The sequence below is a fragment of the Erithacus rubecula genome (genome assembly GCF_903797595.1).
Source record: "Erithacus rubecula genome assembly, chromosome: 19".
Taxonomy (NCBI): domain Eukaryota; kingdom Metazoa; phylum Chordata; class Aves; order Passeriformes; family Muscicapidae; genus Erithacus; species Erithacus rubecula.
The window spans coordinates 11,977,830-12,266,187 of record NC_136671.1 but is presented as its reverse complement, the minus strand read 5'-3'; the positions used below and the strand labels follow the sequence as shown (position 1 = coordinate 12,266,187).

General features: G+C 43.5%; 1 protein-coding gene and 1 long non-coding RNA gene across 2 annotated transcripts; both read right to left on the bottom strand.

The window, feature by feature from the left end:
- Window positions 1–86,670: 86,670 nt before the first annotated feature.
- On the bottom strand, window positions 86,671–286,411 carry TMEM132B (transmembrane protein 132B). The gene is given in 10 exon segments (XM_079322103.1): window positions 86,671–87,610; window positions 87,612–88,367; window positions 89,549–89,740; window positions 90,640–90,913; window positions 97,661–97,866; window positions 121,247–121,390; window positions 145,206–145,392; window positions 192,939–193,079; window positions 227,216–228,095; window positions 286,227–286,411. Coding segments are annotated over 10 exon segments (3,264 nt in total). The 5' UTR covers window positions 286,312–286,411; the 3' UTR covers window positions 86,671–87,211.
- LOC306810053 lies at window positions 159,178–159,838 on the bottom strand. The gene is made up of 2 exons (XR_013776374.1): window positions 159,768–159,838; window positions 159,178–159,284 (listed from the first exon to the last, which is right to left on the bottom strand). It is a non-coding gene; the product is annotated as an uncharacterized lncRNA (long non-coding RNA).
- Window positions 286,412–288,358: the final 1,947 nt, after the last annotated feature.

The following is a 288,358-nucleotide window of genomic DNA, read 5'->3' as shown; positions in this document are numbered from 1 at the left end:
ATTTGCTGTATCTGTTTTATATCAGATATCAATCTGATACCAGATTTTTAAGTTCAGACTGAAAATAGAAGAGTTAAGATCCTGCCAGATTAAGGTTTTCTCACTCTACAGAAGAGAGAAAATACTCTAGGTGGGAAAATATGTCAAGGTGTGGGAAGGGTAGCAAGAGAATGAGACCAAACCTGAATTCACTGAAGATGCTGAAGTTTTTCTTTTGATTTTAGTTCAGTGTGTTACACTTGAATTTAACCCTTCAGTGGACCCCCTGAAAGGTCTGGTGGGTTCAGCAGGAGCAGTGCCAGCATCTGTGATGTTCTAATCCTCTCTTCCCACATCAGACTGGTGGGACAAGAATCCCTCTGGGGATGGGGGGTCAGAAATCCCAGTGATTTCTGACAGCAGCAGATCTGTCCAGTGTGAAACTGGATCATGGGCTGCTCTCCAGAGTTCATCTCTGGCTGAGTTCCACTTTTGGGGGTTGTTCTTTGTCTTTCTTTTTGACTGTGCAAATTTGGGTTTCCCTCAGTGGCAGCAGCCAGACCTTGAGCACAGGGAACAAAACCTCTCCTGAAATCCCACAGGAACAAATCACAAGGAGAATAAATCTCATCCAAAACTAAAAATTGTTAGATATCAAGAGTCACTTTTGTGGCAGATGAATATCCTTATTTCCATATTTCCTTTTTCACACCAGGCATGTAGATCAGCTCCTGATTCTTTAACTTTCCTCAGGCTCTTACACAGAACTGCTGTGTCTGTTTAGACTCTTATTTATATTTATTGTCCAAAGGCAGTGAACATCCATCATTTGTCTCCCAGGGCTGGTGGCAGGCACTTAGAGGGTGAGAAATGTTTTGGATAATTACTCTGAGGTGCTGCACAGAATTCCACAGTGGGACTTTAAAAACATTTGCCTGTGTCCAAACCTCAGAGCCCAGGGGGGGATTTGTCACTTGAGCATCCCCAGTTCCTGTGCTCAGCTCAAGCAGAAAATTTGAGGAGGAAAATCAAACCACACTGCTCTTGTTGGGAAAACTTTCTTTCCTTTCATGTTCTGTTTGTGTCTGGACCTCTCCCATAATCAGCTTTTAATGACTGTTCCCACTGATGCTTTGTGTGCAGCCTTTGTTTGCTGGAATAAAATCCATTAAGCTCCTTGTTTCTCTGACCCCATCTCACACTAAAGCTTTGCACAACAACTGCAGCACATTTTGGTTCTCATTTTTGGATTATTTTGGTTCTCCAGGCACTGCAGCAAGGCAGGTGTCAGTGCAAGGATTCATGTGTGTGTATTTAAAGTCAGCACTGATCTAATTATTACACTTACACGCTTCACTTTTGCAAAAACAATTTAATGAGCCCATGACACCTTTCAACAGCCTTCTTGAATATTTTTGTTTGGTGAATATTCCAATGGACAAAGTGATAATTTTATGGCAGGCAATTTTGAAGATTTTTCACAGACTTAAAATACCGAGCTGTTGGAAAGATGCTTCTAGAACACAACACTAAACTTCTGTTGCTTGTTGAAATACTTTGTTTCCAAATTAACTTCAAGAAAGTTGAGCATTTCAAATTAAAGTTTTTAGAAGATGAGCTTTTGTAGAAAGATCTTTTTTTATTTTTTTTTTCTGTCAAAACTACTTCAACTTATTTTGGGCCAGCTTTAGAGAAAATGTTCTTCAGTCACCATGGCTGATGGCATGATCACTTCATTATGATCAGCTCTGCCCTTTGCATCCTGTTTTAAAATTGCTTTTGACTTTAAGCAGGTTGTGGAACTTAATTGATCAGCTCCTGCAATCTCTTGCTGCTAATTGGCTCGATGGGAGGTGATAAAAATAAAATCTTTGTATCAGAGATTCCCTTTTTTCATCCAGGGCAGCATCTGTGCTCATGCAATAAGTCCTGAGAGCAACCAGGAGAAGGAAAAGGCTAAAGGAGCTTCTGAGTTTGGTTTGTTCACAGAAAAGTCCTATCCTACAACTATCAAGATTTAATTAAAAAATGAAAAGAGCAGAACCAGCCTGAACTGCACTCTTGGTCGTGTTATCACCAGTCCTGCCTTGGCAGCTCCTGGAATATTGAATAAAATGCTGTGCTTGCTGTGATAGCCTCTGTTGAAAACATCAGTGACATTTCACTTTGAAAATGGAATTCATTGTTCACCCCAAATGGGATTTTCTGAAAGCCACACTTCCCTTTCATGTCTGTAAGCAAAATTTTCAAAGAATTTCGTAAATAATTGGGCAGAGCTTTTCAGGGGACTGCATTGTCTTCAGGAAAGTCTGGTCTTGTTTGTGAGTGGGACATTCTTGTAAAAGGAACAAGAACCAGGGTCACAGGCAGGTCCTGCCTCTCTCCCTGTGGGAAATCCCAGGAGTTCACCAAGGAGAAGGAATTTCTGAAAGCCCAGGATGGGATGATAAATCAGAGCCCATCACTGCCCAGCCCCTGCTTCCCAAAGGACACCAGTGACCCAAACCCTGGCCCCAGCAGGAGAATGGGGACCATGGCTGATAATAAATATAATATTAATATAAATAATAAATGCATAATATAAATAGAGCACTCCTCTCCCAAACTGAAACATGAAGATTTTTGTTTTTCAAGGACAAAAAGTCAATTCCACAAGTGCCACGTGAGATTGGCAGCTGTGCCTGTGCACTCTGGGCAGTGTTTCCTTTCCAGTCTGGACTGGGAGCTGCTGCCACAGCCTGGGCTTAAAATATCTGTGCAGCAGAGCCTGACAGAGAGCTCCAAGTGCCTGAGCCTCTGGTGTTTGTGGAAATGCTGTGGATTGTGCTCCAATCCAGAGAGGGACAGCAATGCTCTCATTAAAGCTGGATGGCTCCCAGGAGGATGAGGGAACAAGGGAACTGTGGAAATGATTTGATGAAATCTTTCCTCAGCCAGTCCTGGATTGTGTTTTGTGCCCAGAAGCTCCATGAGAGGAGCCAGAGGGGGGCACAGGTGACAGAACATTTTACTGCAGCCTCTGCCACTGTGCTGGGAGTTTCACTGGGATGCTGCTCCCACCCCTGCAGAGCTTTGCTGTGGAATTTCAGGGGGAAATTTGGTGAGCAGCTCCTGCTCTCAGGGGCTCCCTGAGCCAGAGAGAGCTGCAGCCTCTCAGCAGTGCACAGAGCCAAATCCTGGTCATCTCCAGACATGTACCTGAAAAGTCCTCTTGCTTCTCTGCCACAAGCTGTAATTAAGAGGTGGAGCAAAGCAAAAAGAGGAGTTGAGCTGGGATTGTTCTGTTGGCTTGCTTTGGTGCACTCACATCTCACACTGCAGCTCCTGAATTCCTGCAGGGCCCCCCAGGCTCCCCAGCACCTCTGGAGATGATCTGCTCAGGCAGAGCCTTTGTCTCCTCTGCACACTGCAGGAGCTGAGAAGAGAGCCAAGAAATTAACAGGAATATAGGTGATGGTGTTTAATGCAGCCTGGAAATGGAAAAAAAAGGACAAATTATTGTGTGGCTGTAACAGGAGTGTGCTTGAACACTTGCAGGCATGAGCATGGAGCTGGAAGAGACAGGTTGGTGCTTTGGAGCATCAGGGATAACTCAGCAGTTCCTGGTGCTGCAGAACTGGTGGAGCAATGCCCAGCAGATCCAAGAGCTGATGGAATTACCTCTAATTCCTTTGCATCCTCCCATGATATTCAAATCCTACTTACTCCTCCTGCCCTGCTGACAGAAATGGGACTTTCCTGCCAAATTTCACCCAGCACAAACCTTTTCTCCCTTTTTTTCTGTGTGTTTCTGCCTTCCCACCCTCACTCACATCTCAGGGTCATCAAAGGAATTGGATCACTTGTTATGCACACCCTTAACTCAAAGCTTCTCTATACAGTATACATCTCTTTGTTTTCCTTAATTAACCTTAAACATTTCAAGTCTGTTTCTTTCTGAAGTCCCTCCAAGTGAAGTGACAGCCCTAACGGGGCTATTCTGGATTCTGATCATTATATTTCTCTAAAAATAAAAGCTCAATATGAGATTCATTTAGAATTGTGCACCTGGGGAAACTCTGATTACTGCCTGTGGTATTCAAGGCTATTAAAATATTCACAGAGCCTGTGGCAGCCAGGGAGGATTTCAGCTCCTCGTGGGTGGAAAGCAATGAATAAATGTGTGACTGCTGCCATGGCACAGGCCTGGCTTGCTTAGGAGGGGGCTGTGGCTTAAGTGGTGAGGCAGATCCCAAATCCACAAGTTCCTTGATGAGGCATTTCAGCTTGTGAAGTTTTTCCTTCTCCTGGCAAAGAAACAATTTGGCCCCTGGAGCACCTTGAGCAGCAGGGCTTGGTCAAGGGAGCATTTTGGTGATGCAGGAGGTTTTACCTATTGTGGAATTTCTAGGTTTGGCCTCACTGTGAACCCCAAGATCGCAGCACTAAAAGAAATTTGATTTTCCTCAGGATTTTTTGTCAATCTCTTTGGAGCTCTGTGTTTACAAGGATTTCTGCAAATCCACTCTAAGTGTCCTTTCCATGAAAATGCCAATTCCTGCTCCTGCCTTGGAGCACTTTCCTCCTCAGCTGTTCTCTCCCATCCAGCACCACACAAAGCCAGAAGGATCAGGACCACTTTTCTATTTACTCCTTTCAAGTGGAAGCTGTAAGAAAGGGCAGTGAATAAATATTTGTTGTCTCACTTTCAATAAGACTAAAGCCATGTCAATACACTGAAAGGAAAGCTGGGAAGTGACTGTGGCTGGAAAAAGGCAGAAATCCACGTGGGGAGGAGAGGCAGAGGATGGTCCAGAGGAAAATAAAACTGTCCAGAGGAAAATCCAGCTGTGGGCTGGAACAGTTTGTGCATCTGTCAGAAATTGAAGTTAATTCAGGTTCACACTGCACTGGGTTCTTGTTTGGTTTCAGTTAATACTCAGTGTTTACTATTTGGCTTTGTATAACTCAAGCTCTTTTAATACAGTTTAAAAATTTGAGGAAGTCCAAGGTGTTGCCATTTTCACATATTGAACCATAACAGTGGCAAAAAAGAAAAATTATTTATTAAAGTCCCCTCTCCTTCTCTTATTTAGGCACTAGAGAGAGCTGGAAAAACTATTAAAATGCAATAAAGTTCAAGCCGAAAAACAAACTAAAGAGCTGAAACATAATTATCTCTCCCTGCAAATGATGCACAAGCAGCATGTAAAGCTACCAAACAAATGATTCGAGTAATTTGATGGTGTGAGAGGACACTGAGGAGATTTAGGGACAGGACCAAAGCACACTCAGATAAAACAGCACCAACACCACTGAAATTGAGCCCAAAAAGGGTTTGTTGTGCAGAGGAGTCCTAAGATTCTCTGGGGCTTAGCCTGTCATTCTTAACCTGCCTTAATTAAATATCAGGCACGTGTGTGCTTTGTACTTCAGGGCTAACAAATCTGAATTTTGAAAAGCTGTTGCCTAAACTGGCTTTTCAAGCACAATGAGCAAAGGATCACAGCTAATTACCAGACCTGGGCTAACCTTGCTCCTGCTGTTGGGAGGAGAATGATTGTCTGAGAAGCTTCCATCATTTCTCTGAAAAATATCTTTTTCTTTCCACTGACTGCTCACCTTTTCAGCTAAATATTTATTGTTTTGGCTATGGTGGTGATTTATTTCTATTTGTTTTTAATTTCCTTGTGCAGTGTTTCAAGCAGTACCACCAGCCATGAATGGATTGCTGTTAAATTACGTGGAGGTGCCACATTGCTCTGGAGTGCATGTTTCTGATGAGGTTATTAAAACTTCCACAATACAAACTGCCACAGCAACCAAAACCATAAATCCACAGCCTGTTCCAGCCTCTGGAGTGTGGGAATAGCTCAGAGCACTCCAACACAGCTCGTGTGCCTTGGCTCACTGTCCTCATCACATCACCAGCATTGCTCCTCCTCCTCTCAGCCAGGTAAAAATGGTGACCTTGTTCTTTTTATTTTTATTTGATTCAGCTCCAGCCCTTGCTGGTGACCTCCCCAGTGACCTTTTGGTGATAATTTGAGTGTCACCCTTAGCCAAAAGCAGAGGAACAAATGTCTGGGCAGGGCTGTGGCTGCTGGTGGTTGATGGGGCTCTGGCTTTGGATCCCATCTCAGCCCTCATAAAACAACTTCTAATTTTTGGTTTTGTGTTTTAAGAGCTCTGTTTTTGGGAATGGCTCTGTAGTGCAAGGTGCTGTAAAAATGCTGTAAATCCTTACTTCACAAACAGGTGTTAGTTAGGAAGTCCCAGCACAGAATGAAATGCAGGAATTTCTCCTTTACAGCAATGGAAAAGCTGGAGGCAGAACCAGGGCTAGAACTGCTTCCATCCCTCCCCCATATTTCACAGCAGTTATTTTACTCCTAAAAGCTACATTTTTACCAGCATCCAGTAAAAAATAAACCTGGGTGACTGCAGGAAATGCCACTGGCAGCTGCCCTGTGTGTGAGGAGTGAGGTTGAAGTGCCACCCTTCCTCTGTCTGCTCAGGTGACCTTGATTTTATTTAAAATGCGTTTGTGGTGCAGAATGGTTTGGCTGGAGGTGAAGGATGTGTCTGGAGGAGCAGGGAGGGCTCAGAGCTCAGGGGGGTTTGGGGCTCTGCTGGTTATTGATGCAGTAATTTCCCTGGAGTCAATAGCACAGAAGTAAGAAGAAGTGATCTGGGTGAAATCCTTCCAGGGTCAGCAGTGGGCATTATTTGATATCTCTGTGGTTTATGGGGCAGCTCTGCACTCCAAGGTTCATGGGGTTTATGAAGGTAACCCTGCTACTAAATGCTCCTGTCTGCTGCTCTGCTGTGCAATCACACTGCAGAATTTAATCTGGAAATCTGTCCCCACTGCCCTCAGCCCTCTGACTCTGCCCTGCTGGTGATTCCACACCTCTGAAATGTGCTGGGGGCTGATTCCCTGCTGAAAATCCCAGGTGTGACACTGCAGGGGTTGGAACTCTCAGCACCTGCTGGGACTGAGCTCTGTCCCTTGGGCAGACAAGGAGACCCAAAGTGCAGCAGGTGACGAATTTGGACTGAGCTGTGATCAAAATGGGCACTGCAGATCCCCTTCCTGGTCTGATTGTGAGATAGATAGATAGATAGATAGATAGATAGATAGATAGATAGATAGATAGATAGATAGATATGTATAATAACCAGCAATGGGGTGTTGCAGTTCTCCCAGCCCAATCATAAACAAGAAAACAAGAATCAGGATTCCATTCTTTAGAACCTGCATAATCTGCTTTTATATGGAGCACATAAGCAGATTTATGTCATGGAAAAAAGTGCTGATCTTAATTTTATACCATTTAGAAATTTAAGTAGTTTTAAACTGTTTCTTTCTTTGTTAATAGGCTGTAATTCAGCTTCAGAACAAACAGCAAATCCTAATCTGCAGAAAGTGGAAGGTGGCAGATTCTGTCCCACAGCTCATTTGGTTTATCCCTGTGCCTAAATACCAGCAAATAACAAAACAAGTCTGCACTTGTTGAGGGCTGAGGGAAAAACCTCCTGGCCCAGAGGATCTGAGTGCTGATGTGTTTTACAATTATCATGGTTACAAAACTCTCAGATTCCCATTTTCCCAGCACTTCTATCCTCCAGTGGGAAATTGCAATAATTTTACTCTGTAAAGAAAGTCACTCTTGTCATAGCTGGAGTTCAACCCCGAGATATTTTTTTTTTTTAATCACAGCAAATGATCCAACTTGCCCTTCTCTTGATTTCCTCTACAAGTGAGAAAGCAGTGCCATGTTCCATTTCTTTTCCTGGCACCAGGAACCAGCAAGAGCATCACCTCTTCTGCAATACTGGGGGAGAAAAAGCGAATTTTCAGCCAAAATTCCAAATATTCTATTAGCAAAATTTAAAAAAAAAAAGAATTCTGCTTGTGCTAGACTTGTCATGCATTGTTGTGACAGTTATTCCTTCTCCTGCACTGAAGCACTGCCCCAGCAAAGCAACCAAAATTCTGCACTGAGGGTTCCCAGAGAGCTGAAATGAACTTTGTCATGGTTGTAGGGGATGGAAAGGGGGACACACAGAGCCACAATAAGGATATTTTTCCTTTTAAGAAGTGTGGGAGCAGCAGCTCTGACTTTTCTTCTGGATGAAATGGTAGAAAACTGTAATAAACAGAGTTGATAGACACCCAGATAAATATCCTGGGAAAGAGACAACATTGTTTTTGTAGAGGGAAGTCATATTTCACAAACCCATTAGAGTTTTTGGATAGAATCAATAAATATGTGAAGGGTGATCTGGTTTGGGCTGCATTAGATGGATTTCCAAAAATCTTCCTGGTAAGATTCAATTGAAAAACTTTTGAAATAACTGAGCTGCCATGGGCTGAGAGAAAAGCTTTTTCTGTGCACTGACTGCTTGGAGAAATAGGAAACAAAGGAATTTTTTTGGTGCTTTGTAGTGTTGGAATGTCTTGTCCCTCCTTTGAGCAGGGCTGGAGCAGGTGACCCCTCAGATCCTCCCATCCCAAATTTCACTGGGGTTCTGGTGAGGAAGCTGCACAGGGGGAAGCAAAGGAAAAGGGACAGGAGTGAATCACTGGTGCCAAACAGGACCCAGGACACCAGGCTGGCATCACTGCTTAAGAATAAAGTGCTTTTTCTGATTCAAACTTAAAAATACACACATAAATATATACTTTTATATAAAATATAATTATTTTTCCTTAATTGCATGAATCCTGTCAATCCATAGAATAACTGAGAGTGCAGACTGGAAAAGCTTTGAAAGAAATTGGTGTTTTGGAAGGAATTCTTGGTCCCTCCAATCTGATTTTCATGCTGGTGCAGTGAATGAAATGATCATAAATTCTAACCCAGGTTCATAGGACCATCCAGGTGATGGAGGTGACTGTCTAGGGGAGTTTTCTCTTGATTTTAATTTGGATAGGAATGCTTAGGAGAGCTTTGTCAGAGGGGCTGGGCTCTGGGGAAAGGTGGCAGCTGACAAAAGGGATCATCACACTGAGACCTGAGGTGCAGGCAGAGGTTAAAAAGAACATGATGGGACCAGAATCATTCCAGAGAATTATCTAACATCACAAAACACTTTATTTTCCTTCCCCCACAGTAAACTTGAACTATCTTAATGACAGAAAATGAGATCCAGCAGGTGTAAACTACAGCAGTTAAATATTCATGAGAGAAGGAAAAGCAGAACTGAATTTCAGCTCAGGGTCAGCACAGGGTGAGACTTTCCAGGGCACTGAAGCAGAATATCTGTCAGCCTGCAGTGCAGAAAGAAAGGTGATGGTCAAAGTCAGTTTATTGATAAAACCATGAGGAAGGCACTGATTGGAAACTGCTCCTGGAATGTGGCTGCACCATTTCCAGGGAAAGGGAATTCAGCAGAAGCCCAGGGGCAGAATTCACAGGAAATCTGAAGATCAGAGTCTGGGGCTGACTCCTGACCTTTCCTGGGGTGTTTGGGCACTGGGGATAAACCTGCAACCTGTCCCAGCACAGATCATTCACCCAAATCCTGAGGGTTCTCCCTGATTTCCCTCTGGGGAATATCACTGGGCAAGGAAAGCAACCCTGAAACTGATAAAAGAGTGAGATCAGACATTCAGAGTAAGAAAAATAAGCTGGAGGATTTAAACTGAGACCTGGCTGTGTGGCATGATTGGAAAAAAGGCTTTATTTTTTGCCTGGAAGCAGAGCAGGACTGATGCACCCAGGTCTCACATTCCCTCCTGGTGCCTGGGGACAGTCAGGGATGGCTCGTGGGGAGCAGCTGCTCCCCAGACTGTGCAGGGGGCAAAGAATCTGTGCCTCTCAAACAGCAAAATTCACCCAATGTGGCCCAGAAATGCTCTGTGAATAATCTGGTGATCATTGCAGAGAGTCCAGAAGGGTTCTGGCTCCAGACATCCCTGTGCATTTCAGGAACTCCTTCCCAGACATCCCTGGATGCCAGCTCAGTAAAAGGTGGGGGAGGCTTCCACCCCTGCAGTTTGAAATTGTTATTTCATTTTTTGTCATTGTAGGAACTGGTATCAGACACATTTCAGACCTAAATGTGCCTAAAAGAGCAGAATTCCCCCCCAAAGGCAGGAGGAGCTCCATTGGCAAGGATTGGACTGGGAGGTGTCACTGGGTGCAGTTTAAAGCAGCTTTTTCATCTGGTCACCTCAGCCAGTGTGCATCCACAAAGGAGGCAAATTCATTCTCTAAATGTTAATTCACCAAAGAAATGAGAAAAACTGACCCTATCCTTGAAAGATCATTAAATCACTATGTGATATCTGAGGAGTTAGAAATGGAGCTGTCATCAAGAGAGTTAAACAAAAAAAAAAAAAAGAGTTCTAGGAGTTGTCCTGGCTCTCCTGGGATTGCAGGTGTTGCTGGAGAATATTGGCTTTGTGTTATTGCTCTGCTCAGGTGGGCAGTGCTCACACACCCCAGCCAGGGTGCCCAAAGCCTGCATGCTGAGGATATTCCCTCGTTAGTGTCATTGAATTCTGCAGGAGCTGTGATTGGCATCCATCCTGCCTGAGCTCTGAGGAACCCACCCACAAATTCAGCCAGACCCTCTCCCTGTTCTGGGACACTGGGGAGAGGAATGGAGCACTTGTGGCAGAACTTTCAGCCTGTTTCTAATTTTTGGGTGAGTGTTAGTTAGAGGCAGAAGGCTGGAAACAGTGGGGGTTATCTTGCATTTATAAAGTATATGCTGTTCCAAAGGATTCCCAAGCATGTCATAAAACTAAATGGGATTTTTCAAGAGTAAGTTTTAGATAAGAATAAAATCTGCTGGGGAGGGAACAAATCAGATGAAGAAAATCTATTGACCCATTCTTCAAAATGGGTGCAGATAGTAGTAGGATTATTTCTCTCTCTGCTGATAAAGATATTTGCCACTCTCATTTTGCAGTTTCCATCTTTCAAACACTTGTAGGAGGAGGATGGCATTGCCCTGTTCTTGTGGAAAAGGAAACTGAGGCAGGGGGACTCAGGATGAATTTGCCAAGGTTGTGTTGGAAATCACTGCAGAGGCAGAAGGAATATCCTGATTTTCCCAGGCCCACATCAGACCTTCACCTCCTGGGTCTGGCCTTTGGGTAATGGTTTAATTGTATAAAAATCTCTGTATTTTGTGCAGGAGTGAATGGAGAAGGGGCACTGCTGTGATCCCCAGTTCTGTGTGCCACACATCCCAGTTGTTTTACCTTCAGAGCAAAATCTGGGGATCAATGGGGTGGGTGCAGCAGGGTGTTCTCCCTGTCCCTGCAGCAGGATTCCCACTGTGGGTTGGACACCCCAGACTCATCAGCCACTGATCCAAACCCTGCTCCAGCTGTTCCAGCTGCTCAGGGGAGGCAGCTGAGCCACCCTGGGAACAGGAATTGTCATGGTGAAGGAGTGCTGTCCTTCTCTGGAAGAGAAGCTTTTAGAAACAGAGACCATTGTGCAGGAAACAAAAGAGATTGTTTCCATAGCTACTTAGGTTCCATCAGGAAATTGCTCCTGGGAATTACTGGAAATCAGAGGGCTTGGATCCTGTACATAAACTGTGCTTTTGAGACCAAACATTAAAAAAAAAAAGAGATGCTTTTGTGTACAGATCTCAAGTTTTCTGGGAAGCAAGAGTGTGTGACTGAAAGCAAAGTGAAGGATGCACAGGATGGGGCAGTTTTGCTTGGAAATTTAAATTATTTCTCATCAGCTCAGCATTATTTTACAGAAATTCTCTCTCACGAGATTTTTACTGTACTGTGGCCAGTGGGACCTCAGAAGCACCTGCATTGACAGCAACAGCAAAATGAGTTATTCCTGTGGCAAAACATCCAACATGTGACAAAGTTCAAGCCATTATGACAATCTAAATATGAAATGTCTTAGAGAGTGTTTCCATAGATCAGAATCAGCAGGGACTTTGTGCTTTGGGGGAGGATTTGATCCCCTTTTTTCCTGAAGAAGAGCCTGCTCTTCCTGGCACCATGCTCCCCTTGGGAATGCTTACACATTTTGAGGCACTGAATATGCTCAGAGATAAAATAATAACTGATTACACACAGTGCATTTTTATTAACACTGCAGTAATGCAGGTCACCTTCAAAAGCAGATTCCTTTTAGGAAACCTGGGGAATGGCAGTCGAGCTGGGATTGGAGGCAAATTGTTATCTGAAATGCTCACTGTCTGTTTTGTTTTTATAAAATAATAATGTTGGAATAAGTCTTCTTTTAATGACGCTGCAGGGAGGTTGGAGGTTTCCAGATAAGAGGGAAAAGTTGGCATGCAATTTTCAAGCAGGATTTGGGAATTATTCAGAGTTCCATATAATCCTTGATCTCCTTTGTAAAGTACTGGGGCTGATACTGTTAGCCCTATTTTACAGATAATGAGAAAGTGGCATGAGGACTTAATAACTTGCCCAGGAAGTTCAGTCAAATTAATTGATAACACAATATCAAAACAGAAGTGGATTCAGCCCCCACAACTTGGAGCAGAGAGGTTTCCAAAGCCCCTTTTCATTTTGATGAGAAATTGCATCTATTTGTACAATTGCTGCAAAGGATTTATGGTTAGCATACATTCCCCTCCCTTTCTGCCTTCCTGCCTTGTTTGGGGCACAAATTCATGGATTTGTTTGTCTTTTTGCTGCTTGTGTGGTTGGTTGGTTGTATTTTGTGTCTTGCCTGCACAGGAATACACCAATTTTTGGGGAAATTCTGGGCCAGCAGCTCAGAAGTTCCCACCTTGCCCCTGTAACACTGATCCACTGCTTCACAAAGGGCTGTGGAGCCAATTAATGATAAATTCTGGATATTGGCAGCTGCTGTGCAGTTTTCCCCAGCTGTTCTTCACATTTGTTTTGATTTACATAAGTTCACCCTAAAAGCAGACAAGACATTTGTCCACGTCCTTTTGGTTTGAGTTTGGGAATTTCACTTCCAGGTGTGAGTTTGGGAATTTCACTTCCAGGTGTGACAAACTGATGCTTTCCTGCCTCCTCCAATATCTTAGTGCTAAATTTAAAATTCCATGTTAACCCTGTGTGAAGTACAGATTCAGTTTGAAGCTCTTGCAGCCAAACCTGGGTTGAATTTGCTGAGCTGAGCTCTGCTGGTCCCCCCTGCCAGCCTGAAGGTGACCCCAGGGGTGGCCATGCAGAGATTTCAGGATGAATTATCCCAACCTGCATCATCCCCTCTGACTCCTCAGTGCTAATGGACAGCTGATGACTCATTCCACAGCACAGACTCTGATTTTATTAAAAAAAAGAAAAATTAAAATTTTATCCTGTCACTTTCAAAACTCTCCAAACCTTGCAGAATAATGAGGAGCAGATGAAAGGACTGCTGAGCTTTTAGGATGAGGCAGCTCTGTCACTCTGATGTTCCTGCTGGTAATTGCAAGAAGCACCTGAGTTACCCTTTCCCCACTTGCTCAGTTCCCAGAGCACTTCTGCTCCCCAATGGGGTTTTTGGGTGTTATCATATCAGCCCGCAACAGGAGATGTTTGTGGGATCATACCAACCCTTCTATAGGGGATATTTATGGGATTATACCAATGTTCCTACAGGAGATATTTGTGGGATCATACCAACCTTTCTATAGGAGATATTTGTGTGATCATATCAACCCTTAGATGTTTATGGGATCATACCAACCTTTAGATATTTATGGGATCATACCAACTCTTAGATGTTTATGGGATCATACTAACTCTTCCATAGGAAATGTTTGTGGGATGATACCAACCCTTCTACAGGAGATGTTTATGGGATTATACCAATGTTCCTACAGAAGATGTTTATGGGATCATTCCAACCCTCCCTCTGCTGGGGCCATTTGGGGTTCTGGTGCTGGAAATGGGTTTAAGGGTTTCCCTCTGCAGATGCTCCCACACCTCCCGTGGTCCAGCTTTGTGTGGACCCAGGGGTTTGCTCACCAAAATGCCCTGAGCAGGTTTCACCTCTGGAATGCTGCATAGAGATCTGAGAGGATTGCTGCATTTCAGAAAGGGAGGAATGAATTTTGTCTTGTTTAGAAGATTTCTTTCTGGTTATTCTTCCTTTTTCCCTTTTTATGATACTTCAAGTTAAATATATATATTTTAAGCTGTTTGCACGCAGCAGTTTTCACATCTGAGGGAGGATGGACGTGGATTGTGAGGATTTTTTTCCAGTAAAAGGCTTGCTGACAATCCTGCATTTATATTTTTCTATTACATTGCTGTTTACACTCCCCACCTCTGTTACAAAAGCAGTGCTGTAGAATGTGAGACGCTGCTCAAGTTCTCTAAATCTCAGGATAACCTCAGGGAAAATTCAATAGATTCATTCTCTAACACCTTCAGACAAAATACAAATGCTCAACCCCCAGCTTAAGCTGCCAGACTGTTACAAAACTCAACTAAAACTGAACATTAGCAAGTGTGCTCCTCACACACACAAAAAAAAGAAATCTCAATTTTGGTGGAGATGGAAGTTGTAATTATTTTAAGGCAACACATCAGTGCTGAACTACATCTCCAAACCCTGACTCTGCTGGCAGCAAGGGTGGGTTTTGACTAAGTAGGACCAGAGCACTGGAAAAAGGAGAAATTGTGTTGAGCCTCTGGATTTGTGTCTCCTGCAGACAGAGGTGGGCGAGCAGCTGCTCAAATGGATTAAAGGAGCCCAGGGTTTGGTTTTCTGCTGTTCAGGGGGAAACAGAGCAAGGAGGAAGTTGAGAGAGGAAATATTACAGCCCCCTGCAGATCCAAGTTTTATTTGTTCAGCAGGGAAGGGTCCAGTCCCTCTGTGATTAACTGAGTGTGGGTTTGGAAAAAGCTAAAGAGAAAACTCAGCTTGTAACCCAGCAAATCCCACACCAGCATTTCATAGGCAATTGGAACTCTCTGATTAACTTGTTCTTGCTTGGGTGCCAGTTCTTTGTGAGGAGAATTGAAGGAATTTGGAAAAGTTCAAGACATTTCATTAAAATCCTTGATCACCCAATAATTTATCACATGGTTGCAAGTAAAAATCTGTGAGAAAAATTTTTGAGCTTCCACTTGCCCAGTTGATGACTTAGGATATCAAAACCTTTTTCTCCAGGATGATTCCCCTCATCTTTCACCCATTTAACTGCCAAGACCATGGGGTGGTCCTCAGGGCTTGACCTCAATTCCTATCCAGTTCCAATCCATATTTTATAAATTTTTTTCTTTGTTTCCTGGTAATTGTCCCTTTGTTTCCAAGGTAAACTTGAGAAGGCAAAATAAAATTAACATGTGGTAAGGTTACAAAAGAAAGATTTTGAGGAAGAAATAAATAAATATAGCCAGTGGCTTGTGGAATGTGAAATCCATATTCTCACCTGACAAAGTAAAAGATCTACTTGGAAATGCTCAGATTTGAGAAGTTTTTCATTCCTAAACTGGATCCTGGACCTGTAGGGTGTAGAGATGGTCTGAAGTCTCACAAGTGGCATTGGGAGTGTAACCTAGAGTCTGGATTTTATTGCTAAAATTACCTGAATAATGGCCATTCCTAGATGAAGATGATTTCAAAGGGATGGATGTTCTCAGAGTGAGCTGTGGGGGAAGCTTGCAGAGATTTTAATCAGTGAAGCAAAATCTGTGGAGAGGATTCAATGTGCTCTCCCCTTTTGGGACCCTGGAGTTTGTGAAGGCAATGCTGGCAGTGAGTGACACAGCCAAGAGCAGCACAGTGCTGGGGGATGATTTCAGCAGCCCTGAAAACCCTGCTGATGTGAGCCCCTGACTGCTCCATCTGCCTTGGCTGGATTTATCCAGGAGCTCTGGACCTGTCAGAGCAGCTGTGGGCTGGGCACTTAATTCAGATTTATTTTCCTAGGCAAGAGCAGCAGAGGGGAGAAGTGTTGGTTTGCTAGCCCTGGAAAAGGAGTGGGTAGAACACATGCCAAGTCTGCTCTTACCATCATTCCTGCCCTGCAACTACCAATTAAAAGCTGCTCAGCAGTGCTGGGGAGGGAGGGACTCAGAATTTGGTCCTCTTCTACTGAACTGACAGAACATCTCCCTGCCAGGTGTTTATAAGCACTTCTAAAAATAGCAGAAATTTTTATCTAGGTACACAAGATCCATGTGATTTAAGGATTTCACAGAGTAGCCAGATTTGCCCATTTACACGTAGAAAATTAAAATAGCAGATGGCAGCCAAGAAACCCAAGGTAACTCTGCAGAGCTGATAATGGAACCTCTGAACTGCAGGCAGTGCTCTGCCCTTCAAGTGACATAAATTGTCACTGATAAATGTCACTAACAGTGCTCCCACCACGTCCATTAACTCTCACTGCAGCAAATTCCTGCTCAGAGCAGCACAGGGGATGTGACTCGCAGTGACTCCCCTTGTGAAGAGGAATTTGGGGAGGGAAGAGCAGGGAGCAGAGATCTGTGAGCCCCAGATCAGCTCAGGGACAGGGGTTTGGGGTGTGCAGGGGGGACCTGCGGGTGGAGGAGTGTTCTGTGAGCTAGAAATGAATAAATTGAGAGAATGGAACTCGTTGGTGGGACTGAGAGATGGAAATGTGCACAAAGAATGACAGGGGAGGAAAAATAGAGCCCAGCTTGTGTTGCTCTCTGACCTGAAATATGCAGCCATGAGCTAGTCAGGTGAGAAATCTGCACAATCCTGAGAATAAAACTCAGCTGTCATCTCATAATAAAAGTGACTGGTGCCTCTGGGAATGAAGAACAAGCTCTGGCTAAGCAAATTGCAAGGGCTGTTTATCACCAAAGTGTTGGACGTGCTTTTCATTTACTTGTTACCTTTTCCCCCCTCTTTCAAATTGCACCCATAAGTCATGGGAGGGGGAAAAATCTGAACACTCAACTTCATTAGACAAAGTTATTCTTTGAAATTCAGGGCAAGGAGCATATGGAAATTTCTACAGCAAAGAACAGACACGACACCCAGAATAAGAATCAGCGTGGTGCAATATTGAAATGAGTGCCATTATGGGTTATTTTGAGTCAGACCATGATATGATTGAAATTCAATTACCTCTCCTGCTTTGAAGGGCCAAGCAGCTCAGAGAACACGAGTTAGATCATAAAGATTAAGAGAACAAAGAATCTGTGTTGGTTGTTGTTGTTGTTGGTAATTCTCTTGTGGCTGTGGCTGTTCTGGGAGCCCTGGGGTTCCTGACAGTAAATGTTGTTTGTGCCATGGCTGTGTCCAGATCTCCTGCTCAGAGGCTTGGGACAGTTGATCTTTTAAGCAGCCAGAACAACCTTGTGTGTAACTCACCCTGAATCTCTGATTTGTCCCAAAAAACTTGTTGAGTAAATGACTTTAGATCTACTTTGCATATTCTTCTTTTTGCCTGCATTTCTATCTCTGGTCACAGGCTCTTCTCTTCTCTTCTCTTCTCTTCTCTTCTCTTCTCTTCTCTTCTCTTCTCTTCTCTTCTCTTCTCTTCTCTTCTCTTCTCTTCTCTTCTCTTCTCTTCTCTTCTCTTCTCTTCTCTTCTCTTCTCTTCTCTTCTCTTCTCTTCTCTTCTCTTCTCTTCTCTTTTCTCTCTTCTCTCTCTTCTCTCTTCTCATCATAATATGAATCTTGCCATTAAAATGGGGTGTGTATATCTGCACCAGCATGGGCAGGTCAGATCCCCAGGCTCAGCTCAGGAAATCCCACAGAACCTGAAGAGAAAACTTAGGCTGAGCTTTGTGTTGCTAAGGGGATAATGCATTTGTAGCAGATTTATTCTTTGCTTGCTCCTTTGTAAATATTTCCTAACTCACATGTTAAATATGGATTCTATTCCTTTCTTACACACCCTTTTAATGCAGAAATGTGGTTATTGGTATTTTTAAAAAATAATAACTTGTAATGATCACAGCACTATAATGGAAACAAACTGAATTTGAATTCCATTTTAGGGCTCATTCAAGGTAAAAATAGACTTTAGGCATAAATGCAGCCTTTGCACATGCCCCCACACTAACAGAGATAAAATGCAACATTTCCTTAATGGCTCTAAAAGCAACTAGAGCCAAATAAACCCCTTTAGGACAGAGAGATGTACATAATTAGAGTTGTAGATCTCAGATTATTCCATTTATCTTTGACTCTTTATGAGATGCATTGTCCTTTGCCCCTGCACAGAGTCTGGCTCCAGCAATTGCACAAAGGCAATTGTTATAAATGCCTTTGCCTTCTGTGGAAATTAGAATTCAAATTTTGTCCTTTCAAACTCTCAGCAAAGAATGTCTCTGAAATTACCATTCAACAGGTAACATGGGATTATTGCCACATCCATTTCCTTCAGCTCAGCCCAAAAGCTGTTCCTTGGTCAGTGCATTCCCCCTTGGAAATGCACAGAGTGGTTTTGCTCCTCTCCCTGGATTTCCTGAGCTTTTGCTTTTTAAAGGCAGCCACATATTCTGCAGGGAGGCTGCTGGGTTGGAATAGACTCTGCCGTGGCTGAAAATTGGGAAAATAATAAACAGTGCTCTGCTCTGAGCTCAGTAATAATGCCATACAGAGGGAGTGGGATGGAGGAGCAGCTTTCATGGGGTTATTAAATTTAGATAGGATCTTACTTCAATTCACATCAGAGCCTGGCTCCAGAAGCACCTGAACAGAGGCACAGACATTCCTGGAAAGCAGAACCTGATGTGTTTGTGTGAATATGGCTCAAGAGCTGATCTCTGCCCCCACCCTGTGCTCAGTTCATCAGCACTCAGGGATCCTTTCTGTGCCCAAGCTGCTGTGAACAACAGGTGAAATCAGAACAGTTGAAATTCCAGTTTCATCACTCTGCTGTCCTTGGTTTTCTCTATAACCTGATGCCTCAGTGAGCTGCTCTCATTCACACGGGCACTTTGCAGCCATCAGGGGCTGAAAAAATCCAACTTTACCTGTGATTTACAACATTTCACCTGCTTCTGAGAAATAAAGCTCACAAGTGGTCAGAAAGAGAGAATTCCAAAGAGGAAAACACTCCAGTCTCAGCAGATTTCTTTTACTGAGCAGATCCCAATGTCAAATGCACTCTGAAAGTTCCTGGTGTCTTTTACTGCTCCTCGTTCTTGGGCTCAGTCACTGCATAAAAACCAGACAGGTACTCTCCTCTTCTAAAAATTCTGGTGCACATCAAAGTGGACTAATTATCTTTAGAAAAGCATTGCTCCCTTTGTAGAAATTCCCAGCTATTGTTGGCAGACTGAGAAGCAATCCAGCAAAAACTTCAGTGTAGCTGAATACAATTGATTTTGTTTCAAGGATTACAGGCAATTTAAGGCATGGCAGGAATGCACTTCCTTTTTTTTTTTTTTTTCATATTTGGAGCTATTTTCCAATTACAAAGTGCTCCTGTCCTGGAATGAACATCTGCATTCATTTGGCAAAAGACACATTTCTGACAGAACAGCAAATTCTTCCATGGTATTAAATCTCTGAGTTTTTGGGGTTTTTTTCATTCCCAAACTTGTATAGACAAGAGAGAAGAGGAAAATGATGTCATCTCGGATATTGCAATAAAAACTTGTTGTGAATTCTTAATTCCTCTTGTAGGATTTTTGGTTTTTTGGGGGTTTTTTTTTGTAGGTTTTGCTGAAAAACCCAGCAGTGCCTCATGTTTGAAAAGCAGCATTTTCCCTGAGTGCAGGACTGGGAAGGATTTTCCATCCAGTTTCTCCACTAAGACAAATCCCAACACAGATTCCTGAGTAATTTTTGGATGTCCAGGAGTATGAAGTGCTGGGAATCCTCAGTTCTCCAGGTGATAACTGGGAGAGCTCTTGACTGATTCCAAACTTTATTCGGGTCTCTTTAATTATGGACATTAATTTAATTAATTAATTAATCTGAGGTTTCTGTGAAACTCTGTCCCAGTCCTGTGGGAAGAGAGGAGGTCACAGGACTGGCACCTTCCTCCTGCTGGCACAGAATAACAGAATAATTCCTTTTCATTCTCTTTCTGTAGATTGGTATCCCCCTACAACCTAAAGATTTATTGAGAGGGAGGCAGAAAAAGGGGAAGTAAAAAATCTTGGCTGCTAAAAAAATTAAAAAAAGAACAAACTTTTTAAAAATATGAAATATCAGTTGAGTCCTACCAGCAGAACACCACGGGGTGGGCATTAATGACCCGTTAATGCACTTCTCAGGTGGTAAATGGCCCATTAACGCCCCCTTGTCACATCAGCATCGATAATTTATACAAATTCCCAGCCAGTGGAGTTTGGGACATTAACAGCACAGCTCTGGCTCTCCATCCTGGGAGAGGCACAGGCTGAGATCCCCTGGCTGCTCTCTCTTTTTCTAGTTCGTGTTCTTTCAAACAGGAACCATCCAGTTTAGGATTTCAGCTTTTATTATTTGATATATTGGTAACCCTGCAGTTTTTAGTGTGTAACTCCAAACTCCATGCCCAGGGTCACTGCTGCTCTCCCATTCTGGGCAGACACAACAATTCCAGCTGGAATCAAGGACACCTCACTGCCTCAGGGCCAGAGATGGAAACAAAAGTGACTGGGGGGAAAAACTTGGGGTAAATGATTTCATTACCTGGAGCTGAAATTGGGAGATCAACCCCCAAAATGTGAATGGACTAAATTTATAAAAATGTGAAAAGCTGTGACCCATTGTCCAGTTTGGGTGCAGCCCCTGGGGGTTTAATCTGCCCTAAATGTACCTGAAGGCCCTTTATAAATAGAACAGCTATTTATATAAAAATATCCATTCCCTTAGTTTTGTGTGCCAGCTCCAGTCCAGGCTGATTCCCCTGTGCATCCCTGCAGGGCTGCCAGTCCATCCCAAAGGGTTTTTATTCCTCTGAAACACTTTAGGGGGTTCATCCCTGTCCCCACCTGTAACTGCTGCTTTATTTTGGTGGCAGCAGACAAAAGAGAGAAAAGCTCTCTTTGATTTTTTTTTTTTTCCTTTATGTGCTGCTTTGCAAGTAGTTTTCCATCCAATTAATCCCACTAGGTTTCTAATTGAAGTGGTGGTTTGCATAAATATTAATCAGTCACTAAGAAACATGGAGGGTCAGGGACAGGCCAAATGAAAGAGGGTGTTTGGTACCCACTCTGATTTATTTTTGCTGAGCTCTCCCATTGCAGAAGATGCTCAGATTATGTTTGCCTGGTGTGTTTTCATCGAGTCTTATTGGTAATAGCAATATAGGTAAATAAATTAGGTGAGAATGTAAGCTGTTCTCCTTGGCCCTCAGTGCATTGCAGTGGGAAGTAAGTGGCTGCATATTTTCTGTGTTGCTCTGGTCTCTCAGTTCCTCTCTGACTAATGAATGGGGAAATATTTATTCACTCTCCCCAGTGTAATATGTTGTGAGGACAAATAAATTCAAGCCTTGGAGTCTCTAGATGAGCAGGGGCCATATAACCTGCTGGAGAAAATTGCCAGGCAATGTTCTTGGTACTCACCTTGGTTGTGTAACTTGTTTGCTGCTGGCACAAATTCAGCTCCAAATTCGCAAATTCAGATGCTTTGCCCTTTGGGATTGTTCTCCTTCCAATGTCCATGGGATTGATCCAACCACTTCATTAGACCCCTTTACCTTTGTTAATTCAGTTCTATAAAATTTAGGAAAATTAAAGAACTACTTAGAAAAGTGAATTAATAATGCAGTGGCAGGATGGCAGCAAGGGGCTGTGACAAGCAAGGAGCAGCTTTGTCACACTTACACTGGAAATCCAGGGAAGCTGATTTTCTGGGGATGGGTTTCAACAGCATTGGGCAAGCTGGAGAAAAGTGAAAAAAATATCAAAGCTTAAGTGTTAATACTTAAGTAATATATATATTATAAAATATAAAAAAGATATATATAAAAATTTATTTATTTATTTATAAATTTATAAAATATAAATTCCTGGTGAAAGGTGGCCTGAAAAGCCTTTCCCCATGCCATGAGCCCCTGTGACATTTGGGAAGTTTCACTGTTTGGTCCCCATGAAAACATCTCAGAGGAACCACAGCATCCTGGTCACTGGGTCACTCTTTAGCAGAGCAAAAATCCAAATCTTTTAATCCTTGGAGGAGAGATTTGAACCTGGATCTGCTCTCTTTCACATGCCCAGAGAAGAATATCACTCCTGAAAACATTTTATGGCTTTGACAATGTTCACTTATAGATGAAATATATTTTTGCCATATAAAAAAAAAACCTCCTAAGCCGTTTTTTCCCTTGGCTCTGCTGCTCTTTATTTTCCTCTGCTTTCATCTCCAAGCCTCCTACCCTTTTCCTGCCTTGTCTGTTTTGATTCAGTCCATGCCCTGAGTGGCTCCTGTCTTGCTCTCTGCTTGTTCAGTGTCTGTCACCACAGCTTTCAATCTGTTAGCACCCAGAGGCATTAACATAATGCAGGTAATAAGGGCTAAATTTAACTTGCTCTCAGCTACTTTTACCCACTCTAATATGCATCACACTCTTCAACTCACAGACTCCAATTGCATATAATAACTGCCTGGCTAGATACACAGACAAAGAAGGTGATAGAAAGAATTTGCCTCAATAAAAAAAAAAATATTTTTCCCATCCAGAAACCTCAGTTTCATTTTCCTCCATTGCTTTCAGAAGCTTCATGTCAGGATAGATTTTCCTTCCACTGTGATGACATTAAATCTCATGGCTGCTGTAAAATATGCTTTATGAGTTATTAAAGAGTGTTACAGCAGCTGAATTGGGCAATCATTAAATAAATATTGCTAAATAGTTTATTAAAAGCAAATTTAAGTGCTTGCCATTTTTACTTATCCTCCCTAGGATAGTTGATTTTATAGGTTTTCTTCCTTTATCTACTTTTATGATCTGGAATAAACTCTACAAACTTCATCGTTCATCCAAATATCTATAAGGGTTTTAATTGATGAAGATTCCCTTTGAATAAAAAATAACTAAACAGCAGTTCCTAATTCTCTGTGTTTAGTTCCATGAGCAGCCCAAGCTGAAAGCTCCAGAAAATCACTTTGAAGTTCTTTAGCCTGTAATTCTTTGCTTTTTCAAACTGTTCTCACTGAGTTAACCAATAATAATCAGATTATGGATGGAAAAGTAGGAAAAAAGTGGTTCAAAAAGTACAAAATAATTTATTCCTTCTGAAGCTCTTATGTCTGGTCCATTTGCAGCTGTCACCACCTTTTCTAACCCCACTCCTTTGCTGCAAGCTCTTGCCATTTCCCAAAATCCCAACACACAACCAGTGCCCATCCCCTCCACCCCCAGCTCTTCTTGTCCATCTCTAACACCCTCAATCCCTCCTGCCTCTTTTCCATTCAATTCTCTTCATTTCAATAGGTTTAAAATTAGCTCCTGCATATTTAATTATGCTTCACTTCCCTCTGTCCCTTCCAGTCCATTCAGTCTCCAGGGCAGGGCTTTATTTGCTGCTTTATTTGCTGCTTTATTTGCTGCTTTATTCCCATTCAGCCTGGCCCACGTTCAGCCCATCATACCCAGCCCAGATCAACTGCAAAAGGATTTTCTCTTGTCAGGCTGGGAGCACAGCATTGACCAAAATTAGGTCAACAATGTCATACAAGTGGGGAAATTGGTCATTAAGAGCCATGAAAGCAGAGTATAACCATGGACAGAGAAGCAAAGAAGTAATCAGAGGAATATTTCCCATTTCTCTTTTAATAAGCTATCATTTACCCTTGTTCTGTTTTGATCCCTTTGGGGCATATATCTTGTGCAGGGAAATGTAAAAATAAAATAGAGAGAGAGGAAAGTAATAATGAAATAGTGCATGTGTTTAAATATTTGCAGGAGGAGGGAAACGTCACAGAATTTCTCACCAAGTCTGTGATGAAATGGAAGAAGTGCAGGCTGGTCAAAGCAATAATTAAGTTCAGTTCCAGAGGGCTGTTTGTGTTAAATCTGCTGGGGTTTCTCTCAGGGAATGATACAGAAACTCACTGAAATCTGCTTTTCCCACTGACTCAGTCTGAGAGCAAAATCCCAACCAGCAGCTGGAGCTTTGTCTGTGCCCAGGTCATCACCAGGACAATCTCACCAATTTCTTGGTCTAACACCCCTGTCTGTGTCAGCAAAAGATGCACAAACAGCAAACAGGGGATGGTCCCCGTGTTGGAAACCATCAGGAAAGGAGCTTCCCTTTGTTCTACAAATGATGGAGAATATGAACAGAAGGGGGTTATGATGTAGAATATTATTTATGTGGTTTTGATTATATTTACCTCAGCACATGGGGATGCACATCAGGGGAATTCCACCAAACATGAAGGTGCTGGAGGTGAAGTGAATCCAAATTTAGCTGTTTGAATATCCTCTTATTCCATATTTCCTGGGATTGCAGGGCTCTGAGCCCAAGGTGTGTGACTGACCCCACCTCAGACGAGTGCAGTTCTTCTGTTGCTGCTGCATAAACACAAGTGGCACTTTAAGCTGTTTGTTTCCTCTGAGATGCACTCTAAATTTGCTGCATTAGTGGGAGAGAGGAGTGAAAGCACTTCTGGTAATGCAGGGATTGAGTGAGGGATCAGTGGGGGAAAGGGGAGGGAGCTCAGACAGAGTCTGTGATATAATAATATATTTCAACTTTTTGATTCTCCCATTAAACAAATTCTCAGGGCAGGGACACCAAAAGACATGAGAGTGGAAATTTAATAAAAAGACACATTAGCAGCTGATTAACCTGCGCCAAAAAAAACCCCCAAAGGGATGTTCTGTCCCATCCTGTTGTGGTTCAGGGCTCAGATTTTGGGCACCCACCCAGGAGCTCTGTGGGCACAACCTGGGACCTGCTGACCCCAACCAAAGATGTTCATTGATCTCAGAGGGTGATGAAGCAAGTTTGGAGTGGTTTATTTCTGTTAAATGCAGTTTTTATGATCTCTCCTCGCTGTGTGTGAGCTGGCACCACAGGGAGGTGAGTGCTGAGCCTGAGAACAGTCCACGCCCCCCAGGCCTGGCAGAAACATCAATTAGAGCTGGGATGTGACAACAAAAGAGGAGTGCTAAAGAGCCATCACATTCCAGAAAAAATGTGAGAAAATTAATGACAACATACTTGCTGGTTTGGTTTTTTTGTTGTTTTTTGGTTTTTTGATTGGTTTGGGGTTTTTTTTTCAGCAAAAAGGGCAGAATTTGAAGTGCAAAACTTAAAAAATTGCTGCAATAATATCAGCCTGCTCAAGCTGCCAAATGTGCAAAATCTGGCTTGGTGCACACACACACAGACAAAGACAAAAGAATTCTGTTTCCTAGAAAATCTGTGGAGGGTCTCCACCCTGAAAAGACAATAATTGGAATGAATTGATAATGCTGATTAATTAATCACCTTTAGAAATATTTCCCAGAGCACCCACATAGCCAAAGGTGTGACACAGATTTTGCCACCTTTGACCTTGCAGAGGTCAGGCACTGTTCTAAACATTTCAGAGGGGTTCAGTGGAATCCCACAGGAGAAAACCCACTTCTCCCAAAAGCAGAATTTTCACAGTTACATTTGCTGTATTTTTTGGAATGACTTCACTGATATATTTTGAATTTGTTAACCCCAATTCTTGCTCAAGATCCACTGGAACGTTGCATAATTAATAATTGCAAATGTCAGCAGTCATGGGGATCTGCTGGTGGTTTTCTGATGCCACTTTGAGCTTGGTGCTTCTTCCTTGGCTTTTGGCTCTCTGCTTATGCTCTCTGAAATGCACATTTTGCAATATTTTGCATGTGTTTAAACACACCTTCCACAAACCTGCTTGCATCTGGTGAAAGCCTTGCCCCATAAACCACTACAAATTCTTCCCCACTTAAAAATCACTTTAAAACTTACAATAAACAATTACACTTTTCTACTGGGTTTATAGAGAGAACACCCCCATCAATCACCCAGAGAGGAGGGAGAGGCACAGGCAGGGTGAGCAGGGAGGAGGAGCAGCAGAGGTTTTAGGGCAGGACAGAATTCTGTGTCTCCTTTTGTGCATATTTATGGTGCAGAGCTGGGGGAGGCCCAGGGAGGGAGCACACCCCATTGATCACCCTGCTCCAGCCCCACACCTGCACTGGGATCATCTCCATTCCCCCTCTCTGGGACCTTCCTCCTCACTGGGAGGGGCTGGGAGGTCTCAGATTTGGGGCAGGAATGGGGCATCTCCTGTGGGTTCCCCTGTACCAACCCCATAGATTCCTGTAGGTTCTCCTACACCAACCCCATAGATTCCTGTAGGTTCCCCTACACCAACCCCATAGATCCCTGTAGGTTCCCCTGTACCAACCCCATAGATTCCTGTAGGTTCCCCTGTACCAACCCCATAGATTCCTGTAGGTTCCCCTACACCAATCCCATAGATTCCTGTAGGTTCCCCTACACCAATCCCATCCTCTCAATGCAGGGACCTCTCCTCTGCCTCCAAAACACTCCTGGCTGTGTGCAGGGGCAGAGAACTGTTTTACTCAGTCTTAAAATCCTTTAAAAACCCCAAATAACCCAAGAAACACTTGATCTGGAATTAGGGGATTGTAATATTTTCTCCCTCTGTGTTTTGACCTAGTGTGGAAGTGGAATAAAAGTTGAAAGTGGATATTTTATTAGATTTTTATAATTGACTTAAAGAAACCTATGAAGGTTCAGACTAGGTTGTGGGGTTTTGGTTTTGGGGGTTTTTGTGTGTGTTTTTTGTTGTGTTTTGTTTTGTTTTGGGGGTTTGTTGTTGTTTATTTGTTTGGTTTTTGTTTTGTTTTTGTTTTGTTTTGTTCCAGTGGAAGGTTTTTGGGGTTGCAGACATTATTCTATTCCCTGCTGCTGGCTGACATCAAGATGAGGCTCTGCTCTAGCTGGCAGTGGAATTTTCAGTAATAAATATTTGGGTGCTTTAGGTTCAAAAGTCCTTGGAAACCAAACAGAGCCTTGGTCATTATGAAAGTAAAAAAAGCAAATCCTGAAAGAAATTGAACATATTCACTTCTACACCAGCTGGGGTTTGCCCTTTGCAGCAGCTGATTCCCAATGTGGTTTTTCTTCATTTTTCTGTGTCCTTCCCCTTGCACTGGGATTTACAGGACCAGGGATTCTGGTCAGGTCTTTTCCAATTGAGCAGGGATGGAGCACAGGGATGTGATGTGAGTTGAGTGTGGCAAAACATCCTTGAGACCAAAAGCAAATCCCTGACAATCCAAATGTTTTTATTCCTCCAACATATCTGCTCTGTGCCACAGGGAAACACTTTTAATATTCCTGCCTCATTTTCCTGTATTGATTTCATGGTAAGTTGCATGGCATTACCTGCAATTATTTGTCATTTTGCTCTTAAAAAAAAAAAAAAAAATCATCCCAAGTCATGGCTTGGGCTGCAAATGAGATGATCACTGGAGTGGAACAGCAGGATCCAAGTTACACTGGCTTCTGCTTAAGGGAATTCAACTTGTGTATTTACAGCACAGCCCTCCAAATTTCTGCCTGGTTTTGTTGGAGTTGGAAATGCTGAAGATTTTGTACAGGAGGGAAATAAAACTATAAAGGGCTGAGAAATCAGAAGCAGTTTGCTAAAATTCTTGTTAAGATTTGATCCCAGCACAGTGAAAATTAAAAAAAAAATTTAAAAAAAGGAGAAATGGTCACAATATTGTTTGTTAAAATATTTGGAGGAAATGTCAGCTCAAAATTCTAAATGGTGATAATTCTCTTCCAAACCCAAATGTTTTTAGCTTTAAGGGAATGGCCTTGTTTTGGTTCAAAGGTACATCCAGGCATCATCAGAAATCCTGCTGCTGAGCACACCTGAGAAAAAAAGGGAAAAAAACCCCTGAAATTCTTAAAATCTCTGATAACTGAGACCCCAGAGCCCTGTTTTTTCACCCTGGTGTGGGTTTGTGTGATGGGCAAAGAGAATCTGAGAGCTCCTGCCAGGCAGGGCATGGTTATTGTTTAATGGGTGTGAAGATTTCTGGGCACTGGGTTGTGCTGGAACAGTCAGGGATGGCACATTGCACATCAAACCCAGAGAAGGACGTGCTTTCCTTCATCCTATGCTTCATCCTGTTCTTCATCCTTTCCTTCATCCTGTCCTTCATCCTTTCCTTCCTCCTTTCCTTCATCCTGTCCTTCATCCTTTCCTTCATCCTTTCCTTCATCCTTTCCTTCCTCCTTTCCTTCCTCCTTTCCTTCATCCTTTCTTTCATCCTTTCCTTCATCCTTTCCTTCATCCTTTCCTTCCTCCTTTCCTTCATCCTTTCCTTCCTCCTTTCCTTCATCCTTTCCTTTCTCTTTTCCTTCATCCTTTCCTTCCTCTTTTCCTTCCTCCTTTCCTTCATCCTTTCCTTCCTCCTTTCCTTCCTCCTTTCTTTCCTTCTTTCCTTCATCCTTTCCTTCATCCTTTCCTTTATCCTTTCTTTCCTCCTTTCCTTCCTCCTTTCTTTCCTCCTTTCTTTCCTCCTTTCCTTCCTCCTTTCCTTCCTCCTTTCCTTCCTCCTTTCTTTCCTTCTTTCCTTCATCCTTTCCTTCCTCCTTTCCTTCCTCCTTTCCTTCCTCCTTTCTTTCCTTCTTTCCTTCATCCTTTCCTTCCTCCTTTCCTTCATCCTTTCCTTTCTCTTTTCCTTCCTCCTTTCCTTCACTTCTCCCCTCCTGGTGACACACATTAGAGCCCAGCATGGAATAACCACCTTCACTCTGCCAGCTCTGCCACAAGCCTGCTTTAAATTGGGAAAGCTCTTGGCACTGGCTCCCTTTTTGCATACTTTATCCCTTAAAAGTATCCAAATAGTAAAGAAATGTGACTCATGAGCAGCAGCAGTGGAGAATATCAACTGACATAAAACAACAGTGCTTTTGTAAATCCAATCCTGCTCCTCCCATGCTCTTCTGTTCCTTTGAGTTATGATTGGAAGTGACAGGAAGATGTCCAAATTTGTCACTCCTAGTGCAGCATTCTCCAGTTCCTAAATAGATCTTGCTACAATTGATCCCTCCAAGACAGGAGGGATTTAAATAAAAATATTTGAGGGAATGTTTGAAAAGTGAAGACATTGCAGAGACCACCAGTGCTCGTTTTCCCTGTGTGCCTGTGGCATTACACAGGGCACCAGTTTGGCCCAGTAATTAAGTACCAAATGTTCTGGTGACCTGCAAACAGCTCCAGACCAAAACCAAACTTACTTGAGGCAACAGATGAGCCACTGGAAGAAAAAAAAATCATTTGTGTGGTTCTTTGGGCAGCATTTTGGATGGTGTGAGTCCCTTGGGGGTGGGTTTAGATCAGCTCCCAGTTCCCAAGTTTCTGTAAATCACAACATTCCAGTGCTTTTGTGGACCAGCAACACTGATCTGTTCTTTGCATTATTTCCACTGACTCCTGTATCTTTGAAGTGACCTTTTCTGCTGGTGACAACCAGCTGGGACACACCTTGGGGAAATTATTTAGTGCCAGCTGAGAGATCCTGGCAGGCTGAGGGTCCCAGCAGCTCCCCAGGCTGTTAGAATATAGAATAGAATAGAATAGAATAGAATAGAATAGAATAGAATAGAATAGAATAGAATAGAATAGAATAGAATAGAATAGAATAGAATAGAATAGAATAGAATAGAATAGAATAGAATAGAATAGAATAGAATAGAATAGAATAGAATAGAATAGAATAGAATAAGAATAGAATAGGAATAAGAATAGAATGAATAGAATACAATCAGAATAGAATTCTATTGCACAGTTCCCTTCATTAACAATCAATACTTTCAATTCCTGCCTTTCAATTCAACACTTATCAATTCCTGCCTTTATCCATTTTTTATGTGTTGTTGCATTGAATGTGTGTATCAGTCTGGTTGGTTGGGTGAAGGTAATCACTTCCTAATTTGCTAATCATACCTGCAGCTTAAGGGGAAAAGTTGGCAGCCTCAGATGGAAGATGAAGTGAGTGAAACTCCCAGAGATTCCTTTAGCTACAGAAATTGATTTAGAGCATGCAGGAAAATCTTTCTTTTGGAAATGGAACGAGCAGGTGGCTGCAATTTATATAAATTAAACCTTGGGCTTGTTCCTCTGGCTTGAGTGGTTTTTTCCCTGTTTTTAACAAAGCTACTGGTGCATAAATAGTATTTGATTCTTTTTCTAAATGTTGGTTCTGTACAGTTGTTTTTAATCATTGAACCTTTTGGAATCAATTGTAGGATTAATCTAATTGCAGGGTCCCTTATTCTGTGGAGCACAGTGCAAGAGAAAAGCTGTGGCCAGGGAGGGAAATCACAGCTTTGCATTCTTGTCTCATGCCACTTTCCTCCACCAGCCTCTGCTCTATCATTACAATCAAAATTCTTTATGCTGAAAATTGCAACATGGAATTTTAGAGCTTAAAATAGCACTTCTGTAAAGCAGAGATTAGATTATGCAAAGTGTTAATGCAGCATTAACTGAAGAGTCCCAATTAAATAATTATAAATAGTTACAAGTCTAGTCTCTTTATTTCCAGAGCAAAGTTTGAAAGTTTTGCACTGACAGTGCTCCTGCCACGTAAGAAGGACCAAGACCTCTGCAGCATTTGCTTTTTCTTCTTTTTTTCAAAAGGCAAGACATGAATTTTCACCTTCAAAATCAGCAAGTATTCCTTTAAAAGAAAGTGAAGTCTGTCCCTGAGGCACAGTCAGTAGCCCCAAAAACCTGGAAATTTTGGCCTCAAAATCCTGGAATACTCTGCTCTGAGCCCTGGGAATTTCAACCCCCAAAATGTGGCAATTTCAGCCCCAAAAATGTAGCAATTTCAGCTCCAAAATCTGGGAACTTCAGCCCAAATACTCTGGGAATTTCAGCCCCCAAAACCTTGAAATTTTAAGATCCAAAATCTGGGAATTTCTGCCCCAAAACCCCAGGGATTCTGGCCACAAAAACCTGGAAATTTTGGCCTCAAAATCCTGGAATACTCAGCTCTGAACCCTTGGAATTCCAGCCCCAAAACTCGGGAATTTCAGCCCTGAAAATCTGGGAATTCCAACCCCAAAATCCTGGGAATGTTATGACTCAAACGCCAGGAATTCTGGCCCTGAAAACTTGGCAATTCCAAGCTTAGAACTCTCAGAATTTCAGCCTGAAAATCTTGGGAATTTTACCTTTAAAATCTTGTGAATTCCAGCCCCAAATCTGGGAATTTTATGCCCCAAAAACCTGGGAATTTCAGCCCCAAAATCCTTGGAATTTTATGACCCTAACACTGGGAATTCCTGCCCCAAATGTGGGAATTCCTGCCCCAAATCTGGGAATTCTGGCCCCAAAAACCTGGAAATTTTGGCCTCAAAATCCTGGAATTCTCAGCTCTGAATGCTCCAGGCAGCTCTGGTCACTTTTTCAAAGCTGCCCTGTGTTCTCCTTGGGCAAGAGAAAAGTTCTGGGGACAATAATTCCACCTGCTGCAGCCACAGCTTGGGCACCAACCCCTTTTTTTGTTTCCTCCAGTGGTGGGAGATCCCAGCTCAGCTGGTGCCCTTGTTCTGACCCACTGCATTCCATCAGATCATATCCATGATATCCAGAATATCATATTTGCTTTTCTGCAGAGAATAACAAATAAACAGCAGCGTGGGCTGGAATCTGTTTGTCCCCCATGGATGTTATGCTTGAGCAGTTGTTTTTGGCTGTAGTGTGACAAATTAGCTCTGATTCACACCTTGGTGTGGCAGAAGGCAAGGCACTAATTATTCACCTAAGCTGTTCCTTGTCTCATGATAATGCACTGCACAATTTATTATAATTCCTCCTCTCTGAAGCACCATCTTCCCAAGGCCAGCTTTTAAAGTGGAATCTGAAGATGTGGCTTTAGAGTTTAGATTTAGATTTTACCTTTTAGGTGGGGCTAAACACGAGTCATTATCACAACCTTGCCACAGCAGGGACAGAAGAGGAGAAATCTGATATCAGAAGGGATAAACCAGAAAATGAAATTTGCATTTAGCATTAAGAAACAGGCATGTAATTCCAGGCTGGTGGATAAAAGCAGTGGGATAAAGAGTGTTTGAACTCTATTAAAGCAATCACACAGGCTGCTGAAACATTTGCTTGCTGGTGAGACATCTTGCTTAATTGCTGAACTGAAAACCATTTATAAAATGGCCCCGTTCCTGGAGGCACAGGTAAAGGAGAACAGGTGTTCTGCAGGAGAAAAACTCCCTTTTTTATTGTGCTATATCCAAGTTTCACCTCAGAGATGCTGATGTGTATCTTGGTGAAGGCATTGTCTCAAATAATGTCAGAGAGAATGGAATTTTGGGAGTCCCCTGCTGGCTGTGTGGCACCTGGGGAGGCAGGGACAGCAGAGAGGTTTGATTCACTCAGGCTGACAATTCAGTGAGGATGGATGAGGGAGGGATGTTTCCAAACAGAACTCCAGTGGTCATTGCTGTGAAATCACAGAGCTGGACACTGGTACCTTTGCTTTTGGAGCTGCCCTTGTGGAGCACTACAAACTGCATTTTGCCTTCCCAGGTAAATGCATTTAAAGTGGCAAAAAGGCCTCTCTCAAGTCTTGACAGTGGAAAAATTGATGAATCAAGTTAAAGAGAGGTGGGAGTGGGAGCAAAGCAATGCTGCCATGACATTGAACTGGACTTTGAATTCTATCAAAGCACTGAAACCTGTTCTTTTGGGGTGGATTTAGTGTCTTGGGGTCCCAGACAGCAACTATTTCTCAGTACCTCTTATCAGGAATTTTCAGGTTCTTTTCCAAACCCCCCATTCCTCAGGGGACTGCTGACCCCTTTCCTTCCCTTTCTGGGCTGGATCTCCCAAGGCAGCACATCTGCCTGAGCACATCTGTCTGAGCACATCTGTCTGAGCACATCTGCCTGAGCACATCTGCCTGAGCACATCTGTCTGAGCACATCTGCCTGAGCACATCCCTGCCCTGACAAGGAGCAGTTGTGAGAGGCTGGGGGAGCTCAGGCCTGTCCCTGCTGCCCCTGGGCTGTCCCATCCCAGTCTCACAGCTGGGCTCTGCTGGGGGCATTGTCTGGCTCCAGGTTCTGGTTCTGGTTCTGGTTCTGGTACCAAGTGCTCTGGGACCTTGGCATCACCCCTGCCCTGCTCTGCTGAATGTGGTGGAATTGAGGATTTTTGGCTTTGTGGTTGTTGTAACACTGATAGTGTGTGAAAATAGAGCATAGAAGATGATTGAAAATATGATATCAATGATGTTGGATGCAGTAAAATGATTGTGGGTTTTATTATTAATCAGCCCAGTGTAACTTTGTGATTTTGGGGGATTATTTTATACAAACACTGAAATTGCTGGTGTTTGTTCCACCAGAACTTAGATGCTGCATCATCTTTCCCATTCCCCTCTGGGCAGAACAAGATAAATGCTCATAATGTTTTCTCTGCAGTGAAATTTCAAGATGCAGCAAAATAAGCCTGAGGGCTGTGGACCAAGTGACCTCTGGAATGCTACTTTTCTGCCTGACCTCCTTCTCTTAAAAAAGAAAAAAAAAAATCAATTCTATTGTGTCTAAACATCTCAAGTTTGAAGATCAGCATTAGATTGTCATAATCTTTATTTAGTGCAGTGTTGTGTTGAGTTATTTGTTTAAAGCTGACAGTATTAGGTTACATCTTAGGGAGATGCTGTGAGTTGTGTTTGAAGCTGCATCTTGGATTTACTGCAGCTGCTGTAAATACCAGCTAAGCAACCATCATAAATTATGCTAAAGGTATTTCTCAGTTATATAAGAATTATTCTGGTAAGGAACTTAATATCTGCCATCAGACACTTGGAAACTGTGATAAGGCTAGTGGAAGTAAGGCATTTAAAAATAGAAGTAAGGCATTTAAAAGTGGAAATAAGGCATTTAAAATCAGATATTCAGGAGTCATTGCAGTTTCCAGCAATATGAACACACATGTTGTTTTCTGCATTCCCACACTTGGAATTGATTTTGCCATTGGTGAAGCTGCTGCAGCCTGGCACAAATTGCAGCTGTAGAAGAAACTGGGAAGTTTTGTAGCTCAGCTGGAAAAAGAGGTTTCCCAAATCTGTGTTATAAACAGGGTTTGCTCTGAGCACACACAGCTCACAAGGCAACTCAGAACTGCAACAGGCAAACCCAGTGAGCTCAGAAATGCTGTGAGACAGAGCCCAGCAATCACTGCACTGCTCCTGGTGCATTAAGGTTTAGTTTTCATATTTTCCAGATTCTGAACTGCTTTAGCATATAATTCTGAACTCCATATAAAGTGTCACAAGTTCTCCTCCCAGTTCAGGCACACAAACAATCCCTGTCCAGCCCCAGAGCCAAGGACAGGCTGCAGCTCCAGCCCCAAAAAGTGCAACAGAGAGAATGGAGGAGAGAATCTGGGAGGGTGGGACTGCAGAGCCTGGAGCTGGGATGGGACAGGGAACCCAAGAAACCCAATGTGGGAATGGACCCAAACTGATAAAGGTACATTCAGGGATAACTGGGATGATGGATTCTGCATTTCTGAGCTGCCCCTGCACTGATGGAACCACAATCCCAGCTCATCCTCAGGGATGAGGATTCTGTGCTGAACTGCAGAGACACAAAATGAAAACTTTGCAGCATTATAAAGAACCAGAGTTATAAAGTGCCCATTTAGCTCCTGCCCAGTGCTGTGGCTCCCCCAGGCCAGGCTGCACAGGTGTGCCCAGGCTCTGTGTGTGTCAGGGAAAATGCCAGGAGGCACAGAGATAAATGGGAGGAAGGGATGACTCTCAATTATATTTACAAAGGGCCTGATCCCAGACCCATTACAGAATCTTTCTATTAACTTCAGCACCAGCTCTGGACTGAGGCCAGGAGCATTTGCAGTGGCAGTGAATCTCTGATTATATCTGTGTGAGAAGGAGAATTCTTGCAGTGCAGGATGTACTGAGCCATCACCTGCTTTTGGCAAAACCCTGTATGTAGTATTCCTATAATAAAAACAACAATAATTCTTCAGTCATAGCTTTATGATTAAACAACATTGAGGTAGTGCTTTTTTCCTCTTCTTAATTTGCATAATTCCCAGGCTGCAGTGCAGAGAAACCTTTTGAGATATTAAGTAGATTGTAAAAATATCGTGTCAGATTTGGAACTGTCGCTAACACAGGACTTTTAATTATGAATAAATTAAAAACAGAGGCACTGCTTCTCCCCTGGCCATGAGATTCTGTGTTATGCACAAACACTAAAGCTTAGAAATGTTCAAAGGCTGAAAAGCAGAAGTGAGATAAGAGAAAGGATTATTCTGGAAAACAGGCACAAGTAAAACTGATAAAACATTCCCATTCAAATGATATCTTTACAGGAGTCATTACAGCTGAATTACTATTGTTGGAACACAGAGAGAAGCAAGGCTATAAAGCATTGAAGCCCCTCCAGCAGAGATTTATTTTGAGAAGTGAATGCTGGTGCTTGCAGCAGTGCAGGGGGTGTCTGAGGATGCTCTGAGCTCCCTTCAGCTCCCAGGTGTGTTTACCTGGCTCTGTCCCCCTGTTTGGGCTCCTCTCAACTCCACCAGCATCACCCCAAACATTCATCTCAGTGGGGCCTCCCTTCTGCATCTAAATCAGCTCCAATCTGTATTCTTGCTGGAGGCAGGAAAGATTTGCAGCTGTTTAGATAGCCTGAAGGTGATTCATTTAAATCCCCCAAATAAATAAAATCATTAGTGCCATCTCTAGTCCTGACCAAGATTTTTCACTGAAAGAGACTCAGCATCAGCAGCCCCACGTTTGGGTGGGAGCTGGAGGATCTGCTGAAGTGGTATTTCATGTTTAAACACATTTAAATTTACCAGATCTAATGGATAACAATATTTCAAAAAGAGACTTAATCTATTTCATTGCATTTTATATTACTTTGTTTAATAAATCATCTTCCACTAGAAGCCCTAAGTCTAAGATGAATTTAACAGACCTTATAAATGATGGGTCAATATCAGCTTTGTCATAAATTCATTTTTACTTTGGATACAGGCCTGGTGGGTACTTTTGTATTGCTTGATTTCAAATGATCCATAATTCATAGTTAACTTTGACTTTAAAATGTGACAACGTATTTTCTTTTTTCAAGAATGTTTTTTTTTTTCCCCTTGAATTTTCCACTGAAGAAAAATTAATACCACTTTAATTAGAGGTTTAGATAATGCTCATTTCAATTTACTTTTCTTTGTTGCATAGGATGGTTTGAAATCCATCCAGCAGCAGGAAGAACAGGATTAATAATGAGCACTGGCAAAAACAATGCATGAAGGAAGGAGGGGAATGATTGCCAATGGTTCAGGGAGCTGCAGGGGGAATTCAAGTTCTTTAATGCAGACAAAAATATTTGTTTCAGTTCCCTTATTACTCAGATATTGGATTTTGCAGGTATTTACAGCAAACTTCACCATCCTCGTGTCAGCAAGGTGCAGGCAGGGGGGTTGTAGTGGGGAGAGAATTAACTGGGAAAATTCCAGCAGTAAATGGGTGCTGGTGGAAAGAAAGTCACCTGCACAGATGGAATGTTGTCTTCAGGCATCTGCTGTGCAGGAGGGAGGGATGGGAACAGAAATAAATGTAAAAACAACATCCAGAGACCTGTGGAAAGCAACTTTGTCACAGGACAAAGTCACAGAAGTCGACTGAAATCTGAATATCCTTTTGGGCTCATCACAAAACTTCAGCAATTCCGAGTTCTCTGCCTACCAGGGATGTTCAGGGAGTTTAGAGAAAACGAATTATCAGATCTGAGAGCAGAATGTGCTGCAGGAATCAGGGCAAGGCCCCCACAGGTGAAAGGGGGTGCTGGAGGTGCTGCAGGGCAGGTGGAGGTGTGCTGCCCACAGGCAGAGTGCTGGTTTGTGCCAGGCTCCAAATTGAAATGGAAACACAGCAAAGCAATCAGAGAAAGGCAGAAATGCAGAGGAGCAGGGAGGCAAAGCTGGGAGCTGGGATCACATCACTGCCTGTTCTCTTCACAGTCATTGTCTCATCTGTCAGGTGGGGAAGAAATAAAACAACCCCAGGGACCTGTGGGTCCCTCTCAGAGAGGGAATTTCCCATTTTGGGGTCAGAGCAGCTGTCTGCAGGCTCAGTGGGCACCACTCCTGCTGCCAGGGCTCTGCTCTGCCACCCCACAGGCAGCTCCATCCCACATCTGGAACTGCCTTTGGTGCTGAGAGCCTGGGGGAGCTCCTCCATCACCTGGAGAGGCTGGTGCCTTTGCAGGACTACCTAAAACCAGATATTTTCTATTTGTCATGTTTGATATGAAAAATAGAAAAGCTAAAACCCTGAGGCATCATTGCAAGAGTTTTTTTTGCAGTGGGGTTTAGGGTTTTATTTGGGTTTTCACACATTTTCCTGTTTGAATTGGATGGAGAAGCACCTGGGAATGACCTTACACAATCCTTTATCAAGGCTTGGATTATCCAGTGTTTGCATCAGCGTTTCATCTGATGGCCCCACAAATGCAGGACTCAAAAACCTAACCCAGGTTAGGAAAATCCCTTATCATTGCAGCCCTGTGAGGACAGGATGCTGTGTAGATATTTCTGTTGTAGTCAAATGTCATGAAAAAAGTGTCCAAGCAAACAAATAAACACAGAAAAATTATAATCTAATAAATAATATTATAAATATTGTTTATACTATGTTATCTATGGTATATTATTCATCCATTATAAATAATATTTGTATAAATACAGAAACGGATATTTCAAAATTCCCCAGGGACTTTCAGGGAATGTGCTTCTTATTCCACAGACGTTTGAGCAGAGCATCAAAACTGAATCACCAACCCTTTTTTCAATTGCAGAAAAATGTTTAGCTCAGATTCTTGGACAAAACCTCGGAGGTGCTGTTTTGTAAACCTGTCACATTTCAGACTGGCTTTGAATGTCATATTTAAATGGGAGTTTCATGTAGATTTGGGCTGGCTGCCATTCTCCAGGCAGAATTCTCAAGGATCTGAAAGGGAGGCCCAGTAGAAAGAAACCAGGCAGAGCCTCTGTAGTTTTAATAAGTGACAGAAAACAATTTTTTTTCCTGCTCTTTGGAAAAGTCAGACAATATTCTTCAGCTGAAAAGTGAAAATGTTCTGCCTGATAAAATAAACAACTGATTTCCCCAACTTTCCAGCAGTTGTAATGAGGAGAAACATTTTATCACAAGCTCCTGTGAGAACTTTGCCATGGAATAAATAATTCCTGAGTCAGGAGAGGTGAGGGGAGCAGGGATGGGATGTGACAGTGGCACCAGGGCTGACCCTGTGCTGGGGTGATTCTAATGCAGGAAAGATTCAGAGCTTTTCCCTTTCATTAATATAAATCCAAATCAATGGATTCATGGATTTGATTATTCCTTGGCTGAATGAGCAGAGAACAGGGGATTAAATTCATTGCTGATTTTTAGGTGCACAGCTTTCCTCGTGCATTGTCCTTCACAACCAAACTTCCTTCCCTTGTGGTGCTGGGAAAATCAAAAATAAATGAAAACCAAAGAACTGAAAATGTACTGTCAGTGGCTGGCAAGTTGCTGCATGGAGTTAGGAGTGCCAATTGCAAAAAACTTGGGGTTTTATTGGGATTTTCTGTTGTTTTTACAATTCCAAGCTCACTCCTGCCCTCTCTGGATTCAGTCTTTACTGGAAGCAAAGCCTTGAGACATTTGTTTTACAACAGCCCTTTTTCCCCCAAGTCTTTCAGGTCTCTTGAGAGAACAATCCTGGAAAGGAAAATTAACTTTCTAAAGTACAGGAATGGATACTTCACACAGGGTGCTACCTTCAGCTGCCATCTGCAAACTGGGATAATAGTAATAATAATAATAATAATAACAATAATAATAATAATAGTAATTCATTTTCTCCTGTCCCTGGATTTTGAGGTAGAAAACTCAGGAGAATAAAAGTGTCTGTGGTTTTCTTTGTGGGATTCAGATCCTGCTGAGGCCTCAGCAGTTTGTGAGCAAAGACAGAAATTTCTCATCCTGGTTCTGTGAGTGGTGCCTCAGCCTTGGACAGGCCCCTCAGAAGTTCTCTACTTTCAGCTGGAGCTGAAACCAGATGAGGGAATTTTACCTTTAATAGGATGTAAATTATTTTAATAAGTCAGACCAGCTTGGAACATGCTTGGACACCCCAGCAAGGAGGTTCCATCAGCTCTCTCCTGGGTATGAAACTGGGCTCTGCTAGTTCCCAGGTGCCCAGGGATGAGTTTCACTTGCTCTGGGGTTGCAAACCCCTGGGATGCTGCAGGAGGGTGAAGCAGGAAAGGGCAGAGCCCGGGCACTCATGGCTGGGCTCTGATGGAGCTGAATTTGAGTAACACCTGCAGGATTTGGCTGCACTGCTTGGACTGGTTTTAATTTGCTGTTGTGTGCAATAAGCAATTTTTCATCTTCAGGTTCTGTGACATCTTGCCATGTCAGCAGAGACAGGATTGATCCAGGAAAGGACATTTCAGTTATTTTCCCTGTGACTGTGCAGCTCAGGACTCTGGCATTTCTGACACGAGTGAAAGATTAAAAAATGAGGAAGTTTACACTTTTACCCACAATATGCTACAAACAGCAAACAGCAGATGAATTGACACATATTAGATTTCACAGTTAATCATATTCCTGGCTCTGTGCTCAGCCATGAAGAACCAGCTGAGGATGAGGGTGACATCAATGAAATGGAATTTTGGCCATTTGTGCCTGTGGAACACAGGGAAGAGGGAAGGGAAGAGCAGATCACAGAGACTGGATTCTTCCCTCTGTAGCTTTTGCTTCCTGGATTTCTAGGGTGAGATTTGTAGGAACTAACTCTGCTATGTTAGTTCAGGCTAAACTTTACACTGTGTGATAGAAACTGGGGTTTAGCTACTGGGAGCAAAGAACAAATCACATTTACCTTGTTCTGCTCTGTGGAAAGATAAAGATTCACTGCCACACCCAGTTTTAAACAATGGCCCATTAACAGGAGATATCTCACATAGGGATAAGATCCCTGCCACACCCAGGTTTAAACAATGGCCCATTAACAGGAGATATCTCACATTGGGATAAGATCTCTGCCATACCCAGGTTTAAACAATGGCCCATTAACAGGAGATATCTCCTGGAGGGTGGATGGGCTGTAAAAAGATAAAGATGATTGCCCCAGCTGGTTTAAAGATGGCCCATTGGCAGATAATATGTGCCAGGAGATCAGGGTCACTGCCCCACCCAGTTCAACAGATGGTGATAAATACACATTTCTGACCACATCCTGTATTTCAACCCAAGACACAGGCAGAAAGAAAGAGCAGACTCAGTTTCAGGGAGGATTTCTCATCACTGTTATCATCTCCTGGCATCCCAGGCAATAGGAGCTTGGCTAAGCAGGTCATGGGTTTCTTTAAGGGATGGTTTCTTCTGTATCCTCAGAACATCTGGCTGAGCACATCTGTCCCTTAGCCAGAGGCTGCAGGAGGGTTTGCAGTTCCAGTTGTGAGCATAAATATAGCTCTAAATAGCATCTGGACCATGAAACCAAGTGTAAAATTCTGAATTGCAGGCATTTAGGGGAAGGCAGCTTGACTAAGCTCAGTAATCACCAATTCCAAATGAAACTCAGAAGGTAAAAAATAGACGAGAGAGATTATGGAGTGATTCTGAATTTCAAAGTAATTGCCATGAACAGAAACTCTGGCAAGTGAATTCTGTTTGTGACTGAAATTGAAGCAAAATAAAAATTTGCTTCTACAATGTGGATTCCTATAACTTGCTCCATCCTCTTCCCACATCAATGTAACTTTCTGTCCTCAAGCTACAATCTTCCAAGCAAAGCACAGAGCAATGAAATAAAACTGGAGAGAAAAAGCTTATTTCTTTTTTCCCAAAATCACAAACCCTGGTTTTCAGAAAAAGAACAACAAAAGCGATAGCTTTAGGACAAAGGTAGTTGAGATCAAATGAAGCCAGTTTGAGATGTGATTAAAAATAAAAAAATAAAAAGAAGAAGAAAGAAATAGAAGTCATAATGAGAATATTCAACTTGCCTCCCAGAAGAAGGGTCAGTGGATTTAATGGAAAATATTTTCCTTTTTGATCTTTGTACGTGGATATCAGTAATGCAGCTGAGCAGCAGCACCCATAGATCATGGTGATGGCAGCAGCTGGTAGAGAAATGTCAGGAAATTCTCACTGTGTGGGAGTTTGTTCCCAGTAATACCAGAAAAACAAACCTCCAATCAACTGCAAAGGAAGGGAGAAAAAAAAATTCACCTGAAACAATTTTTTAAGGACAAAACTCTGAATAGGGCTGTTAAAAGAAAGGTTTTCTACTGCTTATCCACAGTTTATGAAGATGGACTATAAAAAAAAAAAAAAACAACTAGAAATATCAGATATCCTTAAGGAACTCACTGATGCTGAGGTGCTCTTGGTTGAGTTTTAGTAATTCCTTTAAAATTGTGGGCACTGATCACCTGCTTAACCTGGGTTTCTGTCCAGGCACAGCAATTCCTCCCAAAATTTAAGGAAAACCATCCCCTCTGAGCCATTCTTCCTGCCCTGCTGACGAGGGAGAGGTTCAACAGAAAATCTGGACACACCTCTGGCATCTTTCACTGCAGAATTCACACAGCCTTACAATACTCTGTAAAAAACTCAATTTAATTCAATGAGAGGCAGTGAAATATCAGAGATTTTTACATGAGGTGAAGAAAATTAGAACCCATTGGAGATTCCTTTGAGCAGCTCTCCCTAAATCCTGGGTCATCTCCTTTTCCAGCTCCAAGTCCCCGTGCTGAAGGTGAGGTAAATAAAAAGTTTATTGACATTCCAGTGTGCCACTGTGGGATTTGCTCTGAACATTCGGGAAACCCACGGAGGGCTCTCCAAGATCTCATTATATTAAAGAAAAAGTGATTTTAGTTGCAAGGTGCGAGTTCCATGGATGAGTGAGCATCAGTAAACAAGCTTAGCCTGAGCTGGTACCTTGGAAAAGCAACTTCTAAAAAGCAATTAGTGATGAATTACCCTCAGCACTTGGGAAGGTCATTAAAGCACATTCCCTACATTAGAAAGTACAAAGAACATTCTCAGCTCTAAGATGGGGGTGGAAATGTCTGAAGTTTTTTTTTTCAGCCAAGAAACAAAAAGCCATTCCTGCATTTGGTGTGAGCAGCACCGAGGAAGGGACATTTCAGTTCCATTACAGGGAAAGGCCCATAAAACAGCAAAGCTTTTCAAATCCTCCCACAGCATCACATTCATCTTCAAAGTATATCAGGATTCCAAACTGAAAATTGAGGTCGGTGTTTTTGTGCCACTCCAGCAGTTCAAAGTCTCTTCCTATTTTGTGACCACCCTGGCACTGCCCAGCCAGAGAGGAGAGAAATGGGGAAAAAGGGCAATAAATCTGCTGTGGGATCAATTATTGAAATGGCCTAGAAGGGGTTCCTGGGGAACCTCGGTGGGAATTTCTGCTGGATTTGGGTGCTGATGTACAATTTACAGAATTGGGGACTGGAGCAAGGAGCCAGCTGGGTTTGATTGTGAATAATGTTCAGGTTGGGCACTGTGATTGTCTGAAGGAAGGAACTCTCTGGACTCAAGGTCTTTGTGATGCACACTCAACAAGTTCACTGGGAATTAGCAATGTGGATTAAAATATTAAATTGGTAAATAAGTAAACAGGGCAGTTGTGGTTACAGCAAGGGTGGAGAGCACAGCTGGAGTCCTGGGGTTGAATTTCCTTTTGTCTTCCCTCTGTGGCTCCCCTGGCAGTGAGAAGAGGCACAGGAATTTCATTTTTCCAGGCAGTGACACCTTCTACACCTTTGGTGTGTTTGGCAGAACACCCTGTCCCCAGCTCAGTGCTGCCAAAATACCAACAGTGCAGCTGCCCTGGGGGATCTCACCTTGAGATGGAGAGAGGCACAAGAATTGGACCTGGAGAACCACAATATTTTGGTGTCTTTGTGCCAGCTCAGATCACAGAGGAAAAACTCATCTGGAACAAAGAAAAAAGCACAAAATATACACGAGGCTCTGCCCAGCCAATGGGTCTCTCTGTGTCTGTGATAGAGAGGAGAAAGATTCAAATTTCTGGTTTTTAAAAATTAAACAGTGTAGTTATTCTCATTATAATCACCATTTTGAAACAACAACAACAAAAATAATTAATTAATCTGTGATTACTGCAAAGTGTCCTCTATCTTTTCTGCTTGGTGCAAGACAAGCACCACTCCATAAAATTCAGAAGACTTCACACCTCGTTTCCATAGGGTTTGGTTGTGGTGATCACTGAGTTAAATTTTAAAGTAATCTGTGATTTGAAAGACATTTAGTCAAAGTGAAGAGGCAGAACTAAAAGAAGATGTAGTTACAAGGCAGACATCTCTCTAAAGCTGTGTTACCTTCCAGTCAAACAGAATCCAGTGTCAAAGGATGTTCTTATCTGACCATTCATCAGAGCAGTGCCTGTTAGGAAAGTTCTCCTTCCTTTAAAAGTTTGATTGAAATCGGCAGAGAGAGAGAAGTGAATTTTTTTTTCCCCAAGCTCCTGAGTGTATGTAAACAACTTGGTGTCTAATTCCGTTTGTACCTCTGACACTTGCTCTTAAAAAAGGCAAATTGAGTAGTTTTTCCTGAGGTAAAACACCCAAATAAATCAGTGCATGGAAGGCCCAGGGACAGGGGAAGGAATGAAATCGAGATCCTTTGGGCTACAGAATATATGAATTCCTTTTAATGAGATTTTGATTACCAGCACTAGTGCCTTGGAGCAAAAACTCCAGCAATAATCTCTAATGTATGATTTTGCAGGAGGAATTTAAACATGATAATGTTAATCCAATGAATGTCCATTTAGGCTGGCTAATGATGAAACACTGGATATTACACAGTGCTCACCAGGAATATGAGGAGAGATGTCCTTTATGGGATTATATAAAAAGAAATCAGTTTCATCAAGAATGCAGTTACTCACTTGGAAACCTTCTCATTTACTGACTCTCAAGAATCATGGGGGATCAAAAACTGATGTAATGAGATCATTTCCCCCAGTAAAAATGCAATATGTGATTAGCCACTATTGACTATTACACTAAATGAAAAGGAGTTCAATCCCTTCTCACATGCTAAGTCTGCTTATAGAAAAAGGCTCATAAACATAATTTTTTTGACTGCAGGATCCAAGGTCTTTCATTATTGAGACTTATTTTCAAGGGAAAGTGGTGTCATTATCAAGTACTCTTAGCTTTTTCTGAGAGGAACACAAACTTCCAAAACAAACCCCCAAATGTGCAAATTCTCAAGGAGTTTATCACACCATTTGTATAAATTGGAGTAAAAAAAAAAAAGCCTGAGCTGCCTTTTATTGCTCACACTGCACTTCTGATTTGGCTCCAGGATAAATCTGGTGGTTTGGGGTGTTCTGCTTTGGGGTGGGTGTGAACTGAACCAAACCCCACACACAGCCTGGGTGATGTGGAATGTGCAGCGACTGAACTCTCTGAATTCTCTGCTACCCCAAGCTCCAGACCCAAATCCTCTCCTGAGAGGTCCTGACACAAATCTCAAAGCTGTTATCAGAACAAGCACTGTTAGCAGCATCCTGAAAAGTGCACAGTTCTGATTCCCTGCTGTTCATTTCCCTGTTTTCCCAGAAAGAGTGGCCAGTGCTTCATCCTGCACATCCCAGCAGAATATCAGTGATAAAACAACTTTTCTCCTGCCTCTGCCATTCACAAAAGAGAGTGAAGGATCCAGAGATCTGGAGCTGGTTCTTCAAGGAAAGTCTGCAGCAAGGTAGAGCAATTTAGCTTTTTTATTTTTATTTTTTTTTCTTCTTTTTGCAACCCTCTCAAGCTGAATGAAGTGAATAGAGGAGAAAGCTGCACATCTGCCACAAGTGAATAAAAATAGAGCAGAGTTGCCATCTGATGTGCCTGCAGCAGCCCCCAGACAGGAGCTGGAGCAGCCCAGGGTGTGTCACACCTGGCTGTGGGTGACATCCTGATCTCTCCTTTTCCATGGATGTGCTGTCCTCTGGCTTCCCAAGGTGGCTGCAGCAATTGCTGCACGGGCCAGGCACTTTGGAGAGATATTTGCTGCTTTTTTTATATTTATTCTGGATGGGGATTCAGCTGCTGGAGCTGAGTGTGGCTGTCAGAACACTGGGAATGCTGGGGAGCTCCTCGGGAAAACCAGCAGGGTGGGAAGTGCTGCTTGGAGCTCGTGTCCCTGCTCATTTATTGCCTCACACAGTAATTAATGTTTATTTACTGCCTCACACAGTAATTAATGTTTATTTACTGCCTCACACCAGCCCCTGCTGAGCCTGAGCCCCACCCCAAACCCCAAATGCACCCCACAGCCCCAAATCCACAGCAAACACCTCCTGCCACAGCTGAGTGGGGATGGCTCTCACTCCTGGGCTGGGATGCTACAAACACTCCTGTGCCTCTGGACAAATGAAAAAAAAACAAAAAAAAAGAAGAATACAAAGAAAATCTTTGGTTCTGCAGGCAGTGAGTGCAGCAGGGATGAGAGGAGGAGCACTGTGCCAAGCAGGAGGTGCTGCAGGGACCATCAATGGTCTGTGGCCACTGAAATAATGGAAAGAAATTTTGGGGCAGTGCCCATGACATTCCCTGGCCAGGGAATTCTGCTCTGCAGGGTGTGGGTTGGGTGTGCCCCAGGCACTTTCTGCTTTAATCCCCCTTTGCATCACTCCCTCAGCTCTCAGCTCCTGCTGGATTTTGAACACTTGGAGTAATTTTGGGCTGGAGAATCTTGGAGTGGGATCACACCTGGTGAAAATAAGGCTGAGGGAGTGGGGAGGGAAATTAGGGGTGGGATTGGGGTCAGGCACTGCCCTGGCAGGTGAATTCCTGCCAGTGCTCAAGGGGTGAGCCCAGAATGGCAATGTCTGGGTGTGATCAATGATAAATGTGATCAATGATACATATGATAAATGATACATATGATAAATGTCATCAATGATAAATATGATAAATGTGATCAATGATAAATATGATCAATGTGATCCATGAGTGTGCTTTGGGGGTGAGGGAAGGGCTGCTGCAGCCTAAACTCAGAATTTTGCCTTTTCTTACCTTTCTGGGCTGGGCTTCCACGAGCTCCCAAGGCTGGAAGTTGTACATGGGATGGCATTTACTGGCAATGGCAGATGATGTTTTTATGATATAATTAAATAGCAATTGCTTCCCTTCCTTCCTTCCTCTTCCTGAATAGAGCATGGTGAGATCTATTCTTGGTAGAACTCTACAGTTGTGCTTCTTGTTTTTTAATTATTATTTTAGCAGACACTTTCTCTGCATAATTCCAAAATAAGAAACTCCACAGCACGTGTTTGAGGCTTCCAAAATCTGATGTTCATTATCCTGGGTCAGAAGCAGTGCATCAGTAATGACTGAAATAGATATTTGGATTTTTTTCCTAATATTCTGTATTCATTCACAAAAATAGCAGCTAATTCATTAGATATTAATAGACTGCTGTTTTTGGAATTTTGTTCTTGCTGTAAAATTAGTTTATTTGGGTTAACTTCCCACCCAGTCCTGCTTGTCTTCAAAGTTGGTGTTGTCAGATGACAAATTTGGGGTAATTTGTGATGGTCAGACTGATTTGCTCACCCCCCACAAATGTTTCCATGGATGCCTTGGTGTGTGTATGACCTCAGATGTAGAACTTCCCTCCTGCTGGAGTTTATTCCTGGAAATTCCTTATCTCATGATTAGAAAGAAGGAAATTTGGGGATTATTTGTCTCAGAACTATGACAGGTAGCAAGCCTTCTATCCTGATACTCTGAAAAAAAAAAAAAAAAAAAAATCCAGATTGTGCAATGTATGAAGAGAAATGAAGTTCCCTCAGTACCAAGTGATTGAGAATAATCCCAATTTTTCCCAAGAGTTAAATCCAGGCTGTTATTCCTGAGCTCCCCTGAGGCACAGCAGTTTTTGCAGTTGTTGGTGCCAAGGTTTCCCTTTCCAAGCAGAATTCCCTCATCTTTCATTTACACCATGCAGTTCTCTAGCTGAAGAACCCTTGTCTACAAGAAAAAAATGAAAAAAAAAAGTTGTTTCTACACTTACCCTGAGGAAAGAACTGTCCTGAAAGGCAAAGCTGGGGCTCAGTTTTGTTCCTCTTGTGTTGCAAAATCAAAGTGCAAAGTCCTGAAAAATTGAGTCCACATCAAATGTTTCCAACTAATTCACCTTCATCATTTATCAATTACAGCGATTTTTCCTGCCTGAGGGCTGTGGCACTCTCTGTGTTTGGTGTCTCCTCTGTGCTTGGAATGAGGTGTGAAATGAAAGAAATGGGCAAAAAAAATAAAACCCTCAGAGTTCCTGGGGACTGAGCAGAGGCTGCAGTTAAATAAAACCACCTTGGGCACAGCTGGAAGAGCAAAGGGAGGAAACTGAGCCCTGGGAAATCTCCTTGTGGTTTTATCCATCCCCAGGACTAAAAATTCCCAGTGGCTCCTCCAGAGGAAAAGTGGTTTCTGGTTTTTCTCTCAGCTCATGCCTGAGTGCTAAATGAACTTTTATTTTCTGAGCTAGTTCTCACTGGAGTGTGGGGAGCAAGGAAGAAAAACATTCATGTTCAGTTTCTGAAAGAAAAATGACTCAAAAATATGACTGTCCTAGGCAGGTTTAGTGACTAGGAGAATAAATTTTTCTTTTTGGTCGTTTACATTCTTGTTTTATGTCTGAAAGGGGTTTTTGTAGCATTTGTCTCTCTCTGTATCCAAGCATTTGGTTTTTTTTGAGCTGAACTTTATTTCAGGAAGCCTTGGCTATGGTTGTGTCTGTCACTGAATATTTGGGATTTCTCTGCCCCACTGGAATTCCTGCTTTGTGTATCAGCAGAATCCAAGGGTTTGGGTCCATCTGTGAATTAATTTTATTTATTTATAACTCCAGGTTGGTGGGAGTGCCAGTGAACCAGGGGCAGGGTAATTCTGCCAGCTCTCACCTTCCATCAGAGGGAGCAGAACTGGGTCTGGCAGATTCTAGTGCAGGACAGAAATCACAGGTTGTGCTGATCGTGGCATTGTCCACAGAAATGCAAAGTGGAGCAGAATGAAAATGGGAAATTTGTTTTAGCTTTGTGGAAACTATGAAATTCAGGGTGAAAATGGCTTATTTAAACTTTTCATTAAAGTTATTAAACCTATTCAGGAAATTGAAACTTTTTTCCTCACCGAGGTTTTGTTTTCCTTCTCTGGTGTTTTCTTGCTTTTTTAATTTTTTTTTTTCTTTTAAATAGTAAAAAAAGAAGTAAATGAAAGCTAGAGCCAAAATTTCAGAGTAAAATGTTAAAATTTCACTAGAATACTTTTGGAAGAAGCATTTTGGCATTTACAAAAATAACTTAAATGTGAAATTTGGCAGAACACTCAAAATTTCCCATCACTGTTACCGTTTGGGATCAGTGAATTAATTCTTTGAACAAATCTAATCAAAAATTTTTAGTGGCCAAAATTGATTTTGTCAAAATACAAAGAGAGAGAGCGAGATCCTTGACAAATGTCACCCCAATCCCATTCCCCTCTGAGACTTCTTTTATTCTCTAACCCTCCCAGACCTGGGATTTAACTTCCATTTCCCTGCTTCCCCCTCACCCACAGCTGTAGTTTGGCACCAGGAAAAAAGGAAAAAAAAAAAAAAAAAAAAAAAAAAAAAAAAAGTGCACAGGAGATAAAACTTTTGAAATCTGTTCACAGAAATGGTTGAAATCCCAAGAATAACTCAGCACAGAATGTTCCTGGCTGCAGGGAGCAGCATCCAAGTGGAACATTGTCAGGTTCCTGGGATCAGGAGGAGGGATGGATACTGGAGGGGTTCAGAGGGAGCTGAGGATGAAGGGAACATGAAAAAAAAAGGGGATGAGCAGAGTTTGGCTGAGCTGCAGAGACAGAGCAGCACACGAGTGCTGGGAGGATCCAAGCTCCAGAGAGGCAGTGGAATTCTGAATGCTAAAAAAAAAATAAAATAATAATAAAAAAAAGGGATTTTTCATGAAGTGATGGCTGCAGCTCAGGAAAATCTGAGAGCCCTCAGCTCTGGAGTGAGCACACCCACAGAGCTCTGGAGCACCTCAGCAGGAACTTTTCACTTCTGTTTGCTGACAGGTTCAGTGCTCTGCATTTCATTTGTTGCTCAGTTTTGGGGGAAAAAAAATGGGTCTGCCACCTCAATCAGATTTTTTAATTATATACTTTTTAAAAAAATTTTATTTTTTTTTTTAATTGTGGAGTCTGTACCTCCATTAATCCCAGAGAAAACCATTTTGGGTGGGGAGAACCAAAAGCCTCTGAGGGAATCCTTGATCCTGTGCATTAGAGATGCACAGGAGCACCTGAATTACAGGAATTACAGGATTTACCTGTACAGGTGAATTTACCTTGAGGATGGAGATGGGAGCCCCTTTTCAGAAAAGACACAGCAGCACCTTGGAGGGCAGAGATCCTTCCAAGCCTCCTCAGCTGCCCTTAAACTGAGATCAGCATAATTTGCACTTGGCAGAGTTTCTAGGGAAGGGTTAAACCCCCTGACACGGTTATTCTGAATATTGAGCCATCCATAAAACCAGAGAATGCCCTGAATGCCCTGCTGGACTTGTTTTTGTTGTCCAAGCTGTTCCATCTGATTTTTTGTGTGCATGATGGACGTGCAGCTCTTCCAGGAGCAGCTCCTTGCAGCAGGCTGGATGAGATAAAAAACTTGCATCACTTCAATGGTTGAATTAGTAACAATTTGGCAGCTGAAGGAGAGCAGCACTTCATTGTGAAAATGCTTCTGTAACCATTAGCAACTCTGATTTGGTGTCAGGCTTAGCTGTTCCTTAAAATTGAAGTGACTTGTCCTTGGAGATGCTGAATAATAGCAGGTGTGTCTGGGAGCAAACCCTGCCTGTCTAACTTGATATTTGTGCCTCGTTTGGAGGTGCAGGGATTCTTTGACATGGTAAATGCTGCACAGGAGAGGAAATCTCAGATAAAAATATAAACACCTCTCCCTTTGATCTTTCACTCCCTTTGCCAGGTTGCTGGCAGAACAATGGGTTCATTAGTGGGGTTTTGTGAAGTGGATGCAAAACTGCCTGGGGAGTCTCAGGGGAGAGAGATGAGTGCAAATAGGGATGGGAGTTAAGAAATAAGGCAAATATCCAAAGGCAGGCAGGAGAAATGCAGCATTCCATGGGAAAGGGCTGTTACCTTCCAAAGGAAGGCAGGAAAGCTTTGCCACTAAATTCACTGGGAGCAGAATTTGCTGCCTTTACAATGCAGGGCAATGCTGCTGCCAAAAAATTCTAAACCCCAAATGCAACAACTGCTGGGAGCAGCCCTCAGGAAAATGGGAGTTGCACCTGTGCAGAGTGGGAAATGTCTGCAACGAGCTGGGGCTGGGTCAAGGAGCTTTGGCATCTTCAGCTCCTTCTTTTTCTTCCATGCAGCACAGAAAACCTGGAATGTGGAAGCAGTTGGGCAAGGAGAACAACTCAATGGAAAATTATTTGCCACAGATAAGATTTCAAGTCCCTTTTATTTGTGTTTCTATAGCTATCCTATCTCTTCTTTCTTAACAGAGGTCTCTCACCTCCTTAACTTTTACTGGGAAATATATTTTTTTGGAGGAGGGTCAGCTTTTCAAATAAAGAAAAAAAAAAAAAGAACTTAAGATGCAGATTTTATTTTTAATGCCCCAATTTTTCCACTGAAAAGTTGAGAACACAATTTGTTAGCTAAAAGCTCTATTTTCCTCATTGAAAAATGAGTATTTGGCATCATTTTGGCTTGTGTTTTCATCCACAAATGGAAAGTCTTCCTCTAGAAGCTTTGGGGACAAAAGTAGAAGTATTTAGAAGTTCTCTTGGAAAATGGTATGTGTTGCTTGGCCAGAAGTCCTATAATGCAATTAAGACAACTTGTTCAGGCAGAGAATTGTAAATGCTGATCTTTTCATGGTTTTATTTAACAGCTATAACATTGTCCTGAGGTAAGTGGTAAAATTTCAGCTAAATGTTTAGCCTTTACTTTTATTTTAGAATGAAGCTTTCCAGAAATAAGGAGAGATGTCTAAAATGTGTTATCCTTAAAACTCTATTTATAACACACAGAGAAGTTTATTTATAGCCTTAGGGATGCATCTGGAGATAAACACTGCCCTGAAACCAGCCCAAATTTGATTTATTTGGGGTGCCTAAGAACGAGGCAGATGCATCCACAAGGCAAGACAAGGGCAAGTGGAAAAAACAGTGTGGGGCTTGAACCTGGCTGCCCTCAGCACAAAACCAGGGGGGAAAACCTTCCTGGCAGGTTTGGTGTTTGACAAACACCCCCCTGTGCCTGATCCATGATTTTGGCCATGGAACAGCAGCTGGGGATGTGTGGGGAGCTGGGAGGGACACTGGGGTGACACCCAGCAGGAAAGGGAGGGGGAGAAAAGCAGAATATCAGCCCAAATTTACCTGAACTGTCATAAAAGGAAAAGGAATGGTCCCATTTATTGCAGCTGTGCACCCAAAGTTGAAAAGGAAAGGGAAAAGGAAAGAGGAAAAAGGAAATTACGCTTGTGGTGATGCTGCTGGAAATTTGTCTGGCAGCTGTTTCCTTGGGGAAGGTTTGGATTAGTGGCTGGACAAAGTCAGAGACTCTTGGTTCCTCTTCTCAGCCCTGCTTCCATCCTGCTGAGCATGTTTTCCCCAATATTTGCTCTTTCACCTTTTACTTTCACCTGCCTTGTGTAAATCTCTTGGGGAGGGGTTGGTTCAGGTGGCTCCAGCCTTGGCTGGGCCTGGCAAGTGTTAATGTAGCACAAACAATAGCTCAGAATTAAAAAATCTGAGAATGATGTGGTAAAATCCCTTACCCTGAAAGATCTGTCCAAATATCAAGATAACATGGCCAAGTGAGATAAAACTTTTCAAAGTATTTGATAGATTTTTGGGAAGGGAAGGAAAGGGTCTTGTGAAGTTCTGTTTGCCAATCTTTAACTCCACAGCTGGCAGAAATTTGGGTTCTGTCTTGTGAGATGATGTAAAAAAAAAAAAAAAAGTCATAGGTATGGCCAGCTGCAACCTGTGAAGTGATATTCATAAAGAAACTTGAAATTACAAAATTTACCACACTGACTATTTTTATTTTTATTTCCTTTTGGTGTTCCTTACCTGGGAACCCTAAAAGAGAAGGGAATTTAGGTGCAGATGGGAAACAAGTGTTGAAATTCCAATGTTTCCTGCAAGCTGAAGATTCTGGAGTGTGACTCAAAGCCTGGTGATCCAGCCCAGGGTGAGCACTGCATGTTCCCAGTGATGCTTTCTTAACCATCCAACCTATTATCAACATATGAACAAAAGCAAACTTTAAGTTATGAAAGAAAACGGGGCTTTGGATTCCTATTAATGATAAAATTAATTTTATACCCAAACCATTGGACAATGGCCCCCTGGAGAACAATGAAGAGAGTGAAAATCCCTCAGACAATGGATGTTGAAAACTGCATAATAGTCTTATCATTTCTGTACAGCCTTGCTTGAGACAGCTGTAATTAATTATGAGGAAATGACAAATGGTCAAGGCTGTGCTGAAGGCAGTGGCCCTGGTACTTGACATTGTAATGCAACTGGGGAGAAGCTTGTCAAATCAAGGTTGTGTTAATTTATTAGGCAGCCATTTGTGTCAAGTCAAATAAAAGGGAGAAAAAAACAAGAGGGGAAAAGCTAGTGCAAGGATGAAGTATTTGGGTGGATTTTCATGCAGTGCAGATTTTTAAGAATGCAATAATTTCATTATTGTTTCCTTGTCACTCCCCTCTCACAGGCAGCCACTGCTGGAAATCCAGGCAGCATTTTTAGTTTGTTCCACTCTACAGAGCCAGATCTTAGTTTGGGGTTCCACTTCAATAAACCACAAGTCTTTCCCACTCTGTCTAGTTTAGCTCTTGTCAGAAGATGTTTCCAAATTCTCCTTTCAGCTCTGGGGACCCCTCACACCCTGCAGAGTCCCAAGGTCAAGCTGGTGAAGGAGATTTCAGCCTTGGCTGGGCTCTGATTTCTTTCTTCTGTCCTGCCTGTTCCAGCCATAATTCCTGCAAAAAACTTTATTTTAGCCCTTCAGCTCCCAACAATGCTTCCAATAGGATTGAACTTAAACAAAAGATTAATATTTGTAAATTAAGTGAAATTTGCTGCTTGCTTTCATTCTGGCAGCCTCATAGGAGAGATTTTTTTTTTTTTTTTTTTGTAGTCACTAACAAACATGACTGCAGCCAGGTGAAAAACATGACAGGCCAAGTCCAGGAATCCTGAATCCATCATTAAAATGTCCAGTTTTGGAAAATATCCTTGTGCTGTCAGTTCCTAGGGAGCACCATGACACTGCCCAAATGGGTTTGTGTGGGAAATGAGCCCTAAAAGCTCCAAATTCCATCCTGGTGATTCTCCCTGAAGATCAGCACGTGGACATTCAGCACAGATGCTGCTCTAATTCTGATGCAGTGACAACTTTATGTCAATAGTGCTGAGCTCCAGCCAGACTGCAGAGTTGTTACAAAACATAAGGATTCTTAAGAGACCCCAATCTTCATTAATTTCTGCATCTTGGGTGGTTTTGAAACTTTAGAAAATGCTGTGAGGATAGAAGAGAACCCTTATATATGAGAAAACACTTAGAATTTTCTTTTTTTTTTTTTTTTTTTTTTTCTGAATGGTGCTTTTCTGGCTACTGAAGCAGTTAACCCATTCCTTAAATTCTGCCTGCAGGAGGTGACTGACCTAAATGAGAAATAACCCCTCTCCAAAAATCAGGCATTTTTTGCTTAGTTGATTGCTGAGATTTGTGTGGATCTGATTAGAGACACCTCTGGCTGAATGTTAAGCATTTATGTGCTGGGATGCAGCTCTCAGCAGGGCTATAAATCTGTTTATATCCAGATGTCTAATGGATGGCTGGCATTTCAGTTTGGGGGTTTTTTTTTAAGTGGTGAGTTTCTAATTTCACATCTTTTTGCCAGTCCTTGTGTTCAGAGGATTCACCTTCCACTTTAACCTGGCTCTGTGTGCTCTGGGGGTTTTATTTTATATTTTTATGGGTTTGTGTGTGTTGTGGTGATTTGGGCAAACCAAACTGGGATAAACTGGTGGTGAAATAGCAGAGGATGGTGAAATAGAATAACTCAGAGTGTTAAACCAAGGGAGCTCATTCCTGGTGTGGAAAAGCATCTTCACATCACAGGTGCCATGAAATTCCCCTGAAGGAGCTGGTGAGCTGGACTGGGGTTTATTTTCTCAGTCCAATTTTTCTGACTGAAGATGATGAGTCTGTGGGGTTTTTTTTGTTTTTGTTTGTTTTTTTGGGTTTTTTTTGTTGTTGTTGTTGAGGCTCAAGACATGAAAACCTGTCTGAAGTCTTTCATTTCCTATTGAAAGCACTTTAAAAGGGAAAGAAACAAACAGATGGCTCTCATTAGCACAAGGGTGCTTTAATCTTTTTGCACATTTTAAATTTTATTTTTCCTTCCAGTGTTTGTAAGTAAATTGGTACAAAATTAAGACTTCACCAGAGCAATTGAATTTCACACATTTCAGTCCATGAAAGAAGAGGTGGACTCTGTCCAAATTGTGACAACTGATGTAATCACAATTATCTGGCATCAAAATTATCCATTGTGATCAGCCAGAGCATCCTGGTGAATGAAATGCAGAAATGAGTTTCACCCATCCCACCCCTCTGAAAGCCCCAGGTACCACTGGGGGTCTTCCCTCTGCCATTCCACCAAACCTTTTTTTTTTTTTTAATTTTATTTTAACCTGGAAAAATACAGATCTCATGGTTTTGAGCAGGAAATTGTGGCTGGAATATGCTCTGGGTGTAAATTGCCCAAGACACAAAATTATTATTTAATTTGCAGGGATAAAATAATTATTTAATTTTTTTTCCACCACAAAATGATCTCCCAGTAAAGTGCTGGGGTGTTGTAATTTGTGTTAGACATAGAAATGAGTTGAGAGATATTCTTGTTTATGTAGTGAAAGAAGGTTTTTGTTTTTATACTTAAATATATAGGGTTTTATAAAAGTATCAGGTTTATTTTTAATTGCTAAAACTAGTAAAACTAGTAACTAGTTGTTACTTTGATTATCAATTACACATTAGAGATGTTTAGATGTTGGTGTTTCTTTTTAGATATTGTCTGTAATTTTTTTTTTTTTTTAGGATAGTTTTTACAGGTGTGAATTCCTGCCACAGTTTCAGGATTTTTTCTCATGAGAACAAACTGGTTTTACTGCCATAGGATCCTATTCTTAGGAAAGGTTGGTGGGTTTCTCATGGGTTTTTATTAGGTTAGCTGTTAGTTTAGTCAAAATGATAAAAAATATTTTAATTCTGTTCCTCTTAAGGCAGAATTGTGCATAAAGTGCTTTTTCTACTGCCTAGGAGTTTTCTTCATTTCTGAAAAAGAATGTTTATTTTTGGTGGCAGTGTACAGCATACTGATTAAACTAAAAAAAAAAAAAAAGGCTTAACATTTCTGTTCTGTTGAGGAATTTTGTTTTGAGCTTAACCTTTTCAAATAGTAGATGTTTTACCAGAAAATGGAATACATCTCAGTCTGGAAAGCTATTTTTAAATGGGGGAAAAAAAAGGAGCATTCTCACTTGGCTAATATACAATTTTTCAGGTCTTCCTACCTAATCTGGATGAGGGAAAGTGAGAAAATGCTTAAAAAAAAAAAAAAAATGTGTCAAAATCTGAATAAGTTAAAAGGACTTGGTGTGTTTCTCCTTGGCCAACTTTGTTTTCCTTAATATTTAGACAGGAAAAAAAAGTTCTGTCCTGGATGCTTTGCATGCACCTCTCAGGACAAAGTCAGCTGCTCTGTGTGGGCTCCTGGGAGGCCACAGAATTTTTATTTTTTTTTTTTTTTCCCTCTCAGGATTTGGATTCAGAATGATTCAGCCATGATTCACAGCAGGAGAAATTCTCTTTGCTGCCTCGCTGTTGCTCTCAGGTGTGAATGACTCTGCTGTGGCATTTCTCTCCACAGGAGGAGTTCAAAAGTCATTTTGGAGCTTTTTGGAAAAAAAAAAAAAAGAGGTTTTTGGGTTTGCTGGGCAACTCTTGGGCTTGATGGCAGCTGGGAGAGAAATGTTTTAATTTCTTATTCCTGATGCTCCACAAAGGTGAAGAGTCCTCCCACTCTCCAGTCAGTTTGTGCTGAAATCATCTCCCATTTGAGAGCTCTCCAAGCTCTCTGCCCTGCAGCTTCTTGGCTCTGTTTTTTTAACCTCATTGCTTTTGTTTCATCCTTCACAATGAACATTCAGTTCAACTCTGCTTGCAGATTTATTGAGCAGGCTCAGGAGAGCAAAGAGAGGAGGAGGAGCACAAATGAGGTCCTTAAGAATCAGAATTTCAATTGAAATAATTGCTGCTTTCGTTTTGTTTGGGAATAAAAAATTTAAAAAAAAAATTAAAAAAAAAAAAAAAAGGATTTTGAAAAATCCTCTTCTTTTCCTCCTTCTTTGCTCCTGTAAGGGAATGACTTTGATTTCCTTGGAGGTGTCTATGAGCTCATGAGTTCATGAAAAGGTAACTGAGATGATGACACCAAAACCTTTAAGTGTAGCAATTTATTAAAACCTTCCCACAAAGATTGTCCCAGCTGTATTTGCCATATATATTTATATAGGGATTTTTTGGTGCAGTTTAAACATAAGATATAGACCCACATATATTTCAGGCATGTTGAACCTGTGTTCAAGTTGAGCCCAAACTGGCATTTAGCTGTTAGGTCTGTCTCATAAATTGTATTTCAGGCAGCATTTGCTGCAAGAGTGGATCCCTGAGCACAGGGCAGGAAATGAGCAGAGAGCACCAGAGCCTCTCTAACACCAATCCTGCCTCTTCTCCAGGAGCTGTGACTTTCACAAAACAGTTCCAAGCTCATGGAGACCTTGCCCCTGTCTCTCTCTCCCAGCTCACACTAAGCAGTGTGTTGCAGTAATGTAATTTGATGGGTCCACCTTAGTGCTGTGTCCTTTCCCAGCTCAAACATAACATCAGTTATGGTTTGTGCTGGAGGCTGTGATTATCCTCTACAGATAGAAATGTTCTATTGCCTCAGTCAGAGGCATTTAGTTCATCCAGAGGAGTTATTGTTTGGAGGCCAAAATGTCTCCAGTTCATATCCTAGTTCTTGTTTCCATTATTGTATGTGTGGGATATTAATTTCTGTCTTGGAGGGGAGAAGAATTCCATCCAGTGCCATGAGAAGAGGGCAGAAATGAAAGGGAATGTCTGTGGATATCTCCCCTGGCATAACTTTTCATCTTGGCAATAGCATGAATGGAGGGGCTCCATTTCAATTCATAAATAACTTTTTAAAAAACTTGGAAGGTGTCCCAGATTCTCTCTGGGATAACTTAGTTTTCATTTCTTCTCTAGGACAGGACTAGTGTTAAAAAATAAGAAATTCAATAATATCAAGGAATCCAAAAATCCACCATGATACACATAACATGAGAGAATTAACTTGCTTTGGTGAGGCCTCTTCTAGGGGTTTAATCCAAACAGAAACAGAATTTTGCTAGAGGAGCTGGTAAACAGAAACTGGGAAACAGTCAAGGCAAGTTCCAAAACAACTGCCATGATTGATATTTACTTAGGGAAATGCATGATAATCATCATTGCCTTTTATCTCAGCCATAGTGTGGAAAATTACCTTCCACTGTCACCATTTATAAAATCCTCTTGGAATGTTTATCACCATGCACAGCCATAACAACAGCAGCAAATGGCAGGATTCTTTTAGCAGGAGGCTCAAGGAGCTGCACCAGAGATAAAAAAAAAAAACGGTAATAAAGTTGTTGAAGTTACTTTCCACTAATAAAAACTCCATTACTTAAGGAACTCCGAAGTTCCTGCAGAGGGTAACACTTGTCAGGGAGGTGTGAACACTCGGGGAGAGGTATGAGACAGGTGCCAGCCCTGCTCAGGATTGCCAGACTGAGCAGCTGCACAGCCTCAAAGTCCAGTCCCAGCCCTTCCCTCCAGCACAGTTTCCTTGCCATCCCTCAGCATTACTGGAAAAATATTTCCTTTTTTATTTTTTTTTTTCCCCCAGTAATGTTTGCATTTCCAAGTTTGCAGAGTTGACCTGAACAGCTACAGGTGTGGAATACAAACCCCCTTGTCTGGAATTTTTCCTTTTTAGCCATGTTATTGTCAGTGAGCCAGACCTCCCCAGCCTGAACACACACACAAAAAACCAGACTGGGGGCAGAGAGCACCCAGTGCCACCCTCCCCTGCCTCTGTGCATGGCAGCCAGGTCATTCATTTAAAATAAAATGAAGTATTTCAGTATTTCAGCCAGCTGCATAGTGGCACTTGGCTGCCCTTGCAGGGCCTGCTTGGCATTTGCTTTGCTGTGGGTGAGTTAAACATTCTGAGAGTGTGAGTATCCCTAAGGCTGTACATGGAATTAAGATTTACAATACCCTGGCAACAAGGAGTTCAGCACAGGAGACTCAGACACCCCAGCCTGACCCCTCTTGTTCTGCCAGAGCATTTCTGCTGCTGCTGGAGCTGAAGGCACAAATGCCTGGACACCCCTGAATATTCTCTGTTCTCTCTGTGTATGGACAAGGCCAGACCAAACAAAGATTCCTGGTCTTTAATTCTGGGCTTCATTGCAAAGGCTCCTACCTTTAAAAGTGCTGGGATTGTTTAAGCAAGTGTTACCCCAATTTCTTCTGCTCCTCAGAAGGAATTGATGCATTCAAGGTCAGGATTCGTGCTGCATCGATTTCTTGCCAGGGGATTTAGTCTTTAAGTGATGGATTGTGTGGTGAGCTGATAAATTTTTTTAAAAATTAGTAAAACTTCCCAGCGTGGCTTTAATTGTTGGCATTTTCTGAGGAGTGGCTGCACCACAGCTCTGTGTTTGTCACTCTGTGTTTGTCACTCTGCACAGAGCATCTCCAAGGCCACCCCAGTGCCTCCCATCCAGTCTGGGAGCTTTTGTGAATGTTTGCAGGGGTTCTGAAGGATGAGCCAGGTTTTGGCTGATTCCACCCCTCAGCATTGCAAGCAGCTGTCACTCAAGTTTTTGCACCTCAATTTTGGGCACTGTGCAAATCCAGGCAGAGCCTCAGTGCTGCTCCAGCCTCACCTGGAAGGAAAACTCCTGCAGTTTCTTTTTTTTTGGGTGGCTGCATTGTCACATGGAAATAAAGTAGGAGTGTGTGGTGGCCCTTGGAAAACAAAATCTCACTCTGAGCTTCTCTCTGTTCAGCATTCACCACCACGAGTGGCACTGCTGAGACTCCAATAAGATTTCATCAGTCATGGTTAAAAAAAAAAAAAAAAAAAAAAGGTTCAGATTTCATTAAACAATGCTGTGCAATGAATGGAGAGGGTAAAATTCAGTGAGATTAACTGGGCTGTATTTTAGGTGCCAGTCATCTTTAAAGCAATGAGCAATGTCAAGAGAGATGAAATAGGAAGTGCTGGAGAAATGTCACCACTGGGAATGAGGCAGAGACTTCCACACAGACAGAGGGATGTATATATTTGCTTTAGTAATGCCTAAATGAGAATCTCAGATTTAATTTTTCATAACATCATCAGGCAGATTTGGAAGGCTGATGTTATTTTTCAGAAAAGCCTCATATCTCTTCCTGTGGAGGTGAGCAAAGAAGAAACCCTTCTGCAGCCTGTTCCTGTTAATTGTAATAATATTCACATGCTCCTGTAATTATTTCAGGATCTCTTCCAAATATTTTTTAGCTGGAACCTGATGATAATGAACTTCCAAGGCCTGTTTTCCTCCAGCTTGCAGTGTCATGCTAAATGGACTGCAACAAGAAGTGTTGCTGTGCCTGAGCTGTACTGGAGCCAGATCATAATTTGCAAATGTGTTTTTTGGGAGCTGCTGATATTTCTCACCACCTCCTTGCAGAGTGAGCAGAACACTTCCCACTGCTGAAATTTGAGAGTGAGAACTTTTCAGGCTGATCTTCCTGACAGTGACCAGGAATCACAAACCAAGGTTGTAAAAAAGGGCTGAGGAGCCTGGGGTGGTGCAGCCCCTTGGAAAAGCTCCTGGGATTTTGGAAGGACAGGATATCTCCCTTCCACCAAACCAACTCCACCTTTGGGATCTCAATCTCCCCAAAACCAGCACTGCAATCACAATTTCACTGCATTACTTAATGCTTGCCTAGCCAAGTGTGTGTGTCTATATATAACCTTTATTTTTTCACCCCCTCTGTTGGCTAAAATGAAGACAGAAATGGTGAAGGGTAGAAGGATATTTCAGATGGGCTCCAGGAGCCAAGTCAGGATCTGGAGCCAGGGCAAGGTGAATGCAGAGCCCAGGGACAAGGAAAGCAGCACAGGGCCAGCCCAAATTCCTTTGGAGGCAGTGTAATTATCTGGAACATCATTATTTTTTGTCCTTCTGAGGTTGTTGAAACCATGCACAATTCCAAAAAAAAAAAAAAAAAAAAACAACAAAAAAAAAACTAACAAAACAAAACAAAAAAACAAACCAAAAAACCCAAAACAACAACAAAAAAACAACAACAACAAAAAAAAATCCCCTGAGCCAGGCACACACAAAAGAAAACAACTTGATTTAGTCTGGTGATATTTGCAAAGTAATAAAAGCAGCAACATTCTTAGGTGGAGTAATATAATTAACATATTCTTTCTGTGTGAGGACACTGTGTTTTTTCTGGTAATGATTTGGGTTGCTTGATGGCAAAATTATGAAAGGAAGGTTTATTCTTGTTCTTCAAGGGCAACAATATGCTAGAGTGAAACCATGCCATCATTTATTTTTTCTCCCCCTTATCAGATATTTTATTGTTCAAGAAAAAATGTTTCAGGGAAAAAAAACAACTTGTAACATGGGGTGAATGAACAATGGAGATAAAGCAGACAGAATGGAAATTAAAGACTCTCATCATAAGTGTAATTTTTTTTTATGAGAGTGAAAATGTTTTCTTCAGCACCATAATAGAAACTCCTAATGTTAAATATTAAACCACTCCCTCAAAAATAAATTCCAGCCACTTTACAGCAGTTATGTGTGATCTGATGGGTCAAAAATGCTCTTTATTGTCACTATCAGCACCTTTCCCATGAGTTGTTCCTGTGGATGCTCCTTCCCTGTCCCTGCAGTGGAGCCCTGCTCTGAGATCCACCCTCCTGGATTTCAAATTTCCCCCAGGAAAAGCAGGAAAAGCAGATTGACAGCTCTTGTTTTCAGCACTGCTCTATTCTTAGAGAGGAGCTCCATGAGGAGGATGAGTCGTTTCCAAGACTTTGCCAGCAAATTCTAGATCCTCTTCTGGGTCACGAATTCTTCTCACCTCGTGTATTAATAGGATGTGCCAAGGGTTTTTTTGGTTTTTTTCCCCTGAGTTTCCTTGCTCGCAGTCAGTCACAGAGCCACAAGGAGCTGAGCATCTGTGACCCATATTCTGGGGAAGAGAGGGAGGAAAAGCTGAGTGAGGGCACAGAGCTGGAGAGGAGCTTCCCTGCTGGGGCAGGAATGTCCCTGCAGGGCTCTGAGAATCTCTGGGGTTATCTCAGACACACTCCAACTTGGCTTTCTGCCACTCCAACCAGCAGGAATGTGTGGAAGGAAGTGAGAAATGTCTTTGAGGAGATGTCTGGGCTGTGGTCACAAAGTGTGTTGGTGCAAATGTTTGATATATTTGTGCTGAGCAGGAGGAAAGTTCATTTCTGGTTGTGTTTGTTGGCACTGTGAGGGGGCAGAGGGCAGGAATGCCCAGGGGTTTCATTGCCAGGGGGGTTTGTGCTCTCTGAGAGGGAGAGAATTGTGTCCTCTGGGAAAGAGTTTACAGCAGGGACACCCAGCAGGACAAATCCTGAAATTTGAGGCTGTGGCTGAACCTTGCAGGTTTAATGGAAGCAGCACAGATTTAATGGAACCTCACATTCTGTGCTGGAATATTGAGTTTTTTGAGGTTTTTTATTTTTTTTTTTTTCTTACAGATTCTCCCCTGTCCTCTCTCCAGGGCACTGTGCCCTTCCCAATGATGCAAAAACTGAGATTTTCCCCTCCTCACCCCTTGGCACCACCAGGATTTTCCCAGGCCTGCTGACCATTACCTCAAGTGCCAGAGATGGACCTGCCCTGCTGCAACAACCTGTCCTGAGCTCCAGCTGGGTCTGATTCCTCCTGGAACCTCTGGCAAACACCACCAAAACCATCATTCCATGGAGCAAGGGAGGCTTGGTGTGCCCGTGGGTGGCAGCATGCAACAGCCAGCTTTCAAATTAAATGGTAAAGAAACAAATGAATAATTAGCAGATAGATAATGTGAATTAGCCCTTATGTTATACATTCAATTCTGCTCCAGTTATTGGGCTGTAGTGCACTCTTGCAAAGTACTAAGCTGAAATCCATGCCCTAATTATTTGCCATGATGTGAGTGTCTCAGCTTTTGTGCTAAATGAATGTAGGTAAAGATAAAAACCTATTACAAAAAGCCAGGATTCTAATGTAAGATAGGCCAGTGCTAATTACTGGCTAATCATTGTGTTAGAGTAATTATATTATGTGCTTTCAAAGCCTTGGTTAGTGCCAAGCTGAACACTAGCATATAATTTGTCAGATAGGAGTTAATTTTTCTTGTTACCATAACAAGAGAACATTTTCCCTTCTTTTCCTCAGTGTTTTTTTTCAGGAGTGTTTGATTTTCCCACCATTCTATAGGTTTTTTCCTCTCTTGTTAGTCTCAAGGAACTGCTGAACAAATGCTGTTGGGGTCTGATTTAGGGCAGCTTTCCCTCTGTGCTGCACTAATGGGAGAGAGCACCAGCAGCTCCTGTGGCTGATCAGTGCCCTGCCTCTGATCATTACATTTTTCCAACATGATTATTTTCACTACTGGCCTCCTTGCTGGAGCCAAGCAGCTACAATGGCAAGAAGTCAGTTTTGGTTTTTTTTTTTTCCTTAGCCAGCTTGGAAAACCTTCCAGTCCTTCTCTTGTGCTTAAAACACACCCAGCATCCTTAAATACCTGAAATAAATAGAGTCATGAGAGCTGAGAGCACTGAAAGTCAACACAGGGTTTTTAAATAACTGTTTACCATGATAGCAATTATGGGAAGATGGATGGTTTGGATCTGTAGAGCAAGCAAATAGTTAGAAATAGCTATATTCTTTGCTTAACTTCTGTTCCCATTATTCCACAGACATGTGGGAATATATCATTAATTTTAAAGAGGGAAATAAAACCAAATGGAAGGGCCTAGATTCAAAGGCAGCACCTAAGCATCACCATTTATTCTCTCTGTAATGGCTTGAAAATCTGTGTTGAGCTTCCTATGACAGAGCTGGCAGAAGAGTGCTTCCAATTAAATACAGAGTTTGTGTGGGTCAAATTTAGAAACTTTTACTAGTTGAAGGTGCCTGTTAAACTTTGTGGGGACAAATGGTTCTTGGATCCCTAAAAGTTACACTGTATCTGCTTTTTATATATTTATATAGGCAGCTCTTTCTGTCTGGCACACCTAATAGAAAACCTATTTTTTTTTTCTCTTCTTATTCAAAAATAATGATTTGATTTGATTTATTTCCTGCAAAATCCTTCTGTCTTTGACATACTGAATCCACTTCCTGATTTAGACCTCTGTGATCCTGGACACATGGCTGGGTTTGGGTACATTTTTTCCAGTTACAGCTACATCTGACAAGTAGCTCTTCTTCTGGAATTTTTGGGGCAGATTTTTTTTTTTTTTTAATGTTGCTGATGATGTCTAATTGGAAATAATCTTCAAAGGGGATCAGTGTCCAGAGTTACTTTATGAGGAGCTGGTCCCTTATTTTAGTGCCTGGAAAGATGAGGAGCCCTTTGGAGGAACCTGGCCCCAACTGTGAGTGCTGATCACATTCCAGGGTCAGGCTTGTTGTTTTCCAGTGGGATAATTGAGACAATTTCCTGTCCCTGGTATTCACAGAAGCTGCTTGGCCACCCTGAGCATCCTTGCTGAGCTCAGGGTCACCTGGACCTGCTGCACACCTGGGCTGGCTTGGAGGAGCCACTGCCACCAATTGCTGCTGCAGCACAAGGAATTCATGGTGGGAATGAGAGGCTGGGGTTTTTAGGGTGAGGGGAGCAGAGGGAGGGGGGAGAGGAAGGGTTTGTATCAGCCCAGGAGCTGGGAGGTGCTGTGACTGCAGAATTCATGGTTTACCTTTATCCACTTTATCCACAATTCCTTTGAACGTGCCCTGATTTGGATTTTCTGAGAGGATTGTGAGATCTGTGGGGACACAGGTCCCAAGTGATGTCCCAAAGGTGCTAATGGGTCCTAAAGATGTCACTGGAGGTGGCTCCTGTGACAGGCAGAGTGCCACAGCCCTCTGTTTATATCCAATATTAATGGCTCCACTTTGGGAGAGACAGGACAGAACCAGCAGAAACTTCCCCTTGCTCCTGCTGGATCTAAAGAACTGTCTGAGCTGCCAGTGGCACTCACTGATGGGAAATAGTGACTTGGGAAGGTCCCAACCAAACAAACCTGCCCTGGGAAATCTCACCCCTCTTTCATGTTTGTGCTGTGAGCAAACATCACAAAGTTTCAGCAGAGACATCAGAACCACCCTGTGAGCTCTGGGAACTGGGGGGATGAGGCTCAGGGGCTGGAGGTTGGATTTTTTAAGAGGCAAACACCCCCTGTTCAGTGTGTCCCCATTAACTCACACACACACATCAACTGCTGCCTCTTTCCAGCTGATTTTCTGATTGCAGAAATCATAGCAAAACATGAAGTGGCTTTTTGGGAAAGCAAAGGCAGAGCAAAGCAGTGATTCCTGTGCTGGGAAAGGCTAAAACTGGGAAAGGGTCCCAGCCCTGACCTGCTGGAAATCCTCTGACCATCCTTTCCCACTCAGAGTTTCTATTTTCTGTCTCCCAGAGTTTGCCTGCCTGGATAGCCAGGCTCTGCAGGGCAAGGATTGGCTCTCATAATATTTGCTCTGCCTTTCATAATAGAGCCTGGCTCTCAGGTGGCTGCTATTAATCATGAATTATGTATTAATGGCAATGCTGTGGAGTCAGCTCCCAGAATGTGATGGTGACTGGCACGGGTGAGGGTTTTTTACAGTTTTTTACAGGTGTGCAAACTGTGCTGGGGGATTCTAGGGCAGCAACAGCACAGAGGGAAAGCACAAAAAAAAGGGTTTCATGTTTTATGGAGCCAGTTTGTGTGCTCTGTGACTCAAAGAGATCAGTTAATCTGCCATGCAAGGTCATTTTAATGATGGAGGGAGTGGGAAAGGGAAGGTTGTAACTTTGAGGAGTTCTCCAGAGTCAGCTCTTCTGGTGGAGCTGCTGGCACAAGCAGGGCAGGGCAGCTCAGGAATAGCACAGAAATGGCTCTGGCACATATGGGAAGCTCTAGGGGGGGAGACAAAATGCTGATTAGTGTCTGGAGTTTGACACAGATATCAGAATAAGGGAAGGGAGAGGACATACAGCACAGGGAGAAAGAAAAGGAGAAAATGCTTCTTGTTTGTAGATTCCTGACATCTGTGGGTAACTGCATCAGAATTCTGATTTAGATTTGGGTGTGAGCCTCCTTTACCATGGAATTAATGAAAAATATTATAAACAAGGAGAAAAATGTAAAAATGAGCAGAGATGAAAACATCTGATACAACATCAAAGCAGAAAAGCCAGGCAATCTGCAAATAACAACATTAGCAGTACATTAGCAGGATCACCTTTTCCTGCAAGAGGTGTCCTGGGGGATGGAACAAAGCAATAGCTGCTACTGAAAATATTTGGAAACCCAGCCAGACCTGAGGGGCTGCATTTTTCTCACCTGGCAAGGTGTGTGTGAACATTTGAAACCGTGGAATTCTTGCACTCTGCCTCAAGCCATGGGCTGGTTCAGTGAAAAAATCATCACCACACAACTCCCAGAGGCAGCTCTGGGAGAATTTACAACCAAACTTAGGCTGGGGCAATGCTGTGCCCAGAAATGGTGGCAGAAATGGGCTCTGAACATGAACTGCTGCTTCTCCAGGGCTTTTGGTTCTGCTTTTTCCCCTGAATATATGAAATAAAAATGGAGCAGGGGCAGCCTGCAGCTCATGGTCACTTCTCCATCAGGGTTTTGTGTCCTCAACTTGCTCCAGGCTCTGGCTGGGTGCTTGACACAGGAGAGGACAAAACCCACAGCACTGGTGTGGTGAAAGTGGCTTTTTGGAAATACATCCCAGTGCAGCTGGAGTGGGACAGGGAATGGAGGAATAAACAGAGGAACCAGGGAAAAGGTGCTTGTGCTGCCCAAAATGGGGGTGCCCCATCCCTGGCTGCTCAGGATCGGACACCACATAAAAAATTTGGGATAAAAATTTGCAGAGAAGATGCTCAGAGGCAAAATGTGGCTTAGAGAGAAAGAGAAATGAGGGTAGAACAGGAACTGAATTAGGTGAGATGTGTAAAATTCTGAAGGAGATGCAGAGAGAGAGAGAATAATTATTCTTTATTTCTCTTTGTGACACAAGGCACAGGTTCCCAGTGACACTGCCAAGCTCTCTGCCCAGAATGACAGAGAGGAATTAATATTTTTTCTTACAAATTGTGATTAAACTGCAGATCTTGGTACCCCAGGATGTTGTCAAAGCCAGGAGGATAAATGTTTCCAGAAAATTCACAGGAGCTTTTAAGGAGGGTGGTCTGGTCTGTCTTCTGCTCCCAAAGATCATCCCCAACCTCCCAAAATTCCCACCCAAAATCCCACCCAAAATCCCACCTTTGGTCACCAGCTGGGCAGCAGAGATTAAGATAAAACCCCCTGATCATTTTTACTCTCAAAAATGTGACTCAAAAATGAATTTTTCCTGCTGTGCTGTGGGATGGAGACGATGCTGGCTGGTGAATAATGATGACAATTAGCAACTGGGACAAACTGGGACAAACTGGGACAAACTGGGAGGATCCTCACTGGCAGGATTTGGGCAGTGGAGGTGCAGGACACCCTTTTCCCTGAGGAAACCCCAGTGCTGTGCCCCAGCTCTGGGCCAGCCAGCCCTCAGCTGCCAGGGGATGGCACTGTTGTTGCAAGGAAACTTGGAAAAAAAAGGGAAAAAATTGAAAAAAAAGAAAAAAAAAAAAAAAAAAAAAAAAAAAAAAAAGGAAAAAAAAAAAAAAAAAAGGCAATTTAACACCCCAGAACTGTTTGGATGGAAGTTTTCCATTGAAAACAGTTTTGCAGAAATGGAAACGTTTCATGGCACATGCCTGTTCCCCGTGAATTTTTAATGGGGGAAAATGTAAATGAATCAGTTTGACTTTATAATTGCAATATAGTTTGGTTTTCCTTTTTTGTATTGAATGGCTTTATTAATTTATATGGCTACAGAATTCCAATATAATTCTTGATTTTATAGGGTTTGGGTTTTTATTTTTTTTTATCCTAGCCATTCAAAATCTCAAAAAAAAAATAAAAGGGAATTGCATTGTGGAAAAGGAAGAAACATTTTGATATTTTTAGAAAACAATAATACCAGCAACTCTAAACTGCTGTCCTAGAGAAAAACATCATTTTTGATGCTCAGTGTGAGACAAAAATTCCTTTCTGAAGGGTTGAGTTTTGTATGGGCAGGGTGATCTGGGTTTGGATCAGCTCTGGATGGGTCTTGTTGCTAAAATAAATAAAAAATGTTCTTGGAGAGCTGGTCCATGGTGTTCATGGGGTGATGAGTGCTGATCTCAGAGCATCTTCACCACCCTGTGCTGCCACCAAGGTGCCACCAAGGTGCCACCATCCCCTGGGGCTCTGTGAGCTGAGGGGCACCAATTGCAGGGAGTTCTTGATTTTTTATGGCAGAAATTCTGGGTGTGAGCAGGAGCAGCTCAGCTGGGAGCAGCCAAAGGGAGGAGAACTTGTCAAATTGGAGAGGGAGCACCTCTCCTTTTTAACCAAGGGTTAAAACCAGCCCCAGTTTATTGCTCTGGGCTTGTCTCTGTGCTTGGCCAGGGCTGCTCTGCACAGGTTTTATGGGGTTTTTGCCCAAATTTCCCTTCCTGCAGAAGCTCCCAGAGTTACTCCAGACCCCTGTGAGCAGAGCAGAGGGTTTGGGGTGCCCAGGGAGCCCCCAAAATCCTCTCTCCTCCCTGCCCTGAGCCCTGGCCATCCAAGGAGTGTCCTGGCACTGCAGCTCCACACCAGGGTGCTCACTGTTGGTTTTTGTACTGGAATCCAAGTCCCCAGTGAGGTCAGGAGGAATTCCAGAGGGATGTTCCAATTGCAATGAGTGTGAGGATAAATGTTTGAGATCAGGGGAGCTCCACAATTCCTGTGCTCCCCCAGAGCTGTGCTGGGAGCCCTTGAGGAATCCCTGTGACAAAGAGCAGCACATCCTCTCCTGTTCCTTCTGACACTGTTCCTCTGGTGTCAACAGTGGAAACACAACCAAATCCTGTTTCTGCCCCTGCCAGCTCTCCACAGCTCTGCAGAGTCCCCTCTCCTCCCCAAATGAGCCAGAGAAATTCACACTGTAATATTAATAACTGTGGGGGCCTTTAGCCTTTAATAATTAACCAAGTGCTAACTGTAGCTGGATGTTCCTTTTTCTGATTCCAATTACAGACCCATTTGGCCCAGGCTCAGCTGAGGGAAGTGGCTGAGCAGCAGTGCTGTAACAGAGACCCAGAGCTGAGTGAAATTGTTCTCCTTTGGCCCACACAGTAGATTAAATAAAGCTTTGGGCTCCAGCAGTGGAGAAGGCAAAGCATCAGGTGCTGCAGAAGAATAAAGAATCTCTGTACCCCAGCCCTTCCAAAACAGGCACTGCTTTGGCATCAGAGCCAGCTCCTGGAGCTGACAAATAACCTCACCTGGTCTAGGTAAAATGCAATGTTCCTTTCAGCAGCTGCCAGCTCTTCATGCCCTTGCCCCCTTCCCCCAGTGCTGTGTGAGCAGGAGCCTCCTGCTCCTATTTTCTGTCTGAAATAGAGTTGCTAGTGCAGCTCTAACAAGAAATTCAGCATTTGGAAAACCTGCTATGATCTTTGCAAGGTGATTTACAAGGCTTGAATAAATGTTGTGAGTGTTTTGCTGCTCTGGCAGCACTCCTGCTCCCCCAGACACTGCTGCTGGCAGAGGCCAGTCCAGCAGGCACAGCCTCAGTGCTGCTCAGCCCTGCCTGCAAAGGGCTCTTATGCAACCAGGAGGGAGGGAACCAGTGAATTCCAAACTCTGGTTACCTAGCAGCTAAAGCTGAGTGATGGAGGCTGCTTTGGGTTGTACAATCCCATCCCTTTCCTTTCCTTTCCTTTCCTTTCCTTTCCTTTCCTTTCCTTTCCTTTCCTTTCCTTTCCTTTCCTTTCCTTTCCTTTCCTTTCCTTTCCTTTCCTTTCCTTTCCTTTCCTTTCCTTTCCTTTCCTTTTCCTTTCCTTTCCTTTCCTTTCCTTTCCTTTCCTTTCCTTTCCTTTCCTTCCCTTCCCTTCCTTCCCTTCCCTTCCCTTCCCTTCCCTTCCCTTCCCTTCCCTTCCCTTCCCTTCCCTTCCCTTCCCTTCCCTTCCCTTCCCTTCCCTTCCCTTCCGTTCCCTTCCCTTCCCTTCCCTTCCCTTCCCTTCCCTTCCCTTCCCTTCCCTTCCCTTCCCTTCCCTTCCCTTCCCTTCCCTTCCCTTCCCTTCCCTTCCTTCCCTTCCCTTCCCTTCCCTTCCCTTCCCTTCCCTTCCCTTCCCTTCCCTTCCCTTCCCTTCCCTTCCCTTCCCTTCCCTTCCCTTCCCTTCCCTTCCCTTCCCTTCCCCACAAAAATAAAAATAATCAGGTTTTTTTTGGTTTAGATTAGCTCAGACAATTAAAGCAAAATGCCCAGAATTAATCAGAAGAGTCCTGGGATGGGGTTGGATCTCTGTCACATTGTGGATGTTTTTAATAAATTGCAATTCTCAGTTATAAAATCAGTTTTGTCTGATTTTGGTGCAGTGTTGGGTCTCACTGGGTGCTGTGCCATTGCTGTGCTCTTTTCTGAATAAACCTCTCAGGGGATTCTCTGATTCCCAAATTGTTTCCTTAAACAGGAGGAGCTGGGAGGTGGAAACAGAACAGGAGTGAGAAATTCAGGAGAACTTCTGAGAAATGAGGGATTGTAAATGGAATCTTGACCAGTCATGGAGGAAAACAGGGAAAAAAAAACCAAATAAACCACAGATCTCAAAGGCAAAATTGCAGTATTTCAGAATTAACATCATACTTCATTCTGGTGGTTCAGCTTTTTGGTGAGAAAACAGCATTTCTGCAAAAAAAGTTGCTTGAAACTGAAATTTCCATTGGAAATCTGGTTCTGATGGGGAAAAAAAATCTCTGATGGGTCTGTATTTTCTTAAACAAGAACTGAAATTCTTACCAGTTTCAACAACAGAGTGTTGCTGGCTGGCTCAATCTAGAAATATAAATAAAAAATACAATTGCAATCACAATTCTATCCTGTAGAAATCTAAAAACCATTGGAATGGATGAAAATTAAGAATCTGGGAAGGGTTAAGCAAGAAAAAAATTTAGCATTTTAGTACAGAAAGTCAAAAGAAAAATTTTTGAATTTTTTTTTTTATTATTAGAAGAATTCCAGCAAGTTCTAGTTAGGAGAAATGGTGACATCAAAATGAAGATTGGTTCACACATTTTGGACATTTTGGTAAAGATAATTTTTTGGTTTCTCCAAGGCTGTTCACCCATCTGTGATCTCTTCAAATGCCATTTATTGATGATGTTGCACCAGTAGTGAGAAAATAAATGCAATAACAGCTTTTTTGAAGGGAAAAAGCAAAAGTTGCTTGTCAAAGTAACAAAACAGGAGGAGTTCCAGAAGAACCAAATCCATTTGAGTTTTTGGGGTTTTTTTCTGGGGTTTTTTGGGTTTTTTCTAGTTTTGTATTTTTTTCTCTGTTTTTTTTTCTGTTATTTGTTTTGTTTTGTTTTGGGTTTTTTGTGTGTGTGTGTGTGTTTTTTGTTTGTTTGTTTGTTTTGGTTTGTTTGGTTTTTTTGTTTTGGTTTTTTTTTTTACCTCTGTAAGTGTGGGGAGCAAAATTCAAGTCTCTGCTTCCTACTGCCCCAGGAAAGGGAAAATCAGGTGAGCTTTTGTTCTATGTTCTGAGCAGAAATTCCAGCCCACACTTAGCCCCTAAAACTCATCAGAACCAGCCTTTTGTTCCTGAAAATGCTTTTTGTGAAGAAAAATTCAACCAGCTTCACTCTGGGTACTGTGACATTAACTGTAAATAATAATTATGAAGAGAGGATTTTAAAAAAATCTCTGCAGGTTCTGATTAGGATAAAGACCTAGATTAAACTTGGTTGAAACACTGGAAAACAGTGATTAAATTCTCTGATATTCTTTGTTATGTTTGTTTCTTGGCCATGAAGACCCTAGAAAAGGGGATTATCAGAAAATTCAAACCAGAAGGGGGAAATTGGTCTTTGGGAAAAATTTGAAATTATTACACCATATTTACCCTTGGTAAATTTGCTTTCTTTTAACTTGGATATCAGTGGCACAAAATGTTTTGCCTCAATTTTCATCCTTAGCTTTTCAAAAGAAGGTACAAATCACCACCATGGAAAATCAGGAGACACCTGAGGAAAAAGAGAAATTCTAAAGATAATCAATGAAGAATAATCCATGAACAAGTCCATAAAAGTGCTTAGGAGGAGGAGAGTTCATCTTTAATTCTCCCTGCAGAATCTTGTTCCCACCTTATCAATATTTTAGGGAAGAAAGAGAAACCTTGTGCAGCTGCAGAGGCAATTTGGAGGGATTAAAAATTTATCCTGTTTTGAGCAAAGCTTTCAGCAGGTGCTGGGATCACTTAATCACAGGTGGGTGACCTGCATAGTTCCCCTTCCCCCTGGCTGGAACTGGAGTGAATTCTCCTGTCAGAATTCCAGCCACAGTGGGTCACACACCTTGCCAAGAAAATAAAAAAAAAATCAAATCTAGGATGGAAAAATGGCATTTTCCCTTCTGGTTCTTTTTATTTGGTGATGGGATGGAGTCAAGCAGGCTTTGAATTTGGCTCAATAATTCAAATGGCTGATGAACATCAGCTGAAACTCAGAATTTGGGCCCTGCAGGAAATTTGGACAATTCCACCTTGATTTTCACTCTAGAGTGGTAAGAGCCACGTGGAGTAGAAACTTCTCTCCAAAATATCTCTCTCACTAAAAATTTTATTGAGGTGAAAAAGGAAAATAGGAAACCTCCAGCTGACAAACCAAATAATTCCTAAAAGCCTTTCAAACATATTTTCCCCATTGCTAAAGGAAACTTAATTAAAATATTTAATTTCTGGTGCTTCCCAGTGATATTTTATTGTGATTATGATGTTGAATGGAACATTTGGCTCAAACCAACCAGGTGTAGAGACACCACCTGAGAGCTGGGGAGGATTTTCCTTTATTTGCTTGGTCTGGTTGGCACTGGGACAGCAGGGTGACAAATCCCTGAGGAAATGCCCCCATAGCCAAGGGCAGAGCTTTGGGAATTTGGAATTTTCCCTTCTCTGAAGGAAATGAGCTGGACTGTGTAGGGTAACCCCATCACAGAGCTCCTGTCATTCCCAGCCACCAGAATTAATTTAATCAACACCAATCATCAGAGGCAGCAGAGAATCAGCAAATTGATCAGAGATCAGGAACCACCTGAGCTTCCCATGGTCATTGTCCTTGGAGCCCCCTGTGAGGTTTACAGAGGTTTAATCTGGATTAAATGTTGGTGGGAGAGGTTTCTCAGGTGGGGAATGGTCCAGCAGGGAGGGGTCAGTCTGGGGTCAGTCTGGGGTCACTCTGGGGTCAGTCTGGGGTCACTCTGGGGGTCAGGGCAGCAGCAGCCCTGGAATGTGACAGAATTCCCATCCTCTGTGCCATGGTGCCCATCAGCTTTGACTGTGCCCCAGCACAGAGCAGGAAAACAATCCCAGCCCAGGGGAAAGAAATCCCCTCCCTAAATCCCCCTCTGGGAGGAGAAATGTCCCCCTGGCCATGGGAAGTGCTCTGGTGTTCACACATCCAAACTGCAAATGGATCCAGCCCAGGAAGGGGGGAAATACAAAAAAAGGGAGTTTTCAGAGTGAGGAGAATCCACCTTTGGAGCTCAGTGCTGGGCAGGTTTCTGCAGCATTGTCCAGGTAATACTGGAATCTATTCCTGCCTGAACTGTGAATTCTTGCTGCCAGAATGCCACTGTGGTGCTGATGAATATTTCTCCAACAGAAGAGAAACAGCATGTTGATTCTTGAACCACAGAAAGCTATAATTGTAAGTTAAAATCTGGTGTGTTGTTTAAAATACTAAATTCTTTATCTTTCTGAATCTTTATAATTATACATCTAAACCATCACTCTGAATACATTTGCAAGTGTTGTTCCATTTTTAAGATCTTCCCCAATTTAAATATCAAGGCCCGAGAGAAAAATGAAATTAAAAAATCCTACCTGCAGAGAAAGCAAAGCCCATTCTGTCTCAAAGCTATTCATTCTTGTGCAGTTACAAAAAAAAAAAAAAAAAAAAAAAAAAAAAAAAAAAGGAAGAGATATAAAATTATAACACTTATTTGAAATGTCTTTTTTCACACAATAGCAAATGTTCTGCTCCTCCTCTCACTATAAAACCACCATATCAAATACCTTTTTTCATGAAATTATAGAAGTGCTGGGGGAAAATAAAAAAAAAAAAATTAGAATATTAAAAACTTCTCAGCTTTAGAGATGCCAAGCTGTTATCAAGGACTGTGAGAGGGTATAAATTTTCAGAAATATTGAAAGGAGAGTGGAGAACAAGCCCAGGCTTTGACATGAACTGGATGCTGACAGCCCTTGGCTCCTGTTCACACCCCAGAATTTGAGCAGAGATAATCAGGCTCTCAGTGCCTCACTGGGATGGCTCTGACATGGATCAGCCTCTGATCTCTGGCTGTTATTATGTGCAGTTATACAAAAATAATAACCCCCCATGTGGGAATTTCAGGAGCAGGGACTGTGCCAGGCAGGGAAATCACAGATCCCTGGATCAGCTCTGCACTCCTGTGATGTCTGGATGTAAGCAGAGCTCCTGAAAATCCAGAGCTTTGAAACTTTGGGAGGCTGGAGGATCTTTCTAGTGCTGATCTCCACAGGAAACCTTCTGCCAGGAGGGAAAAAGGGAATCTGACATTGCTCTGCTCTGGAAAGTGTTGTGGCTTCCTGCTTTCAAATGGGGTTACAAGCATGGGAGATGCTGTCAGAACTTGGTTCATAAAATAATTTTGGTGTAATTTCTACCACTGGCACCTAGGAGTCAAAAAAGCAGAGAGGAGAAGAACTGCAGATGTTCTGTCAGATCTTTTTCCTGATCTGATTTCTGACCCTATGAGTTATGTATGACCCAGTGGTTAAATGGTAACAGCCAAAACATGTTGGGAATCTCTTGCTGCTGTAAATAATTGAGACACTGGTGCATATTTGCATCTTAAATCAAAAATCCCTGGTTTTGAAAAGCCTCCTCAACACAGCAATGCTTTAGTGATGCTGAGTTAATTAATGAGAACAGGTATGCTCTGTATTCAGTGACTCTTGAGCAAGGAAATTGGAATTATGCCCCCTGAAGTTTTCTCCTGAGTTCTGGCAAACCCCTGGGATGTCCTGCAAGGGATGCTATTCCCTGGAGGAGCAGTCTGGGCTCTGTGAGTGCAGCCTGCAGGGGATGGCACTGAGGTGACCTCACCTGTCTGCTGAGGTGTTTCCAATGACAAAAATTCATTGTGCCAGGTCAGGGGCAGGAACGTGGCCAGGTGCTCTCAGGATGTGCCTGCACACATCCCTGTGCTTTCCACACAGGAATTTCAGTCTCCTCGGTGGGCTCAAACCAAGAATTCAGCCCTCTGAGCTCTAGAATGCAGCCCTGAGTTCTAGAATTCAGCCCTGAGTTCTTGGTTTGCATGCACAGGAGGAGGGAGAGGGGCAGCTCCTGGGAAAATCACATCAGTGCTGGTGAGAAACCTCAGCCCTGCTGCACTGACCATGAATTCTGTGACAGCTGCATTTGGGGCTCAGGTTCATCCATCACTGACACGAGAGACAATCCAAGGAACAGCCCAGGTGTTGTTTGTGTGCTTTTGGCCAACTGGAAGAGGAGAAAATGCCACCACACTTTGCTTAAAGAGAAATTCCTTCAAATTTCTGGTGCCTATGAGCAGCTCATGGAAAGGAATTGAGCTGCAATGGTCCTACAGTGACATGCTTGATTGCTGAGGAGAGGAGATGTAATGATTTTGGACAGCAGCTGTCAGGGTTAAGAAAGTTATTTGTTCCATTGGTTTATGGCACAGACTAGTAGTATTTTATTGTCAAACAGAATTAGTTTTATATCAAGAAGAGTGATTACTTGGGTTCACTGTGTTTGAGATTAAACTTGATGATTTCATGTCCATTATTGATTTAGGCTTTACATTCAGAGGAGTAGAGGTTTATATTTTACTTAAGGGGATTTGATCACAGTAGATGGAATCTTCAATGGTTTCTGCAAATAAATTAGTAAAGTTGCTGTGCCTTTTACAGTAACTGCAGGGGAAAAGTGAAAGGGGGTTTAGCTCAACAGAAAAAGTTCAAAAAGAAGATGGCAAAAATGCTGCTGAGCTTCTGCAGAGTGCAGGGGATTGGTAACACCTCAGTGCAGAGGAGCAGGAGGCACCCAGAGGATGCTCAGTCAGTGGCACAGGGCAGCTCCAGGGCACTGTATCTCCTCTGATTTATCCTGAAATGACATCCAAGGACAGAGGGGCATCCAAGGGGCTTTCCAGGGCCAGAGGAGGGCCAGGTGTGGGTGGGATGTGCAGGAGTGAAAGTGCAAAGTGAGCAATACCTGTCCCTGAAAACCTCCCCTCCTGAACCCCCTGGATCAGACAGGGAACAGGAGGAACAGCAAGGACCTGGGCCCTGCTGTGCTGCTGGAAATGTGCAGCCAGGAGAAGACACAGATGGTTTGTGGGCAGCCAGGGACAGCAGAGCATCCCTGCAGCAGCAGGAGAGCAGGGATTGCATGGCAGCACTGGGAGAGCCCAGGCATGGGCAGGGATGCATTTTTAGGGGTGTTTAGACTCATCTGAGCCCTGTGCACAGATTGGCACCTGCAGGGTCACAGGGTCACCTTCACCTTGCCAGCATCACCCTGAGCTGCCCCAAAAATCCCTCTGCCTGCAGCCAGCAGAGCCCAAAGTGGGATGTGTTGAGCTCAGCCCCAGTCCCTGGAGTCTGCATCCCAACACTGTCCAGGAGCTGGAGATGAGCAGATCTTGTCTGTGCCCTGCTCCCTGAGCAGCATGCAGGGCACAGACTCCTCTGCAGCCAGCTGGACATTCCCAGAGCCAGGATGGTGCTGCCAGGCTCAGGTAATGATGTTTTCCCTCCTGTACCCGGGGTCACCCCCATTCCTGTGCTCTCTGCAGTGTTTGCTTCGTTAGGGACACAGCAAAGCTCAGTTCTGCAGAGTCCCCAGGGTCAGCTGTTTACTGCCTCATTTTTTCCTGAGTTTCAATTAGTGCCCTTTGCCTTTTGTCCTTTTGCTGAGAGGCACAGAGGAAAATCTGGCTGCCTTTCCTTTGTGCCTCCCCTGCAATGCTCACAGACATTCTTAGGGTTTCTGCTGGGAGCCTGGCACTGCTGGAGGATCAGCTCTGAGCTCTGAGCTCGTGTCAGGGGCTGCAGCCCCCCCATCACCCCCTGACCTTGTCTCATCCAGCACTGGAAACTTCTCCAGCTGTGGCTTCAGAGCTAAACAGCTTTTCCAGACTTTAGAAAGATGTCTCCATTCCAGTAGAGAGAGAAGAAATGAAAATGCAGATGCATGGCTCTGAAACTAATTGGATGCATTCATTGAGATGGGTGTTAAAAAGCTGCTGCCAAGAGCATTTTTTAAACTATTATTATTTTTTACTAATATGGGAGTTTGTTTATCATTTTACTTTCTCTGCCCAGTGAACTGGTTCATATTTAATGGCTCACTAAGTTATGCCTACAATGGAAATGACAGAGCATGTGTTTTCTAATTTAGGGCTATGGACAAGTGCCCTTGCTTGCTGGAAAGGGAACAAAGCTGGAAGCCAAGTGGAAGGAAGGGTGTCAGTCTCTGAGCAGCTCCTCTTGCTGACCAGCCTGTGCCACCATGGGCAGCACAAAACACAAACACCTGGGGTGCTGGGGGGACCTTCCCTGGCTTTTCAGGGGGGTTTAACCTCCTCCCCCCTCACAGGACTTGGGGGTGAGGTAGGAGATGTCACAAAGTGTGCAGATGCCAATGCCTGGAAATCTGAGCAGCTTTTTGCTGCTGCCCTGTTCCCAACTGGGCTGGAGCTGGTATATGTATATAAAATATACTGTCTATCTATCTATCTATAAAATATACTATCATCTATTTATCTATTTATCCATCTATAAAATACTCTATCTATCATCTATCTATCTATCTATCTATCTATCTATCTATCTATAAAATATGCTATCTATCTACCTATCTATCCATCTATCCATCTATAAAATATTCTATCTATTCTACTTATAAAATATACTATCTATCTATTATCTATCTATCTATCTATCTATCTATCTATCTATCTATCTATCTATCTATCTATCTATCTTTCTATCCATATATCCATCTATAAAATATTCTATCTATCTATCTATCTATCTATCTATCTATCTATCTATCTATCTATCTATCTATCTATCTATAAAATATTCTATCTACTTATAAAATACACTCTCTATCATCTATTGCACACAGCAGCAGTTGTGGCTCTGCTCAGGCCCCAGGCTCTGGTCTCCCCCTCATTTCTCCCTCCCTCCCCCCAGAGGCAGCAGGGCCATCACTGCCTCCATCCTCTGGGGCTCTGCACTGTGGGAAGGAGCTGCCACAGGTTTGGGTTTTGGTGGGTTCATTTTTTAACTCACTCCAAAGCCAAACCACCCTCAGCATGAAGGCAAGCAGGTGTTAAACCAGGCAGAAACAGATTCAGTAAAAAATCACATTCAGTAACAAGGAGCTCTGGCCCACCCCAAAACATTTCCCCCGTTCTCCAAACCCCCACAGTGTGGATCCATTCTTCTGTTTTCTCTCTTTACACCTGCAGGATGGATCATTTACAGGGATGATGCTGTTACTCACAAAATGCCAACCATTCCCAGCTCCTGCACTGCTGCTGCCACCTCAGTGTTTCCAGCTTGCATTTTTTATTCCTTGGCAGGAAAAAAAACCCAACAAAACAACCTGCTTGTCTAGTGCTACATGTTATTACCTTTCACAAAAAGAATTTCCAAAAATGATGGCAGGAATTATTTTTTTTCCCCTTTAAATTCATGAAAATTGCCAATCCTTTAACTGCAGAAACACCTCAAAGCTACATAACCTGCAAAAATGAGGCATTTAAATGTGAGTCATACCAGCTTTCCTAGCACAACCTGTCCTGTGGCTTGAATTTTTGAATATGAGGGATGTTGTTTGCTGGAGGCTCCCCCAGGCCCTGGGGAGAGGGGGATTTCTGTCAGGGAAATTGCTAAAACAACAGCCTGTGAACACCAGCAGCAGGGGATTAATTGTAGGGAATTAATCCAAATTAATGGTCAGTTTGAGTGGTTCCAAGGGCTTGTAGGAAGTCACATCAAAACTTTCATCCTCAAAACTGGTAGAAAGTGGAGCAGAAGGGGCTGGTGTGTCTCCAGGCAGGGACCCTGTCAGGTCCTGGCAGGTAAAGGGAAGCAGCTCCCTCACAAACCCCATTTCACTGACAACTCCCATTTTTTTGGAGATTGTTGGCCTGCACAGAAATCACTCAAATTTTCATTTAAACACTCTAAACCCTCATGAGTGGAACTGTGATCTTTCAGAAACCCTGGGATGAGGCTGAGCCCCAGTGGAAGCATCCCAGCACTCCTGGGTGGGAGGAACTGGGACAGGTGAGCTCTGCCTGCTTTGGGTTGCTTCTTATTAAGGTTTTTTTCCCCCTTCTGCAGCCTCTGCCCAGCCCCTCACAGCCTCACCTGAGCACAGGTGAGCACCCCTGAGGATGCTCAGCTCTGTGCAGAGGTTGGAATCAGGAACTGGACCCTGCCAAATTCCTGATGTGCTTCCTGCTGGGTGTGCCATGGAAGGAAATGCAGCCAGGCAGGAGGAGCTCTGCAAATCAAGGGATGCCCTGAGAAACTTTGGCTTTTGGAAGACTGACCTAGAGCAAAGCAGCTTCTGTGGGGCAGCAGATTAAATGGTTTTGTGCTCAGGTTCTCCTGGCACAGCCCTAAAAGCCTCAGTGTTTGGCCAGTCTGCATTTTGGGGCTGTGGGGTGTGAGGTGGTGCTGGTAAACCCTTTGTTTAGTTACATCCATGGATTAGAGATGGCTCAAAGCCAAAAATGAGCCTGAACAACTCTGCCCTGCACAGGCCAGGTGTGGCTGAGAGCAAACAGAGACACCCACAGCACCTTTACATGCCAGGCAAAGGAGCTCATTTCTGCATTTATTTCTGTAATGCTGCACCTAACCAGGTGCCTGCCCTCCATGGGACTGCATTTGCTGTGCTTTTTTTATTTTTTTTGCCATTTTCTGGCAGAGATGTCACTGCACACAGCTCTGGTGGTATTTGCTGACTGATGTCACAGTGCCAGAGCTTGGTGCCCTACACAAGCCAGCAGCAATTCTCAGGTTAGATTTATCTTTCTCTGAAGCCTGACTTTTCTGCCGTTTTTGTGTCACACCCAGGAACCTTCAGGACACTGAAATAACATCAGTTTAGGCAGAGAGCAAAAACAAAGAGCCTCACCATGGGAGTGTGAGTGTGTGCCCTGGGTTTTGTTTTCTGTGGAATCATCACATGGGGCACCCAGTGCCTTCAGTCTTTGTGGAAATGGCCAAGGGCTTTTCATTTTAAAACCCTGCTGATTAAAAAAAAAAAAAATCCTAGAGATAATTCCATAGTATAAAGCATGTATTCTGCTCTGCCTACCACAGGTTTAAATTGGAGGATTAAAAATATCCATTCTTCATTCCCACCAAATCCTAAGCTCCTTATTTGGTTTTTGTATCATCAGATCCTATTGTTTTTAAACAGACTAACCCAAGATTATCAGAAGGAATGAGACAAGCCTTCATCTGCATTGGTTTACAAATCCTGATGTTGATCCATATGTTTTTGGAACCCAGTAACACTGTGATGCCCTTTGAGAGCTTCAGAACAGCTCTCAAAACATCACCCACTCTGCTTTAATTTCTTCAGCCAGCTGCTTCTCTCAATAAGACAAATCAATTTCATTCCCTCTGAAACCAAACTTTTGCAGAAACTGGCCAAATGGATCATTGAAATAGGGAGTAGAAGGAATACACAGTTCTGCTGCAAGGGCAGCATGGAGAGGGTGCAGAATTGCTGATTTTTCACACTGGCTGTGTTTTCAGTGCCCAGAATCTCCCCAGCCTCACAAACCCTCCCAGTGCAGCTCTGAGCAGCAGCTCTGCCTCACTGGGATGGCTGGGGAGGCTCCTGGAGCAGAGGCTGGGCAGAGTTAAAGAATAAAGTAAAATTTATTAAAAGCTTTCAAAGGATTCACCATGGGCAGTGCCAGAGCCTGGCTGAGGTTACACCCAAGATGGACAATGGGTCAGGAGGTTTCACTTTTATAAATTTTGTTCCATTCCCATCTGGGGTTCCCTGTCCCATCCCAGCTCCAGGCTCTGCAGTCCCTCCCTCCCAGATTCTCTCCTCCATTCTCTCTGGTTGAACTTTTTGGGGCTGGAGCTGCAGCCTGTCCTTGGCTCTGGGGCTGGACAAGGATTGTTTGTGTGGCTGAGCTGGGAGGAGAACTTGTGACACTTTGTGTGGAGCTCAGAGTGCACCTGAGGCACTGCAGAGTCTGGAAATATGGAAGCTGAAATTTAAGGCATCAGTGTTGGGAAGCAGCAGGGACTGGGTTTGTGTAACAAAACCTCCAGGAGTCAGACCCACTGCAATAACTGCCTGTCTCTGGTCCTGGTCAGTCCTGCTCCTAACTAGACCAGTGGGAGTTTCAGCTGAGACAGCCTTCAGGATCTGGCTATTTAATTTGTGACAAACACCACTCTGCCTGCCAAATCCTGAGGGCTCCTGCTTTTGGAAGAAAGTCCCAGTTGTATTTGTTGGGCTCTTTCTTTCCTGGATGAATGCAGGTAATTATTTCCAGTTGCACAGGTATTGGTAGTTAAAATGTGCCCCTTGTCAGGTGTTTTGGGCAGTTCAGTGTTTGTGTGTGGATAAAATATAAGTGAAGCTTTTCTGTGGAAGATCTTTGATACCTGCAGTTATCCTGAGCAGAGCACTGGGTGTGAGTGAAGCCCCAGGCAGCCTCAGGTGCTGCTGAGGGGATGGGTGTCCCAGGAATGGCCAAACAGGGACCAACCAGAGCTGCCAGGACACCAAAAGTGTCATTTCTAAAAGACATTTCTCATTTCAGTGTTGAGAACACCAAGTGGGGATCGACTGGAATCTGTGCCTGAAGCACACCAAAGAGTTGGTTCTCTGAGACACTTCCTAAATCACCTTTTTCAATCTATTTGTCCAATTGACTTTATATAAAAACACATTTCAACACATTAGAAATTACAATAGTGCTCATTAAATCATTCAGGTGATGTTAAATTGCTCCCCTGGGTACAAGGCAGCCCTTGGCTTTGCAGTGAGTTTGGAGAGGCAGATCTCAGTGTGGATCAGCTGAAACCAGAGGAGGAGGAAGGAGGCACCTCCTGAGGCTGGGTCCCAGTTACTGAGCTAGCAGTGTCTCAGTATTTCAGTATATCAGTATTTCAGTATTTCAGTATTTTAGTATTTCAGTATATCAGTATCTCAGAATTTCAATATATCAGTATATCAGTATTTCAGTATATCAGTATTTCAGTATCTCAGTATCTCAGTATTTCAGTATTTCAGTATCTCAGAATTTCAGTATCTCAGTATCTCAGTATTTCAGTATTTCAGTATTTCAGTATCTTAGTTTTTCAGTATTTCAGTATATCAGTATTTCAGTATTTCAATATCTCAGTATCTCAGTAACTCAGTATCTCAGTATTTCAGTATTTCAGTATATCAGTATCTCAGAATTTCAGTATCTCAGTATCTCAGTATTTCAGTATTTCAGTATCTTAGTATTTCAGTATTTCAGTATATCAGTATTTCAGTATTTCAGTATCTCAGTATTTCAGTATTTCAATATTTCAGTATTTCAGGGGTTCTGGTTCTGCCAGAATCTCCAACACCCAGGGCAAAAAACAGAGGCTCAAATTTCCCTTTTTAGCATTAGCAAGATACTTTCCTGCAGCTCTGATGATGAGCTCAGTGCTCTCTTCAGGATTTTGGGGCTCTTGGAGTCTAATGGCACCTGTAGAGAATTCAGAAGGCTGAATCCAATATCTGGCCTGTGGTGGTTCCCACTGCAGAGCTCAAGGGACAGGTTTGGTTTGTCACCTTTAAACCTGAGCATGTTCTTAGGGCACATTTGGGATGTTCACAAAATGGTTTAGTCAGATTTAAAAAAAAAAACAACCACATGAACATTGTGTTTATTTCTCCAGCAAATCTGTTTCTTTCAGTCTTTCATTTGCTTCTCCTCTGAAGACTCAAGTCTTTATTTCAGACATCTGCCTATAGAAAATAAGTATTTTTTTTAAAGGGCACATTAAAAGATGAAAAGTGAAGCTTGAATAACTTAATCAGCATACAAATTACACAGATATAAAAGTTCTGTTTCATTGTCTTAACTTACAGTTTATTTTGTACAGAATTCATTATGTTATACATCTAAGACTTATTATATTGTATAAATATCTTGGGTGTGATGTATATACATATCCAGTGGTATAATTCAGCAATTAATGTATGCATTTCACAATACACTACCGTGTATTCCAATGTAGTGCACATGATTTATATTCCAGAAAAGAGCACATCCTATGAAAAATCAGCTTTTCATTCATAGGGGGTTTGTTCCACCTTGCAACACAAGGCTTTTCTCCATTTTCTAATGGACTCTTGGTGCTGTGTATGGCTGTAAGGGCTTCTTGTACATTCCCCAAGATGAGTTAAGGACCAGCAGCTCCAAACATGAAGGTGGGGGTGTTGTACAGGGGGAGGAGAGCAGGGCAGGGTCCCTAAGGGGTGGGGAGGGGGCAGAGGCAGCCCCCAGGGATGGGGAGGGTCCATCAGGGATGGGGAGGGGGCAGAGGCAGCCCTCAGGGATGGGGAGGGGGCAGTGGCAGCCCCCAGAGCTGGGCAGGGATGGGGAAGGGGCACAGGCAGCCCCTGGGGTGGGCAGGGATGGGGAGGGGGCAGTGGCAGCCCCAGGGCTGGGGAGGGTCCATCAGGGATGGGGAGGGGGCACAGGCAGCCCCTGGGGTGGGCAGGGATGGGGAGGGGGCAGAGGCAGCCCCCAGGGATGGGGAGGGGGCAGTGGCAGCCCCCAGAGCTGGGCAGGGATGGGGAGGGGGCACAGGCAGCCCCTGGGGTGGGCAGGGATGGGGAGGGGGCACAGGCAGCCCCAGGGCTGGGGAGGGTCCATCAGGGATGGGGAGGGGGCAGTGGCAGCCCCCAGAGCTGGGCAGGGATGGGGAGGGGGCACAGGCAGCCCCTGGGGTGGGCAGGGATGGGGAGGGGGCACAGGCAGCCCCAGGGCTGGGGAGGGTCCATCAGGGATGGGGAGGGGGCAGTGGCAGCCCCTGGGGTGGGGAGGGTCCATCAGGGATGGGGAGGGGGCAGTGGCAGCCCCAGGGATGGGGAGGGGGCAGTGGCAGCCCCAGGGCTGGCACTGTGGGATGAACAAAGCCCGAGGTTCTGACCCCCCAGGGCAGCCCCTGCTCTGCCCCAGAGCTCCCCAATCCTCCCCACAAACACACAAAAACCAGAGATGGTGTTGGTTTGGTTTTGAATTACAGCTATTGCTTCCCTAGGCACCTACTGAAGCCTAATTCTAATTCATCTGGCAGTACAGTTCCTATTTTTCAGACAATTCTACTTTCCTGCTTACATACTTACATACATACATTTTGTGTCTTTTGATCACTTGGCTACCATTGCTTTGTTCTCTCAAAAAGCAGAGACTTTTATCAAAGTGTAAATGCTGTTCAGTTAACAGCAATATTAGATATTCCATGAATAAAATATTGTATTTAACAGCATCACTGAAAAATATTTAGGTGAATGGGAAAATTGGGGGGGGGGGGGAGGTGTTTAAAAGAATTTAAAATTGAATTTGCTTAAATTTAGAGCATGCCATAATTTTGAAATTAAAATTTGAGATATTTAATTTAAAAGGAACTGATCAACTCAGAACTATTTTGCATCAAGTGTATTCATGTTGAATATATTTTTCCTTTCATCTTAAAAGAAGTAGCATAAATGCTCAAGCCAGGATAAATCCAGAATAACTCCACTTTATTGGTGTTATCCCAGTTTTACTAAAAATAGAGAGTTCTCTCTTCCCACTTTTCTTTTTTTTTTTTGTATTGCTTTTTTTCCATGGTTGTATTGCCATTTTCCATGTAAGAGCTTTCATGTGATGGAAAAGAAAAAGAAAAGTTTATGAACTTGCAGAGACCTTTATTCCCTCCCATTGGAAGATTTGGAGATTGGTCATTTTTTGGACCAGTTCCATTGTTTAACTGGTTCCCAGTAGCAGCTCTACTCCTTCCTGGTGGGCAGTAATTGTCATTTAACTGGGGCAGGGGATGATGACACCTCAAAAATTCATCCACTGGGCCACCAAAAACTTCCCTGAGGAGCTTCAGGGTCCAGCTGGGACTTCAGCCCTGTGGCAAACAGAGCCCCAGGCACTGTGAGCTCCTGCCCAGGGAGGATTTGGGGTCAGCCTGACCCCAGGAAAGGGCTCCAGGTGTCCTCTGGATGGACAGGCAGGGATGGGGAATCAGGGACACCCCAGCAGGGAGCACCCAAACTTTGGGAAAAAGGGAAAATTCCAGGTGAGTGAAGGCTCTGAATTCTCAGGGGAGCAGCCCAGGAGTCTGAAATGGAACCTCAGAGAGAATTAATGGAAAAGTTTCCATGAGGAAATGGCGCCTCAGAGGGAATTAATGGAAAAGTTTCCATGAGGAAATGGAGCCTCAGAGGGAATTAAAGGCAAAGTTTCCACAATGAAACTGGGGGATTTGCACTCAGAACTAGTTGGGCTCTCTCCCCCTGCCAGCAGCAGCTTGGTTCCTCTGATTTCAGGACTAAATCAATTTGGGGTCAGTTTATATTATATTGTGCAAACAATAGTAAATAGGATTTTTTTTTTTTTTTTTTTTTTTTTTTTGTTCTGCTCTCTGGTTGGGCCAAATGCAAAACAACACATTGGGAAGAGAAGTTAAATTCTAAAAAGTGTTTTTTATGTTGTTAGTGATAAGGAATTCATCTTTCCTTATTTCCTGGATCATTGAAAGGGAGAGAACATTTGTTAAACAACCCGAGGTCTGACACACAAGTGCTGCATCCCTTATGAAACAGAAACAGATCTGTGCTCTATTATTTTCTCTCCTCCAAATTAGATTATAACAGATGCCATCCCCTCCCTGTGCAGCTCAGTGCCAGCAGAAGGAAGTCTCCAATCACTTATGTAAGCCTGGTGTCCTCACTTTTAGTCCCAATGTTGAGATTTCTGTATTTTGCAGCAGTTACATTAAATATGTTCCCAGTTGTGGATTAGGATCCAAATGAAGAATTTCCCACCATTTTCTGGTTTGTTCAAATTCCACCACTGAGCTATAAATTCAAATCTTGTTTTGATCTACCTAAAAGATGGGAACTCCAGGATGTAAGGCAGTTGTAATTTGGCTCTTTATTGTTTATTGCACAGGATCCATCACAAGAACATGTGCTTTACTGGGGGGTTTAAGTATTCTGTAGATTCAGATTTTTCCTAACTGCAATTTTCAGCTTATCTCAGTCATCATTCAGAGGAAAAAAAACCAATGTGATGCATATGAAATGGCAGCTTTGAACTTCCAGCATGTTTTCCTTGATAAAATTGGGTAGTCCCTTGTGTGACTGCACTCCCAATGTGTCTTTTCTTTCCTTTTTAATGAAACATGGTGTAAAGTTTTTCTCTTTAATGGCCTCATGGCCAGGGATGTTTTAGACAAAGTCTGAGGCTGTTGAGCATGAACTTCTCTGGCCTGGTGAACTCTGCCACCAATGGATTCATTAGTCCAGAGTAACAGGGACTCCAAGCTTTGCTTATTTCCTGGAAAATTTCCTTCCTATTTTTATGCATTTCAGTGCCATGTTTGACTTTCTCACTCAGATAATGACATGTATTGTCAGCCAAGCTGTTGTTTCAGCAAAGCATTTCCCTTCTGAAGTATATGCTGGTTTTTTTTATAGGTTATTTATTTCATATTAGCAATGACAAAAGTGAACCCAGGGCTACTCCTTGATTTTTATTTTCCAGGGTTTATTATTATATTTACAGTTCCCTGTAAGAAGACACAAGCCTTTCCCAGTGAGAGTTCTAATTCCTTTCTATGTTTCAAATACTAACGACCCACATGGAAAGGAGGAAGATAATCAGTGATGAAGGAAGTATCTCTGGGGGCTGAAGCAGATGAATAAAAAACTCAAATCATTATAAATATTACTGAACTACACTTTGGTTCAACCAAAAAAACCCCCAAAAAACAACAACAACAAAAAAAACCCCAACCCCCTTCAAATAAAATATTTAATGTCCCCTAAGTCAAATAAAATTCACAAACAATATAAGAAGAAATTAACCACATGGGTTTTTTTTATATCTGTAAAAAATAATAAGACTACTTGGCTGCATTGCACATAGGCAATAAAAGTGAGATTCACTCCAATCCCTTTCTCCATGAGCCTCCTCTCAGGCTGTAAGCAAGAAATGTCCACTGTGCTTTACAAAGGACGACGACTAGGAAAAAAATCAATGCAAACAACATCCCTTTCTTTTCAGATTTACCATTTCTCATGAGAGATGCCAAACAAACGGAGTCTCCTCTGAGTCTGAGCGGGTTGGATCAGCTAGAACCAGGCAGTACACAACAACAGCCACGGTGTGTGACACCTCCAACACCTACAGGGAGCTGCTTTGGGGGCACATCCTGGTTTGTGGTGAAACAGGATTAACTCAGCCAGCCTCTTGTACCTGCTCTGTGCCATCAGGTTATCATCTCAGTGCCTCCAGGCTTGGGCTGTCTTGTTCCTATTGCTGACTGGACTGACTGCTCCACCATCCATAAACAGAAGGCATAAAGGTGATTACAAACATAAGAAAGCAGTTTTACATATTGTCTTGCAGTCTTTCCATATAGTCCCTAAGTTCCTTGGAATCACCAAGATTCATATCTTGGCATACCCATTTAATATTATCATCACTGTCAAATAGAATTGAGTTGGTGTAGGGGCCTCCATCCTCCGGCAGTATTGTTGTATATGAAGTGAACTTTACTCGCTTCTGCTTTGGCCCAGAAGGATTTATAGGTTCACTTTTAACTTCTTTTTCACAAAGGTACTCAGAAGATCTGAGGATATGATTATGAAGAGTCTTCTGAGAGCTCCCATTAAGGAGAAAGTTGCTTTCTTCAAACTGCATCCCTCTGTCGATCATGGTAGTGCACTCCTCCGACGGGAGCGAAATGTCCACTGGGTTTTCCAGGAGCTCCACCTCATTTCCAAGCCAGAACCCAGTCATGGGAATGGGGGATGTTGCCTTGCTCACTCACAGCAAACCTTTTGTGCCTGTACTTCCACGCAAATGCCACGCAGTTAATCAAAAACACCAAGATTGCCAAGCAGAAAACACAGAGCAGCGCGTACATGCCGATCTCCAGGTCTGTCAGCCCTCTGGAAGTCAAGGAAAAGTCACTGGGACTGCTCTCTCCTGGAATTTCTACTTGGCTAGGGAAACCTGTGAAGGCAGTTGGGTTGTTTTGAAGCTGCCCATCCTCCAGGGACTCCTGATCAATGGGAGATGTGAAAGTTGTGCTTTTGTTCACATTGTCCTCGGCACCGAACACGTCCTCGTGGATTTTGGACCAGTCTTGTGCTGTCCTCTCTTGTTCTGCAGCTTTCTCTATAGCATTGCTTGGATGGCTTTTAAAATCCTTCTCCACATCATCAATGTCGTTGGTGCTCCCTTTTTGGTCTGGATCTTTCTGGCCAAACTTCACTTTGACGTTTCCTTTGCCCACGGCCAGAACGCTCTTGCGCTTGGTTTTCTGGCAGGGCTCGCTGATGACCATCTCAATTTTGATCAGGGGCCCCTGCCCATCCCCTTCTGCCACCACCACGGGCCAGAGGGACTGCAGGCTCTGCTGAGAGGACACCACCATCTCATCCAGGGACGTGATGGAGATGGAGAAATCCTTGGAGTCGTAGATGTCCAAGGGCGTCACCGACCCGTCGCTGAACAAAACCCAAGCACTCACCACGGCCTCCTGCAGGGGAAAAAATGTGTGAGAGAGGGAGAGCACAGCCAGACACTGGGGTGTTAAAGCTGAAAAAAAGATACAGAGTTTAACTCTGGGGTTTGTTTTTATAAAGAAAATGTAAAAGTCTACTCTGCTTCTCATTTTCTTGCAGGCTTGTGTTTGCTAGACCACTGAGGCATTTCCCTCACCTTCAGGAGCTATCAAAGAAACCCTCATCTGAATTTAATAATAGTGCTGGAAAAGACAATTGACAATGCTTTTTTTCTCAGTCTAAAGTGAGAAGCCTCCTTTGAATGCCAGAGCCTTGTGATGAAAATAATCATATTTCCACCATCACGGTCAATTAGCTTTATAAAGGACCTATAATGGGGAATTTCTCTAATGCTGCAGTTCCAGTGCCTTATGTAATACAATGAGCAGAACTGGAATGTGTCAGGCCCACCCAGCCCATGGAACAAACTGGGAGCAGAACACATCTCAATGCTTTATATTTTATACTTTATATTTCATGCTTTCAAATATGCAGGACCTGCAGTATGCAAAAGTGATGGTGGTCTTTCCTGGGAACTGTAAAAACACCATTTTTATGTTTTGACCGAAGCAATTTGTCTTCTTACTGCAAATTGCTAGTGCAAAAAATATAGTTACACTTCCTGCACTGATGTAGAACCTCAATTCTATAAAATCCATTAAAAAACCACATAAGGAATTTGTTCTGTGGTCTCATTAAAAGCTGTTTAACTCCTCGGGTTGTATGGTTCAAAGTAAGCACAAACTCATCACTTTTCAGCAGCACAGGTCATGGAAACTTCTGTACCTGCAGCCAGAGGTGGTTTAGGCTGAGCTGACTTTGTGAGACAATTAAGTAATGGCCTCCCCAGCTCTGCTTGCACAGCCAGGCTGCATTTTACCCCAGAAAAAAAGGGATTTTGTGGCACATGCAGGCTTTGTTTGGCACTGGGCACTCCCAGGCACATCCCTCCCTTTGCCCAGAGCAGAGTTCCACGCTCACTGTGGAGTGTCTTGGCACCCTGGGCTTGGTCAGGAAGATGAGCAGCCTTTATCACAAGAAGTGACTCCTTTTCACACCGTGTATTAATTATATCTGCTGCCTAAAATTCACAGCAAATTACTCTGCCAAAGCAGAGGGGCACATAAATTACCTGGGGGTGTTTTTCTGAGCATACCTGCTTGGGGCTCCTCAGGATGTCCTGGGCAGAGGTGGTGGCAACGATGGCTCTTTTATTTCCTTTGCTGCTTTGTAAGGACACAGACAAGCCTGACACCAGCTGGACTCCCAGGTCTGTGATGGTCACCCTGTCATCCAGAACTATCACTGTCTTCTCTGCCAGGATGGAGTCTGAGAGAGGGGACAGAACCTGGGAACAGAAAGCAAACACCTTGCATGAAACAGCAATGAAGTGTTTTAAAGCAAGGCTGGCCTCTAACCAGCACACCAGATTAATTCTGGGTTTGTCACATCCATGTCTGAGCCAGAGCTGATGTTTCCCCCAAGACATTACACTCATTTGCTGTTGAATTACTTTATCTAAAAAAAATAATTTAATAAAACAACAAATAGCTTCAGAACTGCGGCTTGATCTGGACAAAATAATATAATATAGTCTAAATTAAATGGATTTTTTTAAAGTCATTTTGTGTGGGGTCTATAAAACTCCCTGTGAATGCAGTGCAGCACAAAACAGAGTGTAAGACACTGATTAACACTGAAACTCAGTGAGGGGATAAATAAGTGTTCAAAGCCTGGTGATAGGAACTTGGCTTGTTGCCTTTCTAGGGGACAGAGGACCTGAATGAAATGAAAGTGAGACCTGCAAAAGAACTTTGAAAATCCCACTGGGTGCCTGCCTGCATTTTTTCAATGCCAAAACACCCGTGCCAGTTGCTCTAAGACTTTGTTTCCAGCATGCTCAGAAAGAGACTCATCTTTATCCTGGTGACAGAACTTTGTGAACACAAAAGGACCAATTTTCCAAATATGTTCAAGCACATAAAGGTGCAGGTATTTGATATAATTTTCCAAGTTGGCCCCACTGAAGTTAACTGATGTCAGTTCTTTCACCAGCCAGAGAAATCTCCCTGTGTTCCAGCCACACCAAGATGGATAAATCCCTTCAAGGGCATTCATGGAACTGACAACAACACAATGAAAACCCATTCCAACTCCCTTTTCTGTTTAACAAGCCCATTTTTCCAGCTTTTTTTTTTTACTTTTCCCCCTGAGATGATGAATGTCCCCTCCAGCCCAGCCCTGTACCTGCACGGTGGTGATGCCCTGCTCACGCCCAGCCAGCACTCTGCCCTGCTGCAGCTTGGCCACCCGGCCATCCTCCACCTTCATGAAGTCAGCCACCAGCTGGGTGATGTCAAACTGCCACTCTGAGCCCAGCAGGTAGCTCAGGTGGCCTCCAAGCTCCGAGGACTCTGCCACAAACTGGGTCAGGACCCTGACCAGGGCGTGCTGGTACTGCAGGCTGCAGCCTTTGCCCTTCTTCTCGTCGTCCTCCTCATCCTCGCTGTCGCGGGTGGGCCTGTGAACACATCCAGCTGTTACTGCCCTCACCTCACCTGACTGCTCTCATCTGATAGAATCAGGGGGGTTTGATCACCAGGTAACAGGAATTTTGGGCAGTAAGTTAATGTGATTATGTAGATGTTGCCGTAGAGCAGAGAGGAAAAACAGCAACGGGACACTCTCTTGTTGGGGCAATAAAGAGCAATTTGTTGCAGGAAGCCATGGCCTTAAATAAGGCAGTTTGTGCAAAACAAAATACAAACAGTGAACTGCAACGAAGAATTAAGTTTTAGTTCAAGCTTCCAGCCTTCCACTTGTTGTTCCAGCAAGGACTCCAATGCTACAGCTATTGCTTTGCCACCTAGAGAGGAGAACAGCAGCTCCTCTCACGAGCTCAGTGGCTTCCAAAAACCAGATTGGGCATTTAGGCTCCCACTCAGGGCCTGGGTTACTCAGGTTACACTGTGCAGAAACACCTGCAGCATTAGACACATCTCCAACATTTTCTATCTGCCCTCCCTTTCAAAATACAACCTGTGCAATAAAGCAGCTTTCCCTAAAGCTCAGAGCAGCATCCCAGTGATTTGTACATGATAGCTCTGCTGTCACACCTCACAGAGTTTTGTCTCCTTAAAGACCCACTTTAACACCAATATTAATATTTCATATTTTTCTTTTCTCTCGTTCATTGCCTGGGACAAACACATGGATCCTCTTATCTTTTCCAAGTCAGGTATTAAGCAGTAGGTGGTCACACTTTTACTCATTATGCCCCCATGCTGTGGATTCATTGCTCAGAAATAATTCCCCTCCCTCCTGTATTTATTGAGCCTGAAGCCACCTCTGTCTCAAAGGTGGGAAATGCAGGGTAAATCTCTTATTTTCCAAAGTATTGCAGGAGGTAGTTTTGTGGTTACAGTGTCCCTTTATCTTCTCCTTTGAAATAGCAGCTATGAAAAACTATTATAAAACAGAATTGCCTTTGTTATAAATTGCTTTATGACAAAGTTGGCAGCCAGTAAGCTGAAAACATATCTAAGAAAAACCCTTGTGCTCTTCAAAATGACTGAAAGTCCCAATGTTACAGAACCTAATCCCCTGGAAATACATTTGCAATGCATCACTTGCTAGCTGAATATTTACATTCAGCCTCAAGTAAATGGTCTGTGGTACCTCTTGGTTTTGTGTGTGTAAAACAAGTGTCCATCATCACCTGCTGAATGAAACATCATTGAGGAACAGTGGAATTGTCAGGAAAAATGCCACCAAAATAGGATTTAGATTTCCCAAAGGAATCAGTCTTACAGAGTTTGACTAGCTGGGTGTTTCAGGGAAACCTTCAATTGTCCTCCCCAACACTGGTGTCAGTCTGAATTCAGCTCACAGTTGGCAAAACAGCCACAGAGAAAGTTCTAGAAGGGGGAATATCCATTGAGCTTTTGTGGTGCATATCCATCTATGCTGGAAATGAATCCATGAACTCCTTAATGTTCCCATTTTCAGTTTATTCCTGTATTCTGACCCTTTCAACTCAGCTCTGAACAATCTCAGACTTGGGCAAAACCAAGTTCAGCTCTGAGATTTTGGGATTTGACCCTCTCTTGCTAATACAGACAATAACATTAGTGCCTGTGCAGAATTGGAGAAAAAATGTGCAAAAAAAATGTTCAGGTGAGGAGTACTTATGGGATTTGGGGCAAAAGAGCACAGGAGTGATGGGAACCAGCCTTGTTCTGGGAAAAGAGACCCAGAAGCTGAGTTGTGTGGCTTGTAGGAAATGTTCACATGTTCAACATCCACATCATTTTACACAACCTGCTGCTTGTGCCTGCCCAGGGCAGGGCTTGGAACAAGATGATCTTTAAGGTCTCTTTCAACCCAAACCATTCTGTGCTCCCATGTTTTATTCAGGCCCTTGCTGTTATGTTTATTTATGTGCTTGTTTATTTCTACTTTCACTGTTTAAAACTGGATTGTCCAAGAGCAAATCTATTGCAAACAACTGGAGGGAATTCTTTTTCAGCCCCAGCTCATAAATATGAGCTGTGGGATGAGCAGAGGGAAGGATTGCAGCACTGGGGCACAGAGGGAGCACTCCTGTCCTTATTTCCACACTAGGACTGTGTGGGCAGCTGGTATTTACCACAACAAAAAGATGATTCAAGTCCAGCTCTTTCCTTGGGGTATCTTAAATGAAAAGGCTCCAGCACAGAAACATTTAGAGATGTTTATATACTGCTCCTCAGAATCATGTTTTCTATGGCAAACAAATGTGGAGCATCAGAAAAGCCTCTCCAAAGCCCAGAGTGAGCAATGCTCATTTTTGTCACTGCAGAGGAGAGGGAGGTTCAGGAAAATTCCTGAATTTTCAGTACAAGCTTTGCAAACCTGCTTTGCCAGGTTTCAACTCAAGTTATTTTTTATTTGTTTTGGGTTTTTATTTTTTTTTACAAAGTATATAATATTTCCACTTTAAAGCCACAAATCAGGATTATGCAGTCAGTGTTTTGTCTCCATGCATGCAACAAAATGTTTGAGATCCAGTGAATTGCAGAGTTCCCTTTAAACTCTCATACAGTGTTTCAGTAAGCCCAAATCCTCATTAAGCAGGGAGCTCATTTTCTGCTTAACACAATCCTGCTCAATATAAGCTATTGCTGCATATTGTGCTTTTTCCCCCTTGGTCATCTCTGAAAATCTCTCAGAGTCCTTCTTACCCCATTTCTTACTGCTTGGCAACTTGCTTGGAAGGTTTTTTTTTTTTTTTTTTGCTTTTCTGGAGCGAGCCAAGGTTGCCAGAATTACATTTAATTTCCATTTCACAGGGAGCAAGGCTTTGCCAGGGAGCAGAGTTAAGCAGCAGCAGCTCCAAGGGTGCTGTGAGCACTGATCTAATCACTGATCTGTCAGCTCCACACTGCACACTTTGTCTCTGAGCACTTGAAGTGTGTCTCTTTTAATCTGCACCCCTCTCAAACCAGCCATCACTTCTTGGGCCAGATGCTAATTTTCTGTTGGAAAAAAAAAAAAAAAAAAACCCAAAGAAATCAGTTTTGCTGGGTTTGGATTTGAAATACTCATTACAAGGAGTTGTATATTTAAAAAACATTTGCAACACCCCTAATTGAAAAAAAAAATCTCTCTCAGATACAAATTGCAAACCACTAGAAGTTGATTTAGTGGAAGCTACAGAAATAAACTGCACATAACTCCACTCAGTTCAGGATGAAATGTAATTTGGTACTTTTACAGATTTGAAAATACAGCCTACCTATTAACCAAAATCTCCTAGGCCTTATCTCCAAAGGATATTAAAGTCAATTAACTAAAGGAGCAAATTTACAGCTTGTTCCAGCCTTGTGCAGATGCTGTTCCCCACAAATGGAATGGTTTGAATCCAGTGTCACTTAATTTGCCTTCAAGTACAGCTTTACTTCAGCACTCACTGAGGGTTCAACTAAACTTTATTTTGTCCTGCTTTTGTCTCCAGAACTGGACAGGACCAAAGCAGAGCTGGTCAAATCCCAATAAACTCTGCCTGTGGTGTTGGGAGCCTCCTGAAAACAATATCCTATCCCAGCTGCAAATATTTACTGAAATTAAATTTCCAGCTTGTTCTTGTGAGAGTTTAGCCATGCAATTCTTATTAATGCAAGCTGAAGCCACTCAGGCCATGTAAATATGTGTGCAGGAACCTCAAGAAGAAGGTAATTATTTTGCAGATGCAGGAGGAATAGAAATAAATGTTCTTGTTAGACTAGCAGAATCTACCTGCACCTCTTCTACACTCTAATATTTGACTTTAATTTAAATATACACCTCTTGTTTGCTGAGGCTGGGGTTTGTGCAGCCTGTGCTGGCTCAAGCATCACTTTCCCTGCATCAGCCAGGAGAGGATTGTGGAGCTGAATTTCACCTGCCAAGGGAGGCTCTTCCTATCTGCAGCAGCCCTTGCCAGGGATCAGGTTCTCCTCTTGATAATCAAAGATTTGCCATATATTCACAGGCTGATCTGGTAAATTGTGTTGCTGCTCTTACACAGGGGAGATCACTTGGGTTTTTTCCAGTTTCTGGCATAAAACCAGCCTGTCTTTTCCTTTCTGTTCTCCAACAATTCCTGCTCTTGCAGAAGTTCAGACCAGCCAAAAACCAACACAGTTCAAAGTGTGCATGGGGTGTTTGCAAAAGTTTTGTAAAAATCCCATTTTCTCCATTGCTTTGTGGAAATAATTCAGGAAGACAGATAAGCAAACATGTCTGTAATCACAAGTATTTTACAACTACAAACATGGCAGGGTTTATAGGGAGAAACAAGACATTTATTGGCTCAACCACCATCCCTGGAAGGAGCAGATGTGATCTGGGGCATATAAACCCTTGCTCAGGTCTGAGAGAGCAGCTTTATTCAGATGAGGAACAGCTATGCTGATGCACAAACGTTGCTTTTGTTAACAGCACCACTAAAACCATTTAAAAGGTTTTTGTAAACCCAGCTCTGTTTTGCCATCTGGCTCAGCCCCTCAGACAAGTGGAGCAGGGTGTGGGAATGGGGCAGCCAGAGGAGATGGAAAAAGGTTTGGAGATTGTGCAGAGACACTTCAGCAATCTCTATGAAAGCACAACAACATTTCACCTGCTCTGTATTGATAAATAACTTTATAGCAATGCTTAGTTCCTGCTGAGAAGACAAGGAGTGGTGTGAGGACACCAGCCCTGCAGGACAGGAGCAAAGTGGGAAATTATTCTGTTTGTGGTGAGGTGAGCTATGAAGAAGCCACTCTGCAATCCTGCTGTGCCCAGAACAGTGACAGAGTTTCAGAGTTGATTTTTGGACTAAGTTTAAGGCTGCCTAAGCCTCTTGTCAGGGAGTTTGAAAAGAATTATTGAGTTTCCTTCAAGGACAGATATCAAAAACCTCATGCAAATTGCCGATATTGGCTCTTACATGAAGGTGAAGTTGAAACAACACAATGCTATGGCTTCACCTGCTGGGAAAAGCTTGGATTTGGGGTTTCTGCAAAGATAAAAGCACTCTGCTCACTCTCAAACCTACAGCTCCTGACTGCAGTCCAAATGTCTTGAGTGCTTCAGCTGACCACTTAAAAACTCATAAAAACTCCCCCATGTTTAGGATTTTGGGAAACACACAGGAGGTGGAGGTATAAGCAGATTAAAAAGTAAAGAGAAAAGTCATAATAATAAAAAAGAACCAAAGCAAAAAGCCACTAAATCTCTGGTAAAAACCACCCAAATCTAAAAATAAAGGAAATGTAAAAACCTTATGTGCAAAGTAAATGTCAGAGTGAGCACAACTAATTCTGGCTCTGAACTATTGATTCAGAATAGCCCTGCAAAGTTAAAAAACCCACATGAACAGCCAATAAAACAAGAGATCATTTATTTCCTGTGGAAACCTTTGCTTTCAGGTGGGCATGGACCTTCCAGGGGGATGGCACAGTGTCCAAATTTTTCTCCCTGCTTCGTGGGAAATGTCTGCAGGACCTATGCCAGCAGCTCCAGTGCAACCCAAGCAGCAGCAAATGCTTTGCAGCAAAAACTCTGCAAATCTTGCAGCTTGCAGGCAGAGCAGCTCTCAGAGCAATGCCTTCATTTCAGCTGGCCAAATAAATCAGAGGGAGACACCAGGGGGGACATTTCCAGCTCTGCCTGGAATGGTTTTAACTAAGCAGGGCTGGATGTCTGCTCCTGCAATAAACACCAGCCTGATCCTGCAGCAAAATCCCCTTTGCCACCAGCAGGATCTGTGCCCCAGGGTGGGACAGTACAGGCAGCAGAGGGAAAGTGCAGTGGAGATTGAAGCAGTCAGCTCAAATCCCTTCATTCCTCACCAGCCTCAAACAGCTGCCACTGGGGCAAACACGCTGATTTCTCTCGTGCCAGATTCTCATCACCTCTTCTGTCATAGCCAAAAAAACATCCTCATAATCAGGAGAGCATTGCCCTTCTCTGGAATGCTCTGGCTATTGTGCAAATTGTGTCCTATTGTCCTACAAAGTGCTGGGTAATTCTCCTCCTCTGCTGCTTGGGCTCTTCAGAAGCTGAGATGTTCTCCTGGCACTGGAGAGACTGTGGAAATGCCACAGCTCAGCACTGCACCTGCTGCTGCCAGCAAGGCTTTTTCCATGGGTTAGAAACCTGAACTTTTCCCCACCAACACAGCAGCATCCCTGGAAGTTCTTAATATTGCAAATTGTGCAAATGATGGTTATTACAGAATGGGCATTTTCAGTAGAGAACGATGGGATCAGAGCTGCAAATCCCCATTCTCTTTCCCCTCCTTTTTTTCCTGTCCACTTTTTCCTGTCTTGAGGAGTTGTTCCTTAATTCAGAGCTGCTAAGTAATGCATCAGCCAGGTCTGCTGCTGAGTGCACCTGCACAGCCTGAACAACCACCCCAAGTCATGGAATCACAGAAGTTTTGGGTTGGAGGAGACCTGGACTGGGCACCTGCTCCCAGACACCTGAACCCTCCCTGGGCTCTGTTCTTTGGTATTGTTATTTCACAGCAGCAGGAATTGAGCTCTCACACACACAGGGTTGTGTCACAGCAGCAGGAGAGCTTCAGGTCCTTTCCCTCAGCTTGGGATTGTGTGGAATTGATTAATGACTTTCAAACTGCACAGACCAGGACAAACACAGCGACTTTTGGATGTTTTAATGAAGGCTGAGGCAGACTGCAGAGCCAGGAGAGTTTGGGTTGTGAGGAATGCTCCAGAAATGTTCTAAAAGCAGAGGGACATACCTTTTGTTGGAGGTGACAGGAATCCTCCAGCCTTTGATCTGGCTGAGCTCTGTGTCAGAGATCTCGATCTGCAGAGGGAGCCTGGGAACCCAGACTGTCACCTCCAGCTGGGTGGTGAAATGCTGATAAGTGAAGTTAACAATGGTATCCACTTTGCTCTTCATTTCCTTGCCATTCACGAAGATGGAGTCACAGCTGTCAGAAACCTTAAAAAAATATATTAAAAAATTAGGAAAGGAATAAAAGTTCCTGAGGAAGAACAAGGGTGATACATCAGTCCTGAGACAACACTGCAAATGTAAGTCATGCATATTGCATTTCCAGTTTTCTAATTAGAAGCAGTGATAAAGGGACCCCAGGGAAAGAGTTGTGCTTTCCTCAAAGGATACTACTCCAACTACAAAAATAATTTAATGATGTTATATAACCTGTGTGAATCTTTTATATTAGGCAAATTAAACTCTTCATGAATCAAGCTCCATGTGCATCAACGTTTATGTTTACAACTTGCTTAAAGAACCAGGAAGAAATGGGGCCATATGTTAGTAAGAAAAAGACTGACTCAGAACCATAAACCAGAATCCTTTCCCTTTTCCTTGAGCACTGTAATGCTAAAAGACAAAGATCCCCTTATGGCTCATGAGCAGAAGTGCAGCAGAAGCATTATTTTTTAGAACTTCTCAGTAATTGTTTTAACAAAATGTATTCATGGTTGCTTCGTGGCATTCCATGAAATCACTGCTGAAACGAGTGTGTGGGCTGTGTACTACAACTCCTCTGCCCTCTGGGTTCCAGGATCTTCTGGCACAAAATCAAGGTCCTCAGCACAGATCTTATTTATATAAAACCATGATGTTGCAGCTAATTCAATCTGCATCTTGGAAGACAGGATTCCTTTGTGAGGAAGGGGTTTCTAATATATTTATAAATATGTGTGTGTAGTTGTAGGTTATATACACAAACACACAGCCATGTAGAGCACTCATGTATTTATTCATGTACAATATTCATGTTTATATACATGTGTAACATGAGTTAAACAGCTGCATGTGTACATTATTTTATCTGTACATGGTCTGCATTCTGTTTGAAGAGAGGGAGGTAATAATTTCCCAGAGTGCATGCAGTGTGGTTTTATCTCTGAAAGCCACAGCTGGTGATGTGCTGTGTTCCTGAATCACTCTGTTCTCCTGGCAGGACTGCTCTGTGTCACTCTGTACAAGGCTCTGGCACCCAGACCCAGAGGGGTCCCCCCTGAACTCGTGTTTAAGTTCTCCTTTCCTGGAATTACTGAGGTAACTCATGGAGGCTTCAGTGGGAATTATGCTGAAACACAGGTTGGGCTCCCTCTGCAAACCTACCTCAAATCTTTTCAGATATTAACAGGGATTAGGAGTTACGGAGCCAAGAAAAATTAGAGAAAATCTCTGGCAGATGCTTTGTTTTGCTCAAAAACTACACGATATTCAGATATGGAGTAAAAGATCTGTCCTTCCATATTTGCCATTTTCAAGTCAGATCCTTCTCAATGGCCTGAAACCTCAATTGCTCATTTACAAAGGGGCTAAGCCAGGTGATGAGGGATGGGGCAAAGGAAACGAAGTCACTCTTCTGGAGAGAATACTCCCCCACATAAATGCTTAATGAGCACAAGAATATAAAAATAATAAATCTAGATAATCTGATAAAGAGTTTAAAATGGGCTTCAGGCTCAGGAGTACCACAAATGAGATGGAGCATACTTGGAATCTTTTTTTCCCTCCCTCATAATGTGTCATGAGTGTCTCTGAAAGTTTAAGCACATTAAGCAAGCCCATTAATTGAATGAGCAGTTGAGACTCTAAACCATAAAGCTTACATCTAGGGAGTTATGTGAGAATTAATACAAGACAGAAATAATTAAGAAAACTCAAAGAGGGAGGGATAAACATCAAGGCTGGATCAGGGGAATAACTAATATCTGACAAGACAGAGCTAATTTTTCAGATTCTCTTCTTGCTGCATCAAATGTTCTTGTCAGCAGGCAAGAAAGGTGCTAAATTAGGGAACTGAAAGATGGACATTAATTGTAGCTATAAAAATATCAGTCTAGGCTTACAAATTTCACAGATTTTATGTCTAGACAGAGACATCCAGTCATTTATATACTGACCAAAAGCTAAGTACACAGCAGGATATATAACTATGCAACAGTTCACCCAGTGGTCCTTTGGAGCATTCAGAGCTCAGGATTCTCTGAAGTGTATCTCCCAGAAAAAAACCCAGCCTGCATAAGAAAACTTGAAGGGAGCCATTGTTTCAGTTCTTTATCTGGGTTTTGAGTTTACTCTGTCAAGTTCAAGCATATCAGATATTTCAAAGGAAAATCCAGCCATGATAAAGCATTTTAGACTAAAGCTCACGAGGAAGCCTCAGTTTCACTCTCACATATTTAATTACTGCCACGTTTCTTTCACTAACCTCACTCCAGCTGGTGCTGGAAAGTAGACTTGGACAAAGTAGACTTTGCTAGAAAGAAGAAAGAAGACTTTGCTGGAAAGTAGACTTGGCTTATCTGAAGGAAAACAAGAACCTTGAGCATGGATAGAAAATGCCCAGCACTCGTTTTTCACTTGGAGCCCACTCCAGCCCCAGGACAAAGAGCTGATTCCATGGTGGGAGCTGTGACTCCACTGCTCTGGGGAGGGATGAGGCTCTCCTGGGGTTTGGGGCTCACTGAACTCCCTGGCAGTGACCTGGTGCTGCATTTTGGGCTATAGGACAGCAGCAAAGAGGACAGTGCATTCCTCATGCAATGGAGAAGCAGAAGAGAGCTTTATTTAGAGAAACACTGCACTTATATAGGGTAGTTTGTGCAAAACAGAATAGAAAAGACTCATTGGTCCAAGAAAGCAACACCTCTTTGAAATCATGCTTTATGCAAAACAGCACCAGACACTCTCATGGCTCTCACACACCCTGCAGGTGCAAAATCATTGTTGTAATTTCTTGTCCTTATGAAGGCTGAGAAACCCAAGGCTTCCAGGCTGCTTTTCCCTGGTTCCCAGCAGTATCCAACAACAACCTACAGCATTGTCCCATTGCACTTCCTCCCTTTTAAACCCCCTCCATGCTTTCCCAGCCACACTCTGGCTCTCAGGGGTGCCTGCTGATGCTGCTGGAGAGGAACTGGTCCAATTCCCCTTTGGGGAATCTCTGCCTGTTCCCATTAGAACGAGCTCAGGTTTGCCATGGGGCACAGCTGCCTTAGCAGTGACTTTCACACTGAATCCTTCCAAGCTGCTGCTGAAGGAACAAAGAAGGGAAAGGCTCTTAAATCTCTCCTGCAAACACTGCACAGTGAGAAGAATCAGCAAGAGCTTGGGATGCCACCCTGTCTTGTAAAATGCACGGAGCAAGGCTGTTCAAGCAGTCTGTCAGCCCCAAAAAGTGTTTGAGAGAGTTTGCAGGGGAGCAGCCCAGCCACCCTGTGCCCCCATATGCAGGTCAAGAGAAAGAGAGCTCAATTAACCTCTCTGGGCTTTGATGCAGGTGTGTTGGCTCCAACCCCCACAAGTAATTGCAAAAAAGCACAATTTGCCCTGTACAGTCTGTGACAGCCTCCTCATTTTAGGCTAATCCAGGAGAGAGGAAGACAGCAGCTCAGGAGGAGTAATTGGGAAACCATTTGATGCTCAGGTCACAAAGGTTTCTGCACCCTTTGGGTGACAGGTAAAACAGAGGGAGTGTGGACTGACAGGAAAACAAGAGATGCCTGCTCATGGCTCATCTCTGCTCCCAAACTGAGACCTTGCCCCCAGCTTGCAGGTCACCCTCACAGGAGACAAGACACCACAGTCCTCGTGGCTGTTTATTATTTAGGAGGTTTTTGGTCATGCTGAAACCCTGCTGGGCACAACAATTTTCCTCCTCACTCTCTTGTGTGGGAGGGGAGAGCAGGAGACATGGCCACAGCAGCATCACCTCCAGTCCTCAGCACCTCAGGATATCCCAGCCCACACCTCATCTCCAAGCTCATCTTTTTCCACCTTCAGGCAAACACTCCTCACTGATATTTACATACATCTGTGTATGGACATGGATAATGAAAGATAAAGAAAAAACTCCTACCCAAAGGAATAAATTCTAATTTATTCAGTGCAAAGCAACAGTGACTAAGAGGTTGTGTGAAACCAAGCACAGTGCAGAGCTGTCCTGTGACACTTTTCACCTGTGAATTTCTGACACAATCCCCAAAGGGATTTTGCTAATTTTACAATCCATTTAAAGAAAGCTGGGGTATACACCACATGTATCAGAGTTTGGTCTAACACAGAGTCTTTTCACCTAAAAAACTCAGCCATTTGGTTATCCAGTCAGGTCCCCAGATGATTTAAATTTGGAGTTCAAACTCACCCTTGAAAAGAGGTGCTTGCTGCCAAAAGAGCCTTCAGCAGTGCTTGAGAAATACTGGATTTACAAGAGGAGGTTTTTGCTTGGAGTCAAGACCTCCTTGTCTTTAAAACCGCCTGAGTTCAGTGGGGTGTGTGTGCAGGCTCCAGAGCTGTAACCCTGATTTTTCTCATTCATTTCCCATCCCTTGCCTGCCTGACAGAGCCACTCCTGATGGCCAGCACAGGAGCCCAGAGGGTCTGGCTGCAGCCACCTCCACCCACAAATTTCACAGATTTTCACAGGGCACAGCCTTGCACACAAAGTGGGGGGTTCAAAGGCTCATTATTGTGCCTGGGGCTGTAAAGAGAGCAATTGTAGTGAGATTATAGAGAATGGTGCTGAGAGTGAACAGCTCATTCTCATAACAATCTCACAGTTGTGATTTTGTGGTTGTTTCCTGAACTCTGCCTTTCCCACCTTTTCAGTGGGGAAAAAATTGTTCCTGGCATTGTTGTTCCCACATTAGGAGGGACTTGCTGAGCTGTTTTCTTGCTCCTTCAAACCCTTTCACTATGAGTTTTAAAATGGCTGAAGAATGGCTGGATTGTACTTTTTTCAGGTTTGGATAATTTTCTACTTTATTTTTATTACTGCTATTTTTGCTTTAGAAATCACAGAAATCTCTGAAATCACTTCCCCAGCCTGAGGAATCTGGCCTGGTGTTTTGAGTAATAGTTGAAGATAAAAAGGAGGATTATTCTTCCCATCCTTTTATTTATCCCTCTACCAAAGAGCTGCTTAATCCCACACCTTCCCTGGCTCCTGTCCTCTTCTGCACCTGCAGTCTCTCCTACACCAACAAGGACAGAAAAATGTGCCTCATGTCTTGAGACAACACAAAGGGTATTCCCAAACCCTTTTCAGATAAGAAATGCAGGGTTTATTTAAATTCAGAATTATGCCTGACAGCAGTCAGTCTAATAAATGTCAGGCTTCTTGTTTTGGCTGCAGCTGTGTGTTTTATCATGACGACAATTATCCAGTGCACAGGACTCACACATATTCATGTGTTGAGTGATAAAAGCAGAATTTTTCATTAGATTTTGTTACCCTTTTAAAATTAAAACGAATTTGCCACGTTTGAATGGCAGTTCTGCCCAAGGATGACAAACACAGTGTCTTGTTAGAATTCCAGTTGTACCAAACATGACAAACACAGTGTCCTGTTGGAATTCCAGTTCTTTCTAAAGTTGACAAACACACTGTCCCATTTTACCTCCAGTTCTTCCCAGGGATGACAAACTCATTGTCCTGTTGGAATTCCAGTTCTTTCCAAGGATGACCAACACCCTGTCCTATTGGAATTCCAGTTCTTTCTAAGGTTGACCAACACCCTGTCCCATTCCAGGTGTGTGGCCTGGCACCTCCACCCTGGCTCCAAGCCCTGGATCTCTCTCTCTCTCCCACAAACCCAGATTATTTCCATGCAGATAATTCTCCCAATCCTGCCTCCCTCTGCCCCAGCTCATCTTGTGCACTGGGGTCTGCAGATATTGTCTGCAAGCAATTTGAGGCAAATGGTAGATTAAGAAGATACAGAGTAAAGGATGGCAAATGACATGATGCTGGAATTCAAGCTAATAAACCACAAAGTTTTATTCCCTTTTAATCTTCCACATGTGCAGAATAGGCTTGGAAGTGTCATTTTTGAAACATTCTTTCCCCGTTAATTTGTTTTTATTGGCAAATCAGTTCTCCAAGTACTGCTCTCTGAAATAGCTGCTGTAGTTTCAGATAGAAGTGTAGGCTTTAGGAATCCCCTGAGATACATAGATATATTCTAAGGTTTCTTTCCTACTTAGAAATGATAGTAAGAGTTTAAGTCGAGTATTCCCCATCCCATGTATTTGATATGTGTTTGTTTTTCATCTTATCATTGAATAATAATGTTACACAGGAACAGGATAGAAACTGCCTGACTCATAGCAGTCCATTATCTACACTAACAAACAGGATTGGAATTGTTTCCCCCTCCCTACCACCAGCTTTCACTGGAGAAAAGGTAAAAAATGAGATATGTCATATCAGCCTGAAGCAGTTCCAGTGTTCTTCATCTTAAGTAGTCTTTAATTGCAACATCCACCAAGAATTAAATCACATACTTTGCACTGAAACAAGAGGTGTCCCTAATCTGGCTGTCTGGGGAAATTGGGATTGAGGCAGGGAAGTTTGTTCAGCCCCCCGAGCACTGTGGTGTCCTGTAAAAACAGGCTGGCCACAAAATCTGTCAGCACAACTGGGCTCTGGTGGGTTGGTTATTCTCAAATACCTCTGTTCTGTTCTTAATTACCAAAGACTTGGTCTTAAAACTGCTGAAATCAATGGAGGATGATCCACAGAGGTCAGAGTTTCACTGGTTACTTGGCATTTCCAAAATTACACAATCAAATCCATTGGGAAGTCCAGGGCATTTTGAAATTATCATTTTGGAATGGTTTTTCTTCCCAGATTTATTGTTCTAAAGGAGTAAAGCAGGAGATCCAAAATTCCTATCTGGACTTTGAGTGACTCTAAAAGAGACACAAGCACAGCCTGGGAATCGCCCTGCCAGTGAGAGATGGAGGGAGTTTAACACACAGACCCAGCTTAAAGCCCCCCAAATAACCCCCGTGGCTGTAGGGGGCTGCAAGAACATCCCAGATACAGCCAGAACTTCACCCTGTCCTGATGAGCTCTTCTGGCAGGGCACAAAGTTATTTATTTATTATTAATTTCTTTATTTGTGATTTACACCCAGCCCTGACTGGAACAAGGAGTTAGAATAAGACTGAAAGGAAAGTCCTTCATCCAGGAAAGCAGAGATCTGGAAAACCAGATAATTTACTGAAGTGCTGTGTGTTGAAGAGAGCAGAACACCTGGATGGTCTGAGCAGTGTTTGTGGAGGGGAGCAGCAATTACACAGAGTAACCAGGAGACCAAATGGGACCAGAGTTACTGACACAGAAGCAGAAAATTGGGGGAGGAGGGAGATGAGCCCAGGTAGAGCCTGTGATGATGTGAATGGGTGTTGGAAGTTTTAGAGTGATTTTAGCATTTAACCCCCATTGAAATGCACTGAACTAGAGGCAAGGCCAGCATGGCAGACATTAACATTTGGGTTTAACAATGCAGACAATTGCTGAGGCTTAGAAAAGGTGCAGTGATCCATGAATGCACGATGAGAGTTTCAAAACCTGCTGAACGGAGTGGAGTGTGTGCTATTCAAAAACTGTTGATCTGTGCAAAATTATTAAACAAGCCTTGAGATGTGCCAGGATTCCAGTCCCAGGTGCAGAGCAGCTGCTCCCCTTCTCTTCCCAGCCCCATTCCTGCTGGAGAGAAGTTTGGAGAGGGCACAGAGAGGGGCAGGTGGGTGTGCACTCACACTCCAGCCTGCTGCTGAATTCCAGCTCAGCAACAACCACTGAGCTGAGCAGATGCTCCAGTGTTTCCTCCTTATTATGGAGAGGAAATACTGAAAGCAAGTGAGGGGCAGCTAAAGCAGCACATGGGGGCTGCCAGAATGTTCTCTGCTTCAGTAACGAGATCCTTTACCCATCAGCTGAGCTTTTAATTGCACTTTTCCCACAAAAAAATCAAATTGAGGAATTCGGCTGGAATTAAAAGTTACTGTTTCTGCTCTGCCCACTGGTTTCTCATCACCATGTGCAGACTGAGAAAGAGAGATCAGCTCCATTAGGTGGAAGAGAAGAGAGAAGAGAGAAGAGAAAAGAGAAGAGAAGAGAAGAGAAGAGAAGAGAAGAGAAGAGAAGAGAAGAGAAGAGAAGAGAAGAGAAGAGAAGAGAAGAGAAGAGAAGAGAAGAGAAGAGAAGAGAAGAGAAGAGAAGAGAAGAGAAGAGAAGAGAAGAGAAGAGAAGAGAAGAGAAGAGAAGAGAAGAGAAGAGAAGAGAAGAGAAGAGAAGAGAAGAGAAGAGAAGAGAGAAGAGAGAAGAGAGAAGAGAGAAGAGAGAAGAGAAGAGAAGAGAAGAGAAGAGAAGAGAAGAGAAGAGAAGAGAAGAGAAGAGAAGAGAAGAGAAGAGAAGAGAAGAGAAGAGAAGAGAAGAGAAGAGAAATGAGAATCCCTTTGCTCAGGGTACCTGGGACAGGCAGTGCTTGGTCCCCCAGCAATGTCACCTCCCCTGCAGGACAAGAAATGTTGCTGAGACCAAGACTAAATGCTAGAGGTGGCTGGTGCTGTTGGTGTGAGCACTGTGGGGTGGGGAAGCACACTCAGCTTTGATGTGTGAAAGGACTGGGATGGCTCTGGGAGGGATACAGCCTGCCTGGGAATTTGGTCCAGCCCTTGTTGAAGTAAATGAGACTTTCTGCTGCTTTACTGGCCCCAGACCAGGAGTTTTCAAGGCTGTGAGGACTTCACTGTCTATTGTGCTGCAGTGACAGCCAACTGTGACACAAACCTGGAACAAAGTCGTGTAGGCAGTGTGGTTTTGGAGGCTCAAGTTCTCTGCTGTGTCACACTTCGAGTTGTTTGGACAGTCTGCAGTTATCCCTTGATGGAGCAGCAGTTCCACTGCCAGCATGCAGCAGAGCAGGTGCACATCAACTAAGTTCCAACTCATTTCAATCTCAGCACAGTTTGTGTTTAGTGAAAGCTTCAGCAATACTTTTTTTTTCCCCATTCAATCACTACTTTTGTTGATAACGAGAGCAGAGCTTGGAGCAGGATCTCCTTTCTTCCTTGTGTCAGTCCCATTTTTGCTCCACGAGTTTCTGCTTGCTCAGAGCAGCCTCGTGTGCCAGCCTGGCTCCTGCTGGTCTTGTCTCCATCATTCAGTGCCTGTCCTGGGCCAGCATCCTCCCCAGCCACACCTGCCTATCTCCACACAGACATCCCCATTCCCAGCACTGAGATAAATCATCTCCCACAGCACAAATTCCAAGCACACGCTGTCTGAGGTGGATTGGCTTAAACATTTGATCCTTCCACTTGTGCAGATAAGGCATTACCAGCACTTGTTAGTTTATGTAAACATCCACATTCTTAATATTCATCAGCTGCTATCCCAGAAGGGCTTAAGAGCTGTTTATGTGGTGAAACCCCAGCAGATGGTACCAGCTCCCTCTTGCACCCATCTAATTGCAAACACTGAACCTGCTCTGTAAAAGCTGTTAATTAGGTGAAAATAACACATATGTCTGAGCTAAAAGCTAAGGTGAGCTTTTCCCCCCTCTCTGTTTTCCCCCAACTGAATTGCTCACACAAATGGGGTTATAAACTGAATCATTTGCAGATGGGTGAGGACAGTAAGAGGGGAAAATACTCAGGCAGCATCAGATGTAACATTCTTTGTGAAATAACGGGCTTTAAAAGAAATTTTCTGAGCACTAAGTAAACTTAGTGTTCATGATTCATGGCTCTAATCCCTGTGACTGAAATTTAAGATCTAAGGCTCCATGAAATTAAAGAAAAAGACACAATTACATGCATTTCATTCAATTTCATGTACTGCATATCCTTCGAGTTTCCCAACTCAATTTTAACAGAGGGAAACGGAGAAATTTGTTGGAGAAAACCCAGATCAGCTCTAACTGCTGAAGCTCTTGCACTGCCCAAGGTGAATCCTTTGAAACTTTTTAATAATTTTTATTTTATTCCTTTAGCTGCCCAGCCTCTCCAGGCATCAGGAGCAAAGAGGAGGCTGCCACAGCATTCCCTGTGCTGCTCCTGGAGGGATCCTCAAGGAAAAGGAGCTTCACCTGCTGCTCCTCCATGGCACAGAGCATCCCTTCCCCAGGGATTCCACCCGTGGTAACAACAGCCCTGTAAAGCCCCCGAGAGCAGACAGAGAGCTGTAAAGCCTGGGAGCTTAACTGCATTAAGAGGAATGTCTTAAATCATGAATATTTGCCACACTAATCTAGCCTTTAATCTCCTCCCAGCAACACAAGGATACACCATCCTCATCCCAAAGGATCAACTGAAAACCAGAAAAAAAACCCCAGAAAGCTCTTAAATACACAACAGCACACTTTTGTTTTGTAAAGAGAACTCTGGTCCTATGCCTAGACAGTGCTGACAGTGCTGCATCGACATTCATAAATCTTCCCAGTTAGTTTTTTAGTCTCTGAGCAACAAATAATCCATTAATTAGCAAAAAATGAAAAAAAGGGACTTTCAGACAGCCAAGAAAAGCAGCCTTTAAACTGCATCAACTCAGCCAAGTGCTTCAATAGAATTATTTGGAGAGAATGTCAAGAGTCTTTACTTAAAAAATTACTTTTCTTCTCTGGTGTTCTGAGACTGGGCTGCCTTGTTCATGTAATCCAGGATGGAGAGAGGATCAGCATTAGGAGAGGCTCCCTGCTCAGGAAAGGGAACAGAACAAATCCTGCAGGAACAGCCCTGGGGAGGGAAAGCTCAGCTGACCTCTGCTCTGCTCTTTCATTCTGCCAGTAAATCCAAACTCCAACAAGGGTGAAAGAAACACATCCCAGCCTCTGCAGAGCAGAGCTTCTTAATAATGACAAACAATTATTTATAATTACATATATTCGTAATTATAAATGCAATTGCACAGATGTAATTACAAATGCCTGGTGCAACTGTAATACAAATGTTTGGCTGCTGCAGTGCTGGCAGTGAATGAGCTGCACTGAAATTGGGAATTTTCTGTCACTGATGCTGGCTCTCCATCCTAAAGGCCTGCAGGACTCAGGGCACCCTGACATCTCCTCCTTTGAAGGCCTTTTAATAAATTTTACTTCATTCTTTATTTCTGAAATTATTCTTTATTTCTTAAATTATTTCTTTATTTCTTAAATTATTTCTTTCTTTCTTAAATTATTTCTTTATTTCCTATATTATTTCTTTATTCTTTACTCTTAAATTTACTTTATTCTTTGTTCTACTTTATACTTTACTCACACCTCCCACCTTTATTTCCTCTTGCAGTGACAGGCTGGAGCTCTTGTGTCGACCTTGTCTTGCTCAAAAGGGGCAGGTCCAAAACTCCCCAAATCACAGCAAAATTATCCTGCTGGGAGCTGCAGACCTCATGGCTATGAGGGTACAAAACAAACCTCACCATTTTCCTCTTTTGAGTAGAACTTTTAAAAACCCTAATCACAGTGAGAGCAAATATCAAAATGCCACATTCTGCATGACACAAAATTTGCCTTTTTTCACAGAGTTCTTCGGAAACCATGACTTGCTGAAATCAATACCTCAATATTGGCTTTCAGTTAAAGGCAGAGATGGAATTATCAGAAAAATCAGTGCAGAGCTGCCTGACTCCTCCACTGTGCTTTTCACTGGATCATTTTTGATCCCAAACCTTTATGACACAATGGACTGGGCTTCTCTCTCATCCAATAACACCCTGTTAAAATCCATTTACAAAGAGTTGCCTTTCCTATCTGCCAGTCTTTTTGCCATGGACTTGTATGAACCCTGTCTAAGTGCCAAGGCAGATCTGTAAAATTCTTCAGTTTCCCCCTCAAATCTGGGCAGAAACAACAATGCCAACTCAAGCATGAAAAGGAAGTGACAAACTGCAGAGTGCTGCCCTAAGTTTTTTGTTGTACTTTAGGGTTTTTCTCTTTTTTCTTTTGTTTTTCAACATCTTCCCTTAGGGCTGTGTAGAGACAGGAAAATAGTGAAAGAAGAGAAAAATAAGGGAAGAGTGGGAAAAGGTTTCTACCTTCATCACAAAAGAAGTTTATGTAAAAGCTGTGTGTGACATAAAAATATATCCCCAGAATGACAGAAAACCTATAAACCTGATTTTTTTACTAGAAATGATGAATTCTCTTTCCTAACCAGAAAACTTACAGATGCCACACAAACAGAAAATGTTTCCAGAGTGTGCTTGGAAAGGAAATGATGTCATTAAAAATGTTTCTTTATCAAAAATCCCTAGAAAAAAAGATAGGAAAAGCCTGTGCTGGAAATGCCTGGAAGAAGAGGAATGGGAAATCAAAATGAAATGAGTGTAGCCAGGTAAGCAGTGAATGCACCTGGATGAGCTGCATTGGCCAGGTGGGATTTGGATAAAAATTAGTTGGATTTCCATGTGCTGCAGGCTCAGTCCCAGGTGATTCTTTGCTGGGGCTGCCACCCACACTGGTTAAATAGCAGAGATTTAATCTGAATTTGGACATGATCAGAGAGCAGCCACAGAGGTGCAGTCCAGATGTGAACATTCCATGCACAGACACAGAAATGACATCCCATGACACCCCAGCTCCCTCTCTTGCTTTCATCTCCTACTTGCTAGAGCTACAAGAGAACCAGTTAACGTGAGGAACAGATTGAATTCCTTAATTAATGCACAATTTCTCTTTGTGCTGCTGTTCTCTGGAGACCCTTCCTCCCCCATCCATCCAAGCCACATCTCTGCCCAAGCAGAGCACAAATCCTGAGCAACATTTGCATCCCAGGCATCCCTCCCTGCTGCAGGTGCTGCCCTGTGCTTTTGCACTGTGCAATCAGCAATGAAGCCTCAATAGATTTTGCCTTTATTTTCTGTAAGAAACTCATGTTCCCTGTCTTCTTTAAAGTTTTTCTTCACATGGAATTTTTTTTTCCCAATGTTTGTGCTGCAGGTGCATTTTGAGGCTGTGCTGGGACAGCTGTCATCTCCTCCTCTGCAGCTTCACTTCCTATTTCATCCTGAAATCTTCAAATTGTTTCTTGCCTTGATCTCCCACTTCTGTGGCAAAGGAGGGTTTGGTGAAGGTTTTTTTTTTGGGATTTTAACCACACTTGCTGCCAAAAGCCATACATTTTTTAAATGCCCATTCACCTTATTCTGAGATAATTATTCTGAGATAATTTCCTATTCTTGCCAGGATTTCAAGGAGGGCTCAGGAGTTTTAAGAAACTCTCTCTGCCTGCCAGTCTCATCTTCTCTGCTTCCAATGCTCATCCATGCTGCACTTCACCTCATGCTCAGGTTCAAGGGGATTATGCTGAAAATACTTAATTCAAACCAGAATAACCAAAACTCACTTCTGTGCTCCTGTGCTGCCTGGAAAACACAGTGGCATTTTGAGGGACATCTCACACACCTGAAAGGAGCTGCCAAGAGCCTTGAGAAGGGTTTGGTGCAAAGGATAAATTTCTTAAGAGGTCAAAGAGCCACCCCAGTTGTGACAGATTGTACCCATGGGTATCTCCTGCTCCAGTGCCTGCAGCTACAGCCCAGGGCTCAGGAAAGGCTGCACACACATTCCAGGAAGGGATGAGCTGCTCCAGTGAAATTCCTGCTTTTCAGGACACCTCCTGTTTCTTCTCCTTATTTCTTTTCTTGCCTGTCAGTCTCATCCCAGCCTTCTTTATTTAGAATCACCTTTATGTTCAGGTACCCCAGGCTTTTCCCCGAGCTTGCTGCTCCTCCTGAGCTCCCAGTGACAGACAGGAACAGAATTATTTGACAGACAGGCAGCAGCAGCCCCCTTCAGGATCTCTGGAGTGTCACTGAACAGGATCCCTGACTCACACAGGGTCAGCAGCCTTCTCCTGTACAAAACCATCTGTGCACTCCTCAAACAGGACAAAGCTGGAGGCATCTCCTTACAAGAATCTAGGGGATCAGAGCTGGCAATGATATATTTTTCCTCAGCAGAACTGGTTACACAAGATGAAAATATCAATAATAACATAAGGCGACGGAACGAGCGCCACTGTCGAGTTTGTGAGGAACAGAAGGTCCCAGCAAATGTCTGTCTGGAGACTTCAAACTCACCAACAGCACAAACAAACAGGCTAGGACAGCAGAGTGCCAGTGCATGGAGCCCACAGGAATGTCCCCACAGTGGGGTTTGGCTCAGGGGCAGCACAAAGGAGCTCTCGGGGTCTCAGCTCCCTGGCTGGATCTCCCACCCATCAGTCATGGAGCAGGATCCAGTGGGCTTCCCCCTGTGTCCCCTTCCATGGAGAGACCAAAATCCATCCCTGGTGCCCTGCAGGAGCTCCTTCTTACAGACAGATAGGAAGGAGTTACAGCAGATTGCACAGGGGGTGACTCTGGGGTGCTGCAAGAAGGGGACACAGCCTTGGTGTGAGGAGCATAAAGGATTTTCAGCTGCTGTTTCCTTTCTACCCCTTCCTTTCTTCAGCATCACTTTGTCCCTGCTTTTTTGTCCTCAGATCCTGATCTTCACTTAGCAATGTTGAAAACATTTGCTTGGCATTTATAGTGCACAAAATGTGCTTAAAAACACAGCAGTGAAGCATTTACTCCAAGGAAGGATTTTCTCATTTCGCTCTCATCATCTCTCATGCTAAACTCACTGCAGATTGGGGAAATCTAAAAGTCTCCAGCTTCTGTGTGGCAGGAACTGTTGAAGTCTGCAGATTTCCAGTATGGGTGTTTTGAAATCTTTTATTTGTGGGGTGGTAATAAAAGATGTGGAGAGAAAATCTCCCCTGGCAACATGTACTCTTGAAAGGCCCTTTCAAAGCAAACATCCCAGCAGTGAGAAACACTCCAGCACGCCGTGTTCCCATCTCCCCTTCCTTCCAGCCTCTGCTCTTTGCATTGCAATAATAAATTCCTTTGTGCCCCATCTTACAAAAGTTCTTCACATCACCTCCATGCACATGGCTGGGGAAGACCTCACAACCACAGGTTGCATTTTCTCACACAGCACTGCAAAAATTTCATGTTCCTTTGCAGCCAAGTGTTATCAGCTGGCCACCTAACATTCAGTTTTTTGAGGGAAAAATAAAGATTATTGTATTCTGAATAACTGATTGCATCAAATGGCAACTAGATTGTGAGACAGTAATCATGCTGAGCTCAGGCAATTAAAAACTCACTTGGAAAATTGGTGCTTGCTGAGGCTTTATGGAAAGAAATGAATTCAGAAGGGAAACAATAAGGAAGGGCATACATTAATTTGGCTCTGCAGTGCATAATGCTGATTGTGAGAGATCTAAGGAAGAACTGTGTGTCTGAAGGATTTCCTCTTATGTTTTCAGAAGGAAACCTGAGAGCCACCAGAGAGGGATTGCAAATTAAATCCTAACAGTAATCTCAGAGCAGCAATTGGAAAAGAGCAAATAAATAAATGATATAAATAGGAGCCAACATTTCCTGCTAGGAACAAAGGAATCCCCTTGCTGGTAGTCCTGCAAGCTCCATCCCCTTCCCTGGGTGCTGCTGCCCCCAGTGCTGTGCTGGGTGTTTGCTCAAGGCACTCAATAAAGGATGAAATCCCAATTGTCTGTATTGCAGCAGCCCCATGCAGCTCCTGCACCCACACACTGCAGGGATAAACCAGCAAATAAACACCCAGAGCTGTGCCATCAGGGAAATGTTCATTGCTCAGCCTCTCTCACATTGCAGCAGCTCAGGTCTCTCATTTTTCCCCTCTGGCTGACGGGGGATTTTGGCCAGGCTGGTGTCTGGGGGAGGTTTCATCCTGCAGGCTGCACACCCAAACCCACAGCTTTGGATGCACCTGCACTTTCTGCCTCCCCTTTGCTGCCAGGCTCTGGTTTTGTACCATACATTTAGTTTTCAACCTAAACTACCACATCTTTAAATGAAACCAAGTTTTTCCATTCCTTTGTGAAGGGAGCTGTCCCAAATGTGAAATCCCAGAGCAGATCAGCTGTCTGGAGCCCCAAGGTGACTGAGGCTGCTGTTTTCCAGGGGATGGCACTGCCAGAGCTGAGTGCTGTCACTGAGCACAAACACCATGCCTGCTTGTTCCAGAACCGTGGAGCACTTCCAGTGCTTTTCCTCAGGAGAAATCCATCAAAGGAGCAAAACTCAACAACTTAATATTAACAAAAAGTGATTCATTTTCACAGTGAATTCGGTGGAATGCTGCTTAATTCCCCAGCCAAGCATCACAGAGTTCCAAATCTGCCCCTCAGCTTCTTGCTGAACACTTTAAAGTTTAATTGCTGCTTAACACTTTTGGTATTTTTAAAGATATACCTAGACCCTTCTCCAGTAGCCTGGCTTGGCTCACAGAAACAACTCTGGCAATTCAAGGAGTCTTAGAGTAAATGTCTTGGTACAGTGCCATGAGTATAAATCAGATTCAGTAATTGACAGCACAAAACAAAATGCTAAATCCTGACATTTTGTTAACCATTGAAGCCACAGCTCCAGCTGCAGGATCCTCTCCCTGGAGTGTGCAATTAATGGGAAGAAGAGAAAAACCACCCAGTGCAACTCTTCCATACTTCAGACAAATGGAAAAAGAAATCCATTTATAACTTCACTTTGTTCTTTCATCCTCATTTAATGAATTGTCTGATTCAATAATCCAGCATTAAGTGCTATTCTTCAATGCTGGGTTTTCCCCATTCCCCTCAGAATCCCAGATACTCCCCAACTCAAAGGTGTTAATTCTCCTCCTGTTCCTGATCCTATGAAGAACACCAAACCAGCTTTCACTCTCAATTCCAATTCCACATCATGAGAATGCAAAAATATAAATAATTAAAAGCCCAGCAAGGAAAAGCCTGCCTTCACCCACAGAGGAGGAAGGGAGCTGGTTACTGCCAACAGAAGGTGCTTTTTCTGGCAAATAATCACAACTCTTTTGATATAGTGGAGTTTGCAATCACTTTTAACTTCTTTTGATGGAATATAATTTGTCCACTTTTGTGGCCAGTGCCCTGGCCCCTGTGTAGCTTGTATTCCCAGAACATCATTTATGGAAGATATTTTAGTTTGTGGACAGTGTATATTATATATATTATATATAATATATAATATATATTATATTTTATATATTATATATCATATATTATATATGATATGTTATATATAATATATTATATATTATATATACACATATATATATACATACATATGTATATATATTGTATACATGCACACATATACACATGTATATATGTACATATATGTATATATTATATATACAGTGTGTAATATATACATATATATATCATTAATAGTTTTGGCTTTCACAGAATATTAAAATATGTGTTGTACATTACAATGTTAACTTTTACAGAAGTAACTGTAGTTCTCAAATAATAACTAATACTTTTATTTTTTAACTAACTGACTATAAGAACAACTCAGATTTATTTGTGAAATAGCTGATTTTGGTTAAAGTACTTGTGGAAATATAAATAAATATAAATAAATAAAGCTGTCTGTAATTAGATAACATTTAAAGAAAGGATTTAATCAATAACTGTTGGCTGCTAAACTATGGAACCAGAGGCTGTTATGAGCAAGTGACACACAACCCTCCAAAAACCACAGTTAATAATTTCTGCACAAATCAGGGGTCAAACCAAGCTCAAGTATTCCTAGAATATGTAAACAAATTCAAAAGATTTTTTGAATATAGATAATCATCATAAATATATATTTATGATGTATTTATGACCAATACAATAGAAAAATAGCTAAAAAGAATTGTTAACTAGTGCTCCTCTATCTAAAGCTACACACACCACTGTTATTGTCTCTTTGATCTTTCTATTAAACCTTTAAAAATTTTTAAAGAGTGGAACATTTCTCACAGCTCTGGGTGCTGCCCATTCCAATTCCCTCAGCTTTGCTCTCATCCCAGAGCTGGCAGATAATTTACCTGCTGTAAGAGCTCACCCAAAAAAACCACAAAAAAAGAGCAAATCCTGCCCTCTGTCACTCCAGTGCCTGTCAAACACTCTCCTGACTTCAGCTGAGAGCACAGCTTGGCCCCAGGGGTTTGGATGACAACAGAAATCTGAATTAATTTGCCCAGGCACTGTGATAGTTCAAGAGGTGCAAAAACCTCAGAATCATGAGGTTCACACAGCTGCAATTAGAATATTTAAATGGCCAGCTAGGATGAAGTTCACAAAGCAGAGTTCATGTCCTACAGAATCTGCAGAAAAAGCCTGTAAAAGTTTGTCATTTCCTACAACAGCTACTTACTGTTTGCCCAGACTGAGTTGTTTATTTACTCTGTGCATTTCTTAGTGTAAAATATTCCGAGTTTATCCTAAGCAATGCTCTGCTTTGGGTAATGGTTGTTTCCCAGGATTGGGATCCGTGCCCTTTGCATTTCTGCTCTCAGAGCAGCCAAATGCTAAGCCATGGAATTGTTTTCTCCCTCTGAAGTAGCAGCTGGTGCCTTGGAAGGCACCATAAGCATCTCTGCTGAAATCTGTGTAATTGCACATGTCGGTGTGGTCTGTTCTGAACCAATCCTTCTCCCAGACAAAACACTGTTTTTCTCAAGCTGGCTTTGAAGACTTGTGTGTGTTCAAAAATAGCTTCAGGAAGGCACACACATATATTTTGCTATAAACTGTGTGCAACGTGTGCTGTATACAGAATATTAATTCCTCAATATGTGATTTTGTGCAACTGCCTCGCTGGCATCGTTATTGCTGTACATGGAGCTGGTTTGTGTGCAAATATAACTCCAAACACAAAGTTTGAGCTTGGCACAATCCTAAAACAATGCAGATTCCCACCTGTTGCTGTGTGACAAGAGTGTTTTAAGCTAAATCTTTAATATGCAGTGGGTGGCTGTGGTCCTCTGTTCTGATCATCCTTTGTCAAGCTAGAAAACTAATTAGCAGAATCTGGTGGCCTGGATGTCAGAACCTCTGTTATTTCAAAAAAGAGCAAAATCCTTAATTCAACAGCAGGCATATTGTGGAGTGATCAGATGTGCTCTCCTGCCCATCCCTAATGACTCATAAAGATGAACTTTCTGTGGGGACAAAGGGAATGGGGATTTTGTCCAAAACAACCAGACATCACAAGAAGTTCTAATTTTTAAGTTTGATGAATTGCAAACAGCTCGATGATCATTCATTATCACCCTAATTTAGGCACATCTGTCTGCAGATCCAAAAGGCAAGATGTTAAACAAGACAACTCTTTCTTGCCAATAAATCCTCGTGGGACAGGAGTGTCCCTGTTATTGCCATGGCACTGCTGAGACAGGGACAGCAGAGCAAAGAGCTAAACCAGAACTCTCCAGCCCCAAAAAGGCTCCTGAGAAACTCTCCTGTCCAGCTGAGGAATGAGGTTAAAAGGACAGGGACTCACCAAATGAAGATTTTCTGGTCTCACAGCCCCAGCCTGGCCCTGCTCTGGGGCAGTCACATCTCCAACCCTGAACCACTCCACCAAAGAAAAAGATCACTTGGAAAATAAGATCCAGTTCAATATTAATAGTGCAACAAGCCAAGTGGCACCAAAATAAATCCATCATATAAACAAGCAGAGAGGATTTTCACTGCTTCCAGAAGGAGTTTGGCCTCCTGGAGGAAGGTAATTTCTGCACGAGTGACCACAAAATAAAGCTGTTAGGTAATACAGTGATAGCTACTCAAAAATGTGATAGATGGAGCAGCAAGATTAGCTCTGCTTTATGTACAAGTCCATTGCATTCTTGATCACATACTTTAATGGCAAAGCAGCTGCAGAACTTGCAAATTACAAGCTCTGGCTTTGTTTTCAGAGCTGCTGCATAAATAGTTGTATTTAACAACTGCAGGCTTCTTTCTGTAAATTGTCCTCAGAATGTGCTCTGAGTCTCCAGCAAGGAATTGTTCTCAAAAATTCAGAATCCCTCAATTTCCTTGTTTGTTTTTTGCCTGTGGATCTTTTTGTGCAGGAGTTCGAGATGTCTGTGCCCAGGGCTGTTGGACAAGGTCCTCAGTCACTCATCTGCTTTGTCTGGGAGAGGGAAGAACTCTCCTCAGATTTTATCTATCTCAGCTATTACCTCTCCTGCCTTTGTTACACTGGTTTTTTCTGCACATTAGATAAAGCCTGGCTGGCTGCTGCCAGGAAAATTAGGTCTTCTATTGTTTTACCATTAATTATGTGGAGTTCAAGATAAGGTTTGTGTTCGAAAAGCAGAGGGCAGGAACGATTTGGATTTTTCTTTCATTATAATTAGACAGGAAATTATGAAAAGGTGAAAAATAATTCATTGAAGAGCTTTCCTCTAGGAAGATGACAAGGAAGGCACATCCTGGCACAGATGGAGTTGCTGGGGTATTATTGAGCAGCATTGTTCTCAGTGCCTGTGCCTGTCCTGCTGCATCCATGTGTGGGCAGGAATGGGCAGGGCAGGCTCCTGACTCCCTGTTGAGTCCCTTTTCAACTACCAAAAATCAAAAAAAATTAGGTTAAATTAGTCCATGGTGTAAGGCACTGAGTGACTGCAGAGATTAATTGGAACAATCAGTCACTTTCTGGGGACATGGAATTATGACTAATGGAAGGATGAACTAATTGGGCAGCTGTCTTGCTTTCACTTACACTGCTGAGATAAACATTTGGACTAAGAAGCTGTTCTCATTAGAATTTCTTCATTTGATGCTGATGGCCATGTTTACAACTACCATGAGACTCCAGAGTCTCCAGAATTTTCCTCCATGAGGAATTACTGCAGTTCAGGTATTTAAAGGCATTTTCACAGAGGAGGGATGACCCTTGCCTGGAGCTTCTGGCTTTAAAGGCTGCCCATGCCAAAACCCTCAGGGTCCATTTCCTTCTGCAATAAACCTCCTGCAACCAACTTCTGCCAAGTTTCCACCAGTTCTTTCTTTTCAGCCTCACAACCTGATTTATTTATATATTATTTTAGGGTTTATTTATTTAGGGTTTGCAAGAAAAGCAGGGAGAGAAGTCCTGGAAGAGAGGAGGCAGAAGACCACTGAGGTTAATGAGGTGAAGATGAGGATTTTGGCCATTCAGAGGAAGCTTTAGAAACCATAAAATGCAGGTGAAGGGGGGGAGAGGAATGAATTCCTCTCCTTCTTAGCAGACAAGGAAGTGAGATTCCAAGGGGAATGAGTGATTTACCCACAGTCACACAGGAAAATCAGCAAGAGATATGGAAATTAATGCTGAGCAGCATTTCAGTGCCTTAATCATAAAGCCAATCTTTTCCCTCAAATGCCAACAGCATTAAATGTTCCTTTTAAATAATGGAATAAGCATGAGACTTTCATTGACTTACAGGAATGTTTCCATCAAAATACTTTAGAGGGCAGCCAGTTCCAGTAGAATTTTGGCCAATATTGGGATTTTTGTCCAAATGGAAGAAGCAGGGATTGGGATGAACTAAAGCAAGTCCCACTATCAGATTCCTTTGAGGATCATATCATGCTAAAAATACCAAAATACAAAATACTGAGTGGTTTTATTCTATTTACCACTAATTAGGTAGGCTTTGAAAAAAGGGGCTGAAATATTCTCTCGTTGGGAAGTAATTAAACTGAGAACAGAGAGGATTCACATCTCTGGCACACAAATAAATCTCTTGCTCATCTCTTTGCCCATCTCTGAGCAGTATCAGGTTGCTGCCCAGAGAAACACATTTTGTATAAATACTTAAGAGCCTGGGTGGAAGCCTGTTTTTATTTAATCTAGCTTCAATTTGCTGTCTTAACTGAAAATAATGATGTTAGACCAGTGATCAAAGAATTGTCTCATTAATTGGCTATTAAATCATTAGCTATTAAACAGAAATAAAAGGTTAAGAATGCAACACTCCATTCTGCCCAAAAGAAGAGGAATGTGTCTTCAGTATCAAAGAAACAATAAAGGCAGAATTAACAGTGAAAAGAAGCTTAAGATAAGGCAATTAGATCCAAAATGCCTGAAAACTCTCATTAGAGGGTTTAGCTCTACAGCCTAGATGGAAATGGCAACAGAAATTCAGAAGCAAAGTCAATATTGACTTTACCAAAGGGGCTTGTAAACGGAATATGCATTTTTCTGAAAAAATATAGGCACATAAACCCTGTGCTAAATTTTAACTCAGCTAATTAATTGTTATGGATTCAATCTTGCAACCAATACATATATTTGCAGTTAAAAAATTATGCCTGAACAGCATTTGGTCTCAGTAATTTGTGACTGAAATCATGCAAGTGTGCTGCAGTTTTCACAAAAATGACATTACTCCCAGTTTATATCACCAGGATGAGGCAATATTGACTCAGAGACCACATTCAGACCTCCTGGGGTTGTTCATTATGTCAAAATATTTGAGAGACAGGTACCAGGTCTGGGAGATTTTTTCAAGTCACTACCAAAAAATAAAAAATATTACAGTGTAAATCCTGTCTGGTTCAGTCCAGTATTGTCAAAGTACAGCAAGTCCTAAAAACTCAATTAATAAAAATAAAAGCCCCCACACACCATCTTTTGCATCTGGATCTGATTGATGATACACAACTTGATGCTTGAGTTTATAATACACAATACATTGTTCATGTTTATCAATTGATAAATAATACCCACTAATCAGATAATAGCTGTGTGCTACACAGAGAAAAAAATAAAGAATAGCAACATTTATCCAGGCAGTCTTTTCCTTTGACAATTAATTTAGTCATAAACAAAGATATTCATCCATGTTCCTCTGGTTAGGACCTTCAAAGAAATTTGGTTTCCAGAAAAAGAAAATGGAATTTTTTTTCTTTCCCTATCTGATACTTAAGGGAAAATATGGAACCCATAAATAATCCTAAAAACTCCCACCCCATACAGAATCCTCTGTAGTCAATTCTTAATTACATTTGAAACAAGAGCACCCTCAAACCACACAATAAAACAAATTAATCTATTCAAGATATTCAAAAGCACCTCTTTCCTGCCTAAAAATAATGATAATGAGCTAAAAGCTGAAAGCCATGCAATGGTGTCACAAGTCAGGCAGGCAGAGTCTTGATAAAGTCACATTAGCACAATTTTCAGTGCAATGTCAGGGAGACAGAACCACTTGAATATATTATTTTAAAAAACCCCAAACATTAGAACACAGCACAACATTGTTTAAAAGCTCACAGCTCTCATTTTAAGATATTTTGCAATCTGGTTGTTATTTTCTATTCCTCCAGATGTGGGTACAGTTCAGAATCTTTCATTATAGAAAACAATTAAAGGGGCTTTTATAGGGTTAGGGTGACTTAGAAAATGGATCAATGATACCAAGGATTGAAAACTGCCCAACTACTTAAAGGTTTTAGGCGAAAAGTGACCAATTACCTAAGGGATTGAAAAAGGACCAATTAACGCACACAGAGATGACACGGGGGTCTGCAGAGGGGGTGAGATATTTCTACCCTGAGTCATTAAGGAAGCAATTTCTTATCTAAGAGATGATTTCCCAGGGAGGCCCTGTCAGGTGTCTGCACCTTCCACAGAGGAGGGATAAAAACACAAAGTGCAGCTGGAGGGCTGCCTCACCTTCACCACGTCTTCATCGGCAGATCTGCACTCGGCGGAGTCCGAGACGTCGACCACAGACCCGTCCTCCTGCACAGCCACCACCTTGACTGGCACTGACACCATCCTGCCCGTGAGGATGGCTGTGTTCAGGATCTCCGTGTCCTGGGTGCACACACAAACACAGGGGGTGTTAGAGGGGAGCAGCACCTGGTGGTGTCACAGGGGTCATGGCACTTGTGTTGGGTTGATGTGACCAGAAACGTGAATTCTGTCCCCATCTGCTGAAGCCAGGTAGGGCAGTGATCCTTATCTCCATGGCACATATTATCTGCTAATGGGCCATCTTTAAACCAGCAGGGGGGCAATCATCTTCATCTTTTCCATCCTCCCTACAGGAAATATCTCCTGTCAATGGGTCATTTGTTAAAGACCAGCTGGGGCAATCATCTGTATCTTTTAACAGCCCATCTGCCCTCTAGGAGATAACTCCTGTTAATGGGCCATTGTTTAAAACTGGGTGTGGCAATCATCTTATCTTCCCACAGCCCATCCTCCCTCCAGGAGATATCTCCTGTTCATGGCCATTGAGTCCCAGTGCATGACTGATAAAATTCCATCATCCCACCGGGAGATGCTCCAGCCAGGGCAGGAGCCAAGCCTTTCCTACCCAGATAAAAACTGAGATTTGGACACCAAGGTACTTTCTTTCCACTGGATTCCAGAGGAAAGCCAGACCCTTCCACATCATCCCTGGAGCTTCAGAGGAAACTGCACCTTCTCCAGGAGCACTGCTCCAGCTGAGCCACATCTGCCCCTGCAGGAGGATGCAGCACCATGGAATGGGACTGTGCCACCACCCTGACTGACTGACTGTGTCAGCTTGGATTCTGACTCTGGCAGTGTTTGGGATTGTTCTTTGTAATACTGTATTTCTATTTTAATTCTCCTAGTAAAGAACTGTTATTCCTAATTCCCTTATCTTTGCCTGAGAGCCCCTTAATTTCAAAATTATAATAATTTGGAGGGAGGGGGTTTACATTCTCCATTTCAAAGAGAAGCTCCTGCCTTTATTGGCAGACACCTGTCCTTCAAACCAGGATAGCAGTGACAGGCACAGGGATGGGACCCACCCTTGCACACCCTTCCAGCTCCCTGTAAGGTTTTAGCAACTTTCCAAGCCAGAAGTTGTGTCAGGACTGCCAAGCCCTGGTTTTGACAAACCTGGGTTTACTCCTTTTGAGCCCATTTACAGGTTTGGCTGAGAACAACCTGTAAGCACAGCACTGCTCAGTAACACCTCCAGGGCATCAGCAACTCCTCCCCAAATTGTACCAGTGGTTTGGGAGGTGATTTTCCACCATGACAACAGCATTTCTTCCTTCCTGTTCCAGCCAACTCTGCTGTGAGTTGACCATTTATTTCCATAAACTATGAGAAAAACTATGCATCCATATACATTTTTGTTTTAGTCTTTCCCCATCAAAATCCCACCTAGAGATGCTTAAGCACATTTATCTGTAATCCTGATGAATTCACAGTGCTGGCACTCTAATGACTCCATTAACACAGCCTTCCTCTGTGTCTTGGTGTGGCTGCAGTTTGATTAATTACTCCAAATGAGTTGCTACAGAGGCATAAGCAGGTGCAGGCTGGTAGGGGAACAGGCTCTGCAGGAGCAGTGCTGACTGCCAGCCCAAAAGTTGACACACAAATGGGGCAAGGAATGATGTGGGATGTCACAGGGCTTCATCCTGGCCCTCCCAAAAAGCCTGTGATAGGAAATACTGCCCTAAATCAATCCCCTTTTCATTTTTCAACTTCCATAAAACTAATTGTTTGCCAGCTAGAGAAGGGGAAAAAAAAGTTGCTTCAAACTAATCTAACTTTAAATTCCATTATTAGAATTGGTGGAAGAAGGAATGGATTTTAGTGAAAAATCTGATGGCAGCTTGCATAGGAAGATGTATTCACTATCATTTGCTCTGGCTGCTGGCTAGATTGATAGAGAATAATGGGCATTGACCACGAGCTAAGGACAGCTGGAGAAGACCAATAAATACTTGCAAGTAAGATGTATTATTAATCAATATTCAGAACCTTCTACAAAAAGCGCCCTGAATTAAATGAGCTGCAGCACTAATCACAGCAGTGCCAGCTACCCCTGAGTGTTTATGGGCAGCCACAGCCCAGAAAGGCCCTGAGCACACACTGAGTCCATTCCTGATGAGAACAGCACCAAAAGGATTTGCTCAGCTTCACACCCAGAGCTCAATGGGGTTTAAGAGCCATCCTGAGCAGAGAGGCTTTTTGGAATAACACCTCAGGAAATAAGGACAGGCTTTGTTCTGTTCTCTGCCAGGCGCAAACCAGATGTTTCACACAATAAATGACTGTCTAGTTTTTGTTTCTGCTGAATGGGCTCGTTTATAACCAGCTGCCAGCCAGGAGAGAGGGACACTGGCAGAGAGAGAAGTATGTGACAGAAGTGGGTGTGAAAACACAACTGAGAAGCTTTACAAAGACTGAGGTTTGAAGAAGGCTGAGCAGAAAATGCGCTGCCAGGTGAAAGAAAGCACTTAGGTGCACCTCAGGAGGAAAAAGGGTTTTATAAGACAGACAAAGAGAAACTGGAGGTAATTCATCCACAAGTTCAGAGAAGAGGTAGTTAGATTTCTCCACTGCAAATATCCCATATATCCTAAAGCCTCAAATATCAGATATCTGATGAAGACCTGGTGGTCCTGTGTCAAAGAGCTTATAAAGAGCAGTTCTCCAACATTCTCTAACAACAGAAGGTCTTCTTCAGTGCATCTGGGGAAAATCTATTTTGGCCAAGGTCACAAACAATGAGCACGCAACAAATTCCATTCCAAATTCTGTGTTAGCACAGCTGTGAACTCCTCCAGGTCAGGCAGGCAGCGCTTGAGTGCAGCCCCAGCCTGATCCAAAGCTCTGCCAAGTCAGGGATTAAAGGGTTCTCTGGACTTTGGTGGACCTGAACCAGCTCCTGATCTATTATTTCTCATTTGTTTTTTGTGCTGTTTGTTCTGTCACCCGGGTGCTGACCGTCCTGAGAGGCAAAGCACAAACCTCCAGCCTCCTTTGAAGCCTAAATTCTCTTTACTGCCAAAGCTGCAGCCAGACTTTGATGCACTGGAGGACAAAGTAAAGTTTACAAAGGCATTTGCATTCCTTTCCTAAACTCCTGTGAAGATGAGCAGGAGACAAGCACAAGCATCAGAAGTGTCCTGAACCCACCGTGCTAATTAGCTGGTGCAGCCCCACAAACCCTGCACTTCACTGGGAAACAATTCCAGCAGAGAAATCAATATTTCAGGTGCCTGATGCCTGGAGTGAGTGTTACACAAATATAACAGGCTGTGTAAAGGCCTTCTAAAGAGCTGGCTATTTATAGACTACAAAAATATATTTCCTCTGAGGGAGAAATATGAACTAATTGACTGTCCAGTAGGTTTATAAACAGACTTTTTAGTGTTTCTTCAACAAGTCATAACATTTCATCTAAATTCTGTAAAGACTGGTTTACATTTCCATGGTAAAGTTTAGTGCAGGAAAAGAGCTCCTGAACTTCATCTCCTGATGCTGGTGATGGCAGCATCTGGAATGTAGAGAAAATGTAGAGATTGTGCTGATTTACATGGGCAGGTCCTCCCACAGTGAAACATCAGCAACAGCACCCAGGGACCACCTGCAGAATCCTCTAACTGTGGGCACTGCAGGGTGAAAAACTGGGAATTCTTTCCCATCTCTTTTGTTGGGGATTTCAGCTGTCAGATCTTGACCAACTCCTTCAGTCCAGCAGCCTGGGTGGGAGCTACACATTCATATAACAGGAATAATAATAATAATAATAATAATAATAATAATAATAATAATAATAATAATAGTGTGTTTATCTGCAGCTCTCTGTACCTGAATGCATCAGCACTTCAGCAGAACTGCTCTTAATTACAACTGTAACCTGCTAATAGCATTTCTTTGTTGTCTGAAGGAATCTACTTCTTATGCAGCCCAGGCTAAATTAAAATTTAATACAACATCAGGTCGCAACAGAACTAGGAAGCAAATGACAGCTGTTTAATTAAAACCTAAAGCTGATTAGATGGCACTACTGAGAGAAATACTCAGGAGGAAGAGCTGAAAACTACTGGAACTCAAGGCTGGGATAATGGCTTTATTTAAATATGAATAAACGCTGCTCACAGCCGTAGTAAATGTTTGACAACTCGTGGGTTTGGACAAATGTGGAGGAAAAGTGAATGGGAGATGTGTCAGGGGGATGAGAGAGCTCTGTGCTGTTAGCTGTGGATGGAACAGGAGCTGGGATTGCTGGGGAACAGCTCCCATGGGAGCCCAGCACAAAGTTCCCAAAAATTGTGCTTTGAACAGCACTGACCCCAGTGACTTTCACCCTCCCCTGGCTGAAAAACGAAGACATGGAGAAATCCACTGCACATCTCACAGGACAGCACCTCAGGTCCCAGTTTGGCTAATCCCAGCTCAGCTAATCCCAGTTTAGTCCTGATTCCTGCCCAGTGGGAGCAGCCAGCATCCCTGGCAGGAATCATCCCTGGGATTAATGCACGAGCTGCCTGCCTTCTTCTAGAGGTTAACAAAACATGCTACAGTACACTAAACCCAATAAACACTCAATTGTAAATCAGGAGGGAAACCTAAAGGCAGCCCTATTCCACTGACAAATGCTACAGTTAAATGCCTTTTGGCATTTAGCTGAAATGACTGTCTTTAGTGAGGAAGGCAGAGAGCTGGAACATTTGTCTGCAGAATTGCATTCCTTCATTATTATTTCTTTCCCCAGAGTGTAGCTCACAAAAATACATTTGTAATATTAGAAGGAGTCTTTTAGGAACCAGCTCTTCTGCCTGGAAACGGCTCCTCTTCAAAAATGTAAATTACAGGGAAGATTGTGACGTGTGGGCTGGGCTAGGGGAGGGCTTTTTATTTGATAAATTATTCACCACCTTTTGCTTCAGATCAAAGAGCAAGGCAATATAAATCCATTAAGCAAGCTTAATATATAAATTAGATACTTTGCTGAAATTATTATAATCCACAGCAATTCTGTACTTTTCCCCCCTCGTGGCTGAATCCCATTTTAGGTTTCCAATACATATTAATGAAGTGTGAGAAAACTCCATTTCCCATTAGATCAGGTAGGAGATACCATTCAGCCACCCAAAGGTGAGGACAAACAACTGGGATTATGTGTTTATGGAAGATGAGAAAAACACAAACAATCTTGCAAAGAGATGACATCCTTTGACTTTTTTTCTTCCTCATTTCATTTCCTTCCTTCCTCCTACTGAAGGGCTGAACTTCAGCTCCTTCCTTACTCTGCAAACATCATTTCAGTGCAGCCACTTGTGGAATCACCCAGTTCTCAGTGTCAGCAGAGTCCCCATGTGTGCTGCTGGGGGCTCATCCCACTCCTCTCCAACCTTCCCCATCCCTGTTTCCTCATCCCAGATTTTCCTGGGTTATCCCTGCTGGGAGGGGACACCTGCAGTGTCCAGGTCAAATCCCCCTCTCCTTTTTTTTCCTGCCCAAAGGTTTGATTTCCTGAGGGTCTCCCCAAGAAAGGACAGGTGTTCTGCAGGAGGAATTAATGCAGATTGAGGCATACACAGAGGTTCCTAATCACTGCTTCTCACTGAACAATGGGAGCAGCAGCCATCAGCCTAATTGAATATTATTCTGGATGTGTATCAGTGCTGCAAAAACAATTTGCTTTAGCACAAAGAAGCAGGATCCAGAGGCTCCAGAGCAGATCTCATTTCAGAGCTTGTCCTTTTGCCATGGAGACACTGAAGGAAGCTCTGAGCTGAGCAGAGGGTACCTGGCACTCAGGTGCAGGAGGGGCAATCCTGTCCTGGAGTTCATGGCAGCTAAAGCTGAGATTTACTCAATTTCATGTATTTTTTACGAAGGAAATTCAGCTCATTTTGAGGTTTGTGTAGGATGAATAAGCAAAACCTGCTGCTGAAGGTGAAACCTGATTAGACACACAGAGACTGTCATTTCTGTGACCTGAGGCAGTTTGGGTTTGTTTTTGGTTTTTTTTTTTTTTTCCGCAACTCAGATCTGCCCCCATTAAGCAAAGGTTCACAACACAGCCTGGTGCACTTGGCAGAAGTAATTGCAACCTGTCAGGCAGACTCTACTGTCCTTCTGCAGCAGCAAAAGCCTTTCCTGAGCCTGGGCTCACCTTAATTCTCCTTAGCACATCATGTCCAGAGCACCTTTGTGACACCAGGTGCACACCTGAGGCTGGAGGAGCTGGGGAGCAACAACTGATTTTAAATGTCTGCAGAGAGGACAGGCAGCAACAGCTCCTGACTCACAGCCTTTAGCCAAAAACAGGGAATAAAGTCAGCCTGGAAGTTGGTGAACTCTGCCAGTCATTCACACTGGAATTTATGCTGTATTCAGAGATCTGTGCTCTCCTGACACACTCCAGCCAGTCCTTCTCAACAGCAGATGATTGGAACCATTTTAAAGCACATTTAGAGTTTCACAGTTCATTTGAAGATATTGTTTTTCCCCTTTTTGTTCCAGAAGAACATAATCATTTTCTGACTTAATAAAATTGTGGCTCCCCCTCTGACTGAAATCAAACAATATCCCCCTGCAAGGGGACACAAAATGGGCAGAGCTCTCTCCTCAAGAGCAGTGAGTGTACAAACTGATACACTAATGGTTGTTTTCAAATGGCCATGAAATAATTAATCTGAACATTCCTCAAAGGCATTGTGTTCTCCACAGAGAAGTCCAAGGAGGCCATGCCTTGCCATGGAACATAATTATCAGATCCACTTGAGTACCATCAGCAGTCAAAGATACAATTTCCTGGCTCTGTAATAAAATTTAATGACATCTGGGATGACCATTTTGAAAAGTTTCCTTCAGACACTCCAACTCTCTTCCTAGTCTTGCCAATTCCTTTCAGACTGGCTTGGAGGGAGGTTTTTCTAGAGGGAATCCTCTGCCACTGGTGCCATGGGAGAGCTGGCAGCTCAGTGGCTTGAAAAGGCTTCATTTTCACAAGAGCAAAGCTGCAGGCACTGAAACATAAGGTTGTGGATCACGTGAATTTAGCACTGCAATCTGTGTGCTCATCTCCTTCCACCAGCACTACCTGGGCAGGAATCCATGTCCTTCTGTAAGAACAGCTGTTTAATGCTAGAGAAGGATGCACAAATTAATTACAGCTTGTCCACACCACACCCAACGTGGGCAGGAGCATCAGCACGGGGGGAGCTTCTCCCCTGCTTTGGACACGGTGACTTTGCTCCTCAGCCACTCACACTGGCTTAGGAAAAGCTATTTATGAGTAGGAAAAGAGCCTGGGAAAGCAAAATCCTTGGGGATGTCCCAATAGAGACAGCTGTCCAGCATCCACCAGGCAGGGTCAGAAGTGGATTTTATGTTTTCCCCCCCAGCACAGCTCAAACACTGGTGGAAGCCCTGCCCAGAGCAGAGGCACATTAACTCTGTTTGAGAAGTGCATTATGAGTTTAAACTGGAGCAGAGGTCTGTGAGCTGCTCAATTCATTGTCCTGCAAAAGGAGGGTTTCATTTTCTGAAGATCTGCCAGAAAACACCTGTGCTTTCCCCAGAGAACTCCTATTTTCATTCTCGAAGGCAGGCTGCCTTATCTGCCAGGAGCAGCCTGTGTGCTCCCTCCTCCACCTGCTCAGGTAATTTCACAGCTCTCAGGGTGCAGGTGGAGTGCACAATGTCCCTGCAGGGCTCTCCCCTCATCCTGCTGCTCCCAGTGATCCCCCAGCCAGGACAGCATCACACACTTCACAGCATTTCTGTCTCCACTGCCTGTTAAAGGGCTCAGATGTCTCTTTATGCTTGAATCAAGAATTAGGGAGAGAATCTCAGTCCCTCCAAGCTTCCAAACACTCTGCACCCACACACAGCTGCTGGTTCCTTCACCTCTGGGAGTTGAAATAATTTGAACAGTGACAGACTCACAAATGATGCACCTTTGTCTGCTTCACTCAATAAAGTTTCTTACTGCTCTATGGGATGCAGGGGAAATAAAAACACCCATCTGTAGCCAGTGCAGCATCAGCCTCTGCCATCCTTGCACCTTTTTGTTCCCTGATTTTGGGACATCCCTGCCCTGCTGGCTCTCAGCCTTCAACCCTGAGCATCCACCTCAACAAACACCAAAGATCTCACCCGGGAACCCATTTGGTTTTGAGAAAACAAATTAGCTTCTTGATGAAAATCAACAAGTGTAAAGAAGAAAACTTTGAGAGTATTTTCTTTTGTGCAAAAGCCCTAAAATTTAATAATGGGATTTTTTTTTAAATCAGAACATTGATTTATTTGAGGTGAGTTTTTGAGTTTTCTGACTGATCTAAGAACTACTGGAGGATTTTTACTTCCTTCCTCTGCCTCTTCTTGGCTTGAGTTTTGTTCTTGACTTTAATTTGTCAGTCTGCTCACCTTGTGTGAGGTTCCACCTTGTTCTGACATGCCCCTATGCCTGATTATTTCTTTTCCTGCTCAGCTTTTACAAAGAACAGCCTCTTTTTTATTCAGGTACAGAACAAAATCCCTTTTTTGTTTCCATGATTGAATTTCTCAGTGAACTCTTGTGCAGTGTATTTATTTCCTGCAGACTTGGACAATATCATCTGTGTTTCAAAAGCTGAGCTGCTGCTGTCAGAACATCAATATTTCTCCAGAGTCCATCAGCTTTTAGGAAACACAGTCTCTCAAATGAAAGAATGTGTTAAGAATCTGTGAGAAGGTAATAAAAAAAAATTTAAAAAAAAAAAAAAAAGAGACTGACTGGAGGTAGTAACTATAATCAAGAGCAAGTATCCACACAAATGTAAAACTGCTGTGAAATCAGCATCAAACTATTGAATTTTTCATCTTTTCCCCATCTCTCTTTCATCTGTTCTAAGAATTACATTTAGAATGATTTATTTAAACTAGTGCTTCTAGGATCTAATCTTGCCACAATGCCTCCAAACCAGTCCTCAGCTCTGCCAGAGACAACAGGACAGTAATTTTCATTACACATCTAAAATAACTGAGGCAGAGGAAATCCCAGCAGGCAGAGACAGATGAGGAAAACAATTCCATATTCCCCAGGCCCATGCCTGTTCTGTGGTTAAAATCAGACTTGCTGCCTTCAGGCTGTTGGTTCTGACCAATTTAAATACCAATTTCCACTCCTTTCCTACAAAGTGGCTTTTTTGCATGACAAGTGAATGGGGATTTTATTGGCAGGTTCACTGAAATTCAGCAAAACAAGTGTCAGGGACTGCAAGGAAATACAGGGGGCTCCAAATTCAGGAGATGAAAGGAAGAAATTCCACCCTTCTAAAGTGGAAAATGATAATGGCAGAGGAGTTTATAATCCACTGGCAGCTGCAGGAGTTCAAGGGGAAAAACGCAGAATATCTCTTAATGTGAAATTAAATGTTCCACATCCAGGGGGTCTCCAATGTCATCTCACAGGTGGGCAAGGGGGATGACATCAGTGTTCCTCAGGAATAGAAAGTGACATTATTATTGGTTTTCAATAGAAATATTCTGTAAACAGACAAAGCTCTTCCACTTATTATTCCACAAAGGCAAGCAAATATCAAAATCACAGCACATTTCTTTGATAAAGGATTTCAACACTGGTCCCTTGTTCTTATACCTCAGCACCAAACTCAGGCCAGGCTGGGATTCCAAGGTAGTTTTAATTTTTGTCATTTTAAGCTGTTTGTAAACTATGAGAAAGAGTAGCTGATGGTTTTTAAGCAACAGATAGTGAAGGATAGAAGGAAAGTTTAAAAAAGACTTCTTTCTTTGCTTGCAAATTGTTGTCTTCATAATTAGCCTTTAGAAGCCATTAAGACATGATTGAAATTCAAACCTCCCAATCTGTTTTCTTGGAACCTGTTCCATTATGAGAAATGGGAAAAACACTGATTTTCCAGGAAGATAAACCAGGTACAGCAAGAGAGGTAAAAGAGAGAGGTGAATTTGTGCTGAAGGACTCATCTACAAGAATTATTCAAGTGAAGGGAAACCTCTCCCATTTTCTGCCATTTCCCTAATGGGAGACACAGGAATGCTCACCCTGAGCTGCAGAGAGAAATCAGGTCAGACTGTTCAAATAAAAGGAATATTTGCTCTTTGCCTCCATTAAGGAAATTTATCTCCCTTAAAATTAGCTATGTTAACCATTCATTCTTTACCTTCCCTCTAAAAATCGGCAGGTTTTCAAATGATAGTACATTTATTTCTTCTTCTTTGCACTTGCAATTTCCAGCTGTTGGCTGCTGTGAGGTGGGAGGAAGGCCAGGTCTGGGCCAGGTCCTTTGTGTCCTGCTAAATGGACAGATGAGCACAGCAGAAGGTGCCTTTTGCAGAAAACACAGCTGAGCAAAAACATGTGGCCTCTCTGGCATTTTGACACATGGTTTTAGCAGAGAATTGACAGAGGTGGTAAAAAGTGCTGCACTTAGAGGCCACCTTAAACCTGACACAAAATTCCACCTGCAATCACCAAGCAGAAAAGAGCAAGCTCTCCTCACCTTCCACTTCTGAGCACTTTGGCTTCTTTCTTTCTTTTTCCCCACCTTGGAATATTTAGGCACATCCTCCCCCCTTGGTGATGGTCCCCTCACAGATGTGGGGCAGGAATTCTCACAGTTTGTTTGCAAAGTGCTCCTCCAAAAAGGGAAGCTCTTACCTGAATCAAATTCAACAAAGTGATTAAAGCATCTCATTTAAAATACTGCATTTTCAATTTTTTCCAGGCAACAAGAATGACCTGGCAATGGATAAACTGAACCTTGAAACAAAAAAATTACATTTCTGTGTATCTTTGTTCCTTTGTTACAATGCAAAAAAAGCCCAAAAGTCACTGCCAGAAGGCTCCTCTAACAAAAAGCAAAAGAAGGTAATCAAACATTTCCCTCTTCATTATCTTGTGTTGTTGCAACTTTGTTTTCATGGCCAAAGTGGTCAACCAGGGCCAAACTTCTGAAGTCACAGCAGCTACATCAAACCTTCCTATTTGTTTTTATTTTGTTAAAATCACATCCAGCTACCTGCCCACCAGTTACTCCCTCAAATGTGGCTCTTCAGGGCTGGTTTTGTTCCTCTCTGTTAAAGTGCAAGTTATTGTTGATTTAGTTTGGGATTTTTCTCCCAGCATTGCAATTAATTCTGGCTCACACATCCAATGCAATCTGACAAAAGCAATTATGGAGAATAACCTGGGATAAAACTGCAGCTGCAATTCTTCCTAAAGACAAATTGTGACAGGGATGGAGGGGAAAATGAGGATTCCTGGCCAGGTAATGCTGGGCTGAGGAACACGAGCAGCATCTCTGAGGCAGCCAGGGCTGCAGCAGCATTCTTGCTTTGCTTTGGTTTGGATTTTCTCCTTTGGGTTTGTTTGGTTTTTCTCCTTTGCTTTTGTTTGGATTTTCTCCTTTGCTTTTGTTTGGTGTTTCTCCTTTGGGTTTGTTTGGGTTTTCTGCTTTGGTTTTGTTTGGGTTTTCTCCTCTCTTGGACAAGAATCTCAAACCCAGAATTTCCATCTAAAAAGTCTCACTCCAACATGCATTGCAGTTCAGTCCAGAGGGGAATAAAGATATTATCTGGGAAAATCAAGGCAGAGGAAAAGACTTCAGACTCTATTAAGGATAGCTGTAGTCTGTATTTCACCAACTTTTGTGATAGCTCTTCCCACTTATTCTGCATGGTCTCCTGGGGTAAACAAAGCCAGAAACCCTGCACTTGACAGAAAAAACATTGACATGAAAGGTAGACTGGGATATGATATATAAAGATTTTGCTATTTTTACGTGTGCAGTGATATTTAGAAAGGTTGGGAATGATGTTTAGATCTTATTTATTTCTGGTCAAATGGATTGCCAGAGGATTTCTCTGACAGTGGCTGCCTGCAACTCCATTGCAGTGAATATGCAGAAAATGTGTGAGATTCCATTCACAAAATTCTGCACAATGAATTCAGCTGAGGTGGGAGCTGCAGCCTGTGTGTGTGTGTGATTTTCAGAGCACAACAGCCCTGAGAACACTCTCCTCTGTCCAGGGCAGATTGTTTGAGCAGTACAACAACCACACCTGGGTTAATTGGACATTGTGTCCTCCCCTCTGCAGCACCACGGGGAGGGGGCAATGTGTGAATTCAGCTGCTCCAAGAGCCAGTGTCACTTTAAAGAGAGTTTTTCACCGATGACCAAAACTTTATATTCAATATTTTATCCACGTGCCCGCAAGGAACAGTACAAACACGATTATACATTGCAAAAAAAACCCCCAGAATGATTAATTGAGTAGATTAACCTCTGAAGCACTTGGGCAGCTGTTTCAACACGCTGCCTTTGAGGGCAATATGCTGAAACAGCTGCTCCTACACACAAGGTAAAAGTGTGAACACTCAAGGCCTGTTTTGTGTCTTGGTGACTTTAACACACATCTGGAGCCTTGCCAGGGCTCTGTACAATTCCCTTTTTTCCCACCTGATTGCAGCTTCACCAGTGTCAGCTCATTGCTCAGCAGCAGGCTGGGGTCGGGTGGGTTTCTGTCATTTGCACAGATCCACAGGCTCAGGCTGCTCCTGGCAGTCATGAATGAACTGGATTATTTTGCTGTGTGTTTTTACAACAGCACAAGTTGCTCCTGAAGTGGGGAAGCGTGTGCTGGTTCATGGAGATTTCTCTCCTTGTTTCCAAGGCAACTCAATACACAGACACATGCCAACACGTGCGTGCTATTAATATTCCTTCTGGGAGGGGGAATATCTTCATTTATCAATGAAACCCTCAACAGCTTCTGTAGGAGTGAGAGACTCAGACAAACTCCTCACAGAGGGATTCACAGCAGGAAGGCATTCAAGAAATCCCTCCCTTTGATTGTAGGCTTGTTCTGGGAAGTTTTTGACTCAAGATTTCCTCCAGCCACATCAGCACAGAACCCAGAGCCCACCTTGCTGTGCCTTCAAGGTCTTCCAAAGAGAAGAACTCAGCTGGGAGCTTGGTTGGCACATTCCCATCCCTGGCTCCCTCCATGAATCAGGAGCTGTCAGAAATGGGGCAGTTTGTGCTGAGGAGAGCTCTGCAGCCTGGCCAGAGCTTTACCTGGCACTGGGCACTGGGCTGAACCTGTCCCAGTGAAACTCACTCCAGAACGAGACAGCTCTGGGCACAGAAATGATTTGTCACGCTCAGCACTCCGTGCTAAATCACATTTACACCCTCTAATTCTCAGCTGTAATCCTCTTTGGGATTCTCCTCATTGTTGTGCTCGAGGAGCAGGGTCAGGCACAGAGTGCAGAGCTGTGTGCTGGTTCTGCTGCTGGCCTGAGCAGGGCTGTGACAGAGCAGGGAGCAGCTGGAAAGGGCAGGAGCTGCTTCCAGAGGGAGCCCTGATTGCTGCTGCCATCCATCTGACTGTCCCCTGGCATGTGACAGCCCTGAGGATTGCTGACACTGCCTGGGAGGTTGGACTAGAAACCACACTCTGAGTTTCAGAGCTCATCAGCAGAGCTGTGTCAATACCCTGTTAATGATGACAGAGTCTGGTCTATCCTTAGGGGTCAGTGCCCAAACAAAACCCACTGCACACCTCAGGGTAAGTGCAACATCACCAAATCCCAGGGCAGTGCAAGGCAAAGGGTCTCACTCAGGTCTCCTTGTACCAGGTTTGGATTTGAAGGGACATAAATGTGATTTATGTCCAAGCTTAACAGCCAGCAATTGTGCTGAGATGGGATGCTGCTTACACTGAACTCAGTTCAGTTTGAGGGTTGATTTAGAAACAGCTGGCTGGGATTTATGGTGTAGGGAATGCAGCAGAATTCCATTAACATCAGCAGAGCACCTTTGCATTTCACTGGGGAGCCTGGCCCTCTTTTCCATATGTGAATACAGGATGTTTCTCCTCCTTTGCATAAGTATTTGAAGCTGTGCTTTACACAACTCTACTCTGCAAAAAGACTTGGGGTTTATGTCACTTCTTGTTTGTAAATAAATTCTTAAAAAAAAGGAAAATCTTCAGTGGATGCTATGAGAAATCTGACTTCAATGGGAACTCCACCCTCCTTATTAAGAAAACAGTTTATGAACCCAATTCCCTTAATTTATGCACTCCCTAGCTTTTCACCATTGCTCCTATTAACTTGCACAACTGTGTAGCCTTAATGATTTCAGGTTACATTTATACCACATGCTCCTATTTCTAAATGGTTTATAAGGGAGACTAATCAATATTTAATAGACATTTGAAGTGTGCAGCAGACACGAGCAGCATGTGTTAGAGAAGGTCAAAGGCACATCAATAGCAGGGTTAAAAACACCTCTGAGCCCTGACTGCCAAATAATCCCCTGGGCCAACAGGGGCTTCTAACAATATTAGGAGCAATTATCCAATTAGTGACGCTTTCATTAATAACTGAGTCTTTGTAAACTATTTTAAATGTAATGCAATTACACAAGGAGGGATTCCTGTGTGTGAGGTGACTTATTCCATGACAAGCATCAGGGAGAAATCCCTGGGTTAGGGTTTAATGCCACTCTTCTCCCACTAATACTGAAACATTTCCAATGCAAACACCATTACAGTGTTATTTTGGGATCTGGGCATTTTATCATACATCCTTGGGTTAAACTCTGCTTTAAAACACATAAATTCAATTCTCATGGGAGCCAGGGACTCAACTCTGCTCCCTGCAGCAAACTGAGACCAAGCACTGCCCTCCTCAAGGACCCAAAACTGCTGCTGGAAAATCAGAAAATAGAAAATGTTCCTGCAGCAGGCCCCTTGTATTTACAATTCTTGCTGTATTCTGAACTTAATGGTTTTCTTGAGGCTTTTACAGCAGAATTAAAATAATAATAATAAAAAAAAATGATGTTTGCTTATGCACTGATCAAACTAGCACAAAACTCTGTGTGCCTGTATTTTCAACTGGAGGGAAAACATTGAGAAGATTCAATATTTATGTATTTTTTTTAATGGAAGTTCAATAGCAAAATCCAATATAATTTCCCAATTAAAATCACCTGCTAGTTGACTTACATCCATTACTATTATCTCAAGCCACTGTATACTGAACCTATTCAGACAATAGTGTTATGTGAACATGCATAGGTTAAAAATTAGTAATTACTGTCTAGACAATTCACTGTTAGCTATAGTTGAGTGAATATAATGAATAATTTATTTGATTAATTTTGCATTCCTTTTTCTCTTTGTCAATTGATCATGACCATGGAAAACTTGAAAATGTACTCATTTATCAGAGTTATTTTCTGTGAATAATTCTTAGCCTGAACATTTTTCCACAAACCAAACTATTCTTATTTGTGGGCTGAAATTCACATTATGGGACAGAAACTATGGAGACCACTGGGATTGCTGTTCTTTTTATGGAAACAGCAGCAGTGCTGAAGGGCTTTTACAAAATGAGAACCCAAACAGTTTGATGCTCATTTTGTTGTATAAATTACACAATTAAGAAAACTTATGCAACTGATAAGCAATAGCTAATCCTTAATTTTAAACTACAGATGAAGTGGGAAGTCCATCATCTTAACTTTGAGTTTAAAATCCCACAAGGAAAGGGGGAAAATGAGAAATATCAGGATAGGAGCTCACTGTCACCTGGCTATTTCTGCTTTTAACAGACTTGCTGGGCCCCAAAAACCAGCTAATGTCACAGTAAATGTTTGTGATTTTATGGGCAGAGCTGGATTTGAGCTGGCAATTGGAGGCAAGAGACTCAACAACCATCACAGCTCCCTGCTCTGACATGGGATTTAACAGCATTTTTCCCTTTGAAATTTGCTCTTCATTAGGTGCACCTGGAAATGGAGGCTGAAACAATGAGGGGCTTTGACTCTGCAGCAGATCAAATGCATTTTGACATCCATACACCCAGGAATAAATGGCACACTAATGAGATACAGAATCAAATGCTCTCTTTGCCACTTAAATCTCAGCAATGTGAAGCACATCAGGGTTGTTAACCCATGCCTGGCACTCCAGGATGCTGCAGGGGCCAAATGGCCCCACTTTTTATTTTTAGCAAACTTAATTCTCCTGGCTCCTCCTCTTAACATCATTATTAGGAATTATCTTGCTCCTGCCCACCAGGAAATAGGAGGAGGGGGAAGGGCATATGAAGGAATGGGGATGAATGAAGTTTGATTTTGGGGTTGTTCTTTCTACCTTTTTCCTTCCACTTGTTACAACAACCTTGCAAAGACACAGCACAGGCAGCAACAGCAAACACTGGCTGTGAACAGTGTGGAAATCAGGGCAAGGAATTGAGGGGAGCAGGAAATGAGAACAGGAATTGAGGAGAGCAGGAATTAGGAGAACAGGAATTGAGGAGAGCAGGGATTGAGGAGAGCAGGAATTAGGAGAACAGGAATCGAGGAGAGCAGGAATTAGGAGAACAGGAATTGAGGAGAGCAGGAATTGAATAAAACAGGAATTGAGGAGAAAAGGGATTGAGGAGAATAGGGATTGAAAGAAACAGGAATTAAGAGAGCAGGAATTGAGAACAGGAATTAGGAGGGCAGAAATTAGGAGAGCAGGAATTAGGAAGGCAGGAATTGAGGAGAGCAGGGATTGAATAAAACAGGCATTAGGAGAGCAAGAATTGAGGAGAGAGCTGAGCAAGGCAGAATATTCCAAACTGTCCCAAAGCTCTGAGTATCCTGATCATATTAATAAAGCTGCAGCTTAGCATTTTCAGTAAAGCTGAGGCACCTTTGCAAGAAATTTCTTTGCACACACAGTATCTGCTGCATTACAACTTCTAAAGCTCTCAGATTGCTGCTCTGCTCCATCTTTATGCTGCTATTTAAATTTAATTAAAAATACAGAAATTACATGAAAAATAATTCCTAAGCCTAACTATATTGGGACCATGTAAATCAGAAATAACTACACTGAGGTCAGGGACAGCTTTGAACAGGAGTTGTACAGAACACAAATGACTGTTTAAAAAGGAAAACTTTCATTGCAGCATGTACATAAGAAATATTGTATTATATATACATATATACACACAATCCAAAGTTAATTTATGTAGAAAGGACTCATCTTGCTGTACATCTAATAAATGCAGGCTGACTACTAAATATTCCTAATATTCCTAATATTCCTAATAATGCTTCCTCCCCAGCTAGCAGAACAGCTCAAAAACAAACATCATTTTGTTGATGTGTGTCCATTATATTCATGTGCTGATTTAATCAACAGTCATTTCAATATCTCAGAGATTTCTTCTCCCTTTTACAAATGCTGCCCTTTTGATGAGGGTTTTGATTGGAATTATTGGCCAAATCAGCTGTGGACCAAGGCTAGAATGCTAATTGGCAATGAAACACTGGAAAAACTTAGAGATGAGCCAAATTATTGGGTAATTGTTAAGGAACATGGAGGGTTTTTTAGGTAAAATCTTTGGGTGTCCTGGTGATGCTGTGCCCTGCTCCCATCCCTCCCTTCACAAAATCTGTCACAAAAGGAAACAAACCTAATGGAGCAGAGGGATCCCCAGCTCAGCATTTCCCTCTGCACATTTATTATTGGAAACTCTCACTTCTAAGGAGAATTTAGTGCCTGTGCATCCCTGGAGAGGATTTTCTAAGAATAGGAACTGTCCACATGGATCAAAGAGACCTGAGATCATTCTGTGTCCTCCTACCCTTGATATCTGATCAGCATTTTACCTTTTCCAAACCCAGCTTTATTTAGAAACCCCTGACCAAAGCTGCTCCTCAATCAATTCCAAATCACAACTTCTTTTCCAAAATGGGCTGTGTGGTGCAGAATGGAGCCTGATTTTCCAAAGGAGCTGTGTCAGAGCACTGCAGCTTTGGTGAGGAAAAAAAGTGATTAAAGGGATTAATCCCAGGAGCAGCATTGGGTGGGAGCAGGAGGGGACAGAGAAATCCCCTCTGCCTGTCCCCAATTTCCAGGCTGATCATAAATTAGCTCCAAAGCTGCATTTTACAGCAAGGGCAAAGAGGAACAGCAAAGCCAGGCTTAGGCCACACTTAGGCCACCTCAGCACACAAATTTAGGACATAATTTGTGAGACCAGCCAATGCTGCCCCATTCCTGTGCTGGGGAATGCTCTAAGGACAAACATGGCACAGGAAAATCCAGTTTGCAATGCTGGAAATGCCTTAATTGCACAGGCTCATCACTCACATTCACCCCAACTGCAAACAGCTGACAATTTGTGGGCAAACCACTGTAATTTGGGGAGATTCAGAGTGGCTTCCAACAGGAGGATTAGTGGGAAATGCAGCCTGGAGGACTCGATCCTAAAGGATCTGGAGCATTTGGCATCAGCCCCTTCTGCATGTTCATTAATATTTTGGACTCTCTAATGAGTATCAGCAAGTGTATCCAGTTTCATGAAAGCAAATTATTGGTTCACAGTGGAATAACATGGTGCTTTACTCAAGCAGGCATAAAACATGAGGATGAAAAACTCATATAATCTCCAGCTATTGTCATTCAATGTTTATCATCCAACACAGTGGAATACAATTCTTATCTTTGATGGATGTGGCACACAATAGCTGTTTTCTTGAGTGCATCATAAATATTAATAGTATTCACAGAGCTTCTTAAAATTTGTCATGTCACATTGCTTTCATGGAAACATTCAAAATGTCATTATTTTTGTCCCACCAATAGCAAATTTGCCTTTAGTTCCTTTCTTTCTCACTCTCGAAATTAAATGGTAGAGGATGTTTAACTGAGCAGAGGAAAAAAAGGAATAATGGTTCACATTGAGCTATTCCAAAACCTACTTCAGATGCCCAGAATTAGACTGAAAGAGAAAAAAAAAAAAAAAAGTGATATCCTTTGGAAAACACAGTCCAGTTAAAAATGAAACACTTGATGAAATTGAAGAAAAAATGAAACACTTGATGAAATTGAAGAGATTTGTCTGGAATTTCATTTTTGGAAGAAAGCTGAGGAATAATGCTGACATCACCAAAATGTTCCTAGTCTGCCATATTCAGAATGGGACATTTTCACTTAAAAAAAAAAAAAAAAGAAAAACAAAACCAAAAAAAGGCACTTTTTTCTCCCAAAATTTTAAAACAATGTTGATAATCCCTAATATTTCTGGGATGGAAATCTACTCTAGATTGAATTTACATTTAATTTTTTTTTTTAATGAAACTCTGAATGTTGGAAAGGACAAAATCCCATTCTGGGCAGGTTCCTTTGCATGCAAAGTACAACAGAAAGGCAATGTTAAAAAGGAGCTGCAAAGCCAAAGGTCAAAGTGATTTCAAGTAAGAAATATGCATTAAGTGTAATGGATAAACACAGAAGGGACAATTTTGCACATAAATGCATTTAACCAACTTCTGAAAGATATGTAAATCAGTTGGGTTTGCTGGAAATGACTCATCCTATCCTGGTTTTTTTTATACTTCAGAATTAAGTGGGTTTGGGTTTTGTACCCAACCCCAGAGCAAGCAAAGAGGAAAATTAAAGCCTGACCTTTCCCCTTTTAGTTTGAGGTGCAGGTAAGCTGCTTTTTAAGTCTGGGTCAAGTCTAAGTCAGATTCTAAGTCCTAAATCTGGGTCAGCTTCCACCTGGGACTGAGTGTGCTCCTTTAATTGGTGTCTAAATATTAATTTCATTACCAAACCATGATTTCTGTAGGAAAAAGAAATTCTTTAGATTGTTTTTCTCAAACAAATCAGCCAAGTGTTGCTGTCTGAAATCCCATTTCAACCTGATGGGCACCTTTAAGGACAATTTTTCTGTGTGTTCTTGTCTGGCAGCAACCAGAAATGCAATTTTCCAACCTCCCATTCGAAAGAAACCTCAGCAGAGCAAGTGATGCACAATAATCAGGAAACCATCACCCCACCAACAGCTCCCATTTTTGGGGGAGGAAACAAAAATTCCTCAAGACATAATTGAAAAACTTGCAGGAACTAGAGAAATGAGGGGTGCAGAGTCCTGGGGAAATATTGATCATTTTGGAATGCTGAGTCTGGAACTCCCAGCTCCATTCCTGGAGAGGATTTGCAGCACAGACATCTGAGAGAGCAGGGCTGCCACTCACAGACCAAACCATCATCTCCCCACAGAAGAAGACAATGCCAGCTATTTTTCTATTATTTAATCTATTGTTCCTCAAGCCTTCAGCCTGAGCTGGAGCCTTCCTATAAAAAACCAGTTAAAATACATCTCTTCAATGTCTTATTCTTTACCTAAGTTCTTGGTTGCTTAGAAACTCTCTAAAAGACCTGGATTTGATTTGATTTTTTTTTTTCTTTTTCTTTATATTTTTGCCAAGTGTTAGTTAGATAACAGATTAATGAAATCACAGTTGTTTGTGACAGAAACCTGGATGACAGACTCAGAGCTGGGGAAGTGTTTGTTTCTTTGCACCCCAGGAGTGTCAGACTCCACTGACCTTGTTACCAGCAACTTTCCACAGCTATGGAAATTGCAGATTATGTCTGCTGAGATCAAGGGCAAGAACTGAGAATTACAGAGTTGTATCATCACTGGACACAACAGATTTTTCTGTGCTCTCAGTTTCTGTAATTAGCAGGACATCCACTTCCACTTTGCAAGATTATTATATCACATTTTTACATTAAGACAAATCAAGCTGTCTAGTTTAGATCCAACTTTAGAATGTTCTGCTGGACCTTCTGTCTGCCTAAAACACACCTTCTGCTTCATCAGACATCAACCAGACTCACAGCTCCCATCCCATTTCAATGGCACAAACCTTATTTTAACATAATCACCTGCTGTGTTTACAGTCAGCAATGGGAACAGCAGAAGACAGAAGAAATATCAGATTTTCCCCCCTGATTTTCAGCAGCACAACAAACAGAGGAAGCAAAAAGAGCCCTGGCTGTGCTTTCCTCACCTTGATCTGTTATTCTGGGAATGGATCACATTTATTTTGGGGGGATTTGAATTCCCTGTGCTCATCTGGACAGATGTTGGGATAATCAATTAGCAGAGATGTTTATCAGCAACAAGAAGAGGAGAGGGGCTGATGTAGCACCTGGCAGTGACCCTGTTAAACAAACAGATGCTCAGAAACCTGCATGGATCCCCAAACTTCCCTCCTCAGCAGCTCCCACAGCTCAAACCTCTCAGCAACTTTTTATCTCAAGAGGTCATGAAAAAAAAAAAACAAAAAACTTACTCAAGTTTCATAAAAAACTTGGATAAAATTAAATATTCCTTCCATTCTCCTCCAAAGAAACCAAATATTCCAGTTTTTAGTAATCCTCCCAACTCTGCTTTTTTAGCTGAATTAAATCAGCCTAAACTGAACAAGAGTTGAGGTGACAAAGCAGTATTTACATTCTTCAAGGCCACTCATCCCTGCTGTCACTTGTTCTTGAAGGTATAAATTCTACTTCTTTTCTAACCAAAAGAGTTTTTAGAGATAATAAGCAAGAGTACTGTAAGATTAAAATGTTTAAAGTACCTTTAAGGATATAAAAAGGGACTTAGAAGTCATTCAGAAACAAGTAAAACTAACTTCATTTCCATTTAATTTTCTATTCTCGTCAAGCTCAGTTTATTCAGGTCTGATTAATTAATGTCTGCAAAGAGTTCCAAAAATATAAAACACTACATAAATACTAAATAATAATAGAGTCGTTAAGGAAAAGCTCATTTGTTAATTTACATGGAGTTTTAGGAATTAGCATTATTTATTTCTCCTGTGCATGCAGGCCCATCCAATCCCTTTTTAGCTTTTTTTTTTTAATAGAAAATACTTTGGCAGCTACAGGACAATGGATCTTTATGTATTTTATGTGTTCCAGGTCACAGAAAATTGCTGAGACTGGATGTTTCAATTGCTGGGAGCTGAGGAGAACTGAGTGTACAGAAAGCAAATTCTCCTTCAATATGAAATTGTGGTTTAATTTCTCTCATTATTGCAAAAGCTTTATTTATTTACAGGTCATAAATCCACCAAAAATAAACCTTTTTCCTTTACCCCACAGTTTACAATGATGAAGTGTCAGAGAATAGATCAGCTCTGAATTCAGACTCAGATTTTGTCCAAGAATATTTAGAGAGCTGAAGGGGCCAAGAACTGTCACACCTGCAAAGAGATGGAGAAAAACCAGAGCAGCAAATTTCTGCTTTTGCACTGGATTTTCCTTTCTATTCATGGTGCTCTGCTCCATGTGCACCACATTCTGTCATTTTTATATTTGATTCACCACTACTGCTTGATAATACTCCATCCACACAAGTTGAGTTCTGTTTCATCTCCTAAGTGCTTAAAAAAACAAAAAAAAAAAAGAAAAAAGAGCAATGCCACTCACACAGAGGAGCCATTTCCATGTACCAGGCCAATAACCCACAAACAGAAAAGGATTTTCACAAAAGACCCAAACAGTTTCCAAGGAGCCATTATGGAACATCAGGTAAATAAAATATTATTGAAATGTATTTTTTGCATTTAAATCACTTGCAGCAGGTGCATAGGAAGCAGCTTATAATAAAAAAGCTCCCATTCCCTGGAATACTAATGAGGATCGATGGAAATATTCAGGAAAAGGGAGCAGCAGCAGGATGTTAGTATGGCAAAAGGAATGATTCCATTAAAATATTGAGGAAAAGAGAGCAGGAGCAGGTTCTTACCATGACAAGAGAAACAATTTCCATAAAATCATTCAGGAAAAGGAAGCAAGCTCTTACCATGGCCAGAGGAACAATTCCCATAAAATGATTCAGGAAATGGGATCAGGATCAGGCTCTTACCATGGCCAGAGGAACAATTCCCATAAAATGATTCAGGAAATGGGATCAGGATCAGGCTCTTACCATGGAAAAAGGAACAATTCCCATAAAATGATTCAGGAATTGGGATCAGGATCAGGCTCTTACCATGGCCAGAGGAACAATTCCCATAAAATGATTCAGGAAATGGGATCAGGATCAGGCTCTTACCATGGCCAGAGGAACAATTCCCATAAAATGATTCAGGAAATGGGATCAGGATCAGGCTCTTACCATGGAAAAAGGAACAATTCCCATAAAATGATTCAGGAATTGGGATCAGGATCAGGCTCTTACCATGGCCAGAGGAACAATTCCCATAAAATGATTCAGGAAATGGGATCAGGATCAGGCTCTTACCATGGAAAAAGGAACAATTCCCATAAAATGATTCAGGAACTGGGATCAGGATCAGGCTCTTACCATGGAAAAAGGAACAATTCCCATAAAATGATTCAGGAATTGGGATCAGGATCAGGCTCTTACCATGGCCAGAGGAACAATTCCCATAAAATGATTCAGGAAATGGGATCAGGATCAGTCTCTTACCATGGCGAGGGGCACAATTCCCATAAAATGATTCAGGAATTGGGGTCAGGATCAGGCTCTTATCATGGAAAAAGGAACAATTCCCATAAAATGATTCAGGAATTGGGGTCAGGATCAGTCTCTTACCATGGAAAAAGGAACAATTCCCATAAAATGATTCAGGAATTGGGGTCAGGATCAGGCTCTTACCATGGCCAGGGGCACAATTCCCATAAAATGATTCAGGAATGGGAATCAGGATCAGGCTCTTACCATGGCCAGAGGAACAATTCCCATAAAATGATTCAGGAAATGGGATCAGGATCAGGCTCTTACCATGGCCAGAGGAACAATTCCCATAAAATGATTCAGGAATTGGGATCAGGATCAGGCTCTTACCATGGAAAAAGGAACAATTCCCATATAATCACTCAGGAATTGGGATCAGGATCAGTCTCTTACCATGGAAAGAGGAACAATTCCCATAAAATGATTCAGGAATGGGGATCAGGATCAGTCTCTTACCATGGCCAGGGGCACAATTCCCATATAATCACTCAGGAATTGGGGTCAGGATCAGGCTCTTACCATGGCCAGGGGCACAATTCCCACGAACAGGCTCCTGCTGACGAAGATCTCTGACACCAGCAGCTCGCTGACCGAGTCATCCCGGGGATATTCCACCTGCCAGGTGATCTGCTGGGCCCCTGCCAGGCTGCTGCCATTGTCAACCTCAAAATCCATCTGCAGGATCTCGTAGGAGGTCATGTTTGCTCTGGAAAACAAGGCAGGATTCCCCATATTGTCACTGGGGTGGTGGTAACAAAGTGGGGTTTTGTTTCTATTTCCTACTCAGCAGAATTTGAATTTATTTTGGCATTTAATTCAACGTGTAGACTTGAGAAACTGACAGAAAATTAAATAAAACTGCTCATGGGCAGCTGCAGAAGTTTCTAGGTTAGGTGAAGCATTTTCCCCATTAAACTCAGGCATTCATTCCCCAAAATCACAATGAACTTACAGTACAAGCCACAAACCCTTGGAAAAGCATTGCACAGATGTTGCTAAATTATTTAATATAACGTTATTATAATTTTGATGCTGCAAAACAACAGAATCCTTGGCCATTCCTCATGTTCTACCAGAAATGAGCTCTTGTGGAAGGGGAAAAATGTCCTTCAAACCCAAACTGGTCTTTATCTCAGTGAAAAAATGGGTTTGCAGAAATTATACATGACAATAAATGAGGGGTAGATTATCCCTATTTTCAATTCATGACAACATTCTCCTCGTCAGTGGTGCAGACTTGTAATTATATGGCAATCATATATTTCTCATCTGGAAATAAAAGTTTAAAAGTAAAAAAATGGATGTAAATGCACAGCATTCAGAACTGAATTTAAGGATTACTTCTGCTTCCTTTCTCAACAACAACTCTTATCACTTTCCTCAAGTCCAAGGCTTTGTAAATATTAATAATTAATCCTCAGGTTAGAAAAACAAATCTTGTTTTCATGTTACAGAGAAGCAAACAGACACCAAGATTTAACCAACTGCACTTGGTGCATCCACAGCAGGGATCTGTTTAGAAAACAGACTTTTGCTCATCCCAGCTCCCCCAAAAATTGAGTTAACAGATTATACAAAGTTTACACACAAATATTTACAAGTTCCTGCCCCAGAGTCCCAGACAGAGCTGGTGGAGGTCACAGGCATGGGAGGGGATGGAGAGGCTCTGACTGCAGAGCCAGCTGCAACTTTGCTGCACAAACACCTGATTTTATCAACCCTGCTGCATTTTTGGGGTCAAACCTGAATTTGCTGTCATGGTACATTCATTATCTGTGTGTCCTTCCCCAAAGCAGCATTCCAAGAGCTGGGCTCACAGGAGATTTTAGCTGCTGCAGACAACAGAGATTCAAAACATCCTTTTCCTCTTCCCCAATGCACAGAGGCAGAATCTGGGTTTGCCATATGTTTCTGAAGGAGAATTGTAAAGGGGAAAAGAAATCTGAGCAGGAATTATTGATTTTCATGTTTTCTTTCTGACAACAAACAACCTAAACATATGCTTCAATGCCTGGAGGATAAATATTTTTCCATGCTGACAGAAGATAATATCCACCTCCAGGCAAAACTAGAAGCTATTAAGACATCTTTTGTGTGGCCAACCAGGCAACCAGCAAAAACCTTTTAAGATAAATTTTATTACATAATAATAGGGCTGTAATTAAACCATTTCTGATAAAAACATAAACTCAACTTCATAGTTTTTTGTGCATCTCCTCCAGCAGTTTGTTTTATCTAAATTGTATAAAATTAATTTGCTCACAACACAGAACTAAAATTTAGATATGAGCTTTACACTGACTATGAATTTTGATATTGGGCCTGTCAAGGTCTGTTCAGGTCTGCAATTTCACTTCAGTCTGTTCAGGCCAATAGCTGGCACTCACAAAAACACCCAGGAGTGATTTCAAATTGAGAACAAAACCTCCAGTGGAGGATTTGGGTGCAGAAACAGCAATTAAATAACAGGTCAGGTTAGTCTGCAGTGACAAATCCATTGTCCCACTGGTTGGCATTTTGGATTTCAGTCCATCACACCTTCAATTATTCCTTTCCTGTTTTCCTTTTTACACATCCAAAAAGAAACCATATAAACCTTGCTCAGGTGCAGCTGCATGAGCAGTGAATTTTACCAGTGAATTAAAGCAAAGCTCTCCTCCCAGCTCTCCATCCTGCCTCCAAGGAGAATCCTTATCACCACTTGGAAAATCAACCAAATGTTTGTCAGGGGTTTCCTGCTTTGTCTCAGCAGCCAGTTCTGTAGCATGGCACATTAATTCTGATTAAAGAAAGTTCCACTTCTCCCTTGGGCTCCTGCCTTGACCCACCTTCCACCTGCAGAGCCCTCCCTGTGTGCCTGGCAAACCAGGATTCAGCTTTCTGCACTCCCATTTCCCAGCAGGTGAGTGAATTCTCTCTAAAATTATGGTTTTCTTTTGTCCCCTGCAGAGATTCAGCCTGGGAGCAAAGCCAGGTGCCCCACGGATGAATTCACCCTCTTTGTCCTGAGCTTTTGCCCAGGTTACAACTGCAACAAACTCAATAAAACCTGAAAAGTGAATTTCTTTCATGTTCAGACTATTGCTCACCTGCATCTCTTATCCCACAGAGGTTTCCTGGTATTACATTCATAATTCTTGCAATTTATTAACCATCCTCTGTAACACCGTGTGGGACACCACTGCCTTTTCTACAGAAATTGATGGAGGTTGCTAAAGTAAAACCAGAGATAAATTAAACCATAATCAAGACCTCAAATGTCAGCATCAGCTCCATTAGCTGATAAATTCCCAACCCAACACCTGCATTTAAATTTCATTCCTGGCTGTGCAGCATATCACTGCCACCCTTTTTTAAAGCACCTGCCATGGCAAACCTTCAGATTTTGGTCTGATTTGTACCTGGGGCTCAGAATTTTGGTCTTGGTAGCCACAGTGGTCCTGCCTGGAGAAGACAAAATGCCACCAGTGGGAAAATCCAGCAGCAGAGCAGACAAGGACTGTAACTCATGCTGTTATCAGCCATTAAATCCTGTTAAACCAAACTTTATCCTATCGAGATTTTTCAGCTTTTTCCTAGAGACTTATTTCATTTTTCTCTTAAATAAGTTTGCACTCGTGGGGAGAGTTTGATGGAATCCAGAGACTATAAATCACTTCTCCCTTCCATATCTTTCCTCTCTTTTTGGTTATATATTTCTATTGTCCAGTAAAGTTTTACCCAGTTTAGGATTTTGCCAAACTCTAGTTTAGAGAAGCAATAAAAAATAAAAAGTCAAAATTACTTTTATAAAAAAAGATTATTTCCTGCAAGCACAAGGAAAAGACCTTATAATTTTAGGCAGCTGGCATGCTTGCTAATAAGTCCATTTCTATGGAAATGAGTTCATAACTATTAATTTTGCCTGCTCCTGATCTATTCTTGATGAGCCTTTCAAATTTAGAAAAGCGCTTCATGATTCTCTCAATTTGGTAATTACTAACTCCCTTTGATGAATCCAGCCCAGTGTTTCAGACATGAGACATTCATTACACATTTTTCTCTCTGGTGAGAGGAGGAAAAAAAAAGAACCCCATGGGTCCTTTTGGATTTATTTCCTCTCACCAACTCCTGTAAGTAGGTCCTCTTCTTCAAATGGTGATTTATAATCCTGTTTGTGTGCTGCCTCTGCTGGGGGCTGGAAGAACACCCAAATCCTTGAGATTCCTGCACAATCCCTTTTGTCTGCCTCATATCTGTCTAATTTTCAGCAGGTCCCAAACAGCCCAGCCAGGCTCTGCAGCCCCCAGTGCTCACCCCACAGCAGCAGCTGGGAGCTGTGGTTGTGATCCCAGAATGGCAAATCCATTCCAAAGAAAGCCAAATTTAGCCCAAACCAACATGGATAAAGGAGTTCTCAGGACAGAAAAGGGTTCTGAGTGCCAGAGCTTTCCAACACCCACAGCAGTGAATGGTTCCAGGGAGCTGCAGGTAATTTTTACAAAATAATGAATCACTGTGAGGGTCCAGCACAGCTCTGATGTGAGAGGTTTTAACCAGCACCACGAAATCACCTGGCACTGAAATAACAAAGAATTGAATTTGTCTGAGCCCAACGTGGAATTATTGAATTATGGAACGATGCTCAGTGACTGATGTTATGGCAGCAGCACAACTGGTTCGTATTTACTTAAATAAACAAAATTACTCACTCCTGAGAAATATTAGTATTGCTACCTGAGCTGAAGGGCTGCCCTGTGTGTTTGGGGAGAGGAGGGAGATGCAGGGTGGCATTTCAGGGCATTTCAGGGCATTTCAGGGGCACCCCAAGGCTCTGCTGGCTCCCATTCACAGGTCAGCAGCAGCTGAGCTGATAAAAGTCAGAGCCTTCTATTGCTGCACTTGGCTATTACAGGAAATCACGAGTTCCATTCACTCATAAAATAATGTTTTCAGTAAATGGCAATTTGTTTACAAGGCCACAGCAGTGTAAACAATAGCCTCAAAAATGAAGCAGACACGAGTTATTGGAAAATAATAAAAGTGGGTATCGTGTTGCTTGAGAGTCTTTTCCAGGCTGATAAGGGCCAATTCTTACTCTGACAAATTGTAACCAAATTCAATAAGAATTCAGTGACCTTACATTATTACCAAGGTACATTAGTTTATAAAATACTCCAGTAAAAAAGGTCTCACTCCTTGGATCTCAAGAGGATTAATTCTGTAAATATGGTTTACTGAAGAGCAAACACTTACAAGAGGAAGCTTTTCAAAAACTGATTGGAAATGCTCAAGACCCTAATTTCCTGCAGAAGTCAAATGAAGCAGCAGATGGGCTGGAAAAACTCAGACTGAAGGTCCTGACCTGCTCCCCCTGAGGAAATGAAATCAGGCACCAACCAAGGGCATCATGCAGTCTGTGAATGATGAAGATTTGAGTTTTATTTGCATTATTTGAGTTATGAAGAACTTCTGCCTTCCCTCCAAGCCCTGGGTTCTTCCCACAGCCCCTCTCTGAGCTGAATCACCTGATACACACCAGTTTTGACCTGACAAAGGATGTCAAAACCTAAACCCTTTTCTCCCAGCATGAATAATTGGCTGTGAGGCCACAAAGCTGCTCTCTAATAGAGAACTTGCTTTGTTGTCTGTATTTTCACAATTTTTTTTTTTTTTTTGGTGGTGCCTGATCTCAGTTTTCTTTCACTGCCATGAAAATTCATGCTCTTCACAGATGTACAGGCAAAGAAAAGAAAATGGCTACAGAGGATAAACCCAAGCTGCTAAATGCACTAAGAATGTATGGATTGACACAGCATGTTCTAGTAATCCAGTAAAAGCCATAAAAACAACAAGAAAATATTTTTGTTCCAAACACACCATCAAGACCAGGTATTATGATGTTATTTTGCTTAGCCAACATTTTCCCACAACTGAAAACAATAAATCTAGATAATGAGCAAACCTTTTAAGCTCTTCAGCTCCTCCACTGCCAATTCACAACTGTGCTGCTCACTAACAATGTGCAATAACTTCCACTTTATTTGATTTTATCAACATCATCATGACAACCCTGGAGACAACCGAGACAATTGCTTCAATTATTTTTATTTGCTTGCACCCTTGTGACAGAGCACAGAAATGCTTCTGGTAAAAGAGCCCTCAGACACTCTTTAAGCCAACCTTTAACAAAACAACTTTTAGGACTGAACTCGGGATGGGGTAATTGGTGACTCCCATTGCTGGGCACTGGGAGCCCATTTGTACCTTGGTCATCACTCTCCCCTTTTGGAACAGCCTGCAATCTTTTGGGGCTTTAAAAAAAAAAAGCATTTTGATTGCACTGGAATATTTTTCTGACTACTATTTAGAACTTCTTTATTGCTGTGTTGTGTATTTCTTAAAATAAGGATTCTCAGTCAGGAGGAAGTGTCTTGTTGGGAAACAACAAACACATCCAGTGAGAAACTGGGGCCAGGGTTGATGCTGGATGCAAATAGAGAGGGAGCTATTGTTGTTCAAAAAATAAGAATGATTTTATGATGAAAGACTTATGCTGAAACCTATCCAGTTAATAAATATCAACAGCCCTAATGGTGTTTATAATTTTTCTTTAATTATTGAGAAGTTCTTACATTTTTACATGCCATAATCACATGGTCTATTTTCAACATTGCTGTGAAAGCAGCTGAAATATATTGTAAAGATGAATTGTTGAATAACCAATGACTGAAAATTAAAGATAATTAATTCGGTGGCATTAGAAGTTGTTTTTTTTTTTTGCAGAGGAACTCATATACAAAGATCTCTGCAGACTCTCCAAAGGGTTTTAAAAGAACCAGAGTCAGCTCAGGGAGCCTGGATGACCCAACTCCTCACCTTCCCAGGCAGAGCTGGGACCTGGGGGAAGGACCTGACTCCAGCAGGATCCCTCAAAATTTGAAGTATTTTATTATTTTCATGTGATATTAGCACGAGGAGATCAAACATTTCTGTATGCACCAATCCCAGGAGAAAAGAAAATCCCTGCTAGAACCAGGAGGAAGCTCCTTGCTGTTTTGATTTCAGAATTACAACTGAAATCTGAAATTACAACTGAAATTACAACTGACAGCTGAATCTCCTTGGGGAGGGAAATCAACCAGAGGGGATGTGGAGATGCAAATTCCCCAGGCAGGGAATTAGTGAATGGAAGCAGGAGGGAGCCAAGCTGCACCTGTGACACCTGAGGGGCTGCAGGAGACACCAAACAGACACATGGGGCTCCTCTGAGCATCCAAAAACTCTCACTCAACACCTTGAATTTAATCCTTTCCTCAATGGCCACACTGGGTAAATGACTGGGTAACAGAATGCCAAGCAGCAAAGACAATGGAAAATTAAAACCAGTCCATAATTTTGTTTTTACAGCTTGCTAAGAACACACAGATCTGCTGTAGAAGCCACATGCATTAAATAATTAAAGAAAATGTCAAAATAAGGGCATGGCAAGAATTATTTTATCCCTCCTACACTGTTTTCAGCTCCAAACAGGTTTAAGCACCTAATGGAGAGGGAATGTGCAGGGTGTCCTGTGACTCATTCACACTTGTGTTAAGAAATAAATGTCCATGGTGACATCCTCAAAGCAGTGAGGGCAGGGAGCAGGGCAGCCCAATAAAATCAACAATCAACCTCCTCCCTCCCCACTGCCCTGACACACACATGGTGGGCACAAAATTGCTCTTTTAAAGGCTGATAATTATGTTTTACAAGAGTTAAGCTCTTCCTCTCGCTGTTGGTACCCACTGAACAGACAGCAAAAAACATAAAAGTGAAACTGGCACAGAAACATCAGTTTCCCGTGTTTTAATTAATAAATAAGATTAATTTATGCAGCTGAGCAAACAGCTCAGGGACCATTCAGTGGGTGAACAGAAAGAATCATCTGCAGTAACTCTCTGTGCCTCCACCCTTTGCTAGTTGAGTTTAAAGTCCTGATCTTCACACCAGAACTAAAGGCAAGAGATAAACACAGTTCCAGTGTAAGTCACCCCATTAAAAAGCTATTTTTGTCCTAAAAATGAATCTGAATTTTCCTAGACATGCAAGGACAGCTCCAAATAACAAAACAGAGGGGTGGATTTAATATTTCTCCTTTTAGAAATCATTCCACAATTATTTTTTTAATGGCACAAAAAGTAAGGTCAGCACCCCATAACATCTGCAGGTCACCAGGAGCTTGGCACACTCCAGGACCACCCAGGACATCCCATCCCTGCTCAGGGGGTCTGAGCAAGGACCCAAAATGGCAAAATGACCCCAAAAAATCCTGCTGGGGTGGGTGTGGTGCCACATTGACTCCCTCACTACCCACTGAAACAGGGACATTATTTGGGCATGGTTTTGCTTTTTCATTTTCCTTGCTACCATCAACAATTTCACCCAAGCAAAAATACCAGCTTGCCACAAAGAACAAAGAGACATTAAAAAAAAACGATTTCTAGAAAAAGAAGTCAGGCTCCTGTAAGCACTGCAAATCATGTTAAACTACATAAAATATCCCAAACAATCAGGGGTTAATGCAAAGCAGAATGTACAAAATCATTCTCCTTCTATTCCTCTCTTTTCTGAATCTCAGGATTTCATCATCTCTTTCCCTTCTCCCACCCCCCTCCCAACTCCCTTCCTCCCCATACAAGAATATGCTCAGCCCTGGAAAATTGTTTTGCTGAAATCCTTGGATTTTGTGGAGCCTGGCATTCTTTGGCCAGCTGTATTTACACCCGTGGCTGCTGGGTAGTCATGCTGGAAGCAATTTGCTTTCATGCTTTTTCAATATTGCCTTTCAAAAACTTTGAGATCCCTCATCTCTATGGATTTAGATGTAGAGAAGCACAGGAAAAAAAAAAATTTAAAAAAAAAGAGAGTTCATCCATATGCTGAGCTCCTTTAGTCTAATTCAAATGCAGCAACTTCAGCTCCTCATGAATGCCACCACAGCCACGTCCCCAGCCCATGGGGGAGATGCTCAAAAGGCCTTGAAATCATCACCACAGCCCTGAAAGCAGCAGCTCCCAGCCCTGCTGGGTCCAGGGAAGGCTCAGCAGCCAGCAGCCATCCCTCATGGAGGGGGACAGGTCACCTTTGAGCAGGCTGTGGAGTTTAACAACACTTTCAAGTGTGTCCTTTATGATTTTTCTAAGAGGAAAAATCTATCACTGCTGGGCTATTAAAAAAAAAAAAAAGAGAGGGAAAAAAAGGACTGGAAAGAAAAACATAAGAGCATGGCTAAATGTATACTGATTGCAGTAATTGCATCCATTCCTCTGCTGGAAAGTCTTGTATTGTATTTCTAATATGTGCTGATAAGTGCATTCACAACATGATTAACTGCCTCCAGACAAGAATGGCTATTATGTTTAACAGACTGATTAGCAAGTGACAGAGCTGCAAACTGTACTCCCTGTAAATTGGCTGCTTTTAAATTACAGCAACTTTTTTATGGTTCCATTTTTAAAATGCAATGGCTTGTTACACATATGCAACGTAAATTCCTGCCTGGCAGGAAGGAATAGAGGATACTCAGCTCTTAACTTTTCAGCTTCAGATCTCAATTAAAGCATTGCTCATTTTCTTTTTAATCACACCAAAATCTGCACTGTCTCACCAGGCATCATCTCATTTTCAATATTGGTCTCTCAAAGCCTACCCTGAAACACAGGACAGTGATTTCAGCCCATCTCTTTCAGAAGTTCTGCCTTATTTTTGCTGGTTCTGTAAGCAGACAGCTAAGATGGGATTTAGTGTATTCTTGCCAGGATTTGATTAATTCCCCCCTGTCACAGCTCCAGGCACCTTTCCCATGGACTCTGAGAAGCCCCAGTGCCCTCAGAGCAAGGCAAGGCAAGAAGAGCAGGGTCTGTCCCTGGAATCACAAATCCCAAATCCTCCTCACTTCAGACTGGCCACGGCTCCTGCTTCAAGTGAAATGAGCTCCTCACTCATTCCCTGTGTTTCATCCCAACAAAGGGCAGGATTTGGGCACCCAGCTCCTTGCAGTGCTCCTGAAAATCCAATCCTGCCATCCAATGCACAGCTCTATTTTTTTTTTTTTTTTGGATTGCTCTTATTTTTATCTCTGTAATGTATAAGAGCACCAGCCTTGTTTGGGCCCCTGTGTATTTCATACAAACACAGCTATTGAGGCAGTCATGACCCCAGAGAGTTTGCAGTCCACAAGACAGAGAGAAAAAAAAGAGATTTAACAATCTGCACCAATTTAAATTCATACAGAAGGCACAAACCCTTTAAGCACAAATTTATCTAGAGACTTTCAAGCTCAATGACATCATGTACTTCAAACCAACTTATTTATAACATAAAGCTTAGTATAACTTGTAAGGAGATAGAATAAATCAATTTGCTCTATCACAGAACTTTATCAGATACAATACAGATGGCTCTGCTACCATGGTTAAAAATAACCCACACATTTTAAAATCAGCTCAAGGCATTTATCAAACCAGAAAACTGGTGGGGGAGGATGTTGTCTGGCTTGTACACAGTAATGGGAATATCCACCCAGCACTTTGGGGCTTTTATTAATCTCACCTCACCTGTTTATAATTTTATTCTGAACTGGGAGAATTCCATTTACCAAAATCATTAATCTTTGCTAAATACCAGGACAGAGCAACTTGAAGTTGTATATTGAATGTAGATTAAGAGGAGAGAGAAAAATCCAAAGGGCAGTGTGATTGCAGAAGGGGATAGAAACCACTTGAGTAACAAACCCACTCTAAAGCACCCCAGGCTGAGCATCCAACACCTCCTGCTGGATAAAAAGGGGTGAAAAGGGAGTTAGCAGAGCCTGAGGTAAGCTGTACAGTGAATTAATTGTCAGAGAGATTGCAGCATGGAAGATCTGCCATCCTCCTGCATGCTGCTCACAGTCTGGGATTTCCAGAAAATCTGCACCAGGCAGGAGACAGTGCAAAAACCCCACAGCCCTGCAAATAATGCTGTTGGAAGAATGAAATTGGTTTGTTTCTCAGCTTTCATCACTCTTGTTCTCACATTCCACCCACAGAGGGAAAATTAGGTGTTGATGTTTGCTCAGGATTTATTTACTGAAGGTTTTACTGAGAGGTTTCCCAAAAACCACGATGTCCCAGCACCTCTGGAGAGAGGGGAGAAAGTGACCATGAACAAAGGGCTCCGGATCATTCTCTGTGCTGGGAGGAAATTCCAGCACCTGGGCAAAACAAGGAGGGACAGCTCATGCTGTGACCACTTTTTACTCTTCTTTAAACCAGATATAATAAACTCCTGGGTCAGCCAGAGCTTTGACATCCACTGCCTAAGATTTTTCTTCATAATGAGCTCCCTTAAGAAGACCAAAGGCCTTGGTAGCTCAATAAAGGCAATTTTCATCACAATAAACCTGGAATATGTAACATTAAACAGGGAAAACTCCAAGCAGCTGGATCAAAGAGAAGGGAAACGAAAAGCCCCAGACTGGTGTCACTGCACAAGCCCCTCCACACTTGTGCCCAGCTGAGCTGGAGATTCCCTGGGCAGCAGCACAGCCTGCCCCTCACCTGGGCTGCCCAGGGAGAACCTTCCATGTCCCACAGCCTCCTGCTCCTGCTCCCTGAGCATCCCAAACCCTGCTCCCTGAGCATCCCAAATCCTGCTCCCTGAGCATCCCAAACCCTGATCCCTGAGCATCCCAAATCCTGCTCCCTGAGCATCCCAAACCCTGATCCCTGAGCATCCCAAATCCTGCTCCCTGAGCATCCCAAACCCTGCTCCCTGAGCATCCCTGATCCCTGTGCATCCCAAACCCTGCTCCCTGAGCATCCCAAATCCTGCTCCCTGAGCATCCCAAACCCTGCTCCCTGAGCATCCCAAACCCTGCTCCCTGAGCATCCCAAACCCTGCTCCCTGTGCATCCCAAATCCTGCTCCCTGAGCATTCCTGCTCCCTGAGCATCCCAAACCCTGCTCCCTGTGCATCCCAAATCCTGCTCCCTGTGCATCCCAAATCCTGCTCCCTGAGCATCCCAAACCCTGCTTCCTGAGCATCCCAAACCCTGCTCCCTATGCATCACTCCCTGTGCATCCCAAACCCTGCTCCCTGAGCATCCCAAACCCTGATCCCTGAGCATCCCAAATCCTGCTCCCTGAGCATCCCAAACCCTGATCCCTGAGCATCCCAAACCCTGTGCATCCCAAATCCTGCTCCCTGAGCATTCCTGCTCCCTGAGCATCCCTGATCCCTGAGCATCCCAAATCCTGACCCCTGAGGATCCCAAACCTTGCTCCCTGTGCATCCCAAACCCTGATCCCTATGCATCCCAAATCCTGCTCCCTGTGCATCCCAAATCCTGCTCCCTGAGCATCCCTGATCCCTGTGCATCCCAAATCCTGCTCCCTGTGCATTCCTGCTCCCTGTGCATCCCACCCCTGCACAGACATCAGGCAATAAACTAAACATCAAGTTGCTCTGGGAGTTGTTTCCATAAACAAAATACAGATAATGAGGTATCCCTCAAAACTCTTCCCTTTTTAAAAATTTTAATTTAAAACTGAGAGGAGCATGTGAATAAAAGGGAAGGTGTCTGGAGAAAAAAGGACAGCTGGTTCTGCTTCCAGAGAGGTGCACAAAACTGAGTTTATGACAAGCCTTTTATTTTACTTAGAGCTCTTTTATTTACTCTTCTTTCTCTCTTCACTCACCTATTCATTTCCCCCTCAGAGTACTGAAAACTCCAGCTCCTGTTCTTCTGATTCAAATTCAAATTCAAACACACACAAGCACAGCACCGCTTTCAGCACAGAAGTTTGAAGGGTTTTGTTGCAGATTTTGGGTTTGGTTTTGGTTTTTTTTGTTTTTTTATTTTTTTTTAAGTGTCTAACAAGCCAATTACAGTGGCTGAATCAGTGCCTTTCAGATGAATACCCAGGAAATGAGAGGAACATGGCAGTGGTGACACATCTTGCAGCCTGAGCCCCTGGAACATGCAGCGTGTGCTGTAATTTCATGGATAATGAGTGACTGCTCTGTGTTTATCTCATCAAGAAAAACACTTTTCCCCTTTTGCTTCTGCATTCCCTGGGTGCTAAATGAAATGGTTTTGGTGAAGGTAAAGGCATGAAGAATCTCCTCAGGATTCCTGTGCTCTGGTCAGGGCTCTGTGGAGGAATTGCCATCCTGGATGCCCAAAAAATGCAGCAGGAGCTGTGCATGGACAGAGTGCTCCTCTCATTCCTGGAGATGTGCACAAAATTATTTCCTTTACATTAAATCCCTGCTCAGCCAAACCCTCTGAGATGAGAATGTTTAATGGGTTCATGGACTGGGTTTCAACTGTTCCAGTCCAATAAAATGAAATATTCCAATTCAGAGCAGATTTCCCTGAAATGCAGCAGTGGATTCAGCAGAGCCTGGCTGGGCTCTAAACACCTGCAGGAAAGCTGAGCTGTCCTGGATTTCCTCTTGGAAATCATCTTGTTGAGCAGCTCAGGTTACCCTGGGAATGTCACTGAGGTGGGTCCTTCCTGTACCTTCACTTATGGTCTTTAAACTTGGGGGGAAAAAAAAAAATTATATGCATTATAATTAATAAGAAAAGGAAAAAAATAATTTCAAGCTAACAGTTATTGCAATCACCATAATAAATTTATAGGAAATACATTTAAGTATTGCCATGGCAATCAGGAAACTGTTTTGTTATAATTAAAAGGATAATTACCTTTCTCTATTTTAACAAACTCATGAATTAAAAATTTAGGGTAGCTTTGCCAGAGTAAATTTATCTGCATACATTACAAATCACACATTCTCATGGCATTTTTTTCTTTAACTCATCATGGTTTTTATACTTTATTTTATGGTTTTTTTATCTCTATGCCATTTTGGAGAATTCAAGGTCAGGTTGAACAGGGCTTGGAGCAACCTGGGATAGTGAAAGGAGGTTGGACAAAATCATCTTTAAAGTCCTTTTAACCCAAACCATTCTGTGATTCCAAGCAGTAAGAAAACTCTGAGTATTTTATTTACCCACAAATCTACAGAAAACAAAAGAACCTGTGGAAATCACATGGCAAATCATTTCAAATTTGCCATAATTTGGTCAAATCCCACAGAGCCTGAGGACAAAGCAAAGTTTTGGCTGCACATTGTACACCCAGCTCAAGAAATCCTGTTGAATAATTCACAATTATGTTTGGGTTTGTCACCTCTTCCAATCCTTGCTGAGGGATGGATGTAACTTATTCAGAGCTCCTTTCAGCAATGATTTTCTGTTGTTTGCAGGTGGAGGTCACAGGTGAGATATAGACCATGATCCCTTTTGTTTGAAATATAGATCTCTCTAAACTGTCTGGGAAACTGCCTCTGCCTTCTATTTTTTTTTTTTTTTGTTTGGAATAGGAAAAAAAAATGGACATTTGCTTGTTACTTAGTTGAAATAAAGTTGATTCTGAAGACTGTAAAGTGAAAAAGAAATTGAAATTACAAGAAAACATGAGCTGTAAGGATATTTAGTATGTAATTATTTAAGTTGAAGACCTTTAATAAACTGGATACTCAACCTCAGTTTATAAACTCAGTATTTAAAGACCAGCTCCACTTCTGGGGAAAAAACAAACCAGGACTGGTGTTAGATCAGTAATATATTTTAGCATGGCTTTTTCTTTTCTACTGTAAAAATGCCTAATATTTAATGTAAAGTATTAAATTGGAAGGGAAAGCAAACATTAGCCAGGGCAAAGAAATCAGGAAAAAGCACCAAGAGAGAAAATGCACATAAGAAATAAAGGTGGTGGATTTCTGCTACAATAAAACCAAGAGTTCCAGCAGCACCTCACAGTGCAGGGACTTGGAGGGGAAAAAGGGATTTTTTTTAAAAAAGGGAATTTTTCTCTTGCAAAGATGCCCCTCTCCTTTCCAAACCCCCATAAACTTTTATAATCTCCAACATCCTCTGGCACAGACTCCCCCGGGCTGTGCAGCTGGGCAAGCAGCACCTCCCCTCATTCCCAACCTGCCAGCTGCCACTTTCAAGTGATATCACCAATTCTTTTTTGGAAAAAAGACAGTAATTTCCCTATTCACCTGCCACACTGCTAATTCCTGCAGACCTGGCTTGTTCTCACTGAGATGGGCACCCTCATGCCAGTGGGAAATATTCCCTTTCCTGCACAAGAACACAGATGTTGCCTTCCTAGCTGCTAATTTTTTATCTTTTCTCTTAATTGAAATTACCTTCTGCATCCTTAATTTTATAACTAAATGCCCCATATGTTGATTATGGTGCAGCTTGCATAAATTCAGTTGAAGAAAGTTGGGAAATTTCTTTAATTAATAATTATTAGAAAAATCTCCATTAAGCTAAATTCAAATTGCATTAGTTGGAAATTAAATTGTTAAAATTTATATATTCTCCCACCTGCTTTGTCCCCTCACACCAAGTTCACTAAAGCCTAGCAGTAGGGATAATGTTTTTGTTTCGACAAAATTATAATTTATAATTCCTCAGCTCTCCAAGGGTTTGGAAGCACTACCTGCTGTAAACACCCATTTCAACAATGTTTATTTTTTGGTATCATTACAGTTCTCCTTCTTCTCTGTGAGTCCTTTTTCTTTTTTTTTTTTTCAATTTTTCTTTCCAACCTCTTAAATTTCAAATACATATTTTTAAGCTGTGGTATATTTTCAAGAAAAAATGTGTATCTTCTTTCAGATTAAGCCAGTCTTCTGCATGACAAACAGTAATTATTTCATGTAATACACACACCAGCACACACTTATTTCTTGTCACCAAGTACCTGACAGCATTTCAAATGGCTGGGAGAAGTTTTTGCATTTAATAAATGGGAAAAAAAAAAAAAAAACCTGCCACAGTTGATTTTCTATAACTTATCTGTACAAGTTGAATAAAAGAATCCCATCCCACACCTCGACCAAGAAATTTGGCTGCCACATATTTAAATTAAATGCCCAGTGGAGCTTTCTAACTGCAAAGCAGCAGCAGATTTACTGAAAGCAGTAATGGCCAGACAGCTCGAGTGGGAACTTTTAATTGAGACTTATTGGAATTGGAGATTGAGGGAATGGAGGCCTGTGGATAATTTAGAAACCATTTAGAGTGCAGAGCTGCAGGCTGTGAGTGGCACATGTCACAGCACTGCCAAAGCCCCTCCTGATGGCACCAGCTCAGAGCAGCTCTGGAAATGCAGCTTTGAAAATGGGAACACCCCAAAAACCTTCCTGCTAAAGGGAAAACCCCCCTGACTTTTGGGGTAGCCAATAAATTCATTTTTCTGTTGGCTCAGGACAGAGAGAAGCAAAGCAGCAGGAAGAGACCAAGAAAAGGCACAAGTTCTGCTTTCCCCAGTCTCTGGTTTTGGGATGTGCTGAGCCCTAAAATGGGTAGAAAAGTGAAAAATCAGTGTCTAAATCAGCAGAACCCACCCCATGGCAGAGATTCCTTCCAGGCTTGCTCCTCCATCCCCATCCCAGGACTAAATTCTGGCACCTGCTTTCAAACAAAAACCATTCTGGAGGTCCCTCCAAGCACAGGGACAGAGCTGGGCTCTTTAAAGATTCAACTCCACCAACCCTGAGTGCCAGGGAAATAAATATATGGTATTTTAGAGGCATGGGACATAAATTCTGGCTTGGTTTAGAAGCCTGTGGGCAGTAAAGTGCTCTGCCCATTAAAACATAAATTATCATCTGAGTGTAGCTGATGAGAGGCTGGGACTAATAGGAAGTGGTGCTAAATAAGAATTATAGGATTGCTTTTTCCAGTCTGACTGCAGGAATTTACTCCCCTCCCCAGCACGCCTCAAGATGGCAAATGAAAATTAAGGCTGGTGTGTATGGGAGCTCAGAAGGAAATTGTTACCCTTCAAACACATCCTTATCAATCAAGCATCTTCTTAATCCCACCAGCTGTGATTGGAAAAAACACCTCTTATCCCCAAACTCCCAAATCTTTATGACAAGAAAATGTTCAGCCTGGTGATCCCTGAATCAGGGAGCAGCAGCATCAGTGGGTGCACCAGGAAATTCAGCCTGGCTCTCAAATCATTCTGAATTCCCTCTGCAATCTGAGCCTGGAACACAACTCAGAAACCTGACCCTGTGCAGCAGGACTCAGCATTAAAGACCACAACACACTCAGCAATTTAATCCAGATCATTTCAGCTTTTCTCTACTGTTCTAGCCCAGACCAATTCTGAACTCCTCTTGTGGGAATTAATAAAAAGTGAGTGTAATGAGTCTGAAGTGCTTCATGAGCTCAGAACTGCCCAGCTTGTTTATGTTCTACAGATAAATCAATACATTCAGATAAAGTTTCTGATTGCCAGCAATATTTGCTTTGACTCCTGAATTTACCCTTCCCTCCAGATGCTCATTTCTCCAGAAACACCAACTCCTTTTCTTATTTATGGTCCCTCTGTGGCATTTTCTGCTCCCCCCTCCCAGCAGGGCTCTCAGAGCTGCTGGAGAATTCCAGGTGGTGGCAGGAGGGTGGCACAAGGTCCCATTGCTGGGCATTACTGACAACACAGGATTCCTGACACACATATATATGTATTTCTGAAATGAAGATTGAAAGCCAAAATAAATGGAAGGTCAGTGTTTAGGAACAGGCAAAAGCTCTGCACCCACATCTTTCTGATTGACTGGGGAGAAATCCTTTTAACTCCAGGTTTGGCCTCTTGCACCCCATAACTGAAGTTATTTAACTCTGCTGGAGACCTAAAAAGAGCAGAAGAGCCACAAAATAAAGCAGATTACAATGGCTGCTTGTTTTTCCCCTACCAACACAGTGATGGCCTATTGTCCATTACAAATAAAGTGGAAAATCAGTCCTGCATTGGAACAGCAGCCTGTGCACCATGCAGCACAATTGGGCTCTGTTTCCATCCCATCTCAGCTAAACAGGCCTGGAATTGTTACACAAGTCCCAAGGTGCCCACTGATGTGAGATGTGGTTTTTATTTATTGGAGAAGACACTTGCATGCTCTGGGAAAAAAAAAAAAAAAAAAAAAAAAAAAAAGTTATTTGCTGGCCTTAAATCATCCATGCAGGAACAAGTACAGAAAGTCTGCAAATATATCAAGAAAGGAGTTAGGATTGAATAGGGCAAGACAGGACTGAAGAGCCCAAAGAGCAGGGGAGGTTTGAGAGGCAGGGGTGAAGAAAATCACATATTTTGGGATGGAGGAGCAATCCTTTCTTGATATATTTGCAGAATTTCTGTTGTGGCTGTTTGCTGTGGTGAAGTGGCAACACATATGTATCTTATATTGGGAAGATATTTAATGTATGCCCTTGGCAAAGAACAGACTATGGAGCATCTGAAATAAACAGAACCATCACCCAAAGATGAGACATATTTCTATTAAAATGCAAAAAAAATTATATTTAATTTTTAAAAAGAAGCAGCTATTTACAGTAAATTAAAAAGATATCTATCAAATCTCACTTATGGTAATATAAAACTATTTCTGAACTTTAATTATTATGACAAACTGGTCTCCTGTGGCTTGTTCATTTCACGCAGCTAAAAAAAAAATTGTGAACAGTCTTCTAATTATATCAGTTTTCTGTGTTAAAAAAAAACTGGCTCACACTTATTACTCTATCTAGAGAAGCCATGGATCATCTTGCTATTCACTTAATGCTTTTAATTTACATATCAGAAACACTAATAAGTGTGGTGTTATTAGATCACATTCCCTTTTGCTTCCAACCCTAGAAAATGGTTCATTTTGTTTGGCTGCCACAATTAAATTAATTTATTTTCCTATGGCATGGTTTTTGATAAGGGCCTTTATCATAAGTTTGACTGTATTAAGCTTAATAGGACATCTCTCATTAAAATAAAATATGTTTCATTAAAATCAAACAATGGCTTTGCCTCCCCCACCCCCATTTTGGCTTCATTAGCATATTTAATAGAGGAGATAATTGTGCTTCTCACTTGAACAAGAGCCTCAATCTGAAGGATTTGTTTCAAATTCAGCAGATTATTTCAGTCTCACGTGATGGGTGGCACTGCTTTGCCTGGAGGTGGCCAAGGCAGGAATCTGACAAAGAATTCAGATTGGGCACATCCTGGATTTGTTCCACATTCCCTTGCTGTGTCCTCAGCAAATTTGCCCTTAACTTCTATAATATTTACAAAATTATATCAATTAAATTATATCCTTTAGCCCCCTGGAGGACCCAGAAGTCTTTGAAAAGGAACTAATCCATAACCTAGAAAATCAACCTCTAAACACTCTGCATTGGCAGAGCTGCTCCTGTTTCCAGCAGAAATCATCTCTGATCATCATTACTGGTTAAACCTCCAAAAGGAAGAGAAAAATACAAATTTTTTTTCAAAAGAAAAAAATTCCCTACCTGAAAAAAAAAAAAGGGAGAAAATTCAAGGTTTTGGCTTTGTGCTGTTTCAGCTGCTGCAGCTCAGCAGTTTGAGGAGGGGCAGAGCATCCCTGGCTCTTGAGTGCTCTGTGCCTTTGCAGCTCCTTCCCATTCCCTCATCAGGGACTGGGGACTGACCCCTGACAAGGCAGGGACAGCACCCCTGGTTCTGGCTGGAGAGGGAAGCAAAAGCAGCTGAACAGAGGTTTTATTCTGAGCCAGACACAGATCCTTGCACAAGGAAATGCCTCATTGTCAGTGGAATCTGTGCCTCTCACAAAGCAGCAGAACCTGCCCAGGAGCCCAGCAGGAGATGCTGGTGGTGAGGAGCAGCCAGGGCAGATCAGTGTTGTGCACACTTCCCATCCATCACCACCAAAATCCAGACAGGGATTTTATCCCAATAAAACAACCTCACTTCAGATCATCCTTCTGCTCCTCTGGCACAAACTCCACTTCTTTTGTTCTTCTGGCACCTACCCCAATATTCTTAAGAATTTTCTGAGGTGGAAACTTTTGTCTACCCAGCTCTATTCCTGCCTCATATCCTCCTCAGACAGATTTCTGCTCACAGTTGAGCAGACATTAGCTGCTGAAACAAAGCAGCAGCCCATATGCAAAGTTTGTTTATTTGCACCATAGTGTCCTGTGCTTCCACTCAAAGCCAAAATGCCCATATGGCCACTGGAAAAAAAAAAAAACCAAAAAACAGAAGTGGGAAAGCAAAACCAAGAAAGGAGAGTAAAATATTGAGTTGTTTCAGCAGGAAGGAAAGGGGAGCTGTCAATACAGAAAGTGGGTTAACACCTCAGCAGTGTAAACACAGAGTGAGTGATTCTGCACAATGCACAGGACAGGAGCTGGGCACACACAGCAGCAATTTCTGCTCCTTCCTCTGTCCTTGCTCTCCCTGGGCTCCTCCTGCACAGGGCACTGGGGGATCAGAGTGCCCCTGACAGCTCCTCAGGGCTAAACTGCACCCTGGGTTTATGTAGGGCAGGATTTTCATCAGTCTGCTGCCAAAGGGAACTGTTAAACTGCTCAGACTCCACAGTGCTGCTGAATGAGGAGGGCTGTCTCAGCAACATCATCACTTTTAGGGGAGAACTCAGGGTTTAAGCTAAACCAGAGCTGGGCTGATTTTTTACTCAAACAATAAGATAATTCTAGCCCAAAATCCTGAAAAAAAACCAAAACCCCACACCCCAAACCTTTCTGGGTTCTCTGTATCCCTGAGCATCTTTTAGGACTCAAAATTACCCCAGATTAATGTAGAGCCCCCTGAGAGTGCCAGCACCAGGAATATACCAAAATGCTTCAAATATACTGAAATACACTCCAAATGCTGTGCTGGAGAACACAAATGATTGCACAGAGGCAGCAATCTGCCAGCCCCTGTGGAGAGGAGCTGCAGCATATGTTGAGTGCAGCATGCAAACATCTCTGCTTGTCCCAACAATGCTCTGCCCACACTCCTGAGCAGTGGGGAGCAGCACACTGTGCCTTCCCTGGCCCTGCTGCTGCTGTCTGAGGTTATTATCTCTGAAGACAGACCCATAAATGTCCAAACTACAGAGAATTGTGCAAAAAAAAAATTTTTTTTTTTATGTGATTGAATCTGAAAAAGACAAAAGTTGCAGTGTTTTCTTCAGATCAGATCAGCCAAAATTAAAAATTTTGTATCGTTCTTTCAAGGTCAGAACCTTCACATTTTAAAAAGCCAGAGTAAAAATATTTTAAAAGAAAGTAACGGCTTCAAAAGAGGATATTAAGAAGGAAATAAATGAACAAAACAAAAAACAACCCATCTGTTTTTTCCAAGGTCTAGAGAAAACATGGGTCAAAAGTTGTTCCTTATTTATAGCCTAAATGGTCTAAATATGTAATGACTTTTGGTTGACACAATAATTCACTTTTTTTTCAGTGAATAGATAAATTTTTCTGCAGTTCCACAAATAACTACAGACAACTGAGAACTGATGAGACTGTTTCAAAACAAAGCAGGCAAACCAAAAAAAAGCAAGGAAATGAGAGTGAACTTCTGTCTTCTCTCCACCACAGCAGTTCCCAGCTCCTGCCATGCCTCTCTCCATGCCAAATTTTGCAACCACAATAGCAGGAGCATAAAGATATTTAGTGTCATTCACTTGCATTTTGAAATGAAAATTAACTTCTAGGCATTCATCAATAGCTTCAGATAATTGAAACAACAATGGAAATGTTGATTTACAGAATGTGATTCCCCAAACCACAACTGAGCCAGGAGCTGGGCACTTCCAGCCACATTTCTGAGAAGGAAATGACAAACTTCTCTTGTCTCTCTAAGTATTACAGTCTTACTTTTACCTCTGACAGCAAAAATTAGCACTAAACCTGAGTTTTATTTCCTTTTCTTCCCGAGAGGAAATGCCAGAGCTTTTCCTGGTGTGCACAGCATTCCCCTTTCTAGCACTTAGTGCATTGATTTTCTGAATCTTGGCAAGACACTAACCTAGTCTGTATAACCACAGGCTACAGTACTTCAACTGCCAGACATTAATACATCTGTTTTAGTCACTCATCCACCCCCAAAATTGACAGTTTGAAAAATATCAGCTCCTGATACATGAAACTTAACTAAGCCTGGACAGCTGAATCAGTGCAAAGCCAGATTTCCATGTTAATACCACCCTGCTCAACACAAAGCACTTGAGGTGTTTTATCAGTTTGTCTGTGAGGTGCATTCAATCTTTTCAGTGTGAAAGAGGAAAGGGAAAGCCCATTTTGGGTAAGTGGATTCAGCATGCATTGCTGAGATGCACAGCATCCATAACTGCAGGGAAATGAGGTGTCAGGTGTGGATTGCAGGCACTGACCACACTCCCTGCTCTCTCCAAATCTGAGTCCACTCAGATGACACCTGTGACAAATACAGAATGCTCCTCTGGGAGCCATTGAAAAGCCCACACAAATAAATATAAAAATCTGCAAAAATGAGAGCAAGGAACAGCCTCAGGTGTCACTGCTGCATCCCCAGGCTGGTGGACAAGTGCAGAATCCATCCCTGCCCAAGTGGGAGCTGCTCTCCACACCACTCCCACCCCACACATTGTCTCAAAGTGTGGTGAGGGTGGGGAAAGAGAGAGTGGGACACAGCCACAGAAATGGAGAAACAGCTCCCAGCTCAACCCAGATCTCCACACACACCATCAAAAATGCAGCTTCTCACCAAAGGTTGTGCTCAACCTTTGCTCAAGGCTGCAGCAGAACAGGGAGGCTCTGGGATCATAAGATTTGATAGTAATGAAAATAAAAATTAAAGTGAAGAGGGCAAGGAAAACCAAACCAGCCATGTTTCACAGGATGGTGAATTGATGCAGGGCAAGCTGCAAGAGATTTAGGAGCAGAGAACAAGAGACAAGCAGAACTTGCAGTGTAAGAAGTCAGAGAGGCTTTAAAGTAAAACCACAGAGCTGCAAATTATTGCAGAATGGGAAAAAAACACAAATAACTGAAACAGCCACAAGGTGACAGCAGGACAAAGGGGTGTGTGGCATCTTCCAGCACAGAGCACTGAAGGTCATTATCTGAAATGGGATCTCTGGGGCTTCAGTGGGATGCCAGCAGCTCAGGAAGAGCCTTCAGGCTTGGAATTGTGGAGAGAAAGATCATCCTAAGGCAGGATGGATGAGTTGGAGAGGCTGGAAAAGAGGAGGGCTCAGTAACAATGGAGATGGGATCTATTTTCTATGACCAACACTATTCTTGTTCAGTTGAAGGAGCTGGGGCATTGACTTCAATAAAAATAAAATTTAGCCTTAAAGTTGCAATGAGCTGTTTATTAATTAGTATGCCCTAAATGTTCAGAAAAGTCTTATTATTTAAAGTGCATTATTCCCCTCTCCAATCTTCTTTAAATGAAAGTTGATTGAGATGATGATAGGATTGAGAAACACAGACTCTTGCCATCTGAAGATGCTCTGTTACATCCTTTTTGCTTAAATTTCATCAGAAGCCAGCACAAAAGGGATGTCAGTGACACAAGAGCAGAGCCAAGTGCATCTGGCTTTACTGAGCATAATTGTAGTATCAAGTGCCTTGTTGGGTTGTGTCTTTTAGAAACAAAAACAGCCCATTGTGATACTTTGGAAAGGCTCCTTCTCATCTGCACGGGACTCATTTTAAAAAGGATGATTTAAAACAAAAGAAGCATTATCCAATATTAGAAGTAAAGGATAGCAAGGCTCATTAATGCAGTGCACTGAAGCCTCAGTCTCTGCCATTCCATGGCACAGCTAAACTGGTGTAATTAAACCACAGCTCCTCTGTGTTATTTAGCAAAGTAAATAATTACACCGTGCCCCTGAGATTTATTCTTCATTTGGAGCATCAGGCAGAAGCCCTTGCAGTGGCTCCTGAGCCCCCATTCCATGGGGACATGTCCCTGATGAGCACCAGAGGCATTTCTGGGCATTTTGGGGCATTTCTGGGCATCTCTGACATTCCCTGCTGGAGCCTCACAGCCACAACCCCTCAGCCTTTCAGGCAGCTCTGAAATACTCTGTGTGGGCTTGTTCCACAGGCTGGGAAAGGCACCCTAAGCACCAGGAAGGGTTCATTCACTTGCTGAAATTTAATATTTTTTTTCTAGAAACATGAATGTCACCACAGCAGGACTACAGGCATTTCCAGCATCACTCCTCCTTTATTTAGTGTGGCTCTTCCTGCAATCCTGTTATCTCCCAGGCAGCAGCACTGCATCACCCCACTGGAGAATACCCATTTCTCTACAACCTGCTTATGGCTCATTTAACTAAAGACTGAGAAAAGAGAGACAGGTCATGATAGCTTTTTTTAAAAATAAATTCTCTGTTCAACACCCCATCTATCCCTGAAGATTTTAGGTCATGCTGGGGGCACATATCCATTCTGGAAATCTGGAAATTAGAGCAGGGCTGGCAGGATTAGAGCTTCATCCCAGCCCAGCAGCTGTGAAAGGGCTGGGACTGCACAAGCCAGTCCATTTTTAATGGCACATTAAAAACCCCCAACATCCCATGCACTCTGTGAGGCTGGAGAGGAGAATCAGAAGCACAGTGCCCAAATAATCACAGCATTCCACACAAAATAATCATATTCACCAACATCCCAACAGATGAGACCAGTAATTCCCACATATCAGCAGGAAAATTAATCCAGGTGTCAACTTCAGTCTGGGAGCTGCAGGGTTTGCTCTGAGGAGGAAGATTTGGTTTCTCTTGTTTTCCTGCTCCTCCCAGTGGCTGAAAGGAAAGGTCTGACTGCTGGCAGCAAAGCACAGACTTCCCTTCCCTTCCCTTCCCTTCCCTTCCCTTCCCTTCCCTTCCCTTCCCTTCCCTTCCCTTTTAGCCAGAATCCAGCAGGGGCTCATGGTGATGCTCTCCATGCTCAGCATCAATCAGGAAAAAGCTCTTACATGACCATGGATTAATATTCCACTGCCTTGAAAAGCCTGTGACTACATGTCAAATTCAGTAATGGTAGAGCTGATGAAATAAAGGCATCAAAGATAGGGAAAACAGATTCAAAAAAGAAAGAAAAGAAAAAAAAAACCCTTTCCACAGGATATTAGTTTTGTCTGAGAGACTCCTTATGCCTGCTAGCATCTAAATCAGCAATTTGTATCTGTGGTGCAGGACAAGAGATTCCATCTCACCCCCTCCCAACAGAGATTTGTAGGGCAGCTGTTCTGAGCTGGGGGTGATAAAGAACAAAGCACTGCCTTTCACCTGGCTGCAGTGACACCTGGGGAGGCTCCTGGAGCAGAGGCTGGGCAGAGTTAAAGAATAAAGTAAAGTTTATTAAAAGCTTTCAAAGGATTCACCGTGGGCAGTGCCAGAGCCTGGCTGAGGTTACACCCAAGATGGACAATGGGTCAGGAGGTTTCACTTTTATAAATTTTGTTCCATTCCCATCTGGGGTTCCCTGTCCCATCCCAGCTCCAGGCTCTGCAGTCCCACCCTCCCAGATTCTCTCCTCCATTCTCTCTGGTTGAACTTTTTGGGGCTGAAGCTGCAGCCTGTCCTTGGCTCTGGGGCTGGACAAGGATTGTTTGTGTGGCTGAGCTGGGAGGAGAACTTGTGACACTTTGTGTGGAGCTCAGGGTGCACCTGAGGCACTGCAGAGTCTGGGGAATGTGAAAATTAAACCTTAAGGTATCAGCCCAGGTGGGTTGGAGTCACCTCAAAATTCAAATCTCAAACAAAAATAGATTTCCTGCCCAATGTAACATTGACAAGAGAAAGACATCACAGAAAATCTCTGCATTTCTACACCTGCTATTAATCTTGGTGGATCCCTGCAGCTCTGCACAGCTAATTAGCAATACCTGAGCCTCAGCACCTCTGGCTACATTTTGAACTCAAGGATTCCTATACACCAAAAATTTGCCTTTACAGGTAGGGTGTTGACTTTTAATACCTTTATTTAAGCTGAAAAATGCTGTCCCTGTCCAATCAGTCCAGAATTGCCACTCATGAGTTTTCCCCTCAGTGCTCTCAGTGTATACTTCTCTGTATTCCCCAAGAAAAGAGAAATAACAGAATATGGAATGGGGAAAGACCACACATAAGCTGATATTTGTTTTATAGTAACAGGTTGTTGGAGTCCTTCTTTCAAGGTTGGCATTTGCTTTAATGAATCACCTTCCTTCACACTTATTTTTAATGTACTGTGCTATGTTTCTCATGGAGCCTCACTCTCTTCTGCTTAAATGCCCTGTTGGCATTTAATTTACTGAAACAAAAGGATTATCACCATATCTTACAGTTAGATTGGGATGATTAAATGCCTACCACCATACTATCTTTAAGCAGCAGCTCATTTAGCCTCAGTGAATTGTCACATGTACAATCCAACTTCATTGTGTGTTGTCATTGGAGAAGTAAAATATTGTCACTTCTAGCATAGCTGAGGACACTCTAAATTAACTCAGAGATTTCCTCCATGACCAAGCAAGGACAAAGCAGGACTGGAGGTGACCTGATGGATCATCTGGGCCAGTTGCTGCCCTGCTGCATTTGTGAGCTGGGATTTGGCAGTGCCTGTTCTTCAGGGCAGGGAATGTTCCAGAGCCTCACTGCCAGCAGGCACAGGGCTCTTGGACTCAAAATATAACACAGCTCCCCCCAAAATGGCTTTCCAGTATAAAGCTAAAAAGGTTGACATTTCAACCTGCAAGTGAATTTGTTCACTTTGAGCTGCAGAAAGAGCATTTCTCACAAGATACATCTCCAACAAATGCCAGCCCCAGCTTTCTCTCACCTCAGGCAAAACCAGAGGCTGTTAGAGAACCTGTCTGCATGCTGCTGGTAGCACATAAAAACAATAAAAACAAACATTGCCTTGGATTTTGTTCAGGGAGCTTCATAAACACTCAGCCCTGATACTCATGGTGAGTGCAAGCCTGCAGTTAACCCTGGGTGGGAGTTTTCCTCACAATTCCAATTCCCTTCCACCTGGCCCTGTCCTGTACCAGAGTGTGACTCCACATTCCTACCACCATAAACCTGATCCAAAAAAAACAAGAATTCAGGGAAGCTTTCCCACCAGCTTGCCTGGAGGTTGGATTAGACCTTTCAAAGAAGATCCAAACACATCAGGTTGGGATAAATGAGCCACTTACTCTTGGCAACTCGTGTCCAGTCTCCAAAAACCACAGCAGGTGGTTTCTCTGCATTTCCTCTCCCTTCCCATTGTGTTTTTTAGTAGAAACAAAGGGTACAGAGTAGAGAACAGTGGTCATTTAGACAGCTGTCCCTGCAGCCTGGGCCCCTCTGACCTTGCACAGAGATGAACACAGAGCTCTGCTGTCCCTGAGCTCTCCCAGGGCATTCCCTGCTCCAACAAACCTCCAGCTCCATTATTCAGACACTTAACACAGCCTTTGCCTTGCTGCTCTTGATAAATCAGATTATCTCATTAGTGCAGACATCTCACTTTTCCTGTCAGCTTCTGATTTCGTTTCAGCAAGTGAAAGAAAGCCAAGGAGTTACATAAGGAAGGATTTGTCTTAAGAAGCTTTGCAGACAGCAATCCCTCATCTTGATAATTTTTAACAGGTAGTTGCTTTCTTCTTTTTCTCCCCCCCCCCTCCTCCTATCAGCTTCTCTTTTTATCAAAGTACAATCAAGCAGGCTGACTAGCAGAGTTTTTATAAGAAAAACCCCAATTCTCTTGCCATTTTGGTTGATCTTTTCAAGCTTGTCCTTAAACAATGCTTTTAAATGTTGTTGCTATTATGGAAGAAAAAAAAAAAAAAAGAGAGAGAGAGAAAGGAAAAAAAAAGGCCTTGCTAGGTTGCAGACACAGTCCTTGGAGGTTTATTCCTTACCTCCATCTCTTCAGAACTCAGCCCAACAATTCCTTTACAGCCAAGCTGCTTCCCCAAGGAACTGCAATGTGCACGGTACCTCTGCTTTCTCCCCCTTTGTTCCCATTTCTGTTTTCCACTTAAGCCCTGTGGACAGAAGCTTCTCAGGCACCAGCAGGAGGCAAGTTCACACACCCTGCTCCATTTGGGAAAGAGCAGCATTCCCCTGGCTGATGTACCCCACAGCAGCAATAGGCCAGGGCATAAAATTCTCACTTCTACAACAAAAATTGAGTGTTCTCCCTCTCAGCCATTAAAAAAAAAATCCTTAATATGAAGCTTCCTCCTGGAGTCTGGCAGAACACCTCCTTGCCTTTTACACCCTCCCTGTCTTTGCCAAGTGCCCAAATCCATTACCTTGACAACACAGTGCATCACAGTAATAGCATGAGTCAGCCTGGCAGTTTTTGTGACCATAACAAAAGCAGATTCCCATCGATTGGCGTGGAGCTCCCTGTTCCAAACTATAATTTCAGAAGGATACTTGCTTTAAATCTCCTCTCTCTGTGCTTTGAGTCTTGCCAAACTTGTCCATAGACCAAAACCAGTGGCTTGTTTTATGGTCTCATTTTAATGGCTTTGTCTGTATTCCAAGCCCCAGCAAACAAAACAGATCAAACCCCTCCAGTTGGGGTTCTCACTCCCAGCTTCTCCCTCATCTCCATCTACCCATCTCCACCAGCTGGGCTCAGTGTCTGCACCACCTCCCAGAGTGATGGTCACACTGCTCTGCTCCAGACTAAAATCCAACCTTGCAGATGTTTCACTCCAAACCTTTGGCATCTGAGCTGAAGCAAAGGCTTGGAGCAGTGAGGGGGATAAACCAACAGGACTGTACAACAGGTTTTCCATCAGAGAAACTACAGCAGGTATTGATCACAAGACAGGGCTCTCTGTTGGCCAGCACACCTGTGGCTGACAAGGCAAGGAAGCAAACAGGTGACAATAGTGTCCAAAATAAGAGTCACCACGAGCACACAGCAGTACATCTTCTTTTACAGCCAGGAGAAAAGATTTCTTGTGTTTTGGTTTCCCTTCCTTGTCAACATCCCCTTTCCAGCAGCTTTGTTTATGGGCACAGGGACACCTGCACTCTGCTGCCTTGTGCTACAGGAGGATATTCACAGCCTGTGGATGCCAGACAAAAACATTCTCTCACTGGAAACCCTGCATGGCAATGCACAGCCCACCTTGCTGATGAGAAATCTGGTTCTCATGGGATGTCCTGAGCTCTTCCATGTGCTTCACCCAGAAATGCAGAGGTTTCCATCAGAATTCTCATCACAAAGATGTGGTTCTGCTCAGCCAAAATCCACTTTAAATCAACAATCCTTGCCGGGAAGATGGGCAGGTCACCTCAGCAGTGCAGGAGCAGGAGATGGGAACAGTGCAGGGCATGAGAGCCTGCAGCACTGCCCAGGCACACAGAGCACAGCCTGCCCTGGCACAGCTCCCTGGAGCCCACCATGGGCACCACTGCTTTGGGAAGGGGTGCAGGACTCCCCTCAGGTGTCCCAGGAGATCCCAGGTATTTCACAGCCCTGAGCCTCCCATCTGTTCCTGAGAATGGGATGAAGGATCTAATTAAGGGGAGATTAACAAGACAGGCTCGAGGCAGCAGATTCTCTGCTGGAGGAAACTCAGTTACCTGCTGGAGCTCTCTCAGCAGCTTAATGCAATAGCAGAGAATGGTGAAAGGCAACATCATTTCCTACAAGTTTTCAATAATGCTCCATGTAATAGAGCAAAGGCCCTGTCCTGTCCTTAGGGGAAACAATGCTACAGTTCAGAGGAAAAAAAAAATGAAAGAGGAAAAAGATAAATCAAAGAAGACACAAATCACCTCCCAGCCCAGCACTTTGGGCTCCTTAGTGACAGACAAGTACAGACAAAGCATCAAGACCCATGAAAAGGGAGGAAGGTCCTGGCAGGACTTCAGTGACCCAACCTGCACAGCCCATGTTCCATCTCCAGAGCACCAGGCTGTGCTGGACAAACCAGCCCCTGCCAGGAAGGGTGAGAAGTTCTCCATCAAGCTCCAAGGGTGACTATTGCTGCTACAAATGAGGATCATGAGGCAACACTGCAAGGGAATGAACAGCCCTTCAGTAAAAATGAAAAGAGTGGCATGAGTGACCAGATGAGAGAATTACTGAAGGCTTGCAGAACTTTCTGTCATAGTCCTGCAAACTTCAACCAGAGTTAGGTAAAAACATTTTTAAAAATCCCAAGGAAGTTTAAATTCATTTTTAGGCAGAGGAAGTGTCCATTTCACAGCATTCCCTTGGTTGCTTCTCTTTCTGTGGCTATCAAAGACTTCAGCTTCAGTTGGAGCTTTGCTGGGGAACTGAAGCCAGCACTTGGAACTGGTGCTTCAGATTCCCCCACCTGAGGACATGTTCCAAGCCTGACTCAGACTCCTGGGTGCTGCTCCCTGCCTGCCTGAGGAACATGGGCCATTCCCCCAACATCTCTGAGCATTCAGCTCCCTCTGATCTCTGTTCCTAAGTCCCTGGTGGGAGAAGCAGATGTCAATATTCCCATTTTATGACTAGAAACTGAGGCCCAGAGAGTCTGAGTGCCTTGGCCAGAGGCACAGAGGGAGCATCTGGTTTAGCAGGGAGCTGGAGCCCAGCTCCACAGCACCAGGCGAGCAGCCAAACTCCTGGAACAGCTTCTGTCAGGAACAATTCCCATATGGAAACATGCCACCAACACAAGGACAGCCTAATTACAATTAAAAAGGAATCTTCCCATACACAAATAGGGCAGCAGTGCACAACGTATATTTAACCCCTTCCTGCCCTGAGCAGGCTCTCCCCATCCAGCAGGACTTTGTACAGCATGGAGGGCACAGCCAGAAGCAGGCCTGGTTTGCTGCTCAGGATGGTGCCACAGCTGCCAGGGCAGCCCTGATTTTCCCTGCTCTTCACACACCAGCCCTGGCAGAAAACCCTGTCCCAGCTCATCCAGAGCCTCCTCCTGCCCCACTGCCATTTCCCTGCAAATACACTTTGCTCGCTGTAGTTAAATCCCCTCTGTGCTTTCCTTCGGAAGGGAGGATTTCAAAATTTGATTTGTTTTAGTTGCTAAGTACTCTGTGGTATTCCCAGCAGATGCTTTAGCTGACAAGGTTTGCACTTGTCTCCGCTTTGTTGTGTTTTGTGAGCAGGGCCCCAGACGGGGGGGATCGCTCCTGGTGTCACTCACAGAATGCTCCCTGCAGCAAAGGATGCTAACTCACCCCTGTCCTTGGATGCTGCTGGGAACCAGGGAAAAGCAGCCTGGAAGCCTTGGGTATCTCAACCTTCACAAGGATAAGAAATATAACGATTATGGTGTGTGAGACTATCTCGTGCTGTTTTGCATAAAGCATGATTTCAAAGAGGTGTCGCCTTCCTGGACCGAGTCTTTTCCATTCTGTTTGGCATGAACTACTCTATATAAGTGTAGTGTTTCTCTAAATAAAACTCTCTTGCTTCTCCATTACCCAAAGAACTATGTTGTATTATCCTTCTCACCATTCCTATAGCCTCAAACACAACACACCCCAGCACAGCAAGTGACACAAATGCTGGCTATCCCTGCAGTTCAGAGTGTGGCTGATAAAATATTTGTGCAGATCAGGGAGATGCTGACCTGGTTCATGCCACACATGAGGTGCCCTGAGGTGACACAGGGAGTGTCACCTCTCCACCTGCCTGCTCTGGGCTTCCTGCTGCTTCCCAAGTCCCAGGCTGGACTGCCATCCATGGGAGGCTTTAAGGTTCCTGTTTCCTGAACGTTCTGTGTCCTCTCCTCACCTGCACCCTGCTCTCCTCACCTCACCCCACTGCTGGTTAAAGCACGTGATGAGCCACACAAGGTTTGCTAAAATCCCTTTCAATTGTGTCCTCCTCGACTAAAGGCACAATTGGGTAATCCTGATCTGCCACCAGGAGTCAAAAAAGTGTTTCACCAGTGCAGCAATGGGATGGAAAACCATCAGATCAGTCACAGTGCTGAGGGACAGAACAGCCCACAAGAAATGTTCTGCCCCAGCAATGCACAAAAAAAGTCATTCCAGAGATGATCCCCCATTGCAGGCAACTGGAGATGGCAACCAGCAAAGGAACACAAAGAAAAGAAACTGGAGATTTGGGGCAGTGCTCACCAGCACATGAACTCATCTCCCACAGCAGGCACGCAATGAGAGCCCTGTACCAGGAATTACAGAATCATTGTTGTACAATCTCCATCCTCACTCTTCCAGGGGACAATGTTTCACCCACAGAATGCTGCACTCAAGGCTGGCAGCACAACCAGCAGTGGATTCCTTGCCCAAAGTCCTTAGCAAAGTTTTCTGTCTTTGAGAGTGCGTTTTGTAAATTCTGTTCCGCCGCGCTCTCCGCTGAGCGTCTGTTCAAAGGGAAGGCAGGGTGTCTGACAAACCCCAGCACTTCTGACCTTACAATCCTCCAGGTCCTTCTGTTACAGCCTCAGATCCAGACAAAGCCACCCCTGCTGCTGGCTGGCACTGAGAACATGTAACTGGGCGAGAGCATTGCAGGTTACTCCAGTTCCCAGTGAAATTAGCAGGAGTTTTTTCACTCACCTCCTCAGGAACAAAACCTCTCTGAATAATTCCTGCCTCCCACCAGTCTGCTGCTCAAAAATCTTTTTGGCTGGGATTCATCAAAGCAAGCCATAAATTTCAGTGAATTTAATTTAGGCTTGGGGTCAAGTGTACGTCACCTTAAACCCCTCAGAATTTTACTTTATTTTCTACAAAATTATTTTTTCAAAGCATGTAATAAGGTGAAAGTAAGACCTTTCCAAGTATCTCTGCCTTTAAAATTTGTGTTGTATCATCTTCATTAGCATCTGTCACATTGCACCCAGAGACAGAGTTTACTGTGAGTGACAGAACGCAGCAAGTCAGGACATGCAGGTGTGTGACAAACAAAATCAGTGTAATCACGAGGCTCAGAAAATTGCTTTTAATGTTATGTTTATAGAAGTAATTCTGTAAAATTACCTGGGCAGGATATAGAAGGATTTTGCTTTACACAACTGCCTGGAAATCCTAAAATTGCAGGCATAGGGATGGGACTTCACTCATATTTCACTGCAAGGGTGTAATGCAGAAAGTAAAGATGTGTCGAGAAACAAAGTGATATTTCAAATATGTATAATGGTAAATAAAATGGCATTCAATTCTTTCCAGTCAATGGTGGGAAAAGGTTTTAAATACAAATAAAGAGCTGAGGAGGGGACTGGGAACAGAACCTTCCAGCCCATCCCACAGTCTACAGCAGATAAAAACATTGCATTTGTAACTAAAAATAAAGTGCCACTTCATTTGGTGGCTGTGCAATAGTGATTTTTATACAGTGCCATTAAAAGTAAAATTCAAACAGGAGGAACTGCTGAGTGCTGCTAAACTGCAGAATTTTTAAGTTCTTTTGAGGCAAGAACATGTCAATCTTTTATATGTCTGCAAAATGCCACGAACATCTACAGCAGTCTATAAATCATAAAGGGAATGATACAAGCAAACAGGAATTATGAGATCTTATCTCTCTGGCAGATTTTGCCCTATGGATAAAGTAGCTTACAAAGCAATAATGGAATATTATCAGCAAAACAAAGTTTTAGTGGCATTTTATCCTTAGCAGCATTTTCCCAGCACCATGTCAATGGAAGGGAAGCTTCATCTGGGACCAAAAAGTTCTGATTTGCATATGTTATCATGCAAAATGAGATTTTATTCTGCCCTTGCCTTCAGAAACACTGAGCCATGCATAAGATCAGATCACAAAATTAAAACAATTTATTGTACTGGAAGTCTCTTCTGTTAGTCTTGGCCAAGTTCCCAGTTCAAGTGATTAGTGAAAGCACAGAAATACTAATTAGCAGGGCAGGCTCCTCAGAACCCACCCCCTTTGTGTTCATGGGGTATTAACAGGTAGACTAACCATGCCCATATTAAAATTACTGTCTGCTCCATCATTAATCACCAAGACAGGAAATTCAATGAGCATTTTCAGCAGACAGATAATTCATGCCTGGAGTTTAATCCCTCCCTACCACTGGTCCTTGTGCAAGGGACCCAGGAGCATCCCCAGCACAGACACCAACATCACACCTGCACAGAGCCATCCCTGAAGCTCCAACTGCTCTTCCTTTGCTCTCATGAAATTTTCAAGACTTTTCATCAGTCAAAACAAGCAGAATCTTATTTTTTTCCATTCAAATGCAAGAGCAATGCTTCTTCAAAATCACTTGACTCCAGAAGTCTGGGATTTTGAATGTAAATATTTGAAAAGACATGATAAAAAAAAAAAAGTGATTTGTCAATATGCATCATCATCACTGCTGAATAAAAGTCCTCTGTACATGAGTGCCAGCACTGGCCTGGTGTTTTATGGCACATAGGTGGAACCAAAGCTGAAATTACAACCAAATGAAGCTTTGATTAGCAAGAAACCAAACTGGATTAGCAATGAGGAGTAATGGTGTTTCATGTTATCAGATAAAGAGCTGCTGCCTGATTTTGGTCAAACATCAGCTGCTGGGATGAATTCAGATTTTCCCTCTTGCTCTCCCAAAATCAAATGGTCCCATAACCTTTAATAGCATGAGACCTCCAAAAAGAAAAACTTTCCACTTACAAAAAGCACTCAGGAAATAACAGCAGGATTGGCTGCATTAGAGAAAATATCCAAATTAAATTAAAAGGCTCCTCCTGGACTGGGCCCTAACCCTGCCACATCCCAACTGCAACACAAACTTCATATTCCAGAAGGCAGCTCCCACAGAATGGTTCAGCAACCTACATGTTGCCAGGAATAGAAAAGTACATCAGACTTCAGCAATTAAGTTTTTTTTTTTTTTTTTTTTTTCTGTGCTACATAAGCTGGGGAAGAACCATACAAAGAAAATAGCAGCACAGAAAATGAACAGGATGAATTACAGGCATCAGCAGCAACAGATAAAAGAATAGCTGCTTTCTTTCATTCAAGAATGTATTTGGAGGAATAAAGCTTGTGCTGACAATGAAAAATGTAACAAGTGGGACTGCAAATAAATGTGCAGTTAGCATTCATTTCGTCAGAGAGAGTCCAAAATTCAGCTTAAGAGTCACATTTCATGGAAAATTTCTACCTAGGTCAAAGACTTATCCTACAATTTAAGGCCACAATAGACCTTGGAATTGAATTTTATTTGGAGTGGGAGGACAGATTGGGTTAAGGAAGGTCAGGCTTGCCAAAAAACATTTTAGTTTTGTATTTAAGCAGGAGTTATGAGTGGGGGAGGAAGAAAAACAGTAAAATATAATAAATGGGAGATTTTGTGTGTTACCATGCTTTGTTAAAAAAAAATAAAATTCCTTATCTACAGTATAAAAGGTACTAGAATCTAATCAACTGCTGCCAGCAGGAGGCCAGGAGCAGCACTTACAGAGTGCAGCAGTCTGACATGTAATCATGGCTGAAGCAGAATTACAGAACTCAGCACTCCTGTTGATCTCTGCTGGAGCTTTGGGCTGGGGAGAGGTGGAGGGAGGAAGTCCAGCAGACATCCCCTCATCAAAAAAGGGAAACCAAAGGGTTAACTGGTGCCAGCTCTAATTCACTGCATCACAAGAGGCAAAACCACAGATTGTCCCACTGCAGGTGATCAACTTATTCTTCCATTCAGCTCCTGCTCCCACCCATCCAGTTCTCCAGCTCTTTATACTATTTATTGCTATATATATATATATAAATATATTTTGTAAAAAGATCAGAGGGTTTATTCTGTAAAACACCAAGAAAGGAGCCCTAGAGTGGCTTTCAACACTCATGCACAGAATAAAGGTACAAATGCTTGGACAGCTCCAAATCAACAGATATCTGCTGGTATTTTCAGCTTCTAAGAAAACATTTGACATTTTTTCCCCTCCAACGAGTCTTTTCAGAACAAGTCTGTGTTCCTCTGGCTTGGGGCTGCCATATATGTAAAATTGAGTAATTTGGACAGCTGAGCTGATTGTGGAGCAGCAAACAGCTTCTGGAAAGGAGCTCAGCCCCCAGACCCTGGAAATGCCCCTTGGGGTGGGGATCAGGCTTGAACTTCTCTTCCCCTGCCTCTTGCAATGCATGGAAATAAATGTTCTAGGGTGTGTGGTGAGAACAGAGCTCTGCTTTCTGCCTGAGTCAGATGCTGGGCTGGGACAGTTTCCTGCAAGTGTCAATATTTTAATGTCACTGAACTCCAGAGAGCTCCCTGATACCCAGACTGACCACACTGCAGAGGGACAGGGCCTCCCATTCAAAGAAAAACCTAAATAAAGGCATGAAAAACACAGAGAATTGCTGCTCTCAGGCTCTGTAATGAACCCCCCAAAAGTCTGTCCTGAAACAAGCACTGGGGACAGTGTCCTGCACGTGACTCCAACCTGAGGTGGCTTTTGGAGCCCTGAGGAACTGACTGATAAACAGCTCCCAACAATAATAGGATGACAATTGGCAATCAAATGAAAATATTCGGTATGAAAGAAGTCATTTTCTCCTGCAAGGTGTTGTTAAGCAGCAGTCACAAGGTGTTGTTGACTGAATAAATAATAATTTTCATTATTAAGGCATTCATAGTCAACATGTTTCATACTCATCATTATCATTTTTATTTTTTTTAAAAATCAAAAAAATGCTTTTCCTTTATGGCAAGGCTTGGGAATGACAGATGATCCATCAGCTTATCTGCTGATTTTTAATGACAGAATTTTGCATTCATTATTCCCTACTTAAATCACTCTTTTTAAAAAGAGGAATAACTTATTTCTTCCTCTTGTCACTAGAGAAATTAACTGGTACACCATTAAGAAGTGCTTGTCTAACAAAAAGATACACCAGTCACAGATTTAGAAAACCAGCATGGACATAAATTGTCCAAGAGGGAGAGTGAAAATAGGAACCCATATATCCAAAAACCTCCACTATCCCCTCACTGCCAAGGTCAATACTTCTAGATTTAAATCTCTGCACTGAAAACTCCCAAGAGAAAAGACAAAATAATTCTTTTTGCTGTGCAGGGCTTAGGACCAAAAAACCCAAAAAATGCAGCACCAATAACAAAGCTCTTCTTGGGACTTGCACTTCAGCTTTTGAGCCCAGTGAGCTCAAGAACTCCATTAACTTCATTAACCACACCAACAAAACCAAAAAAGGCATTTTTGCAACATCAAGTTATTGGCAGTTTGTTTTTAGGAAAGCTTTTTTTGCTAAAGCTGCAGTGATTTCCCTTAATGACTGCAATGTTTCACAGCAAACCCCTGAACAAAATCCACAGAGACCAACTCGTAGAGAAAGGATAAACCCAGATTCCAAGTGTGAGTTCCCAAAGACAGGAAGTCCAAGTTATCATTTATTTATTATTTATTATCATAAAATGTTATTTTCAGCCAAGTGCCAAGGGGAGGTTCCCCTGTTACAGCCCAGAGAGATGAGCTGGGAACAGTCCTGGTGCAAAGTTTTTAATTCCCATTTAATGCTCTTCTCTAATAAACACTGGGGTTTACAAGAAACAAACAAAAATCACCTGCTGACACTGACAAAAGCATCAGCCAGATTTCAGTTTTGCATTTTACAAGATTATAACTCTTTAAGTTAACCATAAAAACATAAACATAAAAAGTTTGTAACTTTTTAAGTTGTAAACACAGGTGAGGCATATTAATGGCAAAATGAGTGAAAAAAAATCTAACTGAAGCAAAAAATAATTTATGCAAAGTTAATGCTGGGTTGTTTCATAATGTAGTTGGCACAGATTATTCAAATAAATCAATGTAACAAACTTAATATTTGCCTGTCTAGCAACAGCACCTCCTAACTATAAAATGAGTTTAAGTTTTGGCTAAATGCCTAATAAATGAGTTGTTAGCTTTTGTACTTTAATGCACTGGCTATTAAGTAAGCAAGTCACCACATCACAAATGGAATCCAAATGTGTGCAGCAGGCTTTGCTACAAGCCAAACTCATAAACTGGCAAAAGAGAGAATTAAGCACACCTCAAACACCAGCTCCCTGATTTCACATTCATTCAATAATCTTTTCCAGTCTATTATATCAAAGAACAATCCAATTATGGTACTTAAATCCCTATGTACAGTTGCCAAAAATAAATTCCTTAGCAACACTTGAAATATCCCCAGAAATGTTCCTGCTCCAGAGAAAATTCCAGTTTCTGATTTCCACAGTATTTCAGGTGTGACACACTAATGCCTGTCATTATACAGAACCTGGCTCACCATCAAAACTTGTATTTTCACAAATCTGGAGATTGGTGTCTCTAATTGCAGGCTCTGAGCAGCTCCTTTATCTTCACACCTGCCAGGCACAGAAATGAGGCAGGTGCTTCAAGGCAAGTGGGTGCTTGAGTGGCTCCCTACATGGAGGGGCTCTCCTGAGCCTGGAATAGGTTTGCAAGCTGGGATTACATAAAAATCTACAATATTTACAGAACAATCAGGTCATGCTTCTGTGCCATAAGGGTTTGGATCATGGCTCTTCCCTCCCTCTGGGATTTCCAGAGGGTCAGTGAAGATTTGCCATCAGTGAGGAATGCCAAGGTGCTGCACAGACACCTGAACTGTGCAGAACCAACATTTATTAGATTAATTGTACTAAATTGTTTGTCCTAGGAAAAAGCTGCTTCAGGCCATTAAGGGAAAAAGGTGACTCAGTTATGGAAACAGCCCCCCAAAATCCAACACAACCATCTTGTTCCTGAAGTCAGGATGTGTGTCCTGAGAGAGATGGGCTCAGCAGCCTGGGCTGCATCACTGACACTCAGGTACCAGCACAGCCCCAAAGTGCCCTCAGAGCTCTGCAGAGCTCCAGGAATTCCCTCACCAGGGCAGATTTCCATCTCACACCTCCTGAGGCAGTCCAAGTGCCATCACCCCCTGGCCATTATTAACACCCAGTGCACAGGCAGGAGAGCAGCAGAGGCTTGGAGAAGCCCATGGACTGTGAATGTGTCATCACTGCCTTTGGCATCCAGGGTGGAAAAAGCACAAAGCTCCACGGGATGAATAATGATTTCATCTGCATGCATTGGAAATTGGCTCCCAGCCTCCCTGCCACGTTCTTGCAGCCCTAATTATACAGACCACCCTACCCTGAAATTAAACTTTCCCAACTGTTACATCAATATTAAGCTTCACATCGAGGAATGATATGCCCAAAAGTGAGGTAATTAGGTCAAATTAAAAAAAAAAAAAGGACTAATTTCAGAATGATTTGATTCGCTTTTCTGTTGCTCAGAATGGGGTTTGGATCAGGTTCTATGGGCTGCACCCATGAAGAGTTGATTTAAATCACTCCTTTGCCTGTTCACCTCTGCACCAAGAGACCAAAGGGTTTGGAGTTCCACTGTTTGGGTTCTGCTGCTTTTTATTTCCTAATATTTTTTCTAATTCACTATAGTCCCATTAAACAAATGCTGCCAGAAGATATTGACTGCATTTTTCTCTGGATTTGCACGAAATTTTTTACTGGTTTGGTAAATCCAGATTCTCCAATTTTCATGCCTCTGTTTGTATTGAGCTCTTCCAACAAGATATTCCTTATTTTCCAAAATTCCCGGACAACAGCACATTGACTTTGCTGGGGCTCCCTGCACTGCACACCAAAGATGCATTTGTTCAAAAAAGATTCTTTTGGGTCATAACACAGGATGGAGTAAGAGGGAACAAGAAGAGTGGCTAAGCCATCACCTTCCTGGGCTGGTGAGCTGGGCCAGGAGCAATTATCTGCCCCAGCAGTGCCTGCTCCCTCTGCCCCAGCTCTGCTGGAGGTTCTGCCAGAGCAGCTCTGAGCCCAGCTGAGACTGAGGCACAAACAGCCACCCCAAAGAGCCAGGAGGAAATTCATGTGGCTTCCAGGATACTGGGCTCCCTACAGGAGATGGAGACAATGTCAAAAAGGAAAAAATGAAAGAGGGAAAAAAGACCCTCCAGAAATGATATTTGATCCTCTCACCACAGTTTTCTACAATAAGCTGTCCCTCCTACTGCTGTTAATTTGGCTATTATTTTTATGTCCTCTCCAAGGTACTGTGAGGTGTCAGTGCTTTCATCTAACAGGAACATTGCCAAGCTGGCCTGGGTTCTTTTAAACAAAAAGGCAGAGATGTAAAGAATAAAGGTTAGTTAAAATTCTTCTAACTCAGGTTTTCTTTGTGAAAATGTGTGTGGATGCTTCTCACTGGAACTCTCTTTACACAAAGCAGAGCAGACTGTCACTCACAATAGAGGTCACAGCCTGAAAACTGGTGCATCACAGATAAAATCCTCTTCATCAATGGCTCAGGAATCAGAGCTGCACTGGGGGTGGCCAAAGGCCAGGAGTGAACTCCTGCAGGATCTAAAGGCCATGGGCATCCTGCACCCACAGCACATCTCTCTGCCCATAACACTCCTGACCTGGGGAAACACCCCAGCACACAGCACCACAGCATTTGTGCCTTCTTCCCACACCTCAGCACCCCTCATTTTAAATTCAAAGCTTTCCTCTCCTAACTAGCTGAAGTCTGGCTTCATGGAAATGCAGCTCTCATGGTGGGAAGATTCCTGAGGAGCTCCAGTGTCCTCACCCACACCAGTCTGGCAGGAGGTGACAGCAGTGGCTTTCCCTCCCCATCTCCCTGGCTTTTCCCTTCCCCCTTCCCATCTTCCTGGATTTCTTCCCTCCCCATCTCCCTGGCTTTTCCCCCCTTTCCCATCTCCCTGGGTTTTTTTCCTTTCCCATCTCCTTGGCTTTTCCCCCTCTCCATTTCCCTGACCTTTTCCTATCTCCCTGGCTTTTTTCCCTCCTCATCTCTCTTTTTCCCTCTCCATCTCTCCCTGGCTTTTCCCCTCACTCTTCTCAATTTTTTCCTCCCTGCTTTACACACCTCCTAGTGTTTCTTTCCTCCCTCTGCTCCTCTTTCTCACTCACTGCCTAGCACTCTGTGAATTCCATGGCATCCAGCCCACTGCCTTTGCATGGCCTAAAATAAAACCAAGCAAGGCTGGGTGTCTGCAGCAGTCCCTGCTCTTCTGTGCACAGCATCCCATGCAATTGATCTTCTGTCAGACAACTGCTGCTGCTGCTGGCACTTCACACACTGGGTGTCCTGGGGCCAAGTGAGCTCCTGTGGCAATAAACACATCAGGAAGTGTTTGAGAGCATGGCCTGATGCTTCCCCAGTGTGGGAACAGCTGCAGCCCATCATCCTGGGCTTATTCATCTGCCAGGAGCACCGAATTCCTCCTTGGGGGTCTCAAAACCCCCCTGGTGAGGGTCTCAAAGACCCCTGAGTGAGACCCTGGTGTCACAGGTGCTGAGTTCTGACCCCTGGGGAAGTTGTCAGCACAAAGGGAATGGAAACAAGCTGCCAAAATTAGTGAAGTGTAAATTAGATTGTTAGAAGGTAGATAAATAGGTTTTTTTGAATGTTTATGATAAGGGACACGTGACCAAGATGGAGAATTTGGGGGGTGGACACCTTTTCATCCTTCTTCTCCATGTCATCCATGCTGGGTGACACGTTGGCACTTTTGGATTGGATGGGGTCAGGGCTGGACCATTTAATAAAATTGTATTGTATTGGTAAAATTTTGTAAACATGTAATACATAGTACAAACTATATAAGATAAGCCCTGCCCTCACCAGGCAGATTCCACCATGGATGCCAGGCTGAGCAGACCCTGCTGGCCAGGCAAAAAGTCCCTGAGATAAGAAATAATAAACAATCCCTGGAAAAAGAAAAAACCATCTCCAGCAATCTCTCTTTGGCTGCTTCAGAGAAAACCAGAGTTTGAACCACCTCATGTCCCTCTGGGGTGATCTTGGGGCAAAGGAGAAACCCCAGACTGGGTCATCCAGGAGGGCAAATCCCTGCAGGAAATCAGCTCAGCAAAGCCCAGCTCTGCCTGGGAGATCTGAATGGGAATTTGTCCCTTTCCTGGTGGCTTGGAGGCAGCATCAGACCCCAGCAGGTCATTCTGCAGCAGAGAGGAGGGAATTCAGCACAGACACGCCTCCAAGGGAAACACTGATCTTGGAAAACTAGGATTTTAGTTACCTTGCTGGAAATAATTAAAAGTTAGAAAGGAGTAGTTACCTGAAACTTAAATAATTGATTGTCTGTCATTTTATATTTGTTCAGCTGGGTTTAGAGTGGGAAAAGACAAAACTAGTGAAATATAGACAATGCAACCAGAAAGCCATTCTTTGGAAAATTGGATTATCCCCAGAAATCATTTGTATTGCATTGATAGAAAAGGTCAGGAGTTCAGGGTGAGGAAGACTCACCTGACTTCCTCCTTTTAAGACCCCTCTCCACAAAAAAACGACCCCAGACTGAATTTAACAAGTCAATCAATGCTTAACAGCCATTCAAGCTAATTACCATAGGAAGGGGTGAATGGGAGGGTCTGTAATTAAGAATACGAATTTATTTGAATCCTTTGTCAATAAACAGACTCTGTGATCACCTGTGATTCTGCAGTGTTTTAGAGAATTTCCTCACAAAAACACACACTTTGTAACTTTAAATTGTTACAGAGACTTTTCTCCATCACAGTTGAGTGTCAGTATGAGACCAATACTCTGATTTTGGGAAATCACAAGGAGCTGTGAGGGAGAATTTCCACCTGGCAGAGAGGGGCTGAGTAGCCTCAGGTCCCAGCTGGGATATTTGCTTAGCCCAGGTCTCGTTTTCAAGGCACCCAAAGCTTTGAAAACAAAACCAAATGATGCATCTTTGCTCAGCTGATCATCCATTCCAGCAACACATATTTGCTTTAAATAAATACATGCACAAATCTTAACTGGCAGCAAATGTTACATCTTTCTCTTGGCTGATATTCCTGGTTCAAAGGGTATTCACAAGCACAGGAAAAGAAGTGAATTATTTTAAAACAGGAGGATGTATTTGCATGCCTATAAATATATAAAATAACTGCTTTTCCTGTTTTAAAGATGCATAACAAATACAGTTTTATAAAATAATAGCTTGAATTCTGTAAACACCTCCTAAAATAGTAAAGAAATTGAACAATCAGAATCCTAATTTTTCATTCAATTTTAGAGACAGAGGATGTCAGATGTTAGAGCTCAGATGGATTGTATCAATTTAAAAAATATATAAATTTCCAAGTAACAGAATAAATACTTCTGAGGACACCTGAAAAAAAAAAAAAAAAAAAAAACTTCTGAAGATTTCACTCTTTCTACTTCTGCATGCTGAGTGCCCCTCATGCAGGTTTAATTTATGCTGTGATGGATATCCTGAGAGACAGAAGCTGTATTATAGACATGAAGATAAAATAATCCCTGGGTGAGAAGAGCCAGTTTGGTCTCAATAACTCTCCATTCAGCACTGCAGGTTAAATTCATTTTATTAACTTTGCTAGTTAGCATAAATATAAGCTCCCTGATTAAAATACTAGTTTGTCAAGGATCAGACTCTCCTTACCTGGTAATAATCCAATCCAATTTAATGACTGTTCCTGAGGAAGGAAAATGATCTCTCAGTATATTTATATTCCCTTTCAGAGCTGTTGCAACTCTGCTTTTTATTCTGGTGCCATCTCTGTCCTGAACCAAAGGTTTGGTCACATCAAGTGTTTGTTCTTCAGCTTTCCAGCAAGGAGAGCACTCAGCACCAGGAAATAAATTCTGTTCTTTCAAATGAGACCATGGAAACTCAGCACTGATTTGAAATAACCTAACCCTATAAAATCACTGTGGCAAAGCTCCTGAAATCCTGTTTTTCAGGATAGCACCCTGAGTTATGAGCTTGCCAAGCTGCTCCAGGCTCTCAGGGCATTTTTTCCAAGCCCTCTTGCCCTGGTCCCACTGCAGGCTAATTCATGGCATGTTCTTGAAATGCTTCCAGAGAACTCTCAGGAGTAAAGGACACCAGAATTGCAAGGCTCCATCCATCTTTTGGCAAATGCAGTGGGAAAAAAAAACAACCCTTCATGATCTTTACAAAGTGGGATCTGTTTGCAGGACTCGTGTCTGGTAGACTCCCAAATTTTGGCAGTGCATTTCACAAGCATTTTTTGCATTAACTCAGCACTGACAGCACTGGGTAAGATCCCAGCCCTTCAGCAGCTCAGCTGTTGTGCACAGGGGGATGAAAAAACCTGATTTTCACCAGCCCTGACTTCCAATCCATGTCTGCTCTCAGAGCAGAAATCCACACAGATCCTCTCCCATGGAGTCCCAGCTGCAGCCATAGAGCAAAACTATTTGTGCTGGAAGAATAAACTGTGTCTTTTTTCAGCCAAAAAGCACTGCTGCTCCAACTATCCCCACCAAAATGAGATTCTCAGAGTTCTGCCCCAAGGAGAGAGCTGGAGGGAGAAGAGATGCAGATGGCAACAACCAATCTCCTCACTCAAAAATGTCCTTTGAGATAACAAAAGTAAGGGCAAAGCAAAGCTCCACACAGATCAGAAAAGATGGGGGCATATATACTGGTGTGTGTGTGTTTAAAATAAATCTCTTTTTAGGCTCTGTTCAACCACATTATCAAAAAAGAGGTTTTAAATACAAGCTTATGGGGTGACTAAAGAGGTGAATTTATGAATGTATTCCTAACAAAACACACTCTGGAAGGCTTTAATCTATGAATTGTGACAACCTTGGACAAAATGGATTTTTAATAGAATATAATGTAAACTGCCTGAAACATTGTGATAAGGAATTTTTTTTTTAAGTGATGCACAAAAAAGGCAACGATGCACTCTGCATGAAAGGAGGAAAGGTCTTAATTTAAAGCATTTTAATGGACACTCAATTTGCATAGGGAAATGTGAGAAATGAAGATGAAGAACTCACGATAGCAGTGACACTGCAGAGGGGAGAGGGAGGCAGATTAGGAAAGTAAGCAAATTTGAAAATGCTGCAGCTGATAAGAGGGGCTGAAAGGAATGCAGGCAGGATTAGGAGATGTCACAGCCCAAGGCTCTGCTCTGCTCCTGGCTGTGTCTTATCAGAGCCCAGCACTGGCAAAGCTCAGCCCAAGTGCCAGCAGAGGCCTGGCTGAAGGGCACTGGGAGGGCAGGATCCCACTCAGGGCTGCTCTGGTCCCAGGGGTTTTTTTGGGGTCCCCAGAGCTGTGCCAGGGGCTGGCAGGGATTTCACAAACCCACCAGGAGCTCAGCCAGAGCTTACCCAGAAATAAGCTAAGCTCAGCCCAGAGTCCTGGCTCACCCACTGCTCCTCCAGCAGAAGTGAAATTAATTCCAAGAGAGAAAAAAAACCATCTCCTCCCCTGTGCACTGAGAGCTCAAAACAGACAAAACTGCCCTGCTAAAGCTCCTGGGGCTGCTAAAATGAAATGCTAAAATGAGGAGCACCTGAACCAGGCCTAGTGACAATTGTGCCATGGTGACTTTAATAGAAGCAAGTTCAGAGCTCTGATCATTTAAATGAAACAGCAGAACTTCTACATAGACACTTGACACTCTTCAAAAGAAACAGGAGGGCCACCATTATGACCAAAAAGACAAATTAAAGGAAAGATCAAAGTTAAATATTTACTCTAAGCACTACAATATTTGCAAATCTGGAAGTGATCTTTCAGCAGTTTCTATTTGCATACTTTAATTAATCCAAAAATATTAAACTAATCTCATAAAGGAAAGGGTCAAAGTATTAATTAACTGGAGACGCATTGCTTTTGTGCAATTTAACAGTTCAACACAAAGCAAAACTCAGTTTTAATAAAAACTAAGTTACTGTGACAGGTATAATTTCATGGATTAGTGAAACCACATACAAGGCAGTAAGTTTCACTGTTCAGGCTATTATATTTTTTTTGGTCCAATTTTAAAAATCGTTCCTTCATTTTGATTTCAGTAACATCAGATGACCTTAATCTTCCTTAACCTCAGTATTTCACTTTTTCACCAATGGTTTTACACCTTGCTCTGGAGGTCATGGTTGTTAGAGGGAAGAAGCTGATGGGGTTCACAGGGAGCAGACCCTGCCCTGCCACCTGCTGCCTTTGGGGACCACCTGAAAACTGAGGGCAGGCAGAACTGAGGGAAGAAAAAGCAATTCTATTTATTAAAGGGCCTTCAGGTACATTTGGGGCAGACAGAGCTCCACAGGGGCTGAACCCAAAAATGGACTATGGGTTTTCACACTTTTGTAAGTTTGTTCCATTCACATTTTGGGGGTTGATCTCCCAATTTCAGCTCCAGCTAATGAAGTCATTTACCCCAAGTTTTTCCCCCCAGTCACTTTTGTTTCCATCTCTGGCCCTGAGGCAGTGAGGTGTCCTTGATTCCAGCTGGAATTGTTGTGTCTGCCCAGAATGGGAAAGCAGCAGTGACCCTGGGCATGGAGTTTGGAGTTACACACTAAAAACTGCAGGGTTACAAATATTTCAAATATAAAAGCTGAAATCCCAAGGCAACCCAGAGATGAAGGGAAAATCTTGCCTGAAATTCATGCCTGGAGGTTCTGTGGCAGCCCTGCAGAGACTGTGAGAGGGGAATCAACTCCCCTCACTCACAGCTTCACCAGCAAATCTCTGCTTCCCACCCAGCCCCTCCTGCTGAGACACCCAGGTCTGTTCTGCACAGCCAGAACTCTCCTCAGCAGTGCCTGTTGCTATAAAAAGTAATTAAATATCTTCCCATTAAATATTAAATATCTTTCCACATTAAATATTATCCCCCTCAACACTTCTATGGCAGGTACTCAGGGCTGGATGGGATTCATTTGCTCCTCCAATGCAGCTTCAAAAACTAAACAGAGAAGAAACTCTCTTTGTACTCCAAACCTCTGACAATAATCTTCCGAGGTCTAAGCAATTATCAACAACCCTTTTCCTCCCTTACAGGTGTTTTCAGAAAAAAAAAAAAAAAAAAGATGGATGCAAAAGACTCTGTGAATAAAAATTTTAACATAAAGTTTTGTGATTTCCTAACTATTACACAATTTCTAGGTAAATTCATGCAGAGTGTGTTTTAACTGCAGAGTAACTGCAGGATACTGGGGAGAAATTGCTTGTTTTGTAAAATCCATAATTCTGACTAACAATGTAAATTTCTCATTACTTTTGATCCAGCTGATGGGAGCATTCCAAGAGTCCAGAGACACTCTGAGGTGTCTGCAGCATTAATAAATAACAGTGAATAGCTGTTCCTTTCAGAGCTTTCAAATAGAGAAGGCTGCATTATTCTATGTTGCTTTTGATTGTTCCCATACTTCTCTATTTTAGTTCATTTTTGGCTGTTGGCTCTTTGGCACGAGGAATTCTGCTGCCCTGATGGGTCATGAAATGCAGATGTGAGCCAGGACTGGGGTGCTGCCTCCAGTTTAACCCAATAATCTACTCCCAAAAGCTCAGAAGTGAAAAAAAAAAGAGAAAAAAGCTCTCAGACCAGATCACCAGAGCTCTTCCAGGGAGGCTGAGGAGGAATGTCATGCCCATGAAGGGTTTGAAGCTAAGATAGAGGATTTGGGGCTTGGTTTTCGGTTTTCTTTTTGTTTCTTCTTCATGCTATCCATGTTAAGTGCCAGGCTGGCATTACTGGATAGGTCTGGGACAGAGTTGGACAGTGTAATAAAACTGTCATGTATTGGAAAGTAATTGTAAATATCAGGTAATTTATAGTATAGAAGTTCTGTCCCATGGGCAGGGCAGTGTTGTTTGGATCTCTGGTTGAACAGACTGCTGTTAGCTAAAGAAAGAATTTCTTGGATAAGAAACAACAAACAACCTTGAGACCCTCAGCAAACATCCTCCTGAACCTTCTCCTGGGAAAAACTCAACATTAAACCACCAACACACCCAGCTGTGGGGATCTCAGCCTCACAAACCATGACAGAAAAGAGCCAATAAAGTGCATTATTGCCCAGGTTTCCCAGGTGTGGCAGTCGGGGCAGGCTCACCTGTCACTGTGGGGATCTCAGCCCCACAAACCATGACAGAAAAGAGCCAATAAAGTGCATTATTGCCCGGGCTGCCCAGGTGTGGCAGTCGGGGCGGGCTCACCTGTCACTGTGGGGATCTCAGCCTCACAAACAATGAACAGAAGAGCCAATAAAGTGCATTATTGCCCAGGCTGCCCAGGTGTGGCAGTCGGGGCGGGCTCACCTGTCACTGTGGGGATCTCAGCCCCACAAACAATGAACAGAAAAGAGCCAATAAAGTGTTTTACTGCCTGAGCTGCCCAGGTGTGGCAGTCGGGGCGGGCTCACCTGTCGCTGTGGGGATCTCAGCCTCACAAACCCCACAAACAATGACAGAAAAGAGCCAATAAAGTGCATTACTGCCCAGGCTGCCCAGGTGTGGCAGTCTGGGTGGGCTCACCTGTCACTGTGGGGATCTCAGCCTCACAAACAATGAACAGAAAAGAGCCAATAAAGTGCATTATTGCCCAGGCTGCCCAGGTGTGGCAGTCGGGGCGGGCTCACCTGTCGCGGGCGCCGGGGTCGTTGTGCACACAGGTGAGTGTGGCCGTGCTCCTGGCACTGTCTGTCTCCTCCTGCAGCCCCCACTGGTCAGCATCACTCACCCTGATGTCCGAGATCCTCACTCCTGGGCCCGTCCTGATCCTGGGGGGGAAGCACAAGGATTGCTTTAGTTTCGGATCTGCGGCCGGAGAGGGGGAAACGCTCAGCTTGGGGAATTGGGATTTTAGTTACCTTGCTGAAAGGGAGTGGTTATCTAAAGCTTAAATAATTGGTTGTCTGTCATTTCATGTTTGCTCAGCTGGGTTTACAATGGGAAAAGACAAAACTAGTGAAATATAGACAGTGCAACCAGAAACCCATTCTTAGAAAAACTGGACTGTCCACAGAAATCATTTGTATTGCGTTGATAGAAAAGGTCAGGAGTTCAGGGTGAGGAAGACTCACCTGACTTCCTCCTTTCAAGACCCCTCCCCACAAAAAAATGACCCCAGACTGAATTTAAGAAGTCAATCAATGCTTAATAGCCATTCAAGCTAATTACCATAGGAAGCTGAGGATAGAAGAGGCTGTTATTATGAATATGCATTTGTTTGATTCCTTTGCCAATAAATACTCTGTGATCACCTGTGATTTTGCAGTGTATCAGAGGATTGGTTCATGTTGCTGTCCAGCCCTGAATAAACACACACTTTGTAACTTTAAATTGCTAGAGAGTTTTTGTCTGTCATAGTTGACTCTCAGTATGAGACCAAACTCTGATTTTGGTAAATCACAAGGAGGGTGAAAGGAAATTCTCCCTCTCCCATCAATCACAGGTCACAACCACGAGTCACTCTGCTTTAAAAACATAAAACTGATCCAATCATTTTAAAGAGGTGAGGCATAAGTTTCATTATGTGCAAAGCCAGTCAACTTCAGCTTGAGCAATGTGGAGAGAATGAGAATGGTTTCTGCCTCTGTGACATCTGATACAAATGAAACAGATGTGATGAAGCATAAATTGATTTAATTTGTTGTGTCTGTCCTGCAGTTGAAGGTGGGGAATAAGGGCAATGTGATATAAAACACATCCTCCTGCCTGCAAACCTTTGGGAGTGAGGTACCTTCTAGTATTAGGGCCAGCTGCATGGAAAAAAAAAAAGAGTTTCATTGCCCAAAGACCATAATCCAGGAAGGAGAGAAAAGGAGTAAGTTATCCAAGACTGAGGGAGGAAAATAATTATGTCATTGCACCAGGATCTATCAAACTGGGCACATCAGACTGCTGCTGCTGAAAATAATGTGATGCTGACGTGGAAAACTTTGACTTCCTGAGCATGGCTAGAGTCTGAGAGCAGTGTGGTAGCTGGTAAATGTCATTGCTTTTTGGCTTAAAAAAAAGAAAACTTGCCAAAAATAAAAAGTCCGTGCTCCAGCGAGGCTCAGCGTCAGGAACAGATTGCCAAGGAATAGGAAACAAACTGCTTTTAATAGCAGGAACTTCATTTGTGCAGCTTGACTCCTGAAACAAGCCTGGGATTCCAACAGGAGTGCTGCAAATATGCCTGGAGAACAATTAGGCAGAGAGAAACTGCTGCAGAGCCACGCTCGCCACTACTGTGACTTAATTAATTAAAAGCAAAGCCAAGAGGGACCTTTTAGTTCTATGGTGGAGTGAAACAGCACTGCTGGGACCTGGAGCTTTATTTAACAGAGGATTGGGTTTGCCCTGTGCCTGATGGCAGCTGGTGCTCCTGTCACACCATTAAAAACTTCTTGAAGCCCTGGCTGGGTTCATGGGTTTGGATCAAAGTGGGTTCGTGGCTCCAGGGGTGGTTTTTTTCCTCTGAGAAGGAATTAATTTATCCTGCTTTTATGATATCCTTGTTTTTGCCTGTAAGGCTTTACTCACTTGGTGGGTTAAGTCCATGTCTGGCAAAACCAATCTGGTGAAAAATATTCTCTGTAACAGACTTTTGCTTGATATTGTTCTAATTGTCTCCTTCCTGCTTTTCCAAAGGAATTCATATCTCCTAACAGCATTCCTCAAAGCTGATGTGCCCCTTTCCTATCACCTCCTTTCTTCCACAGGGACATTCACTTTTTCTGTAGTGATTACACTGGACCAAATAATTCCTTCAAGACCCTTGCATGGCTTCATTTCAGACTGACTTGTAATTCACATGAGATAGAGAATTAGGCCCTCAGCAATGGATTCAATATTTTCTTTCATTAGGCTTAGTCAACTCCTTTTGAAAAAACAAAAATCATTAGGGCCTTGCAAAAAAAACCACACCCAAAAACCAAAAACCCCAAACAAATCAAAGTACCACTTTTAAAATTTCCTCTTTCCCAGCCAAAATTGTATTTTTTTAGGAAACTCACATCACCATTCTCTCAAGTTCTCATGCTTTTCTTGACAATGTGTCTGAAAACTTCTAACCTGACTTTTCAGCCAGGTCAGATTCTGGTTAATTAAAGGTGAATTACAGGGCAGGAGGTGCTGGGGACACACACACACACCAGGACAGTTGGGTCTCATCCACGATTCCAGGATTCATCAGCCTCTCCCATCTGCCAGGAGCTCGTTACCTCCTCCCACACAACTTTTACACTGCAGAGATCTCCACTCTGCAGCAGCTACTTTAGCCTGCTCTGAACCAAATCTGGGCATGAGGAGGATGAGGAGCTACAACGAGGAGGAAGAACTACAACGAGGAGGAAGAGATATAATGAGGAGGAAGAGCTACAGTGAGAATGAAGAGATACAGTGAGGAGAAAAAGCTACATTGAGGAGGAAGAGAGTGAGGATGAGGAGCTACAGTGAGGATGAAGAACTACAATGAGAATGAGGAGCTACAATGAGGAGAAAGATATAAAGAGGAGAAAGAGCTACAGTGAGAATGAAGAGATACAATGAGGATGAGGAGATACAAGGAGGAGGAAAAGCTACAGTGAGAATGAAGAGATACAATGAGGATGAGGAGATACAAGGAGGAGGAAAAGCTACAGTGAGAATGAAGAGATACAATGAGGAGGAAGAGATGAAGTAAGGATGAGGAGCTACAATGAGGATGAGGAGCTGCAGTGAGGATGATGAGGAGCTACAGTGAGGATGAAGATCTACAACAAGGATTAAGAGCTACAATGAGGATGAGGAGCTACAACAAGGATGAAGAGCTACAGTGAATATTAAGAGCTGCAGTGAGGATGAGGAGCTGTAAAGAGGATGAAGAGCTAGAATGAGGATGAGGAGCTACAGCGAGGATGAAGAGCTACAGTGAATATTAAGAGCTGCAGTGAGGATGAGGAGCTGTAAAGAGGATGAAGAGCTAGAATGAGGATGAGGAGCTACAGTGAGGATGAAGAGCTACAGTGAGGATGAGGAGCTACAGCGAGGATGAAGAGCTACAGTGAGGATGAGGAGCTACAGTGAGGATGAGGAGCTACAGTGAGGATGATCCAGCTGCTCCAGCCTCTTTCACAGACCCTGCACCCCAAAACAACAACCTCCCTCCTGGCCCAGCCCCTCATCTGTGTCACCTCCCTCAGCCAGCAGCTTTGAGATGGTTTTTGCCATCAGAGAGACTCTCCTGCTGACCCCAGCTTGGCTTCCCCTGTGGATTTTGGCCGTGCCCCCTGCCCTTGCTGTGCCCCCCCTGCCCCTCAGGGTGAGCAGCAAGTGAACAGCTCTCTGCTCCCCAACCTCCTTCTCCAAAAGTGTCTCAGAATGCTGCATTTTAGGAAAAATTCCAGTCTAATCCCTTGCATTGCATCTGCTCTGGTGGGCTGAGACAAGATGTCATTTTGCATTTTTGGATATCAGCAGAGCCAGGAAGGTTGAAAGAAGGGAAGAAACTACGTTCAGCTTCTCACTTAGGAAAAGTCAAGAAATTAAAATGAAACCAGCCTACAGATGGGAGGTTTGAGCTTACTGTGCCTCAGATAAGTGATTCATATCTTTAAATCTTCCCCCAAACTCCACAGGCACAAAAATTGGTGTAAGTGTTGAGGACTGAGGCTTCAGAAAAGAGTAAGAAATTCCTCCCAGAGCTGACATGAGCTGCAGAGAGGATGGTGAATGGCACGTGTGGGCCCTGCTCTGTGCCAGGCTTCAATTAGAAGCTTGGGTGGATCCTTTAGTTTTCTTTTACCTCCCTTCCCCACGTATAAAACACTGGGAAGTGTTGCTCTGCCAACTCAAAGGGAGCTGTAAGGATAAATGGGATTGCCTGAAAAAAAAAAATCTGATGTCCTTTAAATTTACCAGCTGACATAAATTCTGCCATCATCGTGCATGAAACTGTGGAAAGGAGCTGCTGAAATATTTCTTAGGACTGTGACCCAAGAAGCAACTCTTACCACTAAGATGGCTTAATTACCTTTTTTTTTTTTTTTTTAATTGACTTTTTTGCAATGTAGATTTTGGAGCACATTTGGCAGCCCTGGCAGGATTTTCCCCTGAACAATGAGCCCCCCATTTATTGCAGAATATAAAGGCACAAACATGATGGGCTGGATGGAGCAGCATTCCCAACCTGGAGCACAGAAACTCTTCTAAAATACAATCCCAGCCCAAAAAATGTGTTTGATCCTGAGAATTGAACCAGTCTGACCCTCTTCTCTCAGTTGTCACAACACAAGGAAAGAAGGGACCAGTCACACCAGGGCTGGAAGAAACTGAAGAGGATTTAAGCACCAACACTTGGTGTGGGGAGTCCCACAGCTCCCAGGCCATGAAGTGCAAAATCTGAAAGGTAAATCCTTGTTTGTCACATCCCCCAGCCCCAATGCTGGCAGTGGGAAATGGGAGGTGAAGTCTTGGCAAAAGGAACTTTAAAATAGAAACAGAAGGAAAAGATATTTAGGAAATAAAACAGAGATGTGCTCACAGCAGATGGGAAATGCTCAAAATGATGAGAAAAACGACTTTTTCAGAGCTATTTTAGAAATCTTCTTACCCCCTCCCCACTCCATTATGGGGAAAACGTGATCTGAGCTAAATTCACTCTCAATGACGTACTAATAATAACAGCTATGATAAATTTCACTTGTAACTTCCAACCATTTCTGCAGTCAGCCCTTCCACACGCATTTTTAGCCCAATTTAAAATAAAGCCATTATCCTTTCCCCACAGGAAACCCAAGCTGCAACCAGTTTAGTCAACTTGCCCAAAATTATACTGTCTCTGCAGAGCCAGAATAAGGATTGATCCATCCCAGTTCCCTCCCCATCTTTAAGACCAATGCAGAGCTGGGTAATTCCAAGCCCTCACAGAGCATTTAACACATTTGAAGAATTGCACAAACTGCAAGCAATTAGTTCTGAACAAGGCCCCTGGGGAGTTTCTAGTTAAAATACATGTGTTTTAGGATACATTAAGCCAAGCATTAGAAATTAAAATCATCACTGAACTCAGATATAACATCTGGGGAGTTGTGGGTGAGATGGGCAGTGCTTCCATAAAGGAAAGGATTCCAGAATTCCTGCAGAGGTGGAGGAAGGAGAAGGAGCTGCTGGGACATAGAAGCAGAGGTGAAATTCACAATTCTCACACCCAGAGCACTCCTGGCATTTGGGAGGGAGGCACAGACAGCCAGGAGTTCATCCCTGAGAGTGTGTAAAAGCAAAACCTTTGGGGAAATGCAGTCAGAGCAGAGCAGCTCCCCCAGGAGAGGCACCATCCCTCTCCTCTGCCCTCCTGGACAAAATTCTTCATGGCTAATCCAGAAATAGAGGAAGATGAGGTGATGTAAAATCACCCAGGAAACTCATGGCACAGCCAGGAGTTCAACCCACAGCTGCCAAGGAGTATTTTGGTATCTCCACCCTCTGTTTATTTTTCAAAATATTTCCCCAAGAACTTTAGTTCTTTGTTTTTTCATGTTTTAAAAGACCTGTCACAGATTTATGTTCAAATTACTTCCCCATCAAATTCTCCTTAAAATAGCAGCATTGGGCCAGCTGTGTTTGCTTCTGCAATTCCAGATTAATGTCACCATAAGCAAAGTCATTTTTCCAAGTATGTAAAATACACTTCAAAATACACAGAGATCCTGCAAAGACCTGAGCCCTCTCTGAAAGGTCGCTAGAGTAGGAACACAAAGAATATTCTGCTTTATAGCAAAGTGAAACAAGCAGCCTACACACCCCCATGGAGAGGTGGCAATTTGGGAACAGCAACTGTGAGGCACCAAGGGAAAGGAAAACCCAGGTCAAAGGGTTTGGCTGGAGGCAAAAAGCTCAGCCTGGCCCTGGGAAAAACCAGTGCAAACAGGTCAGTGAAACAATGGTTGAAGATTTAGAATTATTTAATTACCACTCTTCTACCCAAAAGGTGAAGCTATCAACCTTTTTTTTTCTTTTTTTTCCCCCCAGCCTATCAAATGTTTCAAATTATGTAAAACATCGAGCTCACTAGCATATTGGATTTTGAATAATGAAAAGAGTAAACAGGATTTTAATTTGGATTCTGACAGTAAGGCGCTTTCCATGTGATAAATTAACTATTAGGGAAGACAAATTAACACAACCACCCCTTGAGTATGATGGCTTATGATTTTGAGGAAGCTTTTACAGAAGCATGATAAAAATAAGGCAGGATGAAAAACAGGATATGATGATAGCAGGAGTATTTTACCAAAAATTCTTCCTCCTTCTTTCCACCAAACTGTGCATATAACTTCTCTTTAAAAAAAAAAAAAATTAAAAATTAAGCAGTTCTCTCTAGAGCCCCTCATTTTTCCTAAGAATGTCTCAACATTTTAGCAGAGTTCCTCAGCTGCTCTAGATGACCAGATTGATGAATTTTAAAGTGCTTGTTTAACACTGAGATGTTAAATTTGACAAGTGAAGCAAGGTCAGAAGAAGAGGTGTCACCCCTCCTTAGGAATTTTTTGAAAGGGAAGGTGTCTGAGAAACATTTTCTAGGCATAAGACTGTGCTCATAAAATCAGCCAAGAGGATGTGATCAACTTCAAAGCAGTCAAGCATCATGTTATATTTCCATATCCAAAGGAAAACTCCCAAATTTTGTCATTTTTTTAAAGGAGAGGAGACATTTTAAGATTTCACCTTCACATTTCAGCAGAAACTCCATTTTTCAATCTGCTCTCTCCCAGGTAAGCAAGTACAGCCTAGAAAAACAGCAGAAAGGCATCCTAATTGGCTTGAAATTAAAGCTATTAATTTTTATTCTTATTTATTCCTGTCACAAAGCAGACCTGTTTTCCATGGATTTCCAAACACTGCTATGGAAACCTGAGAGGTTCTGAAGGTTTATGTAACAAGAGATGAAAATTCTGTCTCCCACAGAGAGGATTGCTTCCTTTGAAATATGTCAACAGTGGAATTTTGTCCCTCTGGGAGAAAAAGGGTTGCCAGGCACTGAGACAGGAGACATCAGGTCCAAAATCTATTGACTCAAGACATGCTATTAACAATTTAATTCTCTGGGCAACTTCAAAATAAGGATGTTTACTCACCTTTGCTTGGAAATTCATGCAAGGAGGAAAAAAAAAAAAAAACTCTACTATTTCTATGGAGACACCATGTACTGGAATGCCTAAAAATTGTACAGATCCTGAATTTCAATATGTTCCTGTAATTTTCCAGCGGTGCTTCAAACTGCAGGTCAAAAAGTTCTCTAAAAATTGGCATCTTCTTAACAAAACCAAGTGTCACACTTTATTGGAGTCCACCTGAAAAGATTTCTGTGCCTTTGACATGCAAATTAGTTTATTCAAAATATAAGCAAGTGTGGGTCTCCATTGTGCTGAAAGCTCCTAAATTCAGCAGTGGGACAGGATTTTGGGTTGCCAACCCTGGCATCCCACTAGCCCAAATCCAGAGAATCCAGCAGATCCTCTGTCCTTTGCCTGCCTGGAGGGCAGGAAAGATTAACCAGAATTTGCAAATAAATACACAATTCCTAGATCTCTTTGGGCACTTTATACACTCCAAGCATCCAATAAACATGAGTTAACCATTCCTACTGTAAATCAGGAGATTTACAGGGCTCTATCCAAGCTAAATTATTCTTATCCCTTCCCCTTAGGGTGCACCAGCTCCCCTGGAAGAAGAGAAATGTTTTCCTTTATTTCCTTTGGTGTCTCTGGGGAGCTCATTGAGCTGGGCTGTGTGGATTTGATGTGTGGATTTGATGTGTGGATTTGATGTGTGGGTTGTTATTCCAAGAGCTGGCACGTGCCCTCAGACATCTCCAGGACTGAACTCTGTGCCCTCTTTCCCTCCAACACAGCAATTTGTGCTAAATTGATAATTTGTTCTTCTCTGCAGAGAGGAGAGGTGAAGAGCTGGAGTGATTTTCTGTAGCACATCTACAGAACAAAAATCAAAGGCCCTTCAGTCTCTTCAACCTTTCTCTGAAAGATCTGAAATGCCCAGACCATGTCCTTCACCTTGGAACCAATGCAATGCTCTAAGAAATGAAACTTTCCATAAAAACTACAAGTTTTTAGGGAGAATATGCATTACCAGCCTGAAGGAGATCACAGGACATGAACTTGGAATTCTTGCAATCATGCAGAAACAAAGCTTTGGAAACCATAATGAAAAAATCAAAGGAGTTTCCTCCTGCAAAGACAAAGCCACTTACAGGTTTCTTTTTATTGAAAGGTTCCTTTCAGAAATCAGCACTGCAAAAACATTTGCAGCCTGAATAGAGTTCAGACCTCCTGGGAGACAAAGAATTGGTATAAAAGGGTCATTTTTCTGTCTCTACAAATTAAAAAAAAAAAAAGCTCTGAAGGTCACAGATTCTGGAAGCACCTGAACAACAACAAAATAAAAACTTTCCATCCCTCTCCTTGCAAAAGGAGATAACAAGCTCTATGGCATTGTCCTGGTCAGCACTGGACTGGGGTTTACAGAATTTAAAATACTCCACCACTGCAGCTGAATTTGCTCTGAAGTCTCAGGCATTTCCTTTTGAAAGTTTATGAAATACTATAATATATTATTATAATCAATTCTCTTTTACCAGACATCAATATATATCACTTAGGGCCAGAAGAACCATCCTGGGTTGTTTCAAGCTGCACCAGCAGAAAAAAATAAACTAAAAATGATCATTCAAAAGAGCAGATCTTTGAAAACTATATACACTTCTAATTCCACTGAACTCATCTCAAGCCTTGGCACTTCCAGCAGCTATTTAAAAACTATTTAAAAGCAATGAGTGGTCTTTAAAGGATCTATCCCACATGATCCCAAGGTTGCTCACACTCTGAATTAAAGAGCAGCACAGAACAGGTTCCCACCAGGCTGTGGCAAGGAGACTCTGACCTAAGCACAAGGGATGGAGTTTGAGGGAAGTGAAAAAAAAAAACAAAAAAAACCCACAGCAATGAAAATCCTCCCAGAATTAAAAAGGCCACAAGAACTTTGCCTGAACTAGTAGTTGTTGTTTTTATTGGAGTATTTTATGGGGTTTTATGTTGTTTAATCGAAGAAAGAAAATGGATGCCATAAAATATGCAGAGCTAACTGGGGCTGCAGAGTACATAGCTGAATATTGCTAGCAATGCCATTTCCCCTTCACTGTCAAAAAATAAAAATATCCTTCTTTATATCCCTGTCACATGGAGCAGCAGTCCTCTCATGCCTGCCAATCAATCTTCCTGGAGTGCACCTTTACCTTGAGCAGAATGTGCCAGGATGGTGAATAAGGAAACCTTAGGAAATAATCTCCCTTTCCACAAGATAGAATTCAATTTCCAGCATAGCTCAGGCCAGTACTTTTCTTGAAAAGGTGGCACCATATATTACAGCAGAAAAGCATTTTTCTGCTGGTAGTGAAAACTTTAGTGAGCATTATGATTATGTGGTTTGTACTCCAGGCACCAATGACCACTGAGCAGGCTAATAACGACAGAGTTCTGATGAGAACAGCCCTCCAGCTGGGATAAAACATCAAAGACTTTTTTCACCCTGGCTTTTTTTCCTCCATTCTCATTTCTTCAGTATAAGATTTTATTTTTTTTTTCCCCTTAACCTGCAGACAATTTTCCAAGATCCTCCTCAGGAGTCAGCCCATCACTGTGGTGCTCAGGTAGCCCCAGTCAGCCCTTTGGCCACGGTGCCAACAGCTTTTAAACAGCTTTTAAACAGCTTTTATCTTTGCCAGCCCCATTTCAGCTGGTGCTTCTCAGGAGCCTCTTGAACACTGAACCTTCACCACTGACTATTTGAATCCCCTTGCAGTTTTGGCAAGGATTTTGCAAGTCCCAAGCTTTGTGTCCCATCTGGCTGAGTCCAGAATCCACTGCAATAAAGTTTAGGGAAAGCCCCACAAGTGGATGATGCCAAACCTTGTCTGCCTGGATCTGCCTGCAATGTTTGCAGATATGAAGATGAACAGACAGTTTTTTGCCTCTGGACACCCTGAAGCTCCAAGTCCCAGCTTTTGCTCTTCAGATCTGGCCAAAATCTCATTCTGCAAACTGATGCATGACAGGCAGAGCCCAGCAGCCAAAGATGGGCAAAGGGTTCAGGAGGATACAGCCCTCCAAGGTGTGTTGCTCACAGTGCTGCCACAGCTTAAAAAGCTTAACCAGCCTTGCAAAGCTGTCAGGAAAATTTACCAGCCACCCCACAAAAATTACTTGCCATTTCCCAGAGTGATTGATGGCAATGCAAGAAACTTATGGCATTTTACTTGCTTGTCAACATAAATTACTCACCCTGGACCAGCAGGATTGGGGAAGGATTCTTCAATCCTTACAGCAATTTTTAAATTAAGCTCTGGTGCTCATGGGGCTGAAGATCAGTCACAGACAGGAGTTGGCTTCAGGATGGATTCCAGCATGATAAAGCTGGGACAGACAGGTCTGGCACAGCACTGAGGGTGACAGGCAGCTGCACACTCTGCTTCTGACTCCTTTTTACATTTGCAGGTTTCAGGAGGACAAATCCATTTCCAGATCGTTAATCTGTAACAAAGACCTAAGTCCTGGCACTGTGGGTGTAACAAAAAGTTGGGGACATAACAGGACCAAGAGGCCATAACCAAAAATGAGGCTTCAGTGGCAGAGGAATGTGCTCCAATTTGTCTCTGTGTTCCAGGATCAGGGATTAACTCACTTCCTGAATCAGAAGGATGGGACCATTCCCTCTGTAGCCTTCCCCTTCCTTCCTAACACCATCCTAAAACCTCCTTTATCTTTTAGCATTTTTCCTTCACTGCTGCCAGAGGATTTCTCTGAATTGGTTTCACCTGCAGAAGCAGCACTCCCCTGGAAGGGTCTGATCCTGCAACACAGCTCAGTCACAATTCCCTTGTGAAAGGAGCTACTTCTCTAGTTTAGGGGCAAACAGCATCCATTCAGGAGGGGAATGGACTGAAAAAAGGTCCTTGAGCAGATGCAAGAATTCTTGTAAGAATTTACAAGCAGAAGCACAGGCAGCTCCAACATTCAGCACTGCCCTGCAGAACTTTTGCAAGACAAAAAGCAAATGAAAGCCCAACTTCTGAGGATATGAATGAGCCACTCTCACAGCTTTGATTTTGGACGGCCTCTGTTCTTGACCAATCTTTATGATTCAAGCTCTTTACACATCCTCAGACCCCAGATCAAAAAAGAAAAACATCTCTGCCAAAAGTCACAATCAAAAAAGGGGGAGGAGGAGCAGTTCATGTTTTATGGAGGCTGCTCAGGCCTTGGTGCTGGATACCAAGAAGCCTCAAACTTCCAGCATGTCAAAGAAAGCACTGTGTTTGCAATAACACCCCAAAACCAGGCTTTCCCACAGGGAGGGGTTATGAGGCACAGAATGGGCTCTCTCCACATCTAGCCATTAATAAACATTCAGTGATTTTCAGAGAAAAACACTCACAGTGAAACACTCTATCCAACTGAGCATTAAGCACTTCCCATTCCTGTTCTGCTTTCCCAATTCTACTAGTCCCTAACCAGGCTTCTGTTAGTCATGAATTCTTGATTAATGAGCCTTGTTCAGAGGATGTGAATACTGAAATGCTCTGGTATACAGGCTCTAACCACAGAAAGACAATTTAATTCAGCAAGGGAATCTGCTGTGCTTGGGGGGGATTCCAAAGCTTGCATAAAGGAGCTCAGCTGTTCAGTGATGCTAACAAGGGGCAGCACGCTGTGCTCTCAGCTCTGGTGCCATGGGATGGTCTCACAGCTTGGCATCTGGGGGCAACAGCATCTCCATGTGTTCAGGATGTTTAACATCTGCTTGTAAAGCTGGGGCTGGTCAGAAAGAGGTTGTGAGTGGAGCAAGGGTGATGCCAGTGTGGTTTTACACAGAATCCTTCACTGGGAGCACACACTCATCTGAGCTGGTACAGCAAGGACCAATAACCCAGGGCTAAACTAATTATGGCTCGTTATGCTTGAGCAGGAAAACAGCAGCAGCTCCTCTCCTGCTTCAAGGGGATGTGTAAAACAAGTGTTTGTGTGGCTCTTCCTCCCTGAGCCTGCAGGGCAAGAATTCTCCCTGGGGAGTCTCCAGCTCCCAGGGTGTCCAGAGGAGCAGATTTCCCCACAGCTGGGGTCAGGCAGGACAGCTCTGCTCCCTTCTTCTTGACTCTAATTTAAAAATGTATTTCTCAGCACACAAAAAATCTGATCTAGCAAAAAGATAGTATTTGTCATTAGATAATATCACTCATCACATGCCCATGAATATTCAGAACAATTTGGGGGGTGGATGGAGGGGGACCTTAATTATACTTGAAATGGTTTCTAAAATGCACCAAGGTGGAAGAAATGTTCCTTGTTCTCCTACAGCAGGCACAAGTGTGTTTCAGGATCCCAATCCTGGCGACCAGGGGATTCAATTCTGAAGACAAGCCTTTTCCCCCCTGAGCTCCTCCCCAGCTCTTCTCAAAAAATAACCTTTTCTGATCTTAAAACATCTTGAAAGGGACAGAAAGATTAATTATGCTCCTCCCTACTTCATCTTCACTGAGCATCTCTGTGGTTTCTACAGCTGCAAAACCTTTATGTCCACAGTGCCTTTGTCTGCACTGCTGAGATATTCAAAGAGCCATTAAACCAGAGGGGAAGACCCATTCCTTGAGACTTTGTGTGGAAAGGAGGTGGGGAGGGAGGGAGACTTAAAATAATCTTCTACTTAAGTTAGACAGAGTCAGCTGGAGAAGATTTATTCATAAATCAAGCTCTCCCCTTTCAAAAAGTCACCTACAAAGATCCATGGGATGGAGAAGCAAAAGCAAAGCAATCTGCCCTGTATTTTTATGGACACAATTTTGCACCTGTAAGTCACAATCGTTTCCCAATTGCAGCTTTTTGGAGCTCCCCTCTCAGAGCACTTTCCTGCACGGGTGGGGTGTGTTGATTCCTCCCTGATTGTGCTTGTAAATTTTTTTTCCTCCAGCAATTATTGCCAGTATATCAGAGTTTATCCTAGTCAGGTGCTGAGGCATTAAGGGACAGTGTCTTCCCAGCAAATAATTGATGACACAAAGCCTTATTCTCAATTACCAGTGTCAGTAACTTGTGGATATTGAAAGCGAAGACAGTGTGTTACTGGGCTGGGATTGCTTTCCAATCTGATATCTGGGCTATAAATGATCTGATGAACAGCTCAAATTACAAAAGCACCATTCAAAAAAATCCCTAAATATAAGGCTGACATGTTTTGATTGTCAGTGGAGTTGAGAGCAGCCCATCCTGCCTGGTGGTGTCTCCTGACTTGACTCTTCACTGCCAAGACATTGTCCTCAATTCACTCCAGGCACAACTATTCTCAGTTTTAACACTCTGCCCACCAGACTAGCAGTGGGTTTCAAAAGTGGGTCTGCAAACTGTAATCTCAAGCTCATCTACCAGAAATACCAATATTATCCATCTTTTCTACTTTTTGGAATAGTGAAACCTCAGAACTTATCATTACATTCCAGTTTTGGCTTAGTCCTGGGAACATTTTATCTTATTTTCACTTGGGTATTGCCTTTCTTTACTGAATATTCCTGCAGTTAAGAGCTCTCTGCAGCTTTATGTGAAATTAAGTAGCCAATGTCATACACAGGGTGCTGCAAAGACTAAATCTTGATATTAAGCACAGTCAGGGTTTAATTTCCCTGCACACAGCAGGTGAGATGGGGAAAGGCTGGATTTGGAGAATGTAATAAGCAGTCACAGGTGAGCATAAAATATAAATGCAAAATGCATTTCCTCATATTTATTGCATTTTTTACATCTAAATCAGGCAGATTTCATTCCACAGATTGAGACTGATCTGAAGTAATTTAGTGGGAGGCTGGTAGTTGAAACACATAATCACATTTCTAGAACAATGTAATTACATTGAATTTAATGTGATTCCCTGCCACAGGTTTAAAAGTGCAGCCTCCTCCACATTCTCAATTTATGCTGAACATGACACTTGATGTAAGACTACTTTTACATAGCCAGGCAGAGCATTGCATAAGGGGAGAAAATATTCTGTGACCACCTGAATTCCCCAGGACCACCAGACAAGGATGCCAGTCATGAAGTACCAGTAATTCAAATGTTACATTTCTGGGAAGATGCTGTTTCAGCAGATGACCATTGATTTTAAATTTCATTTTCATTAAAGGAACAATTATGCCCACCTTAAGAGCTTGTGCACAAGTCAGCTCTGCTCTGTAGAGCAAAGAAATTTGATTGGAAATTCATAGAAAAGGAGTTTTGAGGATTTTGTGGGTTGTAGATGTTTCAGAGTGCTATGATAAAGATTTTTTATAAAGAGCAGGCTAATAAATTGATAGAGCAGGTCATACCCCTTAAGAACTGCTAGGAAATACTGGAGAAAAAACTAATTGCAACATGAATGCTGACCAAGACCTTGAATACTAAAATAAACACCAGGACAAAGGGCTGGAGATGTAGCAAAGCTAGGAATAAAATAGCACAGTCATTGGTGTTTATTTAATTCCTACAAATTAGTTAAAACTTGATCTAGAGAAACTGTGCAAGGCAATGCATCAGGACAGCTCATGCTGCCAAAAGAGTGAAAAACAGGAGGGTTACTCTTAAAAATAAATAACAGTAAGTTACAGCTGATCAGATGAAATTCTGCCTGCCATGAGACAACTCAAGTAATCTCTTGGCAGAATAATTCCAAAGTTGTACAAATGGAGGCATATTTACAAGCAATTTGCAAACAGAGAGAAAAATGAATAAATTGATCAAAAATGCTATTTACTGCTGGCAGTTCATTTGACTTTCTGCAGAATGCTTCAACATTTATATTCCTTCATTGCAATAAATAAGTATTGAAATACAATGGATAATGAAGCAGACTCTAAAAGGCAAAGTGCACAGGATTTTTTTTTTCCCCAAGACCAATATAAATGTGAATGAAATAACAGTTGAAAAGTGAGTTTTAAAGTTGGGGACTTTTATGAAAAGTAAACAAACAATGAACTTAAAGCAGTTTAATTACTGATGAATCACAAGATTATGGAAATGGCCTTGGAGAGCTACAAATGCATTATACACTGTGGAGGGGGAGGGAAAAATCCCCTAAAATGAGACAACACTGGGCCCCTACTCAGCTCAACCAGCCTCTATTTATGTCACAAACCCAGCTGCATTTAGGTCATAAAGCCAAATCTTAGGATCACCCCATGCATGGAAGTTTTCTTTGCCTTGAAGAAGAAAAATCTCAAGGTGAAACCTTTCGAGGTGACAAATGCAGACCTGTGACAAAACCAGGGGACAGAAAAGCTTTGTCTGGGAGATGGCAAGGTGTGTAATGGATGGCTCAGCCACCTGCAGCCCTGGAGAGGGTGATGGATCAGCCCCAGGAAGGTCCTGAGGGGGGAGAGGGCAGTGTGAGCATCCCCAGCTCAGCCCCCACACCCACCCTCTGCTGACCCCACACCCAGCTCAGCTCTCCCTCCTGAGCCTGACCAGCTTCCCAACAGCTGCAGCCATCCCAGGCTCCCAACCCTGCAGCAGGGTTTCTGCAAGGAGCAAATGCATTTGCTGAAATTAATTTTGGGCTGCAGCTTCTTCAGAGGTGCCCATTTCTTCATCAGGCAGATTAGTGGCTGGAAGCTGCAGCCCTCATCAAAACCAAAAACGTGCTAAGCAGATTTTTCCCTTTTGTTTACTGGAAAGCTGCTTTCTTCAAGGTGACTCATGACAAGAGGTTTGCTTAAATAATAAGAGATTCGCCAGAGGTCCCCCCTTTTCATCTGCAGCTCAGGAAGAGAATCCAGCAAAGAGATTCAAAAAATGAGATTCAGAACCTTCACTAATATCAATCATTCAGCTGCAAACCAGAAACAACCAGACACAAACACTTGGATTCAAACTTGATCAAAAATGGTTGGAAATGAGGAACAGTTTGGCTACAGCAGGATTACCACTGCATTAACTGGGAGGTCAAACCAACTGTTCAGAAGTTCCATCATGAAGCAAAAGGAATGCAAATCTCTGCTTACCCCATCACCACTCCAGCGTTACATATTCAGATTTCTTTCTGGAATAAGTGCAAATTTGCTTTGATTCTGTGACATTTGCATCACTTAATACATTTAGAGCATGTCAAGGGAAAACTTGACTGAATTCACAATGCTCTGCTGATTGAGTTCCTAATAGGAACAGCTGTCAGAAGGACTTGTAAGGAGAAATTTCAAAATCACATTTCCTAGTTGGCAGAGGACTTTCTGCACTTTCTGCACCTCTGTACAGAATGTTCTGGGACACTGAGATGGACAGCCACACCAGTGCCTGCACAAAACTGCACAAAACCTCTTCCTTCCCCAAAATCTTCACATTTGTTTAGAAAGGTCTTCAAAATACAGCTTCCAAGGGACCCTGAGCATTTCCAGATTCCTCTCCCTCTTTGCAAAGACTTGGAAGTGACCTATCTTGTCACTCATGACTCTGTTCTAATTAGGAGGCAAAGAGGGGGAAAATACAGTTATTTCCAATACTAGAAACCAACCAGTTCCAAATAAATATTTCAAGTTGTCCTGCCTGTTAGATAAGCAGCTTCTGCAGAGATTGCAAACGTTGCAATTGTTTTGCCATACTGGAAGCTCTGAGATGCCCATTTCAATCAGAAATTTTCCATTTCAAATAGATTTGGCTGTTTGTTCATAGTGAGAAATGCTTCCCCTTATGAGAGCTTTCAGAAGACCACAAGGAGTGGCTTTTCTAAAAGTGGGGGCAAAGCACAGCTTTCTGTAAACACTCCTTTTGATCAGTAAATAAGTAAGAAAAGGTGCTGTGCCACATTTTCTGCACTGCTATTAGGCAGCTGAGAGGCTCCTGCTGGACCAGAAAAAGCCTCCAGTCAGTCCCACAGAATATTCCCAAACAAATGAAAAGAACGGTGGGAGGAATTCACTTTAAAGTGCATTCATTGTACTTTCCTTTTCATTAAATACAATAATATGCAACAGCTCCTTGTGCTGTTGAATGGACAATGCTCTTCACTCTTTTTTTTCATGCCAGCACTTCAACCACTTGTACTTACATTCTTCCACCTAATCACTACCTCGCTGTTGTTAAAATCCATCATGCACTAGGGGCCAAATCTTGAGGTCCCCACTCAAGCCCTCTCTTAAATGAGCTCTTAGGAGGATTTTTGCATGATTAAGCATCACAGGTTTTTTTTTCCCCTAACTGATATTTGAATAAGGAACACAAGAATTGGCCTTGATCATTACCATAATGCTTTCATGTTTTCCACAATGCCACTCAAAAGCCTAAAAATATGGCATAGAAGCCCTGCAGGGAATTAATGCAAAGTGTCTGTATTTGCACCAGGAACCAATTGCTGAAAGAGAAAAAAAAAAAAAAAAAGGGATATCTGAAATAAACCTGGAGGATGCATTAGCAGAAGCACTTGTGAGCAACTTGCCCTTTAAAGCACGCATGGGACAAATTCATCTCGAGAGTCACTTCAAAGGGAATGGTCTGTAATCAAAATTAATCACAATTAATTTGGCCCTAGGTTTCTGCCACGGAGAGCAGCTCCTGCAGTGAGCACTGCAGGCAGGGATCACATCCACAGCCTCCACCTCTGCTGATATTGCCAATTCTGCTCTGCTGGTGCCATCATCAAATGCTGCAACAGGATTCAGGCCAAATTTGCTTATCAGCTCTGAACCATGAGGCCAGCCAGCAATATGTGCTGAATGGCTCTCTTCTGGAGGATGTCATCTTTCTATTTATATTACCTAATTCTTCTCCTCCAGCTCCCTGTGGCAAACCAACAGTTGAAAGCAGCCAGCAGGAGCTAACAGGGTTATGTAAGTGTCCATTTGCTGTGCATATGCTCTCCCCCCTAAGGCAGGCAATCACATGAGAGAGGTGCACCTTCCATTTGTGATGTCTAAGCACATCAGAGCTTTGGAGATGCTTCAGTGTCTCCACCCTTTGCTGGAGGAGCACATGTGGGGAGCTGAGCACGACCAGAGCCACAGCAGAGATGATTCTGGGCTGGACATGGATCCTCATCTGTCCCTCTGAACCAGGCAATGGCAGCTTCACATGTGGCTCCTCTCAAGGTATTGATGAGTAGACACAACCCTCAAACTTTTTGCTCAAGTTTAATCCCTTGCTCTGCCAGCACAAAAGTAAAATATTTCCTTGCTGTGGAAAGATGCAGCTTCCCTGTCTCTTGATCTCTCAGTCTCTGCCATCTGTTTCAAAATAAAGTGGGTTTATGGACCTGGATAATTCTTTTGTTTCAAAAATATTTAACTTACACTTAAAAGAAACAATACTAATTCCTGTAATCCATTAATTACTGTACCAAGGTATGTAAAAATGGCACAGACTCTGTATTGTGAGGGACTGTTGTCACCAAATTCTTTGCTCTCTGGAGGTGTCCAAGGTTTTAAAATCTCAGGAAAAATGTCTAGGAAAGCTGAACTCCTTAACACCAATTGAGTGTTAAGAATATGACATGAAGTTTAAAGTAGGCATTTTAATTATACATATTCCTTTTTTTTTTTTTTTTTTTTTTTGCTTGCTGTTCTACCTTGAAACTTCATCCAAATGGAGCTCACCTATATACAGCACTAAGGTTTTATTCACAATCAAAGGTTTTATTCAATCAAATTCAGTTCCTCCAAGTGTTCAGACTGATTCCTGCTGCCCCTTCTCCTATCTTGAAAGTGTATTTTGGGAGGTACATCATCCCAGAATATAGTAGCATCACTTCAAAAACACCCCAAGTTTTTGCATGTGAATTCCTGTGACATATATCCAAAACACTTGAAATTCAACAACAGCAGCTGGAAATGCTGGATTCTTTTCCACAGAGCCTCCTGCCAGCAGATGGGCTCTGCTGAACCCAAAGAGGATGATCTGAGCTGTGTCAGGCTTCAACAGGGCAGGAAAAGAAGGAGCCACCACAGCAAATGAGGAATGTGTCATTTTCCCCACCTTTCCTTGGATGGTGAAACAGAAGCACAAGGAGAGCCAGCAAATCACTCACCACCACAGCAAGAATAGCAGCAAAGTCCCCAAGCACAGGACATGTTACATACTTGTAGTAACAAAAAATATATCTGTCACTGCATGTCACACGAGCTCATTCAAACTAAAAATTTATCACTTGCTTCGGACTCCAGCCAGGTGACAGCAAATATATCATGGAGCTGTCAGCAATCTGCTAATCTGGGCTGTGAAGTGTAGGAATACAAGAAGCTTAAAAATATACTGCTCCTTCAGAAACCATAAATTCTGCTGGCTCTTTCTCACACAGCACTGGGTGATAGGTCTGCTCCAGCTCCTTCTCTCCCACCTCCTGCAGTTGAACAGTTTCATTTTGCATTTCTGTTCAGAGAGTGACAATCAGCCACACGAGGCAATCACCCATGGGTACAGCCAGCACAGACCCTCCCTGGCTCTGTGGCTGAGAATTACCAGTGGCAGATTTAACTGCAGAGCTGCTACAGAAATCCCAGCACAGACTCAACTGGATTTTCAGAGACAGCTGGAATAACATTCCTGCCCATCTGGAAACCTGAGCTGTTGTGCTCTTTGGAACAGAGAAGAATGCAAAAAGAAGAGAAGGAACCTTTGCTCATCCATCTGAAACCAAATCACGTGTCTGGGCTGTTCCTTTTTGGAGCCAGTGCAAAGGATGGCACATCCCATGAGTGACCACTCGAGCACTTCAGCTTCTCCTGGCTCATCTATTGGACAAAAATTCAAAACAAGGTGGGGGAAGGAGCTTGGATTATAAACACAGGAGAAGTTGCAAAGAATACTTCACAAATAACTTGTGGCATTTCACACTGGGGACATTTCTGGGAGGCTACAAACAAAAGCAAACTTCCCTGTGGTCCAGGTCATGATGCTTTATAGACAGCACCTCTCCAAGGACTGTGTTACCCTGCTTATCCTCACCAGTTTGACTCACTGCTCTTCGTGAAAATTCAGTTTTTAACTGCATTTCTCTCATGCCAAACACCTCGGTGTACCTGCCATTCTTCATTTCCCCCTCTGGCCACAAACTTCAATTTTCTCTCCTCAGCCCTTAAACAGCACATAATTGCAACTAATTATCGATCACTGAGGGATTACTAGTTGACAAATCCAATTTCCACACTGCTATCAAGCATGACTGACTGGGGCTGGGGAGGATAAAAGGTACCTGTAGAAACCTGCAGGTGGGTTGGGTGCTGCCTTGTCACTGTCACCAGCACCAAACCCCAAACACTGATGTGTTCAGGGACCTGTTACACCAAACTCTCCACCTACACCAAGAGAGAGTCCTCACCCCAAACTGACTCCCAGCCCTGCCAAAGCTGAGCCTTTCACATCTGTCAATAAATTCAATTTGTACCACTGCATCCCATTCCTGCAAATACCCTCACAAGTGAGCTGGCAGCAATGTTCAGCTCATTTCAGGGCAAAAATGCCACTTGATTTTCCTCAAAGCAAATCTTAGATTTGCATGCTTTGGTGCACCTGCTGGTCTCAAGAAATTGGTTGAAGAGGGGAAGGGGAGCTCTGGGCAGCCCCTGGAATGCAGCTGACTATGCCCATTAATAGCAGCCCAGCTCCCCAGAAATCAGGAGTTTGCTGCCACGTGCTCTGGGTGTTGTACAATAGAGGCACTGTGCACATTTCAGGAAAAAGACTTAAACAGAGAAATCTGAGAGAAAAATACATGGAGCTGCTCAAACATCATTGATGGGAGTAAAAAAGCAATGTTTTAATAAGAAGTCACGTGATGAATTTTTTCCCAGTTGTACTTCAATGGAGTTATTCACATAATTCAAGCAGACACAAATCCCAGGGTGAAAATATCTGTGCTCTTGTAGCCCAGTGGCAGCTCTTCCAGCATGACTTACAACAAAAGGCTGGAAAAGTCCACTCCCCTGGTACACACAAATTGGTTTATTATTAGAGCTCATCCAGCACCATTATTTTCTGACAGTAAATGTGTTTTTAACAGAATTGAAATTGCTGGGAAGAACATTTTTCTTGCAAATGTTTAAATTTTCATTGGGGAAAAAACCACATTTTTGTTTCACGTCTCTTTAACATTAAGATACATTTTCCTTTCCATTCTGTTCTAAAGGAAGCACGACACAATTTAGAAAATGCTGCACTAAATCTTCCTGCCTCCTAAAAGGAAAAAAAAAACTGAGAATAAAACTTACATAAAGAAAGATTGCAAGTACCTTACTAAGGACTTTATTCATTAAAAAAGATTCAAGTCTATTCTGCTTCTTGTCTATGGAAGTGAAATATGATTTTATTAAATTAAACCCTTAATATGTTTGCTGAGACTCTGTCAGGCTGAACATTAACTACATTCCCATTGTTTTTCAAGTCCAAAGAAGAAAGTTGCTCTGCAAAGAGAGAACCTCACTTAAAGCTCCTTAACCTTCAGAGTAGCAGGGAAATTTGCTTTCTGAAGTGCATTTGCAATATCAGCTCACACATGGGCACAGTACATTCATAAAGAGAAAATGCAAGATTTCAGAAATTGCTTAAGGAAGGGAGGGGGGGAAAAAAAGGAAAAAAATTTAAAATTAATAAACCACAGTACAAGTCTTTCAATTTGGGGTAGGAAATTGCAACCATGAGCCCCAAGCATGGGTGCCAGCCCTGCACAGACCTGCCCCTCCTCACTACAGAACAATCCCTGGGCAGCCCTGCAGGCTCTGCCCTTTGCAGGGGCTTGCACAGATGGAACAGTTCCTAAATGTCCCTCCTTGGAGGCCTTTTAGGGGAGGTGATGCTTTGAGTCCTTTCTGGGGGATCAGATTCGAGGCACAGCTACCCCTGAGTCCACAGCAAGGCTCATTCTTCCCAAAATGCTTCCCCTCCACCCCTGCCTTTATCCATCCCTGCATCCATCCATCCATCCATCCCTGCATCCATCCATCCATCCCTGCCTCTATCTATCCCCCTATCCCTGCATCACTCCATCCCTCCATCCCTGCATCCATCCATCCCTTTATCCCTTTCTCTATCCATTCCTGCAACCCTCCATCCCTCCATCCCTTTCTCTATCCATCCCTGCATCCCTGCCTCCATCCATCCCTCTACCCATCCCTCCATCCCTGCATCCCTGCCTCCCTCCATCCCTTTCTCTGTCCATTCCTCCATCCCTGCATCCCTCCATCCCTGAATCCATCCCTTCATCCCTTTCTGTATCCATTCCTCCATCCCTCCATCCCTTTCTCTATCCATCCCTGCATCCCTCCATCCCTCTGGTGGCCTTTGTGGTTTCCTGCAGCACACACGAGTCTGCTCTGCCCTCTCCTGGCCTGAGCACGGATCCAAGATCCTGTACCAGGATAAAGGGCTGGGAGCAGCCTAGACATCATCAGCCCTTTGGGATGGCACCTCCAGCTCACCAGCCCTGGCTCCTCTCTGGGCCATCCCAAATCCACCTGCCCTGCAGCAGGCCCAGGGACAAAGCAGGAGCATCCATCAACCTCACTGTAAAACAACAGGTTGAGGGTAGGACAGCATCTGCTCTTTGAGGTGCATCACTGGAACATGAGCAATAAAAACAGTGATTTGTAGAATGAAAGCAATGACAGACGTTTCTTGTACAAACACTGTGAGACATTGCAGATAAAGTAACATTACATAAATAGGCAAAGCATTAGAACTATTATCACCACCAGCAGCACGGGGGACACAGCAGTTCAGCAAAGGAAGTGAAAAATAGCGGATGTGATTTAAGAGGCAGAGAAAATCTGAGCTGGCAAGTTGTAATTACTGCAGCTGAAAGCCAGCCAGGATCCTGGTTGACTGCCTCCAGGCTTAGGAAATGCAACCCAGAATCTTTAAATGACCAAATAATTGGGACCTGGGTTTCGTGTCCCCAGTGAGACAATCATGGATGTGGCCACAGCAAGGACAGTTCCAGGAGAGGCACAGACACCATCCTGCCTGGCACTGCTGGCTGCTCATCCTACAGCCAAATTCTGACCTGAACCACATCTGCTCTGCAAGGTCATTTTTCTTCCCACAGTGGTACAGCTGCAGGGCTTTTTCAACCTTATTCTTCAGCTTCAGCAGCCTGTAAGCATCTAATGTCTAGTCAAAGGACATCATTCATCCATTTTATGGTTCCCAGAATGCAAAGATATCTACCCAATTTCCTAAGAAACATTAATATTAAAGGATGGCTTTCTCAGCCCAAATCATGCAAGCTGAACAAAGTTCTCCTGACGTCTCATGACAAGGTGATTAATAATACCAAGAAGAAGAATGAAATGATACCAGATTATAAACTATTGTAAATCTTTCAGTCATCCCAGGAATAATGAATGTAGATTTCTTAGGAGAGCAGTACAGATTTAAGCAGAATCATTTTAGTTTCCTTGTCAATCAAGAGGCTATTTATGTAATACCAGAAAGAGACAATGAACTCACGTAATCTTAAAAGGAGACTGTAGCACATCCCTTTAAAAACAAAGGATTCCAAAGACCATCCTAAGCTAGAATTACCAAAATTGTTAAAGAAAATGTTGCACCTTAACCATTATTGTTGATCACTGCCCTTCCCTTCTCCAAGAAAGAGTCACAATGATGAGAATGCAGTTGGACTTAAAATGACATGACCAACCTTCCTCAAACATTTAATTTAAGGGTATGGTCAAAGCTGTGCTGGCCTAAGAATTCACTGGACCAAAATATCCCAGACTTGCTTGACGTGGGTTTTGGAATCAAACAAAATACAAATGCAAACTCTCACAAAGTTGTTCCACAAATGCTGTGAAATTTTCAACCCCCACCTCAAGACAAAGTTTATGGTCTTACTCTGCTTCTGGCTGCATGGGGAACCCAGTGCCCTCTGACCCCTGGAGGCAGTTCTGTCCTAGACATTACCTCAACCCAATAATTAATAAGTAATAATACTGAATTTGAGCTCGTGGAATTCGCACAGGCTAAATGTTCCAAAGAAAAATGAATAATGCATGCAGAAGAGATTCATTTGGGGGGAAAAAAAATGTAACTTCAGTTAGAAATAAAGCCCTGGTTGCCTTGGCAAAGAGGATTTAATTGCTGTAATTGCTACATCTCACATAAGGTCGCTGTTTGAGGGAGTCCACAGTGCTGCTATTCATTCTGTGGCTGCTCTATGGCAAATAAAGGACTGCTGGTCCCTAGAGCATCAGGGGAATAATTCTGAAAAGGTTTAAATTCTTTTCAAAGGGTTATTAGCTTTGGCAAATGAGTCAAAAGTCATCTTAGCTGAGGAGCATAGGTACTTACAGCCCGTTATGGAGATGGCAGCAGGAAATACCACAATTCAGAGTCTTTGCTGGCCTTGCTGTGCCATTAAATCAGAGCTCCTTCCCTCTCCATCTGTGTCCTGCCCACCACCCACTCGTGCCTGCACTGCCCCTAACAAACTTCCCAGAGAAACAGGAGCCCAGGACACTGGCACAGACACACATGTGCCTTCAGACAACCAAATTCCAATGGTTCTACTGGCACAAACCCTAAGCAACTCCACGGAAGTCAATTAAACCATCCCTCTTTTCTGGGTAGGGCTGGGAAGACTCTGGCCAGGCAAATTAAATTAGAGATGGGCCAGAGCCAAACTCCCAGATCCACAACAACCCAAAACTCACAATGCATTTGGATCCAGGTCCAGGTTCTCACAGCCTGCTACTGCTTCTCCCTCACCCTCTGCTTCCTCCCAGGACAGGACAAACTTTTCAGGCTGTCCCCAAGCATCTCTTGGTGCATTTCATCACCATCCTCCACCAGGGATCTGCATCAAAGTGCTCATCCATGTGCTCCCTGTGGCTGCTTGGCACATTTCTTGCCCAGACCCTCATTAACTTGAGAGATGCTTAGAAAGCTCATGAACAAGGCATTGCCTATCCCACACTTCTGCTTCTCTGCCTGTCCCACTCACTGTCCTCTAGGACCAGCACAATTAGAGATGGGGATTTAGTGAAAATGTATTTGAGGACTCCTTTATTAATGCCACAAAAGTTTGGGCCACACAATGAGAAAAAAAAAAAAAAAAAAAAAGGAACTGAGAAAGTTTGCTTGGCAGAAAAATTTTCTAAAGGGTGTAGTGGGGAGACAGGAAGGAACATTTTGGGTTTAGTGAGCCATTTAAAGGAAAGCATGGTGGGGGCAGAGGGAGGGTGAACAAACATGGGGCTGCTTGAGCATGGCTCTCCCAAGAGATACCCCTGGAAATCCTGCTGCTCAGAACAACCCCCCATCTGCTGGGAATACCCTCAGCATCTCCCTGGGGATCCTGAGGAGAACAGATCTGACAGACATTCTCCTTTTATTTCACTGTATGCAACTCCTAACACAGGGTGAAGCACTGACACCCAGCACTGTTAGGGGCAGACTGAAAGCTGGGGGAGGACAGAGGCAGAGCATCAGGAGCAGCTCCCTGGGCTCTGGAAATCTCAGTGCCATGGTGCCCCTGTGTCACTCAGAACAGGGCAGGCAGTGCAAAAGCTTTAACTGCAAGCACCATTTGCTGTGCCTCACAATGGCAGACTCATTTGTCACTGTTTTCTTCTCCTGCAGCTCTTTAGATTCATCTGGGATCCAATAACTTTGTTAATATGATTTCTTTCATAACCTGGCCGAGTACAGCATCCAAGGCAGAGATTTGAAGCATTAAATACCTCACACACAGCACAGCTCCCTGCTCTGCCTTGTCCAAAACCATTTCTTACCAGTCCTTTATTGACATACATTGCATGGAGAGCAGGAGCAGCACCCAAAACAAGAAGATATGTTGACAATTTTCTTGCAATATTTGGTTTCCTGCTCTTTCTGAGAGTTCTTTCTCCCCAGCAATCACACTGAGCTTCTTCTATCAGACCATGCAAAAACTCCTGGGTAAACACAAGGACAAAAGCAACTCTCTGTTGCATCAGGGGCAACATGAAGAAATTGAGATCAATGTGCTCACTCAAAGCTATACTTTATCAGCTTCACAGGAGAGTAACCTGTTTTTTACCAGGATAAAATGACAGCAATGCATGGCCTAAAACATCTCAGGAAAAAAGGAAATTTCAAAGTAGTCACATTTTTCTACTTTTAATACTATTCATTACTGTGGATGCAATGAATAGAAGAAGAAGTAACTGCATCAAGGACCGAATCACTGTTGTGTCTGACTTGTTTAAACAAGGCTGTGATTTACTGCACTGCCAGCTAATGAAGAGCTGTACAAGAAGCTGATCAATGCCATCATTGTCTGGCAGCACAAAGCAGGGACTACTCAGCATATTGTCCAAAACAAAGGCTCCCCCCAAGCTCCCCTCCAGGGACTCACTGACGAGGACACACAATTTGCAGAGAGCCACAGTGTGCCCCAAACTTGAAATGATCACTCAAAGACAGGAGCCTTTGCTGACCTGTGTTTCCAACCTGAGTACAGGGTAAAAAAATAAAAGAAATGGATGGAGAAAATGTTTGTCTTACAGCTGTCTTCCTTAAATTGCCCTTTGTGATGCTGTGAATTTAAGCAGTTTTGTCACCCCAAGGCAGCTCTGTGTTCATTAACGGCGGTGACTGAACTCAGAGCCGGATGCTCACAGGCAGAACTCAGCTTCTAATTCCATCTGTGCTTTCCCTTCCCATTTCAGAGCTGCAGCAGCATTAATCACAGCTAAGGTAAGACAGGAGAGCCCCCAGCAAAAGCAACTTCTGGAGAAGAGCAGTGGCAATGCCCTGAGCTGGCTGGAGAGGCTGAACTTTGGGACCCCTCTGAAGCAGCTCTCATCCAAAGGGATCCCCACCCCACACACCCTCACACTACCAGAGCAGTCTGAGGAGGCTCCCCAAAACAAGAATTGGTGATGTCTGCCCCCAAATCCCCAGGCAGGCAGGCTCAGCATCACGAGCACGAGGCACAGCCCGTGCCTTGCCCTCAGTGCTCACAGAGCTCTGCAGTTCCACACCTGCCCCAGAGCAAGCACCCAGCTCTGCACCTTCATTAGCAGCTTCATTAGCAGGAGCTGTCATGTCAAAGCTTTTGGACATAGGGTCCAGCTTAGAACATGCTGGTAGAACCCAAACCATTCACAAATGTAAAATCTATTTCCACTACCATCAGCAAGGTAAAGTTTGTGCCAAGTCATGTGTGCTGTTGGTTACTGCTGGGAACCAGGGAAAAAGCAGCCTGGAAGCTTTGGGTTTCTCAGGCTGCTCAAGGACAAGGAATTATAACAATGATTAAACACCTGCTGGAGATATCCTGTTTTGCATAAAGCATGATTTCAAGGAGGTGTTGCCTTCTTGGGCCAACGAGTCTTTTCTATTTTGTTTTGCACAAATCACCCTATATAAGTGCAGTGTTTCTTTAAATAAAGCTCTCTTTTTGCTTCTCCATTGCACAAAGAACTGTTGCATTATCCTTTCTGCCACTCTCTTATACCTCAAATACAGCACACGTGGAGTGCTGGCACTTTCCAGATCTATGGGGAATCCTTTTCACCTGCTCTCCCTTCTCAGAGCACAGCAGTGCCTGCTACCACTGGCACACAAGAGCTTGTCAGGGCTGCTCTCACAATCCTGGTTTGTTACACCTGTGCCAAACAAGGTGCAGAGGCACCAGTGACACACAGCACCACTCGTGGAGCAGCCATGAGACTCGTGCACCAAATCAGCACAGCTACCTCTGTGTTTTCCTGCTCAAATGTGAGATACAGCAAACTCATTTATATGACATTGCCACATCCCTGATGCTCACAGGTGGGCAGATGAATGAGAGGTGCTGGCAGGGCTTGAATGGAAGGAGAAGAAGGGTAAACCAAGCACCTTTTCCAGTGGGAAGTGGATCTTTGTTTCAATCCAGATGTACTCAGCGTTCTAGCACACAACATGAAATATTCCCAAAGCACCAAAATTAAAAACAACTTGCAAACCCTTCACACCTTCTCAGTGAAAAACACTGGTGGAATACACACACTGGCTAAATATTTGTAATTAATCTAATTCTGCATTTTGATCCACCCTCCGCTCCAACTCTTACAAACATTTCCCCACTCCCCTGAGAGAACAGAACACCCCTGAGGCCAAGGGAAGGAGCAGACAGTGGGAATATCTGTCACAGCCCCAGGACCCTGTCCCCATCCCCCTGCCCTCACCAGCACCTTCCTAGCAGCACAGAAACTTGGTTTGTGCACAAAGCAGCATGTCCAGGAGGCTTTTCTGCAGGGCAGCAGAGATTGCCATCAGGAAACATCTCAATTAAAGCCCCTGTTTTATCACTGCAATCCCATCTGGAAGTGCTTCCAAGCCAATATCCAACAATTCCCAGGGCTTCTCTCTGTCACTGGAGCTGCTCTGCCTGTGCAGTGATCATGGACAGCTGATTATTGCAGCACATAGTTGACCTTTATCTAAAATTCCATTAAAAAGCTTTATTGACTGTAGTCTTGCAGGGTCTTTCAGGATTCACTGGGCTGTTTATTCCCTGTTGGAGATCCATCTCTTTCTAAGCTTTTAGAATTGCTCCAGCTCTAAGGAGAAAGTTACTTTTTAGGGTTTTTTGGTCATTTTGAACTGGTTCTAAGACTGTATGAGAGGGAGGTTTCTTTTCTTCTCCCTCTCCAGTGTGGCTAGGGCAGAGGACTTTATCTTGAGGCCCGTGAAAAGGAGAGAGAAGTTGCCAATTATTTCAGGATGGTTCATGGATATGGCTGCAGCAGAGCCATGGATTGCCAGCAGCTCCTAGGGAAGAAACTTTTTCCCCTTCACCTTTGTGAAATTTATAATTCCATACCATCATGTCAGGTTTTCATCAGCTACTGCCAATTTTTCTGGGCCACAAGCCGGTCTCAAACAGAAATAAGAAAAATAAAAAATGGTTCAACCTTTCCTGAAAGAGAATTTATAGAAATGGTTCATTCAAGCCAAAAAAAACATTCCCTCAGGCTTCATAGGAGTGTCCTGAAAGGATGTTACTCCCTTTGCCATTCAGTAACAAAAAGAAAATAAAATAGTAGGAGGAAGACAATATAGAATGAAGCAGGAGATCTGGGGAAAAAATAATGTGAATGTGTCTTGGAGGAATATGAAACAGTGCCTAAGTACTGGGGGACTGAAGACACATCTGGCATTTCCAGACTTAGCAGTGCTTGGTATTTTTAATAATATTACTTATCACTACTTTGTATTTATATTAAGTTCCATGTACATCCAGAGAGAAAAGAGGAACCAAAATTTTCAACATTCATCTTGGGTTCATTAAAATTTTGGACTAAAAACCGACTTATTCCCAAGCCACCAGTAATGGTTTATTTCTGTGATTATTTCTAAACCTGAACCAGCATTTCTGATTTCGGAATATTTTTTTTCTCTTTCTCAACACTTTGATTTCTGCTGAATGTTCATCCTGAAATGATGTTCCAGGGAATCATTTCTTTGTCTCCCCAGTAACAATCCCAGGGACAGTGTTCCCCATTCCCACCAGCTTTTTAGGAGCAAGGAAGGCCATGTGGAGCCTCCTCCTCACAGGCAGCCAGGCTGCACTCCCCACAGTCTGTACTCTCATTTTCTATGCATTTCCAGATCCAAAACCTTCTGTTTTCTTTCCCTTGTTTGCTCTTGGCAGCTATTGGCAGGAGACATCCTCTTAATGATCTTTTTCTGGCCTTCTAGACGACTGCTCAGACTTCTCCAGATCTTTCATTATTAACACAGAAGCCTTGTAAGTCACTTTTAATGGTCTGTGCAATTTTTATTCCTTAGCAGGAGACATCACCTCCTCCATATGGATATATGTTTATTAATATAAATCCTTAATATCATTTTGCCTAGTGAGAATAATCAGCCAGGGTCTCCTGGCATGTATCACACCTTGTCCTGGTTAATCCCCCAGTCCCAGGGCAGGGAGGAGTGGATGAAAAATCCTTCTCCTGAGGCTGCCAAGGCACTGAGTGACAGCCAGGACCCTGAGCAGGTCCTGGCAGGCCCCTGCAGCCACAGCTCCATGTCCTGAGCCACTGCTGCTGCCATTCCCCTGCCCAGGCATTCAATACCTGCTCTCAGCCCCCCCTGCAATTCCTGGAATTTCTGCAATCTCCAGTTCTGTTCTGACTGGGCACAGAAGAAGGATGGGTGGTTGGTGCTGGGGATGTGTAAGGAATGCCAACAGATCCACATTTGTGTGTGACAATTTGCTGTTAATGCTCAGCACATCCTCACTGACACTTTAGATAGGGAAACTTGGAAAATACCCATTGTTTACTCCAAAAGAGACTGCCCTCATTTCTTTCCCATAACCAAGGGGCAATTGTCCATTTATTTCATTAAACGTTCTCCTGCTGTACAAATTGACTACCATTTTTCTTTTCCTCTGAGTCTCAAGATGGAGTTAAATAATAACAAACACCATGGAAGAAATAGAAGCCATTCCCAGTGCTATTAGATGAGATTTCTGTTCTTCCAGTTGAGCAGGAATTGTTTTCTCCTGTCTCTTTTATAACTCCTCCATGTATCAGGAGACTTCTTCTGTTCAGTAATTAGCACTTAAGTTGCTGTTACCCCTTCTGTAGTCATGATTTCCATCTTTTCTTTCCTCATTTACTGCATTTCTTCTACGTTTGTCAGTGAAGAAGGAAACAGAGATACTCCAGCACATTAAAGGGCAAAAAGTGCCTGAAAATTTGTGACAATGAAGTATGCACAAGTCCTGCTGGAATCTCAAAGCTGTCCTTCATTTTTACCCTTTTTTAATTTCTTTTTTAACAAGGGGGCCCATAAAAGAGTTTAATCATGGCAACATAGCCCATTTCACCTACCTTTACAGTTAAACTGTGCTTAGTGACAAGCCACCAAACATAATGGGCAAAATTTATCTTCCCAGATGGTGAATTCTGCAGTACAGATCAAACCAGCAAGGCCACAAATTAATCTCCAGTGTCATAAGCATTTCATTGCACACATGTATAGATCATCTGTCAACAGAGCCAGCAGCAGGCAGGCACTGAATGCACATTTAGTCCCCAAATTCTGCCCCTTGACACAGCTGTGTTCTCCACTGACACCAAAACCAGTTTGGACTGATGGAAGTGATAGCTGGAGCTTCAGCACAAGCTGCAGTGTCCCCTGTGAGTGACATGACTGGGGGGAACAGGGACCTCACAAATGAACCAAGGAACTGCTTCCACCTGCTTCTCAGTTTCCAAGCTTGGTTAAGAATCCCAGATTTCACCAAAATAAAAAAAAGGATCAGCTCCCACATGAGAATTGAAGTCGGTTCTGCTAGGAAAAATCCAGCATAAAATAAAATACTATGCAACACAGCATGAAATAGTAAAGAGGTGAATAAAATTGAGCATATCTGCTCCTTTGCATCCTGTCAGAGCTCAGGGCTGGCATCAAATGCTGTGCTGAGAATGGCTTGGTTTTGATCTATCCTCTCATATGAGCCCGACCCTGCTACACTTACAACAGATATGATTAAAAACTATCAGTTATATTAAGCAAAAATATATTTCCCAAGGCAAACATTCACTTCAATGTATTTTTCTCTGGCTATAACACACAGAAATTCTATGTATATAAGAACCTTCTGGGTTTTCACAGACATTAGCATTGAACAGAAAAACAGGGAAAGCTGGTGAGGGAAACTGCATAAATTAGATGTAGGCACTGTAGTGCTTGTATTTATTTCCCTCAGCAGCATTCCCTCCCTTCCATGTCAACTTCAGCTGGAAAATCTCTCTGTGGACCCAAAATATATCATTCAAAATAATCATAGCAACATTTGCAGGTGCTCTTTCCATTCTGAAGGACAGGTGAACCAACAGCACAATTGCATCCTGCCTCTCACTTTCAGCATTCAACTGAAGGGTAAATAAAAATACTTTCAGTTTCTCTGATGAAAAGCACAGTGCAAGCAAAGCCAAATAAAAGCCCAGACAGGCTAGACTACAGAGAGCCAACAGTGAATTTTCCAAGGAAATATTTCTGGGCACGTAAAACATGCTGATTTATTGTAACAGAAACATTTCCTGGAGATGAACAGATTCCATAGACTTTCCAGAGAAGGAAATCCCCATGGAAACCTGACTGCCATCCCACTGAAATGGACGTTCCACATGTTGGGAGAACACCTGGCAGCTGGAGCCAGGCAGATCCCACGGGCTGTGGGGCCAGGTGAGCTCTCAGCAGAGCCCAGGCTCCCGTGGATCATCCTGGGGCTCCTCAATCTGGAATTTGTCTGCTCCCTCATTTTCTTCTCCCCTGAAAACCCAGCTTAGCCACTTGCTTAGTGTGTTTTTGAAAGACAACATTTCAAAAGCGTCTCTGAAAGAAGTTTTTGGTTATTTCCTGGCCAGCAGAAACATCAAAACTCTACCTACCCTTGCACCATTTGTTACGAGGTAAATGCTATTTTAGAAATTCCAGCGGAAAGAAAACATCCTCCTCTTAGGTTGCCTCTAATACCTTGGGAATTTTATCTGTGGTGTGGGGAAGAGAACAAAACCTTGAGAATTAAGAGCTGATGTTAAATCCTTGCAGAGCCTTAGGCAAATTCTATAATCTCTCAGCTATAGCACCGAGGATCAATGCCCGCCTGCCGAAACCCGGCTGCTCCGTGAGGCCAGTGACGGTGGATGCTGGCCAAATCCATATTTAACAAATTAAAAACTGTAAATCCACGGAAAAGCACGAATAAGTTGTGTTTAAAGGCAGACCCTTCCTGACCCAAGCCTTTGAAAGTTTGCTTAAAGCCCGTTCTGTTTGTCACACATCTCCCCTCGTTAGCAGCGCTGTGCTGCGAGCCACTTGTCCCCATGCAGCAGCAATCTGTAAGTTTATTAATATGCATGTGCTACATCACAAATGCTGAATGGTTTGAAAGTGCTGCATAAGGTTTGCTGTCTGTTTTCTCCACATCTGTTCCCAAAGCACTTCTGTCACGTTCTGCTCCCGTTCTCTGATCAAAAAGTTGGAAGTACGGCACGAATCTGCTCTGAGGTTTCCTTGCACAGGCTGCAGCTCCTTCTTCCCCAGGAGTTTCACATCCTTACAGCAGATGACACTTTCCAATTACCTTTTGGCCCTTTTATTCCCCCAGTTTGGCTCGCATTTCTCTCTGAATTTCAGCTCTGAAGGCAGAGTCTGACAGCTAAGGACATAACAAGTAGGCAGCACTAACCCTCAGGGTGGTTTCTCTTTCTGAATTCTCCAATTACAGGCAGATTCACAAGGAAAGGTCAACAGAGAGTGCCCAAACTTAAAACAAAAATGGGCCATGAAACAAGCAGTCAAAAGCTTGAAGAAGCAGGATCGGCTGATCTTATAGGAAAACTGAAGAAAACTTGCAAAGTTTGGCCCCAAATCTTGGCTCTGCCAAAGGATCCCTAGAGAAGCTGAGCTCGTTTTCTCATCTCTCAGCTCCCTTCTGTACAATGCAACAAAAGAGTTCTCACCACATTTGACCTGTGCAAGATATAGCCTGTGCATTTTGGAAAGATGATGATGATGATAAAGTTGATAAAAACAGAGGAAACTTCACCAAAGAAACACAAAACTCTCCTAGAAACTCTTTAGCAAAGCACATGGCAGCAGTTACCTTGGCTGACTTACAGAGGTAAAATTATGACTAGAAGCAAATAGAATTAAAACAAAAATAATCAAACAAACATTTATAGTTCATACTTTAAAATCAATGCCCATGTTCCCAAAAGTGTCATCTACACAGATAATTCAAGACTATTCATAGATTTCCCCTATTGGAGAGGATATGCAGAAGTTCTCTCATGAAAACACTAAATATAACCAAAGATTTACACCCAGCATTGGTTTGCCACTATTTGTTTTGCATACAACACTTAAAAAAATTCTCTTACCTTAATACAAACTGGTCTGCTAGGGAGTAGTCAGCCAGGAAAACATGGAAGGTCACAATGTCACCCTCTCTGACCGGGCTGACTGGTAAGTGAATAATGAGATTTTCATCCACCCTCAGCGAAGACTGCTTTAATTTGTCTTGATTTGGGTAAACAACAATGCTACCAATCCTCTCCATAGGTGACAAAGCTTGCTGTTCATCCTCTTCACCTGCATGGATATTGTTTTCCCATTTTGCATCCTCTGGAGAACACTCCCCATCCACTGTATAAATCTTATAGAAGAGCTCCACAGTAATCCCTTCCAGGGAGGCTGTTTCCTCTGAAACCAGGGGTGGAGGGGAGCTGAACCAGCTGGGAGACAATTCCAACTCCACAACACATAATCCCAAGTGGCCTGCCAACCTACAGCTGGCCACCACCTCTCTGGACTCCAGGAAAGCAAACATCTTCACACAAGGCAGCATCTCCTCCGAGTCGTAGTCATCCCAGTCCTTCCCTGCTATATAGAACAAGGTTTGGATTTTAGGTTTGTTGGAATAGATTGAGCTGTTGATTATGTGGGATTTTAATTTCCAATTAAAAGTGAATTTATTTGTGAAACCAAAAGAAGCAGAAGTCAGCATGAGGTCCAAGGGAATGGGTTGCTCAACAGAAAAGGGTCCGTACGTGGCGTTGAGGACAGGTGGCTGGTTGGCTTTGTATATAAAGAATGAATCCACCCTAGACTGCAAACTGGAGTTCCTCATGATATCCTGGTTGGCTTCTTTGAGGAAGAAGAAAATATCAGCATTGGAGATGTGAGGGCTGGCAGGGAGATATGTTGGCAGGTTGGAGAATCTCTGGATGCTGTCCATGATCCCTCCTCGGCTCTCCACCACTGTGGGCCAAAGAGAAAAGGAAACAGAAAAAAAAAATCTCAAATGTTTGCTTATCATACCCCTGAGTTTCTGACAAAACTGAGGGTTTCAGACAAAAGCAATGGGTTACAGGAGATCAATACTGCTGACCACAGTTACAGAACAATCTGATGCAGGTACCATGGAATAACACTTTTGTTCCAAGCTCAGGCTGCAAACATTGCATCAGCTCCCTTTCCACCTTCCCAATTCTTTATCTGCTTGAAAGCCATTAATCAAGTACTGGGAACCACAAAGAGAAAATTGATTGGCCAGATCCCAAACTAACTTCCAAAACTTTTTACTGGCAGTCTATTTCTTTTTTCTTTTATTATCAGATCAAATTTTCAGCTTCCCTTCACCCATGTTTCAATGTGCCTAAGAAACTGGCATATTGAATATTAGTATCAGTAAAACAGAGAAGTTTAAGCAGTAAAAACTGAACATTTTCTTTGTTGGAAAGCAACATCAGCTTGGAAGTTAGTGAGAACCTGATAAAAGCTTCATGTTCTTGAAACCAAAACCTTTCACTCTAAAATATATGGAGTTTGATAGAGGTCTCAGTGGGATGGATTTAGAGGCAAGAGTGAACTTGAGAGAAGGAGAAATCCTTTACACACAGAAGGTTCTCAGACACTTAGAAGGATTTTTTGGTTTAATTCCTGAGGAGAATGGAAACCACAGAAGTTTCTCTACAGCACAATGGTCAATCCTCCAGCCAGCGCTGAGCAATTTTTCCCAGGAAAGAAAAGATTCCAGAGGGAAGGAGGGATCAAACAGACATCTTTGGTTTGGGCTGATCTCTAATTAAGAGTGAGATATATTCAGTCTGGGCTGTGATTCCACCAGAAACAGTGGCTCTTTCAAACTGACAATTCATACTTGGACAAAAAAATTAATCCGAGCTCCTGGGACTGCTTCAGAGGAAACAAACAGAATCCCAAGGAATTCAAATGCAGCAGTTCCATAATGCACAGAGATAACAAAGGCACAGTGACAGAGCCTGAGGTCAAAGCTCTGGTGGTGTCTGGAGCTGAGTGGTGATTTCACTGTTTGTCAGGGCTGGGCAGAGCAGATACACAACACACAAACAATTACACCTGTTCAAGCCAGATGACTCAGATACTTGCAGCCACAATTTAGCAGAGATAAAAGCTCTAATATTTAAGCTATTTTATTCAGGTTGTGTGTTTTTAAAGCCTACATTTATCAAAGACAGATTCTAGGGCAAATCCCATCCATTTGACTTTGCCCACTCTTGTTCTCAGTTGAAATTCTGGTCGTTTGTTTTTCTGTAGTTTGATATTATCTACACTTGTTTAAATGCCTCTCATTTCACCACAATACTTTTGCTGTGTATTTACTTGTGTCAAGGGAGTTTTTTTCAGCCACTGGAATATTCTTTGTGGGAATGAGTAAACAAGCAAAAATATACAGAAGCAGCTAAAAAAATTCTCAGCAGGAAACACCCCACCAACAATTTCCTCTCTCATCACTGCACGTGGGGGACAGGTCAGGGTTTCCTCTCAGCTCCACATGAAAATGTAAATGCAGCCTCACCTGGATGTCCCCTCTCACCATAAACATCAGCCCAGCTCTGGAACACACCAGCACAGCCCACAGTGAAATGCAGGTGATGATGATCAACACAGATGATGAGAAACTGGCAGTGGCATCACACATGGGACAACCAAATTTGGGAAAAGTGACCTTGGTCCTTCCCCTCCACATCTTTCATCCACGTGGGGATGATGGGCAGTGGGTGCTCCCCCTCCCCAGCAGAAAAGTCACCAAGGGATGTTTTAGCAGCCCCATTTCTGTGATTTATTTACAGACATGTCCTGCCACTGTGCAACTTCCCAACTCAGGAGCACAAATTGAACTTTGATCCTGGGAAAGCTGAGGCAGACAGGGAAGGAAGGGTATTTTTTCTTTGCTAAAAATTCAGATGCAGACAAGCCCCTTTCTGGATTAATTGTAAATAAACTGAACTACATTTGAAAGCAATACTTCTGAGAAAATGCATTTATCATAAAAACTTTGCAGTTTCACAGATAAGCAACCAAGCAGATAAGCAAAGAGCCAGAGCAGCAAGAGTACCCTCTGATTTCTGGAGCAAGAGCTAAAATCTTCTTTTCCCAAGGCACAGCAGGTTGCAGAGGAGATTTAAACTGACATAGTTGCAAACCAGAAACAAAACAAGGCTTAAATGCATTTGTGTTTACATTACAGGACTCCCACACACATTTTATGGAGATATTTAATCTCTCTCAAGCAGTGATGTACAGGAAATTTAAAAGGGATGTTTTTCCCTTTCCTCCATTGCATTACAGTGGTAACTTTTCAGTGCTTCTGCTCAGAACTGGCACGAGGACTAGGATACCATCCCACTGTAACTCAAACAAAATGAGATACAAATTTTGCCTGAAGGCTTCTATGGGAAGCCATAAACATCAGCAGACAGGGCTGGGCTTTGTCCTAGAACCAGCCTGCAACAAAATATGATATCTGAATTTAGCAGTATTTTATGATGCTGTAGGAAGATCTAAAAAGAAATACTTCACACCATGGCAGGCCAACACCCCAGCTTTTAAATTCAGCACATCAGCACACAGCACCAACCTCCTTAGAGCAAGAATCAGAAACCAGACACATTTGGAGTTGTTTGTGCAATAACACGATGAAAAAATCACCTGCTCCTTTAATAAGCAATCCAGCAAGATCAAAGAGGGCAGAACATTAGACCAGAACGTGGGTTAGTTCTAATTAGGTACCAAAAGAGAGCAAGAGCTGAGAAAAAGTAAATGGAGGGGAAAATCATCCCCAGAGCCCAGTGCTTTGTGAGACAGAATTGCTCAGACTGCTGGGCACTGGGGGTGTTGGGGGAGATGTGTGGAAATAACACACTGTTGGATGTGAATTGAGATATTTAGCTGGAATTTTGGAAAAAGTTGTACCTTGTAACAGGTTCTCTGCAGGTGCTTTGCCCCTGTTAAGACACACATTTGGATTAACCAGCTACTGACCCTTAGAGCAACAGGTCAGCTTTTAAAACATCATCACTTAAAATCCTTCCCTCCAGTGTGGGGCAATATCTTCATAGCCCAGCTCATCCTGCAAACTCAGAGCACAGATGGAAAAAAAATTGTGACATTTCTGATGTGCCCAGCTTAGGTCTCAAATGAAGCTTCTCTTCTGTTCTCTTGATAATTTTTTTATCTAACCATCAAATTATCCGTCATTTTTGGTTTTAATCTCAATTGATCCTGGATTTCCACTACAAAAATTGGCACAGGGCTAAAAGAGATGCAAAGCCACAGGTGCAGGTCAGACTGTAACAAAATCTGCCATCCATGGAACTCCAGATTTCATCAAAGCTACATTTCTTAGATTTCATACTTTTTAATAAGAAACAATAAAAGTATCCTGCTGCAAGATAGTTGTGATGGTTGAAAACAATGCATCTACTTCAAGTTGTAGTAAGAAGAAAGTCTTTTAAAATCATCATTTTGTAGCTAAAAAGGAAAATAGCTCCTGATGGAACATAAATCCAAATTTCACATCTAAATCTTCTCTCTGCTTTAGCAAACTACTTAAACAGGAGCCAAGTCTTCCATAAGCCATCAGTAATTCTGAAGCTGGAGGTGCAAGGAACAGCAACTGTTTAAAATTGCAACTCTTTCAATATCCTTTTTCTCTGAAAACAAACAAGAAGCAAATCCTGCACCTGTGGAAAAACTGGGAAAATGTTAAAATTCATCTTTCCTGCAGCATCATCAGAACTGTAGAGCGAGCTCATACAGACACTCCTCTTTGTAAAAGAGGAATAATTTGAAGTAATGTGGTGCCAGTAAGTGCTATGATGTTATCCATGACTCACAGAGGCAATCAATGGCTTGTCTGTACAGGAGAAAAATCACCAGCCCCTCCCACCAGCCCTCACTGAAACACCATAAAGATCAAACTACACATGTACATTATTCCACTATAAAAATGGCTCTATTCATAATAATTCTTTTGTTCTGGATTTACAGGCATTAGCCTTGAATAAAAACACACTGTGCCCCAGAATAGGGTGTCTACACAAGGAAAACTATTCTGGAACTCATAAATTATAAGAAGATAATGAATTCTGGAGCAGCTGTGTGGGTCACTCTCTCACAGCCAAGGGATGCTGTTCAGGGTGATTTGGCCTGGCTACAGCTGGGGAAACTCTGGCTGCTGAGCCTGGCAGGAGGAGGAGGAGGATACAGGAATCTACTTGGAGTTGATTCACCATTTGAGCACCATGAGCAGGCCAAGCCTGTGTGAGGGTTTGGGATGAACACCAGCCTCGTGCTCTCCCTGACTCACTGAGAGTGTGATGAAATCCCCAGGAAAGGAGAATGGCACTGTTTACTTCCTCCATTCAGAACCCATCCTGTGACTCATCTCCTCAGTTTTACATTCATAAGGAAAATGAGGAGAACCCTTCACAGTCCCCCCAGGGGTAAAATTCCATCACCCGACTAAAGTAGGAAAAATTCCATCACCTTCCATTCACAAACAAGCCTTTCTCCTTTACTGCTTGACTTTGTTACCCAGAGAACCTCCCTGGCACAGAAAAAGAACCACAATGACAAACAGTGTTTTCAGCTGTAACAGAAGAATTTGAAAATACAAATGATACTGCAAGAAAGAGTTAAAAAGTGCTCCCAGTACATTTTTAACATTAAAGTCAGACCAAGAAGCTGTCAAGATATAAAAAATAATAGTGTGAGAAAAGATGATAAAATCCCTTCAAGCTTTTCTCATTCTCTCTTCTTCTTATCCTAATTTGATGTAAGGATAAAACTTGATGTAGGACTTGCAACCAATTCACAGTCCTTACATTCAATCTTGATTACACATTTGTGGAGACAGAGATTTGCTTTGCAAAACATTGCTGGACCAGCAGCTTGTTTGGAAAGACAAGAAAAAAGATGCAATTAAAAGAAAAAAAATCAACTTACTCCAAATATCTAAAACTGAAGAGAGGTTAATTAACTTTTGTTGTCTTGGGATAGTGTCTCATATCATTATCTCCAAATTCCTGAGTCAAACTTGAGCTGCCCAGACTCCTCTGCAGCTGCACGTTCTGGCCACTCTCTGCCTGAGCTGGCTCATTTTTTTCCAGAAGGGGTCAAAGCCCAGCCCTGCTCCAGCTTCCCTTCAGCAAATCAGGGGATGCCCAGAACTGATTCCCCCTCTCCTGGGCAGGATTCCTGCAGGTGAGATCAGCCTGGCAGGAGCACTGGGGGTGACCAGTGCAGAGCTGAGTGTGGCAGCTCCGTGGGCAGAGCAGTCCTGCCACATTGGATACTGCTGGGAACCAGGGAAAAGCAGCCTGGAAGCCTTGGGTTTCTCAGACTGGACAAGGACAAGAAATTACAACAATGATTTTGCACCTGCAGGGTGTGTGAGAGCCATGAGAGTGTCTGGTGCTGTTTTGCATAAAGCATGATTTCAAAGAGGTGTTGCCTTCTTGGACCAATGAGTCTTTTTATTCTGTTTTGCACAAACTACCCTATATAAGTGCAGTGTTTCTTTAAATAAAGCTCTCTTCTGCTTCTCCATTCTACAAGGGAAACATAACTATGTTGGGAAACATAACTAAGGCACCTGCTTTTATGGGCTGGAGTAACAGAGAAGCCACGTGCCTATGTTTACCCAGCACACTGCTTCCAAAAAAAGCTTTAAAGCAACATCTCTGGCCTCATAAATCTTTTGTCTACTAAAATACATTTTTAAGTGCAAAATTAAACCATGCATATGAATGAAATCCCTGATCAGGCCACACATTCAGCCATAAATTGTGTGATTGTGTTCCAAAGCAAGGCAAGTGCTTTGCCTGCTCACCACTGCCAGCAGATTAAGTTGGGTGGTGAAGTTTCTGATCTGGTGCTTTCTAGAGTTTTTAGCTTGCCTGCATTTTGCACAGTCACCCATACTGAAAGACATATGTGCAGCAAGGCCACCTACAGATAGTAATAAAACCGTGCTGTCTGAAAGGCTGCCTATAAATCTTATTAAAGTAATCCCTTCCCTGAACCCAGATTATTACATTCACCTTTATGGTAGAATAAAAATTAATTTTCTCAGCTATAATAAGTGTATGATAAGAAGGCATCGCTTGGGACTAAATAAAGATTATAATTAACTCCAACTGAATAAATCTAAATTTAGCTTGGACTAGCAATTTGCTTTCATGCATTTTCCTCTACGACTGAGTGAATAGGTACAGAAGGATTAGCATCCCATGCCAGTTCCAGCACTGCTGCCACAGAAAGGACTGGGACAGAGTGTAATCCAATACCCAAAAGGCTGAAGATTAATTCAGGGCTCTCTATCAGCAAAAGTTTGGACGACTGGAGAAAAACAAAAAGGCTCAAAATTGCCATTAGCCTGGCAAGGAAAACTTGGAAGTGTTGGACTCCAGAGGGAATATTTCTCCCTAAATCAGGGTTGGGCAATGGCAGGAGCTCTGCCCAGGCTGCTGAGAGCACATTTAGGGGAAGCACCATTTGTGATTGCTGCATCTTGCTCTTTCCTTCCTTTTCCTTTCTTTCAAGATGCCACAACATTAAACAAGGACATTCCAGCAAACAAAATAGGGTGAAGTAAATGCATCAGACAAATGTGCAAAGTTTATCCTGACTTTTTACTTAGTGGAAAATAAAAACCCTCAGAGCAGTGCTGTACCCAGCAGATCAGAGATTTATCCTTTTGAAGGAAACAAGGCTCTACTTATAAAGGGCTGAGGAACTGCCTTGTTAAACCACCAGCTCATTATTTGTGCTGTCGGGGATGATTGTTAACAATGTTATTACTGGCAAGGAGGAGGTCCAGCTTGTTCATCAAAATGTATTTATCTTAACCAGCAAAGCTCCTGTGCCACCTCCTCAGAAATCCCTCCAAGCCCATTCTCCCAGGTGTAGAACAAAATTTTCCCCCATTCCCCCAGGTGTAGAACACAGTTTTTCCCCATTCCCCCAGGTGTAGAACAGAGTTTTTCCCCATTGCCCAAGGTGTAGAACAGAGATTTTTCCCATTCCCTCAGGTGTAGAACAGAGTTTTTCCCCATAACACTTCAGCTGCTTTGGCTGCCCACACCTCAGGGCAGGGAGGGTGCTGAGGAAAGGAAATTCTCCCATTTTTGAGTTTTCCCATTGATTGTGCTGTTGCAGTTGCTCAGTTGCCCTGCTGGGTTGGTCACTGGCCTACCCTGCCTTTTAGTTTCGATCAGGGCTGTTAATACAGTGGTTAAAAGTCACAGGCTGCTCTTGGCAAGTTTCTCTGCATCTCTTACACAACAGCAACAGGGAAATTGTCCTGCCACTTACAATTGGAGGCACTAGTGTAGCTGCTAAAGGTCACAAATTCATCAGTTGAAAGAACTGAAGGAAAGAGCTACTAGCGCAAGTTAAACTAAAGTTTAAAAACCACATGATTAACCATGGAGGGGTTTTGTTCTGGTTACCTGGAGAGGAGAAACAACTGCTAATGCAGCTGCCAGCACTGACCACCCCTGGGCATCCCTTCTGGCACCTGATAAATAAGGTTTGTCACGGCCACTGGAGGTTCTCATTGCTAAAAGGAAGGTTAGGAAAGGGCTCCCAACCATTATCTGAAGCAAAACTCATTTTCCCTCAGAGATATTTCATAAACAACAGAAAATGAATACATGTATGGGAGTGTGTGGATATATTCTCCAAATAACAGAGAGGCTTTACAAGGCAAACACATCCACTAAAGACACCAGGTGATTGCAAAAGTAAATCTTTTAAATATATGCTCTAAACCATTAGCCAACTGTGAAATATTTGTATTCTGTGTCAAAACACCTACATGTCACACAAAGCCAAGAGAGTGACAGGAGAAAGGGCAGGATTTATGTTAGCTGGGCTCTATCTGTCATGGAGATAGGAAAGCTCAGAGAGAGTCCTTTTATTAAAATCACTCTCTGGCTGCAGATATTGATCTCAGCAGCTAAGGTTGGACAGCAAAGTGTGTCCCCATTTCTCACAAAGTTCCTCTCTGGCACAGCAGGAAAGGACTGGGGGAAATGGCACCCCAAAAGGATGGGCAGGGATCAAGGGACACTGGTAAAAACTGCATCCCACCATGGCACAGCTGCCTTCAGGAACCACAAAATCCCTCTCAACTCCTCTCCCCAGATTTTCAGGAAGCCTGTTTTGCCCCCCAAATCACTAAGGTGGGTTGCTGTTATTTCCAGATTGAGTTCAGCATTAAAACAATGCAAGGAAACACAGTGCTGAATGCATTTCTTGCATTCCCATTTTAAGGAGCAAATGTCATTTCAAAGGGATCCTTCCCTAAATCTGCTTCAGCAATTTTCCATTTTTCTTCTAAGCAATAATTTCTCCCCTGGTTTGGGATGATCCTTCCCCCTCAACCTCTGGAGGACAAAAATTTTTTGGTTTTTTTTTTGGCTTCTCTTTACAAACCCCAGCTTGTGACTGTAATCAGTGGCCTTGAATAATGCACCTAAACCCAAAATGAAGGAAAGGAACTGGAACTTCTACATCCTACAGACTTCCTACATTCCTGCATCCACCTGCTACACAGGTACATCATTTTAGGGCACTTCTGAATCTCCCCATGTAAGCATCTCTTTTTGGAGACATTGGAAAGTTCCTTGCCTGAGCTGAAAATTACAGGATATTAAAATGCTGCTTCTCCAGAGGCACTGTCAGAAAGCAGGCAGGTTGGCTCAAAGCCTTTCTCCAGAACAATGGGCTTTCACTGGATTGTCCCTCCTATTGACTCAAAGCTCCTGGAGGCAAAAAGCTCTGAACTGATGGGCCCAAAGAGCTGCATGAAAGCACAAAAGCAGCTTACAATAAACCCCCTGTAAAGTTCTTAAGAACACAGATATGTCTTGAATGCAGAGCAAATCCTGTGTCTCAGCAGCACACATCCATATCCCACTGTGCCTGGGGGAGGCTGTGCCACACATGGCCCTGCTGGGGACCAGGAGAAAACAGAGCAGAGACACCCACAGCAAAATCCCCCAGCTCTGAGCTCACAGCCTGAGCTCCAGCAGCAATTCTCCCCTTCCTGCTGGATCACTCACACCCTGACTGCCCACGCTGGTGTGGGGCACTGTAAATTCCTGGTGAAACCACTGTCCAGGTCTGGGGAAAGAGGGCAGCTCTCACTTCTGAACTCCAGAGGTGCAGGACTTGCCTCCAGCAAGATTTGTGTCTCCATCCTACAAACACACACACACAGAGTGTGCAGCCTCCCTACACCAGGGAGTTTTCCCACTGGGAAATTGAAGCACAAACTACAAAGTTCCAGGACAGGGACCTGTGAGGTCATGCAGCCTTTTAGTGCTTCAAAAAAAAGCTCCATGGCTTTACAGATTCCCCACTATTAGTTCAGTGATGTCTGGGTCTTTTTTCTCTGAACCCAGGCTTCAACCTGCATTTAGCATTGCTCTCAGCAGCAACCAATACCACTCAAAGCAATACCCAGAGCAATATGTGCTCTGACTCCCCCAGGAGCAGCCACACAGGTCTAATTCTGCAGTTCAGACATCACTGAGTTATCAATTCTTGTCTGCCTCTCAAGGAACAGCACATGAAACAGATCCTTCCTTTCCAATGACAGCCTGCTTCTTTTCCCCTGCCCAAAATACCCAGAACAAAAGTTTCTGTTTTGTCTCCGATTTCTTTACTTAATTCAACATTTTATTTTTGGAATGACAACAGCCTCAAGCAACTCCATTAATTTGTTACAGAGTGAGAGAGGCTTTGCATTCCAAGTGTGATTGCTGACCTGCTCCCCTGCTTCTTGAAACAGCCCTGCTCAAGCACATCCCAGAACCACAACAAAGCATCATTTCTCATGCTTGAATGCATTATTTTACTTTATGAATACACATTTGACATATTTTACAAGTTCATGGCAGATGCTGTCAGGGAGGACAAAATAAGCCTCCCCCAGCAGCACTTTTCTCTTCTGCAGCAATCAAAGGCTGCAGCTTGTCATTCACACGTGGAGAGGGGCTCCTCTGGGGCAAGCACAAGGAGCCTCACTCAGGACTTCTTGGGTGTTTGTTTCTCTCTCTGTTGCCAATTCACAATTTAGAGTTTGATTTTTTGAGCACAATGAAAATTCCCAATAGCTCTGGAGGAGGCAGTTCAAGGAGATCTTGTGAAAATATTTGTGTAAAGAGAATGAAACCTTATTGTGACTTTCATGCTGTGAGGCACCAAGTACAGTTACCTTGCTCACAGACAATTATTAACTTACAGGCAAAGAATAAAAACTCTTGAGCAAAACCCAAATCTGGATGAGGTCATACTTGCTGTGTGGTTCACTCATGTCAATGTATTAATGCAATAAAAGATAATGAGCATTAGCTGACAGCATTTTCAAACTCTCCAAGAGTCAAGAGGAGTAAATTAGACCAGATTTGAGATTGCCTGAGAAGGCAAAAAGCTGGGTCTAATTCTTTTCTCAGTGACAGGGGAATTATAAAATTGAATAAGAGTCACAGGACATCACTATCACAGCCCAACATGCCTGGGCAGAGCATCTGGGTGTGCAGAGAATGCAGCTCCTCAGAGCTCAGCATCAGCATCTGCCCATTTGAAAATGCCATCATGGGCAGTGACAGGGACAGCACAAGAGCTGTGTTCACCTTCTGCTTCGTGGCATCACCTCTAAACCTCAGTGTGCAAACAACACAACTGCAGCTCCAGCCTCAGCCAATTCAACTTCAAGTCAGATCTTATTACATCCAGTGCTGTTCACCTACCCACAGCCTGGAGAATGAAATTCTGCACAAATTCAGCATCCAGGTCACTTCAGCACTCTGCTTTGTCTGGCATTTCTATCTAGAGCCAAACACATAATTCTCACTGCATAATTTATCCATGGGATTTTGCCCATGGAACAGCCGAAGCAGATAACAATTTCTTCATACTTATTTATTTTTTAGAAAATTCAGTCAACTCCTCCTCTGCTTCTGAACTCTGCAAAAAGATTATAAACCTCTGGTTTTACTCTTCCAGAGCCTGAGCTCTCAGCTAGCTGTGATCAGACAGATTAATTCACCTCTGTTCAGTCTTCTGCCTTTAGCAATTCTTGTTTCCTGAGTGGAGGGAAATGTGTACAAGCACTAAATCTCAAACATGCTATTCTAACATTTGGATTCCATTATCCAAGAGATAACATATAATCCTATAATGATATGTAATAAATTAACATTTAATCTCATATCAGAGAGTTCAAAGGGATCAGAGCCAGCTGGTGCTAAAATAAGCATTTGCTGGAGGCTGCAGGACTGGGAGCTGAGGATGAGATGTGATGAGCTGCTCTGGAGCTTTGGCTGGGCAAGGAAAGGATGGAATAAACCTGGACATGGAGGGGAGCATGTCTGAAACCACCCAACCTGTGCCCATTCCCTGTCAGGGAATCCTTGCAGCAGCAGAGGAAGATTTCCCCCTGAGAGCTGACAAGGGAAGGTGATCAGTGCTGCTCAGGGGACTGGACTCAGAGCTCCACTCACTCCTTATTTGTCAAGGTGCCTTGAGATGTGACAAGGCTGGGAACAAGCACCCAAGACAGGGCTGGGCTCTCTCCAGCTGCAGACAACCACAAAAACCCAATTCTTCCCCCTGGCCCTCCCTTCTGCACATGCAGAACTGATGGAAGATGTACAGTTTCAACACAGAAAAGGCAAAAATAATTTTTCATTTTGTTTCCCTCTCATGTGTCTTCACACACAGAGCTGATACACCGACCACTGCACAATCTTCATTAATAATGACGGCAGTTAATAAAGTTTTATCCACAGAGACTTCCTTATTAAATGCACACAGTGAGGCTGGTGTGAGGCATTTGCTTCTCTGGAGACAGGCACAATGAAACCCTTGGGAGAAGATGCAGCCAAGACAATTTCCAAGGGCTGCTGACCCAAAAAAGGAGCAGAGAGGAAGCTCTGCCTGCATTCCAGAGCCCCTCCAACTTCCACCAAGCCCAGATCTCACTGAAGGGGATCAAGAATTGTCCTCCCAGTGCTCCATGTGCCACCTCCCTTGTCCCAGCCATGCCCATGGCCTGGGACACTTTTCTGGAAAACTGCAGATCTTAATCTTTGTTTGTGGGCAGCAGCAGAAAAAAAAAAAACCATAAAATAAAATATTGGCATCAGTCAGATTCAGCTTTTGTCTCTGAATCCAAGGACACACTTCACTGCTCCATCTCAGACTGGAACACAGTGTAAAAAGAAGAATCTCAGATAGCCAAGAGAGGCAAGAATCCATCAGACACAACAGTATTTTTTAAAATCTTGTCAAGTCTCTCTGTTAGTTTTTAGTGAAGACACATCAACTTCACTGCCAAATTAACTTGAAAGCAAAGGCAGCTAAAAAAAAGGGAAAAAAAAAAAAAGAAAATTAGACAGGATAGCCAATAAAAATATACAGTGAGAAGAGTTTCACAACTTGACAGTGACCACAGTTCTGTATCTGAAGAAAACTTAAATAAAAAATAACACAGAAATTTGAAGTGTTACAGAGTTATCTTTGCTCTGGCATTTAACACACATTTCTATTACCCTTTCTCGATTAGCCAAATGAAGATCAATGTATCTATAAAACTCAATGACATGTTAATGCAAACCTTAAAAAAGATAAAATGCCTTTTATCTCAGTCTTAGGAAAACCTAATAAAGAATTAACAGTCCATGAAGCTGTGGAATTTCACTCAAGGCTTTACTCTATGCCAGGACTTCCTACTCCATTATTTTTTAATGGACAGGTTTCCCCAGGCTTTGGGACATGTCAGTACAATTGTACATTGGCATTAAAATTGGTCCCATATTTTCCTTCAGAGCTGGGATAGGAGCTGCATTGTGGTATGTGAATTTAAAAAACAGACAACACCCAGAATGGATCAGAAGTGCAAATCTACAGCAGGTGTTAAATAAACAGCGGGGGGAAAAATGTAAAAAGTCATGATTTTGATCATGATCTGACAATTAATGAATTTATGAGGTAAAACTTCCACCTGCAGGATGGAAGAACTCATTTGGAACATCAGCATTTCAAATATCTATCAGAAGCCACAGCCAGGAATCTACACACATGTTGAATCTTTAAAGGGAAGCAGAGAAATATTATCCTAGGACTTTGCTCCAGCTTGTTCTCAGAATTAACAAGTGACACAGGGAGCTGGGATCCACAACACCAGACACCCCCAGGCTCAGTGGTCCCATCCAAGTCCCATCTATATTTATTTCTGCTGACAAACACACAGCAACAAGATCAGAAATCTCAAATGCCAGCCCTAAAGACAAATCCAATTAAAAAGACAAATCCAATGCAACGCTTCTGCACACATTGAAAGAGTTGCTTGTTCTCAAAAGGGACCTGCAGCTCTCACTGGGAGCACAGGAAATGCAGGAGTTTCCCACTTCTGATTGAGGTGGGATTGGCTTGGATGCCAAGGGACCCCTCCTTTGGGACAGCCAGGGGTGATGCTGTGCCCTGCTGCTGCTGCAGGATGCTCCTCACAGGGGAACCTGCCAGAACAGGCAGCCTGAGCTCACACTCTCCTCAAGGCTGACTGGCTTGGCCTTGTGAATCAGCACAGGGAGAAAGGAGACAGCAGCAGGCAGGAAAAACACTCCCAAGGAAAAGCAGGAGGCAACAGCCCAGGAGGGAGTGATGGGGATGAGCAAAGAGGAGCTGGCAGAGGGGAGTGAAGCTTCACTGTACACACACTGACAGCTCACTATTTCCATTAAAAACCATCAATGACTGGTCTAAAAACCTAAAAGCCACTTTGAAACCTTCCTTTCTCCTCTGGGGCGAGGATGTCTTGCCCTAAACCCAGCAGGGTCAGGTAGAAAAGCTTTCCTGCCTCCAAGGTCCCTCCAGCACAGTGTTCTCCCCCAGCAGCTGCACTTTTGGTGCCAGTTTACCTGGGACCCTGCTCACCTCCCCTCTACCTCTGCATGGGGACAACAGCTGCTTCTCTGAGATCAATTATCCTTGGCTCTTCTGCACAGTGCCTTGATCTGGAAAATTTATTTAGATATCTTCGCAGGCAGCATATTTATCTGCTGGCCTCAACATCTGCCTGAGCATAAAAGTCAACATCTGACTGATAAGGAATGTCATGACAGTTAGCTGGAGACTGTCCCCTGCCAACCTCACCACCCTTGTCCTGCTGGATTTGGGTCTCATGGCAAGGAAACTGAGTGTGTCCCCTCCTTCCTCCTTGAGGAACAAGCACAGGTGAGAAATCAGGCACAGGACAAGAGGAGAGGGCACCTTGTCCCATCAGGACACAGGGACAAAGCTGCACTCAGCCTCAGGAACAGCAGCACTGCTCTGTCAGCCAGGGGCAAAGAGATGAGACCCAACTTGGGACACAAGAAAAGACCCCAAAACACACCAGGCAGGGACACCCACAGCAGCCCCATTTCTGCACTGAGGACACTCAGGCTCCCTCAGCACCCACATTGTCCCATCACCCCATCCCAGCCCAGGTGAGGAGTTCTCCTGTTGGGAGAGGATGGGAACAAGGATTGGGCCACAGGCATTGCTGCCTCTGCATGCAGGGATATGGAACAGCAGCCCTGGATGCATCTCACACTGCTAAGTCAATTGCTGGCAAAAAATCTTATTTTGCCATCTTTACTCACCCATCCTCTCATACACAACAAGTACATTTGGATCACCAAGGTGGGATGTTAAATTAATCAACAGGAAGCACTGCCTCCCAAAGGCAGCCCATTCCAGATCTATTCCTGGCCAATCTTCAAGGAGTGTTCTTCTGCTCATACAGAAAATGTGTAAGAACTGACACAAGAAAACACTGCTCTGTGCAGTGGGGTTCAGACCAATATCCTTTGTTGCCTGACATGGAAAATTCCATCCCCAGACCCCATCTGACAAAAGTCCCTTCCATGAGCAACAATTTTCAATGATTCTTATACAAGCCTACTGCAAGCTTGGAAAAACCCAACTATCAGTAGAGAATTAAAGACTTAATAAAAAGCAAAAAATCCTAGCTCTTCCCTTTTAAACACACTCTTTGAACCTTACCATGGATAAAAATTTAGAGCCAAATATTTATAGGCAGCCAAGTGTAAATGGCCTTTCCTTTTGATGTCACCCTCCTGGCCCTCAGGGCCAGGCTGGGCAGACAGAAACATGAAGATGGAGAGTGAATGAGCTCAGGAGGGGGAACTTGTCAATCAAAGTTGCTAATGCAAGACCACAGCAAAACTTGGGTTTAACCTCAGCAGTGACCACCTGTCACAGTGTGGCACTTGGCTTGTCAGTGACCTGCTTTCCAAAGGATGCTGCACAAGTGTTCTTCAAACTCAGCAAGGAAAATGCACCTGGGCAGCCAGCAAGGCTGCCCAAATGTGAGCAAATGGATTCTCAGGTTCTGAGGAAGTTACAGAGAAGAAAAACGTGCAGTAGAAAGGGTTCATACAGGCTCCACAAAGCTCCCCTGTGCTCCTCTCTCAGGAAAATCAGAGCACTGCTTGTATAAAACCACATCTGACTGGGGTACAGAGCTGCACATGCAGAGATCATGTGTGTTCCTCACATTTACCATCAAATTTAAATCACTTCCATGCAGGAAAGCAAGGTCCACACCCCAGGGATCTCCCCAGCACATGTGCAGAAAAACTGGAGGTACCTGCCAGGAATGGAGGATGGCCCTGCCTCCTCTTCCTCTTGGCTCATTGCTGAATTTTTGGGGGGTTTGTCTCTGTACCAGGAGCAGTGCAGAAGTTGACCTGAGCACCTGACATGCAAGCAGGTTTTGTCTCAACCACTTTATTTACACCTTAGAGCTCACCCTGTTTCCCTGTAACACTCCTGCCTGAACATCCATAACACCAGGATTCACCAGAGATTATAATATTTTAAACAGAACATGTTTGAGGTTTTTTCAGGAGTATTAGTTTTCAGAAATGCTGTATGTGTTTATTCATGCATTTAATTACATAGACCACAATAAAAACAAAATTGTCTTTTTTTTTTTTCCTTCTAAGTGAGGAGTAGAAAAAAAAAGTTCAATTCTAACTAATCAACAGCCTTATCTTATTCTTTCCTCAGTGTTTAATCAAAATGTTTGCAGCGTATCCAGCCAGCAACAAAGACCCAAACAAGTTAATTTTCCTTAAGCAAGGAGGAAATAAGCCAAGCTTCACCTTCTGAATAAAAGATATCCCACACCAGCAGGGAGCTGAGTTGCAGGAACTGGGGCTGCTGGCAGCACCAGGGCCCAGGATGAGCATGGGGATGCTGCTTGAGAAATTCCCCCCCTGCACAACCCATGGATAAAACCACATCAGTAAAAAGGAAAATTGAAAAATAAAGCAAGGGATGTTCTAGTAAAGGTTGAAAAACATAGAGATGTTTTCAGTGGAAGCTTCAGGAACACAGAGCCTAGACATGACAGAGCTATTGTAAGAATATTGCTTGCATTTTTCAAATAGAACAAACTAGATCATATGCATAGTTTATGCATAACCTGGTGTGTTAAGAAACTGGAATTCCAATAGGTTGAGGAGTGGTGGGCCCAGTTTGTGCCTCAGCACAAAAAACTCAAAAAAGCACAAAAAACTCAGAGCATGCACTGGGGAGAGCTGCTGCTTTTGCTTTTTGCCATCACTTTCTGCCATCTACCTTTGCTTTGCTCTCTTGCCATCATCATCAACACCCAAGAAGAAGATGAAAACTGCCACACCAACATCACCTTCCCAGGACCTGGACAAGGGCAGCTTCTGCTTCTATTTGGGACTCAGTGCCAAAACTTAGCGTGGGCTTTAATGTCTGTGACTGTGCCTTTGCAATAAACAGCTTTAGCAGCTATTAGTTCATTACTCATCCAAGATAACCCAGCTAAATTAGCACCTAGAAGAGGGGAGCAGCAGTGGGAAGGGGCAGTGAGGGTGGGATCCCTGCAATTCCCAGCTCTGGGAATTGTGCTGCCTCCCACAGCACAGCCCACACCAGCTCCTGTCAATTTATCAATGGGAAGCAGGAGTTTGAGAAGAGCAGCTTTCACTGCACTTCATTATGTTTTTAGCATAAACCAGAAATCGATTGTGTCTCGTTAATAAAATTCCACCACAACAAACTAATTAGAGAGCCTCATTAATTTTTTATGCACGTTACCCCGTGCATGGAGCTGCTGACCTTTCAGTGGCTGGTGTCTCATTCATTACACACTTCATGTTTTCTGCCTGCTTTTCTCTGATTTACAGTAGTTGCAGCACGTTTTCCAAAAAGCAAAGCCTGTTTGGTTTTTTTTTCAGTAAAGCTCAGAGCTGGCTTCTCCCTCCTGCCAGGTAATTCCTGGTCACATCTGCCTAGTGCTGCATGGCCAAAGGAAGCAGAAAAACCTCTGAGCCACTTCCACCTGCAGGAAATATGCAGGCAAAGCCTGGGCACACCTGAGGGTCCAGGAAACACAAGGATTCAGTGAACACAAATCCCATTTCTGCAGGGACTGAGGATGTGCAGGCTCTGGGTGATGCCAGCTCCATCCCACTCAGCCTGGTGGTTCCATAATAAGCAGCACAAAGGTCACTCAGCCCATCCCAGATTGTTCTCAGCACTGCCCAAACCTCAGCATGCACCACTACCAGGAGCAAGTGGCCATGAAATCCATAAAGCAGAAGTAAAAGAATTTAGGAATAAAATGAAATTTCTGCTTGGGGAAGGTCTCCTGGATCAGGCATTAAATCTGCCTGCTATCTCTTCCCTGTGTCATCACACACCCATTTTCTCCTTGTAAAGCACAGTATTGATTTTTACATGTTTTCATTCACACTTAGAAGCTTTCCAAGATTGGACTTTATTCTTCAATATTATCTGCTGAACAGTGAAACACTGGAATAGATTGCCTGGGAACACCACAAGGTCTTCATCACAGGGAGGCCACAAGGACAGGCTGGAAGGAATTTCTCAGGTAGAGCTGAGCTCTCCTTGGGACAGGGGCATCCACAAGAGGATCCTTTGTGTTCCCTCCTTGTTTCTCAAGCACAATCTGCACCTGAAACAACCAAGGGAGTTCACTGCCCTTTGGGACAGCAGCAGTGCCTCAGCAGAGGGGGAGAAAACAGGTTATCCTCCTGGAAAATCCAGCTATCTCAAAGCTTATCTGCAAACCATACTCTGAATTTCTCAGATCTCCCCAGTCACCATTCATTGAACAAAAAAGCAGCCACTTCTCCCAACTGAACCCCCATTTCCAACAGTATTTCCTGAGCCCAATACAGGCTCATCCTGACACTGGCCCATGGGCATCAGTCATGTTTGAAGGGTTAATTTGTTAAAATACAGAAAGTGGCAAGTACCAAGGAGCATTATCCAAGTGACAAGTGCTTATGCATATTTTATGAAGCATCTTCAACCTCAGTTCAATGTATCCAAGAATACTTCTGAAAAATGGCAGATTCTGGAGGGGATTTGGAGAGGAAATGACATATAGAATAGGAGGACAGATGTTGCTAATTTATGATGCAAAGGCCTTCACTGAAAAGTGCACATTTTGCTTAAGATTCTCTACAAATGCTATTTTAATGCTGATTTCCTCCTCTTTAGAATTTCACGAACTCTTGTCTGTAAGAACTTCAGCTTGGCTCAGAAGTTTAGCTTGGATCAAAAGCAGCATCTGTAACCAGCAATTAAACTGAGGCTTCAGTGAATGTTTTTAAAGCAAACCCACTTTTTAACAGCACCACTTGTAAAAACAGGGCTAAGCTGTGCTTGGGGAATGGGAGAGTGAATTCTGCCTGCCTGTCTTCCACTCTTGCCAGGATTATTGAGACTTTTTGACCCAGGACTAAACTCAGAACAGCAGTGGTAGGAACTAGTGAGATGGATGGATCCTAATACCCAAAGAGGTCAGAAAGCAGAAGTTAGATCATCTGTTACAAAAAGAAAAGTGGGATATATTGTCAGGCCCAAGTGTTTCATCAGTCATTCCCAATGCCTCATGCAACAATCTTGTTCTCCCATCAACACTGAAGAGCATTTTGAACATTTCTCCTCTCCTCCCTTTCTGTTCTACCCCAAAAGGTTTGCACTACAAACAGGGAAGGCATCATGTCCCCCAAGCAGGAGCCTGCAGATCCTTTTCTGCTGGCCAAATGGATGTGTGGCTTCATGGCTCTCCTGCAGCTCTGCACACACAACCACTACAGAGAGAGTATTTTCTGCAAGGCTGAGACAGAGTGGTCTGTGAAATCCTCCTTGTGTGTAAATAGCAGTTAAAAATATAAAAGGGGAGCTGTGCACTGACTTCTCCTTCTGGCATTCATGTCAGATACTGCTGGATATGCCACAGTGAAATAAAAGGCAGACACTGCACTGAAAAACCAACATCAATCCAGGGCTTTCACTCTCACAGGGCAGTGTTTGCTCCTCAGTTAAGGCAGCATAATTATTGCACATAAGGTGACATTTAAGAACCAAACACACATCACAAACCCCCACAACCTGACACTTACATAAGTCAGCAATCAAAAAATCTCAAGAATTGGGGTTCCCGGTACAACAGTGGGGATGGGAGCACCAGGGCTGGGATAAGACAGAAGCCTGGAATTCCATCCACCAGCCCAGGGGACTGATTTGGAGTGCCTTGCCCTGCATTTCACTGCCAGGGGAGCTCCTGGCTCTGCTGCAAGCTGGGACCCCAGGGTGCAAGGCAGGGCAGCAGAGATGGTCCAGGCAGCTCCTATTTCCTTGGCACCACCCTCCAAACCTGCAGGGGAGGATTCATAATCCATAATTCAGTGGCAGCCTCCACGCCCATGGATCCTCACAGCCCAAACAATTAATGACCATCAGTGCTGAGCCTGGTGACAGCCAGAGCCTGGGGAGGTGTGGGGGGAGCAGGGCTAATTATAACAGAACTGAGAGCTGGCCTTCCCAAAAGCCAGGGGCACTCAGCTCCCCCAGCAGAGCTGCACCCACCCCAGTGACACCATCACAGCCCTGGCTGTGCCAACACCCCTCCAGACCAGGCAGCTGCTGCTGCCCTGCTCCCTGTGCTGGCAGGGCTGTCCCAGGGACAGGGGTATCCCCCAGGGGTGTCCCAGGGGCAGGGGGTGTCCCCCAGGGGTGTCTCAGGGACAGGGGGTGTCCCCCAGGGGTGTCCCAGGGGCAGGGGGTGTCCCCAGGGGGTGTCCCCAGGGGGTGTCCCAGGGACAGGGGTATCCCCCAGGGGGTGTCCCAGGGGCAGGGGGTGTCCCCCAGGGGTGTCCCAGGGGCAGGGGGTGTCCCCAGGGGGTGTCCCAGGGGCAGGGGGTGTCCCACAGGGGGTGTCCCAGGGACAGGGGGTGTCCCCCAGGGGTGTCCCAGGGGCAGGGGGTGTCCCCAGGGGGTGTCCCAGGGGTGTCCCAGGGGCAGGGGGTGTCCCCAGGGGGTGTCCCAGGGGCAGGGGTGTCCCAGGGACAGGGGGTGTCCCCAGGGGGTGTCCCAGGGGTGTCCCAGGGGCAGGGGGTGTCCCCAGGGGGTGTCCCAGGGACAGGGGGTGTCCCAGGGACAGGGGGTGTCCCACAGGGGGTGTCCCAGGGACAGGGGGTGTCCCACAGGGGGTGTCCCAGGGGCAGGGGGTGTCCCACAGGGGGTGTCCCAGGGACAGGGGGTGTCCCCAGGGGGTGTCCCAGGGACAGGGGATGTCCCCAGGGGGTGTCCCCAGAGGCAGGGGGCTCTGGGGGTGTGGGGTTCTTTCTGGCACCAAACTCCAGAGCTCTTGGCTCCTACTTGTCAGGTAATCTTAACTAAGCAGAGCAGCTAATAGTAAAAAAGGTTATTTATTACCAAGCACGTCCTATTACAAAGCACATCAGTCTCAACAGGCAATAGCAAAAGCAGCAGCAATAAGCAAATGGCTAAAAGCCAGAATGGCTGAAAGCAACAATGGCTAAAAGCTGAATGGATAAAAACACCAACTCTGCCCAATCCACACTGTTATATAGGATTTTTCCAACAAGCTAAGATGCAAACTCAGACCACCACTCCTTAACCTGTTAGAATTCCAGTTTCTCAGCTCACCAGGTTACATATAGACCACACATACACTCTATCCTCTATCCCACAAATGTCAATATTCTTACTGTAGTTCTAGTGTGTCTAAATCCAGTATACAACTGTGGGCTTGGAGCCTCCACTGAAGGTATCAGAACGTTTCAACCTGCATTAGAACACTCACTGCTACTGTGGCATTTGAGATTTTTCACTTGCTAAAAACATCAGAACTCACCCTAAAACTTATTCAATTCCTGATTTCTCTGATTCAATTCTCTGATTTCTCTCAGAAGGATGCAGAGACCCCTGGCCACTGACTGCAGCAGGGGGTCCCAGACTCAGGTCCTGGCCAGCCCCAGCCCTGGCAGCTCAGGGCTGTTCTCAGCTCACACACACCCACAGTGCTGTGCAGAATTATTACCCTGCACACCACTATCTCTCCCACCCCAAGCTGAATTTATTTACCTTTTTCTTTTTTGTTTTAATCTGATAAGTTGAAATTTCAGTGCACTTGTCTGCTGAAACACTGCATTACAAAGACATACAACAAATCCTGAGTGTTTATAGACTCTGTTATTTATTCCCACTGTATCTTCCTACCTTTTACTGGCCACGTCTTTTATCAGCAATAACCAAGTACCTCTCAAGTTGACAACCTGTTTGGTTTATGGCTGGAAAATGTATCCAAGCCTGCTGTGGCTGCACAGAATTCAAATGGCTCAGTGAATGTCGTTTTTGCAAAGTTTAATTTAGATATTATTCACATTTTGCTTTGGTTGTTTGGGTTTTTTTTTTTTGGTTAATCAGCATTATCTTAGGATGGGCTTCTTAAGACCATGCAGACTTTTCAAAACTGACAATGTCAGTGCCAGAACCAGGCTCCCAGTCTACATAACTCCCTAAATCACAGTGTCTGAAAAGAAGAATAATCATAGTGAAGGTCCAGGCAATTTTGAGATGATAGACCATTTCTAGTCAGCATTAAAGGCAGCTGGCTGCAAGGATATAGGAAGAAAATCAGCTAATGAAGAGTGACAAAAGAAAATAAAATAGTTAAAAAGTGACTTTGTGTCAGCTTGCAGGGACAGCCAGATTTTGCAAGGCACATGCACAGCTACAGGATTTCAGGGCAAGAGGAGGAAGCCCCAAAATGCAGAGAACACACCCAGGCATGGGCTCCAGCCATGCCCATGAAGCAGAGGGAGGTTTCACTTGTACAAATGACAAAACCAGTGGAGTGGAGGCAGAGGCTGCTGGGGAAGTGTGGCCACTGCCAGAGCTGCTCCCTCCCACACCAGGGACCAGCACCCTGCCCTCGTCCTCCTCCTCCTCCTCCTGCCAGCCCTCCATCCCCTCCCCAAGGGCTTGCTTCACACCACTATTCCCCTCTGGAAGTGCTGTTTCCCAGCAATCATCCTGCTTTTGTGGTTTAATGCTTTGATTGTACTCAGTCTCCTGCTCTCCCCTAAGCCCCCTCCAGGTTCATGGCAGTGACACCTTTCCCTTCAGACTCCCTCTCCAAGAGCCATCATTTCTCTCTCTAACTGAATTGTTGCCATGGAAATCATTCCTCCTCTCCATCTTCCTGAAAGGCTTTAAAAAGCCACCAGCCCCTGCTCCAGCTCCTCATCCCAACCCCAGCAGCTCCAGGAAAGCTCCTCTGCCACTGCCCCAGCCAGGGAATATCTGGGTCCCAACACAGGGGATCCTTTCCAGACTCCCTCAGGGTGATGTCCAAGTTTGCCACAGCACTGTGGTTCTCAGGGGTGCAGCCCTGTCCCAGCTCAGAAATGCAGGGTGCAGCCACAGTCTATATTTACAGATAGAGATGTGAAGTGCTCAGGGATTTTGTATAAAAATGGTTCTGCTTACATAACAGGCAGAAATTCTGCAGTCAAGAAATTCTGTTTTTCCAAGCTGGAAAGTTAATTACTGAAAATCACCTTTGATGAACTTCCAAGGCTGCTGGCTCCAGAAGTGGAGCATGGCTGAGCTGGCTCCAAAGAGAGAGGAAGAAACAACTGTGCCCAAAATAAAACCCCAAAATGAAACTGCCATGCCCAGGTGCTGGGGGCCACTGTGAGGAGGGACTGGGGCCACCAAACCCAGGTCACCTCCTTCAACTTCCTTGGAGTGACACAGAGGCAGAGGTGAGGCCAAGGACAGCTCTGGCACTTCCAAACAGGCACAGAGAGCCAGGATTTAAACACCCTAAATCCCAGCTAGGAAGACACAAACAGGCATTCAGCCATGACTAATACCCAAATATTCTCAAGATGGAAAACAAGAAATCTCTTCCATGATCATTCACTGACAGAGTCCCATAAAGCTACTAATTAGAATGGTGTTTACAGTCTATATTTCATTTCATCTGATGTTTTTACTCTGATTAGTTATTCTATCACCTGCAGAGAGCTAGTTAGCTGAATGCAAAGATGTCATTGGACTTAATCAAGTAAAGTAGCATTTCATAGAGGGAATTCAGCTAGCTCCATCCTGCTCAGTGCTGTTACCCTGTTAATAACTTCTTTTAAAATTAAAGTTGAGTGAAAGCTAAAAAAAGTCAAGTTAGGCCAGTTCTCAGAAGAGTGATGTTAAAAAAAATGGGTGAGCTGCAAAATAAAAGTGCATTACTGATTTTTTCTTCTGCATAAAAACCTCAGCCAGGCAGCAGAGCTGCTGGAGGAATTACCAAACAAGGTGCATGGCCCTGAGTTCCCAGTTATCCAGTGCATCTCCCAGTGTCCTGCTGAGCCCTCCCCAGTGGCTGCCCTGCAGAATGGCTTTTTGTCACCAGCACTGGTGCTTGTGCTGCTGAGAGCCCCCTGGAAGCCCAGCTCCTTTCCCTCAAGTGCTGCTCTGCTGCAATCCTTGCCCCACGCTATCACTTGGCCCTTCCATCCCTTGTTCCAGATTATTTTAAGTAAAACACTCTGGTTCTTCTTCCCCAAGGATCTGCAGTCTCTCCTGACTCTACATCACCTGTCAGTTTAACAAACCTACTCTCCATTCCATTACCCAGATTGATAATGAAAATATTGAACAGAGATGGACAGCAGCCAGCCCTGCAGAGCCTCACAGATTTTTCTGGGAATTCAAGATAAATGGGCTGTTCCATAAAGCCCTCCCTCCTCTCTTCCCTCTGTTTTCAACCCCAGCACCATTTCCATCACTGTCTGTGCTCCAGACACCTGACACATTGTCCCTCAGCACTGCATCTCTGAGTGCCCCAAAAACCCTAAAAACTGCTGCCCAAACCCCTGAAATACCTCAAATCCCAGTGGATAGGCAGCTCTCCCCTTCCTGAGGGATGCTGGCACCTCTGGCTGGTCAAAGACACAAAAAATATTTGGCTTTAGAACAGAAATTGTTGCCTTTTTTCCCTCCATTTAGCTTCCTAATTACAGTTAGCCAAGCTTGAAAATGCTGTCGTGCATTATGCAATAATCCACCCAGAGCAGGGGATTTTTGCATAAACTCTGCTCTAATAAAAAGCATTCCCCCCTCTGCCAAGGGGCAAAAAACCCCAACCCACACAAAACAAACAAAACCTCTCTCCTCAAAGAGACTTTTACCAGTTCTTTGTTCCATTTGAGTCCTACATCTACTGACAATGCCCCTGACAAAAGCTGAGCAGAAAAAGCTCAATTTGCAAAGAGTTGGGCTGTGTGCACCTCTACAAAAGCCATACACTGATTTGCCCCAAATCCCACTAAAAAAAAACTAATAAAGGGTTTGGTTTTTTTCCTCCAATGGAGGGCCTGGGGTTTCTTTTTTGAAGGAAAAATAAACATTATTTAGTGATTAGAATGGAGAAATCTCTCTACACAGAGCATCAAAATGTTCTAAAATTAATATACTGCTCTACTTGGTGCATTTTAAAATTGGATTTCTTTTTTCAGAGAACCTGTATGCAAAGTTGCATCCTGATGCAAATAGAAACAGTAATAAACACTTCAAAAACACGTTTATAATAGAAATGCTAACAAATCCTTAACTATAATGATAATGGCTTGCTAGGCAGCCCTATAATGTAAAATTAATCCTTAACATGTCTTAATTTTTTTTCCACTGGGTCATTTAATAATGTGATAACTCATTTCTTTCCTCTGCCTTCATCTCTCACATTGCCATGGAGACAATTGTGAATCAGATATAAATAAAAATACTCTAACACTGTGGCACCACATGTTCTTTTGATCCGTTGCCAACACGATTTTAAAATTACAGGAATTTACAGGAGCTCAATAATTAACAATTCATTTGCTAAGAAATCACTTCTTTTTAGCCAGTTTCCTGGTGATTTGCTAACTCAGGAATGCTCACAAACATGAGCAAGAAATTAAAAGTTCTGTATTTCCTTTTGAATATCTACCTTGCATTTCAATCAGCAGCTCAGAGGAAAACAACAGCTGCAGGCCAGAGCCCAAAACACAACCCTGCCCTTCCTTTGATGGTCTAATTCCTAAAGAGAATCATTTTTAAGGTAATTTTTAATTGTTTGAGCTCAGAATTTACTTACAAGGAAAACCAGAAGTATTCACTGAGCAAGTTTATTGCAGGTCTCTATTATCTGAAGTGTCCAAAGGAGGACACAGATCCCTGATTCTGTATTAGTTTGTTAAGCACATACAGCATAGAAAAATTAAGATTAATTATGCATTAATGATCTTGACACCCCTTAATTGTCACCCACTGAGAGAGGCCACAATCCCTGATATTATCCATGTTCTGGTGCAAAACTCTCCTCTGAGATTCCTCTGGGGCAGAGGCTGCTGAGCTCCATTGGTGCCCTGGAGCCTCTTACACACTGCTCACTGTCCCCAATGTCACCTGGGACAATGTGAGGGCAGTCCTGGTGCTCACTGTCCCCAGTGTCACCTGGGGACATTGTCCCCAATGTCACCATTGTGTCACAGGACAATGTGAGGGCAGTCCTGGTGCTCACTGTCCCCAATGTCACCTGAATAATGTGAGGGCAGTCCTGGTGCTCACTGTCCCCATGTGAGGCCAGCCCTGGTGCTCACTGTCCCCAATGTCACCTGGAGCAATGTGAGGGCAGTCCTGGTGCTCACTGTCCCCAGTGTCACCTGGAACAAGATGTGGCACTTGAGGGAATTGGGGACTTGGTCCCCTCAAAGAACTCAGCTCTGTTTAACCCTGTGAATTCAGGGCAGAACTCCCAGTCCCAGGTTTTACAAAGGTTTTCATGCAGCTGCCCCACAGTTACTGCAGCTCCACTGCCCCTCAGTTTGGCTGCATTATTTCACCTTTTCTGTGGCTCTTCTGTCTCCACCTCACCAGGTCCCCCAGCCCAGCCTCCCCAGAGGATCTGAGTTTCTCTGCACTGCATTTTCCATCCTCTGCTGCCTTTGGAATGGAAGGGCCAGCACTGACTGCCCAGGTTATTAATCACTGCCACGTCTCTCCCACTAAAATGTATCAGCTACAACTCTGCAAACACCTCAGTGCATCACAGGGAAACCTCACCTGCACAAGGTCTTGTAAAAAAAGCCCCCAGCTGCAATAACTGTTTTGCCCAAAAGGATTCAGAGTGATTTAAGAGCTCAAGTCTGACTCTCAAGAGCAACATAAGCACCTAAAGAGTTTAAATAATAGTGAGGACTCAGTGGCTCAGGGCTTGCCTTCCCAATATAATTCCTGCTGTAACAGCTGATTATAATTAGTGATACACTTGATACACCCCATCCTTTTGGAGACTTACAATGATCTGCTTCTAGAGCAGGCTAGGGGAGAAAAAAAAAGAAAAAGAGAAAAAAAAAGGTCACTCCTTATGACAGCTGCTCAGAGCTGGTCCATGGGGAAATAACACATGTCAGCCAGCCCCACCAGCTGCCTGCAGCCAGAGAACTCCAGCAGCTGCTGCAGCTTCAGCTCTGCCCTCTCTCCTCTGCCCTGACTCTCAGGTGGACACCTCCACCAGCCAGTGTTCCCAGAAATGGGACAGCAGAGCACCTGGGGCAGCCACCCTCCTTCTGTCAGCACAAACACAGCAATTGAAACTCTGCTCCCAAACCACACCTGAAACAAGTGCAAGAGACAATAATTGGATAAAAACTAGTAGGGAACCTATGGCTGGCAACCAGCACGGAAATATAAACACAGAGCACTGATTTTGTATAAGGTGCAGTCAGTGTTTTGTGCCTCCCTGCCACTAGATCTTGGTATTTTATCAAGCAAAGCCAGCTGGTATATTAGTGAGGGACAAAAATAACCCCAAAATACAGGAAAACTGCCTGGAGCTCAGCTGTGGCCAGGGGTAACCCAACCCCATCACCACAGGGCACAGCCCATGGGCACAGCAGCCTCAGCTCCCTGGGAAATGCAAACAGATGGGAGGGGCAGCAAGAGGGAACTCACCTGAGACAGCAAAAAACAGGGACAGAGGGGGCTGGTGGGAGCCCAGGGCTACCCCTGGCCTCCTTGGGGGTCTCAAAACCCCCCTGGCGAGGGTCTCAAAGCCCCCTGAGTGAGACCCTGGCACTGAATTCTAACCCCTGGGGAAAATTACCAACACAGAGGGAATGGAAACAAGCTACCAAAATTAGTAAAGTGTAAATTAGACCTTCAGAACATAGATAAATAGGGGTTTTGAATGTTTATAAGGGACATGTGGCCAAGATGGAGAATTTGGGGGGTGGACACCTTTTCCTCCTTCTTCTCCATGTCATCCATGTTGGGTGACACGTTGGCACTCTTGGATTGGATGGGGTCAGGGCTGGAACATTTAATAAAATTGTATTGGGAACATTTTGTAAACATGTAATACATAGTACAAACTATATAAGATCAGCCCTGCCTTCACCAGGCAGATCCCACCATGGGTGCCAGGCTGAGCAGACCCTGCTGGCCAGGCTAAAGGTCCCAGAGATAAGAAATAATAAACAATCCTTGGGAAAAGAGAAAACCATCTCCAGCAATCTCTCTTTGGCTGCTTCAGAGAAAACCAGGGTTTGAACCACCTCATGTCCCTCTGGGGTGATCTCAGGGCAAATGAGAAACCCCAGACTGGGACAGGGGCTCTTCACTTTTTTTGCACAATTTGATGTAAATTACTGCTCGTTCTAAGCAGCCAGGAGTGGATTTGGGGGAAAATAATTTACCACAGGGCTTTAGCCTCCTGCACAGCCCTGCTGCAGAAAAGCTGCACCACTTCCACAGCTCTTAATGGGCAGCTTCTGCCTGCTGCCTATGTGCAATTTCTCACTTTGATCTGGCCCAGCAGTCTAAAAATAAAGTTAAATATAAACATCGACATCCATACCACAGTGTCAAGGCAGGAGGGAATTTTTAGTTGAGGGAGAGGGCTTAATGCACAAAATAACTTTGACATTTGGTTGTACTCACTGAAAAACTCTTCAACACCTACAGCCTGGCTAAGACATTTGAAAACACAGATGATTTTCCAATCAATACCCAGCCCATCCTTGGGAGGAAAGCAAGGCAAAACAGTGCCATGTTGTATATCAACTATCCCAGCCAGACAAATCAATAATTCAGGATTTTTCCAAAGGTAAAACCACAACCTTCTTCCTCTTTACTGGTGCACAGGACTCTCCATTAGCCTGGAAATATTTCCACACCAAAATGCACCAGTTTGGTGAGCTGACTCAGCTGGGCTGTTTGCTGTGAAATTTCAGAGTTAACCCCAGTTTCAACAGCAGGGATTTGGAATGAAGGAGCCCCCAAGGAAGCTCCCACTGATGGGCAGGACTGGCATTGCTTGGTCTGAAATCCCATCAGCTCCCACTGCTGTGCCTGGAAAAGGGAAAACCTCACGGGAAAATGTACCAAGAGCTTTGGGGAGACACGAGAAGGAAGGAATCTCAGTCCTCAGAGATGGGAGGGCTGGAGTAAAACCTAAGTCAATAGGGAAGACAGATTGCACAGAAGTTTTCCACCATCCCAACCACCTCTTCTCCCATTGTTACTTGTTCCTGCAGTTTGCTTTGAAAACAGCTGCACGAAAACAGCTTCCAAGTGGGGAGCTGCCATGCCCAGATGGAACTACAGGAAAGAAGAGAGAAAATATGAGATATTCCCCTCCCAGAGCCCCTGTCTCACCACACCCATGGGACAGCAGGGCCAGCTCAGGGCTGGAACTGGCACAGACCCAGAGGAAAACAGAGCACAGGGCAGAGAAACCTGAGAATTGACATGCAGAGGAGAAGCAATGCTGAAATGCAAAGCCCAGCCACTGTGCAGAACTGAACACACCTCTCATGATCACAGTCTAATAACTTAAAACACAAGAGTATCTCCTGCTCTCCTCTGTCCAAATACCTCAGTAACCATTAAACATTCAAAAGGGAGCAGCAAAGCCTACACAACAATTAAATCATGTTAAATACCATGGGTTGAGTGATGCTCTATCCAGTGTGCTCCTTCTGTGGGGCTCTGCTTTCCATCAGCTGCTGGACCATGGGGTTTGTCACACACAAATTCTCACTCTTGTTAGGATTTTGCTGCCTGTGTTCTCTCACAACAGCTCCCCATATTTATTAGCAGTTTGATAACAGAGTGAAGCACTTGTGAAACTGGCCCCAAGCTCTGCTTGCTGAACTGTGAATTAACTGTAAATATAATTAGAGCTGTACCTCACACTCGGGACTGGGAGGAACAGGAGGTCTGCCCCAGAGCTCTTACTACAGCAGTGTGCAAGTCCAGGGCTGATAAATATAGCAAACCCCCAGCTAAAAGAGCAGAATTAATCACATCATCTGTTAAAACAAGCCACACTGAGTGCTTGTTCCTCTGCTTCAAAATTAGGAGGAAATTCTTCCTGCATTGTTTGGGGAAGGAGCAGTGGTTTGGGCAGCCACAGTCCCTTCCCAGTGCACTGTGGATTTCCAGGAGGTCTGACTCCATAAAGCACTGCTCAGTCATGGAGAAAAATCAAACCTAAATTTTAAACCTAAATTTTGTTAGACAGATAACCGTGGGTTTTCAAAAGTACCTTTTAGAAAAATCCATCTTTTCTGGTAAGATGGTGAGCACAGGCATTGTGAGCACCCCCAGGAGGGGACACTGCTCTCCTAGGACAGGCAATGAGAGATGAGCAGGGCTGCAGTGGAAGGGCAGAGGGAAATGTGTGATGTGAGAGCTCAAAACCCAAGATACTTTCAGGAAATTGTGTTCTGTTGACTCTGTTGGACTGGGGCAGCCTCAGCAGGCAGGAGGGAAGGTGGTAACAGGGCAGCAAGGACCAGAGGGAGCAGAATCAGCTCAATTTGAGTGCAGTAAATAACAGAGTGATCCCAAAAGGGGGAATCTGTCAGGAAAACTGCAGGAATGGCTTGAGTTGCAGTTTGGAAGACTTAATCTAGGGGTCAGGAAGGTTTTTCCCTCAGAGAGAACAGGAAGGGATGAATCCCAGTCCCAGGGGAGGAGGATTTGCCATTGATTCAGCAAAACCACTGCTCATGTGGGCACAGCTGTCCTGTGCCAGCTGGAAACCTCCAGAAAATCCTCCCAGCTGGAATTTCTACAGTGAGACACAGCCTGTGTGAGACTGAATGAGCTGCAGCAAAGCACAGGCCAGGAAGGGGAGCAGTGGCAAGGCCAGAGGAGGAGATGCCTTTCCACCAAAACTGCTTTTCTGTGCAAACAGTCTGATCTTGTGCATCAGGCTGAGACCCAGAACGAAGGGGAAACACCCCAGGGAATGCAAACAAAACCAGGACACTGCACCCATCACCACAACTCTGACCTAAATCTGTGCCAGCACAGGCAGGGAGGCCATAAATTGAAAAAACTCTGTAACTCTGTCTCCTTGTGCTGTCTTCTTCCACAAACAAGAAAGATTTATGCATTCCTGGGGCTATTAACAAGAGCCATTTGTCTTTATTTCTGCTTGTAAGTAATGGAGACACTAGCAACATTGATGAGCCACGTGGGATTAATTAATAAAGCTGTTTTCAAGGGGGTATCTGTGGACTTGGTTACTCTCATACTAAAGGAAAAGCCAAAGTATTTTTTTCAAAGCATAGGATGGAATTTCATTTAAGAGACCAATAGCCCATGTGAGCACAATCATTACCCAGCCTGGCAAAAAATTATCAGTGTCCAAAAGGTTGATGACTTGCTCAAATTTTCATTAATTATTGTGTTTTACAGTTATTTAAGCAGCACAGCAAATCAAATCCAATAGGGCCACAAAAGGTAAAAAAAGAAAAACAAATTTAAAAAAGTTAGAGGGTTCATATGGCTCCACTCTCGAGCTGCTGATGGCCAGAACCAAGAGCATTTTTTTAGATTTCAAACCAGTCAGGATGAACCTGAAATTCAGGAATCTCCATTTCCCCAAGAATCAGAATAAATAAAAAAGCTAAAAACCTTCATGGCTCCACAACACATCAAAAGTTGAGCATGGCTTGGTGTCCTGTGCTCTCGTGTTTCACACAAATTCATTTCCAACTGAGTTGGGACAGGGAATAACCAAATGAGGGGTGGAAGGACAGGACTGACTGGAAATACTGGAGACTGTTTAAACTTTGTAAACATGACCTTCCACCAAAATGACACAAACAGATTTGACTCATTAACTTAATTCATTTTATGAAAAAGTTGAATAAAGGTTAATAGGAAATTAGTCATCTTTCCTTAGGTTTTTTCCTATCCATCCTACGTAATTTAATTAAAAACGTGATGTGGAGTTCCAGAGGATGATTAAAAATAACTTCTCATTTGCTATTAAACTCCTTAGGTTTGTACTGGAATTCCTATAGAATCTTATTAAATTTCTGTTTACCTCTGCTGCATTTAATTTCTCTTCTGCACATTTTTTCCTTAAGTCCAAAGGGATTTCATGATGGTGGTGGCTTATTAAATAAATATTCTTTCCTATAGCTGCCAGTCCAAACTTTAGGTCAGTGCTGAACACCAGTGTAAAAACTCTTTAAAAAGCAACAATAGTAGATTTGCTTTTCTGAATGGAACATAGGAGGCTTGAAAAGAACTTTTCTACCTTTCATTGCTGTAACTTTGCAAAAGAAGACCCACAGCAACTCAGTCACTGCAGGCTTGCTGAAAACCAAAAATTATTTTTCCCATATTTCTGTTCCTGTGGAGTTGCAGCACAGAGCTCTGCATTAAAACAAGGCTGGATTGCTTTACAACAGGTAGGATATATTCAACAAAAGCAAGAATTCAGAGCTTTCCAAGCCTATTAAAAATGGTAGAAGAGATCTGATTTTCATATTCAAGCACATCCCTCTTGCTGGTTTTTTTTTTTTTTCAGTCTCCTTGAAAGTTGGATCCAGCTAAATTCACTCAGCTGTTCCTGTGTCCAGTCCATCCAGCCAAGTCAGAGGCCCAGAAAGGTTTGTACAAATTCCACAGAGCCACTCCAACTTTTAAGCAGTGAATGAACAGCAAACCTCACACCCTGCTGCACACCCAGTGCTGTGAGGAACTGGATTTGGGCTGGAAAACCCAAGTTTGGTATCAACAGACTCATGTGCAACTCTGGTCAAATATTATAAATTTAGCTTCACCAAAACAGGCTTGCTAAAAATCATAACAGGCCTTAGGAGCTTAAATATTTTATTGGAGCCTAATTTTTTTCATGCTGCTGCTTCCATCCCATGTGAGCACATCCTCACTTCCCAGGGCAGATGAGAGGTTTAAAATCACCTGTGGGCAGCCAGGCACAAATTTTCACATGGGGTGGGAGGCAGACCTGGCACAAGGCACATCCTCACCTCCAAGGCTTCCAGAAGAGCCCCAGCAGCAGTGCCAAGGTCTTTGCTGACCCCCCCAGCACAAGATTGATGCCCAGGGTCAATGTGCCTTTTGGAAACTAATTGCTCAACAAGGAAAAAATTCTTTAATATCATGCAGCCAATCCTAAGGGGAACAATTACTAGGAGATAAAAGGAACAGAGTGGAAAAAAAAAATTTAGGATAGATTTACAGTTTCTACATTTCATCAGGAAAGGCTGTGGATTTGACAGTCACCTTGAGCAGCATTCAGGAGGGAAGGGAGGAGCCAGAAAATATCCAGAGGCTGTAACTCTGCCCTCAGGTAACCCACTGCCATTAAAGACCAAATCTAATAAGAGCTTGTTCTGCCTTGCAAGCCAGACCAGCCCTCAATAATCAATTAAACTGAGATAAGGCTCCATGCACACAGACCACTCCAGCCCGGGTCCCTCATCAGTTTTCTGAGATCAATATTCATCAATGCAGGTGTCAGGCTCATATCCATCATCCTAAAGGTTGGCAGGGAGCTCAGGGCTCTGAGCACACAGCAGGAACCTGCCCTGATGTTTCACTGCAAAGCCAAGCCAAGGTTTGAAGCACTTTGTTCCCCAGGAATGGCAAAGAACTGAAGAGAAACCTTCTTGTTTAGAAGGGACATCAAATAATCTGGAAGGGAGCTGCATTCTTTAACCCCAGAATGAGAGTCCCTGCTATAATCACTGTACTGCTGGTGTCTAAACTGCCATGGACCAGTTTCCTCATGGTTTTATTGCCACTGAGCCTTGCCTAGCTCTCCATCTTAACACAAGATTTTCTCTTCTGAATAGGACAGAGTAATTCCTAATTTGAATTCCACTGCACAACAGAAACAGCCTGTAAAACCTTAAAAAGAAGCCAGTTCCCTCTAGCAGAATAGAAGATATATTAGGCTTCAGGACTGTATAGAGCAGAACATAAAATTAAAATAACAGACATCATAGAGTTTGATAGTATCTTCCAGTCTCAAAGATCTCAAAATACATTACTAAGTGCAACAGCCATTGCTCTGCAAGACAACTGCACCTCTCCAAAGTGAATCACATATTCAGGAGAGGACTTGGAAAGCTTTTATGAAAATAGAAAGTGCTTTTTTGATCCACAGAATGCTACCAGCACTGGGAGGGAGCACAGCAGCACAACACAGAGGTCAGAACATTCACCACAGGTGTGCCTGTTACTCCAGCTCAGTTTGGACAGCAAAAGTAAATTAGCATTTACTCTCTCACCAGCAGAGAAAGATCATCCCATAAATGTATTTTCATCAGCTTTATGTAATTCAGATTCTTCATTTTCTTTGCTCTCCCCAGTATTTAGTGCCTAAAGAACAGATTATGTGGTTAAAAATTGGTATTGCTATAAAGCAATGTAATAATAATATCCTTCTTCAAGCCAACTCCCACAGACTCCTCACTAAAGGGTTTAATCAAAAATGATAGTTACCAGTTGACTCAGTGTTTTCTTTTGTGGCTACTTTTTCCTCTTTTTTTAAGTTTTAGTTTTTACAGAAATAAAAAGATAGCAAGCACAATCTGTTCTAAAAAGTTTCAGAAGTTCCCAGTTCAGTGTTGTTGATTCAAAGCAGTCTAATAGACTTTTTTAAAAAACTCTTATTTCTTTTTTTATTATGTGCCTTTCAAGAATAAGCTTAGTTTATCCTTTATCCTCTATCCTCTTTCTGCAGACACAGGAGAGTCAGATCTATACCCAACATCCAACTTCCCCAAAGAAAAACTCATTCTAACAGATTTTTTTTTTTTTTAATGCAAAACCTAGAATTCAATTTTTAGGTCTCTCAAATACCTTCCTATGCTGATAAACAGGAGCATAATCCAAGCAAAATAAGTGTCTCAAATCCTCACAGCTAAATTCCAATTTCTGTGCAAATTTTCAATGTTGCCCTGCAGTTCCAAGGAGTTACATGTTGCACAAGCAGATAGTAAATCACTGACCTGATTTGTTATGCCAAGTATATAAAATGCCATAAAATACTGCAGAGGAAAGCTCCAAATTCCAGCACCTTCATAATCAATGGAAAAAAAACCACAAGACTCTCCCAATCCACTGAGCAGGTCTCCAAACTCTGACATTTTCATTATGAAAGCTCCTTTTCCAAGTCATTAATTTGTCAGCATTTCTCCAGAATTTCATAACTCCACAAGAGCAGCAAGCTAAAGCATCTCAGAACCAAATGCCCAAAGATTTCCCATCCAGGAAACAACTGGGTTCCTCCCAAATATCCACCAGAGCACAGCTGTGCCCTGAAGGAAATAACAGCCCTAAAACCAAAATTTGGGCACACTCTGCCTCCCCACTCAGCTCCAAGCAGCCTCTCCTTTCCTACAGTGGGAGCAAAAAATAGCAGCCTAAAAAATTCTGGTTGAAGTTGGATTCACTGAGCATTCATGAAGACATTGCAAGGATGCTCTGGTAGCAAACAAACAAACAAAAATAAAAAATCAGGATGCTGCAGGACTGAGTTTGGCCCCCAGAGCTGCTCAAGCTTTTGCATTCATTCTGAGAAATGTCAGCAGCTAAACTTGGCTATATATGAGTGCAAGGAAAGAAGACTTTGCTGAGCAGAGCCTGGCAGATTTATTATTTTCTCTGCTTCCCATAAAATTTTCCATCAGAAAATCCAAATTTTTATATTATTTTTTTTTTAAAGGAAGCTAACTCCTAAAGCTCCCAATATAGCCACTAATCCCTCACCAATCCCAGAAATCAATCCCTACCCAATTTACACTGGAGAGACACAACTCTGCATTTTTCCAGTCTCCTGCTCACTGGGAATAAACTGGGCAGCACAAGGAATGTACAGGAGGCAGATCAGAGATGTGTGCAAGCTGAGGAACCCAAACCAGGCTGCAAGCACAAGATGGAAAATCCTGCCTGTGGGAAAAGCACCAACCCCATTATTTATTGTGAGTGACATCACAAAATAATCCAGGATATACAAGATTCATCCAGGAAACTCCTCCTGCCAGGAGTGGGTACCAAGGAGTGACATTTCCTATCTGAGCATAAATAAATAGCCAACTGGAATTATAGATTTGGTGCCCTTTATATATTATATACATTAAGTTATAAAATTATATACATATATATATACACTATTGTATTATATATGTGTATATTGTATCTGCTTAATTACACAATTATAATTATATACATTTTGTGATTGTATATATTGTGTTTGCCATTCATGTAAACATTTTTTATTGAACTTGGTGCAGCACTAGAAATAGAACTGGAACCTTCAAAACCATCACTGAACCTGCCCCCCGTGGAACAGGAGTGACAGCAGCACCTGAGACAGCTCCAAATTGCCCAGCTGACATGGCAATTGCCTCTGCTGGGAGAGGGGAACTGTCTGGACAGGAAGAAAAATTGATTTGGGTCAGGATTTCAAACCTTTCAGCTTCATTTAGTCCCCATACCCACCAAGGTAAATCCAGTTTATCAAACCCCCATCCCTCCATTCAGGGCTTGGCTCCACAAATTGATGTGAGGAAAAAGTTGGGCATTTTCTGCTGAAACAAAGTGTTAAAACCATGAGATGTGGCAATTGAGAGCATCTTTCAAAAGACTGTCCAAAAGCAGGAAAATAATTGGGATTTCCAAGTCATCCATTCCTTCCACAGCCTGCACTGAAAAGACTTGAGCACAAATCACCTCAGAGAATTTTTTTCCTTGACACAGGGGACAGAGGAAGGAAAATACAATTGCCACATGCCACAACAGCTGCTAGTTGTCCACTGGAATAAAGGGGAAAATGCCATTTCTGCTGCTGCAGCAGCCCAAAGCAGAGCACAGCCCTCCCAGGTAACTCCTGGCAGTGCCACACAAACACCACCCTTGTGACAACACGAGTCAGCAAATTGCTTCTGAGGAGTTTACAGCCTTGAGAACAGCAGAAGGGAAAAGGAAAAAAAAAAGAAATACTCCTAATTTCACCTGCATGTACATGCTCCAGCACTCTGCACATTTGCCATATTAGTGTGTGCATTTTATTATCCAGGGATGCATCAGAAACTGCTACCAAGGTAACAGGGATGGTAATAAACAGCAGCCAGGGAAGAACACCCCAGGAGCACAATGCACCTCCTCAGGTTGTACTTACAGCCTCTTGCTTATTCACATATCAAATATTGGGTTTGGACAGTTTGACACCTCTTGTGCTTTTTTGAGAATTAAGATCAGAGTCTTTAATAGCTCTGCTAGAAGAAGAATTCTCATTGAGGGCTGAAGATGATGTGCTCTGAGATTTCTCACAGAGGAGACATGTTTGTGTGAGTCAACAGCATATGTCACTCTTGGAAAATAATGCATTTGAATGTGACCTTTTCCCTACTAGTTTGATTTAATGAACAAACAGAACAAAACTTCAGCACTTCATTTCTGCAGGGTGCATGGCAAGGCACGGGTTAAGTTGATTTCCAAACTTCACCATGATGGGCAGAGAACTTCACAGTTCTGGGGAGAATGGCAGCACAGGGAAAACAAAAGGATTTATTTCCCTTTTTATGGTAAGATGACAATTCAGGAGCTGAGCAAATCCTTAAAAAGAAGCCTCTAGTGGATGGATGCAAACAGAAATGAGCCCAGGCACCTCTGCTGCTGCTTTGCCCATCACATTTATATCCCTGGCCCAGATCAGCAGAGGGAAAATTGAGCTCTTTCAGGGGGCCAGATGGGCTCTCAGTCTCAGGTGTTGACAGTTTTCATTTCTTAACTGTTTTACAAATGAATGTGGATGTTTGGGGACGAATTTCCATTTTTATTCAGTGTATGAGAATGGCCTTTCTAGATATAACTGTCTCACAAAAGAAGCCACTGCTTGATCACGGCCCCAGCTCATCCAAAAAAAGGCTGAGGGCTGTAAAGACTTGGCAGGGGAGCACCTGGGCAGTGCTGCTGCTTCCCCAGCCTGCCTTGCCTGTGTGCATCGAGTCAGATTCCCTGGCTTTCCTGGCAGCCCTTGCATTATTCTTATTATTACTACCACTACTGTTATTACTATTCCCAAGACAGCAGCAGAAGCTGATACAAAAGGAGGGAGGTGAGCTGGGCTCTGCTTTGCCCTGCTGAACACTAACATAATTACCCACATCCCAAGAGCACTATGGTGCCTTTGTGACTGGAAGTGATTCATAAGTCCAAAGGACCTCAACTGGAATTTAAGTTCCCAGGGAAAGGCCATTGGGTTTACAGACAAAAAAAAAAAAAAAAAAAAAGGAAAAAACATAGAAGTCTCAAAATGGGTACATTTGATCTAAATGTCTTGAAGAGACAGATATTGAACTCCACAGCACTATATTTAGAGTCACTTTTCAAAGGATAAATGCACTTCAAACCTCTTCATTAGTTCCATTGTTCAGCAGTGGTTTGTTCAGCCAAGAGCAAACCTGTGGAGCTCAGCAGAGGAGTGTGGTGGCCACAGCACAGCTTGAGGGTCCCTGTCCCACCTGGGGCCATGGCAGGGGAGGAGAATATTCCTCTGCTCTGGAATCCCTGCCCAGAGCACCAGGGCAGTGCCCAGGGATCCTCTCTGCACCCAGCAGGAGCAGGGATCCCCTTCCCTGTGCAGGGTCAAAGCAGGACAAGCTGCCTCTGGAGCAGCAGCCCACTCCCTGCAGAGATTAAACAGAACCAAAGCACCCCTTCAGGATGACTAATTGTTAGACAAGATCCATCCCACGTGTGGCACACTCCTCCTCAGCATCACCAGCCCAAATTCAACATGCAAGGGTGTGAGGTTCTCTGACCCCCAATGCTCTGCTGCACCAGCTCTGAGCTCTTGGCTCCTACTTGTCAGGTTATCTGTAATGAGCAAAGCAGCTACTAGTCTAAAATGTTATTTATTACAAAGCACAGCAGTCTCAAAGGCAATAGCAAAAAAGCAATGGCAAAGCAGTGGCAATAGGCAAATGGCTGGAAGCCAGAATGGCAAAAGCCAAAGGCTGAAGCACCAACTCTCCCCAGTACAGACTGTTCTATGGGATTTTTCCAACAAGCTCAGATGCAAACTTGGCACTGGTGTGCTTTGGCCAGCTGTGGAAAGCCCTGGGGTGCTGCTGCAGGGGTGGATGCTCTGTGCAGAGCCAAGCCAAGCTGCCCCTGGAGCCCTGTCCCCACTGCACAGCCACTGAGTGTCCCCTGGGGCAGGGGGGCCCTGGGGACAGGGGGTGCAGGACCAGGGCTGGCTCTGAGTGCCACAGGTGACCCCAATGCCCCCCAGCTGGGAGGTGCCACTCAAGAGCCTCTGCTAATGAAGATTTTACCAAATTTCAGCCCAGAAAGTTGGTCAGCTGCAAGGAGAGCAGTTGGAACAGGTCAGGCATTACCTGGAGGAGCCAACACACCAGACTCTCCTGCAACAGCTGCAATAATGCATTTTACAGAGAGCTCAGAGTCAGCTCAGATTTAAGAAGCTGCATACTTCAAATGTCTCTGAAGAACAGTAAAATGAAAACTCGGTCACACTGCACTGTGACTGCTGTGGAGCACTATTAAAGAGAAGCTAACATTTGTTTTCAATTACCCAGTGTATATCTGAAAGACTAAAGCTGCCTCCAAAGAATTAGATAAATGTGTGTTTACTGTGCACTTGTGCATAGAAAATGAAAGTTGTCTGACAATCATTTCCAAATACCAATATTTTACCAATATCATTATATCAACATCTAACGAGTCTCCCTGGGCTTCACACCATGTTAAAAGGCAGAATTAGAAAGTAGAGGTAGCTGAACACTGCTCTTCAAGACACAGAATAAATACAAATTAAAAAGCTGGGATCTTACTCCCATAGCTCCACTTGTTCAGATCACGTTGCCTAGTTGGTTTTTTTTCAAACTCTCATGATAAAAACGACAGAAACCAGGAAAGTTTGTGGCAAATGCAGAATGACATCCATAAATTTATGAACTAACTAGACTGACATTCAGTGCAATGCAAAGTGCTTTCCAATCAATAGCCATGAGCATCAATTCCCAGTGAGGAGCTGTCCTGAGCCACCACCAGCAACAGGCAATGCCATTTTCTGCTTCATTTCCTGACTGCAAACTCCCCTAGGATGGCATGGATGGGGCAGGGAGATGAGGAGGGGACAGGGACGGGGACATGCAGGGCACTGGGCTCTTAGCAATAATCCCTGAGTGCCCATCCCTGCACTGACCCTACACCCAGAGCAGGGAAATCCCAACCCCAATACTGGCAGCCAGCAGCAGTTTGAGCTAGAAGTTGTTTTTTGGTTTTCTTGCAGTGGAAAATGTTGAGATCTTTACTTTACTTGTGTCTTGGAGGTGAAGTAACTTTTCTAATCAGTTTTCCAAGTAGTTAATAATTAAATCAACTCACAGAGAAGTTCTCACAGAGAAAAACCTCTGTGTGTGTGCCTTCTTCTTAAATGGCTTCCATCGTGGCATTTTTGCTTGTGAAAACCTTTTGCTTTTTAAAAACATCTTTTGTTTGAGGTGGATTTATCCTTTGCTCAGAGTCATAAAAGCTTTTTTTCAATTCATTTGCTTTTTTAATTACCCAGTAAGACTGGCCCAGCAATTTTTTTCTTCTATATCAAAACTTGCTATCATTTCTATTCCTTCTGCTGCTCTACAGGGTTCAGGGGCTCCAGGCTCATCTCTTTTCCTGGCTCTGGCACAGACCAAAGTCACTTCACATCTCTGCCAGTTCCCTCTACCTGCAGAACAGGGGAAACTGTGCTAAGCATCCTTTTCCTGCAGCTTGCAGAGTGCTTTTTAAAAATAAACAGGTGTGGGGAACTGCTGGTAGAAAGTACCATTAAAAAGCCCCTCTAGATAAAAATCTGAAGTATAGCAAACTTACTAAAATAGGATGCAGCCTTTTAGCTGCAGCAACTCTGCAGCTTCTTCTCTCCCCTGAAGTTAAATTGAGGCAATTTTCATGAATATGATAAATTGGCATGAAAAACAAAGAACAGTTTGTTTCTGCTTTGGAAATCTCTCTCTCCTGGTCTCTTTAGTTTTCTTGTCCATATCCACTTCACTTTTTATTGTGTTATCACACATCCATTCTATGGTTTCTCATGGAAAAGAAAAAACCATCAGAAACAATTCAGCCTTCCCTTCAGGGTCACTTAAAGGACATTTCAGTTGCCTAACATGATGCAGCTGAGGACTCCAGATTATTCACCTGTTGCTCCTGCAGGTGCTGCTTTATACAATTAAGTGCCTGTCTAATGGAAGTGTTTCCAAGAAAGAGCTGGGGATATCTTGTACAGCATGGTAGAGAGTGCACAAAGTAAAATGACATCATCCTAAGGGGGAAAAAAAAAAGCCAAGGAGGATCTGGAACCACCTCCTTTCAAAGCAAGGCAGAATTCTGCTGTGCTGAAAATACCAACTGGCTGCTTTCCCAGGTAAAATGCCACTGCTTGAGAGAAAGAGTCAATTACTGCCTCAAGGAACCTCCCTGTTGAGGCAAAAAAAAAAAACCTGTTTGAGAAAATGTGTTGAGCCCTCTTCATGATTAGAAAAAGAGAAGAGAAAGCTGCCTGTGTGTCAAGCCAAGACACTGGAAATGCAGGGAGATGTGGGCACGTTTTTCAGCAGAGGGAGGGCACATCCTCTGCTCTGGGCTGCTCCAGCTCCACTCCCAAGGGCCAGCCCAGTGAACTCAGCACTTAGAGAGCACAAAATACCTCGAGGGGATCAGCACCAGGTCTGCCCCAAGGTTTGGTGAACCTACCCACACAGCCAGTGACCAAAATCCCAGTCAGGGGAGCAGTGCCCTCACCCTTGCATCAATCCCAGCAGACACAGCTGGGAGCCCAGCAAGGGATCCTGGTGAGAATTTTATCTTCCATCAGCTAACAACACTCAGTTTTTGTTAGAAAGATGAGAAAGACCTATTTTATCTGAGAGAGGGAGAAAACCCTATGTGTACACACATGTATCTCTGGGTATGTAGAATATGCATACACATGCACACACTTCACAGCTTTCAGAGAGGATGACAGCATGTTTTCATATAATACATCTGAAGAAAAGGTCTTGTATCAGTGCTACAGCAGAGAAAATTTCATCTTGAAAAGAGAGAATGAAGGGAGAAAAAAAATAAAAGAGAGGAAGAATGTTCTTCCTTCTTGTAGTGTCTGAGGAACTTAACTACAGTGGTGGGAAGATATAAAACCCCAGACAGCAAAGCACTGCTCTGGAGACCAAGATATGCATAAAAATTCCAACAAACCCTTGTTAAATGTTCCTACCCCTCCTACCCTCCAGCCCATACCTCCAGGGTGCAATTTCCAGGAGACAGAAAGATTTGATGTGCTTTGGTTAAAACAATCCCCTGGATTCTCACTGCAGACTGTCGTGACAGTGTGTTCCTCTGGTTTATTATCTTCATAAGCAGAGTCACTCAGCACTCAGGATGTGGCTCTGACTTGCATGTGATGTGTCCCCAAGCTGCAGCAGTACAGGGGCCTCCCCCCAACTCCTACTTGCAGAAAAGGTTTGTTATTTTGAGGCAAAGTAGCCACAGCTGCATAGAAAGATGCACATGCAGCAGGTTTTGAGTGTGCAGAGGCAGCAGCTGAGCTCACCCCAGTCACCTCCAGTTTCCTCCCTGATCCCTGCCAGGCTCTTGGGATGCTGGGGATGTCCCCCACTCCCAAACCCTCCATCCCCTCCCATGTCCATCTCATTGATTTTCCACTGATTAGAGCCAAATAAGAGTAAAAAATAAGATGAATAAATCAGTTAAAAATCTCTAACCCATGAGCAAAGCTCTTCTTCCTCTCCCAGGCTTGACAATCCCTGCTGTCCTGGCCTGGAATCACTGCCCCATACCCTCTAACCACTGATCCCTGCCTTTATTTCCAGCTCTGTTATCACCACCTGTTTCTGGGGGTTTGGTGCAGAAAGGAGACTGCACCACTGCTGTTATCCACATCCATGAGGAGCCCAGCTGATTTTCTGCTCCCCTTCCCATAAAGGTTTTCTGTTTTCCCCCTAGGATGCAGCCTCAGGAATCTGCTGTGTAGCAGAGGTTTTATACCACATAAATGATGGATATTGTTTATGTACTGATTATGTTGAACCCAGCTGTTTACCTTTGCTAGGACTGCAATTATTTTAACAGTAATTGTAAAAATAAATTGGGGACAGAAATAGCAGGAACTTTCTAGTTTGGTTTTTTGAAACTAGAGCACTGCCAAGAGTGACCTGACCTCAGACAAGTCACATGCAGCCACTCATTTTAAATATCAAATGAGCTCATCCATGCATGGAAAATAAGAGTGCTCTGTAGGGTTCTGGGCACAAATGGATCCCCAAAGGTTCAGAATTCAGCCCAGTCACATCTTCCTCATTTATCACCACCTGCTTAAGCTGCCACAGCACCCAACCAACCACAAAACAGTGACAGCAAACCTCCAGAACACGGTCAAACTGCCCACAGGACAAGCACACTGACCTCTCTTCTCTTCTTTCCAACTCTCCTCCATACAAAAAATGCCTCTTCATACTAAATATTTTTGAAGGTACCCATTTTGCAATGGAGGAACCATTTCCCAGCCCTGCATGCAGTTCCCCTGCTTCTCCTGCTCTCCCTGGATGGCAGACAGATGCCAAGCCATGGAAGTTATTCTTTCATTTCCAGCATCTGGTTCCCTGGCAGGCTCCTTGGGTAATTATGTTCATAGCTTTAAAGCTGTCCTAGCTCTGCTTCATGGGTTTGCTGCTTTTGGCTTCTAGCAGTCTCCTCTCATCTTCCCTGTCCAGCACATGGGCTGAGTGTTGCTCTGAAAATGCAGGAATTAAACAACTTGCATCTCCCCTCTAACCTGAGCACAAATAAACAACACCCCACATTGTTCTTTGAACACAAGCACTTATTTTACTGGATGTTGCTGCTCTGCCTCTGGAGGAACCACAAACCCTCATCCAGATCCCTCCCAGGTCCAGCTGGCTCACACCTCTCCAAAGCTGGAGAACGTGTGGCTACAGCCACGATGGCAAAACCCACCAAGAGAGCTTTGCCTTTAGCTGAAACCTTCTCTGCCCCTGTGCAAGGGAGGAACAGAGGGACAGACAGGCACTGACTGACAGACAGACAGACACAAGGGGAGCAGGGGCTCCAGCAGCTCTGCTCATTTAACAGGGTTTGTGTAAATGGTGCTGGAGCTGGGCAGGAGGGAAGCTGGGTGCTCTCTCAAGGCCCCATCTGGAGCAGAATTACCAAAAATCCCCCAGCACAAACCTTCCCTGTGCCCTCTGTGCTGCACAGGTGCCACAGCCCCACCACAGGGCTCGTGGAAATAAATCACCCTGGGCATGGAGGAACCCTGGGCATTGTTATGCTTTTGAAAGAATAAGCCCATAAAGAGAAAAGTACAACAGATTTAAGCATTTAAATGCATTTCCATAACCGTTTGTGATGATTCCCAGACAGCAGCCTCCATTAAGCTGGAGCTGAGAGCACCAATTAGCAGGATTTAAAAACAAAAAAAAAGGAGCTGCTGCAGTTATTCCCAAATAAAGAGTACAGGCCCAGCCTAATCTTTATGCCTGGCTTTGCTGGAACCCATGGGAGGTCCATGCTCCAGGAGGGTGAAGTGCACAGTCCTTGGGATGGACAGCTGAGCTTGGCTGCTCATTGGGCTGCTGGGGCAGGGAAGATGTAAAATACAGCAGTTCATCCTCACATGCACTCCAAACAGGCAAGGAGAGAAAGGGAGAAGGGAAATCCTGGCTAAGCTCTGGTGGACACCTCTGTCTGTTCATGCACTCACTCACTCACCTCAGGAGTTGATTGAGATACTTTAAAATCACATGGCAAAAAATGTTATGCTTTTTTCCCATTCATTCTGTATTCTGTCAGATTATTTAACTTTGTGCTGTGCCTTGTCAGCAAGGCCCTGCTCATCCCCACTGCTCCACTCCCACCATGGGAACTGCTTCCCAAGGTGCTGCAATTATTTATCCAGTTTTCCTTCCCACAGACCCAATCTGCAAATCCTGCACATCAACTTTGTCCACTTTAGCCTCAGCAAAGACACTCAATAGCTCAAAACACAAACCAACAGCAAAGATCAAATCATCTATTTAAAGGGTGAGTGTTATGGATTTTCATTTTTTCTGTAAAAGCCATGAGCAATTATTTTTGAGCACAGTGATCTTAACCATTCATTTATCCTGAGAATAAAAGTGGGAGAAGAGGAAATTATTGCTTTTTCATTATTTGTTGCACTGCCAGTACTGAATCAAAGTCAGAGGACTGCCAAAAGATCTCTTTTGATCCAAATAACTATCATCTTCATAAACATTTCTACAGGGAGAAAACCCAAAACCCCAGTCCAATCTTTCCACCATGATTCTAAAGATAAATAGATAAACAACAAAAAAACCCCTCTTCCTCTGCAAGTCTTTGCCATTCAAGCCAGGCACAAAAGCTTTTAAAAAGATGCTGTGGGGGGGATCCAGAAAAAGCCAAGTTTGAAGATTCCCATCATCAGCCCAACACTGTAACACTACTGACAGTGACTTAGAGAGATCAGAAAAAAAAAATAACACACAGATATATATAAAAAAAGATTTTACATCAGGAACCAATTTACTTTTGCTGCTTGACAGAGCAATCATGCCTCAGGACCCACAGCTAAATAGCTGGAGCTCACAGAACTGGAAGAGCAAAGAAAGCAGCAGAGAACTTTAATGGCTTATGAAATTCAATTGAAATTGATGGTTGGAAAAGTGAAACATTTAACACCCCACCAACTTAACATCAGAGCCCCCAGGTGCAGGTGCAGCAACAGAAAAGGTGGGAGCTCATTTTCCACTCCCCCACAGTGCCCAGGGAAGGGGATGCACCCTCACACAGAAACTCCAACAAGATGGAAATATTTTGACTCCTCCAGACCTTTCTCCACTGGAAGCTTTCATACAAAACCCATCTTTTGTGAAAATGGCAATAAATTATTATGACCTGCACCTTTCATGTTTCTGAAATATTAGAAGCTGCATTTTGCATTTCGACTTCAGCTGGAGCAGGAACTCAGAAACTCTCTCTGCTGTTTGAGATGACTTTGAATAAACTGTTTGCAGCTGAGGTAACTCTTCCAGCACAGATCTTTTCTGTTATGAAGCCTGTCTCTGATGAACAATAGAAAAATATTGTTGACAGGGGTGTACTTTTCCATCTACTCAAAAATATAATTTTGCAGAATATTTTCACAGCTCAGCAGAAGGTGGAAAGAAAGACAATATTATGACTAGATAAGAAAGAAAGAAGACATTCATTATAATTAGCTTATAGTAGTTTTTTTGTTGGTTTTGGCTGGCTTGAACAAGGTTCTTCACCAGTTAGAGCTCCACTCTGACTTAGAAAACCTTCAGGCAAAACTCATGATAATCAAAGATTATCCTGGGTAAAAACAATCAGAATTTGGCTGAAACACTTTAGAACAATGTTAAATCTATTTTATATATTTTATGACTTTTAAATGTTCCCAGCAGCTTTGGGATGCATCACCCCCAGCTTGGAGGCAAGAAAGGAATGGCCACAGCCTGGCAGGGTCAGTGTCATTTATGGAGTGACTCTGATTTGATTCATGGGGAGGCCTTGATGTGCAAATTAATAATTTCAACTTTTAACTGAGCTAATGTAAACTCCATACGTCGCTAATTACACAATACAAGGTGAAAAAAAAAAATTTGCAAATTAATTTAAATGCTTCACCTAATCAGGATGGCAAATTTTAATTACAATTTGGTGTGTAGCAGCAAAGTATCTGCTGCCATTCAGCAGCTCTGGTGCCACAGTAAAATCCTGCTGTGTGCTCAGGTGCAGCTCTGATCCCAAAAACCCCCCAGGGGCTGTGGGGATGTGCCACCCACACCTGGCATGAGGAAACACCACCCTCAACATCTTTGTCCTGAAACACTAATCTTAGAAAAATTAGGATTTTAGTTGGAAGTTAGTTATTTACTAGAATTAATTAGAAAGCAAGTGGATAGATAGACCTTGCTGAAAATAATTAAAAGTTAGAAAGAAAACTGGACTTGAGGTAGTTGTCTGAAACTTAAATAATTGATTGTCATCTTATGTTTGCTCAGCTGGGCTTACAGTGGGAAAAGACAATGGAACACAGACAATGCAACCAGAAATCCATTATTTGGAAAACTGGACTGTCCCCAGAAATCATTTGTATTGCATTGATAGAAAAGGTCAGGAGTTCAGGGTGAGGAAGACTCACCTGACTTCCTCCTTTTAAGACCCCTCCCCACAAAAAAACTACCCCAGACTGAATTTAAGAAGTCAATCAATGCTTAATAGCCATTCAAGCTAATTACCATAGGAAGGGGGGATGGGAGGGGCTGTTATTATGAATATGAATTTGTTTGAATCCTTTGTCAATAAACAGACTCTGTGATCACCTGTGATTTTGCAGTGCATTAGAGGATTTCCTCACAAAAACACACACTTCCTAACTTTAAATTGTTATAGAGACTTTTGTCCATCACAGTTGAGTGTCAGTATGAGACCAATACTCTCATTTTGGTAAATCAGTCTAGCAATGTCTTGCCCTTCTTGGGCTCCTTATGGACACCTTCAAGCTTGGCATGTTCAAATTCCCCTGTTTGCCCCTCTCCTTTAATCTGAATTAACATTTCCAGAGGAGACATCAGTGACCTTCCTCCAGCTCAGAGCTTCTCAATCCACACAAGCAAGAATCATCTTTGGAGCCTGTTTGCTCTGTGCCCTCACAGTTAAGGAGAAATGAAGAATAAAGTGAGATTACAATAAATAAATAAACAAACACAAACTTTGTAGTGCCTGGAGCAGGTTTTTACAACCAAATTGAAATCCCTGAATATTGTGGCTTTTAATGGAGACACTGATCCAGCCAAGCAGCTTTAGCATGGCAAAGCATCACCTTGGGAATGTTCCCCTGAGAGTGATGGTGACCCTGCAGAAAAACCCCCACTAGTAATAACTCTGCTGCCAGTTAACCAGAGAGTTTCACTGAGGACAGAAGATGGCTGAAATGCGTGGCAAAAACACAGTTATCTAAAAAAGCAAAGTGAGCCTATTGTTTTTTATGTCATTTTTAGCTTGATACAACCCCTACTTGTCAAAAAGAGGGGAGAAAAAAAAAATCCCCAAGGCCTCTGAGAACATTAATTTGCTTTGGAATTTGCCAGTTACCCACAGTAAAGCAAAAACCTGCAGTATTTTTGGTTGGGTTTTTTTTGAACACCAGGGGGCTGATTACTGTGAAATGATCTTAGGCTTCTCCCACTAAGTGGACAGATGGATTGCTACTTTTGCAACTTCTTTTTGCAGCCTGGAATTCGGTTGCTGGCGGGAGGCTCCGTTCCAGCTCTCCCCAGCATCATTTCTCTCCTTGCACTTGTCATCTGGCTTCCCAGCCTGAAAAGGCTCTGGGAAAGGCTCTCTGCAAGCCCAGGGGTGGGCACACAGCCCTGTGCCCCTCTCTGTGCCCACCCTGGGGACAGGGAATGCCACAGGCACAGCAGAGCCTCTGGGTTTTCATGCCAAGGAATCTGGTGAGTGATGGAGATGAATACCACCAGTGCTAGACAGACCAAAATGAGATCTCTCAATCTAGAGGGTTCTGCAAGGTGAGAAAGAAACAAAAAGCAATGCTAGGCTAAAGCCACCTCCTTGATTTCTTTTTTTTTTTTTTAAAGGCAGATTTTCCCAAGTGCAAACTGAAACGCTGCCAGGTCCATCCCTGCTCCCCTTCAAAGCCACTCAGGAATGATGGGGAACCATGTGGGTCCCTGGCCAGCAGCTTTTGCATTCACAAGCCACCAGTCCCACAGGGAAAACACAGCTGGCTGGGAAAAGAGCTCGGGAGAAACCCCTCAGCGAGCAGGGAGGGGAGCTGCTCATCCCAAAGGTGCTTTTTAGGAAGATGCCCCGAGGGGACTCTGGCATCACCCCAGTGCAGGGACTCAGCCCCTTTAAGATGAAGGAGGAGGAAACACTCGGTTTGATCCGAGGAAGTGAAAAACCTCGGGAAAAGCCAAGTGCCAGCCCCAGGAATGACTAAGCAGAGAGCCAGGCAGCCACAGAGCACAGAGTCCCAGATCTGTGCCAGCTCTGGAGGTATGCTGCATGGAAAAACCACTTCTGGGCAGGAAAAAGGAAAAGCCAAACCTAAAAACAAGGGCTCAGTTCTTCAGCAAACCACATGAAGTGTGTTTATAAGCATCCCCATCTGTCTGTAACTCCAGCTGATGCACAGATAGCAATGTATGGGTCAATAATGGTTTATCTAAAGATGTGTGTCAGCCCATCTCTACTCTGCTCTCTGACAAACCTTTTACAAGAGCCACTTACTTTAACCCTGAATTATCTGCCTCTGCTCATCTTCAGGGAGAATCAGCACGGCAGAGAAAGAAGCAGGCAATTCCCTGTGATCTGAAAGCTCACTTTCTAAATCAAATCAATTTTTCTAACGTAATTTGCCTCATCTAAATCACTGACCCATGCATTTTCTCACCATCCTTTGACAAGAGCTGCACCAATTGAAGCAAAGCTACAACACTTCAACCAGACCAATTCATAGAAGTCTTTAGAGGAATTCTTTCATCACTGTAATTAATTCTTTAAGTACCACAGTGGGATGCTCTGAATTCAAACCCAATCCAAGGAGTAATGATTACACTAATGGGAGAAGCTGTGCAGTAAATAAATGCAAGTGCCCTGCTGAAAAAAATCTTTTCCAATAGGAGACTGCCATTGAGGGAGATAACTCTGTTCTGGAGATAATAATTCACATGGTGAAGTCCCTAAGACTGACTGGGCTGAGATACAATTCCCAGATCTAAGGGATGAGCATTTTAGCAGGTGAGGGGACAGGACACTTTGGGAAACCACCTGAGGGTTTGCTGGTTGGTGCAGCAGCCACAGCAATGCCTGTCCTTCGGTATTCCCCATGCAACAAAACCTTCTGACACATTTAATGTGTTGGGCTGCAGTGCTCAGAGAAAGGGAGGGAGAGGGTTCAGCTCTAGAGGAGCAGGATGCTTCAAGGAGACACAGCTGAAGCTGTACCAGGAGCTGATTCTTGCTCCCCAGGGCTTACAGCAGACTCCAAAAATCTCATTATGACACTTAATAAGTGAAATAAGGTGCAGAACCTTATTTTAACCAATAATGGGCATTTGGGGTTTAAAAGAAGAACAGCTCCTCAGTGCAGTCCCTGAGAGATGCTCCCAATCCCATGGTCCAGTTTCATCACACCAAGGAGGTGATGAGGTGTCACCACCATCTGGGTTCTCCTCTGTATTTTAGCAATAAAGAACAAGCATTCCATCTCCTCATTTCTGCTTACAACTTCCCATAAAAATTGTAATGGGCTGGTGCAAAAATTCAAGGGGCTCAGGCACCAAAACAAGTCAGGGCTGAGATGTGGGGGAGGAATCAGTGGCTGAGCTGTGCCCAGCACACCTGGGCTGACAGACTGGCACAAACCTCAGCAAGCAACCCCTGCCCAGGGTGAGCCCCACTCCCTAAAGAGCAGCAAAAACCATCAGAGTAAAATCCCAGGGCCCAGCTTCACCCAGCACCTCTGCTCTCCCTGCCAGCAGGGCTCAGACTGCCCCAGGGCACCTCATGGGGATGATGGAGAGGACAGACAGTGGCTTTGGTGGCATCCAATTTTTTGAGATCTTGATTTTTGAGCCCCTTGAGATCTACAGGTGAAAGAATGATAAATGATTAATATTTGAAAAGGAAAAAAAATGTCTCAACTGCAATAAAATTCATGCTATCTTCTGTTTATCTCTTGCTTGTTTCTCCACTTTAATGGAGTTGAGCCTTCTTTGCACCAATATTCATGTTAACAACTTTCAGTGGGCTACTACTACACAAAAGACCCAAAATGAGTAACTGTGCTGCATTAAAAAAAAATGGAAGAAACCTTTGTATATTAATTCTCATAGCTGTCAGAAATGAGGATTTAATAATGTTAGTATCTAAGCTACTCCATTATTTCCAAACACCTTGGAGCAGAATGTCTTAGTGGGAGATGAATTAGATAGTGTGACTGTAACTGCCTTCTGAGTGTTCTCAGAGCACAATCTATGGCTCATCACCATGTGTGTTCCAAGCCCTTGCCCTCTCTTCTCCAAATAACCTCCAGCTGTAAATGGATTTACATGCTGGCTGTTTACATACCAGACCCAGCTCCTTTTTTTGAGCATCTCCCACTCACTGTTTAACCATTTGTCCCCATTTAATAGATTTTTGCTTTGGATGGGAGGTAGGGTGGAAAGTTGGGAGCTCAGGTCATCCAATAAATGATGGAATGAGGCAAAGAAGGGAAAGTGTGGGTGGGATGCAGGAGAGGTCTGATGGGCTGCCAAGCTCTGTGCCAAGGGAAGCAGCACAAGCCCTGCACTGAAAACCAGCCATGCTCAGGAACAGGCTGTACCCAAGCACCAGGGATGGCAAAGGCAGTTTATCTGCCAACTTCTCCAGCTCTAATTCCCCTGATTTGGAGAGGCTGAGGCCTCTGAGCTTGCCCTGAGAGAGCCTGGCTCTTCCAGAAAGCTCAGCATCCTCTCTGGGTGCCTTTTAAAAACCTGTTTCTCTGTGTTGCTGCGCCCTCTCTGCACTCAGTGAAAGACAATCTGACCTGTGTTATTAGTCCCTGCCACCCCCAGCTCTCTGAGAGCCCCCAGTGACATTTCAAGCTGCTGAAATGTCCCCACAGAGTCAGGGACAGAGGCTCTGGGGTGGGTGGCTGCTGTCCACCCCCACACTGGCCAAGACTTGCCCACACAGACACCAGACCAGCTCCTTCCAAAACTCATCTTACATCTTTTTCAACCAAAAATCTGGGCCCCAAGACCAGCCAGCAGCTCCCAACTCTGTGAGTTTCTAATTACTGCTCGTTGCATAGAAACCTGCTCCATCTGCTCAAGGGCTCCCTTTTAGGGCACGGGGGCTCTGGATTATTTTTAGTGTGTTTCATCCTTTTTTTTTTTTTTTGAAGCTGCAGCATAACTGTTTGTTTCAAGAGCTGCAGCATCCATTAGACAGCTCTCCTTCCCCATTGTGGAGAAAGTCTTGCTGCTAAGCAAGAGCTGTGGCTAATTGACAACAACTCCTAAACTGAGATGTAAAGTAGCTGCATCTGTCACTCATGCAAACAGCAGCTCAGCTGCTAAATAATGGAAAATGGTTCATTTTTCTGACTCAGGAAGATCCTTTATTAAAGAAATGAACGTTTCCAGTGCTACAGAGCTGTGCCCTGATCATTCCTGCATCTTAAAAATCTAACATTGCCCATAAAATTCCTAAGTAACATAAACTCTGTTCCTTTCACTACTCTCCCAATCAGAAAAACTGGATTTAAATCACCTGCTGGCAGGTTTATTGCAGGGCCCACAAGCAGATAAGGTCCTGTGCACCAGCCCTCTGCACTTAACAGGAAATAAATCTCTGCTTTGCCATCTGTTTGTGAAATGTTTCCATACAAGCTAAACAAAAAACCCAAAGATACATGCACCTCTCATTTTACCTTCTGAAGGGTTTTATTTCTGGGGTAATGAGGGTGACATTTCTCCCCTCTCTAGCAGAAATGCTTTTTCCCCCCAAGGCTCCCTCAGCCCCCAAACTCTGCCAGGGTGATGTGAGTGGATCAATGGGCTGGCACAGGGGCAGCTGTGAGGCACCATCTCCACACACACCTGTGAAAACATTTCTGGAGCCTCCTGAACTCCTTGGCTTGGCCAGAATGAGGATTTTAACCCCTGTTCTCCATTTAGCCCCATTTGAATTTCCTCCATGGAGTTTTTCCCATTGTTTCTTTCCATCACCAATGCCAAGCTCGAGCTGCCCACACAGGTGGTTTCACACCATCCCCTCCCCAGAACCAGAGCTGTGGTCCTTGCACAGCCTTTCAGCAGATGGCAGCAGGATGTGGCAGCAGCATCCTCTCAACCCCAGATTTAGTGACCAAGCTGCTGAAAAGCCACCTCATCTCCTGCCACTGCAGGGGGAGTGGGGCAGAGCAGCTCCTGAGGCCAGCTGGTGCAGGTGAGATGAGCAGGGTTGCTTTACATGCAGTTTCCAATTAGTTTACTCAGCAGCCTGGTGGAAATCCCTCTGTTCTGGATATCCCTCACCCCTCAGGCCACCCCTTGGCTTCTCTCTGACTGCCACCACCACCACCAAAAAAATATCAGAGTTAAAATCAAATGCTACACTTCATCTTCTCTCCTTGCCTGAAGTTGCAAGAGACAAGATTGGACATAATCACCACTTTTAAAATCATCTCCTGTGACAGGCAAATTGATGAAGTGGAGAGGCTGGGCTGCTTTTGAACTTGAACAAACTGATTTTCCCTGAGAGATGGTGTTTACATTGCCTCTCAATAGCCTGCTGAAATATGCATTCCTCCTGCCATTTCATCACCAAAATTTGGGAGGAAAGAGTGGTTTTAGAGGAAAAAAAGAAAAGGGAAAAGGTATGCTTGAATCTGGAGCGCATCATAAATTCATGAAGCTTTCTGAACGCTGTCAGAAACAAACATTTATGTAAACAAAGAAAAGCTCAAAGTGTGTTGCAAGAGAATTTTTGGGTAGTGTGGAAAAAGCATTAATATTTCCCTTGCACCTGAGACTAAAGCCAGTTTTGTGAGGTGCTGCCCAAAGAGCAAAGTCCTTCCACAGGGAGTTGAGGCACCACACACACTCCAGCAGCTCCTGCTTCACTTCCCATCACAGAGGGCAGTGGGAGCACCCAGGGAAAGCCAGGCTGAGCAATCCCCATCCTCTCCCTGTAAATTGCCTCCAGGGTTCTCTTTGCTGGTAATCCCTGCCTGCCCATCCTCAGTGGGAGCTGCTTCCTCTGAAATGCCAGCTGGGAAACTCCTGGCAGTGTGAAATCAAAGCATCTTCCACCACACCTAGAGCAGCACGTGGCACCTCACAGCCCACGTGGAACCCAGTGTGAGGATGTGACAGCCCTGCTGGGGAAAGCACCATGTGCCAGCAGCTCAGTGAGCCACTGGCAGGGCTGAGAGCTGCAGCCATGCCAGAAAACCAGAGCTGGTCACTAACTAGCTTTAGTGACATTTAGGCAAGGAGAGAATGGGGAAGCAAGTTCAGTGAATTAAATGTGTTGAGCTGACAGTGTTTATTTTGGTGGGATGGCTTCTCTTTCACTGGGAGGTTTATTAAGGCCAGGAGACCTTGGTTTTGCTTGGTTTTCCTTTCCTTTGCTCCTCTGAGACAGGACAGGTCTGCAGCCACCTCCATGAGACGTGGGGCTTGGTGAGGGCAGCTCACAAACCAAAATTTCCATCACAGCAAAACCAGCATCATCCACCAAGGGCAGGACAAGCAGCACAAGTTGCCATAACTCAGCATTATGTAATAATGACACCCCTTCCTCCACTTTTCAGCAAAGGGCCCCAGCAACACAGGCACCCTGAGCAGCAAAACACAATTCTGAGGAGCTGTGGAGAAGGGCAGGAGGAGCCCAACTCACCCTGGGGTCAGCAGGGTGGAATCCCCATCCCACTGGCACCAGTGGGAACAGCCTGCACAGCCCAAAGCCCAAAATCTTTGTAACTCAAATTGTAACCCAAATCCTCTTCTCTCCAGGCACTTTGAAACAAGGGAGTGCTTGCCCAGGGACTGTGCCTTCCAAACTGCTGCCTGAGCTCAAACAGCAACCAAACCCATGGTGGCAAACCCAACACAGCAATTAAATAAATGGAGCCATCTCTGGCTCTGGAATGCATCTTTCATCCAAAAAAATCCTTCCTGAGGCACAAACCCTGTCCCAGTCTTGGCAACCCTCTGCTCTGACCTCCTGCAGCTGCTCCTTGCCTCACTAAGCTGCTTCAAACACAGAGATAATAGGGCTGGGAGTGACTAGAATTCCCAGCAATAAAATACAGCAAATTAATTGCACTTAATTGATTTTTTTATATTTTAATATAACTATTTTGGTATTCAAACCACAAGAGAGAATTGATCAGCCAGAGTCAGGTGTCAGTGAACAGAGTTCTGTGACCCAACCCCACAAACTGAAGAAAATATTCAAAACCCAAAATCAGTGAGCCTGCCCCATTTCAAGTACACAAAGGAGGCTGCACCACCTGTAACAGGAGATTTGGAAGTGAAAAATGTTGTGCAGGGCAAGTCCCACAGTTGCCTCCTGCATTCCCAGAGAGCCCAATGCCAATGGCAGCAGCAATCCATAAATCCAGAGTAGCTCCACTGACTTCAGAGCAGCTGGTCTAGATTTATGCTGATGGAAAGTAAAATCAGGGTATCTAAAATACTCTAATGGATGTTGGAGCAAAAGGCACTACTATAACTACAGACTTCCCCTCCCCAGCCCACTATCCCCCACTTCACATCACTTTGAACAGTAAAATTGCATCAAGTGTTGAGATCTGCACTAATCTCGAGAATATAACCTGCATTTCAACAGTTTGTACGATCATATTCTGCAAATCTATTGTGCAGTAGATAATACAAGTCTTTCATTTCTGTTCCTAAACAGCCTCTGAATAAGAAGTGTCTCCATATTAGGCAGAGTGATACAGGGACACATAATAAAATAAGCATAATGTCTCTCCACCCACGCCCCCCTGGAGCCGGAGACTAAAAGCGAGCGCGGGTCCTTCCTCACGCTCAGCCGATGCAGCCCGAGCTCATCCCTCCCTCCCTCCCTCCATCCATCCATCCATCCATCCATCCATCCATCCATCCATCCATCCATCCATCCATCCATCCATCCATCCCTCCATCCCGCGGGATGCAGGAGCATCCGTGCGCCCTGCCAGCCCGGTGACACAGCAGCGGGCAGGAAAACGAAAATATCCAGGTAACTCATCCAGCTCTCTCGCAGGATACCTATTCACATCACCTCGGAGACGGCTCCGCCGCCGCCAGCGGGGACGGCGGCCAAAACCCTGCCTGGATGGCAGCAACAAACGGGGGCTGCTGCCAGCCAGAGACATCCTCGGGCTCAGCGTGAGCGGCCCCGCGCTGCCAAACACACGCACCAGCGCCAGCAGCCAGAGCCGGGGCACAGTGATCTCTTAATTGCACCTTCAGCAGGGCACAGAGAACGCCACCCGCTCTGGGGAGGATGGAGAAACTCAGCCTGGTGCATCGCAGCCTGCCCAGAGCCAGGGGGGAAGGGAGGCAGGCAGGGAGAGAAGGCGAGTAAATAGAGAAAAATGGCAAGAGCCCAAGGCGGCTGAGCTGGGAGCTTTGCGGGGATGGCAGCACCGCCGCAGGACTCGGGCAGGTGTCCCTGCCGGCTGCAACAGCCCAGCCCGAGACGCGGCTCGTTAACCCCTGTGATCCAGAGGAGAAATCCCCCAGGATCACAGCGAGCCGCAGAGGATCGGCACAGCCCGGGGGGAGGCGGTCCCGGGCTCTGCCTCGCTCCAAAGAGCTTTTCCCTGATCCCAAATGATCCCAAACCCCCTGAGCACGCACAGACATCGCTGCGGTCCCCGCCGGGGCGGGACAGGGCAGGGCAGCGCAAGGATGCTACTGCCAGGGGAGGAGAAGGGAACGCGTTCTCTGCTCGCAGCTGGAGCTCAGAGCGCACTGCGAGCTCCTGACGCGCACACCGAGCAGGGATCCGTCGGTAGGTTTGCAGCCACAAACTGTTTCAAAGTGGGTTTCCATATGTTTAAGCGCTCAGAGCGCTGGAAGAATTACACCCACAGCCCAATCTCACCATGGTAGCTACCCACACAGGAGGAGACGGGAGGGGGGAAGATCAGGGAAAAGATTACCATTAATATGTCAAAGCAATAAATAAAAAAGATTTTTTTAAAAAAACCAGAAACCTGCTCCCTTGCTGCGCCTAACTCTCCTCAATAAAAGAGCTGCACGGCGCACAGGGCACGGCAGTGCCACAGAATTCCATCGTTCCACGGGGCTCCTGTGCTCGCTGCCCCAGTCCCCACAAGCTGCGCCCCACTTTCCACGCCCTGCACCCCAAACTCTGCACCCCGGTCCCCGTGTCCTGCTCCAGAGGATTTCCAAGTGCACACAGCCCAGCCGAGGAGGGGGATGGATGGAGGGCAGGGGCACGCTTTGCTTTTTGGGACGAGCAGAGCAAGGACCTGTCCATATTCTGTGTGTCCCCAAGGCTGATGCCTCCTTCCCAGCAAATTGTTCCTGCTCTTCTGCAGGAACCTTTCCTCGAACACTTCCTCACCACAACGCCTTCCCAAGAGCGGCGGCTAATGCAATTACCCCTCACATGGATCACTCCTTTTCCACCTAAAATCCTTGCTTTCAACATATTCCTAAACCCCCGTGAAGTTTCCCCAGCAGCCCAAGCTTCACGCTACGGCCGAGCACCGTCCCGAGAAGCACTAAACCCAAATGAATCCCCTAACAACTTCAGCATGGATGCACCTTAATTAATTTGCTTTTAACAGCCCCTGTTTATTAGGAACAGCAGCATCTGCCAGGGAGCTCACGGGAGCGCACAGATGAGCACGTCCCCAGAGTGAAGCGCTGCTAAACACTTTCCCAGGGGCAGCGCTCCGGGGTGAGCCCTTCCCCAGCAAACACCCGCACCTGGGACCCGAAACGCTGCTCCCAAGTGCAGCTGGGGGAAATTAAACAAAAAATAATAAAATAACAGAGGAGAGCAGCTCCCAGGCTCATTCCCTGCCCGGGCTCGCTGCCTCGCACTGGCCGCGATGAGGGAATCCCACCTGAACCCAATGAAGGGCCAGACCCCGCTCCCCTGCTGCCCACCCAAACTCGGAATTCAGCGCAAGAAAGGTTGCACAAGTATTTTGTTACCCAAGGGATTTAACTCTTGCACATTTTTCCCCCCACCCGCGTTCGTGGATTGCCAGAAAGGGCGAGGAGCAAGGATCGGCCGCCCTGTGGGAAACCCCAAATCCCACGACCTTTGTCCATCCCCAGAGCTCCGGCAAACCCAAAGTTTCCCTTTTTCCCCCCAAGTCGGCAGCGGGCGGGCAGGGGGCCGGGAGCCCGCGTCACGCGTGGGGACCGGGGACACTCGGGGGACACTCGGGGGGCAGCGGAGCCGAACCGGGACTCCCGGTGCGCCCCGGACGGAGCTCGGAGCGCGTTCCACCGCATGGCTGCGCGGGGGAGGGAGGGTGGCAGGGGCGAAACGGCCGCAAATAAAACCGGGGGAGGGGGCAGATGTAAAATAACCACAAATATAAACAAACACATAAAAAAAAACTAAACCAAAGCGAACAGAAGCACAGTGGCGGGGTCGCGGCGGCGGGACCCGGGTTACCTCGGCACAGGAGCAGCAGCGGCGCCAGGAGCAGCGCGGGGCCCCGGGAGAGCATCCTCTTTGTTCCATGCCCAGAAGTAGTCATGGTGCTGATTTATTTGGAGAGGGGCGGCTGTGCGGGGCGGGGGGCCGGGGGTGTCGCGCCGGAGCCCGTAACCACTCCCCCCGCTCCCCGCCCGCTCCGTCCGGCGGAGGAGGGAACGGGAACGGGAACGGGAACGGGAACCGGGGGGAGCCCCCGCCGGCCCCGCGCTCACCGCCGCCCCCGCCGCATCGCGCCCCGCCCGCGGCAGCCGCGGCTCCCCCGGGGCAGCGGGGCTGGGCCGGGATCTGAGCGGGATCTGGGCCGGGCCGGACCGGGCCGGGCAGGGGCGGCACCGCCGCGCTCACCTGAGCGGGATCGGGGCCGGGCCCGCAGGTGGGGGGAGCGATGCCCGGGCCCCGGGACCGGCGAGCGGATGAGGGACAGCCCCGCCTGGCCCCGGCTCGCCCCGGTTCCCCTGGGCCCGGCCCGGGTGCTCTGGGCTCGGTGCCGGTGCCGGGCCCGGTACCGGAATGGGGGGGGGGGGGGGGGGCCTGGGGGGGGCGCGCGGCGGCCGCGAGCGGCGAGAGAAGAGCGCGCGCGCGCCCTGGCGGCCGCCGGGGGAACTGCAGGGGAGCGGGGCGGGCAAGGGCGGCCAAAAACTGAGAGAGCGTCCCAAAAAGTGACTGTGAACATCCCAAAAACTGACTGAGAGCACCCCAAAAACTTACTGAGAGCACCCCAAAAAGTGACTGTGAACGTCCTAAAAACTGAGAGCACCCCAAAAACTGACTGAGAGCACCCCAAAAAGTGACTGTGAACATCCCAAAAACTGACTGAGAGCACCCCAAAAACTGACTGAGAGCATCCCAAAAAGTGACTGTGAACATCCCAAAAACTGACTGACAACATCCCAAAAAGTGACTGTGAACATCCCAAAAACTGACTGAGAGCACCCCAAAAAGTGACTGTGAACACCCCAAAAACTGACTGAGAGCACCCCAAAAACTGAGAGCGTCCCAAAAACTGACTGAGAGCACCTCAAAAACTGACAACATCCCAAAAAGTGACTGTGTACATCCCAAAAACTGAGAGAGCTTCCCAAAAAGTGACTGAGAGCTTCCCAAAAAGTGACTGAGAGCACCCCAAAAAGTGACTGAGAGCATCCCAAAAACTGACTGACAACATCCCAAAAACTGAGAGCGTCCCAAAAAGTGACTGTGAACATGCCAAAAACTGACTGAGAGCATCCCAAAAAGTGACTGAGAGCATCCCAAAAATTGACTGACAATATCCCAAAAAACCGAGAGAGCGTCCCAAAAAGTGACTGTGAACATCCCAAAAACTGAGAGAGCATCCCAAAACTGACCGTGAACATCCCAAAAACTGACTGAGAGTGTCCCAAAAACCAACTGTGAACCTCCCAAAAACTGAGAGAGCATCCCAAAACTGACCGTGAACATCCCAAAAACTGAGAGAGCATCCCAAAACTGACTGTGAACATCCCAAAAACTGAGAGCATCCCAAAAACTGATTGGTAGACTATCCCAAAAACTGACCGAGAGGGCATTCCCCAAAAAGTGACTGTGAGCATCCCAAAAACTGACCGAGAGGGCATCCCCAGAGTGTCTGAGGGCACCCCAAAAGCGGCGGCACTCGGTCTCTGCAGCCGGCACTGCCTGTGTCCCCTCCCTGCACCGCCAGCGTGTCCCCGATTGCCGGGAGCTGCTCTGCGATCGCGGAAAAGCAGCGAGACGGGCAAACAAAAGGAGAGGGAGCACTAAACCCCTCCCCTGGGCTCTCCCGCAGCTTTGCAAACACCGAGTTTGATTTTTTTTTTTTCCTCCCTGCATAAACAAGCTTTTCTGTAGTACTTGCTGTAATCTTGTTTGCTCCATAACCACTCCTAGGAATGTCATAAAAAATTTAGCTCCAATATTTTACCACTCCACATGAACATGAAGGTGAATAAACACTTCTCTCCCGTGTAGGGAAAGGTACCAGCACTGTGAGAGGACATGGGAATCAACCTCAGGCTGGAGGAACCAGACCCACAGAGGTGGGGACAAAACAAAACCGTGGGGAACCCAAAGATTTGGGTTCCTTGAAG